The following is a 287,189-nucleotide window of genomic DNA, read 5'->3' on the forward strand; positions in this document are numbered from 1 at the left end:
CCTAAGACCATCGGAAAACACATATGTAATTACATATTATTTTTGTGATTAATCACGATGCTTTAATTATGTTCAATTTTTAACAATGAAATTGGGGGTCACCACAACATGAGGAACTGTATTAAAGGGTCGAGGCATTAGGAAGGTTGAGAACCACTGTTCTAGATGTTTGGGGGTTATATATTTTATTTCTCAATAGCTATCTTCTAGAAACATAATCATTGACATTGCTGGGCTGTGAATCACGGACCCACTACACACTCAATAAATGACCACCCCGAATGCTCCATCTGCTAATTTCTAAAACCTCCTAATCAGTGCCTCACATGCTCAACAATGCTGACCCCAGAATCTGGTGCTTATTAACAAATATTGATCCAGAATTGCTTCTATCTTTGTCCCCAGGAAACCCACTTGCTTGATCCCCAAAGCCCTTAATTACTGACCCTTAACCACTAAGAGGCATATATTTCATAAGACTAAGACCCCACATAGACCACGCAAAACATAAACCAACCTGAAATCACTAGTCATAGAGCCCCTAACCATTGAGCCCCAGAGCATCTACATCCCAGACTCCCTTTAATCACTATCTTGCAGACAACCATAATCATTGACTTCCATAGGCCTCTCAATCATTCACCTACTCGTATACCCCAATCAACAACTCTCACAGGCCCTCAGTTGCTTTAAGCAACAAATCTCCATTTTCCTGACTCTCACAGACCTCTAACCCTTAATCAATAGATCTCAAATCATTGACCCAATAGACACTTAAAACCTGATATCCAGTATCTCCTATTTCTAACCCAATAGACAGCAAATCGCTGCATAAACCTTGCACAATGAACTGTGAAGTCTACGAATAACTGACCCCACAGATTCCCATCACTCATCGCCCACAGAATATTAATCACCACAGAATATATACAGGTGGTAAATAAGCATATGAAAACATGCTCAACATCATGTCACTAAGGAATTACAAATTAAGATGACAGTGGGATACCATTACACACCTATTAGAATGGCTTAAATACAAAATACTGACACTACTAAATATTGACGAAGGTATGGAGCAACAGGAATGATCTATCAAGCCACAAAAAGACATGGAGGAAACTTAAATGCATATTGCTTAGTGAGTGAAGCCAATATGTAAAGACTACATACTCTATAATTCCAACTATACGACATTCTGGAAAAAGCGAAATAATAGAGACATGTACAAACATGTTCATAGAAGCACTGTTCACAATAGCCAAGAGGTGGGAGCAGCCCAAGTGTCCATCAATGGGTGAATAGATAAACAAAATGTATATACATACAATGGAATATTATTCAGCCTTAAAAAAGGAAATCCTGTCACATGCTACAACATGGATGAACCTTGAGAACATTATGTTAATGAAATAATCCAGTCACAAAAAGACAAATGCTGTATGATGCCATTTTTATGAGGTACCTAGAGTAGTCAAATTCATAGAAACAAAAAGTAAAAGGGTGGTCAGCAGAGGCTGGGAGAAAGGAAAATGAGGAGTTGTTGTTTAATAAATGGGGCTTCAAAAATAATAATAAGTAAATAGGGCTTCAATTTGCAAGATGAAAAAGTTCTTGAGATCTGTTATGCAACAATGTGAATATACTTAACACTACTGTATTGTACACTTAAAAATGATTAAGATAGTAAATTTTATATTATGTGTTTATCACAGTAAAAAAACATTAAAATATTATAGAAACAGTAAAACGATCAGTGGTTGCCAGAGTTTTATGAGGAGACTGAAAGATAAATAGGTAGAGCACAGAGGATTTTTGGGGCCATGATACTGTAATTCTGGATACATGTCATTATACACCTGTATAATGTATACATTATACATAACAAAAAGTGAACCCCAGTGTAAACTATGGGCTTGTACATTAAATAATGCAATAGAAAATGTAGAACCTGAACAAAAAATAGCATCATGACAACACAATACACTAAAATAGGTATGTGGAAAGCATATGAGAAGGGAATGTGAATAATAAAAATACTTTTAGGGTATTTCTATCCTGCCAGCCAGGGTCCTGGCACAAAACATATTGGCATCCTCAAACTGGGTAGTTCAAGGGGACTAAGAAAATTGCAGAAGTGTGGGCAGGGTTAGGGAAGCCACAGAGAGTGGGTAGTACCCTGGGTCTAAAAACCAGAAACCCTTTAGGACCAGTCGATGGCTTTGTAGGAGGAAGTGGAGAGAGACAGATAGAGACAAAGGCTGCCTTCCAGGCACTGGGAATGTGAGCACATGAAGCATGGGTCACTCCACAGGGACGTGATGTTCCCATACAGCAAAGTACACATGGCGATCTCAGGCACCACTTGTTCCCTAGCCAGACCCAAACTAGCCCGGCCCCTCCCAATGATCTCACACCTCCTTCCCAGTTGACTGCTCACCCCAGGTTAATCCCCTAACTCTGAGCATCCCCTGCTGCTTAATATAACTCCAAACCTGGTCACATCAATGAGAAGTCAACCATGATGTGCAGGGAGGTAGTTTGCAGATTTCTCTGGTCCTGATATTATAAATAGCTATATACCCCCCCCACACACCTCCAGTTCCATCTCTATATGTACTCTCTTTGTTTATCTGTTTCTCTGTTGTCTGTCTACAAATATATAGAAAAAAATAAGCCTGGTGATTTTATTGGGACAATGGGAATATGGGTGCCTTTTAAAATGCCTTATGCTGTTCTGTTTACTCTGAATATTTATAATTAACAGGGATCAATTTATGAACAGAACAAGTTATACGGCTACTCACATTTTCTAAAAGTATCCAAAAGTCCTGCCAATAAAATTATTTATAATTGTTCTATTTACTTGCTGGAGTCATTTGCTACCCAAAGGCTCTGCAATGACTTATCTTCAGTTTTCATGTTAAAACCTTATAAGAAGACTCTGTTGCATGGATCCCAAATCATACATAACCAATTCCTCTGCTTGTGTAGCTCATGGCGAGAATTGAGACTGAGGGGTGATTATCATGGGATCTGGGTAACAGATTTAAAAGCCAGTTTCATTTTCTAACAGCTCCTGTAACCTTGGAAACGCTACTTAATCCCAGTTTCCTCACCTCTCACATAGACGTAATAATGCCTACCTGACATGATTGTCATAAGGATTAAGTAACAGATAAACTTTTATTAAGGGGCTCACATGAGCTGGTAAATTGGGATAAGGTCTTAATAAGAATAACCTCATTGAATCTTCACAACAACCATATGGTAGGCATTATTATCTTCCCCATATTATGAGAAAACAGGATTAAAGCAGTCAATTCCCTTATTCAAAGTTACACAGCTAATAAATGATTGAATGAAGATTAATCCACAGCCTGTTTCCAGAGTCCCATGTTCTTAATAATATGCTTCCAGAAGGTCCATAAAACATAAGTTGGCAAGAAGTAAGTACTTAATAAATGGTCATCATTATTAAGATGAGTAATAAAACAAATATAGTCAACATTGTTCAGAAATATCTGCTACTTTTTGTTTCAACACATTGTATTTATGAAATAAGGAAGAATTGCAACTATGACAGTGACTAAAAGTATTTATTCTCTAATATGACATAATCCTATATAATAAAAAGCTAATATGCAAATTAACCAAATGGAGGAATGACTGGTTACTATGATGCACACTGACCACCAGGATGCAGACACTCAATGCAGGAGCTGCCCCCTGGTGGTCAGTGCGCTCCGACAGAGAGAGCACCGCTTGGCCAGAAGCCAGGCTCACAGCTGGCGAGTGCAGCGACAGTGGCAGGAGCCTCTCCCGCCTCTGCAGCAGCACTAAGGATGTCTGACTGCTGGCTTAGGCCTGCTCTTCCTAAGGGAGGGCCCAGAACAGGCTGAGAGACCCCCCCCTGAGTGTACGAATTTTGTGCACCGGGCCTCTAGTTGAAAATAATGTGCCAGTGTTTCATCTTCAAATTAAGTTAATGCAAGATTCCTCATCTGGCCTATAAAAGAATGGAGAGTTCATAAACTTGCACTTTCCAATTCAGTAGACACTAGGCATAGGCATTGAGACATGTAAACTACATGTGGGATTTCAATGATCTAGTAAGAAAAAAGAACATACAACATCTCATTACAGTCATGTGCTGCATAATGGCATTTAAGTCAATGATGCCCAAGTTTGTACTACTTGCCACACAACAAGTAATGAGTGGAGTGACAAGTTGGAGCAATAAAAGTGACTTTATTCAGAAAGCGAGCAAGCCAAGAAAATGACAGACTAGGTCCTAAAGAACCATATTAAGAAAATACAGAATTCAGGCTTCTTTTATGTCACGGGAAGGAGGAAATAGAAGGGACAAGAGGTAATTGATGACCACAGACATCTGGGTACCAGCAGGTGTCTGAGGAAGATTGTGAAACTTCTTTGTTCTTAGTCTGTTCACTATAGTTGATGTGAGTCTCGTCATAAGGTTCCTGCAAATCTTTGATAAATAATCATTATTTTTGTACGTACTTCTGGAGGCACTTTCTGGTAAAAGACTGTTTTTGTATAACTTAAGCTGCAATCAGAATTCTCATGATTAGCATGTTTACATGTAAGACTAAGCAGAAGCTATTAACCCAAAGACCATGGGAACAAAGCAGACTTGAACAAGATAGAGTCAGAGAGGCCAAGCATTTCACTCTGTTACAATTGGACAATGGTCTCATAAGTTTATAATGGAGATGTAAAATTCCTATTATCTAGTGATGCCATAGCCATCTTAATGTCTGAGTGCAATGCATTACACAAATACCATGTGTTGCAATTGTTGATAGTATTCAGTACAGCAGCATGCTGTGCAAGTTTGTAGTATAGGAGCGATAGACTTTGTTACCCTAAAATATGCCTATTTGCCATAATGATTATTTTAGGTTGATTAATTTTAAGAAACAGCAGACATGGGAGAAGCTCTGAAAACCAAGTAGAAGTTACCCATTTATAAGGGAAATCTTCATTTGTAAGTCTGTTGCCCTTGCTGTACCAGGAAGAGGGGAGGACCTTATCTCTAGAGACTCATCAATGCAGAAGACAGGAACTTATATCTGCATAACAACCTTACCTTTGTTTATTGTGCTTTACTTGGTAATCCTATGTAATAAAAGCCTAATATGCAAATTGTCCCCTCCACTGGGAGTTTGATCAGGGGGCGGGGCCAGTTGGCCAACTGCCCAAGGCCCCTCCCCCCAGCTGGCCCCACCCCAGCCGGCAGCAGCAGGCAGCCAAGGGAAGGGAGGCTCTAGCCAGCAGCCGGCAGCCACTAAGAACCCTACCCACGCACCAATTTTGTGCACTGGGCCTCTAGTCTCCTATAACTGGTCTCCCCCGCTGCCAACATCTTTGTCTTCAGCTGAAGGTGGTATTTAAGGTTGTGACTTCAGCCCTTTTGGCAAGTTACTCAGTTTTCCTGGGTCTGTCTCATGTATATAGGAGGTAAACATGTTAACTTTTTGTTTGTTTTTCCCCTGTTAATCTGTCTTTTATTACAGGGATATCTCAGCCAAGAATCTAGAAAGGTAGAGGAAAAATCATTTTTTCTCCCCCTACATAGTAATATAACCTGTGTGTGTATTAGGCTATACCATTTAGGATGTGTAAATGCACTTTCTGATGCTCGCATGACAACAAAATCCTCTAATGATGTATTTCTTTCATGTCCTTTTAGTTAAGTGGTGCATGACTAGTATTTTCAGATTGATTACATGCTGAAATAATATAATTAAGGGTATATTTGGTATTAACCTAAAAATAAAAGACCAAAGAAAGAGGCATCAAGTGTTATTTGAGATCCAAAAGAACAGCTATTCCAGAATCATGGATTCAAGTAGAAACCCAAATAGTGTTTCAATTAGAAGGCAAAGGCAAGGAGTACTTATGAGAAAAGGAAGGGGAACAATTACATTAGTAGATGGAAGTCATTTTTATGTGTGTGTGGACAAAAAAGGGCCACAGGCTAGCCTGACTAACTTAGGGAAGGCGTAAAGTAACCACAAAAGATAGTCTGAAATTAAAACTTTTTAAATTAAAAGAAGTCTGTGATGGGTGGTCATGTCCTAGACTGGTATCTTTCCTGACAAAGATCAACTTTGATCTTAACTGAGTCTATTGTGGTTTTTTGAATCTATGATAACATACCTTTGGAATGTCAAGGTAACTTGTAACTTCCCTTTTCCAGACCCCTCAGGACACAACCAATGCATCAGGGCACCAGGGCAGAGACCACAAATTCCCTCATTCTTATTGTTATCTTGTTAATTGTTGACTGTAACTATCCTATGTCTATCATTTTACTTTTTACCCAATCCCAGAGGTTTTCCCGCTTTGTTTTCTCCCACCTCTCTAATCTATCACCAATGGATTTCATGTAACCCACTTACATCACCTCCTTTGATTGTGATGTATAAAACAAGGTGAAAAACTGCCATTCCCCAGAGCATTAGCTCAATATTTTCAGATCCTGCTTCATGCCAATTGCTGACAGTTTGGCTCAAATAAACTCACAAAAATTCTTTACAGGTTTGAATGTCTCTTATGTTAACACTAGAGGCCTGGTGCACAAATTCGTACATGGGTGGGGTCCAGCTGGCCTGCCCTGATGGGAGCCCAGCCCATTGGGAGGAGGGGACGTAGGAGGTTGGCTGGCCAGCCCTGCCCCCAATCTGGCTGGGGCCGCACCCCGCCCCCCCCCCCCAGTCTGGCCACAGTGCACGTCATAGCAACCGGTTGTTCTGGTCATTCTGGTGTTCTGGTCGCTTGGCTTTTATATATATAGATATGCTTTATGAAGAAAGAAATTTCTACAGATCCAAACAAGTTAACACAGTAATGCTAATTCTAAAGAACGTCTTTTAATTTTCAGTCCAGTAGTCATAACAAACAGTTGTTTGGAATATAATGCTGCTTTTGGTACAATCCAAGGCAGTTCTGGGATGGCAATTCTGACTCCATTTTAAAGTGTCTCCATTCATACTCTTTTTCACATTGATTAAATGAAATATGGATTTTAAAAAGGGGTTGGATAGAAAGCAACCTGACAGGGTGATCTGATCATAGGTTTCTAACTGGGCAGGTCATAATGGGTAGTCACAGCCCAGGCCTACAATTCATTTAGTGAAAGGTTTTAAGCCAGCACTGTCCATTGTCCTTGTGCATCTAGGTTAACACACCTTTGAAATGCCAGAATATTCCTGGAAGGGGGCATTAACCCTCAAGAGAAGACATAATCTTAACTATCCTATAATCCAATCCCTGCCTTGCTGTCTCCAATCTTCCATGTACATTTCCTCCTTAATTGCAAATGCATAAAAGAAGCTGCAAAACTATTATTCTCTCTCACTTCCTTGGCACTGCCTACAGAGATGGCAGCCATCTCCTACTCAGCACCATGGCTGCCCCCAGACCCCTCATGAAACCCAAGGTTGTAAAAAAGAGGACCAAAAAGTTCATCCAGCACAGTCAGACTGATATGCTATGTAAACATTAAGTGCAGAAACCCAGAGACATTGACAATAGAGTGCACAAAAGATTCAAGGGCCAGATCTTGATGCCCAGCATTGATTATGGGAGCAACAAGAAACAAAGCACATGCAGCCCAGTGGCTTTTATTTTTATTTTTTTGCCCAGTGGCTTTTGAAGCTCCTGGTACACAACATCAAGGAGCTTAAAGTGCTGCTGATGTGCAACAAATCTCACTGTGCTGAGATTGCTCCCAACGTCTCCTCAAAGAGCTGCAAAGCCCCTGTGGAAAGAGCAGCCCAGCTGGCCATTAGGGTCACCAACCCCAATGCCAGACTGCACAGCAAAGAAAAAATAGACAGATTGTGTCTACATTGTATTTGCCTATACAACTCTGCAAAAAAAAAAAAAAAAGACTTATTTTCGAACATTTGAGATTTTGCTTCCTGGCATATGTTTCTTATGTTAACAGATATATATATATATATATATATATATATATATATATATATATATATATATATATATATATATATATATATATATTTGCACTAATTTGGCATCTCCCCCCCAGCTTCTGGCCCTCACCATTCTACTTCCCGTTTTTATCAAACGAAATATACTCTTAAAAATAATTTCACCATTTGATCAGTGATCCCACTTCTGGGAATATATCCTAAAAGCCCCAAAACACCAATCAGAAAGAATATATGCACCCCTATGTTCATAGCAGAACAATTCACCAAGCGAAGATCTGGAAACAGCCCAAGTGCCCATCAGCAGATGAGTGGATAAAAAAGCTGTGGTACATCTACACAATGGAATACTACGCAGCAGTAAAAGAGAGGGATCTCTTGCCCTTTGGGACAGTATGGATGGACCTGGAAAATATTATGCGAAGTGAAATAAACCAATCTGAGAAAGACAAAGATCACATGATCTCACTGATTTGTAGAATCTAATGAACAAAACGAACTGACCAACAAAATAAGACCAGAAGCATGGAAGTATGGAACAGACTGACTTACCTCAATGTGGGGCTGGGAGGATGAGAAGAGATAAACCAAAGAATGTATATACGTATATGCATAGCCCATGGACACAGGCAGTGGTTCTCAACTTTCCTCATGCCATGACCCTTTAATACAGTTCCTCATGTTGTGGTTGCTACTTCGTAACTATAATTTTGCTACTGTTATGAATTGTAATGTAAATATCTGATATGCAGGATGTATTTTCATTGTTACAAATTGAACATAATTAAAGCATCGTGATGAATCACAAAAACAATATGTAATTATATAGGTGTTTTCCGATGGTCTTAGGTGACCCCTGTAAAAGGGTCGTTCGACCCCTAAAGGGGTCATGACCCACAGGTTGAGAACCGCTGGACACAGGCAATAGGGTAGTGAAGACCTGGGGTGGGTGGGTAGGGGCCGGGAAGAGGGGGGTAAAAGGGGAAAGGAATGGGAGATATCTGTAATACTATCAACAATAAAAATATATTTTAAAAGAAAAAAATAGCCCTGGACAGTTTGGCTCAGTGGATAGAGCGTCGGCCAATGGACTGAAAGGTCCCGGGGTTCAATTCCAGTCAAGGGTACATGCCTGGGTTGTGGGCTCGATCCCCAGTAGGGGATGTGAAGGAGGCAGATGATCGATGATTCACTCTCATCATTGATGTTTCTATCTCTTTCTCCCTCTCCCTTCCTCTCTGAAATTAATAAAACTATATTTTTTAAAAAAGAAAAAATAATTTAACTTGTTTCTTTTTTACTTTTTATAAAGCAGCTACAAGAAAATCATGTATGTGGCTTGCATTGTATTTCTTTTAAAAAATATTTTATTGGATCATACTTGGTTTTTTATTTCTTCAAAAGGAGTTTTAAATTCTGTATAAATTTTTTAAATGATGAAAACATATTTGTTGCAGACAGACAGCCATATAGTGATTACCAGAGGGAAAGGGGGTGGGGGAAGTAGGAGAGGGTAAAGGGCGGATAAATGGTGACAGAAAGAAACTTGACTTGGGATGGTGAACATACAATACAATATACAGATGATGAAATATGGAATACATCTGAAACCTATATAATTTTATTAACCATTGTCACCCCAATAAATTCAATTTAAAAATATTTTATTGGTTTTTCAAGAGAGAGTGTAAAGGAGAGGGAGAGAGAGAAATATTGACGAGAGAGCAAAGTATCAATAGGCTACCTCCTGCATGCCCCTCAACAAGGATCAAGCCTGCAACCAAGCATGTGCCCTGACTGGGAATTGAACAGGCAACCTTTAGGTGCCCAAGATGATGCCCAACTAACGGAGTCGCACCAACGAGGGAGGCTTGCATTATATTTCTATTGGATGGTGCTGGTCCTGGCAGGGCCTGACAGAGGCCTGAATTAGGTTAGACATAAACATGGTTTGTAAAATTCTAAAGCCAGTTATAAAACCAAATGTCAAACTCTTATCAAAATATTATTGTATAAAATAGTATATTGATAACTATATGAACCATAAACCCTCAGTTATATTAAAATGACAAGAAACAGAGATGGGGAAGGGCATAACATTGATGAGATGTATGTTAAATTCCTTTTAACAGATGAGACTCAAAAATGCCATTTTGATCTTTGACATTTAGAAAAGTACCATGTAGTCTTGATTTCAAGATACATATGTTTTACATCCTAATAACATTTGGGATCAGAATTTGATGTCCAATGGATGGGGTAGGGACAGAGGTCCTGGCAGGGTCTGAACAGTGGGGCTAAGTGTCAGGGTGGCCTGAGATATGGGGCAGAAATATCAGCAAAAGAGAGTTGGGGGGAGGAGGAAAGATGACCGTTGACTCTTGGTCACTAAGTCCCCTTCTCCCAGCTACCTGTCCAGCAGCTGAAGGCAGGGATTGAATTTGTAACAGGAAGTGTTAGAGCCAGAGGTCCACCCCTCCCTTCCAGCTCCTCCATCATTGCCAAGTCCTGACTCATCCCTCCATTTATTCCAGTCACAGTGACAAATTGGAAGAGATGGGACATGTCGAGTGCAGGAACACAGGAGGAGAGGATCTGGGAGTGAACACAGGAGGGAGTGAGGGGAATGGAATAGGAGTGGCTTCTGCTTCTCACCTCCACTCCCCCAGTTTATATTGCAGCTGCTTCCGCTTCATCCCCCAAGGAGCACAGGCTACGCCATTGGGTTGGAAGGATGAAGATAGCATGCCCCTTCCTCCTTTGACAGAGATGCCAAGTTTGTCCTCCCACACCCATCTGGAGAGCATTGGGTCATCTGCCAGCCTGGGCCCAATATATTCAAGTAGAATTTACTTTAAAGGACCATTGCCTGGGTAGTGCCTGACGATAACTATAAAATATAGTTTACACTTTGAAATTTTAAAATGTGTCTTTTATTTAATTTTTATTATTTTAAAAAAATATATTTTATTGATTTTTTACAGAGAGGAAGGGAGAGGGATAGAGAGTTAGAAACATCGATGAGAGAGAAACACTGATCAGTTGCCTCCTGCACACCCCCCACTGGAGATGTGCCTGCAACCAAGCTACATGCCCTTGACCGGAATCGAATCTGGGACCCTTGAGTCTGCAGGCCGATGCTGTATCCACTGAGCCAAACCGGTTAGGGCTAATTTTTATTTTTTTAAATATATTTTTATTGATCTCAGAGAGGAAGGGAGAGAGAGATAGAAACATCAATGATGAGAGAGACTCATTGATTGGCTGCCTCCTGCACGCCCCACACTCGGGGATGGAGCCCACAACGTGGGCATGTGCCCTTGACCGGAATCAAACCGGGGTGCTTCAGTCCGCAGGCTGACACTCTATCCACCAAGCCAAGCCAAGTAGAGCTAAAATGTGTCCTTTAAAATCTTGCTTATAAAAAGAAATCTTGCTTGTCGGTTTGCCAATATTTTAACTTATATTGGTGACCGTTTAATGTATGCTGTATTCCACAAAGATATATTGAGCACCAGATGTGTACCCAGCACATGTTACCTCTGTCTTTTTACTTCCATCTCATCTATTACACCAAAGCCTCTGGGCCCACAGGGACACACCAGGTGCTCTGCACTCGCCATTAGGGCTCAGGGCCCAAGGCTCAGGGCCATGAACACCATCAGCAACGTGAGGAGGATTTGGGAATGGAAAGCTGCCTTCTTTGATACATAAACCTATGAGGAAAAATGCAGTTACCAGAAAACTGTAGGTATTTTTTTTATAAAAAGAAAGGGACTGGGGAGGGTGAGAGAGGGAAAAGCAGTGAAGAAAAGTGGAGCATGTGTATGCTCCTAAAGCCAGTCGTGGATAGATTCTTCAATTCATTTGATCAGTTGAGAGATGGTTAACTATTTTGAGCAGAGAAATATTAAGAGATGATTTCAAGAAGCCTATGGAGTAAGATTTGAGGTTTGGTGTATGTGTGTGTGGGGGAGGGGGTCTTAAGGATAAGGGATACTTGAGCACAGGGGGAGGGGAGCAGAGCACTTTGGGATGCAGAGATGTGTAGGGTCTACATCCAAGAGCTTGGGGACAGCTGACATGACATCACTGAGGAGCGCTCCTGTATGCGCCCTGCCCAGGCTCCCCCTCCTGCCAGCCACAGCCCCTGACGCAGCTTGCTTCTTTGATTTGTAGAAAGGAAAGGCTGCGTTTTATTTTAGCGCGAATTTACATACTCTATGAACGTTAAAGGTATGGAAAAGCATCGCCACGCCTGTGGAAAGCCACTGTTCGTATTTAAGGGGAGTCTTTGTTGTCATTCCTTCTCTGTGTGTCATTGACGTTTTTACATAGAGACCCAGGTGCAGCTTGCATTTATCACTTCAGTATAATATGAACATAATTTTTCACGATGCTACATAGTCTTGATAAATAACATTTTAAATGGTTTCATATTTTTAGAGAGAACATCTGCTCTGGTTTCCTTAATTTATTATTCCCTAACTGATATTTCCAATGCTTCCTTTCTCACAAATAAAGCTTGGATAAAGATCTTTACAACACACACACTCTCTGTCTACTGATCTGTCACCTAGCAAAAGATGAATATGGACGAGAAGATGGAGAAATGGGCGAGAAGATGGAGGATGCTGGGGAGGAGCGGGGTGAAGGGCCCAGGTCCGGAGGGGCGGGGCGGAAACTGGCGTGAGCAGGGCTGTCAGCACTGCAGTGGTTGCTGGATGAGGCGGGGCAGCCCTGAGTCAGAAGGCGGAGGCCAGCCCTGCGTACTGCGGGAGAAGTGGCGGGCGCTTTGCCGCATTGCACTTGGCCTTGGCCTCAGGCGGTCTCTGGCGCCCCCTGCCGTTCACGCTATAAACCTGCAAGGGGCGGCTGCTCTTAGTTCTCTTTCCCTTCACTGTGGCTTCCTCCATTTTGCAGCTTCACTGCTTTTCCCTCTCCCTCGCTCCCCAGTCCCTTTCTTTCTTTTTTTAAATAGAGAGAGAGAGAGAGAGAGAGAGAGAGAGAGAGAGAGAGAGAGAAACATCCACGAGACAAATCATCCATCGGCTGCCTCCTGCATCCCCCTAATGGGGATCGAGCCAGTATCCTCTTGGTTCATGGGTTCATGCTCAACCATTAAGCCACACCGGCTGGACCCAGTCTCTTTCTAGTTGTCCGCTTGTCAATTTAGGGGTCTGGACTGGAGTAGCCCCTTACGGAACTAATTGCTGTCATTAGACCCAGGGGAATGAGCAGGTCCAAAGGGGAGGGGGGGCGGGACAGCTAGCCACTTGGGACGGGAGAGGGGCTAATCTTGAGCTGGGACCGCTTGCCTCCTGCTCCCCGAACCCCTTCTTGCAGTTCCTGGTCTCTCGCTTTCTGTGGTCCTGGGAGGAGATGCCAGAAAAGAATGAATGAACCTGGGCTGCGATGGGGACTTCCAAGTCTTGGCCCCTTGTAGCCCCCTCCTGTGGGCAGAGGGTAGAGGAAGTGAGAGGAGATGGCCCAGGCCTGGGGTCTTTGGGGCTGGGATCTGCCATTGTCAAAGAAAACCCAGAGCTTGGCAGTAGGTAAAGTGGTAAAAACAGATTTTATTCAGGACTATTGCAATAGAACCATGGTCACTTCTGAATACAGCATGAGCATGTAGAAATTTATAGGGGGTGTGTCGGTGGATGGAAAATTACTAAGAGGAAACATCAGGGGTAAATTGACCTAAAAAGATTCTTGCTGAAGGCAAGCCAGGGCAATCAGATCACCTGGGGGATGTGGAAGAGGAGGAATCCAATCAAATATGGGGGGTAGGGGTTCTAGCTAAACTGACTTGGCAGGACTCTTGCTACTAGAAAAATTGGGCAATGCAGACAAGAACACAGAAATTCAAAAGTCAAGGGCTAGCTGAGTTCAGGGGAGCCAGAGTAGAGTTTGATCAAGGAGAGAATCTTTGACACTCCTCCCTGGCCAAGGACTCCAGAAATACTTAATAGTGACACTTCCAGACAACAGGACAATTGTTCAGGAGCAGTGGGAGGGGCTTATAGGAGACAGAAGGCAGCCACCTCTCTGTGCTGTTTGCAGGTGTCTAGAATTCAGGCTGCCTGGGTTCAATACTCCCCTCCCCAGTTCAGAATTACCTCAAATATGAACCTGGCTCCTGGCCTGAGGGCCTTCTCTTGGTTCAGTTCCCAGGCTGAGTCATTCCATGGGGCCAGGAAGGACCTCGGTGACACTCCACAAGCACAGAGTCAAGTCACCCCAGGTGAGGGGTGTACCTTTTGTGCTTGGATCAAGCTATCCCTCCTCCTGTCCCAGATTAGGGACCAGATAGCCTGGCCCAAGACACCTAGGAATGGTTTCCAGGCAAGGCATGACTCCCAGCAGCCAAACATGAAAGTTGATTCCAGAATCCAGCCAGCTGATGCCCCGGGAACTCTACAGACCTTCCAAGCACAGCCAGTTCACCAGGAGGGCTGCCTGGAGGAGGAGGAAGGGTACAAACACTAGAGCCCAGTGATCCTAGCCTGGACACTGATTCAAGCACACAACATAGATCTTAGAGACTAGGTATGTGACTGAACCTCACAAAGCCTGAGGATCTATACACATTTGTCCATTTATTCTCCTATCCACACATTCAGCAAGTATGTGTAGAGCTCTCAAGCTGTTGGAATAAGAAGGAGCTCAAAGGAGGAAGGAAGGAAGAAAGATGGCATTATGGCCAAGTGGAGCCAGCAAGCATGTGGAGGGGAAGCTGGGAAGAATTGGTCAGGAGGGGGCCAGAAAATGCTGCTCCCATGAAATTACCTTAGAACGAAGCTGTGGGAGGTGAGGAAGAATTTACCAAGTTAACAAAGGTCTGGGCTCCCTTGGCAAAGAAAAAGGTGCTCAGTGGCCCAGCCCCAAGTTCTAGCTCTCAGAGCCCAAGGCCGTCCCAGAGCAGGGAGACGGGTTAGGTGGGCAGTAGCCAGAGCATGGAGGACAAATGTGAGGAGAGGAATTTTGTCAGACTAGTGTTGGGCAGGTTGACCACTGGCAGTGTGGAGGGGCATCTGCGGGGAGCAAAAATGGAAGCGGGGAGTTAGGACTGGTGTTGGCGCCTGAACTCAGTACCCTGAGAAACAGAGATCTTTTTGCCTTTAGAAGACTGGGTTTTGCCAAGATTCCCTCCTCACTACAATCAATGACAATTTTTAAATATGCCAATCCTCCTGGAATCTGAGGATGAGCCATTTGTAGGATTTCTGCAAAAGTATTTGACCCAAACCATGTGTGAATAAAGTTGGTGTTCTTTAAAGAAGTCTTCCCTTAGAACAGGCTGGTAACTCCTCAGAGTTCTGCCTGTTAGTTTGGGGGTCTCATCTGGTCAGTGATCCACAATCTCTCCAGCTTCCAAATACTGCCAAGTGGAGAGTATCTTCCTCACTTTTTCTCTTTCCCAAGTCCCAGCCAGGTCCGGGGTAACTGGGGACTGTGGATGGGGTAGGCCAAGTATAGGGAGCAGGGTGGCATCTCAGTCTCTGCTTTTCCTCAGAACTGGAGGTACTTCTTGGTAATGAGGTAGAGCCCAATCTCCTTGAAAGTGACTTTCTTTCCTGCATGTGTTTAACTGATGTCAAAGGTGACAGCAAAGTGTAGGGGAGGAAGGAATAGTAATACTGAAAGGGCAAGGGCTGACAGGCACTCAAGAGCTCCCTCATTGCCTTTGATCCAGACATTGGTACCATGCCTGTCATTTGTCGATGCTCTTTGCTACCATTGCTGGGTTTGAATAAAGTTGGAAATGTTTTGACTTTGTCTATAAAGGCAAATAGACAAAATGAAAGAAAAGTCTGGAAGCAAAGAGAATAATTTAGGAAATGAAAATCATAATCCAAGTGAGAGGGGATGAAGACTTGAATTAAGGCAGGAAGTGTGGGGGAAGGAAAACACAAATACTCCTTTTGCAAGATTCTTGTGAACTTGAAAGTAGATTGCCTAGAGGAAAACAGCCACCATGGAACCTGGCATACAATAGGTGTCAAATAAATGCTAGGTTTCTACCCTTCCCCTCTCTGGGGCAAATTTTGTCAGAAAGCAGGTCTGTGAGTGCTCTTGTGGGCACAGGCCAGGAGGTAAGATTTGTCCTGGTTCCTGATCCTTTAGCAAGGTTCCAGAGAGATGCCAATGCTCTTGTCAGCTCTGGGGAAGTCTTCTGGGAGAGAGGGAGAACAGGAGGTGACCTAGTTAGCCAGGCTGGCACACCCTTCCCAAGCAGCCTTCCTTTCATGTTAGTCATATCATTTTCCTTCTGCAATTCAAAGGCTTCTTCTGAGGGTGAGGGTTGCTGTGGGAGCTCTGCCTGCTCTTTGAGAGCTTTTTAGACTCCCACCACCGTGTGCCCATGGCCGCTCGCCCTACGTTGGCAGCTTCCCAACCACTTGTCCATCTTGAATTCAGCCAACCAACCACCTACTCTTCCCCCCAAAAAGCCTCACTCTGCTCTAAAGTTTTACAACACAGGGAGTGAAGTGGATGTGAGAAAGGAGGCAGAGACTGTAATATCCCACAACTCAAGCATTGTCCTCCTGACCTCACCATGGTCTTTCAAAAGCAACCCAACCTTCAGCTATCAGACAAGAACTGGAAATGATCCAAATGTCCATCAATGGGTAAAGGAATAAACAAACTGTGGATAGCCATACAATGGAAGATTGCTCAGCAATACAAAGGAATGAATATTGATAAACACAATGATATCAATGAATTTCAAAATAATACTGCTGCAGGAAAGAAGGTACACAAAAAGAGTACATATTGTATGATTTCATTTATATAAAACTAGAGGCTCAGTGCATGGATTTGTGCACCGGTGGGGTCCTTGGCCTGGCCTGCACCCTCTTGTAATCTGGGACCCCTTGGAGTATGTCAGAGAGGCAGTTTCGGCCCGATCCCCGAAGGCCAGGCCAATGGACCCCAAAAGTGCACGATTCCATACACTGGGCCTCTAGTATGCATATAAGATCTTTCTTTAATCTCTTCCTGCCCTCCCCCCTCCCCACTTCCCTCTGAGATTCATCAGTCTGTTCCATGTTTCCGTGCCCGTGGTTTCTGCTCCTGCATTGAGCGTCTGCCCGTTGGTGGTCAGTGTGCGTCATATCTACTGGATGGTCAGCCAGTCGCCTGGTCAGCCAGGCAGCTGTTCACTTAGGCTTATATAGAGAGAGAGATTCTAGAAAATGCAAGCTAATCTATGGGGACAAAAAGCAGATCAGTGGTTGCCTGGGGTGTTGTAGGGACAGGGAGGACGAGAAGGGAGGGATTACAAAGAGAATGTGGTGCTGGTTTCACTGATGTATACATTAAATTTATCAAATCATACACTTTAAATATGTGCAGCCCTAGCTGGTTTGGCTCAGTGGATAGAGCGTCGGTCTGGGGACCAAGGGGTACTGGGTTCGATTCCAATCAAGGGCACATACCTTGATTGCAGGCTCCTCCCCAGCCTGGGCCCTGGTCAGGCTCATGAAAGAGGCAACCAATTGATGTGTTTCCCTCACATCAATGTTTCTCTCTGTCTTTCCCTTTCTCTTCCACTCTCCCTAAAATAAAATAAAATAAAATAAAATAAATAAAATAAAATAAAATAAAATAAAATAAATATGTGCAATTTATTGTATGTCAAATATATCTCAATAAATATTATTTCTTAAAAGATGTGTTTACCCAACTAAAAATGCAGGCAAAATAAGAACATTTTAGAAAATAAAGTCAAAGCAAGTTTATTACCAATAGACTATCACTAAACTACCTTCTAAATGGTGAGGAAGGGTGATACCACAAGAAAGGTTGGAGGTGAATGGAAAAAAATGAAAACAAGAAATTGACAGATTTGTGATTAACCATTATCATCTGCTTTTATCCAGTATTCTACTAGAAGTCTTAACTAGGGAAGGAAGAAAAAAGGGGTATATAATACCAGTAGGTGTAAGGATAGAAAAATTACTGTTATATATAAGAACATATAATTCTCTATACAGAAAACCCAAGACTCTACAAAGAAAGAATTAGAAATAATAAGAGATTCCATCAAAGTTGCTGTACCATAGGCTAGATACACCCAAATCCATTGCATTTCTATACACTAGCAATAAACATTTAGACAACATAATTAAAAAATAGCATCTCAAGCTTTCCCTTTGCCTCGTTGCTACAGAAAGAGCAAGGTGGGTCACCAGCAGCTCTACTGGAGCCATCCGAGAAAATTTGGCCAGGGTTCTCGCTCTGGCCGCATCTGCTCACACCTCCACGGTCTGATCGGGAAGTACGGCCTCAACATGTGCCGCCAGTGTTTCCGTCAGTACTCGAGGACATGGGCTTCACTAAGTTGGACTAAGTGAACTTCCACAAATGGGTCGTTCAAGACAGCCACCTTATGACAGAATGCTATCTCTTTGTACATAAAATAATAATTAAAAAACCCCTTCAAATATATATTTAAAAAATAGCATCTCAAGAGAATGAGAAGACAGCCACAAACTGGGATAAAGTATTTGCAAAATAACATTGATGTTTCTCTCTCATCAGTGTTTCTCCCTCTCCCTTCCTATCACTAAAAACAAAAACATGCCGAAACCGGTTTGGCTCAGTGGATAGAGCGTCGGCCTGCGGACTGAAAGGTCCCAGGTTCGATTCCGGTCGAGGGCATGTACCTGGGTTGCAGGCACATCCCCAGTAGGAGGTGTGCAGGAAGCAGCTGATCGATGTTTCTCTCTCATCGATGTTTCTAACTCTCTATCTCTCTCCCTTCCTCTCTGTAAAAAATCAATAAAATATATTTTTAAAAAAACCCATATTTTTTAAAATACCTTTTTTTTTAAAGAATATATCTCAGCCCTAGCTGGGTTGGCTCAGTGGATAGAGCATCAGGCTGCAGACTGAAGGGTCCCAGGTTCAATTCCGGCCAAGGGCACATGCCTGGGTTGTGGGTTTGATCCCCAGTAGGGGGCGTGCAGGAGACAGCCAACCCATGATTCTCTCTCATCATTGATGTTTCTATGTCTTTCCCTCTCCCTTCCTCTCTGACATCAATAAAGAACTATATTTTAAAAAAGAAGAATAAGAAGAATAGATCTCATGTCAAGTGTTCTTATCACCAAAAGAAACACACACACACACAAGAACACCAGGAAAGTTTTAGAGGTGATAGGTATGTTTAGTATCTTGCTTGTGATGATGGTATCACTGGGATATGTATATGTCCAAACTCATCCAGGTGTATTCATGAAATAAGTGCATGTTTTATTACATCAGTTATACTAGTACTTCAATAAAGCTTAAAAAAGAAAACCCTGATAATTTTATGAGACCTCATGAGGTCTTAGACAGGACATGCTGCCTACACGGTGACTGGCACTTATAAACAAACCCTCCATACTCTCCAGTTTGTAAACTAGGGAATAAGGACTAATTCACTATTCAGCAGAGCCGCCACCCCACCCCACCCCACCCACACCCCCCGCCCCCCACAAGCCCCGCCTTTGTTGCTAACGCAGAAGCCCAACGGCTTTCTCCGAAGCGCAGGTGGCACCAATGACAGGCGCCCACAGACTTGAAAGGGCGGGGAACCTGGGAGGTCTGGGGAGATCTGGAAAGGAGGGAGGGAGGGAGGACGTAAACAGCCTGGGTAGAAGCTGAAGAGGACCGGAAAGGCTGGAGAGAAGGATGGCAGAGGAGCGGAGAGAGGGGGAGATGCTGGAGGGGGCGACAAGGTGCTCACGGTGGGAATAGTTTCCGGGGAATGTTCTCGGCTGTTCCTAATCAGACCGCTCAGGCCCAACACTGGCAGTGACTTGGCAAAACAGGAAGGCACCAATCATGCGAACAGGTTCCTTGCTCATCAAGTAACCTATCCCCGCCCCCGAGTAAGCGAAGGCATTCATTGGTTCAGCTCTTGGAGCTTCCTCAAACCCTCCAGCTAAGACTGCATTTGGCAAAGTGCAAACTCACCCCCAAAGCCAAGTCCTTACCCCCATAGCAACCAATGTCAGGGTTATTAGAGAGCCTGGTGGGAGGACCTCAGGTGTTTTTACCTGATCAGAGGCACGTCTGACCTTGTCCTTCACACAGCTTCCATCGGGGAAAGCTGAGTGTTGGAGCCCCTGACAGACGAGGAAAGTGTCTTCTAGCCCCCACCCCCAAGTCATGTTTTTTGAAATGTCACTCTCGTGTACAGGATACAGGGCTCTTTGGGGAAATGGCTTATTGGAACATCTTGTAACAGAAAACAAGGGAGAGTTCAGAAAATGTGGGGACTGATCAGTACAGCAGGAAGATTGAAGGGGCTCTCACTGTGCCAAATCTGGATAGTTTGAGGACTCCCAATTCCAGGGCAGATGGAGTCCCCCGCATTCCTCCCAAGCCCTCCCTCTTACAATCAACGATCCCTGTACCTAACACAACAAACAGGTATAGGAAGACACTGAGCAGTAGGAAGAAGCCCAATGGCCTAGGAACCTCAGGACTTGAGGAACAGCAGTGAATTTTCAGAGCCTCCAATCCAGAACTTCCAATAAGCACAGAAGAGAAGAGAAGAGAAGAGAAGAGAAGAGAAGAGAAGAGAAGAGAAGAGAAGAGGAGAGGAGGGGAGGGGAGGGGAGGGGAGGGGAGGGGAGGGGAGGGGAGGGGAGGGGAGGGGAGGGGAGGGGAGGGGAGGGGAGGGGAGGGGAGGGGAGGGGAGGGGAGGGGAGGGGAGGGGAGGGGAGGGGAGGGGAGGGGAGGGGAGGGGGAGGGGAGGGGAAGCGGGAGGGGAGTAAATAGAGAAGACAGAACTTTTTAAAAAGAGCTAGGAAGAAAACCTGTTCCCCTTTGCTAAAGGTCTAGGCCAGTGATGGCGAACCTTTTGAGCTCGGCGTGTCAGCATTTTGAAAAACCCTAACTTAACTCTGGTGCCGTGTCACATATAGAAATTTTTTGATCTTTGCCACCATAGGAAAAGAAAGACTTATATTTTTGATATTTATTTTATATATTTAAATGCCATTTAACAAAGAAAAATCAACCAAAAAAAATGAGTTCACGTATCACCTCTGACACACGTGTCATAGGTTCTCCATCACTGGTCTAGGCAAAGGTTAGCCTAACAACAGAAAACCTTTTAGCCAATACCAGCAACACATCAATGAACCCCCCTCCCAATCCCACAGTTCATCAGAGGCACAGGGAGCTGATATTCCACCCCAACCCTCAGAAGGAAGGGAACTGAGCCTCCACCCTCCCTGGCATCACAGACTAAACAAGGCAGTGCCTTTGGGTCCAATCAGAATTCCACATTCCCCTCCCTCCCCTCTGGTGTCAGCAGGGCCCAGCAGGCCGGTGGGCTGACCCCGCCCCCACTCCCCCACACATAGATAAATAGAGGGCGCCAGTCTGGGAAGGTGGGAGCAGACCACCCACCTACATCACATGGGTGGGAAGTGTTCCACTTTGGCCAGATGGACAAGGGAAGAATCCAAGCAGAAGTTGAATATACACACCCGTCCCACGCTCCTCTTGCCACACCTCAACATGGAGACGACGGGCTATAAAATGAAAAAGGTTAAACTTCACACTGTAATATCTCCCCCAAAGGAAGCTTGAATAGTATAATATGATATCCAAAATGCTCTGGATACAATTAAAAAAATCACTTGTCATACCAAGAACTGGGAAAATCCACAACTTTAATGAGAAAAGACAATCAGAACTGAGATAAAACATATGTTGGAATTATCTTTCAAGACTTTTAAAGTAGCGACATCTCACTGAACAGTGTATACAATGGCAAATAAGCACGTGAGAGGTTCGCCATCATTAACCATTAGGAAAATAGAAATTGAAACCACAATGAGCTATCACCACACACCTGTCAGAGAGGCTAAAATTAAAAATAGTAATTCCAATGCTAGCGACTATGCTGAGAAAGTGGGAATGTAAAATGGTACAAGCACTCTGAAAAACAGTTTGGCAGTTTCTTGTCAACTAAGCATATAATAACCATATGAGCTTTCTAATTTCATGATCTAAATATTGTATATTCCTCCCTGGCTGGTGTGGCTGCAATGGTTGGAGTGACCTTCTTACACCAAAAGGTGGCAGATTTGATTCCCAGTCAGGGCCCATACCCAGGTTTTGGGTTTGGTCACCAATCTCTCTCTCTCTCTCTCTCTCTCTCTCTCTCTCTCTCTCTCTCTCTCTCTCATCCTCTCTCTAAAGAAAATAATAAAAATATATTCTGGGGTGAGGATTAAAAAAGAAAATAAATATTGTGTCTTCCAAGCAGTTTCCAAATTATATATAAAATAAAATGAATACTTGTTTTCTTTGATTTCCCTTCCAGAAAATTCCCTGGGTGGAATTTTGTACATCGCCCAGCAGAGGGCCCTGTGTTCTGAGCCACAATCAGGCACTGCAGACACCAGTTAGGAAATCAGGAACTAGGGCTCCTAACCTCCCACACTCCACCCACAGGGCTATCAGGTTCCAGTTACAGCTGTTCAACTAACAGATGGCGTCTGCACTTCCTTCTAATCAAGGAGGCAGAATAAATGGTTTCTAAGAATAACTAGCATCTTGGAAAAATATCCCCATTGTGTAATTGCCACGCAAGTATTTTATATTGCAGCTTTTATCTCCCTAAGATTCCCATTCTCATTTAAAAAATGTATTTGAAAGATATAGCGACATATAACATAAATGCTCAGGAAAATACATCATTGAAAATAAATACATCACAATAATAAACAATGGCTATTACTGAAGAGATTATGGCTGATTTGTTACATTCTTTTATTTCTCAGATCTTACAATTAGGGCAGTCCTTTTGTTTTGAATATCCCTTTTTTTATTTCTTGAATATTCCATTTTCAAAAACAGAAACCATAAAAGAATGAAAAGGCAAGAGACAAGAAAGTAAATACATGCTTATTAAAAAGATTCAGCCGAAACCGGTTTGGCTCAGTGGATGGAGCGTCGGCCTGTGGACTGAAGGGTCCCAGATTCGATTCCGGTCAGGGGCATGTGCCTGGGTTGCGGGCACATCCCCAGTGGGAGATGTGCAGGAGGCAGCTGATCGATGTTTCTCTCTCGTCGATGTTTCTAACTCTCTATCTCTCTCCCTTCCTCTCTGTAAAAAATCAATAAAATATATTAAAAAAAAAGATTCAAAACATTTGGGTCAATTTTTTAAAATCTTTATTAAAAGAAATTTTAGCCCTGACCGGTTTGGCTCAGTGGAATACACCGTTGGCCTGCGGACTGAACGGTCCCAGGTTCGATTCCGGTCAAGGGCATGTACCTTGGTTGCGGGCACATCCCCAGTAGGGAGTGTGCAGGAGGCAGCTGATCAATGTTTCTAACTCTCTATCCTTCTCCCTTCCTTTCTGTAAAAAAATCAATAAAGTATATTTTTAAAAAAAGAAATTTTAGAACAGCATAAAATAACACACATGAAAATGACTCATTTAGCCCTCATCTAATTGGTCATTTTTATCGTTTCAGCAAAAAAGTGGAAGAATCCACTCTTGTGGAAGACATGGATCTCTTTCCTTCCAAAAAAAAAATTTAAGAACTGCACCATGAAGTGCTGTTGTTTTTATCTTGATTTCAAGTAGAGAGAAAAAACTCTTCTCTGATGACTTTCAGTCATTAAAGTATATTTTGAATTAAAGGATTATTCACTCATTTATTCCAGAAATATTTAGATGCCTTTTATGTGCCAGGCACTTTTCACACCATGAACTCTCCTCCCTAGCCGCGCCCCCCCCCCCCCAAAAAAAAAAGGTTTGCCTGGCTAATCAGATCACAAAAGGCTTTCTTATCAGGAACTAGCACTGTCACTAGCTTCATCCCCTCTAGGCAGATCCTCTATCTCCCAGCCCCAGCTGGCACTTGGCCAAACCCTCCCTCAGTCTTTAGTTCTCCAACTGTTCTTCAGGGACACCTTTTTATCTCCTTTACTGCAACTGGCTTCTACTCTCTGGGCATTTGGTTCCTCAGTACCCTTGGATGGGCACCCTTGTAACCAGAACCTAAGTTCAGCTGCCTGCCACCACAAAAGCCAAACTCGTGAGACAGATGCTGGTGAAAGAGGAAAGAGGTTTATTCAAGTACTGGTCATCTGAAAAGATGAGGGATTCTTGTTAAAAAGCCCCTTTTCACATATCGGTGCAAGCAGAGATTTTTATAAGCAGGGAGAGGGAAAGCAGAACAAAGAGGTCAAAGGGAAAGAACTTAAAAGTTCTCGATTGGAGGCCAGCACAGTCCATTCCGATAAGCACCTTGAAACTGGTCAAGTAATGGTCTGGTTGCATCATCCTGGTCTTCGACATCCTGGTTCTGTGGTTGAAGGTCAGCAAATCTCCCGGAGCTGAGATAACTGAAGGTCAGAGTCTGTATCTTCAGAAGTTAGTTCCTAGGATTCTTTAAAATATATATATATTTAAAAAAAATAAATAAAATAAAATATATATATATATTTTTTTCATTGATTTCAGAGAGGAAGGGAGAGGGAGAGAGAAAAATCAATGATGAGAGAGAATCATTGCTCAGCTGCCTCCTGCACACCCCACACTGAGGATCGAGCCTACACATAATTCTGTTAATTATCCTGCAATCCAATCCCCACCTTGCTTTCTTCCACCCTCATGTAATCTTCCTTATACTCTTTTTTTTAAATATATTTTATTGATTTTTTACAGAGAGGAAGGGAGAGAGATAGAGAGTCAGAAACATCGATGAGAGAGAAACATCGATCAGCTGCCTCCTGCACATCTCCTACTGGGGATGTGCTCCCAACCCAGGTACATGCCCTTGACTGGAATCGAACCTGGGACCTTTCAGTCCGCAGGCCGACGCTCTATCCACTGAGCCAAACCAGTTTTGGCTTCCTTATACTCTTGTCTTAATTTCAAATGCATACAAGAAACTGCAAAACTGTTATTCTCTGAAGCACTTGAGATCTTGCTTCCAGGCAATTTTTATCAGTTTGGCTCAAATAAAATCCTGTAAAGATTCTTTACAGATTTGGACATTTGAAAGGGTGATTAGATAATAGGAGGTCATAGGGAGATAGTTAGCATTCCAAATGTGTGTGTTCACATTTCAAAGTGAAATGAAACCCAGAGCCAGTTATTTACATTCCAGAGGACTTTGAAGGAGGATCACATACAATGGGTTCTCTCTCTGTGTCTCTCAGAAGGGAAGAGGGTGAGCAGCTGTCTGATTCCAATATAAACTACCAGAATCCTAATTTTGGCACTCCTCTCCTATAGTCCAATCCCTGTACATGCAGGCCTGTCCATCTGGCTCTTACAGCATTGCCCCAGAAGGGGGAAGGATTGGGGTAAAGGAAAACTGAGGTAGTTATTCCTGTAAGTAATAACTTTTCTTGTTGGGGGCCAGCCCCGGCAGGTCCAGGGGTTCCCAAAGGTGTGGACAGAGTCGGCGAAGAAGGAATGACATGGAGGCAGCAGCGTTCAGTTGATCATCATAGCTAGGTTCTCTCTTTATTGTCCTGTTACATCTATATTTATACCATTTGATCCTATAAGCATGCCTCTATAATCACATCATGGTATGTTTTGGGTAACATTCTACAGTTCCTTGTTTCTTATCTGACCTTTGCCAAAAATCCTGTCTCTATCTAGTTCTGTTGATTTTAATCTTGTCTAGGTTAATCTCTGTGTTCCATTACAAGGGCTATTCCAAGGTCACTGCTCTACTGATAGGCTACAAGGAAGTGACTGAAGGAGTTTATCCTACCCAGTAAAGGTTATGTCCTCCCAGCCTCGCTGCTTGCCTTCCCTGTGTAGGTAGGTCTCCAGGGGTATAGGCTTTGGTGCTTTCCCTGGTGGGCAGACCCCTGGGGATGTGGGCCCAACAAGTCCCAAATTTATTGCCAACAGTCTTAGTCCAAGTTCTTCATAAGTAGTACATGGTATTTCTGTAACACCAGGGGGTTTCACTGATTTATTCTCTTCCTTAGTCCTGTTAACTCCAGGGAAAAATCCTCACCTGGGGAAACAACCTTTCTCGGGGAGGTGGTCCTGGTTAAAACACATAGCGCTAAGAGGGGGAGCAAACATATGTCATATACGCCAGGTCCCTTGAAACATAAGCTGTGCAGATGTTTCTTCCCTGCAGTGACTGTGTCAAGCAGCAAGGGTGGACTGGCTTCCGGCATTTTCTTGAAATCTTATATGTACTTTTAGTATAATATGAATAAATACATATATTGAAAGTTTATTAACTACATTAGAGTGTATCTCCTACTAACAAGGAAATCTCTCACTAAGTCACAATTTAGTTATCAAATTCAAAAAATTTAACATTGATACAAATATTTAATCTATAGTCTTTTTTCAAATTGTGCCAGTTTTCCTAATGATACCCTTTAAAGTATTTTCCCCCATTCAGGATACAATCTAGCATTTTTTTAAGAGAGAGAGAAATATCGATCTGCCACCTCCCACACAGGCCCTGATCAGGGATTGAACCTGCAACCTGGGTATGTGCCCTGACTAGGAATCCAACTCACAACCTTTTAGTGTATGGGACGCTCTAACCAACCGAGCCACAATGTCCAGGGCATCCCATATTTCATTTAATCATTACATTCTTTTTAGGCGCTTTTAATCTGGAACAGTAGATTTGTTCCAACATTAGCTTTGATCACGTGGTTAAGGTGACAACTGCCAGGTGATTACTCTTGCCTAAATCAAAAATGGTTGAAAGTCCTGGCTGGACAGCTCAATGAGTTAGGCAGCGGTCGGCAAACTGCGGCTCGGCAAGCCATGGCTCGTGAGCCACATGCGGCTCTCTGGCCCCTTGAGTGTGGCTCTTCCACAAAATACTGGCTCTTCCACAAAAATGCCGACTTCTGCGAATGGGCCACGAAGTTTCAATGGCACTGTACGTACGTGCCTGCACATGGTATTTTGTGGAAGAGCCACACACAAGAGGCCAAAGAGCCTCATGTGGCTTGCGAACCGTGGTTTGCCAACCACGGAGTTAGAGTATTGTTTGGATATGCTAAGGTTGTGGGTTCGATTCCTGGTCAGGGCACATATAAGATTCAACCAATGAGCTTTGGCTGGTGTGGCCCAGTGGTTGGACATTGACCCAAGAACCAGGAGGTGATGGTTCAATTCCTGTCAGGACACATACTCAGGTTGGGGGCTCCATTCCCAGTAGGGGCCATGCAGGAGGCAGCTGATCAATGATTCACCCTCATCATTGATGTCTCTATCTCTCCCTCTCCCCTCCTCTCTCTGAAATCAAGAAAAACATATTTTAAAAAAGAATCAACCAATGAATGCATAAATAAGTGGAACAACAAATTGATGTCTCTCTCTCTCTAAAATCAATAATAATAAAAATTGAATGGTTGAAAAATGGTGATTTTTAACTCTATTATTTTTTCCACATTTAATAATTGTATTTTATTGTAAGGCACTGGTATAGACTGAATGTTTTCATTGACCCCCAAATTCATACGTTGAAAACCTAATGCTGTCCCTGGCAAGTTTGACCTCCTCATCCTTGGGACCAAGGAAGGAAGAACGGAGGTCTGATTCTCCTCTCTTGCTCTAACCTCAACTATGTCAGCCTCTATGTGGATTGATCCCAATTTTAGACACCTCACTCTACATTAATGCTATAAGACATCTCTTTTTCCTTCTGTGTTAGAAAAGGGTTTCCATGAGATAGAATGCTATTTAGACTGGATTTTTTTTAGACTGGAAATTTTATCTATGTATATAAAACCCTAATATGCAAATAGACCGAACAGTGGAACAACTGAACAACCAAACAACTGGTCGCTATGAAGTGCACTAACCACCAGGGGGCACATGCGGAACATGGCGGGTGTCAGCCACGGCGGTATGGTGGAGCAGGTGAGGGGGGGGGCACCAGACCAAGGTGGGGCACTGGTCGCTGTCATCAGGATGAGCCTCTGGTGGTTACTGAAAATTCTTTGCTCCCATGCTGCTTGCCCCCACTGCCGGCACCCGACGCTGGCCCCAATGGCTCGGCACCTTCAGCGGGTGTGAGCAGCTGCCAGCCCTGATTGCCCCTGAGGGCTTCTCTACCTCCCCCTGCTTCTGAGGGGCCATGATTGGGGCAGCAGCTGCCGCTCACACTCGCTGCTGGCGCCGGCCCCAATCACTCCGTGCCATCAGTGGGTACAAGTGGATCTGTGCAGTCAGCACTTGGGAGCAGCAACAGCTGGAGCAGGGCTGCTCCAGGGGCTGCAGCGGGAGGGGCCTGGTGGGGGTGGGGAGGATGGGCCAAAATCCACCCTTATGCCCATTGCAGCCTCTTGGCCCACAGTTCCTTTCAAGGTGCATGAATTTGTGCGCTGGGCCCCTAGTCTAATCTATAAAATTGTCCCCAGCTTTATTGAGAAATAACTGAGAATTAGTTTTTCTATTATTCTGATCATTGGGCTTGAAAATTGAAAATGTTGCCGAAACCGGTTTGGCTCAGTGGATAGAGCGTTGGCCTGTGGACTGAAGGGTCCCAGGTTCGATTCCGGTCAAGGGCATGTACCTGGGTTGCGGGCACATCCCCAGTGGGAGATGTGCAGGAGGCAGCTGATCGATGTTTCTAACTCTCTATCTCTCTCCCTTCCTCTCTGTAAAAAATCAATAAAATATATTTAAAAAAAAAAAAGAAAGAAAATGTACAAACCTACACATTTGCTTACTTTCACAAAAACATGGAAATACTATAGGTAGCATATAATGAACTTTAAAAAAAATAATTGAAAAAAAAAGAACCTTATCTGTTGGTTTAATGGTGTGTTTTTCACCAATTTGGATTACAGGAATAACAAATTCAAATTATGTTCAATACATTTTATTAGGAAAGACTTCTTACTTTGAGAGTACGTTATTAAAGCTGGGGACGGTGAAACAAAGGCGGGCTCAGGACAGCAGAAGCAACTGGGGGGAGACGAGGGAGGCTGCTTTGGATCTCTACAAATGTTACAGGAAAGTGAGGCCAGGCGGGGCTGCTGTCAGCTCACTGGAAAGTCAGAGAAAAGGAGGCCTTGGAGACAGGTGTAGGGGGTTAGCCCCTGACAGCTGCTATTCCCCATTGCTCCCCGGCTTGCAAGTCTCAAGGGGTCACTCAGAGTTTAAGAGATGCATACCTATGGAGGAAGAAGAGGGGGGAGGGAGAGGCGGGGGTGTACTTCCCGGTGGAAGAGTGCGCAGGACTTTTCCTAAAATAATGTTTATTTTAGGTTTACTTGTAAATGTCCCACACTCCGACCCCAGGGTTGTATATGAAAAATGTCTTCAATAAATATTCAGAAGTTGAAACTTCCATACTCTGCTGTAGACGGAAAACTTAGAGTTGCATTTCCACTCGTTTAAAAGTACCTTTATTTTTTTTCCAATTACAGTTTAATTATTATTTTGTTGACTTTCAGTTGCTGGTTTGTAGCAAGGCTCAGACCTGCACCCCCTCCCATTGGCTGGGGCAGCCCAAAGCCCACCTCCTATGCGTAGCTATTGGTTTGCTAGTGGCTCCTCTGAATTTGAAGTCCGTTCTCACATTACATGCGGAGGTGAAGGAGAATCTATCAATGCCCGTGGCATCCCAAAGCCAGCCTTCCACTGCATTGCCATTAGCTGATCTCGCTGCCTGTCGGGGGGCCTGGAGCGCAGAATGGCTCCCTGCAGACTGCAGCCTAGCGGAGCCAGTAGTTGAGACCGATGAGTCAGGCCACTGGGGACTGCAGCTTTATCTGGGGGGGTGCACGGTCATGTCTCCCAAAATGGGTAGCTGAGAGAAAGGCTGCCCCATGGGTTCCCGGAGGTGGCGTTCCGTTCATGGGAGTGGCTCAGGCACGCAGGACTGCTGGCTGGGTCCAAGATTCCTTAAGGAGGTGCCCCTGGCCTGCACCCTGTTCAAACAACTTTTTTAAAATATATTTTTTTATTGATTTCGGAGAGGAAGGGAGAAATAGAAACATCAATGAGAATCATTGACTGGCTGCCTCTGCACACCCCTATTGGGGATCGAATCCATAACCCAGGCATGTGCCTTTGACTGGAATTGAACCCAGAAACCTTCAGTCTGCAGGCGGACGCTCTATTCAGTGAGCAAACCAGCCAGGGCTGTCTGAATACTTTTTTGCCAACTTGAAGTACTGGAGCTCTCTCTCCTCTGTCCCTCCAGTTAGGGCAACCTGAACCTCAATTTGCTCAGCTGTAAAATGGGTAGGATTACAACTGCTGTCAGTGAACACTTCAGATTTTGTATGTTTTCCAGACATGTTTCTAAGAATTTAAAATCAACAATAATAAAAGCCAACAGCCACTTTAAAATCTTTACAATTTCCAGATGGATATTTTCTAGGTGGATGTCAGAAAACCATAATCTGCTAGTTCAGGTTTTAATTTTTGTTTTAATACGTGGTGCACCTGATGGTTTTAATGTGATGACGGTGATGATAAAAGTTCAAATTCATTTAAGACCTTCATGACTTGTCAAGTACCTGTGAAGAAGTACCGGGCTGAAGTTGTGCCAGTTGGGATGGGTTTGGAGTGAGTCCTTGAGAAAGAAAGCATTGCCCTTGAGTGATCCATGACACGATACCCCCCCCCCCATCCATCCCTCCTCTCCGCACAGCCTGCGGCATTTTGCTCATCTTTTTGTAACAGAGCCAGAAATATGTCTTCAAACACTGTCTAGAAATTAAAGTTTTAAAACTAAAAAATACTGCCCAGCTGGCGTGGCTCAGTGTTTGAACATTGACCCATGAACCAGGAGGTCACGGTTCAATTCCCAGGTTGTGGGCTTGATCCCTTGTGTGGAAAGTGCAGGAGGCAGCGGATCCATGATTCTCTCTCATCACTGATGTTTCTCTCTCTCCCTCTCCCTTCCTCTCTGAAATTAATCTATACTAATAAAAGGGTAATACGCTAATTAGACCAGACATCTTCTGGACATCCTTCCAGGCGTTCTTCTGGACATCCTTCCAGGCGTCCTTCTGGACAAAGCCACGATGGTGGGGGCTGAGGCAGAGGCAGTTAGGGGTGATCAGGCTGGCAGGGGAGAGCAGTTGGGGCAATCAGGCTGGCAGGGGAGAGCAGTTAGGGGCGATCAGGCAGGCAGGCAGGTGAGTGGTTAGGAGCCTGCAGTCCCGGATTGCAATAGGGATGTCCCAGATTGGAGAGGGTTCAGGCCAGGCTGAGGGACCCCCCCCCCATGCACAAATTTCATGCATCGGGCCTCTAGTAAAAATATATTAAAAAATAAAATACACTGCACTGGCCCCCAAATTCTTCTTCCTTTTGGTGAGCATTTTGGAGCCCCTCACTGAGTTCCCACTGCAGTTTTTCCTGACCATATGTAGTGGTATGGCTCCTGCACTGGGAGATGGGGTGGGGTCCAGGGATTCAATTTCAGAAAAGAGAATTTTTCAAAAACATTTCTCTAATCAATAATTTGTAAGAAGTCTAAATATTTAGAATTATGTTTAAAACCATTTTTTTTGCCATGCACTTTTAACATAAGGTATATTTTACATTCAATAAGATGTGCCCATTTTCACTATAGAGTCTGATGAATTTTGAACTGTCCAATCACCTCTGAAAATTCCTTCATGCCCTTCTCAGTCATTCTCTCACAAGACAATCAGTCTGATTTCCTTCACTACAGATTAGTTTTGCCTGGTTTGGAGTTTCATACAAATGGAACAATACAGTATTTCTTTTTTGTGTCTGGCTCCTTGCACTTCACCTTATATCAATAAGATTCATAGACACATGAAGCAGTTTGTTCCCTTTTGTTGCTCCGTAGTGAAAAACATGATGTAAATGGAGCCACTTTATTTTTTATTTTTATTTTTATTTTTTTAATATATTTTATTGATTTTTTACAGAGAGGAAGGGAGAGAGATAGAGAGCTAGAAACATCGATGAGAGAGAAACATCGATCAGCTGCCTCCTGCACATCTCCTACTGGTGATATGCCCGCAACCCAGGTACATGCCCTTGACCGGAATCGAACCTGGGACCTTTCAGTCCGCAGGCCGACGCTCTATCCACTGAGCCAAACCGGTTTTGGCTGGAGCCACTTTAAAAGGGAGGTCAGAGCTGCCATCCTGGAGGAACTGCCCTCCATGTCTTATTCCTCAAACCTTTGGAATGTGTAAAGTGGGCAAAATAACCTTCGGACTAGACCTAAAGCAGCATTGTATCTCAAACAACTGTTTGCAAAGATAACAAGAAAGAAGATATTAAGACTAATGGACTGAAAATTAACAACATTCTTTACCCTAGCTGGTTTGGCTTGGTGGATAGAGCATTGACCTGTGGTCTGAAGGGTCCTGGGTTTGATTCCGGTCAAGGTTACTTACCTCAGTTGGGTGGTGAGGATTAAAAAATAATAGTAAAGAAATCCTTCCCTACTCTTATCCTATATAATAAAGAGGTAATATGCAAATTGACCCTCACACCCTCGCATCACCAGATGGTCACCCTATGTCATCACAAGATGGCCGCTCCTATGTTGTCACAAGATGGGGGTGACCAGGCCTGCAAGGGAGGGCAGTTGGGGGGGACCAGGCCTGCAGGGGAGGGCAGTTGGGGGTGATCGGGCCAGCAGGGGAGCAGTTAGGTGTCAATCAGGCTGGCAGGGGAGTAGTTAGGGGGCTATCAGGCTGGCAGGTAGGCAAGTTGTTAGGAACCAGCAGTCTCAGATTGTGAGAGGGATGTCTGACTGTGGGTATAGGCCCGATCCCACAGGGGTCCCAGATTGGAGAGGGTGCAGGCTGGGCTGAGGGACATGCCCCCCCCCCCAGTGCACAAATTTCGTGCAGCAGGCCTCTACTGTCAATATATTACCTTATTTTAAAAAATTCTTTAGAATTAGCATCATACTGTTAGCTTATTTGCACTTATAAAAATGCCTTCTTTCTATTGGGGTACTTATCCCTCTTCCCTTTCTCATAAATACGCCTTGCCTTACCTCCTAATCTGAACATTATTTTTGTTTCTGCTTGAATCACTACTTTCTAAATAGCTATTCTTTGAATCTCAAAAAACGCTTGTTGTCTCTCATTTTGACCTTTTAATTTTAGGTTAACAGTAGTATTCCATGATCCCATTGTTGTACCATTTGACACTCACAGTAGCAATCCATGTAAGCTCCAGTTGCTTCGCATTCTCATCATTATGTGCTATTTATTGTCATCTTTTTAATTTTAGCCGTTGAGTGGTGGAGACAGAATAGAAAAGGGGCCATGGGAAATGGAGGTTGTATGACAGGCCAGTAAGTAGAACTTTTGTCTCTCTCTCCTTACAGGTAGAGAAAGCACTTTACAAATACAAGTTGAAGCATGTTGAGGCCCCCTCACCTAGTAACTTTTCTCTGATCCTTCCCACTTCAAAGAGGGATGCTGTGGCTCCAAAGATGAGATTGTAGTCACTTCAATTACAAAAGGCTGTTGATGCTGCTGGGGAAAGAATTAAAATCTTGTGCCAACCCGGGGAATCCTCTCCACAAGGGGTGGAAAGGAAAAATAGTTTTATTTATTGTAAATGTTAAACCAGACTGAAATGGACATCCCAAGCAATTTGCTAAAGAGTTTGCAGAAGACAAAAAACAAACAAACAAACAAGAAAAAAACAACCCTCACCTTTTATACAGTCAGGGAGATACAACCCATTACATGTGTATGTATGTTCTCAAGAAAGACAATAACTTGTCCTCAAGTAAGAGAATTTTACAGCACCATTTGCTACACCTAGTTCGCCTCAAATTCACCTGGCAATTGGCATAGCCATCTGCCTTTATCCAAAGGAAAAATAAAACCCCAATCTTTGACAAGCAGCTAACCATCTGGAGCTAGCTGCCTAGATCTCATTCCTGAGACTGAGATAGGGACGCTATCTTCCCTGATGTTTACATTTCAAAGAGATGACTCCAAGGCCCTTACTAGTAAGAACAACATTCTTGGGTCATAAAACTGTCAGGAGGCCTATTTATCTTTTAAAGAGATTTACATACATCTCAAAGGGACAGAACAAATTTTACAAATTTCTGGTGTGTGTGTGTGTGTGTGTGTGTGTGTGTGTGTGTGTGTGTGTGTGTTTGCGTGCGCGCCGTGTTTTAAGGAAGTGCTCTAAGAAAAGGGAGGGTGGAAAGTCTCTTTCACTTTTGACACCAGGTAAAAGTCATTTTTAAAGAAATTGTATTTACCCTTCGATTCCTCCACACATTTCGCTGCGCCTGTGCCCCATTCTATGCCCACACTCCCCCCACCCCTGCCCCCTTCTTCACCTGGCCAACTATGACCAGACTTTCAAATCCCTTATCAACTCCATTCCTAACGGAAGCTTGTCAGAACAGCAGGCTGCTCCTCCTAGGGCCAGACCCCCAGCCCGACAACACTAGCGAACGGCTCTGATCAAAGGCCATTACTCTCAGAATTGGAAAAGGTCGCAGATATTTGGTGTGTTTCCGACCCGTTTCAAAGACGGTAAAACTGAGACCCAGGAAAATCCCAACTGGCTACTTAGGGTTCCAGGTCACTGGAGCAAAAAGGGCACTTAAAAATTCAGGAAACTTTAAGTCATCTCCAAGAGACCGAAAACTTAGCCTGCTTTACTCTGCCTTGGCACATTTGGAGTTAAAGCCCGCGGCACACAGGTTTCCTCCTGATTGCGCCTGCGCAAATCAGGCCTTGCGAATTTGCCCCCGACCCTGACGTTTCAAGCGGCCCCTCCCAATCCGGAACACGATCCACATTCCGCCGGTCCTGCCTTGACAGACGTGACGCTTATCCAATAAGAATAGAGGACTGAGTCCTGCGGCGCCAATGGCGACAGCCCGAGGGGCGGTGGAGGCGGACTTTACGAGGAAACAAGAAGACAGGCTCAAGATGGAGGCGGCGGCGGCCGCTGCGGCCTGACAGGTGAGGGCGGGCCCGGCAGGGTTAGGTTTCTGGAGCGATCGTCGGGCTTGGACAGACAGCCGGGACCGAAAGCTTAGCTCCAGGGTGACTGCGCCTGGGCCCCGGCACCCCCCACCCGGAACCGGAGGAGTGGTTTGACCCGGGGCGAGACCATCGTCGATAGCCGGGGGTAGTGGTGGGTGGACAGGAGTCCGTCCGGGGGGCCAGGCTGCGGGGGGTGGTTTCGCCCGCTGAGAGTGGTAGCACGCCTGCGCAGAGTGGAAGGCCCTCGGTGGGCGGGGCCGTGCGAATGGGTCTTGGGCTGTGGTGTGCTGTACCGGGATCCCCGCTAAACCTCCTTAAGGTATCTGATGACCCTTCCTTACCAACAACGGACAGTGAGTGGAGACGGGCTCACTACTCGCTTTATTATTCTGGATCAGTGTCTCACCCACCAGGAGAATGTTTGAGGATTCTCCCTTTACGCCTCCTTAACCCACCCTAACTTCTTCCATTGTCACCAGAAATACTAGTATGTCTGTGACCCGTTCATTCGTTGACAGGGATCCTTTGGTTTTTGTTTGTTTGTTTTATATTTTGATTGATTTTTAGAGAGGGAGAGAGACATTGAAACATCAATGATGAGAGAATCATGGATCAGCTGCCTCCTGCACGCCCCCTACTGGGGATCGAGCCCGCAACCAGGGCATGTGCCCTTGACTGGAATGGAACCCGGGACCCTACAGTCCAGACTGATGCTCTATCCACTGAGCCAAACCAGCCAGGGCTGACAGGGATCCTTTTGGAGCCTCCCTGCTTGACTCCCATTCACCTGACCTCAGCAATGACTGGTAATGCACCATTACCCACCTGACAATGTCTGCTGATGACCACTGTCCACTCTTCTGCCCATTAGAGTCTCTAGTGACCTTTGCTAACATCTCCTTCAGCATAGTGTCTGCTGATCCTCTGTGAACTTCCTGTCACAGTCTGGTGACTCTCTTTAGCCACCTAACAGTGCCTGGGAGCCTACCATCATTACTGCCCAGGGCTTAGGGATGGCCGCAGGACCCTTAAGAACATTCTGGTGCAATTCCCATTTTTCCCCAAAGGGCGACATCTGATGATCTCCCATTTGTTCCCCTTCACCCTGTGTGTGACTTTTCCTTCAGCACAGGATTTGGTAACCCCCTTCTCCATTAAAAAGGCAGGACAGCCCAGCTGGTGTGGCTCAGTGATTGAACTTTGACCTATGAACCAGGAGGTCACGATTCAATTCCCATCAGGGCACATGCCCAGGTTGTGAGCTTGATCTGCAGTAGGGGGCGTGTAGGAGGCAGCTGATCATGATTCTCTCTCATTATTGATGTGTCTATCCCACTCTCCCTCTCCCCTCCTCTCTGAAGTTAATAAAAAAAATATTTTTATAAAAGGCAGGATAGCCTGTTCATGCCCATTATGTATCTGGCATACCCCAGTGCAGTGCGTGCTGACTTCTCCATTAGTCCCCAGCAGACTTTGTACTCCTGTGCCCTCCAGGACAGTGTGTGCTGTCTCTCATTGTGTTATCACACCCCCACCTGGCCCCATGCAGGGACCTTGGCAGAGCTGAACAGAGGAGGAACTGGACCGACTTCAAGGTGTTACTAGGTTCCCTTGGACAGCTTTGTGGAAATGAGGCTGCTGGGGTTGATGTGGAGCCTGCAGATTGACATTTTTTGTCTCCTGCCGCTGTGATTCCAGACTATCATTATTGGACTACTGACTTCCCTCTCTGTCTTCTAGGAGCCCCATGGCACCTGCCCAGCCCCACCTTAGCCCATCTTGACAAAGTCCTAGGCTCCATGGAGCCACCACGGGGCCCCCCTGCCAACGGGGCCGAGCCGTCCCGGGCAGTGGGCACCGTCAAAGTGTACCTGCCCAACAAGCAACGCACAGTGGTGAGTCTGATGGGAGCACAACTGGCAGGGGTGCAGATGGACCCAGTTGTAAATCTTGGATCAGAAGGGTAGCTAGGGATGGTTGGAAGATTTCGCCAAGGGATAGGAGAGTTGGCTGGGATCCCAGTAGGGCTTTAACACCCCCCCCCACCCCCCATCTACACAGGTGACTGTCCGGGATGGCATGAGTGTCTACGACTCTCTAGACAAGGCTCTCAAGGTGCGGGGTCTCAATCAGGATTGTTGCGTGGTCTACCGACTCATCGAAGGGTAAGTGTGGCAAACACACACATTGCCCTCTGGCTGCCCAGTCTCCTATCCCCTCCTTAGAGTCATGTGACTCCTTCTTCACGCTGTTCTAGAGTCTCCATTAGTCTTCCCTTAGTTCAGTGAATCCGTGAGTCCAACCAGCTTGTGTTTCATTACTTCATTAGTTCATTGGCCTGTAAGGTCAGCAACACACTCTCTGCTTGGTCCCCAACAAGTCTTCACCTGCTCCATCTATTTTGTTCATTTATTTTGTTCTTTTGCTATTTCATTGATTTGTCAGCTCTCTCCTACCTCTGCTTTCCCATATTCTGTCTGCTGAGTCGTTTATTCTGGGGTTCCTTAAATTTTTACTCAATTCACACATTGCTTTTTATTTGTTGTTTTGATGCCTCATCAGCCGTTTTTTTCAGAGGCTTGCTTAGCACTTCTGAGACTTAGTTGTTAATTCAGCATCTCATTTGCTCATCACCTTGTGGGTGAGAGCATGGACTTGTCACACTGCCCTGCCACTCACAATCTCTGAGGCATTAGGCAAGTAAGCCACTTTATCCCTCTGAGCCTCAGCTTCCCCATCTGTGAAGTGGGGCAATGATAGTAACTAGTCCCTAGGGTTGCTGTGATAAGAATGGAACATGCCAGGTATTACTCCACAGATCCGACTTGGGGGACTTTCAGGGATTCCTTGCCTTCCCAGAGCCCCTGTCCACCCTCCTACTCACTCCCTTCCTTGCCTCCTGCAGGCGAAAGACAGTCACTGCCTGGGACACAGCCATTGCCCCCCTGGATGGCGAGGAGCTCATTGTTGAGGTCCTTGAAGATGTCCCACTGACTATGCACAATTTTGTGAGTGCAGGGTGGATAGTGGGGGCAGACCCTGGGTGTGTGTGTAGGGGGGTCCTTGACCAGGCCTCAACCTTCCCTGCTCTGTGACAACAGGTACGGAAAACGTTCTTCAGCCTGGCGTTCTGTGACTTCTGCCTTAAGTTTCTGTTCCATGGCTTCCGCTGCCAAACCTGTGGCTACAAGTTCCACCAGCATTGTTCCTCTAAGGTCCCCACAGTCTGTGTTGACATGAGTACCAACTGCCGACAGTGAGCCTGGCCTGGGGTGGGTTGGTGGGGGTGTGTGGGGAGGACACATGCCCAGACACTAGCGTCTTATACATGGCTGACCCTTATCCCCTTGCTCTATACCCTAATGCCCTCAAGGTACTACCACAGTATCCAGGATTTGTCTGGAGGCTACAGACAGCATGAGGCTCCCTCCAACCGTCCTCTGAATGAGCCACTAACCCCTCAGGGTTCCAGGTAGGGATGCCTAAGCTGAAGGGCTGCTGTCTAAACAAAAAGATCTGGAGACCATAAGCCATTTGTTTTCCAACTACAAGTGAAAGTTTATTTGGGAAGTCACAGAGCCTGCCTGGGTAGCTCAGCTGGTTGGAGCATCATCCCGTGCACCAAAAGGTTGCCAGTTCAATTCCTGGTCAGGGCACATAGCTGGGTTTCAGGTTCGATCCTTGGTCAGGGCATGTATGGAAGGCAACTGATGGCTGTTTCTCACATCAATGTCCTCTCTCTTTCCCCCTGCCTCTTGGATGAGGATTTTAAAAAAAAAGATAAATAAAGTAAAAGAAAGTCACAGAGGTAGAAAAAGTGAGCCATCTGGGCTGTGGGGGCTCAGGACACAAATTATAGAGGCAAAAGAAGGGCTCTTGGAGCTTAGGAGAGAGAGAGAGCACCCTGAGGGAAGAAGAGGGGGAAAATGCCAGGTGTGCTCCAGAGAGACAGAGAGAGAGAATGCCAACCACAAGCATTCTTCATTTACTTGACAAACATTTGCTGAGCACCTACAAGTGTAGGTAAGGGCATCAAGCTTTGGGACCTGAAGTAAATCACCCAATGTTTCTAGGCCTCAGATTTCTCATCTGTAAAGAGGGGATAATGATACTTTTTACCACATATCGTTCTGGTGAGAGTTAAGTGAATTAAGATGTGTCCAGTGCTTGGAAGAAGGGTATAAGTTCTTATTCATTATAAACATGTATATGTTTATGCTCAAGCCTTTCCAGTTTGAAATACATGTTATTTTATTATAAGTTCCCTTTTATTTCTCCTTTATGTTAAGTATTTCTATATAAAAATACATTATTGCTCTAATATATCAAAAGTTTATAACATGTGCATTTTATATGTCTATTATATATCTTATAACATCTATATTTATATGGTATATGTTAATGTATCATGTGTTAGATTTATATTTTTTATATAATGTAGAACAGATGTTTTTATGTAATATATAAAATAATAAAGTTAGGGCATTATGTTATTTTTAATTATGGGATGAATTATGTATGAATTTCATTTTAGGATAGTGGGGGGGAACATTAAGAAATACTTTTGTGGCACTAGCTGGATTGGTTCAGTGGATAGAGTGTTGGCCTGCAGACTAAAGGGTCCCAGGTTCGATTCCAGTCAAGGGCACATGCCCGGGTTGTGGGCTCCATCCCCAGTGTGGGGTGTGCAGGAGGCAGCTGATCAATGATTCTCTTATCATTGATGTTTCTATCTCTCCCTCCCCCTTCCTCTCTGAAATCAATAAAAATACATATATATTTTAAAAAGAAATACTTTTGTGCCCTAGCTGATTTGACTCAGTGGATAGAGCATCGGACCATGGACTAGAGGGTCCTGGGTTTGATTCTGGTCAAGGGCATATACCTTTGTTGCAGGCTCCATCATGCAGGAGGCAACCAATATATATGTCTTTCTTACATTGATGTTTCTCTCTGTCTCTCCCTCTCCCACTCTCTCTAAAAATCCATGGAAAAGTATCCTTGGCTTAAGATTAACAACAAAAAAAGAATTTTTGTAATGTCATATATATACATATACATATACGTATAACATGTACATATAGCATATCCTATATAATAAAGGTTTAATATGCAAATCAACTGAATGGCGGAATAACCAGTCACTATGATGTGCACTGACCACCACGGGGCAGACGCTCGATACAGGAGCTGCTCCTGGTGGTCAGTGCGCTCCCACAGGAGGAGTGCCGCTCAGCTAGTGGCTGGCAAGTGCAGTGGTGGTGGGAGCCTCTCCTGCCTCTGCTGTAGGCGGGCAGTAAGGAGCGAGGGGTCCCAGACTGGGAGAGCCCTGGATTGCAAGAGGGATGTTTGACTGCTGGCTTAGGCCCAATCCTCAGGGGGGGATCGGGACTAAGCCAGCAGGCAGACATCCCCCGAGGGGGCGCAGGCCGGGCTGAGGGACACCCCTCCAGTGCACAAATCTTGTGCACCAGGCCTCTAGTATAACATAATATGTATAGTTTGAAACATTATAATTTTAATATAAATCATATATATCATATAACACATGATATATTTGAATAGTACATATAGTTATAAAGTATTATATATTACTCTTTCCTCCACTGTCAGTGTGGCTCATTGTCCCTCCTTTAGGTCTTTCCTCAGATGTCACCTCCTTAGAGAAGCCCTTCCTGACATCACCAGTGACACTTTCTGTCTCCTTATTTTGCTTTATTTTTTCCTTTATTGCACCTATCACCATCAGACACATTAAGTATTCTTTTTTTTCTTTTCTTTTCTCTTTCCCTACTGGAACATTAGCCCCATGAGGGTAAAAACTTTTGTTTTGCCCACAGTTTTTCTCAATACGTAGCATGGTATCTGGCATACAGCAGGTGCTCAATAAGTGTTTCTTGAACAAATGAATGATAGTACTAACAGTGAATGTTTGCTCTGTGTGAGCTAATCACATGTTTATGATGGGGCAGGAGTGGGGGGCGGCTTGACTGGTCCTCCCATTCATTAGACAGTGATTTCAAGTCTCTCCCCTGGCAGCTCCAGCTCCCAGCACCGAGACCCTGAACACTTCCCCTTTCCTGCCACGGCCAACGCCCCCCTGCAGCGCATCCGCTCCACGTCTACTCCCAACGTCCATATGGTCAGCACCACAACCCCCCTGGACTCCAGTCTCATCCAGGTTGGTGTCGAGGGGGCAGTCACGGGGAACCACAAGGCAGAGGGGGAGCCATTCCTGTTGGCCTCCACTTCTCTCTGACTGCTCTCCCTCTTCTTCCAGCTCGCTGCCCAGAGTTTCAACGCTGAAGGTGAGCCCCCCGCTACCTGTGCCTTGAGCCCCCCTGCATCCTACTTGCCTCCACTCACATCCTCTTCAAAACCACAGCTGCTGGTAGTAGAGGTGGCAGTGATGGAGTGCCCCGGGGGAGCCCCAGCCCGGCTAGTGTGTCCTCAGGGAGGAAGTCCCCACATTCCAAGTCCCCCTCAGAACAGCGGGAGAGGAAGTCCTTGGCTGATGACAAGAAGAAAGTGGTAAGCTCCAGGGGGAACCTGTGGGGGGCACCACAGGCTGAGCGATAAGGGATGTGGGCAGGCCCCTGAGATGCCGCCCATGTGGCCCACAGAAGAATCTGGGGTACCGGGACTCGGGCTATTACTGGGAGGTGCCACCCAGTGAGGTGCAGCTGCTGAAGAGGATCGGGACGGGCTCGTTTGGCACCGTGTTTCGCGGGCGGTGGCATGGCGATGTGGCTGTGAAGGTGCTCAAGGTGGCCCAACCCACAGCTGAGCAGGCCCAGGCCTTCAAGAACGAGATGCAGGTGCTCAGGTGAGATTGCACGTGTGTGTGGAAGCGGGGAGAGGGCAGTGGGCATGGCCTTGGCACCTCCAGGGAAAGGCCATGCCCGGGCGCTTCTGCACATCACCTGTGTTTGTGTCGTTGCAACCATAAACATTAAGTTGTATCAAGAGTGTCCCTCTCCCCTCTGGGAAACAGGTATGTCTAGAGGACCTCTGATGATGTGATTGTTTGTGTTTGGGTTAATACTGACATTAATTAACAGCTCTGGCTCTAAAACGTGGGTCTTGTTTGCCTGCTGTGAAATGGGCAGGGGTGGGGAACCTTTTTTCTGCCAAGGGCCATTTGGATATTGATAACATCATTTGAAAACCATACAAAATTATCAACTTGAAAATTAGGTCAGACATATAATTAACTCACCCCTAATGCCTTGGCAGGGCCAGACCAAATGATTTCTCGGGCCATCTATGGCCCAAGGGCCTGGCATTCCCAACCCCTGCCATAGGACATTAACACCATAGAGTGCGCTTACATGAATAGCATAATGCTAGTTAACTGCATTGCCAGGAAGGCTTGCATCCTTTCTCCTCTGCTTGTACTGTGTCATTAGTATTATGCTTATTGTCTTGCATTCTTGTCATTAATATATTATGATAATGCCATTATTTAAAGAATAGTATTACAGTTGACCCTTGAACAACACGGATCCACTTATACGTGGGCCTTTTTTCAACCATACTGTAAATGTATTTTCTCTTCCTCATATTTTCTTAACAGTTTCTTTCCTCTAGCTTATATTATTGTAAGAATATAGTATATATAGTATATAATATACAAAATATTTGTCAATCAACTATGTTATCAGTAAGACTTCTGGTCAACAGTAGGCTACTAGTAGTTAAGTTTTAGGGAGTTGAAAACTATATGTGGATTTTTAACTGCATGGGGGATCAGTGCTCCTAACCCATGTGTTGCTCAAGGGTCAACAGTATTAACTATAATCATAACCATAATTTAATTATTGTTTAATTAATGATTGTAGTTGCTCTACTTAACATGTCATTAATACTATATTAGCTCATTTGTGCTGAGTGTTCCCTTTTTGCCGCTCTAGTTACTCGCACTGCAAGGCTTGCTGGCATGGGCTTTCCTCTCTGACAGATGAGCACAGTTGTGTTAGAGTTGATGTTCTAACGTCTTGTGCTATTTTAATATTTATCCTCATAATGGATGCCATAGTAAGAAAACTTTTTTCCTCTGTGAAATAGCAATGATTTGAGCATGCTGTTAATTTGCATTACATTAATGTTTTAACTGCCATGAAGAATGCTTATGTGCTGTTATCGGCTCTGACATGGCAAAATCGCAGAGCATCACTGATGTTACAGTTGACCCTTGAACAGTGTGGGGGTAAGGGGTGCCGACCTCCCTGCACAGTCAACAACAGATACAAAAATCTTCAGATGTTCAAATTCCTTATATAAAATGGTGTAGATCAGTGCATACAGTCAGATTTCGGAATCCGTGGACTCCCAACCTCAGATCGAAAACTGTACAGGTAATTTATGGAAAATATCCATGTATAAGGGGATCTGTGCAGTTCAAGCCTATGCTGTTCAAGGGTCAACTGTATTTACACTTGTGCTACCATCACTGCAGTTAATCCTTCTATAAGGAATGAAGGTTTTCTTCTAAATTAGGGTTGATCTATTCATATGTGACAGAGTTCCCGTGAGGTAGAGCCAGGTGCCTAGGAGCAATAACAAGGACAGTGACCTTTACAGAGGGCTTACTTGTGTTCGGTGCTGTTGTATGTGCCTTACAGATTATTTACTCACTCCTCCCAACATCTGCAAAAGATAGCTAATATAATTATCACATTTGAGGAAAATGAGACACAGATTACTAGTAAGTGTCCTCCTGAGGTTGCACAGTGAGTACCTGGGGAAGCCTGGATTGGAACATAGGATCTCACTTGAGTCCAAAGCCCAACTTCCTTACTGCTAAGTCTCTTGTGGTGATCAATCCGATATAATCACATCACTGATATTTTTACCTGGCATTTATCAGTATTACACGGCTATAGCATAATATTGATAAGTTGGCATTCCACTTTCTTGTTTGTAGAATGGTCACAGGCCCAGATAATGGTCAGGGTCAGAGGTATGGCAGGTGTTGGTGATTAAGACCCTACTGGGTGGCAGAGGGTTGAGGGTAGTCATCCATCCCTCCTGCTTTTGTTGGGAGACTCAGATGAAGAAGCTCAGAACGTAAGCCCCAGCTCCGAATCAGCCCAGCAAAGATATCTCACATAGTCATTGAATCTGACTAGGTCTGGCCCTGAGCTTCCTAAAAGGCAGGGTGGAAATGATGACAGGAGAGGGCAGTGAACAGCATATTCGTAATGCTCAGAAAGTGAATGACAGTTCCTCTTTTCCCTCCCTGCCTGCAGGAAGACACGTCATGTCAACATCTTGCTGTTCATGGGCTTCATGACCCGGCCAGGGTTCGCCATCATCACACAGTGGTGCGAGGGCTCCAGCCTCTACCACCACCTGCATGTGGCCGACACACGCTTCGACATGGTCCAGCTCATTGATGTGGCCCGGCAGACTGCCCAGGGCATGGAGTGAGCCTCCTGGCCTAGGGACTAGGAAGGGGGCTGGGGAACCTGGGGGAGGGAGATGAGGTAGCCCCCAGCCAATTTGCCACCCACTTCCACCCCCACAGCTACCTCCATGCCAAGAACATCATCCACCGGGATCTCAAGTCTAACAGTATCTATCTGTCCCTGTCTCAGAGCTGGGGTTGGGTGAGGACTTAGAGAGATGTGTCTTGTGCTGGGGGTGGGGGTGGCGGTGGCGGTGGCGGAGGATGAATAGGGAGGGGCATGTGTCACATGGCCCTTGCCAGGTGGCAGAGCTGTGGCTGGTGAGGAGCCTTTAGTAGGGTCTCCTGGTCAGGAGTTGGAGTTGTGGCTTGTTCGGGTGCTGTTCTTGGCACTCTGGTCAGAGTTTGTGTGGCAGTTGTGGAAGGCATTATAGCGAGTTCCTGATCAGGGTCACAGGTATGGTGGGTATGGGTGCCCTTAGAGGGGCTTCCTATTCAGAAGTCAAGGGGCCAAGTGTAGGGGGCACTAATTGGAGCTCCCACTCAAGTCAGGTTGTGGTGGGTTTGTGTGGCATTGTGGGACTTCTGGTCAGGGTTAGAGGCATGACTGGTTTGGAGGTGTTAATGAGAGCCTCCTAGTCAGGGTGAGAGGTGTGGCTATTGGGAGTCTTGTAGTGACCCTTGACCACGGTGGACATCTTCCTACATGAGGGGCTCACAGTGAAGATCGGCGACTTCGGCCTGGCCACGGTGAAGACAAGATGGAGCGGGGCTCAGCCCTTGGAGCAGCCCTCAGGCTCTGTGCTGTGGATGGTGAGTTGGGCCAGGGGCATGTAGGGCCATGGGCTGCAGGGCTGGGCCATGGGGTGCTGAGTGGGGATAGGGATGCCTGTTTGGACTGCTCACGTTTCCCCTCATGTGGGTGACTCTGAGTTGTACCCAGTGTGGCTAGCGGGACCTGGGACTATGGGCCAGCCATTGGCTGACCTTCATGGTTCTCCTGCCTGGTCTGGCCTATCGAAGGCGGCTGAGGTGATCCGTATGCAGGACCCGAACCCCTACAGTTTCCAGTCGGATGTCTACGCCTATGGGGTTGTGCTCTACGAGCTCATGACCGGCTCCTTGCCTTATAGCCACATTGGCAGCCGTGACCAGGTGAGCCCCACGCCTTACCTGTAATTTCCCAGGCTAAGGTACCCCCTCAGCCCCTAAACCCCAGATTTTCTCCTTTGCACAGACCAAGAATGCCACATTTCCTCCAGAAACCCCAAATTTTCTGCGCTTAAAACTCCCACAATCCTCTGGATCTCCTGTACCCAGAATCCCCTTCCCCCACAGCCACAATCTTCTGGGTCCTCAAAGTTCAGAAACTCCTGAATCTCCTATGCTCAGAAACCCCTTCAGCCCCCCAACACCCAGAAGTCCTCTGGACCCCTCGACAACTACCAGTTCTTTGGCTCGTAGTCCTTGTACTCAAAATCCTGCAAGTCCCCAAAGCCCAGAATCTCACTTCTCCCAGAAACAGAATTCCTCTGTGCTTCTGTAGTACAGAAACCCACAGTTTTTCAGGCCTTGGGTATTTGGCAGGTTTTGGGGCCCTGGCATCCACAGTACTCTAGGCCCCAGACTTTCACAGTTGTCCAGATCCAAGGCAGGCCTTCAGAAACCGAGGATCCTCTAGACTCCAGACACCAATAGTCCTGCAGGCCACATGGACCCATAGTCCTCAGGCCCCAGACCCCCACAGAAATACAAGCTTCTGAGGGCTAGAATACTTTAGCCCCCTCCAGACCCAGAAGTTCACATTTCTCCCAGACTCAATACTTTCCAGGTCCCTAGGCCCCCTAGAAACCTATGGACCCATAATCCTCTCGGCCCTAGACACCTGAAATCCTTGACTTTCCTCAAGCTTAAATCCCTGTGTTCTGCTAGCAGAGATTCCTTGCAAGGCCTCAGAGACCCAGAATCTGTGGATTCACAAGATACCACAATCCTCAGAGCCCCAATACCCAGAATCCCCAGTTCCCCCAAAGGAGCCTTCTAAGTTTCTTGAGAACTGAAATTCTCCAAGCCTTCCAGCCAAGATCCCTAGATCAGCCATTTCTCTCCCCCTCCCCCTCAGATTATCTTTATGGTGGGCCGTGGCTATCTGTCCCCGGACCTCAGCAAAATCTCCAGCAACTGCCCCAAGGCCATGCGGCGCCTGCTGTCTGATTGCCTCAAGTTTCAGCGAGAGGAGCGGCCCCTCTTCCCCCAGGTGGGCCGGGTAGGAGGGCTGGATACCCTGGGGAGGGGACTCTGAGAAGGAGGAATGAGATGTGAATGTGAACCATGTGTGTTTAGTGCTCAGAGGAATACAATGTGTGTGCATATACTTCCCTGTAAGGTTGGGGTCAGGTGGTATTGGGGTGCCTGTGTGACTGGATTCCCCTCCTCATGCTACCCTGCCCCTAGATCCTGGCCACCATTGAGCTGCTGCAGCGGTCACTCCCCAAGATTGAACGGAGTGCCTCCGAACCCTCCTTGCATCGCACCCAGGCTGATGAGTTGCCCGCCTGCCTACTCAGCGCAGCCCGCCTTGTGCCTTAGGCCCCGCCCCCAGCCACCAGGGAACCAATCTCAGCCTTCTACACCAAGGAGCCTTGCTCACCAACCAATCAATGTTCCATCTTTGCCCTGATACTGCCTCAGGATTCCCCATTTCTGCCCTGGGAGATGAGGGGGTCCCCATGTGTTTTCCAATTTCTCTGGAACTGGGGGGACCCCAAAAGATTGAGACCACAGCCTCATCCATAGTTCAGTTTTCTCTTGACTTTGGGGATACTTCTAAATTTGGGAGCTCTTCCATCTACAATGGCTGGGATTTGTAGCAGGGATTCCACTCAGAAACCTCTCTGGAATTTGTGCCCGATGTGCCTTCCACTGGATTTTGGGGTCTCCAGCACCCCATGTGGATTTGGGGGGTCCCTTCTGTGTCTCCCCTGTCATTCAAGGACTCCCCCCTTTCTTCACCAAGAAGCACAGAATTCTGCTGGGCCTTTGCTTGTTTATTTTGCTTCCCGACTCTTCTCGTGGGGTTCAGAGCCGCTGAGGGATGGGGGTGAGTCCAGGCAAGGAGTGGAGGTTGGGGGAAGGTGCAGACCACACAAACAGCGCCACTGCACGCATCACCACAGGCGGCACGATGAACGAGGACCACATATGCCAAGCACGCCACGAGAGGAGGCCACGTCAGTCACAGACACAGACATCACAGCAAAGGTGGGGAAGTGGGGGACCACTGGCCTTTCATGTGCAAAGGATTCTGGGAGGATGGGTGGTGTTTGCATATTTAAAGAGAGCTGTCAGAGGCAGGAAAGTGGGGCAGGGGTCCCTGGGGAACTGAGGGGTCCTACCAGTGGGAGGAGCTCCCAATGTATTGAATAGAGTTGGGAGAGGAGGTGAAGGGAAATCCTTATGGGACTGGGTGGTGGCATTGGAAGAGGTGGGTCTCCAGAAATGGGAGATCCATGAAAGAGAGCTGAAAGGTAGGGGTTTCTTAAGGATTTGGGAAATTTTGGTGGGGAACTAAGTGTGCTTGAGCAATCTCAGACCAGGAGTATGGTTTTCAAGGAATTTCAGGACCCCAGGAGGGGACTCTGTGGTGTAGGGCCAGAATGGGTTGCCTGGTGTTCGGGAACTTCTGGAAAGGAAACCATACTTTGGGAGTGGAGGTCCTCAGGAATTTGGAGGTGACCAGGAATGGGCTTCCCAAGAATTTGGGAATTCCAAACATGACAAATAGGTTTAGGACCAGAAGTGAGGTTTCCCTAGGGACGTGGGCATTCTAAGGAATGAGAAGAAGGATCTTGGTGAACCAGGAGAGGGCTTCTCAAGGGAGTTGGAGATTCCAAAAGTGAGAAGTGGATTCAGGGCCCAGAGAGGGGTTACCCAGGGATATTGGGGGTTCTCAGGGTGGGGTGTCAGTCGGAGAAGAGGCTGGCGAAAGACTTCCTCAGGCTGCGGATGGTCTCAGCTTTCACCTCGTCCTGGCTAAGGCTGGGCCTGGGCGGGGCTGGCTCTGGAAGGTTGAAGGCATTGGTCAGAGACTGGGATTTGCTAGAGAGAGACAAGGTGGAGGAGGTGTGGGAGGAAGGGGAGAAGAGGAAGGGAGGAGGGGGAGAGAAACACAATGTTACCCCAGGCCCAGCCCCAGCCCCAGCCCTGTCCCTCTGGTCCTGGGGCGGTGCCTGTGACCCTCCCCCCCCATCAGCATGGTCCTGGTCCCTTATGGGTTATCAGGTGGGAGTTGGGGAGCCCTGGTCCAGGCCAGGAGCACTGGGATCTAAGGTAAAGAAGTCTGGGATTAATGGGAAGAGTCTTGGACTGAATCTTCTCTTCAAATCTGGGATAGACTGGGAGGAATTTGATAGAAAGATGAAGATGGACAGGGAGGTATCCAGTCTAAGGGTAAGGAGTCCAGGAGGGAGGGGGCTTATACCAAGGACAGGCTGGGAGGGACAAATCTAAGGGGGAGCAGTTGGGTAGGGCAGTGAGGACTTTTGAGCTAAGGTGGGAGCAGGTCTGGAACGGACAGGAAGAGGCAGAGGATGGTGTGATGACTTGGGAGGAGACTGAGATAGACTTAGGAGGATTTGGGGATAGACCAGAAAGGAGCCTGACCAGCGATTTTCAACTGGTGTGCTACAAGAATTTTAAAATATGCAATACGTGACTATGTAGTTAGGGGACCAACCTCTTTTTCCTTAGATTGTCAGTTTTTTTTTAAATGACAACAGAGGCAACACAATAGCTGTCTGGTGTGAATGAAAGTTATACCTATTTTTTTTTTTTTTTTGGTCACATTGGCAAAAATATTTTTTGGTATGCCGCAGAATTTTAGTGATTAGTTTATGCCATGAGATGAAAAGTGTGTTGAAAATCGCTGGCCTACACTGTAGGAAAACTATGGGGCTGACTGGAAAGAGTGTGATGTGACATAGGAGGACTGAACTGGGTGGTAGGGGTGGGTGGGGGCATTGGCTGGGAGGAGTCAGGTTGGGCTTGGAGGAGTCAAGGAGGATTCGTTTGGCCAGGAAGGCTCTGAGATGGGAGGAGGATTTGGGAGGAGGACTTGGTGGGCAGGGAGATACTGAAGGAGGCTCAGCTAGGTGCCTGGGCTGGAGGAGGGGACTGGGAAGACTCTGAACTGAAAGTGGGGTTTCTCTGGGATTCTGGCACCAAATCTCTTGGATGGAGGGAAAAGAACCTGGGATGGAAGGCAAGAGCCTCTGTGGACTGAAAGAGGTGATAGTTTGGGGGAGGGGTCTGGCACAGCCTGGAGAGAGAGCTCTCAGGACCCCTGGATGGGATCTGGGTCTGAGGAGCTGGGGAGCTGGGGCTGCTCTCCTGGTGCAGGGGCAGGTTTTGTGAGCAGCAAGGCAAGGGCTGCTGAGGGGTCCCCTTACTTGAGCTGGGGGTGCGGGGGTCCCCCGGCAGCAGCCGTGGCAGGTGGCGGCACATCCTGGCTAGGTTTCTGGGCCAGCTGTGGCTTGGTGGGACGCCCAGGCCCCGCTGGACCGCTGGGCCGAGGCTGCTGCGTGGTGGGTGGCCCAGTGCGGGGCATGGGACCCGCCTGGCTGGCCTGGCGGGTGGGGCCAGTAGGGCCTGGCGGCTTCTGGGGTGGGCCCTGGCGCTGCTGCTGACCACCCGGTGGAGCCCCTGAGGGCTTTGGTGGAGCCTGACCAGAGACGGATGTCTGACGGGTAGCCTGTGGGGGGCCTGCCTGGCGCTGGGGAGATGGGGAGGCAGGTGGGCGGGCTACTGGAGGGGCCCCAGGTCCTCCTGCCACTGGCCGGGATTGGCGGCCTTGACCCTGGGTCAGTGGTGGAGCTTGGGACATAGGCTGCTGCGACGCTGATGTGGGACTTGGTAGGCGTTGGGGCAGGGGGCTGCCAGCTGGGGGTCCAAGGCCTGAAAGGTGCTGCTGGCCCTGTGGGGGCGGGCGCTGCTGCAACGGAGGTCCCTGGCGTTGGGGGCCTGGGCCCGGCTGTGGAGGGCCACCTGAGCGACAGAGAAAAAGAGTTCACATGTGAGAGCCAGCAAGTGAGAGGTAGGGGGCTGCTGGAGGGTAGGCACCGGTAATTCGGCCCCTCACTTACCCTGTGGTGGGGGTCGTTGCTGAGCCGGGGGACCCGAGGGCTGCTGGGAGGTCTGGCGGCCCAAGGGTAGGGCCCCTGGGGACAGAGTCTGCGGTAGAGGAGTGGAACAGGAGAGGTTAAAAATAGCTACCAGCCAGTGAAGCATCAGCCAATCAGAATAACAGGGGATCCCTGTGTGCTGGGTGTTGCCCTGTTTGTGGCTGAGCTGAGGGGGACATCAGGTTATTGGGGGGGGTCCCCCAGGGGAGGGGTTCGGGAAGCACTCAGGGAAGTCAGGTTAGCAGCTATTTGTCCATTTTGAACACAACTGGTCATTGTGATCACATGCGTCATGGTGATGCCCTTAGCCTGCTGCTGTTTAGCTCTGGAGCTAGGGCTGGCCTGCCCACCAGTAGCTGACCTGGCTGTGGGAACCCCTGCCAGGGGAGACATCCCGCTGCCGGGGCAGGGCCTGGGCCATCTTATTGACCACGAGCTCTACGATGAGCTGCTTGTCTTCATCCTGGTGGTCACCAATGAGCGGCATGGAGGAGCCCACCACCTGGGAGAGAAAACACCCAGTGAGGAAAGAGGAGGAAGTGCATGTGAGGGTTACAGTGACTAAGTGCTTTAAGTTGGCAGAGGGCACAGTGGCTGCCAAGGAAACGAGCTTCAGTCTGAGAGACACCGATTGAGAGTGTGAGGAAGGCTTGTCTCCTACTAGGGAGGTACTGACAGCTGATGAGGTGCTGTCCTAGCAAATTAGGACCTCCAGGCTACACCTGGTTTTTGTAGGGTAGGGGCCCTGAACTAAGGATGGGTTTTACATTTTTCAATGGTTGAAAAAAAAGCAAAAGAAGATTTCATGTTGTGAAAATTATGCCAAAAAAAGTTTTAGTGGAACACAGCTACAGATTTTTTAAAAAAATCATCACCCAAGCATATTTTTTCCATTGATTTAGAGTGGAAGAGAGAGGAAAAGACAGAGAGAGATATCAATGTGAGAGCAACACATCAATTGGTTGCCTCCTGCCCGGGCTGGGGAGGAGCCTGCAACTGAGGTACGTGCCCTTGGGAATTGAACCTGGGACCCTTGGGTCTGTAAGCTGACACTCTATCCACTGAGCCAAACTGACTAGGGCCACACATTTTTTTTAAAAAATGTTGTCTAGCCCTGACCAGTTTTGCTCAGTGGATAGGGCATCAGCTTGAGGACTGAAGGGTCCCAGGTTCAATTCTGGTCAAGGGCATGTACCTTGGTTGTGGGCACATCCCCAGTGGCGGGGGTGTAGGCGGCAGCTGATCGATGTTTCTCTCTCATCGATGTTTCTGGCTCTCTGTCCCTCTCCCTTCCTCTCTGTAAAAAATCATTTTAAAAAAGTGAAAAAAAATATGTTGTCTATGGCTGCTTTTGCAGTTGAGTAGCTTCAACCTACTCAACTGTAACTCATAGTTCCTATATGGCCCACAAAGCCTGACATGTGCACCGCCTGGCCCTTTCCAGAAAACACTTGCCCATCCCTGCTCTGTCCTTTACAAGGAACTTTGTGGTTTACAAAGCTCCTTGCCCTTGACACATACGGGAGATATAATGTGTTTAGAGTTCAGGAAGTGCTTTGCAAATGGCACCAATGTTTACAAACTGCATTATCATGCATGAAGTGCTGCTGTTTACCAAGCACTTCAACTCTTCAAGGCATTTTACAGTTTACAAATTTTTTCACTGTTTACCAGGGGCACCACTGTTTACAAAGAACTTTAGAATTTTGAGAGTCCTTTGTTTCAATAACGAGAACTTCCCAGTTTACAGAGCTCCTTTTTGATAGTTTTATAAAGCACTTTGCTGTTCACCAAGCATGTCCTCATTTATAAGGTACTTGACAGACAGTTTACAGAATGATTTTGTATCAACCAGTACTCTTTGCAAAGTTCCTTTTAGTTTACAATAGCGCTTTGCCATTTGCCAAGGACCTGTCAGTTCACAGAACACGTTAAAGATCATTAAGTGCGTTGCCATTCACCAACGGGGCTCAATTCACAGAGCAGTTTATAGTTTAACAAGTGTTTTCCTATTTACTAAGGATGTCCAGGTTTACAAAGCAGTTGACAATTCACTATGTATTTTGCCATTTGCCAGGGTATCCCAGTTCAAAAGGCACTTTACAGTTTACTAAACATTTTGCCATTCACTGAGGACTTTCTGGGCCATGGAGTGCTTCACAGTTTATGGACTGGTGCTCCCCTGTGCCTGCGCCTCCCTCTGTGCCCCCACCAATCCCTGGGTTCTCCCACCTCAATGATGTGATCCCTTCCGTCCTTGCCATGCAGCGCTTCCACTGCGCAGATGTCCAGTCCCCCAAAAATCTCTGAGCATGTATCCACCCACAGCTTGTACCTGGCAACACGTGGGGTGAGAGAGCCTGTCAGTGCCTTGCTGGAGCAGCCACAGTCCCACCCTCACTCCCCCTCCCCACGGAGTTCTGGCCACCCACCTGTCAGACATGGCGATCTGCTCGAGCATGGCAGAGCCAGTGTTGGTCTTCCAGTTTCCTGACACTGATGTCCTCCTGGGAGACAGGAGAGAGGAGAGAGACTCAGGGGCACCTGAACTGCACAGGGCAGAGCAGGGGACCTAGGCCTCGATTTCTCCACTCACATGTAGGCCTTGTAGTTCTGCCCAATCTTCTGGACGCGCACATCATATTTGGCGTCAATGAAGGGCTCAGCAGTGGCGTACGTCTTGGTCAGGGCCACGACACTTGCGATGTCCTGGAAGTCATGCTGGTTTTCCACCTTGACCTGTGGGTGGGCTGGGGATCAGGGCCTTGGCAGGATGGGGCAGCAGTGGGGGTGCCTCAGGGCGGGTGTGTGCACACAAGTGACATAGGTGAGCTGAGTACACAAAAATTCAGTGGACATAGCGAGGCACTGATGCATGCATAATTCTGGGCCTCCTGGCTTTTACATGTATGCACAGACAGGAAGTTGGGTGTATATCACTCTCTAAACATACTGAAAATGATTGAATTGTCCACTTTATATGGGTACATTGTATGGTATGTGAATTCTATCTCATTAAAGCTGTAGCAAAACTGTGTATATATACAGTATATCTATACAGACACAAAATCAGTGGCACATACAATAAATGAACAGAAGCAAGGACATACTCCAACATAAAAATTACAAGTCTGCTTTCTACATACACAGAGACAAAATCAAAGGGATCAGAGGGATGGAAAGCATACAGGACCCCAAGACCCTTGAACATAAAAGGTTATATAGTGTGTGTTTCACACAGAGGCATGCATATACACAAAAGAACAGGACACACAAACTGGCTGAGTGCGTGATGGAAAACTGGGCCAACAAATTCTACAAATGTGAGGGGAAAGATACAAATAGATAAACACCCCAGGGCACACAATTATACAAAATTAGCGGTGTGCATTGAATACACAATATACATCTACATACATTTAGGAACACACAAGGACACACCCAACTCGGGGACTCACCTTGCCCATCCCGGAGTGTGCATGCCCCATCTTCACAACCACAGGGTATGTTGTGCTGCTGAGCTGGTAGGGTGGAAAGGCAGAGCATGGTCAGGGCAGGAGGGCTGATTGCCAGGGGTGGGGGTGATGTTGAGGGGAGCCCATCCGGCAGGAGCCACATGTTAGGAGCCATTTCCCAGAAGAGGCAGGTCAGAGATAAGCAGACAGCAGCTGGGGATCACACAGCACCTCTGAGCTCAGAATCAAACCCGGAGCCCTTTCTGCCTGTCCCTCCCTCCACCCACCCAGACTTCCCGCCTCTGCTTTCCCAGGCAGACACATGGGAAAGGGGGGGCACTTTTCCGGAAAAGGGAAAGTTTATTTATACAGTAACTGGATGATAGAGAAGTGAGTGTGTGCATGGGGGTGTGGTGGTGAGCATGTAACAACTGGACCCCTCAGCCAGGCCTTGTATGTAAGCCTTGTCCACACACATACACAACCTAGAGATGCACACCAACCCTCCAAGCTCTGATCTACACAACCAAACCCAGAGATGCCCATGCATATTGAGACCCACAACATGGAGAGACTTGCAACCAACACAAGCTCTGGAGCACCTCGCCCTCCAACTGCATAGATGCCCACAGTCATTCAGCCAGCCTCATGCTCACGTGTGGGGCAGGGACCAGAGCTTCTGTCAGCCTTCTGGCCTGGCAGCACACAACACTTTCAGGCTCAGGCACATACACAGCCCCCTCCCATCACCCAAATCCACACAATATAGAGGGACACACACATCGGGAAAGATTACCCATGTAATACAAAGACAACCCTCAGGGCACAACCATAGCACCCAGAGGTATACACAGCTCTGAGAGGCACACACAACAGAACTGGGCATGTAGTCAACACTCACAGACACACATACAACACTCCTAGGCATACTCCCAACAAACAGAAGGACCCACACCACATACAAAGAAAGGTACCCAGACTTAGGTATTCACAGAACCACTGAAACCCATGCCCCACTCCTGGGCACACAAAAAGTATATGTAGGGACACAACATACCTTGTCATATGTAAAAACAGAGAGGCATATGTGCAACCAGAGACACCACAACCCTCCTAAGCATACAGACCACACTCCTGGGCATGTGTACGCACACACACTCTCACATGCTCACACATTCAGGTGCCAGCATACATCAAATCTCCCAGATCCTGGGCAGGATCCAGGGGACCAGGTTGGACGACCCCAGCCCCATCATAGCAGGATGCACGCAGTGCCACGCCCTCCATCTGCCATGCAGACAGCTGCCCCACGGGGTAGAGAGATGGCATTCCGGGAGGGGTGGCTGGGGCGGCAGTGGTTCCCAGTTCCCGACAGGCACAGGAAGCCCGCAAGCTCTGGGTGACCGATTGACCTTCAGGCGTGGCCCCCCCTCCCCCCTGCACTCCCACCTTCCTCATTTCCCAAATGCTTGGCGTCATTATGGGGCTCGGAGAGGCAACGTGTTGGGATGGGCTTGCGGGATCCTCTAGGTAGTGTTGCAGGGAAACACTGCAGAGGCGGTTGGTGACATAACAACACGCACACTCACAGCTCACAGAGGGGAGGAGAGATGTTCACAATTACATGTGCAACCCAGACCCGCCTTACAGAGGCAGACACACAACTCCCAGAAGCAACACAAAACACACAGGGCAACACAAAACCCTCAGGTCCATACATACACCACATACATGCCACCTAAAGGCTCACGGGCAACTCTCCTGGGCAGAGACACAGTAGAGAGCTGTGCACAAGCGTGCGCACACACACACCCCAGATTTTCTAGGCTCCTCTTTTTATAAACCCTCCTATTTCCTCTGGGCCTGGGCCTGAACACAACACTGTGGACACGTGTGTGCCCATGAGAGGAGTGTTGCACTCTGGGGTCCTCTGGAGAGACCTAGCTTTGAATCTTAGTGTTTTCTTTTTTAAAAAAAATATATTTTTATTGATTTCAGAGAGGAACAGAGAGGGAGAGAAAGATAGAAACATCAATGATGAGAGAGAATCATTGATTGGCCACCTCCTGCACGCCCCACACTGGGGATCAAGCCCGCAACCCAGGCATGTGCCTTGACTGGAATCGAACCTGCGACCCTGTAGTCCACAGGCCAACACTCTAACCATTGAGCCAAACCAGCTAGGGCATGTTTCCTCTTCCTAAAACCATGTGGGACCCCTGGCAGGTCACTTAACTCTCTTTGGGCCTCAGTTTCCTGATCTGTAAAAAGGGCACAGTCAGGCCCAAGCACTTGGTATGCTTGGAGATTGCCAGGTGTCCGTTCTGCACCCCCAGTTGGGCACCACAGCCCCCACCCCTCATCCAGCCCCTCAGATGGTCACACACCCGGACACCCCTTCATGAAACCCTACCAGTTTCAAAACCTGCACAATAACCTGGTTCCACACGACCCCTCGCATGTAGACAGTCGACACAACTCTGTGCTGACGCAGTTTTCAGAGTCACAGAGCTGGCGTCAGAGCCAGATTCAGCAAGGGGCTGCAGCAACACTTCCCCTGCCCTCACTTCTCCTTTTGGCTCCACCGCTGGCTTACTCAGTGCCCTGTCTCATTCACTCTCACTCCCCTACTTTCACAATCAGCTTCTCTAAATTCCTGGTTTACGTCCTTCCCTCCCTCTCTTTCTTGTTATCCCAACAGTCATTTCTTCACTCTCATTCCTGGGCAGCTCACTCAATCCTTTGTGTGTCTCAGTTTCCTCATCTGCATAATGAGAATATGAACAGTCTCTAACTCACCGGGATATTGTGTTATGTCGGGAAAAATGCTTAGCACAATATCTGGCACACAGGAAGTCTGCATCCTCCAATAGTGTTGGGTACTATTATTATTATTGGCTTATCATCTCTTCCTTAGCCAACATTAACAAGGAAGCAATCTGGATTGAAGTATTTACACAAAGATTTTAGAACAGTGCTTGCTACCTATTAAGCACTCCATAAGTGTTGGTGGTAGCTTTTGTTGTTCTGATGGTGTTGCTATTGATTGGGATAATCTCCCTAAATTAATCCAGCTTCATTAGCAAGAGGGTAATGGAGACTGAATAAAAGAATTTCCGCAAAGACTCCGGGGCACGGTATACAGTAAATGCTCAATAAGTGACTGCTATCATGACTACCATCATTATTACTGGTCCGTCCTTCCTGAACAACAAAGGCTGTTAATCAGCCCGGAAGCCCTTTCCCAGGACCCTAGGAAGATTGAGATAACATCTGGAATCTGGCAGGCAGGGGTTGTCTCACCCCACCCCCTACCAGAGGCATGGTCAGGGAGGGGATGATGGGGAAGGGGCAGGGCAGGATGGAAGAGTATCAGTTTTCTCCTGACTCACTCACTGGTCTCTTTCACCACCATTCAACTCCCCCCACGCTAGGGCTCATTCGTTAACCATCACCTTCCCGCCTGCTAAGCCTGGCTTGAGATCCTGGGGTCAGTTGGCCTAAATCCAATCCCAGCCATACCCTGTGATCCATGAAAGTTCTTCAGTTCCTCTATTCCTCAGTTTTCCTCATCTGTAAAATGGGAATAATACTGGTACCCATCTCAGAGGCTTATCATGAGCTTTTAAAAGTTGAATTATAGTTGACATACAATATTATATTAGTTTTAGAGGTACACTATGTTGGCTCGAAAATTTTATACATTATGGAATAATCGCCATGATAATTCTAGTTAGCATCTGTCACCATACAAAGTTATTACAATACTGTTGAGTATATTCCCCTGTGCTGTACATTGCATTCCCATGACTTACTTATTTTATAACTGGAAGTCTGTACTTCTTAATCCTCTTTTTTTTTTTTAAATATATTTTATTGATTTTTTACAGAGAGGAAGGGAGAGAGATAGAGAGTCAGAAACATCGATGAGAGAGAAACATCCATCAGCCGCCTCCTGCACATCCCCCACTGGGGATGTGCCCGCAACCCAGGTACATGCCCTCGACCGGAATCGAACCTGGGACCCTTCAGTCCGCAGGCCAACGCTCTATCCACTGAGCCAAACCGGTTTTGGCTACTTCTTAATCCTCTTAATCTATTTCACCCACCCCATGCCCCCTCTGGCAACCACCAGATTATTCTCTGTATCTATGAGTATATTTCTTTCTTTTTTAAAAAAATATATTTTATTGATTTTTTGGAGAGAGATAGAGAGTTAGAAACATCGATGAGAGAGAAACATCGATCAGCTGCCTCCTGCACATCTCCCACTGGGGATGTGCCCGCAACCCAGGTACATGCCCCTAACTGGAATCGAACCCGGGACCCTTCAGTCTGCAGGCCAGCGCTCTATCCACTGAGCCAAACTGGTTTCAGCTATGAGTATATTTCTATTTTATTTTGTGGTTTTTTTTTTTTGGTTGGTGTTTTAGATTCCACATATAAATGAAATCATAAGGTATTTCTCTTTCTCAGGCTTATTTCACTTAGCATCATATCCTCTAGGTCCACCCATGCTATGGCAAAAATTGTGAGCTTTAAGTGAGATAAATTATGCTGAGTGCCTGGTACACAGTTGGTGCTATATAAATGCTATTTGCCTGTGTTTTTTTGAGCAGGGTTGAGATCCAGGCTCTGGCTCCAGGCCACCTGAGTTCAAATGCCAGTTCTGCCACTTATTAATTGTGGTCTTGAATAAGTTACTTAATCTCTCTGTGCCTCAGTTACTCCACACTGTATTCCTCCTCCACTTACCTGCCTCATCTCCTTCCACTGCTTCTACTTGTCTCCTCTCAGCCTCCTCCACTCCTCAACAGTTTGTGGGATCTACCAGAGACGAATTTTTGTGTGTGCTTGGTATGCAGTATCTACACAAGACATGTTTGTTGACGAAAATGAACTACTTCGGGCTTCAGCCATGGGGAGTTTGCGACCCGTGGGTGACTGGGTAGACTGTGGAGAGTTTGGAGTCTACAGGAAATTGCCTTGGGGGAATCCTGACTCTAAGCACTCCGTAGAGGCCTCCGGTTAGGACTGGGACGGGACTTGGAGATGGGGGAGGGGGATGACCAGGGCGAGGCCTAGGGAGAGGGAGGGGAGGAGGGTGAAGCGCCTTTTCGGCAGCCCTCGGCCCGCCCCTTGGCCACCACTGAAGGTGGGCGGATGAGTAATGCATCCAGGAAGCTTGGAGGCCTGTGGTTTCCGCACGGCTGCCACTGCCACCCCCGCCCCCGCCCCTTGCGTGGACATTTATCCTCCGCTGCTCAGGCCCTGCCGCCATCGCCGCAGACCCAGCGTCCAGAGAAGCTCCATCAGAGGTAGGTAGGGGGCTGGGCGGCCGCAAGGCCTGGGCCTGGGCAGAGCTTTCCTGCCGCTGCACACCTCGCTGCTCAGCCCGAGAGGCAGGCAGAAAGGCAGGCACCGGGACCCTGGACTGGTCAAGGGGGAGAGGGCGGGTGTGGGGGGCTGGAACTGCTGCAAACTCCCGATACCCATCCTAAATCCGCCAAGCTCATGAGCCCCTTATATCACAGCAAGCGGCCATTTCCCCTAAATTCCCTCATTGTCCCCCAAGTCTCCCACCCCCAAACTTCTGAACCTCCCCAAACTCCCCCAATACCCCAGACTCCTAAATCCTCAACTCCCTAAACCTCAAAACTTCCTCTGCTCCCAAATCCCCTGGCACTTCCACCCTCTTAAGGCCCCCAGAACTGCCCCAAATCCTTAAACCCCCAACCTCCTCCAAATTCTTCAGCTTCCCTCAACTCCCAGGCCTCCTGGGCCTCCTCTATCTCCCAATATGCACAACCCCAAACTCCCAAATTCCTATAGTTCCCCAAACTGCAAATTCCTCACCCCCAACTCCTCCACTTTCCGACTTCCCTAACCCCCCAGGTCTTCAAACTCCACCACCACAACCCCATAATCTCTGCCACTTATTCTGTCCGCTAAATCGCTCAAACTCCACAACTCTGAAACTCTCCCAATTCCCCTAAAATCCTCTGGGCTCTCATATACCCATCTCCTTAAAATGCCCAAACTCCCAACCCGTCTAGCCCAAGTGTGGCAGACTAAGGCCTGTCCATGCTGCTGGGGGGAGGGTAGAATGGGGTGAGAGGCCTGCCCAGGTCCCCGGATTGGCTGGGCTGGAGGCCCCCTGACCTCTCCTCTCCACCCTTCCAGAACCCATCATGGCCACCTTCGAATCCCTGGCCTCCGGCATCCTGTTGTTGCTGTGTCTGACAGCCCCTAGCAGGGCCTGTACCTGTGTCCCATCCCACCCACAGACGGCCTTCTGCAACTCTGACCTCGGTGAGTATACCCTACTCTGCTCACATACTGTGTTTTGGTTTCCCTCTCAGTCTAGTGGGGTTCAGGATGGTGCTCACCTCTAGAACAATTCCACTCAGCCCTGCCCTGACTCTCCTTTTGACACATGGCATCCTCACTCAATTCCTTGATTACTCCAGGCCTACCTAGTCCCTCCTCAGGGTCTTTGCACTGGCTGTTCCCTCTGCCTGGTACACCTTTCCCTCCGGGTATCCATGTGGGTGACTGCCTCAAACATTACTTTCCCCAAATTTTAACCCCTGTCCTCTAGTACTCCTGATTCCCCTTACCCAGTTCTGAAGTTCCCCATCATACATAATACCTCTAACACTCCACAAACCTATCTATTTTGCTTGTGTTTAGTCTGTCTTTTCCTGGCTAGCATGTGAGCTCCACAAGGGGAGGGATTTCTATGTTTTGTTCACTGTTGTGTCCCTAACACCCAGAACAGTGCCTGGCACACAGTAGGTGCTCCAAAATGTTCATTGAGTGAATGAGCACATGGTGAATATATGAAAAAGGCTTAAAGCAGAGCCTTGCAAAAAGTAGGCATTCACTATATGGGCGAATCTGTTAACAAATGTGTACATTTTTTAGTGGGTTGTCCGGCATCCAGCAACCCCTATTTACGTATGTGCTTTGCTAGTATGACTATTGTAATTGTTTTATTTTTATTAGCTCACGCAGTCCATTTGACTTGTTTTCCCCCCTCCTCTCCCTGCAGTCATCAAGGCCAAGTTCATAGGGACAGCAGAAGTCAACCAGACAACCTTATATCAGCGTTATGAGATTAAGATGACCAAGGTATTCTTCCTGCCCCTTCCTCAGGAGTTCCTAACATTTTCCTCCCTGTAAAGATAAAAAGGCCTCTGGCCATGGTTGGCGAGGAAGTTAGCTGTGATCTCGGGATGCTATGTGAAGAATGTGGAGTGGGAGGATCATGTCAGTAAAAAGAGTCTTCTCATCCATCCACAGATGTTGAAAGGGTTCAACGCCTTGGGGGATGTTCCTGACATCCAGTTCGTCCACACCCCAGCCATGGAGAGCGTCTGCGGATACTTCCACCAATCTCAGAACCGCAGCCTGGAGTTTCTCATCGCTGGTGAGGCTCTGCCCCCTCGTCGTGGGCCTGAAGGGGTGGGGCTCTGAAGGAAGGGTCCCAGTTGAAATAAGGACTGCCCCAATTTCGGCCTATCAGAAGGCCCCCAGCCGGGTCTGTGCTCCAGGGACGCCAATCAGGCGTCACCTGCCCCAGCCCAGCCAATCAGAAGCTGCCTGTTGTTCACCCCTCCCCCAGGACAACTGAGGAACGGGCAACTGCACATCACCACCTGCAGTTTCGTGGTCCCCTGGAACAGTCTGAGCTCCACTCAGCGACGGGGCTTCACCAAGCTTTACAGTGCTGGTTGTGAGGAATGCACAGTAAGTGTTTGGGCCCTGCCTGCCACCTGGAGAGGTCTTCTTGAGCTCTTCCCTAAACTCATGGCTTGTTTCTTGCTCCATCAGGCTATTACTTTTCCCTATGGCTGCTCCCCAAACCCCCTTGTGCTGTCTCTGATCTTTACTGCTCTTCCCCCAAACCTGAGACTGTCCTTCTGGACATTCTGGTGATTCTTTTGTCCCGTGTGCCTCATACCTGGGGTTTCACTGTTGTGGCTGCTTCCTGTTCCTCCAACGTTCCCTTGTGACTATTATGTAGTCCTGATTTTTGTTCCTGACCTCCCCCCACCCCAGGGATTGTTTCTTGGTTTCCTAGAATGTTCTCCAAGAACCCAAAGTGCTGTTCCCCAACCCACCGACTCTTCCCCAGCACATATGATTGTTGCTTTCCAGCTGTGACAGTTACACACACGAGGGCAAGTTACATTGCCCATTTGACTATTCCAGGACTGTTCCCTGATGTCTCTGAATGTCCTCTGATTCAGGGACTGTATCTGAGAGTCCCACAGCTCCTTCCTGTGCTTAAGTTCTCCACTTGCCAGCTGTTCCCTGGTACTGCCAATTGTTGCCTAGCCTATGGAACAGTTCTCAGGAGACCCATCTGACTGATCCCTGCAACTGTCCCCAGCCACCAAGAAACTGATCCTTTCTCTTGATTACTGTCACCTCTACGAGTCCAATGACTGTTCCCCCAATGGGAGGAGCTGTTCTTGAGTCTGTATCCAGGTGGAGTGACATGACATCTCTCAGCAGCTCAATGTTGAATGCTGAGGAGAAGGAAGTTCTGCTCTGTAGGGGAGGAGAAGTCCTCAGAGATGTGCCTCCCTCCCCCTCTTCCAGGTGTTTCCCTGCTCATCCATTCCCTGCAAACTGCAGAGTAATAATCAGTGTTTGTGGACGGACCAGCTGCTTACAGGCTCTGACAAGGGCTTCCAGAGCCGCCACCTTGCCTGCCTGCCACAGAAGTCAGGGATGTGCAACTGGCAGTCCCTGCGGCCCCGGATGGCCTGAATCCTGCCCCCAGAAGAAGCTGAAACCTGCACAGTATTCACCCCCTTTCCCACTTCTGTCTTTCTCTCTTCAAGACAATGAAATAAAATCCTACCACTCAGCAGGCAGTGTCTCTGTGTAGTGTCTGGGAACAAACCCATGTCACTGATGACCTGGTGGGAGCACCCTGGGACCAATGCTGAGGGGATGAGGGCTGCAAAATGTTGGCTTTTAAACACGCAAAGGGAAACCAAACTATAAATGTTGGCTTTTAAAATTTTACATAAAATTTGAGGTATTGGTAATAATTCTCTACATTGGCATTAGCATTGGTGATCTGCAGTGTCAGTAATTTAAGCCGCATCATCAACCACAGCTTACTGGATAATCTCTTTAGTCAATACTTTAGAGCATTTTACTAGACCAATTTATAAATCCTATTTGCATAGGGCTCTCTAGTTCATAAATTACCCACTGCTGACAAATCACTACCTCATTGGCAAATTCCCCTATTCACAAATCCCTCCAGTCAACAACCTAATTGACAAATGCCCTATCAATTGCCTAACAGCTCTCCTCCTCACCTCAGGCATTGTCCTGATGTCACCCAGTGAGTCCTGCCCCATACAAACCTGTCGGTGTTACTGTCCTGACCATTAGGTTTTGTACTGTGAGTCTGGCTGAAGCAAAAGGGGGAAAGCCCCAGGGGTCTTAGACTCCTACCCCCCACATAACCCAGCCAGGGACTCTGGAAGAAGGGGTAGCCTTCCTCCCCGGCCCCTCATGGCCCATGGGAGATTCCTTGGAAAGTGGTTGTTTGGGGAATAGGAAAGATGGACAGAATGTATGATCTGGAAATCCCCTTCTCCTACCTCTCCTCCCCTCACTTCTCTGACCAACTTTGACAAGAGTGAAGTACAGGTAAGGGTTCAAAATCAGAACCAACCAAGTACTTCAGCCCACACCTTCACAAACTGCTCCTGCCAGTAAGAACCCAGGTCTCCTCCAGGGTATTCTGGATCTCCAAGCATGGCCCCTGGATCTTCTGTGGCCCTGTCCTTTTGCATTCCTGGAGGTTCCCCCAGGGCCCAAGGTATGTCCCAGATCGGGATTGTTGGATTTGGAGAACCCAGTGGTTATCTCCTTGCACAGGGGACACCCTTGCAGTAACAATTTCTGTGTCAATGTGTAGACTTTGGTTATGCCCTGGGGGGGGATCTGAACCCTGGCTACCAAAAGGGGTGAATGGCAGCCTTCACTGATGGGTACAACTGTAAGGGAAGAGCCTAGGTCCTGGTTTGGACTTGTGACTGTGACACTATTGTCTCAGCTGCTTGCAAGAGTTTGTCAGCTCCCGCTCTGGCCGGTGTGGCTCAGTTGGTGGGGCATTGTCCATGCACTAAAGGGTTGCCAGTTCAATTCCTGATTCTTGTTTGATTCCATTCATAAAGCCCACCCATCCATATAGCCCCTATTGATTGACACATTCTTGCTGGAACAGCTCCCGGTATATTCCCCCTTATGTTGAAACATCTCTCCTCCACCCCAAGTTTCTATAAGAACAGCCCTTTCATTTTATGAATAATGACTGACACCTGCGTCTCACTAACCGGACCTGGACTCCTCCTATGCCAAACCCAATTACACTGTAGAGCCCCCACTAAATCTACATATGCAAATTGATCTATATCTGGACTTCTAATTTTTCCTTCTTTAGTCTCTCAGCCTGTCTAGTCATGTGTCCACATTACACTGTTTAAATTAGAAAAACTTCATACAATACATATTTTCTGGCAGAAGCATTCGACTTTTTGTAGGCTGGTACAACTAATCCCCTGCCCCCAGCTTCAGAGTTTTCCTGGCTTTTATTGTATGTTTGTATTTCCATCTGAACTTTACTATCATTTTCCTGGTTCTGTACAATGAGGGAACCTAGGTGCAAGGACATCCAGTAACAATGAGTACACCTAGCTGCCTTATCTTGGCTTTGAAATACTGTTATCCTAGGGCTGAGTCTGGGAAAGATCAAGATATGCCTGGAGGTGATGTCAGTGGAAAGGTGAGAGTAGGGGCCTATAAAAATCCTCTCCTCCACAAAGCAATGAGAATACTGGCAAAAATTATCAAAATTTAATTTTTCCAGAACTTTTAAAACTGCCCAAAGTGTATAACAATTAAAAGGATGTCTGAATCTCATTAAGAACAGTAAGTTTTGTCCATCTGAACTTTCCCTGTTTCCATCTCCCCACTTCCACAACAGCCTTGAAAAGCAAGAGCCTTGCAATCCTGATGTAAACCAGCAGTCTAGAAACCACAGCAGGAGGCAGAACAGGGTTGGGGTCCCTTCAAAGTTCCATTCTCAGACAACTATATTTGAACTTTCATTTTCCTAGAAAACGCCACTCACAGGACTTGTCTATCTGATCTGACTCAGAGTTTACCTGGTGTGAACAGCTTTGCCTGAGGCTGCTTTTTAGAAACAATCAGCAGCAACTGTTTAATATAGCAGGTGCTTGAAGCAGTGATTACAGTTATAACAAACAACAAGCTGACCAAAATACCCAACAGAAAAGATGGGTAATGAGAGCTCCATAGGAGGCTTTGAAAGGCTCTGACATGTTCCTGGAAATCTAGAAAGGCACAAATATGCATGCCCGGGATCTCTGGCTGACCTCAAGGCTCTGCACAAGTAGTATGTAAACTTGGGGTGGAGAACCTTTTTTTCTGCCAAGAGCCATTTGGATACTTATAACACCACTAGGGGCCCGGTGCACGAAATTCGTGCACTGGGTGTGTGTGTGGGGGGGGAGTGTCCCTCAGCCCAGCCTGCCCCCTCTCACATACTGGGAGCCCTCAAGCGTTGACCCCCATCACCCTCCAATCGCAGGATCGGCCCCTTGCCCAGGCCTGACGCCTCTGGCTGAGGCGTCTGGCCCGGGCAGCGGGGACCCGCAGCTGCAGCGGCCCCGCAATCGTGGGCTCCGCTTTAGGCCCAGGCAAGGGACCCCTAGTTCCTAGGACTGCCAGCTTCGACCGTGCCCAGCTCCCATCGCTGGCTCCACCCCTACTTCCTGCTATCACTGGCCAGGGCGTAAAAGGCACCTGATTCTCCTATCATGGCTGGGGGGGCAGGGCAAAGGCGGCCCCAGGGCCGCCTTTGCCCTGCCCCCCCAGCTCTTAGCTCCCCCCTGGGTTTCCGATCACTGTCAGTGGCAGGGGGCTTCTTCCTGCTTTCCCTTTCGCCTCCCTGCATTGTGCCTACATATGCAAATTAACCGCCATCTTGTTGGCAGTTAACTGCCAATCTTAGTTGGCAGTTAATTTGCATATAGCCCTGATTAGCCAATGAAAAGGGTAGCTCGTATGCCAATTACCATTTTTCTCTTTTATTAGTGTTGATTAGCAGGCCATGCAAAATTATCAACTTAAAAATTAGCTTGCAATATTTGGTCAAACATTTAACTAACTCACCCATAATGCTTTGGCAGGGCCAGACCAAATGATTTCACGGCCCGTGGGCCAGACATTCCCCACTCCTGATGTAAAGGCTAAGGCAAGGTTGTAAATAGCCTGCCTGAACACTGAAGGCATGCACCAACATGCACACAGAGCCTATTAACAAAAGCTTGCAGACTTACTGGTTCTAGGTTTTTAAAGAAATACCTCTTCAATCATTAGCTGGCCACTAAATTAATGAAGCAGATACTTCAGTGGCTATACATGGCAAAGAATACACAATTTGCAGAATTAGTTCAGAAACATCACTAAAAAAACAAAGAACAACAAAAACAAACCCTGGGGATGGAGAAGAATCTGATTTCCAGAGTTGTCACATTATGTTATTTCAAATGTTGTTTTTAACAAAAATTTATGAGACATGCAAAGAAGCAATAAAATATGCCCCAAATACAGAAAAATAAAGAAGTCAGTAGACAATGTCCCTGAGGAAGCCCAGATGTTGGAATTAATTCACAGACTATAAATCAGCTATTTAGAATATTTTTAAAGAGCTAAAGAAAACCATGTCTAAAGAACTAAACAAAATTATAAGAATGGTGTTTTAATAAATAGAGACTATCAATAAAGAGATAGAAATGATAAATAATAGAATTCTGGAATTGAAAAATATAATAATGTAAATGAAAATAGGGAGCTCAACAATAGATTTGAGCTGGCAGAGGAAAGAATTAGTGAATTTAAAATAGGGCAACTGAGCCCTAGCCAGTTTGGCTCAGTGGATAGAGCGTTGGCCTGCGGACTGAAGGTCCCAGGTTCAATTCTGGTCAAGGGCACATGCCCAGGTTATAGGCTCGATCCCCAGTGTAGGGCATGCAGGAGACAGCCAGCCAATGATTTTCTCTCATCATTGATGTTTCTCTCTCTCCTTCTCCCTTCCTCTCTGAAATCAATAAAAATATTTTAAAAATTGAACAAAATGAACAGGGCCTCAGAGGCCTGTGGAACACCATAAAACAAATCAATACACACATAATGATAGGAGAGAGAAAGGTGTAATAAAGAATCTTGGAAGGAATAAGGCTGAAAACCTCCCAAATTTTATAAAAAAATAATCTATAAATTCAAGAAATGCACTAAACTTCAAGTAGGATAAACTCATAGAGATCTACCTCTAAATGCATCATAAACAAACTTATGATTATTGATACCATAATTCTCAAAAAATACTAACAAACTGAATCCTACAACATGTAAAAAGATTGTATATCAGATCAGGTGGGATTTGGCCCAGGAATGCAAGTGTGGCTCAACTTATATGAAAATCAATTAATGCAAACATCATAGTCATAGAATAAAGGCTAGAATCTACATGATCATATCAATAAACACAGAAAAAGCATTTAACAAAGTCCAACATATTTTCATGATTAAAAAACACTCAGCAAACTAGGAATAAAAGGGAACTTTGTCAACACTTGGGTAGCAGTTAATATATGACACATTCACTATTCTAATTGCTTTCACTCATTGAATAATTAATTATCATACTAACCATGATTCATAAACTATTATTACCCACATTTTGCATATGGGTAAACTGAGGCACAAAGCATTTAAATGATGTTTCCTATGTTAGGAAGCTAATTAGTTGTGTAGCTAGGTTTCCAATACAGAAATTCTGGCTACAGAGTCCACACTCTTGGTCACAGTCAGCCATACTATCTCTCAAAGAATGTGAAATTATAATAATGATAAATTGGGTTTGCTTAGAACTAATGATTTGATCTTCATCTGTAAGTAAATTTAATGTACAACACTGTGAATTTATATCAGTGATCATAATTTGTAATACTGGTAAGAATGTTTAATAGTACCTTGGGATTGCACTGTCAAATAAATAAAATTAGCTTCTACCAAAAAAAAATGTTTAATAGTAGTACCAGTGTTACTTAACCAAGTTGGCAATGTTGGGTCAATATTGATATTTAATTGTAATTTAATTCAGAAAACTAGTAATGATTATTTACATAAGTAAAAATAATTTGTAACATTTTTAAGTTTTAAAAAATATATTTTTATTAATTTCAGAGAGGAAGGGAGAGGGAGAGAGAGATATAAACATCAATGATGAAATCATTGATTGGCTGCCTCCTGCACACCCCCTACTGGGGATTGGGCCTGCAACCCAGGCATATGCCCTGACTGGGAATCGAACTGTGACCTCCTGGTTCATAGGTCGACATTCTATCATTGAGACACACCAGCCAGGCAACATTAAATTTTTAAAAATTAGTTTTAAAGTTTGACAGCATTCGTAATGGTGATTCAATTTCTATTTGTAACTAAAATTTGATTCATAATTGTGGTACTCATAATTTATATTAGTAATCATAACTTTAATATTAGTAATTATTTATAATAACAGTTGGAATTTAACCATATTAATAGTTATTTCTATTAGTAACTATACTATAATTCAAAACATAGTTACTCATAATTTATATTAGTAATCTTAATTTGTAACATTGCCAATAATTTGTAATAATATTTTACAATGTTTTACTAATAGTTTAATATATTTTAGTAATTATAATTTATTTCACAACATAGGTACTAATCACTTGTATTGATAATCCCAATTTGTAACATTGGTAATAAATTGTAATGCTAGTTATAATATTTGATGTATTAGTAATGATAATATAATTTCTACCAGTAAGTATAATGTAATTCAAAACAGAAACTTATAATTAATATTAGAGCATAATTTGCAATATTGATAATTGTAATAATAGTTATAATCTTTGATGATACTAGTTATAATTATTCCATTTCTATTAGGAACTATAATTTAATTCATAACCTTGGTATTAATGATTTACATCGGTAACAATAATTTGCAGTATTGGTGATTATTTGTAATAGTAATGATTAGATTTTATGATAATAGCAAAAACAATTCAATTGCTATTTGTAAACAATCTAATGTATAACATTGCTACTGATAATTTTTTTAAAAATATATTTTATTGATTTTTTACAGAGAGGAAGGGAGAGGGATAGAGGGTTAGAAACATTGATGAGAGAGAAACATCGATCAGCTGCCTCCTGCACATCTCCTACTGGGGATGTGCCCGCAACCCAGGTACATGCCCTTGACCGGAATCGAACCTGGGACCCTTCAGTCCACAGGCTGATGCTCTATCCACTGAGCCAAACCGGTTAGGGCAACTACTGATAATTTTTATTGCCAATCCTAATTTGAAATATTGGTAACATTTATATCAAGAGGAATATTTGATAATGATAGAAACAATGACTTAATTTCTATATGTAATATAATCTGATTCATTATATTAGTTCTGTCAGTTTATATTAGAAATCTATTTTTATTTTTTTATATATTTTATTGGTTTTTTACAGAGAGGAAGGGAGAGGGATAGAGAATTAGACACATCGATGAGAGAGAAACATCGATCAGCTGCCTCCTGCACATCTCCCACTGGGGATCCCAGGTACATGCCCCTGACCGGAATCGAACCCGGGACCCTTCAGTCCGCAGGCCGACGCTCTATCCACTGAGCCAAACCGGTTCGGCTAGAAATCTATTTTTAGTACTGGTGAGAATAGATACAATAGTTACAGGATCAATGATACCAATCACACTTGTAACCACATAAGTAAATTCACTGTATTAATAAACCTTTCCCAAAGCAATTTCACTCTCCACAGCACATGCCACTCTCTGATAGTGTACCATTGGTACACATCCATTGGCAACTATTGTAGTAGGCATGATGCTTTCCCCTCTTGCCCACTCTACTTCCCCCAGACTCACCATCTCTTTGTGATTGGGGTAGAAGGTCTGATCGATTAGAGGGAATTCCTCTGTCCCCAGTTTCTTGTGCAGTCGAACCATCTGGGCAAACTATGAGAGTCAAGAAAGACAAGTCAAGCAAGTCCTTCGCCTGGAGGGAGTCTCCAAGCTGGAGGTTCCAAACTTCTAAACTCCCTCAGTTCCCCCCAAATCACAGTGATTTTGAGCTCCCGAATGCATTCATGAGATAGTCCCTCTGCCAATAACACCCTTCTTGTCACTTACCACCCAGGGCTTGTCACAGAAGTTGTAGACAGAATGCAAAGAGTTAACACTGGGGATTCCAGCATACTGCAGCCCAATGACCAAACTGCGGTGGTCTCCATTCCTTGCCATGCTGAAGGCATGCTGACGAATCAGCACAAAGTCCGGCTTCAGAGACCTGGGGTGCAGGGGTAGGAGTGTTGAGGATTACCCCCAGACGCTTCCCGCCACCCTTACAACAAAGAGCAAGTTTCCATATGTCCACAGCTCCTAACAATTGTGAAGTGGCTTCTCACCTCAGCACACATGAGCAAGCTGTTCTCCCCCACAAGCACCCTTTCCTCATCTGGTGACCCCTTGAAGCCTTCCCTACTGGCTCCTCTCCTCACCAGGTCAGCTTCCAGCTTACCTACTCAGCTCTGACAGCCCCCTGGGTCACAATGTCCCCGACTACTAGCTGTGATTGCTGTTGGTGTCACTGGGAGCTGAGTAGGTATAGTTCTCCATGAGCCATTTACTTGTTCTATCCTAAACTTATTTTTGATAAATAGTAAAGATCTAGAATTTATTGTCTTAAACTATGGAACAGAGAAAAAACTAGTTTAATAATCAAATTTTTATTGTTTTTATAATCAAACCTTTAGTGTGGTCTTCTTTCACACAGTTCCTGTAATGCTTGGGAATATATCTTCTTTAGGGAAGACTTCTATGAACTCACTCTAACCACTTATTCTTCAACAGGATAACTTCACCCATCATAATTCTTCTTCTTAGCAATTAACTCCAGTATAATTGTATAATTAAAGTATTTAATATTTGTAGGTTTTCAACTGGTCTTTAAACTGTGGGGCTTTACACAGGTGTTCACTCTGTCTGAAACATTTTCTCCCTAGATAAAGGAGGTCCCGAAATTCACGCAAGAAGTAATTTTGATAGAAAACACAGGTTTATGATTAAAAATTGTAAATTTTTTATTGATTCACAAAGTATACGGTATAGGGTTATGTATGGAATAGCATATCGGGCAAATGGCCTCCACAGCTTTGCTGGCACATATGCACTCTTTTGTTGAAATTTTCCATGACCGTTTTGCATAAATGTGGCTGAATTTCAATGAGGCTCATTTTCATCTTGATGGCTTGGTTAATAGACAAAATTGTCGCATTTGGGGTTCAGAAAATCCACGAGTGATTGTTGGGAAACAAATGCATCCACAACGTGTCACTGTTCGGTGCGGATTTTGGGCCGGAGGCACCATCGGATCATTCTTCTTAAAAAATACGGCTGCTCAAGCAATAACAAAAGAGTGCGTATGTGCCAGCAAAGCCATGGAGGCCATTTACCCGAAATGCTATTCCATACATAACCCTGTACTGTATATTTTATGAATCAATAAAAAATTTACAATTTTTAATTATAAACCTGTGTTTTCTATTAAAATTACTTCTTGCGTGAATTTTGGGACACCCTTTACCTGCATGTAGCTCTCCTTCACCTCCTTTAGGTTTTCCTCAAATGTCTCTTAAACTAGTGGTCCACCTTATCCAAATTTCAGACTCCTCCACTGCTGGAAGCAAATTCCAGCAGGTTATAATTATGCAAGAAGTTCACCAGAAGGCTGATGGACACCTTCAGCAGGGCTGAAGATCTGCATGTTACTGCCTGCTGACAGACAGCTGAGGACAGTTCCCCAACCTGATAATACTTTATTGTTTACCAAATCTTACCTTTGACATGTGTATCTGCTTTGCTATAGGGCAAAATGTGAGAATAAAAAGCCCTGGGTCCGGAGATTCAGAGAGTTTAGTCACTAGAACTAAGTTTCTGTTCTGGCACCCCGAAATGCCTTCCAAATTCATATTTCTTCTCTAGTCTTATTTTATGCACAACACTTCTCCAGATTCCTTGAGCCCTTGCAGATGCGGAAAAGACCTCGTCACTCCACTAGCCAACAATCCCTTTGCTGCTATATATTTTTCTTAGCACTTTTATATTTTTAAAGTTATCTGTTTATTGTGTGTATCTCTCAGTAGAATGTAAGCTTCATGAGGGCAGAGAGGTTTTGTGGGGTTTTTGGTCTTTGGGGAGTCTGTTTTGTTCACTGCCAAGTGCTCAGCATGTAGAACAGTGCTTGGGCACAAAGGGTGCTCAATAAATGTCTGTTGAATGTAAAATGCTGAGAGCAGCACCTGGTATACAGTGGATACTCAAGAAATAATTTTTGAATCAATAATTGAAAAGTTGCTTTGTGGTCTGCTGGGATCCTTGACTCTTCTTCAGAAGAGAAGCTATCTCCCACATTCTGTGCTTAAGTTTTTTTTTTTAATGGAAATATATTTGACAGATAGCATTGTGTAAATTTAAGGTGTACAACTGATGTGTTAATTTGATACATTTATATATTGTAATGTGATTGTCATTGCAGTGATAGTTAGCACATCTATTGTGTCACATAATTATCCTTTCATTTTTGTGGTGGAATAATTGAGATCTAGTTTCTTAGAATGTTTGATGATTATGATACAATATTGTTGCCTATAATCACTTTACTGTACATTAGATCTCCAGATTTATCTACCAGTTGCAAGTTCGTACCATTAACCAACATCTCTCTTATTCTCCCAGTCCCCAGCCACTAGTAATCATCATTTTACTTTCTATTTTTATGAGTTTGGCTCTTTTAGATTTCACATGTAAGTGATATCATATGGTACTTGTCTTTCTCTCTCTGATTTATTTCACTTAATATAATGTCCTCAAGGTCCATATATGTGGTCACAAATGGCAGGATTTTCTTCTCTCTCATGGCTGAATAATATTCCTGTGCGTGTGTGGTGTGTGGTGTGTGGTGTGGTGTGTGTGTGTGTGTGTGTGTGTGTGTGTGTGTGTATCTCACATCTTCTTTATCCATTTGTCCATCGATGGATACCTAAGTTGTTTCCATAGCTTGTCTATTGTAATGTGCCTAAGTTCTTGCTCACAGAAGGAATCGGTGCAGAGGTGAAGATTCTCCCTCAGATCTAAGGGAGTCCTTATACCTCTCCCATAACACCAAGGTACACTTCTTGTACTCACCTCATAACCTTCACCCCATTCCGAAGAACTTCCATGTCCACAGAGAACCCACCATTGGCGTGAGCCACGAGATTGAGGTCAGAGAATTCAGCCTGGAAAGGAAAAAAAATCAGTGATTCATTCACATCACACAAAAATGACCACTCAGTTTGCAATCCGGACAGTTGATCCCCAGGTCCACCTGTCGCAACTAACCTGTTCTACTTTAATGTCAATTTCTCCATGGAGCTTTTTCCCTTTGAAGTATTTCGCCCTGTAGAGGAAAAGCAGAACACGTCCATCAATGCTCAAATCTCAGGAAGACAAAACCCAGGCCAGTCCTTTGACCCCTTTGCCCCTGCAGCGTCTCTAGAGAAACCATACAGTGATTGTTATGATGGTTGAAATACTTTGAAAACTCAAACAGTGATTTGTGAACAATAAAGTATTCCTCATGGAGGTGTGTAAATGTCAAAGAACACTGCAAATTTTTTAAAAAGTCCTTAAACCCCAGAGAGCAGATATTTCTTAAAATATGGTCTGCTTGCAACACTGCTATCATAAATGTTTTTGGAAAGCTCCGGAAAATGAGGAGTGCTTTGTAAACTGTAACATACTTGGAATTGCATGGAGTTTACAATGGCAGAGAACCTTAGAGAGTCCACATCTATGAGGTGTGCCTGGGTATGGCTCAGTGCCTGCATCTGCTTGTACAGCCTGAAGCATCTCTCTGTTCTCTGGCCCTTTCCCAAGGAGGAGTGCATTCACCACGTGTGGCCGCGGGCCATGAAGGACAGAACAGCCATGGGTGGGGGCACAGGTATCAGAAAAGGAGGATCAGATTGAGGGGTGCATGCTGGTGGTGGTTCCACAGAAGCTGGAGACTGCAACAGTGGGGGTGGGGGAGAATCAACTGAGGATGAGTGGAAACCATAGGAGGGAAGAGGGGTAGAGCAGCAGTAGGCACATCATGAACTGCTATGTCACTGTCCCTATGCCCATCCCCAGCAGGGCTAGGTTTCCAGTGGCCTCTTCCCCCAGGCCCAGGATTTGCTACCTGATAAGCTTCTCCACAGACAGAAGCTTATCCCCAATTTTTTACAGACATGAGACAAGGGGAGAAGTCACCCCTTGTCATCGACATGCACACAATCAGGGTCTCTGACACACACACAGTGCAACAGGCCCTTGTGCCTTGAATGACATGCCCAAAGACCTCAAATACAGTTATTTCCTCTCTCTCTCTCTCTCTCTCTCTCTCTCTCTCTCTCTCTCTCTCTCTCACACACACACACACACACACCCTCCATTACTGACAATGACCCCTCACAAGTGCTGGAAGAGAATCTTTTTTTAGATATGTGCATTTTTAAAAATAAAATGATGACAAGTGCAAACTAGATCACTATTTTTAAACTTTTCCCCCCATAAGTATAGTGGGTACTCTGTTCAGATCTTCTCTTCAGGGCCAATGCCCCCTGAATATCAGTTGTGGACAGTTTATGGCTGTGTCCAACTGGGAACTGTCTTTGTTACAGGGAACTGCCTTAGCCAAGATTATACGTACTTTGGGCAGCGCGTGGCTTATATCTGGTCTCAGTGAGGACAAAGGCCGCCTGTTTGCCTCAATATAGGCTGACTCCGAAGGACTATTCCCAGCCCGAGAGCTCCCCCTAGGACCAGCTTAGGCCTCCGATACAACCACATTGTGGACCAACTTCTCTGTCTGCCCAACCCTGTCCTCCTTACAGGTAGGTGTTGATCCCAAAGGCACTCTGCAATGAGCTTCCCACATGCAAAATTCTGCTTCCAAACCGGTTTCCAGAGAACCCAACCTAAAACAGTGGGCCAGAGACGTCAAATGACAAAGACTCTAATGCTATTCTGGAGCTGAGTCACCCAGCAGCTAGCAGGCAACGTGAAACCATCATTTGTCAGGGGTGGAGCACAGATAGCCCCGACAGGCTGTGTTGACTCCAAGTGCTCGGCAGCAGCTCCGGGCTGTGATGCAAGCAGTCCTGCCACTCAGGCCATTCGATCCATCAGATCCTATGACACCGGAGGTGTCAACAGTGGAAAAAGATACAATGTGAAGCTTAAGAGAAGCTCGAGTGGGAGGCCCCTGGGGCTCTGGAGCAAGGCCATGCCATCTGCAGCATAGAATTACACGCCTCTTGAGAAACAAATCTTGGTGTAATATTGGGCCCTGATACACAGTTACTTGACCAGGGGGTACCAAGTAACTGTGTACCCAGAAGTGTCCATTATAAGCTAGATCCTGCCAGGCCTGCCAAGTAATACAGTCAGATGGGTCCAGCAGCCAGGATACCAGGCAAGCTGCCTGAGCAGGTAACCCAGATGCCCATGTCATCCACCTTATTGCTACTGCCTCTCTCAGCTCACTAAGGGGACTCCTTTATCCAACCAGTAGATAAAGGAAGAAAAAGTCTGAGCTTGCTTCACAAATAGATTGCCTTGGTATGTGGGTGGAAGACAAAAATGGACAGTGGCTGCACCATAGTCCCATTCAGAGCGGTCTTGAAAACAGTGACAGAGCTCCCAATGGGCAAAGCTGTGAGCTGTACTCTTGGCCATCTACTTTTTGGGGAAAAAGAAGTGGCCAAAGATTAGAATATATATTTATTCACTGGTGGTGAATGGCTTGGCTGATTTGTCAGAGGCTTTGAAAGAAATATATTGAAAGATTAGAACAAGGAGGTCTGGGACACAAAAATGTGGGTGGACATATGGGAGTGGAGATGAAGTGGAAAGAGGAGAAAAGATCTCTGTATTGTATGTTAACACCCACCAGACAGCATCCGCCACAGAAGTGGCACTAAGCAATCAGGTAGACAGAATGAGTCAGCCAGATGATGTCAGCCAGCCTCTGAATCAGTCGCCCCAGTGCTGAGCACATGTACGAAGTGGCAAGAAGAACAGAGATAGAAGCTATATGTGAGGGCCTACAGAATTATTGCAGAATATTCAACCTGCCAGCAACAGAGACCAATATTGAATCCCTGACATGGCAGCATCACTCAAGAAGACCAACCAGCTACTTTGTGGTCTCTTCCACCTTGGAAAGAGTAATGATTAATTTTGACTGGAATATTCTATGTATGGGTTTGCCTTTCCTGACTGCAGGACCTGAGACAGCATCACTGTTCAAGGGCTTACACAGTATGGGATCCCACAAAACATTACATCAATCATGAAAGGAGGTGCAAAAGTGGGCCCATGACCATGGATTCAACAGATGACCTATATACCACAGCACCCAGAAGTTGCTGGCCTCGTTGTTATGGAACAACTTCTTGCAGCCACAGCTAAGACCCCAGCTTGGAGGTGATACCGTGCACAAATGGGGCACCATCCTTCAAAACCCAGTGTACACCCTAAATCAATGACCATTGTTTGTGCTGTGTTTCTAATAGGTAAAATACATGGGTCTGGGAACCCAGAGGTGAAAGTAGAGTGGCCCAGCTTACCATCAATCTCAGTGATCCACTTTTGGAATGTGTGTCTCCTGTTTCCTCAGAGCTCTGCAAGGTTAGAGGTCCTGGTTCTCCAGGGGGGACAGTACTACCAGGAGACACAGCAAGAATCCCATTACATTCTAAGTTTTGAGTTCTACCTGGACACTCCAGGTTTTGCATGCCAATGGACATGAAGAGCAGTCACTATCTGGGCAGGGGTACATGACCCTGATCATCAGAAGGGGCAGGGCTGGTGCTACAGTGGGGGCACGGAGGAACCTAGGTGATCTGCTTGGGTATCTGTTGGTATTCTTTGCTTAACTTTGATGATAAAGGGACAAAAATAGCAGCCACAGCCTGAAGAGAGCATGGGGACCAAGGGTTGAGAGATCTCTCAAGGATGAGGGAATGGATCATGCACCAGGTAAGCCACCAAGACCAAGAGAGGTTCCATCTGAGGGTGAGGGAAATTTAGAATGTATAGAAGAAGACAATGCATATCATTTATTTATGCTGCATTTATCAACTGTGGAAGTGGAGGCTGTATTTCATCCCACCAACCATGCTCTTTCAGGTTTCTCCCAGAAAACAAGGTCAATTACAATCCTGGAAACGCTGTTCTCAGATGGGGTGAACTTACTCTAAGAAGCAAGTGAATCTGAGTAGTACAAAGGGTAGACTGTGTGCTCCATCCAGATCCTCACCCCCCTCTCCTCAGGCCTTCCCATCTATCCCCCAGCTTCCTGGAACAGCTGTTGTTGAAGCCTCACAGTGCTGTCCCGCCCTGGGAATTGCCCTCTGCAGCACGAATTTGCCTTCCCCAAGATTGTTCCTCCTCCCAGGGGACAGCCTGTGGTCAATGATGGGCTGATGCAGGAATTCAGAAGCATGGCTACCTCAACTCCATTGGGGGTAACTCTAGAGTGTCCTCTCAGCTCCAGAGCTCCCCAGAGGATCGTTTGAGGCCTCTGTCATGGCTGCATCATAGCTCAACCTTTCCCTCTGCCAACTCTTGCTTCCCCTACACCTCCCCCGCAACAGGTGTTGTTCCTCAGAGCTCTCCCCAAGAAATCTGCACGCAAATCTCAGCCTCAAGATCTACTTCTAGGGAAGTCACATAAAAGAAGCCATGATAATAAATATAGTTTATATAACCCATTATATAAATATTTACATAATAACCCACCCTATATATCTAATACATATTATATAAGACACATATAATATGTTATACAGCAAACATAAAATAGGATGTCTTATATAATATATAACACAATATATGGCATTTTACATATTATGTGTAGATGGATCCAGAATGTACAGTAGAATGTGTTTAAATATACATATACTAGAGGCCCAGTGCATGAAATTCATGCATGGGCAGGGTCCCTAGGCCTGGCTGGCAATCAGGGCTGATCTGTGGGGTGACCAGAGAGGCGATGGTGGGGGGACCATGGCACCCACCTTGGCTGGCCTGGGGCCTGCGGGCTGGGGCAGCTCCTGCGTTGAGCGTCTGTCCTCTGGTGGTCAGTACGCATCATAGTGACCAGTCATTCCAAAGTTCAGTCGATTTGCATATTAGACTTTTATTATATAGGGTAATTAGAATGAAAGTTTCAGTAAATAATTATCTTTACTATGTGCAATGGAGTCTGAAATTTCCTGTTCTATTTTATTTCATTTCATGAAGGAAAGCACACACATATATGCATTATATACTATAAACCCATTATATAATGTATGTATTATATAGTATATGTCATATACAATATATGGCATATATTATTGATTATATTTCTTATTGGAGTAACAGTTTTACTAAATAATAGTGCAATATACTCTTTTATTTTCTATTTTCATTTTTCCTACTTCATGAAGCAAATGAAATGCTGGTCACAAGCCAATAAATAGGTGACCCACAGTTTGGAAAACATTGGACTAAATTATCTCTAAAAAGGGTAGATGAGTCTCAACTTTAAATCACGGAGAACTCAAGACCCAAAAAGGAATGAGAGTGGTGAAGTTTGGCAGGAAAGGTGTCAGACTGTACTTAGGTGTATAATCCCATAGAGTTTGCACAATTCCTCCTTTATTCGAAGCTGAGATCCCTAAAACTTGCATGAATGTCTGCAAGTTGGTGATACAGAGGTATTTGTTCCTCACACTGAGCCTGGTGTACACAGGGTCTCTCTTTTTATTCATTCTGCTCCACCTATGGTAGATACCAAATAAATATTTGCTAGATTGACTGGAAGAAAAGACTAGAGCAGCTGCTGGGATAAAGGGGAGGTGGTTTTGGGATGCAGAAGGGGAAGAAAAGAATATTTCACTGAATTCAGCAGGTTCTCAATAAATGTTTGCTGGAAAAATTAGAAGAAAAAAAGAGAAACACTAGAGTTGTGATTATGGACAGGGGAAAGGTCTTGTCAATATTCAATAGGTAATTAATAAATGCTTGCTGGGATGAAGAAAAAAGCAGCAAAGCACCTGCCTGGAGGGTCAGAGTGAAGAAGGGAAGTCTGAAGGAGGGTGGTTAGCAATATTCAGAAGGGGCCTCATGAAGGTTTGTTGACGTCAATGGAGCAAATTTAGCCAGAAAGATGGCATCTGTGTGAGTGGGTGTTGGTGAAGGAATTACACCATGTGTTCAACAAATGCTTTATGGATTGTTGGAGAAAAGACTGGGAGGCCCTGCTGCAGGGATGGGAATGTGGCTGTTTGAACAGAATACAGTAAGAGATTAATAAATGACTTTTGGATTAATTGGGGAAAGGGGCAGTTGAGAATATGGTTACTAAGTGGGGGAGGGGACCTGGCCAGAATATAATAGGTGCACATTAAGAGCTTTCAGGATTGTGTAGTGTGGAAGGCAGGGTGAAGATTATTGAAAGGGGAATTAGGGCTACAAGAGGGGTAGGAGAAGGGGCATTGAATAAGGGGTTCTTAGAAGTATACAATAAGTGCTCATTAAAGAACTGTGGCGTTAGAGGAAAAGAGAGAATCCAGTTTATGTTTAGGATTAGAGGGAAGAAGTGAAGGAGGGGTTGTCCTAGTATATAGTAGTGCTTAATAAATGCCTCCCACACTCTGACACATGAAAAGTATGCATTTAATATCTGTAGAATGAATAAATGGCTCTAAATAGAAAGGCTTCTGGGTAAGGGTTCCTGGGGGTGTGGTTATCTAACTAGTAAAGAACTGCTAATCAATATATTTAGACTGAAGTAGACCCTTTGTGTGTGTGTGTGTGTGGGGGGGTAGCACTTGAGACAGGGGCAGAACTTCCAGATTTGGAATGACCTTTATATAGTAGGCTCTCAATAAACATTTAGTGGCTTAAATAGAAAGAAGATCCTTTGGGGTATCGACTTAAGAGCGAGAGAGGGAATCTCAAGGACATTGAAGGGAGTGGAAAGGGGGTAACCCTTAAAAATTGGGCTCTAGACTTATCAAATGAAGGACCCTGGAGAGAGGCTTTATGATCGGTGCAGGTTCTCCTACGAGTAATGAAGGGGAATGTACTCCCTACACACAACAGGCACATCCTCCCTACACACATACATGCTCACTGGATCCACTGGAAGAAAAGGACTTTGGGGAGGAGGTGTGAACATAGAGTACACAGAAGTGACTCCATACATGCTCTCTTTGGAGGAAAAGGCCTTTGGGGGAAGGTGATTAGAATTGAGCACCTGGCAGACAGGGAATAAATGCACACTGAATCCATTCAGGGAAAAGGTATTTGGGGAGGAAGGGCTAGGGATGGGCATATAATCACTGGATCATTGGAGAAAAATCTTTTGGGGAAGGGGAGTGGGGATCCTCCATCCATGGGGAGGAAAGACTTTTGTGGAGAAGGCACAGAATCAGGTGCACAGCAGGTGCTCCACAAATGCTTCAAGGAGTGACTAAAAAGATAAGGGCTCTGGAAAGAGGGATTGAAATGGTGCACACAGTGCCAGATATCTGATTACTGTATTAATTGGAGGCAAAGGCCTTTGGGGAGAGGGTCTAAGTTTGGATCATGCAGAAGGTGCTCAATACATGCAGATTGAAGCCACTAGAAGAAAGGCATTGGGGAAAGGGTTTGGGGTAAACAGCAGGCACTCAATAAATGCTTGTTGAATACACTGGAAGAAAGAGTCTTTAGAGAAGCCCCACACAGTAGGCAGTTGATAAGTGCTAGATGGGTCTACGAAAGGAAAGGTCTTTGAAGGAGTAGCTGGAGGATGGGGGATAAAAGAGGCACTCAATAAATGCCTTCTAGATTCATTGTAGGAAAAGGATTTGGCGGAGAGTCTGAAGATATATCACACTCAGAAGGCTCAAAAATGGTCATGGAACTCATTTGAAGAAAATGATACTTTTGAGAAAGGGGCTTGGGGATGGGGCATACATCAAGCACTTAATTAATGGTTTCTAGATTCTTTGGAGAAATAGGCCCTTGGAGAGGCGGCCTGAGGTTGGGGGCACACAGAGGGCATTCAATAAAGGCTTACAAGATCCATTAAAGGCAACACCTTTGGTGAGAAACTGGGGTGGGATACACAGCAGGCACTCAATCAATGTTCACAGTTTAGGTGGTCTTCGAGGAGAGGGCTGGGGTGGGCACATAACTCACTCTGGATATATATACTCACAAGATCTATTAGAGAAAAGGCCTTAGGGCAAGGGTTGAGGCACAAGATACATGTCAAGCTCTCAATGAATGTTCACAAAATTCATGGAAGCCAAAGGTCTTGGGGAAGGGCTCCCGTTGAGGTACACTGCAGGTACTTGATAAATGCTCAGAAGATTCATTAGAGGACAAGGCCTTTGGCGAGAGGGTTGGGGGGGGGGGCAAAGGCACATTAGGTTCTCAAATGTGCACAGGATACATTGAAGCCAAGGCTTTTGGGAAGGAGGTACACAACAGGTGCCTGATAACTGCTCCCTGTATAGATCAAGGAGGCCTTGGTGGTAGTGGTTGGGCGGGGGTGGCGGGGGCTGGCGGGGAGTAAGGGCGGGGCACACAGGAAGCACCCAGCATAATAATTTAAGAAAAAGGGTTTGGGTGAGGGGGTCAAGTTCTGGGCACGCAAGTGGTGCTCAATAATTGCTCGTCATGGAACCACCTGGGACCCAGGCCCTCAGGGAGACATCCGCAGCAGTGGCTTACCAGTCGGTGTGGGGCTCGTCGATGACCAGCAGCACCCTGGCGGCGGCGCCCCCACGGCCTGCGCCCCCAGAGCCGCCGCCCACCTGCTCGCTGAAGGTGGCGGCCGCGGCCGCAGTCGTCTGCTTGACTGCGTTGGACAGCGACGAGAAGAAGCCACCGCCTCCCGAGGATCCAGGGCTAGGGGCGGCGGGAGAGGCCACGGGGGCGGCCGAGGAGGCCCTCTCGGTAGTGGCAGTCGCGGGGCCGGGCGTGGCTGCAGGGCTGGGGGCAGCAGGTGGCGGTGGGGGCGGCTGCGGGCGCTGCAGGTCTGTCATGTACCCATTTGGCAGATTGGCCATGAAGTTGCTGTCGGACAGCCGGCGCCGCAGGTAGTTCATGGCTGCGGCGCAGGGCAGGGGGTCCTAGCAGCAGTCTGGTCAGGAGCCGCGGGGGTGGACCGCGCGGGGCCCAGGAGCACAGCTGCACTCTCACGCACGACGCGACTCTTCTGCTGCCTGCTGCAGACTGAGGCAGCGCTGAGTCGCCACCGCCGCAGCGCGGATGGTCGCGCCCGTGCCTCCCTATCTCGCGCCCTGCGTGGTGCAGTCCGGCTAGGCCGGCGGTAGCATGGACGCGACCAAGGCTACGGGGAAGGGGAGTTTGAGGAGGAATGACTAGTGACGTCAGCGCGCCTTCAGTGCTGGGGCGGCGGTGGCGCACGCCAGCAGGCGGGGGCGAAGGCGCTGTCCGCGGTGCTGAAGGGGGCAGTGCGCACGCGCCACGCCGCATCCTGTTCCCTTCCCCCCCATTCGATTGGGGATGCGCAATTTGGGAAGTGGGGGTGGGGTGGGTGCTTGTCGGGAGGATTGGAGTGGGTGGTCAGGCAAGCCCCCTACCCCACTTCATTCTGGTCTTCACACCCAGTCGCACGCACATGCAGGACCCTCCGCAGATACTCCGTTTCCAGTGTTGATAGTCACCACAGAAGGCATGTGGGGGTGGCAATGGAGGCACACCCTGAGACACAAACGTAGAGAAATAACTAACTCCCTTAGGGCGAGGGGTGGGGGTAGCTCGCGGGGAGATCAGTTTGCCAGGTACACACAGGCTCAGTTAGGCAGAGAGGTGTGGGGGAGGCCTAGACAACATTAGGTGGAGGTGGACACTTGGGTGGGGTACACACCTGAGGGGAGGCTGGAGGCACACAGGGAATGACACGCATGTGGAAATACATGTAGACACACACAAAAGTAAGGAAACACACAAAGGCATAGTGAGAGAGAACACACATCAATCTAGGTATCTATACACACACACACAAGCCCAGGATAACACATATGGATATACATGCACACGTATACACTTACACATGCACACAGGCACCCCACCAACACAAAGAGGATAAGGGAAACTCACACAAGTATGTATACCCAGAAAAAACACATACCCACAGACAATGATGGACAAACCTAGATCAGCCACACACACATCTCTCCCAAACTCTAGCCCTGATATGTGTCCATCTATCCCCATCTACACACACACTGGGTCCGTACACCCCCAATCATTTGCCATGGGCACAACCAAAACCCACAATACCCACCTGGCATAATTAGTGCCCTTTGCACCACAGAGGCAAACCCAAACTAGGGTAGGGACACAGTAGGTGCCAAATGTTTGCCACATGAGCAAATGACCTTTACTAGTATAGTCTGGACAGAGGTGGGTTGTGGAAGCCAGTCCGTCAGCTCCTATTAAGATCCTGATTACAATGAAAGTACAAATTCATTTTAAAAGAATAATTTGTTGATTGTACCCAATGCTTAACTGAGCTGTTTACATGTAGTCTTATCCAACCCTCACAACAATCCTATGGGGTGGTTATTATCATTTCCATTTTACACATGAAGGGACTCAATAATTCCAATTCATTCCTAAAGGGTCATGTGATCCATACATTTTTCTTTTTTTTAAGAATATGCCAGAAAGAGGTCCCAGTGTGGCTGCAACAAATTGATCAAGGGGGATTGTGGCAGAAAGTGGGGTTGGAGAGGTTAGCAGGGACTGGATGGGCCATAGTGAGTGATGATGGTGGACCAAGTGAGGTAGGTAGAAGATATGGCAAGAAACAGGCAGATGTGGAGTCTCCTCTGCCTGCAGGATTTTCAGGTGAATCATCTACTTATCCATGTGCCCATTCTTCATTCATTAATTCATTGGCTTGTTTAAACAACGTAGTAATGGTGTGGGGTCTGGAATCACAGTGCCTGCCTTCAAACTAAAAATGATCTTGACTCACCTCTAAGGGTGGGGTGGGGAAGAGACTACCTCCACTTTTGCATGTGCTATGACTTCTGCCAGGAATGTCACCTGCCCCTTCAAAGATCATCTTTGATCAAGGTCTTCAGGAAGTTCCCTCCCCCACGACTCAGATTCCATCTCCTCTTCCAATAGACTCCCACAGTGGTCAAGGCAAATATTTCCAAACAATCCTCTACTTCCTCCTCCATTCCAGCCAGCTTTGGTCTCACCTCCAGGCCTCTGCTTTGGCCATTCCTTGCCCCTCTCCCCTGGATGCCTTCTCTGCCATTTCAGATCCATTTTCTCCACTTTGGGGAGCTACCCAAGAATCAGGTATTTCCCAATATTTCGAAGTATGTGGTCCCGTTTTTTGCTCAGTAACTGGAGCAAGTTGTGCTGGACATATGGTGCCCTCTCTGGGGAAAAGGAGCAGCTGCAGGTCTACAGACCTTTCTGGCTCCTTGGGAATCTGCCACCAGATTGCCTCTTCCCAGGGGCCCCATTTCTAGGTTCTTAGTACTTGTAGACCCCAGCATCATTCCCTTTCTCCAGGTGGTTCAATTTCCAGAAATTAATTTTTTTATAGATTGTTTTACAGAAGAATGAAGATTCCCCCCAGGAGTATCTCAACTCCTTGAGACAGAGGTAAGGCTCTTCTGTACTGTCTCCATTTTCTCCAGCAGGAATTGAAAAGAAGTGGCTCCAAGAATGCTTTTTTTGTTGTTGTGTGTACCTCTGTTTATAACTCACACACACATATCCATGTTGCCCTCATGTGAATGCGTGCACATACACACCTCTATAACTTACATTGTTACAGTGCGCACACGGTTGTAACTTCACATTCACTGCACATCCACTCGACACATCCTTAATTTTTGCACAGACCCATAGGTCTGCATATCACACATACACAAAGATATGTGCCTCACACTACACACACACAAACTTACACTTTCTTGCAAACACAAACCTCTCTCACACTCTGTATTAGCAACCAGAACCCCTCATTTTGGCTTATTCCTCCCAAGATGATTATTTATCAACTTTGTCTTCATCCCAACCCATCAACCGGTCCATTTTACACAAGAGGAAATCAACCCAGAGAACTGAATATCCTGACATACTCTGGGTGTCACAAATCTTCCATCTGAACCCTCCCTCACAGAGGTGCCCCTCCACTCACAGCACTGAGTCCTAACCTCTGCCCCTGACATGGTGCTTCAGAAATGTTCAGCCCACTACCTTTCGTGTCTTTTTCCTCCTTGGTAAATGGGGATAATAATACTGACACTCACAATTTCATTGTAGATTAAGTGAATTCATGCTATGGGGGCTTAAAATACTACCAGGCATAGAGCAAGTGCTCTCTAAGTATTAGCTATTACCATAATTATGATGATTCTTATGCTTTGTCTCATTACAAGGGCCCCAGCATTCATAAGTGTTAAATCAATGAGCAAGTGCTAAGGGTACTAATGTCTGGGTTTGTTCCCTTCACTGTGGAGACAGGTACCACTCCAACTCCCCTGCTTTCCTATACCCAACGGTATCCAGGACTATTGTTAGTATACAGTAGGTGTTGAGAAGTGTTGAATAAATGTTCAGAGGAAAGGGTCACTTACTCTGAGTCTGTTCCCTTGTTCAGATGTCCTCTCCTTCTACCAGCCCTCCTCCACCCCAGATGCCTGGACTTAATTCTAGTATACAGTAGACACTAATAAGTGTTGAAGGAATGAACAAATGCTAACAGGAATATGTGTCTGCGTTTGGGCTCCTCTTGGCAGATGCTGACTCTAGCTTCTCTTTGCCCCCGCTCCAGCTTAGAGCACCTCATAGGCACTTCCTCCCCCTCCTCCAGAGCTATTTGTTGCCGCTAATTGCAGCCTTGGAGCTGGGCTGTTGGGAGTGGGTAGGTGCAGGTGCTGGTGCAGCGGGGCGCCACCCCAGCCCTGCCTCTGCTGTCTGCTGCTGTTTACCAGGGATTGATGTGGAATTTGCCATCCCAGAGGCTCTGGTGGGTGGGAACCTAGAGAGCTTTAGGAGGTGGGGAGATGGATAACAAGCACACCAGCCAATCAGAAAGTGCCTGGCAGGGTGAGCAGCCAAACAGGAAACCCATAACATGGAGCTCTGCAGAAGGACATGCTGGGTGACCCCAGGCACTGGGGGGCAGGTGTGGGGGGCAGACACTGGGGCTTCAGCAGCAGTGAATGGATGGATATTTGCATTCATTCCTGCCAAACTGGCCACAGTGGAAAATACAGTTTTCCACAACAGGTCACTATGACATGCTGTGCCCTAGAAGATGCTATTGCCCCATTCTTGAGGAAGAGGCTGGTTTATTGAGGTCTGGGAAGCCAGAGGGTCAGAATGGAAGAGAGGTGTTAGAGCTCCTTATCCTCAGGGTCTTCGCAGGCAGGCGCGTGTAGACATGGCCGCTTCTCCTCCACCACCAACCTCTGCCCCTGTAGCAACTCGCACTTTGCCAATGGTGTCCCCCAGAAGGTCACATTCTTCTCACCTTGACCTTCCACGATGCTAATAGTGGGCCTGAAGCATTAGGGAGGGAATGGAGGGGAGAAGCTCAGGGAAGGCAAGAATGCATTCAATAAACTCTTATTGAGTGCATACTATGTGCCCAACACTATTTTTAACTGTGAGATATTGGGCAATTTCTTTACCTTCCCTACACCTCACTTTCTCTCATCTGAACAATGGGAATAATGCAAACAACAACAACAATAATAACACCCACTTCACTGGGCTGAGGATAAATAAGTTACAGAGTGGTGTCTGGTACACAGTAAGTTCTTAATAAATGCCAATGATTGTTACTAGTTGACATTAGCTACCTTCTCTTACATCCAAAACCCTTTACATTTCTCTCCCCACTGCCCACTGGAAAAACAAAACAAAGGCTTTGCCCTAGCATTCAGGACCTTGTTGTTGTGCCCAAATCTCTGCTCCAAGGCAATGTCTGTCTCTTTTCCTCTTTATCCAGACTCAGTCTCATGTCCAGAATGGTCTTTGCTTGGATTATTTCTCCCACTAAGCAAGCCCTCCATTCACTCACATCCTGATTTTCTCAATCACCCCTTTCTCCATTCATTCCCTCACTCTGTCAAGTCCTTCATGCCTCCACTTAACACCCCTAATGCATCTTTAGGACTCACTCTAAACCCCATAGCTAGAGACCACTTTCCAGATTGTAGGCCTTCCATGAGATGGGAACAAGCCACTTAATCTAGTAGTTTGATGCACGCTATCCTATATAATAAAAGGTTAATATGCAAATCGGCTGACCACCAGGGGGCAGATGCTCAATACAGGAGCTGCCCCCTGGTGGTCAGTGTGCTCCCATAGGGAGAGTGCTGCTCAGCCAGAACCCAGGCTGATGGCTGGCAAGCACAGCGGCAGTGTTGGGAGCCTCTCCCACCTCCGTGGCAGTCGGACACCCCCCGCCTCCAGGGCTCCTGGACTGAGAAAAGGTGCAGGCCGGGCTGAGGGACGCCCCCACCCCCTGCCCAGTGCACAAATGTGCACCGGGCCTCTAGTGTGGAAATAAGAAGGGATGCGTGGGTATTTTAACCCTCTCCCACACCTGGGCTACCCTGGCCACCGGGAAATACTTTGAGTGACTGATCACCTGTGTCCAGGACTCTGTGTACACAGTCTTGATCCCTTTATGTCAGGGGAGGCCTGATCAGTTTCCTAGACCCAGGTTGAGGTGGCAGGCCCTTTCCCACATACCAAGCATTCCTCATATGCCTTCTATAGGGACCTGTCTACCTAAATCTCTTGGGAGATCCATGAGATCTGGGATGTGTGTATCTGCAACCGTTGCCAAAAAGGCCTTAAAGTATCTGGGGGCAGTGAGACATTGAGTGAGACACTGAGCCACCCATGGAGGCATGGGTGACTGAAGGAGTAAGTGAATGGAGGCATGAGTGACTGAACAAGCCCATCAAAGCATGCATGGGTAACAGAGAGCAGAGCAAATAGACACAGGGAAGACTAAGTGAATGGGGGAATGGCCGAGTGACTGAATGTGTGACTTACGGGCACAAAGGCTACTAACTCTCCCATCAATATCTTCTTTCTCAGCTTCTTCTTTAGTTTTCCCCACTTCCTGAAGCTGAGAAATGGCACTGGGCAAGGGAGGCACCTTAGGCTCAGTGGTAGAAGCCCTGGTTGGGGGTAGCTGACTCTCCTCCCCTGAATGCTGACATAGCGGTATCATTGCCCCTTCTTAGGCATACTCTGCCTCTTCACTCACGCGTAGTTGGGGAGATGGGCCTTGCAGAGGCGCTGGCGGGAGCGGGTGGGGCTGGGTCCACACGCAGGTGTGCACAACCCCCAGGTACTCCACTCTGACCATGAGCCGTCCACTGCAATGAGAAGAGGGAGTCAGAATTAGTGGTTTCAAGAGGTTAGTGAGAGAGAGGCTGCAGGGACACGGGGTCCATGGCAGAGAGTCAGAAATCCCCATCGCTTCATGGGCTGCCCACCCTCACAGCACAGTCTGGGGAGCACTCACACAAGCAGCGATGGATGTTGTAGCAGTACCGGATATCCTGTTGATCCCCAGCACAGCGAAGTCCAGTTAACTTGCGGCCAATGCAGTCCCTTACGCGTACCTGCTGGCCTTGGATCTCCTGACATCTGATTTGTGACATCTTCGGGCGGGTGCACGTCTCCCATTCCTGCCACGGCCCCCACTCTCCATTCACTGCAGAGACAGGGGTAGCAGGGGCTCGCACCAAAGAAGGGAGACAGCAAGGAAGTTGAAAGGAAGGGATGAGTGCTGGGGGGCAGAGTGGCGGTGATTAGTTCTGGGAATGGGTGATCGGAGGCGGAACTAAGGCATCAGGGCCAGGAGTGGAGGGATTTAAGGCAAGTCCAAGGCATTAGCAGCAGGAACAGGGCAGCAGGAAAGGGTGGGGGGCTTAGGCATGGAAATGGTGCATCTTGAGGTGCTGACCAGGGCAGCCCATGGCTGTGTTGCAGATGTGGGTCCGCGTGGCATCACCAGCACAGAAGGGGCCCCCGTGCTTGGGCGCAGGGTTATTACATGTCCGTCGTTCCAAGGTCTGACCCAGGCCACAGGTCACCGGGCAGGGACTCACTGGGCCCCATGGCCCCCAGCCTCCAGCCACTGTTGGGGGGGAGAATAGGAGTGAGGAAAGGCCACTTCAATCTCCCTGCTTCAGCTCTTAGAGCCTTGAGGCAGACCGTCCCCAAACAAAGAGGTACATGGTCACACAGTCTCAGATTTAGCCCATGAAATGGCAGAGCATCTGTGTCCGAATCAAGAGCAGAGTGTCAGAGGCCTTATCCCTATGTACCTGGGCAGGGTGGCAGGCCGCTGCAGCCCCGCTGCTCATACGCTAACCCTGAGCACGGCTTCCCAGGAGGCTTTGTAGAGGGTTCAGGCGCGGTACACGTGCGGCTCCGTCTTTCCATAGGTGCATTGGGGCCACCATGGCAGGTGCCTGAGCAGGGGCCCCAGGGGCCCCAAGCAGCCCAGCCTCCGTGTGCTGTGGGGAGGGGTAGAGAGCGGCCAAGTGAGGTCATGCATGCTGAAGTCCTCCTACACTGGCAGCTCCCTCCATAACCCTCAGAGCCACCCGGGGTGTCTGCACCCGTGCCCTGTGGTTGCCCTCACTCACTGGGGCAGACCTGCTTCGTGTCACAGGCCTCTGACTCCTGTGCCAATCCTGGGCAGGAGCCCCCACACTTGGGGGTGGGCTCATCACATTTTCGATGACGGGTTCGGGTCCCTTTGGAGCAGGTGACAGAGCAAGGTGTCCAGGGCCCCCACTTGGACCAGCCGCCCATCTCTGTGGGAGAGAAGAAAGGGGCACAGGATGGAGGTGGGGGTGTCATTCAGGGGTGCTCGCTTCCTCTTGTAGCCCACATCAGCTAATCCTGTCGCCACGTTCTCTGTCACACTTGGTCCACCATCATTGCTCATCTGGATTCTTTCAGTCACCTGCACATGGAACCCTCTGCTTCACCCCTCACCACAGTTTGTCTTCCTCCTGACAGCGAGGAGGTCACAACCCTAGTCAGATCACGTTTCTCTGCTGCCCATAACCCATATCAATCAAAATAAAAGCCAACATCCTCACCCTGGCCCACTAGGATCAGGCTCCCTCTGACCTCACCTCCTACCATGATCCTCCAGCCACACTCTGCCTCCTCCTTATAGCCTCACACACATCAGTCACGATTCCACCCTCTGTCCCGACTGTTCCCAGGGCTGGGGAACGGGCAGTGCGTGGCCGCCTTGCTGCTCCTCCTCACCAGGACAGCATTGCTGGTTCTCACAGGCCTGCAGCTGCCACTCCAGGGCCCCAGGCTGCTGCTTCTCTGGACACTGTCCACCCCAGCCTACACAGCGCCGGTGCCGTAGCTGGGAGCCCTCAGTGCAGGTCATTGAGCAGGGGGTCCAGCTGGACCACGGTGACCACTTTGGGGACCTGCAGAGAGAAGCACATATGCCCCATCCATGAGCTGGCAAGGACAGTGTACAGGACTGGTGAGTGTGGGCAGGCACAGGCAGGGGTGTGGGAGAAATATGTGTGAAACAATGAGAGTACCTACCTCTTAAGGATATTGGGGGACTAAATGGGAAGATATGAGCATACAGTAAGTATTTAATATATATCATTTACCTTCACGATTAGAGACCTGGAGCTACCCCTGGCAGCCCCCCAAGGATAGTGCCAGGCATGCAGTAAGCAAATATAAGGACGAGGGGCCCAGAACTGCTGTCAGAAACCCACTGGGCAACCACTGTGCAAACAGGAAGTGCTCAATGAATGTGAAGTTGTCATCATAATTATGCCCTGGAGCTGCCCTTAGAATTCTCCAAACTCTCCCACATCCATAACACATCTGTATACAGTAAGCACTCAATATAAGCTGTAGTCACAATTAGGGGACCTGAGCCACCTTCAGAAATACCTGGGCTGCACCCCACCCACCATGCTTCCAGTGTGCAGGAAATGCTCAATACACGCAGCCCAGGGGACATTTAGCAATGTCTGGAGACATTTTGGTTGTTGCAACCGCTGTGGGGAGTTGCTACTGGCACCTAATTAGAGGCCAGAGTTGCTACAAAACACCCTGCAATGCACAGGTCAGTCCTCCCCCCCACCCCGCCCCAACCAATAATAATTTTCTGGCCTCAAAAGTCCATAGAACCGAGGCTGAGAAACCCAGAGCTATGGTCACGATCAGGGCCTCAGAAACACCTTTGGGAACCCCAGAGAAGGAAAGAGTCCAGTTCTGGGTCACCCTGCACAGTCCTTCCTGCCCCCCCCTCCCCCAAGCCCAGGGTCCCCCTCACCTGCATGGCTGACAGAGCTTGCTGCCAGGCTCCTGGAAGGCATAGGCAGCGTTGAGACAGCAGTCTTGCACACGGACACCTCCGCCCAGGAGGCCCTTGCACTTGCCTGAGGACTCCTCATACTGGGTGAAGCAGAGGACGGGCTCTGAGCCTGAACCAGGGTGGGGGGAGGAGGGATGGTCAGGGGTGTTACTGGTGGGCCCGGGCACCCTGGGCCAGCTAGGCTCACCCACTCACCTGTGGCCGGCAGGGTGAGAAGCAGCAGCAGTGGCGGCAGCAGCAGCCAGGAGGTCTGCGCTGGGGTGGGCATGGTGCGCACTGAGCTCCTGTAGCCCCGCCTGGCTTTATGTGCCCTGGGAGCCAGTGGGAAAAGAGGAACCAGGGGCAGGGGAACTGGGAGGGCAAAGGGCAGCAGTGGGGGGGGGGGAGGGCGGGACTTTTCAGTTCCCACCTCTCCCTTGTCACCTCTGCCTCCGAGACACCTTCCTCCACTCACCTCTCCTTACTTCTGGACTCACTCTCAGTCCTCCTGTTTTGTTTGTCACTGTATTCCCACCCCATGCCCCACCTAGCAACCCTTCAGCACTCAATCAATGCTCTTTGAACAAATTCTAGTGAAGGGAAATGGAGCATTGGACTTTGGAGCAAGACCAACTTCCTAGTTGTGTAACCTTGGGCAAATCATTGGAACCTCTCCGAGTCCGTTTCTTTCTTTTTTAAAAAATATTTTTATTGATTTCAGAGAGGGAGAGGGAGAGAGAGAGAAACATCAATGATGAGAGAATCATTGATCAGCTGCCTCCTGCACACTCCCTATTGGGGATCGAGCCTGCAACCCGGGCATGTGCCCTTGACTGGAATCGAACTGTGACATTCTGGTTCGATGCTCAACCACTGAACCACTCAGGCCGGGCTGAGTCCTGTAAAATGAATACTTTCTACCATGATAAGATCAATCTCATGGCACCGGTGACCAAGGGTGAGGTGACTGCATGCTCAGGTTGTCCCACCTCATAGGGTGGAGTGGGCATTGAGATCATTGCTTCATTCTGCATCCTGACTTAACCCACCCTCCTCTTTCCTGAAAGAGAGGTCCCCTGTGGTCAGCATGGGGGAAGGGAGTTCAGCTTAAGGGAAGTGAGAGAGGGAAGTGACAAGAGTGTGGGGAGGATGCAGGAGTGAATTGGAGATACCCAGTCCCAGGGGTGCAGCTGGGGACACCTTCAGGGCCTGCGGAGGGGGTTGGGAGGGAACCAACCGGCCTGGTCATGTTCCAGCAGAGAAAGTTGGGTAGGTGACACCCCCGCTCCCTGAGCCTACATCATAGGGTTTATTGCAAAGATTGGGAGCTAAGGTTTTTTCAAGTCCTTAACACAGTGCCTGGCATATAGTAGATGATCTGTTTGTTAAATACATTTATCCAACATTTACTGTGCACCTATTGGGTATCAGATGCTGTTCTCGGCACTGGATGTAGCAAAGAATGACAGCCCCAAATCCTGGTCTTCAAGAGGCTTACACTCCAAAAGAAGACACAGATAATAAATGTCGCTTCCCTCACAGAGGCCTTCCCCAGGTACCCTTTTTATATGGCACCCCAGTCACTCTCTAACCCAGTGGCTCTCAAACCTTAGTGTGCATCAGAATCATCCAGAAGGTTGATGAAATCATAGATGGCTAGGCTGCACCCGTTTCTGTTTTTTTTTTTTTTTAATGTATTTTACTGATTTATTTTTTTATTTTTTATTTTTATTTATTTTTTTTTTTTTACAGAGAGGAAGGGAGAGGGATAGAGTTAGAAACATCGATGGGAGAGAAACATCGATCAGCTGCCTCTTGCACACCCCCCACTGGGGATGTGCCCGCAGCCAAGGTACATGCCCTTGACCGGAATCGAACCTGGGACCCTTCAGTCCACAGACAGACGCTCTATCCACTGTAGCTCTGGAGTCAAGAATGTGCATTAAAAAATTTTTTTAAAAAAATCCTCACCCAAGGCTATCTTTCCACTGATTTTTAGAGAGAGTGGAAGAGAGAGGGAAAGAGAAAAATATTGATGTGAGAGAAACACATCAATTGGCTGCCTCCTGCACGTGCCCTGACCAGGGCCCGGGCCAGGGAGAAGCCTGTAACTGAGGTACGTGCCTTGACCGGAATTGAACCCAGGACCCTTCAGTTCGCAGGCCGACATTCTATCCACTGAGCCAAACCAGTTAGGGCAAAACACAAGAAACTTTTAAAGTCACCATAAGGTGTCTAAGAAAGGTAGCAAGGCCACGTCCTCTGCATTCAGAGGGAGAAATGCCATCCCCCAACTTAAAACAAAGTAAAAGAAGTTGATTTGGTCAAGGTTAACGTTAAAACAGAACTTTCTCAAGAATATTAATCTTGTTTTATGGGCGATAAGGTGTGTTGACATTGAGATGTACTCTGTTCCTTGGAACAGAAGCCTGTCTCAGAGAGTGTGCTTTGAACAAAGAGGGCTTGTTAGCATTCCAAGACTTCAGACAGCAGTGCTGTGTTAGCCTGTGAAAACAAATTCAAGAAACCTGTACTTCTGCTTTATCTAAGCACCCGTTGCCTTGGTAATAATGCCCTGGTAATAACTGATATTCCCTTTGTTTCTAAGCTGTATAAACACTCATAAAATTCCCTGTGGAGGGGGATCATCGGCGCTTTCATCTCTTCTTGTATGTTTGGGCAATAAAGTGACTGCAGATTTCTTAAACAGAGAGAAAAAGTCTTGTCTCGGTAATTATTGCACTGCTACCTTGTATGATGTATGTATGTATCTGTTTTGTTTGTGGCCCTCACTCAAATACCAGCTCCACAAGGGGAGGGATTTTTATTATTTAATCTTCACCTGAGGATATTTTTCCATTGATTTTTAGAGAGAGTGGAAGAGAGAGGGAACGACAGAAATACTGACATGAGAGACACACATCGATTGGTTACCTCTTGTATGGTAGGAGGAGGCTGCAATTGAGGTATATGCCTTTGACCAGAATCGAACCCAGAACCCTTCAGTCTGCAAGCCAATTGCTCTATCTACTGAGCCAAATTGGCTAAGGCAGTGGTCGGCAAACTGCGGCTCACAAGCCACATGCGGCTCTTTGGATCCTTGAGTGTGGCTCTCCCACAAAATACCAACTTCTGCGCATGGGCCACGAAGTTTCAATTGCACTGTATGTGTGTGCCCGCATGTGGTATTTTGTGGAAGAGCCACACTCAAAGGGCCAAAGAGCCGCATGTGGCTCGAGAGCCGCAGTTTGCCGATCACTGGGCTAAGGCAAGGGTAGGGATTTTTTTCTCGCATGCTAACTGCTGTGTCTGCAGGGCTTAATAAACATTTTTTGCTGAATGCAGAAATAAATGAAATAAACAAAACTTTAGAGATTCTGTGAAGTGCTAAGAGGAAGAGTCTGGGTTAGAGAGAAAAATGTGTGCATTAAAGGGGGTTGGGGAATAAGCAGCGTCCCCAGGGCCCGGATTGGACCAGAGTTCCTGAGAAGAAGGAAGGGAACCCAGGTCAAGTCCCAGGGGGAAGTCCAGCATTTCAAGTTTGGGAGAACTGAGGGGAAATGGAGCATGGGGCTGAGGAGGTGGGGCCTTCGGAGAATGAGGACAAGCAAGAGAGGACTTTCCCATAGGCCTGGCTCGTTTGGTCTGTGTTCTCATGCGGTCGCATTCAGTCTGTCATTTTCCCTTACTATTTTTAGACATAGTCACACACGGTCCTGGATTTATGGCCTCTCCTGTAGTCTCTTGCAAACAGGCTCACATACATACTGGATCACGTGGCCTCTCAGACAGTCTCTCAGTCACTCACTCAAGGAGTAAGTTTCTGTCACCGATTCCCAGTTTTATGACTGTCTCCTACTAACAATTCATACACACGATCATGTCTTTTTGTTGCTGTTAATCCTCACCAGAGAATATATTTTCCATTGATGTTTTAAAATATATTTTTATTGATTTCAGAGAGGAAGGGAGAGGGAGAGAGAAATAGAAACATCAATGATGAGAGAGAATCATTGATCCACTGCCTCCTGCATGCCCCACACTGGGGATCGAGCTCGCAACTCAGGCATGTGCCCTGACCAGGAATTGAACCTGGGACCTTTCAGTGCATGGGCTGACGCTCTAACCACTGAGCAACCGGCCAGGGCCACGATCATGCCTTATAGCCTGTCTCATTCGGCCAATATGACCAATATTTACTCACACCAGTCAGTTTCCCACATGCAACAGAGTCAGACCTATTGATAAGATGTTTCAACCACACAGGCCGCCACTGGCTTCTCATGAAGTTTCTTCACACACACAAAACCACCGTCTCCTACCTCTTCACACTCACAGCCCCAGTCTCTGATTATAGCTCAGAGTCTCACACACATACATAATCACACAGTACCTCAGACATTATCTGCCGCCTTGTCTCACATTTCTTCTCAAGCAGCTTCCAACATACCAGTGTTTGATTAACAGCCTTTAAGAAAGTCTCTTGCAAAGTTTTACACATGCCCATGCAATCGGCTTCTCAGACACTGCCTCAGTCACTCATTCAGTGTTGGCATCACTTTCCCTCAGTCAGTTTCTGACATCTGTGGTCACTAATTCACAATTGGTACTAGGCTCTCAATAAGCCTTAGACACACAGTCTCTCATGGCCTGTCTCAGCCATTTACACCATCATTTTCATCAGTCAGCTTATCATATACATTCACATATAATTATAGCTTTGCTGGTTTCTTTTTAAAAATCTTTGTTTTAAATCCTCACCTGAAGATATTTTTCCCCCATTGATTTTCTAGAGAGTGGAAGAGGGGAAGAAGCGGGGAGAGAGAGAAACACTGATGTGAGAGGTGCATTGATTGGTGCCTCCTGCACACACACCTGCCAGGGCTGGGGAACCTGCAACTGAGGTGTGTGCCCTTGACTGGGAATGAACCCATGACCCTTTGGCTGTGGGCCAACACTCTAACCACTGAGAAAACTGGCCAGGGCTTTGCTGGTTTCTTGTACATACCAATCACATGGTCTCTCAGTGTCCCATATTCTCAGTTTTTCACAAAAATATAGCCTGTGACTTACACTCTTCTATGAAATGTGTTTCACAGACCCACATACTCTCACATGACTGCTCACTCAATTTTCTTTCTGACTTGTTACTTATCATCTCTTACAGTTATGTGGCCTCTTATACCATTTCAGACACACTTAGTCTCATCATTTTCTCTCAGTCCCTGAACCTGTGGGCTAGACTGGAGTAGTTAACTGTCAATTAATTTTCAACTAGTTTTATGTTCGTGTGCATGCACACATGCACACACGCACACACACACACACACACACACACACGATCCCAGCCTCTCATACTCTCCCAGTCACAGATTTTCTTTCAGTTCTTCAGTCTTTGCTAGTCTCACATGAACAGGATTCTCGTATTCACGCATTCTCGTATTTTGTCTCAGACATACACTTAGGCTCACAGCCATTTTCTCATACAATCAACTTCTCACACATACGCTCCCATGATTTTAGGTGATATGACAGACTTGCATGAACAGCTTCACACACAATCCATCTTCCGACACTGAGCCACCTGCTGACATACAATGAAAGTTTTTCACCTGCACACAGTCCCTGGCAAGCTCTACCACACTTTTATACCCACAGGCTCTCACTTTGTTTTTTTTAATTTTGTATATATTTTTATTAATTTCAGAGAGGAAGGGAGAGGAAGAGAAAGAGAGAATCATCAAGGATGAGAATCATTGATCGGCTGCCTCCTGCACGCCCCCTACTGGGGATCAAGCCTGCAACCGGGCATGTGCTCTTGACAGGAATCAAACCTGGGACCCTTCAGTCTGCAGGATGACGCTTTATCCACTGAGCCAAACCAGCTAGGGCACTCACACCTTGTTTTGATCACTCAATTTGTCTTGCTCACCATCGTCTTGTCATACAGTGACTGGTCTGGTCTGCAGTCCTCACTACCTTCTCATAAACAATACTTCACACACACCACCAGTGTCTTATACAGTACCTTAATCACTCACTCATTTTTATGGTGACTTCCTGACACAAAGACACAATTCTCACACAGACACAATGTCAAGTTTGTGGTTATAACTTCCACTCTCTCTCACACACATATACAATCGCAGCTTTCTAGTTTTTGTTTTTGTTTTTTCACACCTGGTTACCGATCTGCAGTCTCTACTGCTGTTTGTGACACACAGTATCATACTTTCTCTCTCACAATCAATCTCACACCATCACTGCCTTTTATACATATAATGCTTGTCTCACTCAGTCCCCAGAGGGGAAAAAAGCAAGCAGCCTCCAGCATCACCTTTAAAAATATATATTTACAGGAACAATTCCCCATTCTCTGGTACTCTTAGAAAAAAAAGCCATTTGGGGGGAAGTAAAACAAACAGTGGAGACAGGTGTAGCACCGTCCCCCAAATCACCACCCCCCAGGGCCCCAGGCCTGGGCTGGGCCGGTGCTGACAGGCGGTGAGCGCAGGAGTCCTCTGAACCCGCCCTCTCCAGCCTGAAATTCAGACAGGACAGGCTTTATGCCCTCCTATTCCTCCCTCCCAACTCCAGGGACACTTAAAGGGTCCTTTGTACCCGCCCGCAGGAAATTGGGGGGCTGGGAGGGAGGGAGCTGAAAATACACATGTGGTATCAAAAATAAACACTTGGGGGCGGCAGGAAGATTCCCCCCCAAAATCCCTTCCTTCCCACCCACCCCATCTCAGATATAGGAAGAGATGTCCCCTCTCCCCGTCTAAAAGCCCAGTTTAAAAATAGATTATACTATCAAAATGGCAGAGGGTGGGGGACAGGAAGACCTGGAGTACTGGCTGGAGGGGTCCCCCAGACGGGGACCACTCCCACAAAAAAACCCTCCATTGGGAGGTAAGAGGCAGGACCCCAGGAATTTGGCAGACACAGGAATGGCTTCTCAGGGACAGAAGAAAAGGGGCATTTGCCCCCAGCCAAAAAGGTGGCCGACAAAGGACAGGCTGTCTGAGAAAAAGGCTGGGGGTGGGGGTGGGAATCCCTCTCCCAAGGGTGTGAGTCTGACTTGGTCAAGACTCCCAAACCATTTAATGGCACAAATTCTTCCTAGACCCTTGGGGATAGCTAGAAATAAGAAACCGCAACAAGCTAGCTCTTCTACCCACACCCCAAAATGGAGACAGGGCTCCCTCAGCTTCCCAAGGGCAGGCTGAGAAATAAATAAAGAAAGGTCCTTCTCAAGCCAGACCCTGATTGTCTCATCTTGGGAGGAAAATGTGGAGCTGGGGGAGATGTCCTCACCACTCCCCCCCAAAAAGTTGGGCCAGGCTCCTCCCAGTGGCCTTCAAAAAATAAATAAATAAACCGCCCCCCCGACCACTGCGGTAGGAGACGTGTAAGGGCGGCCACTGGGGGACTGACCAAGAAGAGAGAAAACTACGTTTTCTGTGGAAGAATCATTGAGACATCCTTCTTCCTAAGAATCCCCACCCCACCCTGACCTCAGCACAAGTCTGTCAGCTGAGCTATGTTTCTCCTTGAGACGGCTGGCTGGAGAGAAGTTCAGGGCATAAGTCACCCCAGCAAGGGGTGGTGGCGGTGGTGGCGGTGGTAGTCATGGCTTCTGGGGCCCTGGGGAGAGCACCACGGGGGTTGAGAGGCCATCCACGCTGATGGAGGGGATGTGCACCTGGGCGCTGCCACTGGATGGAAACTGGGAACAGAAATAGGGAGAGGTCATGGGTGGGGGCTGTGCTAGGTTCTCTCACCCACTCTGAGATGGAGGGAAGAGCCTACCTGGAAGGAGAGCTTGGCCGGGCTACGGGGTACAATGGGACTCAGGGTGCTCCAGAAGTGAATGCTGGGGGGCAGCGAGCTGGGCGTCAGCAGCACCGGGGTCTGTGGGGAAGGGGTGGTTGGAGCTCAAGTGAGCAGAGAGGGCAAGTGGGACAACGGAAGTAACTTGGTTCCAGTCCCACCAGAAATCCTACTCAGACTTCCGAGATCACGCACGGAAAGTGCACAGGCCTAGACCATAACTACTAAGGTCATGCCTGTGACATCTCTTCAACTTCACATGGGCGACCCTTTCAAACCTCACAAGTCATCATCCCAATAGCTCAGGTTCAACCTCCAATTCCTCTGTCCCACCCTTACACCTCACAGGAAGCCCGCTAAGCAAATCCCAGACCAAAAAGCCCCACTCAGGTTCCTCATGCCTCTTAGAAACAGTTGCTACCCAAGGCCTCGATCCTTTGATCCGCCCACAAAACTCCCCACACTTGCCCTTCATTCTGACCAAGATCCCTCAGCCTTGGAGTCTCACTCTTGCCCTTCTTTAATCAAGCCCTGTCCCTGCAACCAGTTGCCCTCGAAGGCTGCACCCTCCCAGCTCACTCCAATAGATAACCCCCAGGGCCCTTGGGGTCTACTGCCTCTCCACCAATCGCATCGGTCCCGGGGAGCCAGCCCCTGCCCCTGCGCAGGCATTAACCAATGTGTGCGTCCCCAGAGCCAGACCCACCCCTGCGCAGGCACTCACCAATGTGTGCGTAGGCAGCAGGGATGGCGTCAGCGCTGGCCCGGGTGCCTGCAGACCGGAGCCAGTGGCCGATCCTGGAGTCCGTTCGGGCCCTGGCCCACCTAGCAGGCTAGGGCTGAGTGGGAGCTCCAGGTCCCGGGGCTTGCGGCCCTTCTGAGGCTGGGCGATCTCCGTGCAGGAAGCTGTAGACGCCCCGAGGCCGCCTACCGGCCCTGCAGTCTCCATAACAACCGCAGGATGCCGGGCAGATGCGCCCTCTGCAGGAGGGACTTCCCGCCCGGCCCTCGGGGCTTCCGGTGCATACCCCGCCGCCTCCCCACTGGCTGCGGTGTGGGGCTCTTCCTCGGGCTCTTCCACTTTCACTTCTGGGGGCTGTGGCCGACCCAAGCAGGGCTCCACATTCGCTTCTTCTGATTTAAGGTTCAGGGCCTCAGGCGGGGTCAGAATGACCTGGGAGAGGAGGGAGCATGTATGGATTGCTGGGGTAGCGAAGCAATGACTCTCCTTCGAGAGTGGGACTTGGTACTGGGGGCATAACTGCACAAGGGGTAGCTCCTCCAACAGGGCTAGACTTCGCCAAGGAAGCAGGGCTTCTGGGGCAGCTTCTCCTATCTGGGGACAGGGCTGGACTCCCAGGGATACTGCCCTAAGGCATGAAAGCAGTTCTCAAAAATTTTTCTTTAGCCCTAACCGGTTTGGCTCAGTGGATAGAGCATCCGCCTGCGGACTGAAAGGTCCCAGGTTCGATTCTGGCCAAGGGCATGTACCTTGGTTGCGGGCACATTCCCAGTAGAGGGTGTGCAGGAGGCAGCTGATCGATGTTTCTCTCTCATGGATGTCTCTAACTTTCTATCCCTCTCCCTTCCTCTTTGTAAAAAAAATCAATAAAATATATTAAACAATTTTTTTTCTTTAAGGACCAGTGGCATCTGGAAGCTAGTTAAAAATGCAAATTCTAGCCCAGCCAGCATGGCTCAGTGGTTGAGCCTCGACCTAAGAACCACCTAAGAACCAGAATGTTATGGTTTGATTCCTAGTCAAGGGCACATGCTGACTTGCAGCGATCCCCAGTGGGGGGCGTGCAGGAGGCAGCCAATCAATGATTCTCTCTCATCATTGTTATTTCTATTTCTTCCTTCCTCTCTGAAATCAATAAAAGTAAATAAAAATGCAAAATCTTGGGCCCATCCCCAGACCCATATAATCAGAAACACTGGGGGTGCACCCCAGCAACCTGTGGGTTAAAAAGCCCTTCAGTTGATTGTGGGAGTGCTGAAGTGAAAGAACCAGTGCATTAAGCAAATATGAAAGTTCTGCACACCTAATACAAGTTGGTGTACTACTAACTCTAGCACACTTAATCTCCTTCAGTACTAGCTTAGCGCACCTCCCCGTTCTCCAAGGGGACTTCTGCGTCCCTCCTCCAACCATAGCTCCTTTTATAGAACGTTTATGTCCCTTCTCTTACCCCTCCTCATCAGGAAATTGCACATCCCTCCTACTGAATTTCCATATTCCAGCCCTTACCTGCAGAGGTAGGCCAGCTTCCTCAGCCTCTAGGCAGGCCTCCAATGGGCTTGGACTGGTGCTCCTGCTCCCCGAGGGGGGCGCTGCGGCTCCTGCTGGGGCGGTGTTGGAAAGCACTGAGATGGACCTCGGATGCAGGGGCAGCGGTAGCTGTGGCTGCAGGGACTGGATGGTGAAGGTGGAATAGAGGCCTGAGCGCATGTACTCATTCCGGCTGCTTCGAGCCAAGGCACCTGGGCCTGCCATTCCTGCACCCTTGGGTGTGCCTGGCTTCCCAGAGGCAGTGTCCCCGGGGACAGCATGTGCAGCAGCGGGGGCCACATTTGCCACAGTGGAGGTGACAGACACCTCAGGCTGGGGCGAACAGTCCTCAGTGGAGCACCCTGCGACCTCGGGATAGGACACAAACTTGTAGACGAACTTCTGGCCACTCACTTTGCGGATGATGTTCTGGGAAGGGAGGAGACAGGATAGGGGGCCTTAGAAGGGCGGGCCAGGGTGGAAGGAGAGTGTGGATTGGGGTGGGTGGGTGAAGGGGGTGTGTCTCCTAGTGCCTTTTCCCCCTGTTGTCCGTCTCCTGTCTTTTCACATATACACCATGCCGCCTCCGTGTCTGTCTCTCCATATGGTCCCCCTCCCAGCCTATTTCACATCTCACCCCCCCCCTCAATTTGGGGGCTCTTCCCCTCTCCTCCAGTTTTTTCCCCCTCCTTCTTCCCCATCCCGATTCCCCTTTCTGTACTTTCCCCCGTTTCTCCCCCTTCTCTATTCTCCCCTCCACAATTCTTCCTTTAGTCTACTGCCCTTCTCCCCTTTCCCTGTCTCCTCTCTGTATCTCCCCGTTCCAACCCCCTCCAGGTCTCCTCTGTCACTCTTCATCTCCATCAGTCTGATTCCCCTACCCGCATCTCAGACACCCCCCCACACCTAGTGGCTCCTTTCCATGATGGGCCCACATAGGGGAGCAGGTGCAGAAGCAGACTTTCCTCCTGGCTCTAGGAACCAGGGGTATCTTGGGTTAACAGGGTCACACCTTGGGGGTGGCTGCCAGGACACAGTTTTGGCGTCTAGCTAATGCAGTAAGACAGGAAAATGAAGTAACTGATATAAATGTTGGAAGAGACTACATTAATGTAGAAGAATGTGGTGATGAATTACTAATATAGAGGATTATTTAAAGCTACTGACACAGAAGTGGAACAGGACAAGATCAGTAGGGAAGACAGGGTGAGGAGCCACATTCTTAATACTTTTGTGGAGGTTTAAGCTAAGGCAATTCGAAAATGAACTGATAGCAACTAGACAAGAACAGTTAAATGTCGACATAAATTTGGGGAGAATCTCAAGGCTGGCTTAGGTGGGTCCCAGAGCATGTTTGGGATATTTCAGGACAGATCTAGAGGATCTCAGAGCACAGTGAGGTGGCCTCATTATTCATATTGTTTTGGAGGTTTGAGCTGAAGAAATAAAATATGAAAATGGAATAAATGATGAACTGTGTGAGGCATAGGTCCAGGGCTGTTCTGGGGGATAAGAGACACGGTGGCACTGCAGTACCCTGGGGACATCTTAATGCTGGTCAGGGTGGCTTTGTGTTTCTCATTAATATTGTTTTAGAAGTTTCAGGTAAAGAAAGAAAATTAAATAACCGGTATAAATATTGGGGGAAAGGGCAAATCCAGTGCTGGTGTGAGAGGATGAGGAAAATTTCGCTACAGGAATAAGATGATAAAATAAAATAAGTTATATAGACACTGGGGTAGACCAGTGTTGCTCTGAAAACACAAGAGGATGGGGTGTGGGGCTGGCATTATATATGTTGTTTGGGAGGTTTTAGCTAAAGGAATAACAGAAGAAAAGGAGATAATTGATGAAAATGTTAAGGGTCTCAGAGGATGAGATGGGGCAAGCTTAGTATGATACTGTCATGGGGGTTTTGATTCTAGGAAGAATAATCTTTTGCAATTCTTATTCTGGAACAACAGCAGGTTATGAAATAACTGGAGGAATCTAGGACTTGTTCAGGGGTTCCAAAGCACAGGAGAAAAAGTTATTAATACTATTTGCAAAAGTTCTGCTATAGGAATAAGGTAAGAAAATGAAACGTTATGTGGGGTGTAGTGGGACAGCATTACTTTGAAGGTTTTAGCCAAGGCAGTAAGACAAGAAAATAACTGAGATAAAATGTTTGGGGGAGCCCCCAACATTGGTCTGAGAGTACCAGAGGATAAGGTAAGAAATGATAAAGTTTAATGTTGGTTTCAAAGTTATAGCTATAGCAGTTAAGAAAATGAAATCACTGATATAAATATGGCGGTTCCCTGCCCTAACCTGTGTGGCCTTACCTTATCATAGTAGTACCGCAAAGCCCGGCTGAGCTTGTCATAATTCATGTTGGTCTTGTTCTTGCGCAGTCCCCACAGCCGGGCCACCTCCTCGGCATCCACCAGCTTGAACTCACCACCATCCCGTGAGGTCCAGGAGATAATGTGGCCGTTGCCTTGTTCTCTCAACAGCTGCAGCAGAAACTGCCACAGCGTCACAGAGGGGTCCATCACGGGGGGAGTGCTCACGCCATCCCAAGGGTACCTGGAGGGCAGATGGTTCAGAGCTGAGAGGCTGTGGACACAGGGCGGGGCAGAGATCAGCAGGAGGAGGATTCTTTTCTTGCAATCTTGCTTCCACCTCTGTCCCCAAAGCCCACCATCAATCCCTAAATACCCTCAAACTCAATTCTAAGCTCCTCAGCCAGGCTTTGGATGACCCCTGTAATGGGATGAGACTTTGGGAGGCACTAGGAGAGCATGAATGAATTTTGCATGTGGGATAAATGTGAATCTTTGGGGGCCAGAGCGCAGGCTGTGGTAGAGAGAGTAATGCCCCCCCCCCCCAAGATGTCCATATCCTAAACTCTAGAGCTTGTGAGTATATTATATTACATGTCAACAGGAACTCTGCAGATGAATTTAAGGTCACAGACTTTAAAATGGGGAGATTATTCTGGATTATTTGGGCAAGCTCAATCTAATCACATGAAAGCTTTCTTTTTAAAAAATATATTTTATTGATTTTTTACAGAGAGGAAGGGAGAGGGATAGAGAGTTAGAAACATCGATGAGAGAGAAACATCGATCAGCTGCCTCCTGCACACTACCTACTGGGGATGTGCCCGCAACCCAGGTACATGCCCTTGACCAGAATCGAACCTGGGACCCTTGAGTCTGCAGGCTGACGCTCTATCCACTGAGCCAAAACGGTTAGGGCTCACATGAACTCTTAATAAAAGTAGAAGAAAGCAGGAGAAAGGCAGCTCAGAGAGAGACAATGACAGAAGAGGCAGGAGTGATTCAAAGCATGAGAGGACTCAACCTGCCACTGCTAGTTGAAGATGGAATGTGGTGGCCTCTTAAAAGCTGGGAATGGCCCTTGGCTGACAGCCAGTGAGGAAACAGGGACCTCAATCCTACCACCTCAGGGAACTGAATTCTGCCAACAACCTGAGCGAGCAGGAAACGCACTCTCCCCTGGAGCCTCCAGAAAGGAATGCAGCGCTGCTGACACCTGGCTTTCGTCTGGTGAGACCTGTGCTGGGCTTCTGATTGACAGAACTGTGATTTATTAAATTTGTGTTGTTTTAAGCAGCTAAATTTATTTGTTACAGCAGGAAATACAAAGCTAGTCTAACATTCCTAGCCTGGACATTTTCATTTTCATTTTCTACCACATCAAACATCAAAGTTTTCCAGGAGGTTCCTTCTGCCAGCTCCTCTCAAAGGCTGTTCACTCCATGTGGGGCTCCGTTCCTCTGCCTAGAAGTCTTCCTCATCGTTCAAGTCCTGGCACCAGGGGCCTTGCCTTTATGAAGCCTTTCTGGAACCAAATGCCTGCTTTCCTCTGTCCTTCTACCCACACTCCTCAGACCTGCTACTGTCCCTGTATGTTCTCCTTCGTGGTAACAGCTACACTACCATTTATTGAGTGCCTAATACATGCCAGGCATTGTTCCAATCAGGCAACATGGCTTACTGGACAATCACCCAGGCTCTACAACCAGGCTGCCAGGGCTGGAACCCTGCCTGCTTCTGCAACTTGTTAGCAGTGCGATCCCTGGGCATGTTCTTTAACTCTGTGCCTCACTTTCCCCACCTGCAAATAGGGATAATAATAATACCACCTAGTTCACAGGGTTATTTACAGAATAAATATAATATGCCAGGCATATGATAAGCTCTAAACGAATATTCATTTCTAACTTGTCCATAATCTATTATTCGCTATTCCAAAAAGCTCTAAGAACAGAAGGCTTCTTTTGTAACCATTTTGGCAGCAAAACCTGATCTGACACAAAACAAGGCCCTTTGCGGTCTTTATTGATCCCTACCTAGTGTGACTGTTCGTACGTTTTGCTGCAGAAATCTGAATGCGGCTGATTACCGAGCTCACTAAGGGTGTTATGTAACTTCTTGGATGTGCACCTTGTCACCCTTTTCAAATCTGAAACATTCGCAATTCTGAAAACATCTGGCCCCAAGGGTTTCAGATAAGGGCACAGAGACCTGTACTGTTATTTTTCTAAGGACTGACTCATTTCTCCCTCGTCACAACTCTGGGATGTAGGTACTCTGATGATTGCTAATTTATAGAGCAGGAAGCCGAGGCACAAAATGTCTAAATGACTTCTACAGGCCACACAGCTCTAGGTGGCAGAGCCAGGATTTGGATCCAGGCAGTCAGGTTCTAGTGGTCTAAGCTCTCAAACCAATAGGCTAAATCGCCCTTCACACTGACTGCTCCTTCGGTGTGTCCTGCAGAGAACAGGACCGTCCCTGTATCCCCATAACTGCTCTCTTTGCTGAGCATGAATTGGAAATAAACATGAGCTTCCCATTCCTTACAGAGTGAGCTTTCGTCAATCAACTGTTCACTGGCTGGGATTGTTGGGTTAAGAATAAGACCTTCCAAATCAGGTCATTTATAGCTTAATTCTTTAATCTGTATAATTAAATATACAGTATGATCCTCTTTTTTATTTTTATTGATTTCAGAAAGGAAAAGGAGAAGGACAGACAGAAACATCAATGATGAGAGGGAATCACTGATTGGCTGCCTCCTGCACGCCCCCTACTGGGGATTGAGCCTGAAACCAGGGCATGTGCCCCTGACTGGGAATCAAACCTGGGACCCTTCAGTCTGCAGGTCGATGCTCTAGCCACTGAGCCAAACCGGCCAGGGCTGATCCTCTTTTTAAAAACTGTTTTTATTGATTTTTTTTAAGGGCGAGGGATAGAGAGATAGAAACATTTATGAAAGAGAAACATCAATCAGCTGCCTCCTGCACTCCCCCTACTGGGCATCAGGCCTGCAACCTGGGCATGTGCCCTCACCGGAAAAATGATCTTGGTTCACTCACTGGTTGACGCTTAACCACTGAGCAACACCATCAGGGCGAGTATGATCCTCTTATGTCTGAGCTGTTTCAAAGTTCATTCAGCAGACACAATTTTAGGCAATTATACAAGCCACAACGCCATGGAGTGTCCAGAGTAGAGAGTCCTGGCATCGGAGCTCTCACTGAGTTTATTTGAAGGCCTGCTTGTTTCAGAGGCACTAAGAGTTCAGTGTGACTCCTGGTGACAAAGACAGGCAATTTTAGCAGTTTCTCTTTCAGGGGCAACAGAACCTACCAATGTAGGTGCAATCTGACAGTTAGCTTTAAGCCTCAATAGCACACAGGGTTTTATATTTTGTTTATTATTACATTTCCCACTTGACCCCTAATAAGAGCTCCAGTAACCTGTCTTCTTCGAATGTGTTTACCTTTCTCCATCTCATTTATTCAGCAATCATTTATTGAGTGCCTATTGTAGGCCAGGGGTGCTAGTGAAAGTGACATTTCCGTGGGGGAAGGCAGACAAGAAACAAGATAAACAAGTAAAGAATGTCAGATGATGATAGAGCCATGGGGAAAAAATGAAACAGGGAAGGAGTTCTTTATTAAAGACTAGTCAGGGAGCCGAAACCAGTTTGGCTCAGTGGATAGAGCGTCGGCCTGCGGACTGAAAGGTCCCAGGTTCGATTCTGGTCAAGGGCATGTACCTTGGTTGCGAGCACATCCAGTAGGAGATGTGCAGGAGGCAGCTGATCGATGTTTCTCTCTCATCGATGTTTCAACTCTCTATCTCTCTCCCTTCCTCTCTGTAAAAAAAAAAAAAAAAAAAAAGACTAGTCAGGGAAAGGTCATCACTGAGGAGGTGACATTTGAGCAAAGACCTAAAAGAGGTCAAGGAGTCAGGTCTGATGACCTGGGGAGCAGTTTCGTAGGTAGAGGAAACAGCCTGAGGCTGGACGAAGAGAAGAGTCTGGCATGGCTGGACAGGAGGGCGTTAGGGGCCAGTAGGAGATGAGAACCGAGGGGCAACAGGGGCCAGACTGAGGGAGCCTTTCTCAGGCCTGTAAGGACTTTGACACTGTGTGAGACAAGAGACATGAGAGGGCTGTGACATGGATGTTGTTAATAGGATCACTCTGGCTCTTGTGAGAACTGACTAATGGCTGAAGAGACTACTGCAATAGTCTAAGTGAGAGATGGTGGTGGCAGCAGCGGGATTTGCTGACATGCAAGATAGGGATGAGATGGGAACCAAGGATGATTCTAAGTTTGTGGCCTGATCACCTGGAAGGATAGGCAGCGAGAACAGCATGTACAAAAGCTCGGAGGTGGGCACACGCTTGGCATACTACATCAAGGACACCCCCTGTGAGTTCACCCAGTTCCCATTTCTGAGGATATTTACGTACCTTTCTCCCTGCCCTACGATGAACCCTTTATCACACAATCATGAAGTTCCATTATCTTTCAGGCAGAATTAATTCTTCCTCTTGTGATCCAATGCACTGAATAACCTGTCTGTCCTTGCAAAGCTGTTCTTCTCTCTGGGTCTTCAGCCTCATACTCCTCGGCCCTGCTCTAGCTGTGTGACTTTGAGTAAGTTACTCAACCTCTCTGAGTCTGTTTCTGCATCTGTAAAATGGGGATATTTCATTCTCAGAGTACATTATCCTCAAAATACACCTACTCTCAAAGGCGTTTGTGAGGATTAAAGGTCAATATATGTAAAGGGCGTAGAAAAGTATCTCTGGCACATAGGAGACACTCAAGAGGTGTTAGCTATTTGCTAGTCTGTCATCCTCCCTCCCCAAACCCCTCCACCCCAACCTTATGTATCACTGTGACCTATTTACCACCTGGTTCCCCTTATATCTCAGATCTCGCCTCCAATCCCTCTCTCCACTCTGCTCCAGCTACACTGGCCTCCTCTGTGTGCCTTGAACATGCCAGGCGCAATCCCAGCTCAGGGCCTTTGCATCAGCTGTGCCTTCTGTCCAGTGTACTCTTCCACTAGACATATGGCTCCCTCCCTCTCTGACCTCCTTCAGGCCTTAATTCAAGAGCCACCTTCTAAATGAGGCCTGCCCTATGCCTAAGATTTTAACCACCCTACTACTCTATTCCTACCTTCCCTACTTCATTTTTCTTCCTTAGCACTTGTCTAAAATACTATCTTTTACTTGTTTTATTTATATAGTCTGTCTCCTCCACTTTTAACAAAGAGCAGGAATTTCTGCCTATTTTTTCCCTCCCACATCTCCAGCACCTAGAAGAGTGCCTGGTACTTACTAGGTGCTCAGTGAAGTGTTTGATGAATGAACAGTCCCATCTAACTAGTCTCTTAACTAGCTCTCAAATGCCCTCTTCATTCCCATCTGCTCCCCACCCTGACTTGTCTGAAGTTATATTTTTCCCATTCATTCGTGCAATAAATTTGTATTAAGCACCTGCTATATATATACTAGGGATATTTTTTAGGTGCTGGAGACCCAGCAGGACTAAGCAGACAAAAACTGTAAGCCTTCATGGGACTTCTAAAGGGGAGAGACAACACAATAAACTGGTCAACTATACAGTGTGCACCACAGTAATGAAGGGCAAAGGAAGAAATAAAGCAGAGAGGGGGCCTCAGCCCTGCTAGGTGTGTAGGTTGAGATGGTCAGGGATGAGGTGACATTTGAACAGAGTCCCAAAAGGAACCATGACCAGGGGACAAAGTGTTCTGGGCAGGAAAAATGGCCACTGTAAAGGCCCTGAGGCTGGACCACTGTGAGTTTGAGGACAAGTGAAGAGGTCAGTGTGGCTGGAATAGAATTGGGAGTGTAGGAGGTAAGGCCAGAGAAGTTACTTGCGTGTGTGTGTGTGTGTGTGTGTGTGTGTATTTTTTTTGAGAGAGAGAGAGAGGAAGGGAGAGGGAGAGAGAGGCAGAAACATCAATGATGAGAATCATTGATTGGTTGCCTACTATAGGACCCCCACTGGGGATCGAGCCCACAACCCGGACATGTGCCCATAATTGAAAGGAACCCGGAACCCTTCAGTCTGCAGGCTGACGCTCTATCCACGGAGCCAAACCAGCTAGGGCTATTTGCTTCATTATTAATTCACAGGTATTCTTTACTTACACTGGAGGGGATTCTAGTTCTGACCCCCTCCCCCATTTTACAAACGAGGAAACAGGTGCAGAGAGACAATAGTTAAATTACTAAGGTCACACAGCTTCTGGGATTGGGGATGGAAGGATGCTGAGATAAGTTAGGCAATGGAGCCTTCCTGGCGTGGCTCATTGGTTGAATACGGACCTATGAACCAGGAGGTCATGGTTCAATTCCTGGTCAGGGCACATGCCTGGATTGTGGGCTTGATCCCCAGTGTGGAGTGTGCAGGAGGCAGTTGATCAATTATTCTCTTTCATGATTGATATTTCTATCTCTCTCTCCCTCTCCCTTCCTCTCTGAAATCAATAAAAAATAATTTGGTTTTTAAGGAGTGGGGCCTCACATGGGATGGGATGAGCAGAAAGAGGAGCCTCAAAAATTATCCTGTGTCCCGAGGGGCACCCTAACTTGGTGCTTATTGGGTCACCTTTGAGTAAGGTATTTACTAGTAACCTCCCCTTGCCAAAGTTTCCTCAGCACCTACCTAGCAGGGTTATGGTGAGGATTAAATGAGCTCATTAAGATAAAACACTTTGCCTCGTACTCATAAATGTTAGTAGGTGCTCAGTGTTAGCTCCTGTTAGCAGTATCGCTACTATATTCATTTACTGTGAGGAAGAACATCTTAATGGTTAACACTGTGCATGAGGGGGGGTGTTCACGAGTAAAAAAGACTTGGGTTCAACAAGGAGATAAGCTGATCCACTATTAAGAAGGAGGGAGGGGTTCAGAGATGGCCACGACTGATGCACCACAAGGAAAGGCGAGGGAAAATAAAAGCACACAGGCTGACCCTCCTGCAGGAGGGATTGCAAAGCATTGGGCTGTGACTGCAAGCACATGGATAGCCGGAAGGCTCATGAACAGATCCACTGCAAAGGTGGGGTGGTGGCGGTGTAAAGGCTTATCTTATTTACTGGGCAAGGGGTGTAGAAAAACAGAACCACAGCTGCACAATAGTGGGGGGGGGGGGGAGTCATCTCACAGGGATTGATTAAAAGGAGAGGGACAAGGCCATGGACTGGGCTGCTGATTACGGGGAGATATGAAGCACTAAACTGACCCATTGTTAACAGGAAGGGAGAAGCCCAAGGACCCAAGACCCAAGGAGTGTCAGTCTACAGAAGAGGGAGGAGAGGGGAATAGGCTGATAAGTAGGGAGCTGTGAATACAAGCATTTAGACTGATCCACTGGAAAATGGTGTGTGCGCACGTGTGTGACAGAGCCATGGGACAGATGTACTGGAGGACTGGAGGAGGCAGGAATACAAATTCACAGATTTAATGTTAAAGAGGAGTGGAGGGGGTACAACGCCACGGATTGATTCACTACAGGGAACCGGAGGGATGGAGCAAACAGGGTCACAGACGGGGCCCCTGAAAGTTGAGGAAAGGAGAAATCCACTCAGAAGGACCGACTGTCCCAGTTGGACAATGCCAAAGACTGGTCCCCTATGAGTGTGGATGGGGGGTGGGGGTGGGCGCAAGACCATGGACGAATCCACTGGAAAGTGAGGTGGGGAGAATGTAAGCACGCAGACCGATCCACTACTAAACAGGAAGGGGGGGTAGGCCACGGTCAGCTACATTACAAGGGGCGAAAGAAGGGGGCAATGCCACAGGCAGGTCCACCAGCCGTGGTGGTGGCGGTGGGGAGTCAACACCAGCAGGCCACGGGCCAAGCCACATCCCTCGCGCGGGGGCGGGAAGGAGACGTGCGGTCACGGACCTAGCCCTCCACCCTCCAGGCCCCGGCTCACCTGTGCGGAGGGCAGCGGCGGTGTTGGCAGCTCCGGGGGGCGGGGGCTCCATGCGCGGCCCCACCGCCCCCCAGGCCCGGGTTACGAGGCGGCGGTGACGGCGGTGACAGCGGCGGCGGTGGCGGCGGCGGCGGCGGCGGCAGTGGCTGTGGTGGTGGTGGCAGCGGCGCCAACGGCAACACCTAGAGGCCGCCCCTGCGCTTCCCTACCGCTCACGTGGGCCTGTGGAGGCGGAGCCAAGCGTTTCGCGGCTCGCTGATTGGCTACGCGCCATAGTTGACCGCAGCGTCCAGGGTCGGGGAGGCGGGCTCTGCTCCACAGGGCGATGACGTGATTGGCCCAAGGGGAACTGATGGAACGCAGATGGCGGGGTTCAAGGGGGCGTGCTCAGCCCCCTTGGCGCTACACGTTGATTGGCTCAAGAAAGACTGATCAGTGGGTAACTGACAAGGCTCTAGGGGCGCCTGCCTCGCACAGATTGGCCCAAACGGGGTTGATGGAAGACTTCTGAGGATTGGGGTGCGTGGGCTCTGCTTGCTGCTGATTGGAGGATGAGGGGCTCCTAGACAGCTGCCAAAACACGACAGGGCGGTGCTGCCCTCCTTGCCGCTCAGCGGAAGCAGGACTTATATGGAAGTGGGCGTAGCAGCCGGCAGTAAAGGGGTCGGGCTAGAGTTCTGCCTAGGCGGGCAGGGTAACTCTATAGTGATTGGCTACAAAAGACAAATTTAGACTGAAGCTGAGGCAGAAGGGCAGGACAGCTGCCAGACAAGTGAAGGAGCAGAGTGGTGGAAACTAAATGCCGAGGAGGGCAGGGTCGAGCCGCAGCCAGAGTTATAAAGGGGTTGAACTTGGCTCCGTATTTCTTAGAAGCTGGACAAAACATAGACTAAGGGCAGGAGCAGGGAGGGCAGGATCTGGCTCTGTGCCCACTGGTGGAAACTGAACTATTTAGAAGCAGTAGTGAGGCCAATTTAGGCGGAGCGGGGCATGGTTGTAATTTAAGGTTCCTGAGGAATGATTAGGATGTGGGAGAGGGGTAAACCTTAGGGCCAATTGCCCTGGGGACAAACCTCCACCCTGAATTGGCCCATTCGCTATCGTAATTAAAAGAGTAGTGCCCAAGATTAAAAAGAAAAATAAAAGGGTCAGGTGGGGGCCCAGGTTGCCAAGACAACGGAAGAGGGGACAGAGCAGTAAGTCTAGTAGCAAATGCTGCCAGGTAACAGGCTGCAGGCGGACTTCAGGGGTGCTTTAAAGATGACACACAGACTGGATCTCTGGGCCTCCTAGTAACTTTGTGCTTTAGACACAGGGCACCTTAGCAAACAGTAGGGGTTAGGGGGAAAATGAAGGACCGTGTGACTCAAAAAGGCATTCAGGCTCTTTAATGTCTGGAGAGGGGGGAAGTCAATGATGAGTCTCCTCCGGGATATTCTGCAGGCCTTGCAGTTCTCTAAGCCCCTGAAAAAGAGCACAGAAGAGATTGAACAGAGGCCCCACCCCAGGCTTGCTCTGACCTCCCCTCCCTCAGAGCCACCCTGGCTCCAGCTTGGCTCCGTTTAGAGGGAGACAGATGGGCCTTCCAGTCCCTGGCTCTCTCCCTTCTTCAGGTCACCACCCTAAATGCATTTGGAGACAGAGTCTGGGAGTGGGGTGAGCTGCTCTCACCTCTAGCAACATGTGGATATGGGCTTTGATATTCATTGAGTCCTTGGTGAGGCTGTCGCTGAGCCTGGAGAAAAGAAACAAGAAAGGGCGAAGTGGGCCCCATGATCAGAAGATGAGGCTTCCTCCTCATTCCAAGAGCTACCTATGTCCTGGATGACTTCCACACAGCAGGTGGTAGGACACCCACTATCTGACCTGCTCCTATGCAGAGATGCCTGGCCATCATCTGAGCTGCACTAACTCAAAGAATTAGTGAATTACTGAATCCCTACTCAACGCCAGGTGTATTAGGTACTGGGGAGACAGCAGAAAGCACAACAAACAAAAACTTCGGCCTCATGAAGCTCAAATTCTCATTGAGAGGGACAAATCATGGAGTAAAATACGAAGTATGTCAGATGGTTCTACGTATGATGAAAAAATTAGACAATAAGAGAAGAAGGAGTATAGGAGTGGGGGCTGCAATTCTAATCACAGTGCTCAGGGATGGTCTCACTGAGAAGCATTTGAGTACAGACTTCAAATGAAGAAGTGAATCATCTGGATAGATGGAGGATGGATGTTATAGACACAAGGGGCAGCAAATGCAAAGGCACCAAGGTGGGGGTGTACCTGGCATATCTGAGGTACAACAGAGACAGTGTGACTGGAGAATAAGTGAAGGCGGATTGCAGGCGGTGAGGTCAGAGAGCAGGAGGCAGATATGTAAAACCTACAAGGTCATGGTTAAGGACTCCGGCCTTTATTTTAAGTGGGATGTGATCTCAGCAGGGATGTGAACTGACTAGGATTTTAGAGGGTCCATCTGGCTGCTCTATGGGGAATCGACTGGGGATAAGCAGAGCTGGTATGGAAGCAGGAAGCCCAGTGAGGAAGCTACTGCAATAGTCCATGTGAGACATGGACTCAGGCCACAGTAGTAGCAGTTGAGGTGATGAGAAATAATTGGATTTGGGATATACTAGTATTTTGAAGGTAGAGTCAACAGGATTTACCAAAGGGTTAGATGTTGGGTGTCACAGAGAGTACTCAAGAAAGGCCTAAGCAACTGGGAAACTAGAGTTGCCTGAAACCACTTTGGCCCTGTAATGTTCCGAGTTACACAAACCAGTGCATTCCTTCGATAAGCCAACTGGGATCACTTTCACTCCAAAGAATCCTCAATGACAAAGGGTCATGGGAGGCCTTTCTGAAGAATGCAGAATGAGTAAGAGTTAAACAGTACGAAGGTCTTTTCCACAAAGAAGACCAGACGGTAGGAAAGAGCTTTTTGAGGAGCAGTCAGGTGAGAGTATTAGAAAATTAAGTGAATGATGGAAGAAAATTGGATCAAAGAAGTAAGGGGCTAGATCATGCCGGATCTTGATGTCATGATAAGGAATTTGGACTTCATTGTGCTGAGCTATCTGTAAATGCAGGAGTCAGTTTTAGGGAAATGAAATACTGTAAGAAAGTAGAAGGCAACAACACAGGATGATAAATTAGAAAAAAATAGTATAAACCTGCTTACATATCAATGTCTCCCAAATGTATATATTCAGTCCAGACCTCTCTCCCGAACTCCAGCCTTGGGAGTTTTAACTATATCTTAAAAATTCAACCTTAATGTTTAACAAACAGCTCACACTTAACAGATCCTAGATTGAACTCCTGATCTTCTCTAATTCTACTCCTCGCCCCTGTCTTCTCCATCTCAGATAATGGCAACTCCATCCTTCCAGTTTTTCTTTTTTTTTTTTTATCCTTCCAATTTTTCAGCCCCAAACCTGAACTGCTCTTTCACTCACACACCACATCCAATCCAGCATTCTATTTAAAATTGTAACTACAATTTTTCTTATCTGCATTCCATGCTGTTCTCTGAAGAATGGTTTGTGACACACTATATCATATACATGTTTTCTCTGTCTCCCCTGACTAGAATGTAAACTGTGTAAGATTTGGCAGAGATTTGGTCTGCTTTGTTCCCTGCGGTATTTCCAGGAGCCAAAATAGTGTGTAGCACATAGTAAGCACCCAATGTATATTGAAGGAATAAGTGAATGACTACTCTACTCAAAGGAACGTGGAATCCTCAAATGATGGTTGAGTCCATGCTTATGGACAAGAAATAAATAGAGGGTGTTGTTGCCAGAAAGCAAGAATGCTTTCAAGAAAATCTAGGGTAGTGATCAAAGAATAGAGGAATGAAATTGATCAGCTTGATCCCTTGATCAGGTACAATTTGAACATCAAAGAAAAGAATTACTTAATGGCATAAGCTTAATCTATGAAAGGCTATGAGTTCAACACTTAGAAAAAAATAAAAGTTGTCAAATGCTAGTTGTAACACAAAAGGGATATGTTGAATTTATTGCTACTGATTTAACATGTAAGGCAGTGTTACTAGTCATATGGTTATTCTGCTCCTTCTGTAATGACATGTCTGTTTATGGGTGTGAATGTGTACTCTTGTGTGTAATCAGGAAAGAATACACAAAGAGACCTGATCCTCCCACTCCCCAAACAAAAAAATATACTAAGAACAGGAGGGACTGATAGGACATTTTTACTACATAAAATAACCTGAAAGAAAGTTGAAAGTTTACCATAAGAAACCACGCATTTTAAAGAGAGCAAGCTACACAGACTCAAATCTTCATCTTCTAGAAAGAATAAACTTCTAGGGGTTCCCCTAATTATAATTAATAGAGATTCAACTAGATTTCTCATCACAATAATAGATCACACCAATATATCAAAAAGACCAGACAAGGGGGCAGGCACTGACAACTTAAAGACATCAAGTCTCATAAAATTAAAATCTATTTGAAAGGCTCATAAATCCTGTGACATAACAAGGAGAGCTTTGTTATAAAAAATGGTCTTGGTCTAAATGACCACCAGTTCAGAATTGTGTTGGCCTGTGAGAGCAGGCCCCTCAAGTAAACTGTTCACCAACTGGCCTGATCACGAAGATTTAGAAATCTCAGCAGGTCTGAGGCTCTATTTGGTCTAACACTGAGACCCTGGAAAGGTTTGAAAAGAGATGTACTGAAACCCTAAGGGAGGCAACTCTGGAAGAAATGAATGTAGGAATAAAGATAAATATAACCCAGAAGGCATTTTAGATGAGCGATATTCACTTTAGTGGGGTGTTAATCTAAGTATATTCCTCAGGGTCCCCTCACTCACTCCACCTGAGCCATGCTCACCTCTCCTGGCAATTCCTCTAACACAGTAGGCACACTGGTCCCCTTGCCAGGAATGCTCTTCCCTGGACAGCCCCCTACCTTGTTCAATCAACCAAGTGACTCAAATGTCACTTCCTCTGGGAGGCCTTCCTTAGCTACATTTCAAACCTCTCATCCACATTCCCAATTCCCCTTCCCTGCACAAAACCTTAAAAGAAACCGGAGCCCATACTTTCTTCCCACATTACCTCCCCATCACCACCAACAGAGACCTGCTTCAATCCCCACTTTAACCTGTTACCAGCATTCACTTTTAGATTCATTCAACAAACACAGATTGCCTACTATATGCTATGTACTATTCTAGTTCACTTAGGGCATAGACAAAATATGTACCTTTATCGTATAAACCTTATATCCCAATGGGAGGAGGCAATGAACATTATAAAGAAGTAAATTTCACAGTAAACATTAGGGGGTCATAAGTATCAGGGAGAAAGAGAAAGTAGAGCGAGGGAAGGGAATCAGGAGTGCCAGGGGCTGCAATTTTAAAGTCAGGTTACAGAAGACCTCTTTGAGGAAGTGACATTTAAGCAAGACTCACACTGAGTAAGGAGGAAGGAGCCAGTCCTTCCTCCCTTCCCCAAATTGCAGGCACCTGGGAAGCAGTACTGCAGGCAGCGAGAACAGCCACTGCCATCACCCTGAGGTGGGATCATTGTGGGGTTTTTTTATATATTTTATTGTTTGTTTTTTTACAGAGAGGAAGGGAGAGGGATGGAGAGTTAGAAACATCGATGAGAGAGAAACATCAATCAGCTGCCTCCTGCACACCCCCTACTGGGGATGTACCGGCAACCAAGGTACATGCCCTTGACCGGAATTGAACCCGGGACCCTTTGGTCCGCAGGCCAACGCTCTATCCACTGAACCAAACCGGTTAGGGCTATTCTGAGGTTTTTAAAGAAGCCTGGGAAGGTCAGTGTGGTGAGAGCACTGAACGAGCAAAAAAAAAAAAAAAAAAAAAAAAAAAAAAATTAGCAAGTCTGGCTTGTGTGGCGTTGACCTATGAACCAGGAGGTCATGGTTCAATTCTAGGTCAGGGCACTTGCCAGGGTTGCGGCTGGATCCCCAGTAGGGAGCGTGCAGGAGGCAGCCGATCAATGCTTCTCTCTCATCATTGATGTTTCTATCTCTCTCCCTTCCTCTCTGAAATCAATATAAAATATAAATAAATCAATAATCTTTTTAAAAAATATATTTTATTGATTTTTTACAGAGAGGAAGGGAGAGAGATAGAGAGTTAGAAACATCAATGAGAGAGAAACATCGATCAGCCGCCTCCTGCACATCTCCCACTGGGGATGTTCCCGCAACTCAGGTACATGTCCCCGACTGGAATCGAACCCGGGACCCCTCAGTCTGCAGGCCGACGCTCTACCCACTGAGCCAAACCGATTTCGGCAATAAATAAATAATCTTAAAAATATTATCAGGAGGTGAAGTCAGAGGTAACTTGTTTTATTGTTAGGCTGACTCCACGGATCTGGTCAGAATTGTGCTTATGTGTAACAGTATAGGTCTTCTAGAATGTAAGCCTTCAAGAAGCCCTCTGTCTTGTTCACTGCTGCCTCCCCATCATCAAGCACAGACTCTGCCATACAGCAGATGCCCAATACATGTTTGTGTGAATGAAAAATACATTATTGAGTGCTTAACATGTGCTACATCTGGGGCTGAGCTTTGCATCCCCCCTTTCTTCAGCCTTACCCCTGAGGAGGAGGGGAGATGGGTCCCTGAGTGTCCCAGGAAGCCATGGGGAAAAGGAGAGGTGTTGCAAATGGTGGTGTTCTTAGACACTATCCTCCTGGAATAGACTTACTCTGTGAGGAGATTGCTCTTACGATCAATAAACTTGAGAGCTTCTGCCAGTGTCAACTCCAGGAAAAAACCATATCCAAGGGCCACATAGATCCGTGAGGTGTCTGAGCTAAGGAAACAGTAGTTAGAGGAAGTGGGGCAAATTCTTACCCCTGTTTAGCATACCATACGGTTTATTTAAGTCTTTTTTATTCCCCTCCCCTCCTTCCCTTCCCCAAATTGCAGCTCTGGGAGAGCAGGAATGTTGTCCTATTTTATTCACTGCCACATCTCCAGCACCTAGCACAGTGTCTGGTACACAGCAAATACTCAAAAAAATATTTATTGAACGAAGGAAGGGGAAAGATGAACCCTGTGGGCTTAAAGGGGCAGGAAGACACTCACACAACTGTGTCAACGAAGAAATTACAACCCAAATCCACCTGCATATATAACTCTGAGTGTTTCGCTTCCTGTGGGGCCAGAGAAAAGAGGTAGGGGTTAGTGGTCAACTTTTAGGCCACGTGACAGGTTTTGGTCTGGGTTATCTCCTCCCATGACCCTCCCTTGCCCACAAAAGAAGGTACCCAACCTTGACATCTTTACCTGGAGACGCTCAATGACATTTCTCAGTTGAAGGTATTTGGACAGCTGCTCATATACCTTGTCACGATGATCCAGTACCTTTCTGATAGGACATGATGGGACAAGAGTAAAATGGTGACCAACAGGAAGCCCTGTCCTTGGAATACCTCATATCATGACCCTCTGAGACCCTCAAGTCACCGTGCCCTAAAGAGGGGCTTTAGTGCAGAAGTTAAGATTTGGACTCTGGGTCAGATTGCTTGGATTTGAATCCAGGCTCTCATTTTACTAGCTGTTTGACCTTGGTAAGTAAATAACCTCTTTGAGATTCAATTTCCCCATCTATAAAACAGGGATGGCAAGTATTACCCCATAGAGTCATTAGATGGATTAAATGAGTGTTTACTATAAAGTACTTAGAATAGTGCCTGTCAGATAGTAAGCTCCATATATGTGTTAGCTATTATTTATTAGTATTATTATATTACTCTCAATGCCTCCCTCCAATCAGAATGTCTTATTCTCACCCTAGAAAAATCCTCCATCCCTTTTAGGATGCTCTTTAAAAAAAAACCTGTTCATTGATTTCAGGGAGGGCAGGCGAGGGAGAGAGAGATAGAAACGTCAATGATGAGAGACATTGATTGGCTGCCTTCCGCATGCCCCCTAGTGGGGATTGAGCCCGCATCCCGGGCATGTGCCCTGAGGGGGAATTGAAAATTGTTACCTCCAGTTCATAGGTCCACACTCAACCACTGAACCACACCGGTGGGGCTAGGATGTTCTTAATACTAGTTCTGAACACTCTATTTCCTGCTCAGATCGATGATAGTAATAATAATTTTTCATACTCATTGAACCTCTAGTATCCACATTAAATCCTCTACCAGGACTGCTCAAAACCATTGATGGAACATGATGGGACAAGAGTAAAATGGAAGGATCCATCGACTTCCCCATTTCACAGATGAGAAAACTGAGGACCATAAAGGCCAGGAGAGGCACGTGTTCGCACTGATGGCTAAATGGGCCAAACTGGTTTCAAACCTGAGAACTCTGGCCTAGGAAATCCAGCCCTTAACTGTTCAGTAACATCGATGGCCGCGTGCGCGCGGACACATCCTCTATTAAGGCGCCAAGTCCCAGTCAAGTAGCACCCCAACCGTCGCCCCTCCTCCCCTCTTGAATGGCGCGGAGGGCCGGGCTCCAAAAACCTTGCCCACCAATCAGAAGGCTAGACCCTGACTCCTACCGCCCTGCTCACCACGTGGCAAGTTCCCTACGCCCCACCCCCCACTGTCACTCACTGCAGGTCCCGCTGCAGCACATCGGAGATGAAGGCTTCATAGCGCAGCACTTTCTCCCCCGTGGCGTCCAGGGCCCGCCGCTTAGGGGGCGTCGCCATGATGGGCTCCTGAGGAACGGGGAGGGGGAAGACCACGTTGAACACTCAATGTGTCCTCAGGCACCGTCCATCTGCACCTTCTCAACGTCGGGAGTGAGTACGTCCAGCTTAACGCTGGGCGCGGGGGGGCGGGAAGGCGTCCGCCTTCTTCCCCTTCCAACTCTGGGGCCCGCCACCCAGGGATACCCAAACGCAGCCCTCACCTTAGAGCCGCCGGCAATAAGAGAGGTTGGTAAGAACCATGGCTTCCGGGTGGCGCGGTTGAATGACGTATGAAGAGGGCGCGGGCCAACCGAATAGCCAGGTGAGGAGGGGCAGTCCGAAACGGAAGAAAAAGGAGCGGCGGAGAAGGGAAGGGCGGTGCTAGCGGCGTCCCAGGAGATTGCGGAAGTGGCCGAGCGTGGGAACCCGGACTGCGCGCGCGCGCGGAGCCTCTGGGGACCATTGCGTTGCTGGGGGCGGGCCTTAGTGGGATTTGGCGGGTTCTGGAGCCGCCGGGACGCACAGTAGACATAGAGAGTAAAAAGCATTTTGTGTCTAAAAGCCAGAGCCTTGCAACTCTGCTGGGTGGTTAACCACAGTGGTAGAATGTGTCATTTTTCTGTTGTCTGTACTGACGGCCTTTTTTATTTACGTGGATAATTGAAAATTGACTAATTATGAAATCTGACAACCTCAGAACAAACTTGTTGAGCATCACTTTTTAGAAACAATGTGAATTGAAATATTCCATCCACTAGCCAACCCAAGTAATGTCTGCTCTTGGTTAAAGAATGTAATATCAATCACAATATCCCCCATCCCCATTCCCCCAAAACACACACACACACACAAAAAAAAAAAAAAAAAAAAAAAAAAAGAAGGAAAGAAAGAAAAAGAAAAGCCAGAGCCTTGGAAGCAGGAGTGCAAGAATGGATTATGGTTCTGATCTGTAAAAGGGGAGTACAACCCTGTGATATCTCCCTGGATTTTTCTTTTTTTACACGGAGAGTTTGGCTTTGACTCTCAGTAATGGGAATGAATGTGAGCATTTAAAAAGTTTAAAACGGAGACAGTTTTTCAAAAATTCACCCTTGATAACTCCAGCCTGTGGCTCCCAGTGCATAACTGGGGTTCAAGCAGAAATTGATAACACACTGTTTAATCACCTCATTTAATAGAAGCATCAAATAGAGGGTTGCAGAAGTCCTCGGTCCAAGATTGGCTATCTTATATTTAGAAATAGTTTCTGTATATTTTTATATATGTAAGCTTTTCATTAATTTTTTTTTGCATTCAAGTTACTGAATGAATTTATTTCCCAAGTTCGATTTTTAAATAATAGCATCTAACCCAGCAAGTCCAGGCCTGAGCCTGGAGGAGAATCCAGAGGCAGGGATTCCCTACATGCTATTCCTGCCTGTAGGGCCTAGAGCAAGTCAAGATTTTCTTTGCCCTTAGAACAAAATGATTGTAAAGAAACATTGAGATTTAAACATTTTAGGGGTATATCTTTTCATGCCACATATAATTTAAATTATATTTAGAGTGATTGAAACAGATATTATAGGTTTGAAATGTAAAAATAAAGTTGGAAACATGGTCTTAAAAAGTAAAATTTGTTGCCCTGGCCAGTGTGCTCAGTGGTTAGAGCGTTGGCCTGTGCACTGAAGGGTGGTGGGTTTGATTCCCGGTCAAGGGCATGTACCTGGGTTACAGATTCAATCCTGGGCCCCTAGTCAAGGCTTGTGCGGGAGGCAGCCAACCCATGTGTCTCTCTCATGTAGATGTTTCTCTCTCCCTCCCTCCCTTCCTTCCTGCCTTCTTGCCTTCTACTCTCTGTAAAAAGCAATGGAAAAAATATCCTTGGGTGAGGATTTAAAGAGAATAAAGAATTTTTTTAAGTAAAAATTGTTTTTGTGAAATGCAAGTTAATAGACTTAGACCCTTCTCCAGCTCACCAGAACTCTGTTCTCCCTGTTACATAAAAATAATAAATGTTAATACCCTTTTTCACAGGAACAATTTTTACATTTCAAACCTACAGAAAAATTGGCAGTGAACACCCATACAACCTTCATTTAGACTGGTTGTTAATATTTGACCACATTTACTTTCTTTCAAGACCACAGGATAATTGTTGACATATCATGTTGACATTATGACATATAATGACAATAGCATTCCAGCTTTTGGATGGCCTGTGTATATGTTTTTTTAAATTTAATTTATTGAGGTGAGATTGGTTCACAAAATCATACAGGTTTCAAGTGTACAACTCAATAAAACATATTAGCACCATTATGTGTCAAAGTATTACCAGAACATGCATGGCAGCATTTTGTATAACAGCAAAACATTAGAAATAACTGAAATATCTATTAATAATGGATGGCTCTAATTAATAAAGGTATGTCATTACAACAGAACATGAACAGTGCATCAGAAACTTATGATCCAGGACCTGTATGTACCTAACAACACGGCCTGAAAAGAATAAAGTCTTAAAAATAAAATTCTAAAAAAAAAACAACCCAAAACAAAAATAAAATTCTAAAATTCTAAAACTTTTTAATATTTTTTGTAAACCAGGTTACCCAGCAAAAAATTCTGTCTCTGGTTCTCTAGGAATGTATTTTGCCTTCATTAAATTTTAATAAAATGTTATTAGACCTGAAAAATATTATGCTAAGTGAAATAAACCAAACTGAGGAAGACAAAGATCACATGATCTCACTTATTTGTGGAATCTAATGAACAAAATGAATGGACCAACAAAATAAGACCTGAACCAGGGAGGCATTGAACAGACTGACATGCCTCAATGTGGGAGTGGGGGGGCGAGAAGAAATAAACCAAAGAACTTATATGCATAGTTGGGGGGCAGGGGGGAGGGTAAGGGTTGGGAGAGGGGGCAAAGGGGGGTTGGGAGATATCTGTAATACTATCAATAATCTCTCTATATAAAACCCTAATATGCAAATAGATTGAATGGAACAACCAAACAAGCGGTCGCTCTGATGTTCACTGAGCACCAGGGGACGCACGCAGAGCATGGTGGGTGTCAGCAGCAGGCGGCAGAGCATGGAACATGGTGGGCATTGGCTGTGGCGGGATGGTGGATCAGGTGAGCAGAGGTACCAGACCAAGGTGGGACGCCCTTTGCTGTCATTGTGGCGAGCCTCTGATGGTTACTGAAAATTCTATGCTCCTGTGTGCCACAGCCCGCCAGGCACTCACACCAGCGCTGGCCCCAATCGCTCAGCGCTGTTAGCAGGTGCGAGTGGTGGCTGCCATCCCCGATTGCCGATTGCCCCTCAGGGCTTCTCCACCTCCCCCTGCTCCTGAGGGGCGTGATCGGGCCGGCAGCTGCCTCTCGTACCCGCTGCCAGTGATGGCCCTGCTTGCACCTGCTGCCAGTACTGGAGTCACAGTTTGCACCCATTTCTGGGGGCGGCGCTGCTCGCACCTGCAGTTGGCACCAGAGTCACCACTCACACCTGCTGCCAGTGCCCAGCGCTGGCCCCGATCACTTGGCACCGTCTTTTCCACCTCCCCCTGCTCCTGAGGGATAATCAGGGCAGCAGGCACCACTTGCACCTGCTGCTGGTGTCAGCCTGGACCTGCTGCTGGAGAAGTGCATCAATGAGAGCCTGAGGCAGCTCAAGGGGCTCATCCTGCCGATGCTGGACAGGGAGAGCCCCAGGTACTAGAAGCTAGAAGGCGGACATCCTGGAAGTGACCGTGCACTTCCTACAGGAGCAACCTGTGTTCTGCCTGGTGGCAGCACTTGACGCACATACTGCCCACCCACCATGCCCTGGAGCCCACCCTGAGCTCTCGCCAGTTGGAGCACCTGTGGCGGGTGCACTGCGGGACTCCCGGCAGCCCACCTTTGCCCTCCCCGCCATCCACCTCCCCCTCTGCCCCCAGCTCCCCCTACCCTCGATGTCTGTGCCTCTGATGGCCCTGGGAGGCCCCTGGCTGGTCCATGGGCCCTGTTGACTGCCCCTGGGGACTGAGGAAGCTTTGGTGGCAACTGCTGTTCCTACCACAGCAAATCCTCATGAAATGGTGGGAACATGACCAACAGTGGGGCTCCCGCCTTGTCTTGGGCACCCAGCTCAGAACCCACAGCCAGGGAGTAGCCCGGATGTTTGTGATCTGTGTGGCTGACTGAAGGCCAGGGGAGCTCAGCTTGAGGAAATAAGGGAAGAAGCCCTGTCTCACCCCCAACTTGAGGGTGTCTGTGATGGAGGAGAAGGGGTGGGTGACTACAGAGGAGAGTGAAGTCCCCCACCCCCACTGGTGGAAGTAGCTCTAGGCATGGGACAGCCCCAGAGGCCCAGGCAGCCAACACACCTGTCTCAGCATTGAGAGTTCACCTGAGCCAGGTGCAGTCATCTGCTCTGACTGGTCACTGCCTTCCCAGCCCTCCTTGGCCTGTCTCCTTGCCAGCTCTGCCTGGGAACCTCTGGGCAGAGAGAAGCAATGACCTGAGGGCTCTGCAGGCCAGGGAGCCATCGCCTCCACTCCTGGGCTCTACTCTCCAAAGCCTCCACTTATAAGGACTGGATGCAGCTAGAGCTCCGTGCTGTTAGGGATGGGCGCTTCACTAGGTGGGCTTGGGGAAGATTTATTTCCCCGAGCATTAATCGAATCTGGTTTATGTGCCAGGTGTGAGGAAGGGGTGGGGCAAGAATGAGGGTGCCCAGTGGCCTCGAGGAGGCCCAACGCAGAGACAGTGCCAATGGGAGGTGAGCACGGCCCATGTCACAGCAGCAGAAAAATCAAGGCATGACAGCAGATTAAGGACCAGGAAACACCTTTCCTCATTTCTCTTGAAAACTGCTTCTTGTTGCTCTTCAGGTTTGGTTACTGAAAGCAACTTGTTCTTAAGATTTTTTTTCTTCCCCATGAAAGTAGGAAGAGCCTGCAAAGATTCAGGGAGGAGTCCACGGATCCCAGGAGTGGGTGCCCAAGACAGGGCGAGAGCCCCACTGTCATTCATGTTCCCACCATTTCATGAGGATTTGCTGAGCATCCTCTCCAAGGTGGGAGTCCTCCCCCCAGTGCCTAGTCCAGTGATGGCGAACCTATGACACGTGTGTCAGAGGTGACACTCGAACTCATTTTTTTGGTTGATTTTTCTTTGTTAAATGGCATTTAAATATATAAAATAAATATCAAAAATATAAATCTTTGTTTTACTATGGTTGCACATATCAAAAAATTTCTATGTGACACGGCACCAGAGTTAAATTAGGGTTTTTCAAAATGCTGACACGCCGAGCTCAAAAGGTTCGCCATCACTGGTAGTCTAAGAGCCTGTGCGAGGGACCAGGGTGCTAGGGGCAAGAAGACAGAGCTGATGGAGGGAGAGGGTGTCACTAAACCCATGATGACCTGGGCACTTATTTGGGTGGCACCACGTGAGAAGCTGTGGGTGTTACTAAAGAAGTCACTGTTAAGACAACAGGGTGAGGCCCCAGCAAGGTGTCCTGTCCTATGTGCCTCCCTGGGCCCAGCTGGCTGGACTGTAAGCTCCCAGTGGGCAAGGCCAGGGCTGAGTACACCTCTGTGTTCCCAAGGTACAGAGCACAGTGGGTGCTCAATAAAAATGGTGGGCTAACAACAACAAAAAAGTATTTCCCTTCTTGCAAGTAGATTTTTGATTGCATTATTTAAAAATGTTGCCCTAACTGGTTTGGCTCAGTGGATAGAGCGTCGGCCTGCGGACTGAAAGGTCCAGGGTTTGATTCCGGTCAAGGGCATGTACCTGGGTTGCGGGCACATCTCCAGTGGAAGGTGTGCAGGAGGCAGCTGATCGATGTTTCTCTCTCATCGATGTTTCTAACTCTCTATCCTTCTCCCTTCCTCTCTGTAAAAACCAATAAAATACATTAAAAAAAATAAAAATGTTAGTATGCTTAATGAAAATTTATGCCAGTATAAACAGTTTAAATATGAATGACTTATATATGCTGTTACCCTGCCTCTTGTTTTGTTCCAAAAATAAAGTCACCATGCAGTGTCTGTATTTTATATATATTCATATATACTGTATATGTGATGATTGTGATGCATAAGAATTAAGTGATATTGCATTATTCCAAACAATGGAAGATAATAGTTTAAAGCTTTAATAAATGAGTATATTATTACTCTCTCTTATTAATGGTGCCTTTATTTAAGGGACTAGTTTCTTTGTTGTTGGTTTTTTTCATATGTTACTTCTGTTTAACATTCTTTTCTCACTTCTAGGGAAAAAAAATCCTTTTTTTCCTTTAATATTCCTCATAGCAGATGAAATATTGCCTCCTTTCCATGGGCATCTGTGATTAATGCATTGACATAATCAGATGTTTGCTCAAATAGTAGATCCCTGTGATGTTTAGTTTCTTTTTAAAAAAAAACAAAACATATTTTTTATTGATTTCAGAGAGGAAGGAAGAGAGAGAGGGAGAAACATCAATGATGAGAGAGAATCATTGATTGGCTGCCTCCTGCATATCCCCTATTGGGGATCGAGCTCACAACCTGGGCATATGCCCTGACTGGGAATCAAACCGTGACCTCCTAATTCATAGGTCAACACTCAACCACTGAGTCACACCAGCTGGGCATCAAACAAATTCTTATATAGGGCCCTAACCGGTTTGGCTCAGTGGATAGAGCATCGGCCTGCAGACTGAAGGGTCCCAGGTTCAATTCTGGTCAAGGACATGTACCTTGGTTGTGGGCATATCCCCAGTAGGGAGTGTGCAGGAGGCTGCTGATCAATGTTTCTAACTCTATCCCTCTACCCTCCTCTCTGTAAAAAATCAATAAAAAATATATTTTTTTTAAAAAGAAAGGAATATGTGATGAATAATGAACGTCTTTATATAATTGTTTTTAAAAAATTCTTATATAGGGTTAGTGGATGGGAAAAAATCCAAAGTTAGTGAGTTCCCAAGGTCTGCCTTCTTTCATTGCCCTTGCAAAAATTAGCCCTGGAATGCTTCAAAGATTAGCCCTGAACGCTCTATCCCTTCAGATAGGTTCTGTCCTTGATCTGGGCTCAAGGCTGCCTTATCTTCAGGGCCTGCTCTCCTTCTTGTAACAAGTCCTTCAGTTTCCCAGGGTCTGTATGAAAATCTCTCTGTGATGTCAGACAGCTTAATGTCTTCCAAACGGCTTAATCCATTCCTGGAAGAGAATCATCAGCATTTACAGAAACAATGTTTATGTGAATAAATGGTGGGGTGGGTTATAATTCTCACGGTTATAGTGTCTTAGTCAAAATGAAGAAACCAACAGTAATATATTGTTATTAACTAAAATTCCAAACTTTATTTTAATTTCACCAGGTTTTTTTTTTCCCCATTAATGCTATTTTTCGGGTCTAGAATCCAATGTAGGTATCACATTGCATTTAGGTGTCATGCCTCATTTAGTTACCAGTCTCCTATTGTCTGCAACAATTTCTCCCTCCCTCCTTGTTTTTAATGATCTTGACAGTCTTTTTTTTTTTTTTTTTAATTTATTTTTTTTTAAATATATTTTATTGATTTTTTACAGAGAGGAAGGGAGAGAGAGAGTTAGAAACATCGATGAGAGAGAAACATCAATCAGCTGCCTTCTGCACATCTCCTACTGGGGATGTGCCTGCAACCCAAGTACATGCCCTTGACCGGAATCGAACCTGGGACCTTTCAGTCCACAGGCCGATGCTCTATCCACTGAGCCAAACCGGTTTTGGCATCTTGACAGTCTTAAGGAGTATTAGCCAGGCAACCTATAGAATGTCCCCCAATCTGGGTTTTTTTTTTCTGATAGTTTTTCTGATTAGACTGGAGTACAGGTAGGGGCGGGTGACAGTATAAAGTATTTTTGTTATGGGGGCTCTTTAGATACTCATTGTCCTACCTCTCTCCATCTTGGGAGGAGACCCAACTCCTGCCCTCTGCAGGTGGAGAGGGCCAAGAACTATTTGACTTCCAGCACCTCCTAGTTAGGGTAAGTTGAAGTAAATCAATATCAGCAATATTTCCTGAGATTTTGCAAAGCCAGGACATTCTAATTCTTTCTAATGCTTTGGGATTTCAATAACAATTTTTTGAGCAAGCAAGGTTTCAATTGATAATGCTCTGTAAAATGGTTATTTATCTTTCTTCTCAGAAAGATAATTATTTATTTCTCCTATCTGACTCAGAATCAGTCTTGCCTCTCAATACAAATACTCTTGGATGTGTGCATGTCTTTGTCACCTCATACTTTCTCAGCCTGCTTTGTTTTTCCAATACAACTTAACACCACCTGGTATATAACTGATTATTAGTTCAATTTCTGACTTCCACCAGTAGAATGTAAGTTCTCCATATGTGCTATATTGTGACTCCTCACTGATGAAGCCTTAGTACCTTTATGTAGCAAGTTCTGTATACTAGTAGATAGCTGGATGGATTTAATAAATAGAAGTAATGGCCTGAATACAGACATTTGAGGCTTGAAACATGGGTGTTTGGCCAGCAGGAGGAGCTACAGGAAATCTGAATGGACAGGAACAATTCATTTGCTAGGTGGAGTTCCCCCCTAGTGCTTGTGCAAGTTAACCATGTACCTGAAATTCCTGAGGATCTTGTTTAGGATAATGCTCATTTTTATCCAGGAGGTCTGGGTTATGGCTCAAGATTCTTCATTTTTAAAGAAAGGTTTATTAGAAAATTCTCACCTTGAACTGTGTAGCATGTGATGCAATATTGCCTGCCACTCATTAAAACCAACAGGAGGAAATACGCCTGTTTCCAAAGTGGTCCTGGTAAAAAATGCATAAAAAGCAGTTTCTGCTGTGGCTTGTGCTGTATACCTCTGCCCCTTGACATTCCAAAGAATCCCACCAATGGCCATGGGTACCCATTTTACAGATGGGAAACTGAGGCACCAGGAAGCTGTTGTACCAGTGGTTAACACAGTGGTTGTTAGGAGTTGCCCTTTTCTGCCCAGGCCAGGTGGAAGGTGATGAAAGAGAGAGACTGAGGGGTCTGTTTGGTGTTTTCCCCAGGCCCTGAAGGAGGGAAGGTTCTCAGGGCAGATCCACCTGGTAAGTGGGAAACCTCTTGGGAACTGTTGAAATTCTGGAAGGGAAAACATCTTTGGGGAAAGCAAAGACTGTGCTGCCAGGTTAGGAGGTAGGTAGAAGTTTGGACCCTTTGACACCCATGATGACTTTATTCTGGCATTTCTTCCTCCACATAAAATTGTTTTTTAAATCCTCATTGGAGAACATGGAGAGAGAGAGAGAGAGAGAGAGAGAGAGAGAGAGAGAGAGAGAGAGAGAAACATAGATGTGAGGAAGAAACATTGATTGGTTTCCAGTACCCTCCCTGACTAGGGATCAAGCCTGCAATCCAGGTATGTACCCTGACCCGGAATTGGGAATTGAACCAGCAACTTTTTGGTGCATGGGACAACACTCAACCAACTGAGTCACTCTGGCCAGGCGTTCTCCACATTAAAATATATATAATTGATTTCAGAGAGGAAGGGAGAGGTAGAGAGCTAGAAACATCAATGATGAGAGAGAATCATTGATCAGCTGCCTCCTGCATGCCCCACACTGGGGATCGAGCCCACAACCCAGACATGTGCTCTGATTGGGAATGGAACCACAATCTCCTGGTTCATAGGTTGATACTTAACCACTGAACATGCCAGCCGGGCTCCACATTTTTAATATTTATCATATTTCTTCCAGGTGGGGAGTTTACTGAAACACCCATGGTCAACTTCTCAGCAGGACATATTTAGGGAGCAGCTATGCAGTTATCTGGACATGGTAAAAGTCACAAGGGATGATACTGTGGCCTCAATATTGGAAAGGCCCTGAATTAGAAAAGCTATGTGTGACAGGCTGAGTAGTGGTCCCTAATGATGTCCAGGTTGTAATCTCTGGGGAAAACGTCTTTGGGAAAGAAAGGCTGTGCTGCCGGGTTGGGAGATGGGGAGAAGTTACATTACATTCTCTGTAATGTTCACTTATATGGCAAAAAGGGATTGTGCAGATGTGGTTAAGTTCAGGATCTTGAGATGGGGAGGTTATGCTGGATTCTCCAGGTGTAATCACTAGTGTCCTTCTAAGTGGAGAAGCTGAGGGAGATTTGATCACAGAAGTGGAGACAGTGATGTGATGACAAAAGCCACTTTGAAGATGGAGAAAGGGCCCTCAGCCAAGGAATACAGGCATCTATGACAAGTTGGAAAAGGCAAAAAACAAACAAACAGATTCTTCCCCTCAGAGCCTCCAGAAAGAACTAGCCCTGCCAACACCTTGATTTTAGCCAGTGAAACTTATTTCAGACTTATGACCTCCAGATCTATAAGATTTAAAAAATGTATTGTTTTAAGGCACCAAGTTTATGGTAACTTGTTAAAGAGGCAACAGGAAACGAACGCACTATCTAAGAACTAGAAAAGCCATTAGGTAACTGGAATTCACTTGGGAGAAAGCAGTGTCTTAGGAAAGATACTATGAATATCATAATAGCTCAAAACATGATGTTGTTCGCTAGAAATTTATTTATAAATATTTTCATTAACTTGAATCTGATATTAAGCCTTTATAAAATAATTCAGCTTTAAAAATTACCAAAAAATCTCTGCATGATAGAGCCTTATTGCAGAAGAGTTACCATTTCAACTTGAAAAAAAAATCTTTTTTTTTTAATTAAATCTTTATTGTTCAGATTATTACATTTGTTCCTCTTTTTTTTTCCCCCCATAACTCCCCTCCTCCCAGTTCCCGCCCCACCCTCCACCCTCACTCCCCACCCACTGTCCTCATCCATAGGTGCACGATTTTTGTCCAGTCTCTTCCCACATCTCCCACACCCCTTTCCCCCCCAAGAATAGTCAGTCCATTCCCTTTCTATGTCCCTGATTCTATTATAATCAACAGTTCATTCTGTTCATCAGATTATTAATTCACTTGATTCTTAGATTCACTTGTTGATAGATGCATATTTGTTGTTCATAATGTGTATCTTTACCTTTTTCTTCCTCTTCCTCTTCTTAAAGGATATCTTTCAGCATTTCATATAATCCTGGTTTGGTGGTGATGAACTCCTTTAGCTTTATCTTATCTGTGAAGCTCTTTATCTGACCTTCAATTCTGAATGATAGCTTTGCTGGATAAAGTAATCTTGGTTATAGGTTTTTGGTATTCATCACTTTGAATATTTCTTGCCACTCCCTTCTGGCCTGCAAAGTTTCTGTTGAGAAATCAGCTGACAGTCGTATGGGTATTCCCTTGTAGGTAACTGAGTTTCTTTCTCTTGCTGTTTTTAAGATTCTTTCTTTATCTTTTGCTCTTGGCATTTTAATTATGATGTGTCTTGGTGTGGTCCTTTTTGGATTCCTTTTGTTTGGGGTTCTCCGCGCTTCTTGGACCTGTAAGTCCATTTCTTTCACCAGGTGGGGGAAGTTTTCTGTCATTATTTCTTCAAATAGGTTTTCAATATCTTGCTCTCTCTCATCTTCTGGCACCCCTATAATTCTGATGTTGGTACGCTTGAAGCTGTCCCAGAGGCTCCTTACACTATCCTCGCATTTTTGGATTCTTTTTTCATTTTGCTTTTCCCGTTGGATGTTTTTTGCTTCCTCGCATTTAAATCATTGACTTGATTCTTGCGCTCCTCTGGTCTGCTGTCGGGCGTCTGTATAATATTCGTTATTTCAGTCCGTGTATGCTTAATTTCTCGTTGGTTCCCCAATATAAGATCGAGGGTCTTATTAGTTTTCGTGTAGATCTCATTAAGTTTATCGACAGCTTCTAAACAGTTCTTGAGAGACCTTAAAAGTGTGGTTCTGAACTCTATATCTTCCATTGACAATTTTGTCCTGTTTCTTTGTCTCCGCATTTTGTTATGCTTCCTTGGTGTACCCCCTAGTGGTCTTTGTTCGAAGTCTTATAGTTAAATCTTGATTGTTGTAGCTAATTCCAGGGAGGGTTTGACCTCCAGGCCAAGTGGCTATGAGAATCAGCTGTGTCAGCAGTGAGAGAACTTCTGTCCTCTAGGGAGGTGCTAATCTAGCCTTTGCCTGAGGCTATCCGGCAAATGCCTCTGTGCAGGGCTTGGGCGGGGCGGGTCGCACAGGATCAACAGGGTGGGCCGGAGAGAGCAGTTATGGCGGCTCTCAGTCCTGTCCCCAGGGGCTCTGCCTCTCTGAGTCCCAGCACCCGCTGCAAAGCTCGGAGAGAAAGCTGCACTCGCTCTGACCGAAGCCAGACAGTCCCGCTTCTCCCGTTTGAGTCTGGGTCCCTAAAGACTCGCCCGGATCTGGTGCTCAGAGTCTGCGACTCCCTCCCGATTGAAAACAACAACCGCGCCCTCCGCCGCCAGCCCGCTCTGTGCACTCCGCACCTCAGAATTTGACTTCACCACTGCGCCTCCTCTGAGTGTCCGTGTGCGTTTCTCTTTCCTCCTAGTTGTAGGACTTCCACTCAGCCAGCGTTCCTGTGGTTCTGGGTGATGTCCGTTCCATGTTTTAGTTTCACTTTTGAAGTAGTTGTTCAAAGCAGCAAACTCCGGCGTTAACCTATGCCGCCATCTTGGTTCTCCCTCCTTCCTTTTTTCCTGAAAAAAAAATCTTAAGGCAGGAACCATATGCATACACAATAAATTATTAAAGACTAGAGGCCCAATGCACAAAATTCGTGCATGGGTAGGGTCCCTACTCCTGGTGGGGAATCAGGGTCGATCGAGGGAGGCCTTCCAGCTGCCGGCCTGGGCCTTTCTTTGTTCCACACCACCCCCTGGTGGTCAGTACATGTCATAGTGAGTGATCAAACTCCCTGTCTCCCAGTTGAACTCCTGAGGGGGCACTTTGCATATTAGCCTTATATACCATATATATAGATTATAATGTCTATCAGATATATAACCGAAGGAGATAATTTCTATGATGGTAATGAATAGAAAACTTTGTCCAGTCATCACTCATCTCTTCATCAACAGGGGAGACTATTCTGGAGAGAAACCCAATGAATACAATATTCTGAAATTTTTAACATGAGGGCTAACCTTAACATAGGCGAATACACATCAGAGTGAAGGCCTCTGAATGTAATAACTTTGGGAAAGGCTTCAGGGATATCCCCTCTCTTAAGAATTATGTGAAAACTCACATTGGGGAGGAATCATTTGGGTGTATTCAATGTAGAAAGACCTTTAGCGTGAGCATATCCATAAGGCATACATGAGAATTCACAGTAGAGCAAAATCTTATGAATTAAATTAATGTGGAAAAGCCTCCAGCAAAAACTCTTACCTTAAAAAGCAGAAGAGAACTTGTAATGGAGAGAAACTCTATGAATTTTGGGCTGAAAATGCCTCTAGTTTTCCTACATCCCTTAGGAGTCACATGAAGATTTACACTGGAGGAAAACCTTGTGAGTATAATCAATTGGAAAAAGACTCCAGTCTGAGGGCTCAGGATAATACATACTGGGGAGAAACCCTAGGAATGTAAGATTTATGGGAAAGTCTTTGATGATTCCTTTTCCCTTAGGAAACATGGGAGAACTCGTGCCGGAGAGAAGCTATAGATGCTTTCGCTTACTGTACACAAGGTTAAAATAGGAGTGAGACCTTGTAAGTCTTATAAATATAGAATTGCTTTTGTTAGTGTCTCATCTTCAAAGTAGACCCCCGACAGTATTTTCTGATGGGTTGGATATAGCATGTCAGAGAAAAAAAGCAGTCAAGAATGGCACAAAAGAAGGGGCCAAGTGTTTCTGACATGAGCAAATCAGAATATCCTTTTCCATTTTTATTGTGGTTAAATATAAATATAAAACATAACATTTACCATTTTCACCATATTTAATTTTTCCATTCTTTTATTTTCAATATTTCTGGGAACTTAGATTTTTGTTGTACCTTTTGTGAACAGGTGGATATTTATTTTATTCTATGAATTATAATCCAATACTATAATTGTTTATTTCATTGTCCAAATTTCCAGGAGGCGCTCCTCCAGGTTGGCTTTTGTAATCCCTTCTATCTCCCCTGCCTCTTATGTGGGCAACCAGTCACTTGCTTTCTGTCCTATGGATTAGTTTGCAATTTCTAGAAACGTATATAAATGAAATCATACATCATGCAGTCCTTTAAGTCTGACTTCTTTCACTTAGCATATTTTAAGGTTCATTAATGTTGTTGTGTATATTAATAATCCATTACTTTTTATTGCTGAGTAGTATTTGATTGTATAGATATACTACAGCTTATTCATCTGTTCACCTGGTATTTGAGTTATTTCCAGTTTTTGGCTATTCCAAATAAAGCTGCTCTGAACATATGTGTACATTTATTTGTGTGGCTATATTTCCTTTCATATTGAGTAATTACCTAGGAGTAGAATGGCTAGATAATATGGTAGGTATTTGTTAAACATTTTAAGAAATTGCTGCCCTAGCCGGTTTTGCTCAGTGGACAGAGTATTGGCCTGTGGACTGAAGGGTCCCGCGTGCAATTTCAGTCAAGGGCACATACCTCGGTTGCAGCCTCCAGGCCCTGGTTGGGAGCATGTGGGAGGCAACCAATTGATGTGTCTCTCTCGCATCGATGTTTCTCTCTGTCTCTCCCTCTCCCACTTTCTGTAACAGTCAATGGAAAAAATATCCTTGGGTGAGGATTAACAAAAGGGAAAAAAAAAAGGAAAAAAAGAAATTGTCAAACTGTTTTCCAAAGTAGTTATACCATTTCACATTCCCATTAGCAATTCTAGATCTTCTACATTCTTGTCAACACTTGGTATATAGCTGGTCTTTTTAATTGTGGACACTTGAATAGGTGAATCGTGTTATCTCATCATGGTTTTAAATTGTATTTTCCTAATGACTAATGATGTTGACCATCTTTTCATGCGTTATTTACCATCTGTATATTTTCTTTGGTGAAATATGTATTCAAATCTTTCCACCATGTTTTAAATTGGCCTCACTTCCTGTGAATTGCTGCTTCTATTCCCAGTTCATATCACCATACATAAGCATCACACCTCTCAATCTAGCTATCTTACTCCCTCTAGCAGAGGAGGGAGAAGATCATGATCATTTAACTTTAACCGAAGAATTTTCTATGCTTCACTCTGATCTCCTTGAAACCACTCTATAAGACCCAGACATAGAATTTTTTTGTAGATGGGTCATATCTAAGACTGAACAAGAATATTTTCAGCCCTACCCAGTTTGGCTCAGTGGATAGAGCATTGGCCTGCGGACTCAAGGGTCCCAGGCTCGATTCCGGTCAAGGGCATGTACCTTGGTTGTGGGCACATCCCCAGTGGGGAGTGTGCAGGAGGCAGCTGATCGATGTTTTTCCCTCATCAATGTTTCTAACTCTCTATCCCTCTCCCTTCCTCTCTGTAAAAAATCAATAAAATATATTTTTTTAAAAAGAATATTTTCAAGCTGACTATGCTGTCACTACTTCCTAAGATATTATAACATCCAATCCCTTTCCTAAAGTCAGGTCAGCAAAACTTATAAGCATGGCTTAAGCCTGGCAGCTAGCAAGGGATAAAAGAGTTAACATACACACAAACTACAGCTCTTGCTTTGGTGTGTTCATGATTTCCACATGGTATCTGTCAAAACAACAGAATTTCTTAACGGCTACTGGTACATTAAGTACAGTGAGCAAATTTGAGCTTTACTATGTGTCTTGCTCTTTTCCATGGAATGGCTTTCACCTAAATACAGTTAGTTCAACAAAGTAATGATATCTGATCACTCCAGATCACTTCTATGAAATCTTGTGCAATCTGATGTTACAAGCACAAGATTCTGAACATATTGGGAGAAAGCTAGATATGCTCTCCAGTCAGATGGGTTATGAAGACACCTAGATAATTGCTTGATTTCCCCAGACTACCTGAAATGAAATTTGGTGAAAAAATTTTCATACTATGACTCATCACAGCAAAGAAAACTTTATTCTGAGATAACATTGGTGAACAATTTTAATCATGTGGTAGAGCAAGTTTCTAGCAAACGTTCACCTGTTAGACTCAGTCCTGGAAAACTATAAAGATGGGACATGGCCAGGACCTGTAGTCTCAGGGATCTTCAGAATATTTACAAATGGACTTCAAATAACATTATAGGGATTTGAATATATAATTATTGTTTTCTGCCTTTTCTTTGAATGGTCAAAAGCTTCCCCTTATTAAAAAGCAAAGGCTTGCCCTAGCCAGTTTGGCTCGGTGGATAGAGTATCGGCCTGCGTACTCAAGGGTCCCAAGTTCGATTCCGGTCAAGGGCAAGTACCTTGGTTGCGGACACGTCCCCAGTGGGGAGTGTGCAGGGGGCAGCTGATTGATGTTTCTCTCTCATCGATGTTTCTAACTCTCTATCCCTCTCCCTTCCTCTCTGTAAAGAAATCAATAAAAAATATATTTAAAAAAAAGCAAAGGCTCTTAACTGTGGCTAAAACCAGTAGATTTTATCTTTGTCATTTGGGAATTCCATACTTATTTCTCTACTGACAGAGATATTCAATTTACTGGGACCATAATTAAGGAACTTTTTGAGGTATTGCCTGTCAGACAAAAATGACACTGTCTTCATGATTCTTAATCCTCAGAGAAAACAGAAAGAAGTACTTTATTTTTTAAAATTTATTTTTATTTTTATTTTTTTATTGCTTAAAGTATTACAAAGGGTATTACATATGTGTCCTTTTTATTCCCCCGCCCTTGACAATCCCCTGGCCTCCCCTACCCCCCAGTGTCTTATGTCCATTGGTTATGCTTATATGCATGCATACAAGTCCTTTGGTTGATCTCTCTCTTTTTTTAAAAATATATTTTATTGATTTTTTACAGAGAGGAAGGGAGAGAGATAGAGAGTTAGAAACATCGATGAGAGAGAAACATCCATCAGCTGCCTCCTGCACATCTCCTACTGGGGATATGCCCGAAACCCAGGTACATGCCCCCGACCGGAATCGAACCCTGGACCTTTCAGTCCGCAGGCCGACGCTCTATCCACTGAGCTGATCTCTTTTTTTAATATTTAAAATTATTTATTTTATAATTATGCACAATGAAGAACATTATAGACGACAGAGTTCTTTCCACCACAAAATTATTTACACCCATTTATTCAGCTAGAAACACCAGCTTGAAGAGGAACTGGTATATTCCATTTGTAATAATTTGCTTACAGCAAACAACTGTCTTATAATGGAACATGTTGAAGAAAATATTGTCTCATAAGTCTTTTTTGTTCTTTTGAGTCTCAATCACTACAAGTTCAAGGAACTTTGACAGAATCCTAGTGTCCTGAATGGCCTGATGAATGCATTAAATCAAACAGTGTGTTTGTATTCGGGAAATACTCTTTGATCCATACAAATGTTGCTTGGGTTGTGGATTTCATATTTCTCCCACTGGCACTATGACATTTGAAGAACATTTGTTATGAAAGTTTCACACCAATTTTGTTTTGCTCCTTTTTCATTAGCCGCTGTGTCTCCTTTTCCATTTTCTTTCTTTGCTGTTCCGCTGCTCTCTTTTCTCTGTCTGCCATCTTCTGCTGCCTCAGAACTTCTGCTTGCCAGGCTGCATCTTCCTCTTCCCATGCATTGGTATTTTCCTGCCAGGTATCCAAGTCACCTAATTCAGGTGATTGATGAATAAATGGCATATCTTGTGTAGCTGCTAATCTACTAGAGAAACCTGTGCTACCATCTGGGACGCCAAAATTTAATGGTTCTCTCTTCTTAATAATGCTTTTCTGAGTTTTCCTTATAGTTGGTGTCATGGCCTTAAAATAGTCAGGTTCCAGTTGTTCCAAAGCATTTTGTTGTGTTGCCACATTCCCATTCCCTCCTTCAATCTTTATACTTGTGGGAGCATCTTCATCCCAGGAAGTCCACTCTTCAATATCTCTCTGTTTTGGAACTGATGAATAATCAACTGTAGTTGGCAAAGTTATTTGGTCTCCACTTAATTTCCGTCCTCTGCCAGATCTGCATATTAATCTCTTTAGGAAGGAGAATAATGTCGCTAAGCAGGTACAAACTTTAAATAACCGAAACTGTGTGATAGCCATGATGGGAACCAAAACCTGCCCCTCCCCCTCCCGCCCGCCCGGCGGAGGCTCCGAGCTGCCGCGGGCCCCGCGCGCTGCCGGTCGCCTCTTCGAGCTCGCGCTCGGCCGGTTCAGTCCCAGCCCCGCTCATTCAAAGCCGGGCGCGCGCTCCTTCTCAGGCGCCTTTGCCGCCGCACAGCTGCCATGGCCGTCGCCTCCTCGGGGAAAATCCTTTGGTTGATCTCTTACCCCCCTCTCTCCTGCCCCCCAACCCTCCCCGGCCTTCCCGCTTCAGTTTGGCAATCTGTTTGAGGCAGCTCTGCCTCTGTATCTATTATTGTTCAAAAGTTAATAATGGTCTCTATTATCCAGAAATGAGTGAGATCATGTGGTATTTTTCCTTCATTGACTGGCTTATTTCACTTAGCATAATGCTCTCCAGTTCCATCCATGCTGTTGCAAATGGTAAGAGTTCCTTCCTTTTTAGAGCAGCATAGTATTCCATCGTGTAAATGGACCACAGTTTTCTAATCCACTCATCTACTGATGGGCACTTAGCCTGTTTCCAGATCTTAGCTGTGGTGAATTGTGCTGCTATGAACATAGGGATGCATATATCCTCTCTGATTGGTATTTCTGGTTTCTTGGGATATATTCCTAGAAGTGGGATCACAGGGTCAAATGGGAGTTTCATTTTTAGTTTTTTGAGGAAACTCCATACTGTCTTCCATAGTGGCTGCACCAGTCTGCATTCCCATCAGCAGTGCACAAGTGTTCCTTTTTCTCCACATCCTCTCCAGCACTTGTCGTTTGTTGATTTGTTGATGATTGCCAGTCTGACAGGTGTGAGATGGTACCTCATTGTTGTTTTTATTTTTTAAAAATATATTTTATTGATTTTTTACAGAGAGGAAGGGAGATAGAGAGTTAGAAACATCGATGAGAGAGAAACATCGATCAGCTGCCTCCTGTACATCTCCCACTGGGGATGTGCCCGCAACCCAGGTACATGCCCTTAACCGGAATTTATCCTGGGACCTTTCAGTCCGCAGGCTGACGCTCTATCCACTGAGCTAAACCGGTTTCGGCATTGTTGTTTTGATTTGCATCTCTCGGATGATTAGTGAGTTTGAGCATGTTTTCCTATGTCTCTTGGCTTTCTGAATGTCCTTCAGAAAGAGGTACTTTAAAATTAATTAAAACTTGCTAATCTCTCTGAAGACTTACAGTTACCTTGGCCTAAGGTTCCCCAGTTGGCCCTAATGGACATCTGGTCTTCTCCTCTGGCAAACATGGATTTACATCTAGTGAACTTGTTATAGCCAGGTCAATGAAATTGGACATTGCATCTCTTATTTTAGATTCCACTTTGTTGCAAGCAGAGGTGGCTCAATACTGTAAAGCAGCGATTTTCAACCTTTATCATCTCATGGCACACAAAGTAATTACTAAAATTCTGCAGCACACCAAAAATATTATAATTTTTGCCAATGTAATGGAAAAAATAGGTATAATTTTGATTCATTAACACCAGATGATTATTTTTGTGTTGGCTGTTGTGATTTTTTTTTTATTTGACGATCTAAGGGAAAAGAGGTCAGTGCCCCTGACTGAATAGTCAGGTATTACATGTTTTAAAAATTCTCATGGCATACCAGTGAAAAATTGCTGCTGTAAAGGACCAAAGTCATATACAGGACTCATTACCAACAGATTCAAGCTTCCTTTTCAAAGGAATCATCTTCTGAGCTCCTGCATGACTTACAAACAAAAGGCTTAGTCTACTGGAAGAGACACCAATGAAAAACCACCCTGGAGTCCTACTTGTAGTGCCTTTATCAGGTCTTCCTTTATCTCCTGATAGAAGTATCACTAATCACATTCATTCTGTCATGTCTAATTAAGACCGGCAGTACTGTCCTGTCCAAACAGATGATGTAAGCATGGTTAAGGAACAACATGTCAAACAACATACTGCCCCTCCAACTCATTATGGGGCCTTCCTAACTTGATTCTTGAAACTTATTCATCCTGTGCTTTTGTTTTTTCTCCCAACAGATTTGGCCAGTGAAGAAAGGATCCCATCTTGGCCAAGAAGAAGGGCTCTAAAAGAATTAAAACAGACTCCAGTTTTTCTTGTTTCAATTTCTGCATTCTTTCCTTTTTTATCTTCTTCCTACACAATCTCCTCCTTTCCAAAACATTGAGAAACCGTAAGGATTACAAAAATATCTCTCAAAGAACTGTTCTGAAAGCTGTAGGCATGAGTTTGCAGCAATGATTCTTAGAAAAAGGCATGAAAAACTGAAACAGTCTCTTAACAGTTCCAGCCACAAATTTTTAGCAATTACAGATAAGTAAAATTGCAACCTGTGACTGACCACAGTTACCCCTTTTCTGGCCCTGTATAAACTAATCCTGCTTCAGTTTAGGGAGTTTATTGTTCTTAAATTTCTAACTGATGCACAACAGTTGAATAAAATATTTAAACAGTATTTGTGTCACATTTTTTTCTTTTGACAAGTCATCTATATATATAAAGAGCCAGGGGCCATCACATCCAAAACAACTGAATGGAGAACCAAACAGGCTGAGTGGGGTGACAAGGCTGTTAGGGGGGTTAGTGAGGGACGACCAAATGACTGAACAAGCAGGCTGCGTGGGGCAACCAGGCTGGAGGAGGGGCCATGAGGGGAGACCAGGCCAGTGGGGGAGGGCAGTTGGGGGAGACCAGACAGGCAGAGGGGGGCAGTTGGGGGCGACCAGGCTGGTGGGGGGCAGTTAGGAGTGACCAGGCTGGCAGGGAGGGGGCAGTTGGGGGCAACCTGGCTGGCAGCAGGGGGCAGTTAGGGGCAACCAGGCAGGCAGACAGGTGAGTGACTAGGAGCCAGAGGTCCGGGATTGTGAGAGGGATGTCTGATTGCCGGCAGTTGGACATCCCCTGAGGGGTCCCAGATTGAAGAGGGTGCAGGCTAGGCTGGGGGGACCCCCACCCCATGTACAAATTTTGTGCACCAGGCCTCTAGTTCTAGTATAAATTACAGTATATATTTGCCTTTATATTCAAGGAATAATATGGATCCAGATAGATTACTGTAAAATTTATCATTTTGCAGCAACACCATAAGGGGAGGATCCCTGATGAATTCCTTTGATCATCAGTGGCTACTGGACACCCCTGTGGGTTGGGAGGTAAACTGAGCACTGGAAACCAGCATTGACCAAGACCAACATTGTCATTGCCCCTGCCCTTATTTCTAGTAAGACAGACACAAAACAAGTGTGACTGATTCAGGCAATATCCCCATTTCCTCCCTAATTTCAAGATTAAAATAAAAGGAACTTCCTTGCTATTATAATTATGCCATTCAGAAGAGATGCCAACCATCCAGATAGAAAGTAAGCAGAGAGCTTCCCAGATGATTACAAAGCTGAGTCTTGAAGGGTGAATGGGAATTAAGAGCAGTGTGATTGTAATCTATAAAGAGAATATTTTTTTCCACTCTAGGTTTTGTTACAATATATTTTTCTTTATATTTATTTTACACCATTTAACTGTGTGAAAGATTGAAATTTTTACACATTCATGGTGAATCAAATAACTATGGAATGGCCATTTCAATCTCAATTAATATTTTTTGTCATAGTGTTTTTAGTCTGATATTAATGTAACTGATCTTGCTTATTTTGATTACCATTTGCCTAGCAAACTTTCTTCCATTCCTTTAAGTATTTCTGTAGTTTTATGATTTTTTAGGTTTATATAAACAGCATATGGTTAGATTTGTTCATTTGCATCTGAAATGACCATATTTGACTTAACGGCAGAGTTTATTCCATTAATGAACTTCAATATGAACTTATTCATACCTTCTTACATTTTGCTTTCTATTTCTGCTCTTTCTATAATTTTTCTACTTTCTTGATTTTTAACAATGGATTAATGTGGGGGTTTTGCTTGTTTATCTCATTGTCTACTTCATGGTTAAAATAATAGCAGATAATAAAATAGTGATAATATAAAATGATTCAAAATAATTGGAAATGATAAGGAGATCAATATTCCTGCCATATAAAATAATGCAATGATTGGTCACTCCAACTGTAAAACAATGAGGTACTGGCATCAAAATAGACAATGTATCTATGTAGGCCTGTGGCGCGGTGTTTTGAAGAATGGTGCACCTTTGACCTCTCTTGTTTCTATGCAACCCGCTATTTGAACTTTGGACCACATCTCAACTCTTCGGAGGGTCTCGAGCATGCGCACACCCAACACATTCAAGAAGGGGCGGGGCAAAGGTCAATTCCGAAAAGCGGGAAGCTCGAAGCTCTCGACAGTTCCGCGCTGGCTGAGGTAATTTTTAAGTGCTTTGATTCGGGTGTTGGGGTTTTGTGATTGGAAGGGTGGGTGAGGGGATTTTGGTGTTGATAACGGGGGTCTTTGGAGTTAAGATGAGGACTTGTTTTAATCTGAGTTGAATGCTCAGATTAGTAATTTACGTCGTTCTTCTTTCCTCAGATTCTCATCTTAAAGTTCCATCTAAGACCGCAGTCAGGTATACATTATTTTTCCTTCTTGTTATATTCTAAGTGTTTTTTAATTTGTGTACTTTTCTGTTTATCAAAAGTTATTTAGAAGTGCTGTTGCAATTTTCAAAAGTTAAGCCTTTCATTAATTTCTAATGTAATTTATCTGTGCCCCTTATTGATTGGAATATATTTAGAGATCCTTCATGGCCACCGGAGTCAGTTTTTATGAATATTGTATCACTAGCTTGAAAATAGTATGAATTCGCCAATTGATAATTGTCTTATTGAAAATGTGTATATTCTTTCAGTGTGTGCGCTTGCTCTATTAATCACTGAGAGTACGGATTCATTTGCCTGTGTGCATATATACACACGAACATTTTTTATATATTTTACTTGGTGTTACTGGGTACAGGTAGGAGTACATTTCAGAATAAAGACTGTAGAATTATTCTAGGTATGTCAGTCAGGGCAGACACAGCACAGCCTGGCACATGCAGGTGGGGCGGGGCGGAGGGGGGGAACAAGGTCTGCCATGGCTCAATACGCGGAAGGTAAGGCAGAATTCGGTATGTGCAGGAATGGGGGAGGGACATATGGGGCTGAGATTATCTGGGAAGGGGCCGGGCTTGGTATGCCTCGTTGCCGTTTATGGGTCCCACAGGGCTGGTAGCATAAGGCAAGACAGCGTGTGTCCAAGAGGATAGGGCTAGGGAGGGCCTGTCGTCCGCTAGGGGGACTAAGCGGAAAACGTGAGTGGGTGGAGCATTCTGAGGGGGCGGGGCCATGTGTGTTTCGGTGGGCTGGGCAGCGGTGGCTTGTCTGGGACTAGGGTGCTCATGAAGCAGGATAGCAGGTGTGTTCTGGAGGGTGGGGCAGGGCAGGCTGAGCTAAGCAAGTGTAAGGCAGTGGAGTCTAGCTTTTCTGAGCAGGTAGGCAGGGCCTTATGCTTTCAGGTGGGCAAGTTAGAGCCAGATATACCAGCCAGGTGTGTCTGGATAAGGTGGGCCACCCAGGCCAGGTAGTGCCAGTCATTCCCAGGCAGGCAAGACCAGTGTATCCAGTCAGAACCAGTGGTCCCTTCCCCAGAAGGTGAGGCCAGGAGTGTTAGGGCAGGATGACCCTGTTCCCCTCCACTTAATGCTGATCCAGAGCCTTTGTCCCACAAACACAGAAACCCTACTTTAATCCTTGCTCTCTGGTGAGTCCAGGACACAGTGTGGATGGAGGAGTAGAGCTAGTGTGAGGGTCTTCCCCACAGCTCTTGCCCATAATACACTCAGAGACCTTGCCAGTCCCACTGGCAACTGCCCACTCAACCATAGCTGCTCAACTGCATAAGTCCCAGCTATCCCAGAAGTACCAGGCAGTGGCATTGGCAGTAAAGGAGGCACCTCAGATAACAGCCACACTCCAGCTGTTAACTGAAAAGGATATGCTTCAGGACTGAAAACTATACCAGGACTTTTTCATAAGGGACTTAAAAATTTTTTTTTATCTTATTGTTTAAAGTATTACAAAGAGCAGTACATATGTCTCCTTTTTCCCCCCATTGACCTGCCCCTGGCCTCCCCTAGCCCCCCCGGCACATGCCCTCCCCAGTGTCTTGCATACATTGGTTATGCTTATATATATGCATATAAGGCCTTTGGTTGATCTCTTACCTTCCTCTCCCAAACCCTCCCAGCGTTCCCGCTGTAGTTAGGCAGTCTGTTTATAAGGGACTTTTGACAATCAACATCTGATGAGTATTGGCAGAGCCTTGGGTAGAAGGATGTGAACAATGAAAGCAGAGCGGGTCAGCAATGGGGAGAGAGGAGGCAGGGAATATCCAAAAATCAATTAAGAAACAAGTTGGGGAGATCTGCCAGCATTTTCCTGCCTATAGCTCTGGATGAGTGACATGTCCTTTGGGGTGCTAGCAAACATGATGCATGCAGAGGGTTAAAATACAGTAAAACCCCAATATAATGGACTAATCTGGAAGAGGGGGATGTCTGTTAAAGTAGAAAGTTTGTATATAATAAAGTAGGTTTTCCAAATGGACAAATTAGCTTACCTGTTTTTACTTATGTAAACACATTTGTATGTTGAACATCAACCTCTGAACCAAGCAGTCAGTTGGATTCCCAGTCAGGGCACAGGGGGTGTGCAGGAGGTAGCTGATCAATGATTCTCTCTCGTCATTGATGTTTCTATCTCCCTCTCCCTCTCCCTCTCCTTTCCAATCTAAAATCAATAAAAATAAATTTTTAAAAAATAACAGTGAATTGCCCTAGCTGATTTTTCTCAGTGGTTAGAGCATCACCCATGGACTAAAGGGTTACAGGTTCAATTCCAGTAAACGGCACATACCTCGGTAGCAGGCTCCATCCCAGGCCCCGGTTGGGGTGCATGTGGGAGACAACCAATGGATGTGTTCCTCTCACATCGATGTTTCTCTCTCTTTGTCTCTCCCCCTCTCTTCCACTGTCTCTAAAAATCAGTGGAAAAAAAGTCCTCAGGTGAGTGAATTAATAACAAAAACCCCCTGCTACTTTAATTATAAGAAAATCTTGCTTTAAAGCATTTTAAAATTAACAAAATGTTAATTTTCACATATGACATACAGACCAGAAATCGTGTCTTTTAAATCAGAAGTCCGTTAAGTTGAAGTCTGCAAAATCAAGGGTTTACTGTACATTTAAACACCAGGACTTCTGCTTTTTTGGTGCTTTTGGAATCCAGTCACCAGGTGAAAAAACACAGGCTACCCTGCCAGTTGATAGAAACTCATGGCTCCATTACTTCCATTGACCTGTCAACCTCCAAACATTGGAATGAGGCTATCTAGGAGCAAACAGCCACTAGCTGACTACAACCATATGGAGAAACCCAGGCAAAACCAGCAAAACTGTCCAGCTGAGCCTATCCCAATTGTCAACCTATGGAATCTTGAATTAATAAATGACCAGTGTTTTATAAATTGATTTGAAGGGTGGCTTGTTACACAGCAAAGTAGATTTTTTTTTTTTTAGGAGTTCCTGCTCCTGGATCCTGCATTGCCAAAGCAGGCAGTGAATATGAAGAAAATGGAGAACCTGAAGAGAAAGGTGGATTGGAAGGTGACAGAAATGGTGGAGGGGGGGCATGGAGGCAGAGGTTGGAAGCAGAATGGAGGGCAGGGGTACAGGGTTAGGGAACCCTCCTACCCCTGCCCTGACCATGGTTGTCCCACAGAAGGAGAAGAAGCAGAAGCTCGTGAAAAAGCGGAAACATGCAGAGCCGATGGATGTCCAGTACCCAGCCGTGCTGCGGCAGTGCCTGGGACCTCGCTGTGTGAATCCCAACCGGCCAGGCTCCAAGTACTGCTCAGATGACTGTGGCATGAATCTGGCAGCTGAGTGAGTGCACCTGGAGGTTAAGCAACCTGGGGTAGGGCATGATCTATAGCAGTGGTGCCAAACCTATGACACGCGTGTCAGAGGTGACACACGAACTCATTTTTTTGGTTGATTTTTCTTTGTTAAATGGCATTTAAATATATAAAATAAATGTCAAAAATATGTCTTTGTTTTACTATGGTTGCAAAGATCAAAAAATTTCTATATGTGACACGGCACCAGAGTTAAGTTAGGGTTTTTCAAAATGCTGGCACGCCGAGCTCAAAAGGTTCGCCATCACTGATCTATGGCATCTTTAAGTCCATCTACTCTCTACCCATGTATCCACCATTCATCCACCCTTACAGCCACACAACCAGTGAACCATCCATCCGAATTTCATCCACCAACCCACTCATCCACCCTTATCATCATTTACCCAACCAGCCATGTACTATCCACCCTTCCATCCACCATTTAACCACTTATTCATCAGCATTCACTCATCTACCATTTATCATCCTATGTAGTCACCATTTGGTCACTCATCCATTTCTTCTTTTTAAAATTTTATTTTATGTTAATTATTTTAAAAAATCTTTATTGTTGAGAGTATTTCAGTGTCCCCCTTCACATCCCCCTTTGCCCCCTCCACCAAGTTCCCACCCTGCCTCAGGCCTTCACCACCCTATTGTCTGTGTCCATAGGTAATGCATATATGGTTAATCTCTTCCTGTTCCCCTTCCCTCTCAGATTCATCAATCTGTTCCATGTTTCCATACCTCTGGTTCTATTTTATTCATCAGTTTATTGTTTTCTTTAGATTCCTTGTTCCTTTATTTTGATTTTTAGATTCATTATTGATAGATATGTATTTATTGCCATTTTATTATTCATATTTCTTCTTCTTCTTCTTCTTCTTCTTCTTCTTCTTCTTCTTCTTCTTCTTCTTCCTCCTCCTCCTCCTCCTCCTCCTCCTCCTCCTCCTCCTCTTCCTCTTCCTCTTCTAGAATGCCCTTTATCATTTCATGTAATACTGGTTTGGTGGTATTGAACTCCTTTAGCTTTTTCTTGTCTGTGAAGCTCTCTATCTGACTTTCAATTCTAAATGGTAGCTTTGCTGGATAGGGTAATCTTGGTTGTAGTTCCTTGCTATTCATCACTTAGAATATTTTTTGCCACTCCCTTCTGGCCTGCAAAGTTTCTGTTGAGAAATCAGCTGACAGTTGTATGGGTGCTCCCTTGTAGGTAACTAACTGCTTTTCTCTTGCTGCTTTTAAGATTCTTTCTTCATCTTTAGCCCTTGGCATTTTAATTATGATATGTCTTGGTGTGTGCCTTTTTGGGTTCCTCTTTTTTGGGATTCTCTGTGTTTTCTGAACTTGTAAGTCTATTTCTTTCACCAGGTAGGGGAAATTTTCTGTCATTATTTCTTCAAATAGATTTTCAATATTTTGCACTCTCTCTTCTCCTCCTGGCACCCCCATAATGCAAATGGTGGTACATTTGAAGATGCCCCAGAGGCTCCATACACTATCTTCATATTTTTGGATTCTTTTTTCTTTTTGCTCTTCTAATTGGGTGTTTTTGCTTCCTCATATTCCAAATTGCTGATTTAATTCTTGGCTTCCTCTACTCTATGTTGATTCCCTGTAAATTATTCTTTGTTTCAGTTAGTGTATCCTTCATTTCTGACTGGTCCTTTTTCATGTCTTTGATAGTTTCACTAATTTCCTTGAAATTGTCATTAAGTCCCTTGAGCATCCTTATTACCATTGTTTTGAACTCTGTATCTAGTAGTTTGCTTGCTTCCAATTCATTTAGTTCTTTTTCTGGAGATTTCTTCTGTTCTTTCATTTGTGGCATGTTGCTTTGTCTCCGCACTTGGCTGCTTCCCTGTGTTTGTTTCTATGTATTAGGTAGAGCTGCTATATCTCCTGTACTTGGTAGAGTGGCCTCATGTAGTAGGTGTCCTGTGGGGCCCAGTGACTCAGCCTCTCCTGTCACCTGAGTTGGGTACTCTAGGTGCACCTCTGTGTGGACAGTGTGCACAGTCTTGTTGTAGTTGAGGCTTGATTGCTATTAGTGTCACTGGGAGGATTAGGCCCTCAGGCCAATTGGCTGTGAGTACCAGCTGGGACTACAGTGGAAGAGCTGCTGTGCAAGAGATACCTCTGTGGAGCAGGATTTGCTTCAGTGGTGCTTTGGTGTTCACTGAGTCTGCCCCTTACGTGTGTTGCTCGTAAATAAGTAGAGTTGTAATCTGGTGTGGTCTGAAGCTGTCCACTTGGTGCACTGGCTTTGGGGCCTTCTGAGAGGAGCAAAGTCAGCCACTGCCTGTGCCCTGCCTGGGGCCACCTGGCAAAAGCTTGAGAGTGATTTGCAGATGGCTGCTACTTGTGTTGGGCTTGGAGGTGCCCAGGAGAGGCCAAAGGCAGGCTGTGAACCAAGCCAGGCTGCTGTTAGTGCCAGGCCTGGGGCCACTTTTTGAGCAATATGGGGCACACTGAGTCTAGCTGCTACTTGTTTGAGAGATTTTAGGAAAGTCTGAAGCCTGAGCCAGGACAGGCCATTCATATGGAAAAGCTGCTGCAAACAGTTTGGGTGGGCCTGCAAATTGGGTAGGGCTGGGTCTCAGGGAATCACTACGGTGGGTCAAACAGTATGAGCCATGTTGATGGAGACTCCGATATGGCACCTGCCAGTCAGCTCAGTGGCAGTGGAGGTTTCAGTATAAGAACAATGACTTCTGAGAGCACTTTTGTCTGGGAGAAAGCTGCCCCCATGTTCTTGCCCTGATGCCAGACAATTTAGTTCCTCCCTGTATGTTCCTGGATCCTTTCAAGCTGCTGCCCCAGTGCTGGAGCTCAGAGGGAGTGAGTCCAAGTAAGTCCGTGCACCGGCCCTTTAAGAGGGACTGTCTGAATCTCCTGCAGCCTGTGGCACTCAGCCACCATCCCTGCTGGGTTTTATAACCCAAAGTTATGGGGACTTATCTTCACAGCACTGGAATCCTGGGCCGGGGAGCCTGGGGTGGGATAGGGGACCCTTGCTCCTCACCAGTGGCATCTAAAGCCAAGATATCCCTCCCAATTTAAAAAACACCACACATGGGTGTCGGACCAGCCCATTTCACGCCTCTGCCCCTCCTACCTGTCTCAATGTGCTTTCTTCTTTAATTCTCCAGTTGTAGGACTTACATTCAGCCACATTTAAGGTGGTTCTGAATGATGGTTGCTCTGTATTTTAGTTGTAATTTTGAGGTGGTTGTGGATAAGAGTACCGTGTTTACCTACGTAGCCATTTCTTCCCATTTTTTCTTCCTTTATTGCCCCTACCTACTCATTCCATTTCTTGCTGTTACCCCTTCCAGACGCATCTATGAGATCCTGCCCCAGCGTATCCAGCAGTGGCAAAACAACCCCTCCGTTGCTGAGGAGCATAGCAAGAAAATGCTCGAGAACATCATCCGTGAGCAGGAGGATGTCCACACCCACCTGAAGTACCTGGAGCGTCAGTACCATGAACTTGAGGCCATCATTCTGCGTGGCAAGCAGCAGGCTATATGCAAGGATGAGGAGGTGAGTGGAAATAGGTAGGGTGTAGTGGAAAGGTACCTGACATCTTTCCCTGCCCATCCCCACTCTGCACTGCTTCACTGGCTCCTCCACTCTTCTGTGCAGAGCACAAAAGTTATCACAGACAACGTTCAGCAGATCTTCTGTGTCTCCTGTGGGAAATCCATCACTATGCGTGTCGCTCTCCGCCACATGGAGCACTGCTTTGCCAAGGTTGGGGCATTGGCTGGGGGCTGAGGGGGCAAGGGTGTTTTGGGCTTGGTGGTGTTCATGGGGGGGGCAGGTTTGGTGCCTGGGTGTTTGTAGAAGGGACTACAACATACATCCATGGTTCTACTCATTTGTGCTTTTCTTCCATCCCCAGTATGAGGACGGAGATTGAGTATCAGCCAGTGAAGAGGGGGGCCACTGGCTGGGCAGACAGTAGCATAGGGTCCACAGGGGACAAATGTACTGTTTGGGGCTTTGTCATGGGTGGGCATGCAATGTACACTTACAGTTCTTCCCATTTGTAATCTTTCTTCTCAGTATGAATGCAAAGCGTCCTTCGGGTCCTTGTACCCCACTTGCATTGAGGGGTGAGTATGGGTGCTGGTCAGGGTCAAAGACATGGTATGGATGGGGTCAGGAACAGGGTGGGCAAGATCATGGGCAGGATGTGGGTGGGCTCAGAGGCAGAGGCGGGTGAGTTCGGATCAGGGTATGGGCGAAGTTGGGGATAAAGTGTGGACAGGGTTCATGATAGGACCTCCTTCCTCCTCATCTTTAGCACCTCACTTTTAACCTCCCCCAGGTCCACAAGGCTCTTCTGTGATGTTTATGACCCAATGAGTAAGAGGTACTGTAAACGGCTCCAGGTGCTATGCCCTGAGCACTCAAAGGATCCCAAGGTGAGGCTCTTTCGTCCTCACCCTCCATTCCTCCTTCCTCCCTGCCTGACCACCCTATTCCTCTCTTCCTCCCTGCATGACCTATTTCCTTCTTCATTCTGCTTTACTGCTTTCAAACATCCTGGCCAGCCATTATATACCCTCTTCCCTTCCAGACTACCCCACTTTCCCTCCTCCTCACTGCCCAAACACCTTCTGTTCTTACTTTTCTCTCTGTCTGACTGCTGTTTATTCATACCATCATTGCCTGACCCCACCAACTCTCTCTCTCTCTCTCTCTCTCTCTCTCTCTCTCTCTCTCTCTCTCTCTGTCTTACCACCCTCTATTCCTCTGCTCCACACTGCATGGCCATTCCCCATTCTCTTTTCCTTGCTTGACCATCTTCCATTCCTTTCCCACCCCTTGCCCAACCACCCCCATTCCTCCTTTCCTCTTTGCATGGATGCCCTAAATTCCTCTCTCCCTCACTTTCTGACTTCTCCCTCATTCTTTATTTTCCATCCTTATCTGCCCCCAATCATCTTTTCCCTGCTTGTCATCTCCTAAAGCCTTTCCTCCCTGTATAACCAGCCTCCATTCTTCCATTTGTCCCACCTTCCCTGCCTCATTACTCACCTCCTCCATGCCTTGCCAACACTCATTCATCTACTTCTCCTTGTCAGATCTTCCCTCCACCCTCCTCTCCTTCCTGTTTGATCTCTTTGTTCTTCTATCCTTCCTGTCTGATCACCTCCATTCCTCCATCCCTGCTTGTTAACTTCTTCCATCCTCCATGCTTGATCATCCCCTTTTGCTTCCTCTTTTCTAACTAATCACTGAATTCCTTTCTCCTCCCCTTCTGGCTCACTCCTCATTTCTCTCCGTCTTGCCCAACTGCCCTCCATTCCCCTATTCCTTTCATCACAACTGCCTGATCATCCTCCATTACTATCCTCCTTCATACTTCATCATTCTTCATTCTTCCCCACAGGTATCCAATGATGAGGTGTGTGGTTGCCCTCTAGTGCACAATGTCTTTGAACCCACTGGTAATTTCTGCTGCCTCCCCAAATGCCTGTGCATCCACCACTATTGCTGGGAAAAGCTGAGGCGTGCCGAAGTGGACCTAGAGCGTGTGCGAGCGGTAAGCAACAATGCTGAGTGGGGCTGAGGGACGGGATAGAATCCTGGAATGCCCTTCTCATGCTGATCCCCCACAGTTGTACAAGCTTGAATTGCTGAGTGAGCAAGAGCACAAGGTGCGCACATCTATGAGGAACCGGACAGGTCTGCTGGGCCTGATGCTTCACCAGACAATCCAGCATGATCCGCTCACCAATGACCTGCGCTCCAGACAGGACAACTGAGCCCTGTTCAACTGAGATCCTGTACCCAGAATCCTGTACAAGGGAGATTCATAAATTCCTCACACGCCTATTTCTTTCATCACTTCTTTCTCAGGGCATCTCAGAGTCTCTGTGTTTCTCTGTTCATCATTTGGTCTCCTGTTTCTGTCTATCCCCTTTTGGGAGGGAGTCATCAAAATTCTCTCCTGTTTCCGTTCATTCTTCTATCCCAGAACCTGGGATGGGTCAGGGGAATCTCATTTCCCACTGCCCAGAATTTTGTTAATAAACTTTGGAAGAACAAGGGCTTTTAATAGCCCTTGATGGCCCATCTGTCTGGCCACAAACCCAATTCTGAAATTCTGATGGTAGTGGGTAACAGTGCATCTGTACTAGTATTTAGGAGCAGGCTTTGCTGTCCATGCAGAGGTAGCTATGAAGTGATGCCCATTCAGTGTTCAGTGGGTCCTCTTTTGTCAGGGGAGCTGGGACTTTACGAAGGGGATCTGGCAGTCTTGACCCTTATTCCCTGCAGTTCCCATGCCAGGCCATCACATATATAGTTGGTGCCTGATTAGTGCACAGCCAATTCACCAGCTTCTGTGTAACTGTTAATATTCCTTAGGCTAGAGGTGTTGGGAAAACATTGAGATGTGAGATAGATTACTGTGGGATGGTACTCCCTGATGCTTCCACTTTAGAACACTGAGGAGAATTCAAGGTGTCATGGCAATCATGCCCTGCCCCTGCCGACCTGTTCTATCCCTGACCATCCCACGAGGTCCTAGCCCTTTCTGTCAGCTTTGGCACCTGCCAAGCCAGTTCTGGTCTGTCTGTCTCCCCCGAGCCCTGCTAATCACATCCTGTTCTTCCCTCAACACCCTGTTTTGACTCTGCCCTTTGCAGTTTGCCCTATCCACTGAGTCCCCATCCAGCCATGCCTATTTCAAGCCTATAGCGTTGTCATAAGGGTACTGAGACCTCTGCCACGTCTCCCTTTGCCAGCCCCAGCCAGTCCTATGACAATGGAGGTGTGTCTGTAACACAGCCTGTGGGTACTAATTCCTTATTAATTTTTACAATTACATTTTCTCCAGGGACTCACATGTTTCATCTAAATATGCTGCTTTAGACTTATACCTCACATTCTACTATAACTAGTTTGTATTTATTACTATTTGGTGCAATAAGTAATTTCTTTTTTACTATAAATATTATATTTTTCTTTCTTTTCAAGTTGACCAGATTTGTTAGGAGCGGATCCATATAATTAATTATTTGAAAGGACCAGATTTTGTTTTATTGATATAAGCTTAAATTTTTATGAATTGCCACTTCTTGAGTTTTTGTTTTGTGTTTCATTTTCATGTGTTTGATTAAGTTTGTTGTTCTTTTTCTAATTTCTTTTTTATTTTTAGTATCTTTATTGTGGAGCATGATAGAGGACTTCATTTATTTGTATCTTCTTCAGTTTCTTTCTTTAGTGTCTTATAATTTCCCAAGTACAAGTCTTTTACCTCCTTTGTTAAATTTATTCCTAGGTATTTTATTTTATATTTTGATGCAATTGTAATATAAAATATAACATAAATTGGATTGCTTTCTTAATTTTCCTTTCTGATGGTTCATTATTGGTGTATAAAACTGCAACCAGCCCAGCCAGCATGGGTCAGTGGTTGAGCATTGATCTGTGGACCAGGAATTCATGGTTTGATTCCCAGTCAGAGCACATCCCTTGGTTACAGCTCGATCCCCAGGAAGGGGTGTGCAGGAGGCAACAGATCAATGATTCTTTCTCATCATTGATGTTTCTCTATGAAATCAATAAAAATATATTTAAAAAATAAAACTGCAACCAATTTTTGGATTTTTGTGTCCTGCTACATTACTGAATTTATTTATCAATTCTAGTATTTTTGGTGGAATTTTAGGGGTCTCTATATAAAGTATGTGGTCTACAAATAATGACGGTTTTTACTTCTTCCTTTCCAATTTGGATGCCTTTTATTTCTTCTTCTTGTCTGATTGCTTTGGCTAGGACTTCCAATACGATGTTGAATATGAGTGGGGAAAGTGGACATACCTGTCTTGTTCCTGCTCTAAAGGGAAATGCTGACCTAAAGTGGAGAGACAACACTGAATATAGTGATGTTGGTGTGCCTCTCATTTTACAAATTCTTATTAGTCTTTGTAAATAGTGTATCCTCTTGTGCTTCTCATGGAGCATAATTATTTTGTGGGTTTTGTGGCTGTACATAGTATATTCACTCCAGCATGCCCACTTCTCTGAGACTCTTAATCCCTTCTTCCTATTGACATAGCAATTCTGGCATTTCAACATCACTTGGGGTGGATTGCCTTTCTCAGGTTTCTAGGAAACATTCTAGTAGTGAATTTGCATCACATCCTGAAGTCCTTGCCAGGATGTTAATCCTGCATCTCTGTTATATCTATCTACCCCTATGTTCTTCCCACCCATCATTCTTTAATAACTGCCCTCAGAATCCCTCTTGATCAAACACCCTCAAAACCCAGTCCCACACATGCTCCCCCAGTTCCTGTTGGTACATGCAGGACAGTACTTGAATCTCCTTGGCAGTATTGTCCCTTTCCTCCCTTATCGTGCCCAGCATATATCCGCTGAGCTATGCTGTGACTTAATCCTATTTATAGTTGGCAAAGATAAGAAATAGGGGTCAATCCATGTGGGGGTACATGTCTTCTTGTACAACAGAAGCATCTGCACTGTATTTCAGCATTGGAGTGTGCTAGTGTTTAAGAGAGAGGGATGGGCCACTTCTGCGGGCTTACAGGACCCAGAGATATGGTAATGAGCCTCCAAGATGGCTCCTAGAAACCTTGCCTTCTGGTATTCATGTCCTTGTATAGTCCCCTCCACACTGAATAAGGATTTGGCCCTGTATGACCAATACAATACACTGGGAGTGATGATGTGTGACTTCTGGGACTACATCATAAAAACATTTCAGCTTCTCCCTTAATCACTTGGATCATCTGAGGGAAGCCAGTTGCCTTTCTGTGAGAAGAGTTCTGCAGAAAGAACCCTGTGGGGAAAAAACTGAGGTCCCTGGCCAACAGCCAGTACCAAGTTGCTGGCCACGTGAGTTCTCCCTGAATTTCTGACCCAGATTGGTTGTTTCACATAATTATTTTTAGTAGTTTTTAAAAAATACATTTTTATTGATTTCAGAGAGGAAGTAAGAGGGAGAGATAAATAGAAATATCAATGATCAGAGAGAATCATTGATTGGTTGCCTCCTGCACGCCCCCTTCTGGGATCAAGCCCGAAACCCAGGCAGGTGCCTTTGACCGGAATTGAACCCGGGACCCTCTTTTTTTTTTCTTTTTTTTTAAAATTATTCTCACCCGAGGATATTTTTCCATGGATTTTTAGAGAGAGTGGAAAAGAGAGCAAAAGACAAAGAGAAATATCGATGTGAGAGAAACACATCGACTGGTTGCCTTCTGCACGTGCCTGACCAGGGCCTGGGCTGGGGAGGAGCCTGCAACAGAGGTACATGTCCTTGAACAGAATCAAACCCAGGATCCTTCAGTCCGCAGGCCAACACTCTATCCTCTGCGCCAAACAGGCTAGGGCTTCACATAATTCTTTGAGAAATTTGCAACACAGCCATAGTAACTGGAATAAGAAGAATCTGGAGACTGAACATTCTGTAGGTAATCAAACAAGAGGTCTCCAAAACATGTGTCAAGGTTGTATTCTTTCCCAATCAGGGCCCTGACCTTGGCATAGCAGATTGGCATTGGTTAGGAGTTTAGCCTTTGTGTTTGTCAACCACTCTGACCAAGTCGTGAGCCTTGTCCTTAGTGTTCTTTGCCCTCTCTCTGCTGGAGATGACAGCTTCTTCATATGCTGCTGCCAAGGTCGTCCCTTAGCTTTTACACTTGGGGTTCAAATGCCTGTTAATCACTCTGCCTTTTAGAATCTTTTTCTAGATTGTCAATTGAATTTAGTGATATCCACCCAATACTTTTTGCATTACTATTATTTCCCCCATGTCTCTAAAATATCTGATATATTGCGCCTTCTAGAGCAGTGGTTCTCAACCTTCTGGCCCTTTAAATACAGTTCCTCATGTTGTGACCCCAATCATAAAATTATTTTACAGCTACTTCATAACTGTAATTTTGAATCGTAATGTAAATATCTGATATGCAGGATGATCTTAGTCGACCCCTGTAAAAGGGTCGTTCGACAGCCAAAGGGGTCGCGACCCACAGGTTGAGAACCTCTGGTCTAGAACATTCCCTTTTACCAGTAGTCATCCCAGTTCACCACCTGTGAGTTTTAACAATTGATTTGATTTTTTATTCCAGGAGCTATTTTTCAGATGAGTAGTGAGCAACCAAGTTTCAAAACACCATCTCATCCACAGCTTGCCTTCTCAGACCATTTCTGGTACCAATTGTTACATGTTAAGTTTGTTGGAATGAGGGGATAGAAGGGGAGAAGTTGAGCTGTGTTGCAGATCAAATGACAGCCTTGGCCAACCACACAAAGAGCTCTGGAGCTAGAATGTTCTTTCCTGTGTTGGGCCTTTATTCTCTGGACTTGATCAGATATCGAATGTGGGCTGCCCCAGAAAAGGGCACGACCTTGGGCAAGGTGGCTGTCTGCAACAGAGGCAATTCCTGGAGCAATTGATAGTCCTGAATACTGTCAGTTGACAGCTGGGGAATGGAAAAATTCTACAACTTGGAATTTTTTTCACTATTGAGTGAAAAAAACCAAGATGCAGAGAATTTTGTATAATATGATTTCATCTCACTTTTGTAAAACAAAAAAAAAGAATGTATTTGTGCAATAAAATTTACACACAGACATGGAATTAAGAGTGAAATCGTTCCTACCTGATGTTAGCACTGGTTATTTGTGGGGAGGATTGCAGATGTAGGTATAAGTAGAATGCAAGGAAGAAGAGGAAATTAAAGCAACTGAAATAGTAATAGGTATCAATAAAAGTGTTTGTTTTTTTTAATCCTCACCCAAGAATATTTTCCACTGATTTTTAGAAAGAGTGGAAGAGAGAGGGAAAGACAGAGAGAAATATTGATGTGAGAGAAACACATCGATTAGTTGCCTCCTGCACGAGGCCCAACCAGGGCCAAGACTGGGGAGGGGCCTGCAACTGAGGTACGTGCCCTTGACTGGAATTGAACCCTGGACCCATCAGTCCGCAGGCCGACGCTCTATCCATTGAGCCAAACCGACTAGAGCTAAAAGTAAGTTTTAAATTGGTATGACCAATGGTTGCTTTCTGTTTCATGTATGTGTCAATAAAAGCATCCTTTAGGACACTTTATTATTCACAGTTCCTTGTAAAAGAAAATCTAAGTAATAATTATGCAAGTGCAGCATTAGGACAAATTTCCAACCCTGCCCACAACGAGTTTGCTGCCACTTAGCACCTCAAATATGAAAATTACAGAGATGCCACTGCCCCTCTGGGAGATGTCATGAGGCAGAGGTGAGAAAAATCCATCATATCCTTTCAATGGATGAACTGCTACACATTCTACGAAATCCAGCCCACACACCTCCTATGGGAAGCTCTCCCTGAGTGATAGGAGGATTCATGCCAGCTGAAGGCCCCTTTGACCCAGCAGGTGGGAAAGGCTTTTTGAAAGGAGCTGGCCCTGAGCTCTGTTGTCCTCTATCTTTGCGCCCTTAGACCAGTCACATGCTTTTTAGGCCCCAGTTCAACATTCTGGACAGTAGAGGGCTGGACTCTGATTACTAAATAGTCCTCTGGCTCTCCCACAGTCCTGGATTGGATAATTGTTTGTTGACTGAACAAGTAAAAGAACAAATTAAATCTGTGGAAGCTGGTTAGTACATATACATATCTAAAATTGTTCCCAGCATTATCATTAATTTTGTTGGGTGTGTTGATGGTACTGTAGTTATGTTAAAAGAAGAAGGAGAAGAAAACAAAGAAAAAGCAAAGGGAAGAAAAGCATCCTCATATATTAAAGATTTATATTGATGTATATGGGTGAAATGAAGTCTGGCTTTAAAATATTCAAACAAAGGGGATTGTGAGTGAGGTGTGGAGAAATGACAAAACAAGAAAGACCGAATATTGATAACTATTGAAGCTGAGTACTTAAAGATTCCGTATACTATTGTTCTACTTTAGTATATATGTAAAAAGTTCATGGTGAAGTTTTTTAACAAAGACAAGAAATGGAAATATTTACAAGTAACAATATATATATATATATATATATATATATATATATATATATATATTTAAATATATGTTTTTATTGATTTCAGAGAGGAAGGGAGAGGGAGAGAGAGAGAGAGATAGAAACATCAATGATGAGAGAGAACCACAGATCGGCTGCCTCATGCATGCCCCTTACTGGGGCTTGAGCCCACAACCCGGGCATGTGCCCTTGACTGGAATTGAACCTGGGACCCTTCAGTCCACAGGTAGACACTCTATTCACTGGGCCAAACCAGCTAGGGCACAAGTAACAATATTAATATTAGACAAAATATATTTCAAAGAGAAGAATTTTAAGAGCTAAACAAATTCTTAATTTAAAAGCATGTAGCCACCAAAAAGATGCACCAATCATGAGCATATGTATATGTGTATGCTTTATATATATATAAAATAAATACTGATATGATAGGGAACATTTTTCAAATATTCATTTACAGTGGAAGAATAATATATGTCACAGAAATGGACAGATCAAGTAGATGACATGCGTAAGTAAGTTACAAAGATTGGAATACTACAACTAACATAGTTGATATTTTATAGATCTACATTTGATCTGTATTTTGTACTCAACAGAGAAGGCATATGTTTTATACATAAATGAAACATCCTGAAAAATTCTCCTTGCAATAGGCCACAAAGGAAATAATAAATATTTCAAAATCCTATCACACAGACCACAATGCAATAAAATGGAGGTAAAAACAAAAAGACATAGTGAAATAAGTCAGTCAGAGAAAGACAAATGCCATGGAATCTAATGTACAAAATAAGCTGATGAACAAAAGAGAACCAGAGGCATGGATATAGGGAACAGAGTGACAGATGTCAGAGGGGAGGAAGATGGGGCGGGCTTGATGAAAGAAGGTGAAGACATAAACCAATGAACATTTATGCATAGCCCATGGACACACACAACAATGTGGTGATGGCCAGAGGGGAGGGGGGATGAGGGCTGGGTGGAGGTGGGCAAAGTGGGGTAAAATGGGGATGTCTGTAAAGTGTCAACAATAAAAATATTAAAAAAGAGAGATATAAAAACAAAAAATTCAAGTGCCTGGACATGGGTGATTTCTTTTTTAAAAAAAAATATATTTTATTGATTTTTTACAGAGAGGAAGGGAGAGGGATAGAGAGTTAGAAACATCGATGAGAGAGAAACATGGATCAGCTGCCTCCTGCACACTCCCTACTGGGGATATGCCCGCAACCAATGTACATGCCCTTGGCCGGAATCTAACCTGGGACCATTCAGTCCGCAGGCTGACGCTCTATCCACTGAGCCAAACCAGTTAGGGCGGGTGATTTCAAAATAATTATACTGGATGAAAGAAGCCAGACATAAAACAGAAAATACTGCATGATTCCATTTCTATAATCTCTTAAAAAATGCATATGTGATTCTATAGTGACAGAAAATATGTCAGTGGTTACTTAGAAGTGAGAATGAAGGAAGTGATTGATTACAAATAGAGATGAAGAAAGTTTGAGAGGGGCAGTGATAGAAATATTAATTATCTTAATTGTGGTGATGTTTACATGGGTGAATACTGACCTAAGAAATTTTGCTTAAAAATGAAAAGTTTAGAGCACTATAATTTAAGCTCATTAAAAAATCATAAATAAAACATTAGCAAACAGAACCCAACAGTATATTGAAAGACTAACACATTAGGAATCTAATAAACAAAATAAACTGATGAATAAAATAGGTCCAGAGGCATGGACACATGTAACAGAATAACAGATCTTAGCAGGTGGGGTGGGAGGGGGGGCGGGAATGGGAAGAGATTAACCAAAGAATTTATATGAATATATGCAAGATGATCTGTTAAATTACAGATTGTTACCCCTCCTCAAAGGAAAAGAAAGCAAGCAAGAAAGACCAACACATCATAACCAAATAGGGCTCTAGTAGGATTCCAAGGGAAGTTTTAAATTTTTGAAGTACATCATCATATTAGTTGAACTGAACACAGGAAAAAAATCATTGAGAGAAAACTATGATTTTATTTTGTTAATTTTAAAATTGAATTTAGCCCAGTTGGTATAGCTCAGCAGTTGAGCATCGACCTAGGAACTAAGAGTTGCTGGTTCGATTCCTGGTAAGGGCACATGCCTAGGTTGTGGGCTCAATCCCCAGTGGGGGGAATGCAGGAGTCAGCCTGATCGATGTTTCTATCTCTCTATCCCTCTCCCTTCCTCTCTCTGTAAAAATCAATGAAAACATATTTTAAAAAATTAAATAAATTGAATTTATTAGGGTGACATTGGTTCATAAAACCATACAGGTTTCAAGTCAAATAAAACATCATCTGCACATTGCATCATGCGCCCATCTCCCCAAGCAAAGTCTCTTTCCATCCCCATGTTTCCCCCTTTGCCCACCTCCACTCACCCTATGTGAAAAGATGCCCAACCATCCTCATATTAAGAGAAATGAAAATTAAAACCTGAGGGGAGAGGCGGCGGGATCGAGGCGGGCTTCGGCCGGTCAGGTTACCGTTACCGTCAGGGCCGAGTCCCTCGCGCCTGAGTTGAGGGGGCTCGGGCGTCGCCAGGGATTGGGATTACGGGGAAGGGAACGGGCTGGAGGAGCAGGTCGGGAACAACCTAGGTAGAAGCGGGGACGGGTGGGACGCGAGCTGCGTCCGCAAGCAGAACGGCCGGGGCCCGGAGAGAGCGGGCGGCGTGGGGGTGGGGGTCGCGCGCTGGGGGTGCAGCCCGAGCTGGAAATGCCGGAAAGAGCCGAAACTCTCCCGGAGGCGGCCGAAGGCGGGCCCCTCGAGGGGCACCGCGCGAGGGTTTTCCTCTCTAGGTCCTGGCCCGCACTTGATCTCTCAGGCCGCCCTCCCTTTCGCCTCTCACGTCTCCGCCCCGAGAATTTTCACCACTTTCCCCTTCGCCTTCTTCCAGACACAAATTTTTACAACAAAAGGCCATTTAAGAGCCACCAGCGGCGGGAAACCGGGAGGTCCGGACTTGGCGGCCGCTCAGCCTCCTGGGAGGCCGGTGGGGGTGGGACGGGGTGGAGGCGCTGGCCGGGCCTGGAGCGCGGAGACGTCCCCAACGAGCCGGAGATTCTCTGCCCGGGCCACATGCCCTCCACGCGCTGCCCAGTACATTGCCGAGTCGGCTTTCCGACCCCAGCTGTCCATCCCTCTCGGCGGCTGCGGTCAGTCTCACCGCCCGTCGAATCTCTGTTAAATAGTCCTCTGTCTTCGTGGTCAGATTCCCAGCCTCCCCAAGGCCAGAAGTACCTTTAATATCTGTGCACCTCCCTAGCCAATGTCCTGCGTGGGTGAGCGCTCACCCCACCGGTCAGACGCCATTTAGGAGCGGCTATAGGCTGGGAATCTAGATAATCGGCATTTAAAAAAATTACTCAGGCCCTCGCGGGGTAGCTCAGTTGGTTAGAAAGTTGTCCCGACACACCAAGGTTGTGGGTTCGACCCCCAGTCAGGGCACATACAAGAAGCAACCAATGAATGCATAAATAAATAAGTAGAACAACAAATTGATATTTCTCTCTGTCATCTCTCTCCCTCTATAAAATCAATGCATTTTTAAAAAAAATTTAAGAAAAAAGAAAATTAAAACCACACTTGGCATACCATTTCTCACCTATGCGATTAGCAAAAATCTAAAAGTTGAACAATCCACTCTGCTGGTGAATTTGTGGGAAAACTGCTGGGGGTAGTCAAAGTGATACAATCATACAGAGGTGTGGATGGAAATGTTTACCAAATTAAAATGCACTTAATTATGACTCAGAAACTACACTTCCGGGACTCTATTCTATGAATATATCCACACACATTTGGAAAACATATTACAAGGTGGCTCACTGTGGCATGGTTTGAAATAGAAAAGTATAGGGAAAAAAATCTGTGTTCATCAGTTGGGCTCAAAGAAATCAATAAAATCAAGTAATCAACATGATTCCAGCCAGTAGACTCAAGCATCAAGATGTAACATTAGAAGAAAATAATGGTTTCAAAGCCAAGACAAAGTAAGAGCTGGAAACCAGTATATCTGACAAATTGCAATTCGGGGTAGGGGGGAAAATTGGAATCAATGAGTCCAGATTGTATCCAGGTGTTCTAGAAGAATATTATAGTAGTACTTACTATTCCTTAATTGCACTGCTATTTCTTAAAAACTAATTGTGTATTACATAATGTATCTGCAATCAGAAAAGCAATAAATCTGATTGTAGATGCATTAATATAAATTCTAAATAAAACATTAGTAAACAGAACCCAACAGTACACTGAAAAACTAACACATCAGAAATCTAATGAACAAAATAAACTGAGGAGCAAAATAGGTCCAGAGACAATGATACATGGCACAAAATAACAGATCTGGCAGGGGGAGGAGGGTGCAGGAAGAGGTTAATCAAAGAACTGGCACATTAATATAATCATCTTTAAACAAACATGCAAGGGGAAAGAAAACTCTTTATCAAAGAAAGTTAGCTAATAAATATAGAAAGATGATAGAATTAGAAAATCACCATTTTGCAACCCCTAAGTTAACCATTGTGAAGATCATCAATGGATGCTAAAACCATCTTGTGAAAGCATACTTGAATGTTATGGGCTGAAATGTGTTCCCCCAAAATTCATATGTTGAAGCCCTAATCCCCAGTATTGCAGAATAAAAAATGTGACATATTTGGAGATAGGGCTGTTAAAGAGGGGATTAAGTTAAAATGAGGCCTTTAGGATGATTCCTGATCCAATCTGACTAGTGTTCCTATAAGAAGAGGAGATTAGGACATATAAAGAGACACCAGGTGTGTATAGGACAATATTCTGTCCTTAGCTGCAGATATTAAAATATTCTGACCTGCACTCTTCCCCCTTTTTAACTAAATACACACATAAATGTGAAGATTTGCAACTGGCCTGCCCCAGGATGCAGAAAATCAGTGCCAGAGTTTAAAGGAGACTCTGATCCTCCTATTTAAAGTGGCAGTCCCCCAAAATTTCCAACTCATATCACTCAGTTCTATCCACCCTCCTTTAGCAATTATCACCTCCTAATAATTTATTATTATCTCTCTTCCCCTCTAGGATGCCAGGTTCATGAAGCTAGGGATTTAGGGGCTCTTCTGTTTTACCAAACATCAGATACTAAGGGCAGTGACTGGTGATCAATAAATATTTGATGAATGAACAAATAGTCTCATATACTTGTAAGTTCTCCCTCTCTTTAGTATTTCCTGCATTACTCATATCAAGTCAATTTTATAATTAGTCATATCACCCAGAGATGCCTGCAGAGTCTTTTGGAGGGAATAATTAATCTTTTAAGAAAATGAGTACAGTGTGTGTGTTTTGCCGCTCTCTACATGTGTGGTAAAGATACCAAAAATAAGCAGTTGATTATTCCACATATGTGAGAAGCAGAAGTCATTGCAGTATCAGCATGAACAAGTCAATGAGCAAACAGTAAATCAATAAGATAATTTCTGATAAAAAGGAAGGCTATGAAGAAAACTAAAGCATGGCAAGGAGCTTAAGTAGTGGGGTAGGTCAGGGAAGAAAGAGGCCTGAAGAAAAGACATTTGAGGAAACATGAGTGGCATGATGGGGTGAGCCATGGAGCCAGGGCATGCATATATATATATAGCAGGAGCCTCAGTAAGTGTCAAAGCTGTGGAGATCCTGCCTCCTTGCTATCCTACCATCTCCAGTCTTGCTCCATTCAAGGAAGGGGCAGCACTTTTCTCCATGCAAACTTTCTCTTTTTACATATAAAATCGACCTAACAAATTTTCCCAATTAATTAAAATACTTAGTTTTAATAATACAACTAATATTTATGCATCTGCCATCTACTAGTAAAAGGTAGGGCCTTGACAATAACCTGCATGTATTTATATGTTACCTCAATTCATTGCCTTGCCTCCCCTCAACTTAGGTAAACATCCTGAATCCCAAGTTCATCAATTTTTTTTATTTCCTTTTTATTTTTTTAAATGGATTATTATTATTGATTTCAGAGAGGGAGAGGGAGAGAGAGAGAGAACCATCAATGATGAAAGAGACATCATTGATTGACTGCCTCCTGCATGCCACCCCCTACTGGGGATCGACCCTGCAACCCAGACATGTGCCCCAGACTGGAATTGAACCTGGGACCCCTCAGTCTGCAGACCAATGCTCTAGCCACTGAGCAAAACCAGCTAGGGCATTATTTCCTTTTTATATTATTTTATTACAACTATACAAAATCCTAAATAGTTCATGTTCTCTATATTAGTAGCTTTTAGTTTTATAAAAGTATATTTTACACAATCTTTTGGGAATTATAGGCTTTTTCCCCTTAATATTTATCCATGTTGTTGGATATTATTCTAGTTGATTCATTTTGACTTCTGTTGACGAATATCCATTTTTGCTTCCAGTTTTTGCTGGAAACAGGATGCCATGCATAGCCTAGGTTTCATGTGCAAGCGTTTCTTTTGGATATATCCTAAGAGTGGACTGGCTGGCTTGTGAGGCATATCAATATTCACTGTAGGAGGGAATGCTAACTATTTTCTAAAGTGGTTTCACTTATTTACATTCTCCAATACTTGGCATTATCACTTAAAAGTTTTGCAAATTGAATGGGTGTAAAATGTCATCTCAACATGTCTTGATTTGTATTCCCCTGATCATTAAAGAATGTTTATTGGCTCTATCTTTCTTCTCTGGAATGGTCTAACAGATAAACATATTTTTTAACATAACCTAGTACTGTTGTGACACTCAACAACATTAACAATGATTCCTGGCACTCTATTAGAAGTGAATGCATACCAAATGTGTTTCCACTGATTCCATTTCTTTTTTCATTTATTTATTCAACAAACACCTATACCAGGACTACAGGGGTCCCCTCAGAATATCTTCCTCGCCTGAGGATTTGGAAAGGCCTACCTCTTTTTGGAGGATTCACTGGAGGAGGAGATATTTGAACTTGGTTTTGAAGTGTAAGCAGGCATTCCCAGGTGAAGGGCAGCACGACTTCTTCCCCATTTACCCCAGTGACATCTCCCAGAAGGGCAGGGCATCTGCAGAATTTCCATGTTGGAGATGATAAGGGGCAGCAAACTGGTGGAAGGGCAGAATCCGTGTTGCCTTAAAGCTACATTTGCAAACTAAGAGGGTATCACTATATAGGTTTTATTTTATGAGGAAATAGAAACAATAGTTTCTTAAAGATGTTTTTATTGGCATATTGCATTAGGTTAAGAAAAAATAAAAAGGCTAAGGGGGGAAGTTGGGGGACATCTGCAATACTGTCAACAATAAAAAGTGCAGTTCAAAAATTTTATTATTCATACATATATTTATTTTATTTTGGGTAGGTGGAGTGGAAGATAATGTAGATTATGAGAACATTCAACCCCTACAGCCAACCTCCACAAGCACAGTAGAGGAAAAGCTAACACTGACTTCTCCCCTTTTTCCTCCAGTGCTATATCCTCGGCGAGGGGGTGGGGGTGCGGGGAGGGGGAGAATGCCTGTACATCCCTGATTTTTCCCTTCTCCCCTCAGGGTACGCCTGTAACCAGTCTGACTTCTCCCCCCCCCCCCGCCCCCATCCTGTGTTATCTGTCAGGAGATGATAGCATGGCACCTCTGCGTCTTTCCAGAGGCTCCTCGGTTTCTCTGAACATTATTACACAAATCTATAGACCAAAGACCCCCTCCTTCGGAAAGCGTGCTTCCCGCCACCTGTGAGACAGCTCCATCGCTGGGTTCTGTGACTTAGAGGCTTCCTCATCCTCCGGAGGGAATGGACACTCCTTCAACATGGTGTATCCCACGACGAGGAAGCGCTACCTGGGCGTGGCCATATTCCCCAGTGCTACCAAGGGGTGCCAACTGCATACCATCTCCTCAACTCTTGGCTGCCGGCGGCTTCAAATGTGTTTCTGCGCATGTGCAGAAACACGCCCCCTTCCTGAGACGCCCCGAATCCCGAGAAGGGGCGATGCTAGGGGTGGTGACCGGAAGCGGCTGTGGTTCTCAGCCACGGTTGAACAGTTGTTGTCAGGAGGATCTCAGTGCTCTGTGCCGGAGGCGTTTCGCAGGGATGCGGCCCTGGGGAGGGTGAGGGGGTGAGTGCTGGGGAATTTTGTGTGATCAGTGATGCACTCGGTTGTCTAACTGTAGTTGGATAATTCGCTCATTATTTTGCAGGATTTGCTTTTCTCGTGTCAATGTTAAGGTCTTAAAGTTCACTAAAACCCACAAGGTTTGGTGCATTGTGTGCTAAGTGTTTTCTAAGAGTGGAAAATTTTTTCTTCTGCCCATGAGTTATTTAGAAATGCGTTTTCAGTTTCTAAAAGTTTATTTAATAGGTTTCTAGCCTGAGAAAAATGTGGTCCGAAAAATGTCTATGTGAAGCTCATTCCTTGAAATATGAGGGGATGCATGGCCTAGTACGTGGTGAATGTTTATACATGTTCCATATATAAATTGATAATAATATTTAATTATTTAGTTGTCAGTTGCATTGTACAATATTTGTACACTTTTTTTGTCTGCTTCTTGTACTTCTGGGAGAGGAGAGATAAATTTTCTACTGTGATGCTGATTTGTCCATTTTTCCTCCCTACTGTCCATGATCCATTTGAGTTAAAGTTTCATATGAAGTTAGAGGCTTAGATTGAGGTTCTTTTGTTTGAATGTCCAATTACTCAAGCACCATTTATTGAAAACACCATTCTTCCTCTGTTGATATGTTTTGCATCTTTATCAAAAATAAATTGGCTGTAGTTGTGTGGGGCTATTTTTAGGTTCTCTATTTTGTTCCATTGATCTATGTCTCTGTCTACTTTTATCATGAATAAGTGTTGAATTTTGTCATTCTGTGTATGAATTTATATGATCTTGTGATTTTTTTTTTATCTTTAGCCTGTTAATATGAGGGAATACACTGGTGATTTTTGAATATTGAACCAGCCTTACATTCCTGGAATAAAGCTTACGTAATTGTAGTGGTATAATTCCTTTTATGTATTGCAGGAATTGACTGGCTAATGCTTTTTTCCCCCCAGGATTTTTGCATCAAGTTCATGAGAAATACTGATCTACAGTTTTCTTTTTTTTGTATTATCTTTGTCTGTTTTAATATTAGGGTAATACTGGCATCATAGAATGACTTGAAAAATGTCCACTTCTATTTTCTGGAAGAGATTGTGTAGAATTATGCTAATTTTTCTTTAAATGTTTGGTGGAATTCTCCAGTGAAATCATCTGGGTCTGGAAATTTCCTTTTGGAAGCTTTTTTATTATGTCTTTAGTTTCTGTAGTAGTTATATGACTATTCAGATGATCTAGTTAATATCTTTTCAGAGTAACTATTTAATAGTGGGTGAGTTGTAGGAGTTTGTGTTTTGTGAGGAATTGGATTATTTCATCCTAGTTGTTGAACTAATGTGCATAAAGCTGTGTGTGGTATTCCCTTTCCTTTTAATAGCTGCAGGATCTGTAGTTATATCTCCTGTTTCATTTCTGCTGTTGGTAATTTGTGTCTTCTTTTTACCTTTGTCAATTTTTCTAGAGGAGTACCAATTTTATCATTTTCTAAGAACCAGCTTTTGCCCTAGCCGGTTTGGCTCAGTGGATAGAGCGTCGGCCTGCAGACTGAAAGGTCCCGGGTTGGCTCTGGTCAAGGGCATGTACTTTGGTTGCGGGCACATCCCCAGGGGGTGTGCAGGAGGCAACTGATCCGATGTTTCTCTCTCATGGATGTTTCTGACTCTCTATCCCTCTCCTTTCCTCTCTGTAAAAAATCAATAAAATATATATATATTTTTAAAAAAAGAACCAGCTTTTGTTTTCATTGATATTCTCTATTGTTTTACTGTTTTCAGTTTCATTGATTTCTGCTCTTATATTTATTACTTCCTCCCTTCTCTTGTTTTGGGTTTACTTTGCTTTTTTTCTAATTTTTGAGGTGGGAGCTTAAATTATTGGTTTAAGACCTTAATTCTGAAAATATAAACATTTAAATTTATAAATTTCCCTTTCAACACTGCTTTATCTCCATTCCACAAATTTTCAACAGGTTGTATTTATATTGTTACTTTTTAATTTCCTTTGAGACTTCCTCTGTGATCCATGATTATATAGAAATGGATTATTAATTCCCAAGTATTTGGTGACTTTCGTTTTATTTTTTTGTTATTGATTCAGCACTATTATAATCAAAGAACTTATGCTTTATGATTTCAATTTGTTGAGATTTGTTTTATGACTCTGGATGTGGTATGTCTTAGAGAATGTGGCATGGGTACTTGAAGAGAATGTGTATTCTATTAGTGTTTGGCTGGAGTAGGGTGGGTATGTTCAGTTAGGCCACACTTTTCTTGATACTTCGACTAAGGGGAGTAGACTTTTCTTAGAGCTTTTTAGTCTGTGCCTGTTGACAGTTTTTAGTTATAGGCTTCTACAATGCTTTGAGGTCTGTGGGCTGGCCCCCTTTCCTTTCTACTTTTCAGTCTTTGTATTTGTTGTGCTATGTCATTTTTGCTCTGGTCTCTTCTACATTCACTGTTCTCTTTTGTGTTTCTTCGTCTATTAACTTTGTTAATTTACATTTTGCTAGGAAAGCCCTTATTTCACATCAATATTAAAGTATGTTGCCTGGCTAGCATGGCTCAACCATTGAGGAACCAGGAGGGTCATGGTCTGATACCCAGTCAGGGCACATGCCCAGGTTGTGGACTCAATCCTCAATTGGGGCTGTAAAGGAGGCAGCCAAAAAAGGATTCTCTCTCATCATTGATGTTTCTGTCTCTGTCTCCCTCTCCTTTCCTCTCTGAAATCAATAAAATATATTTAAAAAATAATAATAAAAATTAAAAAATAAAGTATGTTGCTGTACAGTTATACATAATATCTCACAATAACTACTTTGAACCATTACCCCATCTGGGAAAGATTTTTCCTCTGTATGTGTGTGTGTGTGTGTGTGTGTGTGTGTGTGTGTATATTTATATATTTGTATGTATATATATATAAAATGTTTAAGCTATTCTCCTTTATCTGGTTTGCTAGGGGGTTATCAATGACATTGGTCAGCTCAAAGATCCAATTCTTTGTTTCTTTGAAACTCCCTATTGTTTTATTTATTTGATTTAAAATTTCATTTTTATTGAGTACTACTTTTTTGGGTGGTTTGCTTAATTTTGTTTTTTCTACTTCTAATATTTTAGGTTGAACAAATAGCTCTTTTTGTTATATTTATTTTTAATTAAAAATAAAGCCATTTAAAGCTATAAATTTCACTTTATATATAACTTTGGTGTGTTACATGACAACTGGTAAAAGTTGTATAGCTTCTGTATTGATTTTCTACTGTGGTCCTGGATTGTATTGCTTTTCTTTTAAAAACAGACTTATTTAGATCTACAAAACAGATTTATTTAGATACATTCCAATACCATAAAAATTCACCCATTAAAGTATATGATTCAATGGTATTAAGTACATTCACAGAGTTGTCCAGTCATCAATCACCACAATCTAATTTTAGAACATTTTCAACTTTGTGCACAATAGCAGACATTCATCACTTATGACACCCCACACTCCCACCCTAGGAAACCTCCAATCAATTTCTGTCTCTATGTATTTGCCCATTTTAGACATTTCACATAAATGAAATCATGCAATATGTGGTCTTCTGTGACTGGCATCTTTCATGTAGGATAATGATTTCAAGGTTTTTTCATGTTATAGCATATATCAGTACTTTTTATTGGCAAATACTATTTTATTATATAGATCTACCACATTTGTTAATCCATTCATCAGTTGATGGACATTTAGGTGGGTTCTATTTTTTCATATATATATATTTGTTATGCAAATGAGGTTGGGACTCCATAACAGTCACAACCAGCTCAGGAGGAGGGGCTGGGCACAGCCTTGAGCCTGAGAGATCTACACAGAGGGGCACCTGCTACAAGCCTCTGCAGCATGGCTGGGGGCAGGCCCCCAGCAGACACACACACAAATACACACACACACGGGGCGCCTACTCTGAGCATCCAACGCAGTTGGGGGCAGACCTCCAGCAGACACACACACACACACACACACACACACACACACACACTCACAGGGCGCCTGCTCTGAGCCTCTGACGCAGTTGGGGGCAGGCGCCCAGCGGATACACACACACAGACACACGTGAGCGCGCAGCGCTTGATCTGAGCCTCTGTGGCCAGACTGTGGAGCAGGCCTAAGCCATCAGTAGGATATCCCCTGAGGGCTCCTGAACTGTGAGAGGGGGCAGGCTGGGCTGAGGGATTCCCAAACCCCAGTGCATGAATTTCGTGCACCGGGTCTCTAGTCCTATATAATAAAAGGCCAATGTGCAAATTGACCCAACCGCAGAATGACTGGTCACTATGACATGCACTGATGCAGGAGCTGCCCCCTGGTGGTCAGTTGGCTCCCACGGGGGAGCACTGCTCAGCCAGAAACCCTGCGGCAGTGCTAAGGATGTCCAACTGCCGGCTTAGGCCCGCTCCTCAGACTCTGAGAGGGTGCAGGCAGGGCTGAGGGACCACCCGGAGTGTACGAATTTTGTGCACTGGGCCTCTAGTTATGAATAATACTGCTGTGGATATTTGTGTACAAGTTTTGGAGTATACATGTGTTTTCATATGTCTTGGGTAGATACCTAGTAGTGGAACTGCTGGATCATATGGTGGCTCTGTGGGTAACATTTTGCCAAACTGTTTTTCAGAATGCCTGAATTATTTTACAATTCTTCCAGCAATGTATGAGCACTCCAGTGTATTCACACCTTACCAACACTTGTTATTGTTTCTTGTTGTTGTTGTTATTTTTGCTATCCTAATGGATATGAAATGGTCTCCAAATGAATTAAAAATTTTGGTTTTGATTTACATTTCCTAATGACTAATGGCATTGAACACCTTATTCTATGAACAAAGAATGTAGCCTGTCAATTCTCAGCATTAAAACATCTACCAGATTTTCTTTGTAGATAAGTTATTGGATGGAATTTTATGAGTACCATGGGCATAAGAAAAGAAAGCATATTTTCTCTTTCTTTAGTGCATCATCATCTTTATGTGTTTAAAATTTAACTTGTTAATGCCTTTTATTTTATTTACTTCTTATTTAACTTTCTTGTTTTCTCTTCATCTCATCTCTTACTTTTGTTGTCTTAATTTCTCTTCATTTTATGTGGATATCGCCCCTTCTCTTTCCTAAAAATAATGACTAAATCTGTAGTGCCTCTATTGGTTGACCAGCATAAAATTATACCTCAACTTGGATATGGAGACACCCTCTCTTCCCCCAACAGGAGAAACAGTTTTACCTTTGGATATTTTTGAGGCAATTAAACAACTTTAGTCTCAGCCTATTAGTATTTTCCTTCTGATCTGTCTCTTCTATTTTAATAAACTTTACTTAACATTTTTATTCCAAATCAAAGTCATGTTTTCAACATCTAGTAAACAGAAGCACATTTATTTTGAGCCTACCATATAACAGGTACCCTATGGTATAGTATTGAGAATGTGAACTTTGAAACCACGTAGACTGGGTTTTACTTAACATCTGTAAACTTCTGTTTCTTTATGTATAAAATGAAATAATAATTGCAGCAACACATTGATGATAGGATTGTTGTGCAAATTGAATGAGGTATCTGCTTCTGCACATTAGATGATTCCTTGTAATAACAATGCTTGCTAATATGAATTAAAAGTTTACTTGGGCTCGTCTGGTCTGGTCTGGTGCTAAGTGCCTTACAAACATCATCTTATTTAACTCTCACAACCCCTTGAGATAAATAGTTTTGACTCATTTTGAAAAAAAACCCTAAAGAAACATTTTCATATTCTCATAGCTAAAAGTTGGCTGAGCTAGAATTTAAGCCTTCATTAATTTTAGTCTAAATCTGTGGTCTCACTCATATTCCATTTTTGTGAATAACTAGAATAGGTGTTGACTGGACATTTTCTACTCCCACAGCATCCAGTGCCGTACTCTGGTGCCCCCAAGTAACATTTGTGGCATGGATGCTGGTTTGACTAACCATGTGGACACTGTCTTTCCAGGTTTCTTGGAGTCTCTGTGGAGCTCCTGGACCAGACCCCACAGTGAAGGCTACAAGATCTTCCTTCTGGTCCCAGAAACTCTGGTTGAGTCCACAGACCCTGCCTGTCCCTAGGCTACTGGGAAGAGCGGAGTTGTCAGCAAAAGAGCCTGAGGCCTGAGGCCCTAGTAAACATGCCAGCCAACCAGAGCTCTCCCCAGTGGTCCCTGGCCCTGACTGCAGGAGGAAGAGACAGCTCCTGTGAGGTAAGGAAGACAAAGAGGTGCCTATTTCTATACTACTTTTTCTTTTTCTTGGAATTAACAGTTTTCTGGTTTAGTCATTACTTTGCTTTACTATATACAGATCAATAATTCAACTTCAAATTCTTTCTAATTGTTTAAATCTCCTCTCTGTATATTCAAACATATAGGTAATAATCATAGTGACAATAATTGTAAACACTCATATAATGTTTACTATGTGCCCAGCACTGTTATACACATGCTACATATACTAACTCATCTTCATAACAAATTCAAGAAGTGTGTGTCATTGTTACTCCCATTTTATAGAGGGAAACATGGGCATAGAGAAAAACTATCTGGCTCAATTTTACACAGCTACTGGTAGGTGGAAATGGTCTCAACTCAGGGCAGCAATGTCTTCTCTGTGATAAATTCTTTCCTGGAACTTGTTGACCAGGCTGCTGGTCTGGTTTCTCCCTCAACTTCACACACAGCTATTATCTTGGTGTCTTCCCTGTGTTATCCCCCAGGAAATCCTTTTCACCTCTGTCTTATTGCACATCCCCTTTCCTGGGGATCCTATGTCTTCTTTCTTGTTTATTGGATCCTCTGCCTTCCTCTTTCTTGGTCTACACCCTCATTTTGTGGGAGCACATCCTCCAGTCTATCCTTGAAAATGGATACATGACAGGTGGATTTTATGAAACGTTGTATGCCTGAAAATGTCATGCAAAATTATATTTATTTAATATATATATAATTGTAGAAATACATTTATAGAAATAAAAAAGTAATAAGTGCCTTGGAAATGTATTAGAAGGAGAGAAAGGGAGAGAGAGAGAAAAAAACACATTGATCAGCTGCCTCCTACATGCACCCAACTGAGGACTGAACCTGCAAACTGGTTATGTGCCTTGACAGAGAATTGAACCAGCAACCTTTTGGTTCCTGGGACAACACTCAACTAACTGATCCATGCCAGCCAGGGTGGAAATATATTTATTTGACTCTGATACTAAATTTATCTTTTCAGCTAGATATAGAATTCTCGGTTGGAAATCATTTTTGTGCAGAATTTTAAAAGCCTATTTCCAGTCTAGTCATTTTCTCTACTTTTCAAAAAACTCTTCTTATTCAGCTGCTGACCCTCCTACTTTTTTTAGTCTTTGTTCTGCTTTCCATTTCTTTCTCTTTTGTTTTCCTTTCTAAGAGTTTTTTGGAACACTTTATCTTATAAATCTTCTTTTGTGTCTCTCATTAATATGTAATGCTGTTACATATTTTTTATTTTAAATAGCTCTTTATTTTCAGAATATTCTCTTTTAATAGCATGCTATTTTTGTTTCATGGATGCAGCATCTTATCACTCTAAAAATATTAGTAATAGTTTTTAATTTAATTTTGGTTGACAATATGGACACATAGCTCAAAAATGAAAATATATAAAATTCAAAACTATAAAAATCTACATAGTCTAAACTTAGCCAGGTGGCTCAGTTAGTTGGAGCATTGTCATGTACACTCAAAGGTTGTGAGTTCATTTCCCAGTCAAGGCACGTACCCAAGTTGTGGGTTGGATCTAGGTCGGGGTGAGTTTGGGAGGCAACAAATTGATTATTCTCTCTCACATTGATGTTTCTATCTATCTATCTATCTATCTATCTATCTATCTATATATCTCTCTATCTCTCTATCTCTCTATCTCTCTATCTCTCTTATCAATAAAAACATCCTTGGGTGAGGATATAAAAAAATCTACTAGTCTAAATTCTCATTCATCTTTCTCTTATCTGCTCACCTGTGTCTAATACACATAATCAGGTTAGTTTACTGCATGGTTAGGGTTCCTTTATGCAAATAAAAGCAGCTGAGAACACATTCTTACTTTCTCCTTTTTATTTCACAAAAGGTGGCCTACTAAACAAATTTTTTATCAGCTTTTGTTATTGTTAAGTATTTTGGTGAAATGTAATATGAATTACAAACAATGCTACCATGAACAAAAAATTTTGTTTGTTTCTTTTCATGTATATGTGTATACCCCTCTCTTAACTGTATACATAGGGGTGGAGTTTATGGGTTATAGATTAAGCCTATATATATTTTAATGCTTTCTTGGCATTTTATTTTATTAATATATTTTATTAATTTTTTTACAGAGAGGAAGGGAGAGGGATAGAGAGAAACATCGATGAGAGAGAAACATCGATCAGCTGCCTCCTACAAAGCCCCTACTGGGGATGTGCCCACAGCCAAGGTACATACCTTTGACCAGAATCAACCCTTCAGTCCGTAGGCCGATGCTCTATCCACTGAGCCAAACCAGTTAGGGCAAGCCTATATTTTTAAAACTATTTTTATTGTGAAATATAACATACATACAGAAAAGCATACAAAAAATGTACAGCTCACTGATTTTTCATTTTGTCAGTCTAGAAAGTGGCCATATAATTTCAGAGTCCCTCTACTCCCAAAGATAGTTACTATCTTGATTTTTATAATAATCACTTTCATTAAGAAGAAAATTACAAGCCACAGAGTAGAAGAGATAGACAATGGAGGACTTCTAGCCAGAATATATCAAGAACAACAAAACAGTAAGAAAAAGCAGACTACACAGTAGTCACATGCCTTATTTGAATAGACATGTAACAAAAAAGATATCCAAATGGCTAACAAACACCTGAGAGGGTGCCCAGTCTCATTAGTCATCAGGGAAGTGCAAAATTTAAGCCACAATGCAATACTACTACACTCTCACCAGAATGGCTAAAATTAAGAAGACTGATGATTACATCTACACAATGGAATACTATGCTGCGGTAAAAAAGAAGGAACTCTTGCCTTTTGTAACAGCATGGATGGAACTGGAGAGCATTATGCTAAGTGAAATAAGCCAGTCAGAGAAAGATAAATACCACATGATCTCACTCATTTGTTGAATATAGGGAACATAAACTGATGAACAGGGACAGATCCAAAGACAGAGAAACAGCGATCAGATTATTAATCCCCAGAGGGAAAGTAGGGGAGGATGGGGGTAAGGGGAAGAGATCAACCAAAGGACTTGTATGCATGTATATAAGCCAAACCAATGGACACGGACAACAGGGGGATGAGAGCATGAGTGGGGGATGGGGGGGAATGAGGACACATTTGTAATACCTTAACTAATAAAGAATTTAAAGATTAAAAAAAGAAGACTGATGATGACAAGTGGTAGCAAGGATGAGGAGCCATATCAGCAGCTTATAAGCCATGTCAGCACATACCAGCAGCTCATTTGCTGCTGGTGGGAGTGTAAACTGGCATAATCTCTTTGGAAAACACCTTAGCCTTCTTCCTCAGAGCATATGTAGATCATAAGAGGAAACAATTCTCTCAGGGAAATATGAGCAGAAATCCTTGGCTGATGTACCAGGACATGTAGAAATGCTCTCTGTAACACAAGAGATCTGTTGAGAATTGTCTCCCAATAATATCCACCCTTCATTTCTGCACTGTCTTGCCTTCTGCAAAATTTCCCATGCGTATACTACTCTGTCAGCTACTCTGATTAATCTGACTGGCAGAGATGAGAGCCCAGGCTGTTCAATTTATCTTATGCAACACTTAATCAACAGGACTCCAAGTGGCAGAATGAGGCCAGTCTGCAGTATTTTGCTCATCTGTGCCATCCGGGGTTCCAGACTCAATGAGCTGAACAGATCCTTTTAAGCCATCAATGTTTACCTTACAAAGCCAGGTGCCTTTCGGCCTAAGTTTCTATATTGACCTTTGTCCGTGGTGTGGGACATGAATCCAGGTACAGCAGGATGCAGTAGCGATTGCACAGATTCTGTCTTGGCCCAAGGCGGCATTTTCATCCTCTGTTTGGACAGTAAGCTGAGCCTGGCCCCAGAATACTTTCCAGAGCCAAGATATTATGTTGATCACCTCAGATACAATCAGGGACAAATGTCCTACCACCTTTTCTAATTGGATGATTCCTATTATAGGAATAACTGCCCTCAGGGTTCACATGAATAGCAAGCCATTTACTCTTCTAGGAAGCTCCTACTAGCAACCAACTAGGTTGCCTCCTTTTAGAGAGACCCCCAGAGTCATTTCTGGGTTACCTGAACCACCAATCACCACCTCACATACTTTCAGTTCACTTATGACCACCCTTCAGGTGAAAATCACCATGTTTTGGGGAGGAAGGCAAGTTAATGCCTGGCTTCTGCATAAGAAGTACAATCCCAGGACGCCCCCCAAAAGAAAGTGCTCTTTACAATTGGTGGGACCTCCAGCAGTCAGGAGACATAGCTTGAGAGTGCCTCCAATGTGGCCCCTCATCCAGCTGATAGTCTCTAACTATTAAAGACAAAACTGAACAAAAAAGGAAATTGATTTTATTCAGGCAATAGGGAGAGCACCCCAGATGTGAAAGTCGGAGTGTCTCGGCAAGGTGGTTTTGCCTTTTATTTTCATACTGAGGATTAGACAAGTTATTGTGGGGAGATTTATAGGTAGGATTGTTTCTGCATTCAGGAGAAGTCTCCATCAGCTGGAAAAGAAATGCTTATCTCTGTGTCTAGCTAGCTAGTTTAACTTCTAATCTCAGTTAATCATTCATGAGAAAGTGGGGAGTTGGAGGGTCTGTGTCTAGCCTTTCAGCAAGTTCAATAAAAGGAGAAAGGTCTCCGTTTGGCCTTGTCATACGTAAGCCCCAGGAGTCTTATGGGGGTTATGAGAAAGAGTGGACAGCAAATGTTATCTGAGCCATAAGGGGAAAGGTGATATTTGTGGTAAGTAGGTTCTAAGAGCATAAAAGAGTGGGGGGATTTCTTAACTGGGCTCAGGTTATGTTCAACATTAAGGGTCCTCAGTTCTGTTTGAAAATTTGAGTCTAGTTCTTGTTATTGGAGAGACTGCCTGAAGGCCTTCATTCCAACCTGTCCTATATGTCCAAGTCACTAGCTGCATGATATTCTTCTGCCCCACATAATGACTGAGCAGCTGCTAGGGCAAGTGGCTCAAGGAGAGCAGACATTTGAAGGTGTTGACGGGTGTTTTGTGTGTGGTGCAGGAGCTGGGGCCCTCCCAGCTGTTTCTGATAGACTTCTCAGCAAGCTTAAGGGGAATGGTGATAACCTTGTGGATGCAGGTATTGGCAGACCTGACAGGTAAATTTTACACCCTTGCGGCAGTTTGGGGAAGATGTACTAAGGCATTTTCCTTTGTGATGAAGGCTCCACAAGTAGTTCAGAAAGACAGCTTATTAATGCCCCTCCCTTTCCTGTACCTCCTGGGGTTTAGGGTGTTTCTTCTTCAATTTCGGTGTTGTTGCTCACCCTCTGCTGACACAAAATCATTAGGGTTCATTCTAGTAAGTATTAAATTCACCCCCACCCCAATCATCTCCTACTAGTTTCCAGACCTTTCTTTTTTTTTTTTAATTAAATCTTTATTGTTCAGATTATTACATTTGTTCCTCTTTTTTCCCCCCATAACTCCCCTCCTCCCAGTTCCCGCCCCACCCTCCGCCCTCACTCCCCACCCACTGTCCTCTTCCATAGGTGCACGATTTTTGTCCAGTCTCTTTCCGCATCTCCCACACCCCTTTCCCCCCCAAGAATAGTCAGTCCATTCCCTTTCTATGTCCCTGATTCTATTATGATCACCAGATTATTTATTCACTTGATTCTTAGATTCACTTGTTGGTAGATGCATATTTGTTGTTCATAATTTGTATCTTTACCTTTTTCTTCTTCTTCCTCTTCTTAAAGGATACCTTTCAGCATTTCATATAATACTGGTTTGGTGGTGATGAACTCCTTTAGCTTTTCCTTATCTGTGAAGCTCTTTATCTGACCTTCCGTTCTGAATGATAGCTTTGCTGGATAAAGTAATCTTGGTTGTAGTTTCTTGGTATTCATCACTTTGAATATTTCTTGCCATTCCCTTCTGGCCTGCAAAGTTTCTGTTGAGAAATCAGCAGACAGTCGTATGGGTATTCCCTTGTAGGTAACTAGGTTTCTTTCTCTTGCTGCTTTTAAGATTCTCTCTTTGTCTTTTGCTCTTGGCATTTTAATTATGATGTGTCTTGGTGTGGTCCTCTTTGGATTCCTTTTGTTTGGGGTTCTCTGCGCTTCCTGGACCTGTAAGTCTATTCCTTTCAGCAGGTGGGGGAAGTTTTCTGTCATTATTTCTTCAAATAGGTTTTCAATATCTTGCTCTCTCTCATCTTCTGGCACCCCTATAATTCTGATGTTGGTATGCTTGAAGCTGTCCCAGAGGCTCCTTACACTATCTTCGTATTTTCGGATTCTTTTTTCATTTTGCTTTTCCAGTTGGGTGTTTTTTGCTTCTTCGCGTTTTGAATCTTTGACTTGATTCTTGCGCTCCTCTGGTCTGCTGTTGGGTGTCTGTATAATATTCTTTATTTCAGTCAGTGTATGCTTAATTTCTAGTTGGTTCTTTATCACAACATCGAGGGTCTCATTAGATTTCTTGAGGATCTCACTACATTTATCGGTGGTCTCACCAGTCTTTTCAAGGGCCTTACTAAGTTTATAGGCAGCTTCTAGACAGTTCTTGAGAGACCTTAAACGTGTGGTTTTGAGCTCTATATCTTCCATTTCTGACATTTGCGTCCTGTTTCTTTGTCTCCGCATTTTTTATCCTTTCTTGGTGCACCCCCTAGTGGTCTTTGTGTGCAGTCTTGTAGTTAAGCCTTGATTGTTGTCGGTAATACCAGGGGTGATTTGACCTCCAGGCTAACTGGCTATGAGAGTCAGCTGTGTCTGCAGTGGGAGAGCTTCTGTGCTGGATCTCTAGGGCGGTGCTAATCTAGCCTTTGCCTGAGGCTATTGGCAAATGGCTCTGTGCAGGGCTTGGGCAGGGCGGGTCTCCGGTCCCCGGGGATCTACAGGTCGGGCGAAGCAAGCAGTTATAGCTGCTCTCAGTTCCGTCCCTAGGGACTCTGCCTCTCAGAGTCCCAGCAACCGCTGCAAATCTCGGAGAGAAAGCTGCCTTCGAGTTCCGACCAAAGCCAGACAGTCCTGCTTCTCCCGTTTGAGTCTGGGTCCCCAGAGACTCGCCCGGATCTGGAGCTCAGAGTCTGAAACTCCCTCCCGATTGAAAACAACAACCGCGCCCTCCACCGCCAACCCGCTCTGTGGGCGCACTCCGCACCTGAGTATTTCACTTCAGCACTGCGCCTCCTCTGAGTCTGGGTATGATATTCTCTTTCCTCCTAGTTGTAGAATTTCCACTCAGCCAGCTTTCCTGTGGTTCTGGATGATGTCTGTTCTGTCCTTTAGTTATATCTCTGAAGTGGTTGTTCGAGGCAGCAATCTCCGGTGTTAACCTATGCCGCCATCTTGGTTTTCCTCCAGACCTTTCATTTCTTTTCTTTTTTTAAAAAAATATATTTTATTGATGTTTTACAGAGAGGAAGGGAGAGAGATAGAGAGTTAGAAACATCGATGAGAGAGAAACATCGATCAGCTGCCTCTTGCACATCTCCTACTGGGGATATGCCCGCAACCCAGGTACATGCCCTTGACCGGAATCGAACCTGGGACCTTTCAGTCCGCAGGCCGACGCTCTATCCACTGAGCCAAACCGGTTTCGGCCAGACCTTTCATTTCAATGAGTCAGATGAAAGAGGAACAAGGCCATTTTAATAAGCTTACAGAGATCTGTTATGTTCTACCCTTTGGCCCATGTGGGTCATTAAAGGGGAACACAGTAAGCAAGTGCACTGAACCAAGAAGCAATTATCTTTATGATCTAGGACCGTGGTCGGCAAACTGTGGCTCGAGAGCCACATGCGGCTCTTTGGCCCCTTGAGTGTGGCTCTTCCTAAGCCTTAGGAGTACCCTAATTAAGTTAATAACAGTGTACCTACCTATATAGCTTAAGTTTAAAAAATTTGGCTCTCAAAAGAAATTTCAATCGTTGTACTGTTGATATTTGGCTCTGTTGACTAATGAGTTTGCCGACCACATTATTCTAGGACAATGTTAATCCAACCAGAGAATCCAGGTGACAACCAGAATTAAACTGAAATCTCTTAGGCACCCTTCTCTCTGGATGCTTTGCCTCCCAGAGGGTTAGCAATGAGACAGGATCCCAAGTTATTAAAATATGTCCATATAACTCCTAACACCTTTTGTTCTGATCATTACCCAGGGAGCAGCTGAAACGAGATGATTCCTTTCTGGGGACAACCATATTCATGAATTAAACTGCATGTATGGAGTAGGAGAGGGTGAGAGAGGCAGAGTCTGAAATCCTTTTGAGTTCCTTTTAGAGGAGGCCATTCCAATGCTCAACAATACCACATGCCAGTGGATGGGAGAGAGTGTGGCAGTCCATCAAATACCTTAACTATCAGCCCATTGTTACATGGCTTGTGCAATGAAAGGTGTTCCATTTTTAGGCTACAAATAGTCCAGAAAGCTGAAAACTTGATACAGGTTAGTTCCAAGATCCACAATTGTGTGGCTGGAGTGGGCTGAGCAGACTGAAACAGCAATATTTTAACCTGAAAACATATAAACTATGATGCAAATCAGAGAGGGGCTTGAAGTGTGGTGTAGTCAGTTGGCCAGGAGCAGGTGGGCCACACTTCATGCTGTGTGCACTTTCTCATCACAACGGGTCATCTTGTGGAAGGAGTCACAGATTTGGTGTATCATGGTAGCTTCTGCATCAGAAAAGCAGTGTTTTCATTTGTGCCCAGTCTGTGAGGATACATGTGTTGCCATGTCCAATGTGATGATGGATCCAGAAAGCAATGGCAATAATCTGAGCAGTGAGGGCTCAGAGCATTCAGCCATCAAAACTCTGCACAGGTGAAGGGGGTAACTTACAGATCTTCTCAATCATACAAGAGGGCTTCTTGAAAGCTTGAGTGTTGTCCGTCATTCCTTTCAGCAGGAGTCCAAGGTAGAGAATGGCTCATCTCAAAGAGATTTATGGCTGAAGCTTTTGTCTAATGGAGTAAACCCAATGAGATTCATAGACAAACCATAAAATATTAGAGCAAACTGTATCAGCAGAAACACTCACCTTAGATTGAAAGAGATAGAGACTACACAAAATGAAAGGAAGACGTTAGATTCCCAAAATTCTACTGGCAGGAAGCAGGCTGAGAAAACTCTTCATGTAAAAGGAAGTATGACTTAGAAAGTGGGAACAAGAACCAAGAGAGCAGAACCAAAAGCCATGAAGAGTTATTTTTAGGCCTTGAGACCTAATTATGGAACTGCTAACTTTGCCCAGCCAGATAACACTTATTTTCTTTAGCATTTAAAAAGTATCATTTAAATCACTGTTTCCATGTATATAATATGTCATTTTGTTTTGTTTTCTGGCTGCTTTCAAAATCTTTTATTCTTTGGTTTTTAAAAGTTTGACTACAATGTGCCTAGGCATGGTTTTCTGTGGATTTAGTCTGCTTGGGGTTTGCCAGATTTCTTGAATCTGTAAATGCATGTCTTTTGCCAAATTTGGGAAGTTTCTGCCCATTTTATTTATTTATTTATTTATTTATTTATTTATTTATTTTTATTGTCTAAAGTTTTACATATGTCTCCTTTCCTCCCAATTGACCCCCCACCCCCCCAGCCATTCCCACCCCGGGCAAGCCCCAACTGCCCCAGTGTCTGTGTCCATTGGTTATGCTAATATGCATGCATACAAGTCCTTTGGTTGCTCTCTAACCCTTCTTCCCCTACCATTTATCTCTAGATCGATCTATTCTTGTTCATCAAATTATGTTGATCATTATATCCCACATATGAGTGAGATAATGTGATATTTATCTTTCTCCGACTGGCTTATTTCGCTTAGCACAATGCTCTCCAGTTCCATCCATATTGTTGCAAGTGGTAAAAGTTCCTTCTTTTTTATAGCGGCATAGTATTCCATTGTGTAGCTGTACCACAGTTTTTTAATCCACTCATCTGCTGATGCTGCTCATTATTTTTAAAAACATCTTTTCTGCCCCCTTTCTTCTGGACCTCAAATTACATGTATATTAGATCTTTTGATTTTGTATTACCCATCCCTAAGACTCTATTATTTTGTTTACTTTTTCCAAGAATTTTCTCTCTACTTTCCAGATTGGTTAACTTCTATTGGTCTGTCTTACATTCATTAACTCTTTCTTTTGTTATGTTATCTACATTCTGTTGGTAAGTCCATCCAGGGAATTTTTTAAGTTTCGGATTGCATTTTTCAGTTCTAGACTTTTCAGTTAGTTACTTTTTTATAGTTCCCATTCCTCAGTTGAACTATCCCATTATTTATTATGAACATAGTTGTCCTTATGTTCTTGAGCATATTTATACACAACTAGTTTAAAGTCTAATTCTGGCATTTGGATAATCTCAGGGTCAGTCTCTGCTTTTACTCTTGAATCTCTTCTCTTTCTCTTGATACCTTTCTCTCTCTATGTTATTTTGGATTGTATTTTGGTTGTTGTAAATCATGTATTGTAGACATTTTTTATTCTACTTAGTTCCCTTAAAGATTGCTGCTTTTTTGTTTTGTTTTGTTTTGTTTAGTAAGCATTTGACTTGTGGCTGGACTCAAAGTGGAAACTATCTTCTCTGTAGTGTGTGATAGCTCAGATTTTAGTTCATTTAAGTGGTTAAGCAGATATTTGGGCAGAGTTCTTATACAGAATTTAGGCACTCCTCTCCGTCTGGATTCCCCCCTGACTTTTCAGTGGTTGTTATGATTGCAAAACACTCCTTTGATTTTTTAAGTCAGTAAGAGTGAAGGTTTTAAAAATTGGAATTTTAGTTGCCTTGCATGACTGACTGGGCCTATTTACAAACTAAAAGCTGTAAAAATAGTAAACACATCCCGTGTCATCCCTTCTTGCATTAACTCTCTTCCAGTAGATGCATAACTTAGGTTGCTCTTCAGTATCTTCAGATCATGGTTTTTTATATTTTGTTCAGAGCTTATAGTTGTTATCTGTATGACTTTTGGCCTAATAAAAGCAATTTATTCATACAGGAATTTAATTTCCTTTAATTTGGGAGTTAATTTTATATGTGGTGTGAAGTATGGGTCAATGTTTTTTTCTTCAATACTGATAACCATTTATTCCAGCACATTTTTAAAAAAGACTCTCCTTTTCTCCATTAAATCACATTGGCATCTTTGTAAAAAAGCAATCATCAATATATGTGCAGACCCGTTTTTGGACTCTCTATTACATTCCATTGATTTATCTAACTGTATTTACATCAGTACCACCTTGTCTGAATTATTGTAGCTTTATAGGAAATCTTAACATTACACAGTATAAATACTCCATACTACTTCTTGCTTTGGCTATTCTATGTCCTTTGCATAATCATATTAACTTTAACATCTCCTTGTCAGTTTTTACCCACTAACAGATAAATATGCATTCTTTTCCAGGGGCATGTAACACATTCTCCTAGATAGACCATGTGTTGAAATCATACAGAATATATTTCCTGACCACTATGAATTTAAATTAGAAATGAGCAATAAAAAGGCATCAGAAGAAAATGGCCATATTTCTTAAAGTAAATGAAAGCAACAGTAGAGGGAACTATGTAAAGTTTTTTAAAAGTATATACATGCTTCTTTCTAAAAGTTATAAAATTTCCTATTAAAATGAGCAACAAAATAGGATCAAGGTCAAATTTTGTACAAAAGTAATCTTTTTATTGTACACAATGAATAGCAGAAATTTAGGATTTGATGTTTGTAGTTTACATAACATTCTATATAACTAGGTATTTAATAGGCATTGAAACTTATTTTCTATCTTTTCCCTATCCCCCAGTGCTGACCTTGTCACCTTGAACAAACTTGTGTTGTTACAGGTCTCAGTGTCACTTGAGGATGTGACTGTGGACTTCAGCAGGGAGGAGTGGCAGCAATTGAACTCTACTCAGAGACGCCTGTACCAGGAGGTGATGCTGGAGAACTACAGCCACCTGCTCTCAGTGGGTAAGCACTGATACCCCATGAAACCAGTGAGGAGACAATTGTGGGTAAAATTATATCCCCCAAATAAAATACGTTGAAGTCCTAACCCTCAGTACCTCAGAATGTAACCTTATTTGGAAAGAGGGTCTTTTTAAAAAATATATATTTTATTGATTTTTGAAAGGAAAGGAGACGGGGAGAGAGAAACATCAATGATGAGAGAGAATCACTGATTGGCTGCCTCCTGCACGCCCCCCACTGGGGATCAAGCCCGCAACCCAGGCATGTGCCCTTGGCTGGAATCGAACCCGGGACCCCTCAGTCCGCAGGCTGACGCTCTATCCATTGAGCCAAACCAGCTAGGGCAGAAAGGGGGTCTTTACCGAAGTAATCAAGCTAAAATGAGTTTATTAGGGTGGGTCCTAATCCACTGTGACTGGTGTCTTTATAAAAAAGGGAAATTTAAACACAGAGGCAGACACACACACACAGAGAAGACAATGTGAAGATACACAAGGAAAAGATGGCCATGTGACTGGAGTAATGCATCTATAAGCCGAGAAATGCCGAGACCACCAGAAACCAGGAGAGAGGCATGAGACAGCTCCTTCCCTAACACCTTCAAAAGGAGCATAGATAGCCCTGTTGACACTTGGATTTTGGACTCATAGTCAAGTGTCACCCATAACTGATTTGGGTGATTTAGATGATGATATCTGAGACTCTGAGTTTATGATTTTAGACTTAAGAGTTGATGCTAGAATGATTAAGACTTTAGGGGACATTGGGATGGAATTAGTGTATTTTCAACATGGGAAGAATATTAATTTGGGGGGTTCAGAGGGCAAGCTCTGATGGGTTGAATTGTGTCCCCCCACAAAAAAGACATGTGGAAGTCTTAATCCCTAATACCTCAGAATATGACCGTATTTGGGAATAGGGTCTTTATAGAGGTAATCAGGTTAAAATGAGGTCATGAGGGTGGGCCCTAATCTAATATAGGTGGCATCCTTATAAAAAAAAAGAGCCCAGAAATCGATACTCATAGAGGGAAGATGATGAGAAAACACAATAGAGTGATGCATTTATAACCTAAGGAATGCCAAAGATTGTCAGCAAACACCAGAAACTAGAAGATGCAAGGAAGGATTCTCCCTCCTATCATCCAGAGAGAACATGACCCTGCTAACACCTTGATTTCAGAATTCTAGCCTAAAGAAGTAGGAGACAGTAAATTTCTGTGGTTTTAAGTCAGCCAGTTATTGGTACTTTGTTAAAGCAGCCCAAGGAAACTAAGACAAAACCATTTCCATTCCCAGCTGCTGAGTGCTCTGGGATATCTTAAGTGCATGCTGATATAATCCCTGATTGGTCTGAGATTCTTCAGTCCTTTTCACCTCTGTGATTATTAGTGTTTCCCCAGTCAAATATGTTTTCTTTTCTAATGAACAAATGGAAAACAATTAGCTGGACCCAGTTCTCTATTATGTCCTATTAACAGGGTATGAAGTTCCCAAACCAGAGGTCATCTTCAAGTTGGAGCAAGGAGAGGAGCCATGGATATTGGAGGGAGAAACCCCACATCAGAGTTGTTCAGGTCAGTGAGTGTGATCCAGGCAGAAAGGAGACATGGAAATACCTTTTTCCCCCCCAGAGAGGTTGGTGTCTTTGCTGCCTTCTTGAAGGTTTAAATTTTAGAAACTGCTTGAAAATAAATAACATAGGCCTCTCAGGTAACCAGATTGCTCTGTCTTTATTTTCTGTATTGTCGTCAGCTGTTTTCTTTGGGGTTTCCTCCAGGAGAATTGCTGCAATTCCCATACTTTAGATCATATGCCAGCCTTCTTCACTATGGATGTTGCTTTCTTGGATATTCTTTTCTTCCATCACATTTTATGCTTCATTATTTAACCCCAACCCCAGGGTCTTAGAATCTTATCATATACATTCAGGTTTTAATGGATTTAGTTGGTTGCCTCACTCCTATTTTTCCCCGTACCCTTTTATTTCCTTCTTCTTTCACTTTTGTCTTCTCATTCTAAGATACCAATACTGTCACCTGCAACCAGCCTCACCTCCTCTCTTTGTATTTATCACCTGCAGATTCCTCACTCATCTCCACCTCACCTACTCCATGCCTCTCTTCCATATTCTGACTGTGGTTAGTCACATATCATTTTTTTCTTTTAAAATCTACTTTTTTTTCTTTTCATTGAATTTATTGGGGTGACACTGGTTAACAAAATTATACAGATTTCAGGTGCACAATTCCACAACACATCATCTGTATACTACGTTGTTTGTTCACCACCCCAAGTCAGGTCTCCTTCCATCACCATTTATCCCCTCTATACGCTCTTCTACCTCTCTCCTACCCCACCCCCAGCAGTAACCACACTGTTGTCCATATCCATGAGCTTTATCTCTCTTTTTTATTTTTGCTCAATTCCTCCATCCCCAACCCTCCCCCCAACAACTATCAGCCTGCTCTTTATCTATGAATGTGTCTCTATTTTACTTGTTAGTTCATTTTGTTCATTAGAGTCCACTTATTAAAGTATAATTTACATACACTAAAGTGTATCCATTTTAAGTATATAGCTTGATGAGTTTTGACAAGGTACACACTAGTATAACCACTACCCCTATCATAATATATAACATTCCATCACACAGAAATGCTCCTTCATGTCCCTTGTAGTCAATGCTTTTATTGATTTCTGAGAGAAAGGGAGAGGGAGAGAGAGGGAGAGGGAGAGAGAGAGAGAGAGAGAGAGAGAGAGAGAGAGATCAATGATGAGAGAATCATTGGTTGGCTACCTCCCACACGCCCCGTTACTGGGGATCGAGCCCGCAACCCAGGCATGTGTCCCCCGACCAGAACCGAACCCAGGACCCCTCAGTCTCCAGGCCGACGCTCTATCCACTGAGCCAAACCATCCGGGACCCCAGGCAACTATTGACGTGCATTTTGTCACTATAGAATATATTTGTCTTTATTGTTTATATCAACGGGAATTATACTGTCTGCTCTTTGCATTCAGCATAATGATTTTGTGTTTTACCCATGTTATTGAGTATATCACTAGTTTGTTCTTTTAAGATGCTGACTACTACTCCATGGTATAAATATATGGTAATTTGTTTATATCCCTGTTGATGACAGGGAGTTATTATTTGGTTATTATGAGCTGTAGTGATCATTTTAGTGTATCTTTGTGTGAACATATGTTTCTATTTCTCTTGGTTAAATACCTAGGAATGGAGTTGCCAGGTTATAAAATAGGTATATGCTTATCTTTATAAGAAATTGCTAAACTGTCTTGCAAAGTGGCTGTGCCTTTTTACATTTCCAACAACAATACCTGAGAATTCTTCTTGCCCCACATCCTCGCCAACACTTGCTGTCATCAGTCTCTTTAATTTTTACTATTGTAGTAGATATGTAATGGTAACTCATTATGATTTTAAGTTGCATTCCTCTGGTGAACAATAATGTTAAATATCTTTTCATGTGCTATTGACCATTTGTACATTTTTGTGTGAAGTGTCTATTTACACATCTTCCTCATTTTATTGGGTTGTTTGTCTTCTAGGTTCCTTGTAAGTAAATACTCATCACGTTAGGGACAGTATTACTTCTTTCTGTCCAATCTTTTTATCTGTTTTCCTTTCCTTATTTCACTGTCTAAGACCTTCAGTTTGATGTTGAATAGAAGTGTGAGTGTGGGCATGCTTGCCTTGTTCCTGATATTAGGAGCAAAAAAATCATATCATTAAGTATGATGTTAGCTGTAGTTTTTTTAAAACTACAGGTTACATAAGTTCCTTTCTAATCCTAGCTGGTTAAAGAGGTTTTTAACAAAAATCATAGTTAAGTGTTGAATTTTGTCAAATGCTTTAGTGATCAAATGAGTTATTGTTTTTATTTTGTTAATATGGTAAATTTATTGATTGATTTCAAATGTTAAATTAACCTTGTATTTCTAGGACAAATACTGGTGATTATTATATACATTACCCTTATTATATATTGTTGGATTCTATTTTTATATTTTGTTTAAAAATATTTGCATGAGTGATACTGGTTTGTAGTTTTCTTTCTTTCTTTCTTTTTGCAATATCTTTGTCGGGTTTTGATATTAGGGTTACACTTGGCTGCATAATATGAGTTGTGAATGAGTTCTCTATTTTCTGAAATAGTTTGTGTAAGATTGTTATTTCTTTTTATGCTGTTTCACAGAATTCACCAGCAAGACTTTCTGGGCCTGGAGTTTGCCAGATGGGAAAGTTTTAATAACTAGTTCAATTTCTTTAATATACATAAGGTTCTTTCAATTTTCTGTTTCATCTTTTGTCATACATAATAAGTTGTGGTTTTTTTCAAGGAATTTGTTTTCTTTATTTTGTCTAATTTCATTCTGTTGTATTCTGAGAATACATTCTGTATGATTTCAGCAAATGGTCTATCTTTGGGAATGTTCCATGTGTCTCTGAAAAGAGTGTATATCCGGCTCTTGATGAGAGTTGTGTTTAATAGAAAACAATTACACGTGATGGAGAGTTGGAGTATAGACATCCATTTATTGTTTGTATAGGTCAAGATGGCTATCACCGCAATAATTTTCCTAGAGGCATAATGACTTGACTTACATACATTGTGAAATGATTACCACAATAAATTTAGTTAACACCTATATCATATAGATATCAAAAATAAAAAATGTTCTTGTCCTTGTGATGAGAACTTATAGGATATACTCCCTCAGCAAGTGAAATTGGGTTTTTTTGATCTCATGAATTTGGTATTGTTGCTAATAGCAAGAAGCAATAAGATCAGTGAGGATTTAGAATCTAAAGCTAATGAGGACTTAGACTCTGAGTCACCCTCTCCCAGCCTAGGCTCTCCATCAATATTTTTCCTGAAAATCCTTGTCTTTTTAATCTTCAGTCCACCCTACTTGATATTCAAGCCTCCTACCCAAATTGAGCTATAACCATGTTTTACAACAAATTATATGTATAAAACCATTCTGAGCTTTACTTTCCTTATCTACAATAGATAAATAATAATAGAATATAGGACTTTGGAAAGGATTAAATGAGTTCATGTTTATATCTTAACAATGCCTGGAACATCATAAGTGTCGTGCAAGAGCTTGACACACAATAAGTGCTATATATGTATTTCCTGTAATTATTTTCATTGTCATCATTGGATTCACTGGTTTCCCTGTGTTCAATTTGGATTAGCTTATATGTATCTTTTAATCTTCTGCTATCTATTCGTGTTGATTTTACTTTTTTCTCTCTTTTTAGATGGGAAGTTTGGGATTAAGATCTCACAAAAAAGAATTTCTGGGAAAGCTTCATTTCATAGTGAAATGGAGGGTGAAGATATAAGAGATGATTCATTGTATTCCATTTTAGAACTGTGGCAAGATGCTGAAAAGATGAAAAGATGTCAGGAAAAACACAGCAAACCTGTGAGTCATGCTACATTTGTAAATAAGAAAATATTGAATACGGAGTGGCATTATGAATATAAAGGCAGCAGAAAATTTGTTTATCCAAGCCCAAATCATATTATTGCCTCACAGAAAAGACCCCATAAATGTGACTCATTTGAAAAGGGTTTTAAGCATGATTTAGATTTACATATTCATTCTAAAAACAAAGCAACAAAGAACTTTGATAAAATTAATAGACACAGTCAAAATTTCACCCAGAGTTCTTTTACTAACCATGAAAGTATGCATACAGGAGTGAAATTTTGTGAATGTAATCAGTGTGGAAAAGTCCTCAACCTCAAACAAGCACTCAGTCACAATCTGAAGTTTCCTGTTGGGGAAAAAGGAAATATGTGTACTGAATTTAGGAAGATATTCACCCAGAAGTCACACCTCTTTGCATCTCAGAGAATCCATACTATGGAAAAACCTCATGAACTTAGCAAATGTGCAAATGTTTTTACACAAAAGCCACTACTCAGCATATATTTGAGAGTTCATAGAGATGAAAAACTGTATGTATGTACTGAATGTGGGAAGGCTTTCATCCAGAATTCAGAATTAATTATGCATGAGAAAACTCATACTAGAGAAAAACCCTACACATGCAGTGAATGTGGAAAATCATTTTTCCAGGTGTCATCTCTACTTAGGCATCAGACAACCCATACTGGAGAGAAACTCTATGAATGCAGTGAATGTGGGAAAGGCTTCTCCCTGAACTCAGCTCTCAGTGTACATCAGAAAATTCATACTGGAGAGAGACACCACAAATGCAGTGAGTGTGGGAAAGCCTTTACCCAAAAATCAACACTCAGGATGCATCAGAGAATTCATACAGGAGAGAGATCCTATATTTGTACTGCATGTGGGCAGGCCTTCATCCAGAAGGCACACTTGATTGCACATCAAAGAATTCATACTGGAGAGAAGCCTTATGAATGCAGTGACTGTGAGAAATCTTTCCCTTCTAAGTCACAACTCCAGATGCATACACGAATTCATACAGGAGAGAAACCCTATATATGCACTGAGTGTGGGAAGGCCTTTACCAACAGGTCAAATCTCAATACTCACCAGAAATCTCATACTGGAGAGAAGTCTTATATATGTGCTGAATGTGGTAAAGCCTTCACAGACAGGTCAAATTTCAATAAGCACCAGACAATTCATACTGGAGAAAAACCCTATGTTTGTGCTCATTGTGGGAGGGCTTTTTTCCAGAAGTCCGAATTAATTACACATCAGAGAATTCATACTACAGAGAAGCCTTATAAATGTCCTGACTGTGAGAAATCCTTCTCCAAGAAACCACATCTCAAAGTACATCAACGAATTCACACAGGAGAAAAACCATATATATGTGCAGAATGTGGGAAAGCCTTCACTGACAGGTCAAATTTCAATAAACACCAGACAATTCATACTGGAGAAAAGCCCTATAAATGCAGTGACTGTGGAAAGGGCTTTACTCAGAAATCAGTTCTGAGTATGCATCGTAATATTCATACATGAAAGTAACCCTGTCTCTTAAAAATGAGAAAGCCTTATCACAGAAGTCAGGTAGAAGGGTATATTATAAAATTCATCCAAGACAGACCCTATATGAATATATGGCATAGTAAAAAGTATTCGTCAGGCTCTCTCACTTGAGGTAAAAAAATTATTTAGACGATATCCTCTTAGAATGCATTGAATGAAGGGGAATTTTCATATTTGCCCAACCTCACAAAATACAGGGTGTCCCCAAAATGTATACACACTTTGAGATATAATCAGTGTTTATTAACATACAGTTCATCTCCAAAATTTAAATGAATCTATAGAAATGAGTGTGTATACATTTTGGGGACACCCTGTATAATAGAATTCATACTAGGAAAAATGATGTCAGTTTAATACATTAGGAGGAAAGCCTTCGTATTGTAAAGAAAGTATTATAAGGCAAATTGTTACCAAATTCTTTACAGATGAAGTGTGTAAAATTATGTAAATGTTAGTCATGTTTACTGTTATATTAAACAATTTAAAGTGACAACAAAATGAAAAGTAGGACAACAAAATAACATATTTGATGTGTAGACCTACTCTCAGTTCTGTAGGTTGTTTGTGGCAGAACACAATGCACAGCAGGAGGAATCATTGAAGTTCATTTTTTAAATATAATATAATTGCATCTATTAAATATGTCTTCTATTGAATTTTTCTCTCACATGAATTCACAGTTTTATGGTCATTGTGATTTTATATATACACACATCTGAAGATATAATTTTACATGAACACACAAATGTGATCCTATCATTCATACTGGTTCCCATGACATTGTGTTTTTATCCTTTTTAATTGTGGAACAATGCAAAAATGCCAAAGGTCTCTCCTGTCATTTTTTGCCTGCTCCTTTGCAATGTTACTCTGTTTTTTCTCTTATTAAGTAGAGCTCCCTCTCTACTCCTTGACTCTTAACTTGGCCATGTGATTTGTTTTGGCCACTGTACATTAGCGAAGAGATTCAAGAAATGGCTGAAGAAGTGTGAAAAAAGCTTACCTTGAGGCTTACTCTCTTGCTTCTCTTTGGAATTCTAAGCCCTTCATATGAAGAAGCTCAGATTACTCTACTGGGGGATGAGAAACCAGATGGAGCAAAGATGAGCCAGCCTAGCTGAGGCCCTTCAGGTCAACTACCAGACATGGGAGTGTGGCCTTCCTTGGTCTCCAACCCCAACCAATCCAGCCCATATAAGAAGAGCCATACCAGTTATCCCAGCGAACATAGAGAACTGTGAGATAAATAAAATAATTATTGTCTTAAACTGCTAAGTTTTAGGGTACTTTGTTGCACAGCAAATGCTAATAATACTTAAAAGTGTATGATCGCCGGGGGGGAGGGGGTATTGTACCAAAACATAAGACATGTGGCATTGACTTTGGACCTGGAAGAAAACTGTTAAGAAAGCCTGGAAAAGATGGCGTCCTGTGTTATTTAGTAAAGAAAAAGCAAAACAGTCACCATGCTCTGTGGGAAAATAGAGAATGTATCAAATGAACTTGTGGATCTAGCTAAATAGATTTCCAACAGAATGCTGGAAGTTCGTTTATTTCTATGAGCTCATATAATAAGGTAAAAAAGGAGATATGAACTAAGAGAATGACTATTCCATTTACAAGCAGAATTCAGAAGGAAAAAAAAACCCCTCTATTTGCTGGGTTAGAAAATAACTTTCACATCTCCATTCTCCAAAATACTTTCAAAGTGAAAATGGCCTCAGGGTAGAGATCAAATCATGAGTGCAGATGTAAGACCCATTGTAAAAATGCATGAAACATTTAAGTTGATATTTGGGAGACCCTCTAGGCTAAGCTAAATGGCTTCTGTAGACTTCATGACATCGTCCCCAGTAGCCTGACACATTGCTCAAAGTAGAGAAATACAAACCAGATTCATAGGAAACATTTAAAGTTTTTAATAGAGTTTTACTAGTGAAACTGCCTCCAAGCTGGACTTAAAGGGACTGAAACAATCCAGAATGAAAAGTGGTGCCTGAACTCTCCTCTCTAGCTTCTATGAATAGAAATGAAGCTGAGAAAGTTACTCGGCTGCAAACATGGGCCATTTCTAATGGGAAAAGAAGGAGGTCTCAGAGAGAAGACCCAAGAACAATATACTAAAATGGACTGGGGAGCCATTCCCGGATGAACTGTGACCTAATAAAAAAAATCTACCCCTGAAGCAGGAAGACTTGAAACATTCTTTCTGTGGGATTTCAAGAATTGTTATGGAACAGTGACAGATATGTGCCTCTTCTTTCTCCCCTTTTTGAATTGGAGTGTGTATTGCAGTTAATTCTGTTCCTATGTCACCATTATAGTGTGTGTGTGTGTGTGTGTGTGTGTGTGTGTGTGTGTGTGTGTGTTGGGGGGGGTCATTCATATAACTTGTTATTTAGCTCACAGGTCTCTAGATTAAGAAGCTGCACTCAGAGAGCCTCAGCCACCTCTGAACCTGATACAGAAGACTTGAGGTCCTGGATTTGAACATGGTGCCACAATTTGGGATGAGACATTTGGAGGTCTTGGAATGGGGTGAACATATTGTTGCATGGTATGGAATGTAAATAAAATTATTTTTGACCAGAAAATAGACTATGTTAGCTTGAAAAACACTACAAATTTCTTGCACCCCTACATCTATGCCCCCTTGTAATCTTTATTTCTCTTTGTGTTTTAGTTGGGATAATTTCTATTAACCTATCATCAAGTTCACTGATTCTAACCCCTGTCCTGGCTCTGTTAAGTCTACTGGGTGAGCTCATTGAAGGCATTCTTCATCTCAGTTATGTTATCTGCTGAAATTTCCCATCTGTTCATATGTTGTTCACATTTTCCACTATTTTCTTTAACATATTAAATCATCATTATTTTAAATTTCCTGTTTGATAATTCCAACAACTGTGTCACGTGAGTCTGACTCTGTTGATTGCTTTGTCTCTTGACAGAGTACCACAAACTAGGTGGCTTAAAAAAAACAGAAATTTATTGTCTCACAGTTTGGGAGGCCAGAAGTCTGAAATCAAGGTGTCAGGAACTGTTAGCTGCATCTCTTCCAAGTTTTCAGTAGCCTCAGGCATTTCTTGGCTTGTAGATGCATTACTTCCGTCACATGGTCATTTTCTCCCTATGTGTCTTCACATCGTGTTCCCTCTCTGTGTCTGTCTGTGTTCGACTTCCCCCTTTTTATAAGGATACCAGTCACATTAGATTAGGCCCACCCTAATGGCGATATTTTAATTTGATTACTCTGCAAAGATTTTCTTTCCTAATAAGGTCATATTCTGATGTACTGGGGGTTAGGATTTTGACATATCTTTTGTGGGGGTACATAATTCAACCTATATAATAAATTAATACATTTATCTGTATAAAGTACTTAGGACTATGTATGGAAAGAAGTTCTTGATGAATATTAGATACATCCCACTTCCTGAGGCTGCCTAGGTCCCACTACAACTCTCTGTACTTGGGCAGGATTTGAGACCTTTGTTTGTGGTATCTTAACCTCATCCAACTACCTAAAGACAATGTTTGGAATAACAGGAAAAGCAGGCCTAGTACCAAGACTTGTGCTACTAACATTTGAGAAGAATTTATTTATAGAAGACAGTGGGAAGGAGCAGCCAGAGGTTCATTTATATGAGGATGGAAAACTGGTTCTTGGATTTTGTGACAAGGAGATCAGTGTTGACTTCGGTGAACATTATTTAAGTGAACTTAAGAAAACAACAGCAAAGTTGAAGGGATTTCTGAGCTCAGGTAGTTACTTCACCATCAAAATTTTCTGATAGAAAAAATATTAGGTATTGCTCTATTGAAAATGTGTTTTCAAGAATCCTGTTGGACTCCAGGCTAGAGTTGTCCAAAAGTAGAAATTGCAAGAAATTTAAGAGGTCACAGTGAAGGAGCAAACATCATTACTCTAAAAGTTTAAGATTAGATTCAGGGCTACAGATACGGGGTACCTAGAAGGTTTTAATTCTTCCTCACTCTCTTCCACTCTACTCAGCCCTTCTTTGCATCTCCCAGTCTGCTGACCAACAGTGGCCCAGGCCTACCACCAGATCCTTGGCTAAAGACCCACAAAGGCAAAGGCGTTTCTTAGACTTCTCCATTAGCTCCCCATTAATAATCTCACATCAGCAGCTGGATGTGCCTGGCTTCTAAGAGTTTCCTGCAAACTCTGACTTATCTATTCATGCCAGTGTTTCTCCCAACTCCCCCTTCCATACCTTAACTTCCTCAGCTACTCCCACATTTGTGTATGGCTTGATTCATGTAAAAATTCCTTATTCCATAATACTCATAGTGAATCCACTTAATTGAACCCTGATTGTTAATGTTATACTTTCTTTTCCTGAGAACTTGGTAAATGTTTCTCTTCTAAAATTTAGTGATGCTACTGATAATTCTTAGACTAAACTGCTCTTTTTTTCCTTGTATCTTTCTGCCACATTCTTTCTTTATGCTTGAAGTTAGGGATCTTTAAAAACATATGCTTTGGTCTTTATTTTTGTTAATTTGATTTTACCTTGGTTACAGTAAACTGTACCAATCATGATTGAAGCCTTTTATTTCAGGGAAGTTTTATTTTGCTGAACTTTTTTTCTGATCTATTTTCCTCTTCAGGACATCAATTATGTATATGTAATATGTCTTTGTCACCTTCTATATCCATTTAATACTACTCAATATTTGTTTCATATCATTATTTTTAAAAAAATATATTTCTATTGATTTCAGAGATGAAGGGAGAGAGAGAGAGAGAGAAATAGAAACATCAATGATGAGATAGAAGAACTGATTGGCTGCCTCTTGCACGTCCACAACTGGAGATCAAGACCACAGCCCAGGCATGTGCCCTGACCTGGAATTGAACCATGACCTCCAGGTTCATAGTTCGATGCTCAACCACTAATCCATGAGGGCTGGGTAGTTTTTACATTTTTAAATGGCTGATAAATGAAGAGTAATATTTCATGACATGTAAAAAATTATATGAAATTCAAATTTCAGTACAATAAAGTTTTATTGGAACAGAGCCATAGATAGAAAGCAGGCTGACAGCTGTCAGGGTGGGGTAGGTGGAGGGATTGAGAAAATAAGAAAAAAGAAAAAAACCCATGGACCAGGACAACAGTGTGGTGATTTCCCTGAGGGTGGGGGAGAGTTGGGCAGAAATCATATCTCATTATACATCAAATAGGGCAGGGAGGTGGAGGAGGGTATAGGGAGGATAAATAGTGATGGACTTGATTTGGGGTGGTGAACACAATAAGTGTACAGATGATGTATTGTAGAATTGTACCCTTGAAACCTATAAAACTTTTGTTAACCAGTGTTATCCCATTAAATTCAATAAAAGGGGAAAAACACTACATCAAAAATAATGAACATTTAAAAAAATGTATCCATAGGAAAAAAATTAAAATGTAAAGAAATGAGCTATCACCCCCCCCATAAGTTTCCTTATGCCCCTTTGTCATCCAACCTCCCTCCCCACACCCTTCCCCCATCCATAGGCAACCACTGATCTGTTTTGTGTTGTTATGGATTAGTTTGCATTTTCTGCAATTTTATATAAATGGAATTATACCATAGGCATTCTTGGTGGGTATTTTTTTCCTTCTTTTATTCAGCATAATTATTTTGTGATTCATTTGTGATGTTACATGTACCTGTATTCCTTTTTATTGATAGGTGGTATTTCATTGCATAGATATACCAGATTTGTTTATCCATTAATGTGTTGATAAAAATCTATATTGTTCCTAGTTTTTGGATGTTACAAATAAAACTGATATGAACATTTATATACAAGTCTTTGTGTGGACGTAGTTTCATTTCTCCTGTGTAATACCTAGGAATGGTTTGATCATATGGTGAGTATATATTTAAATATGTAAGAAACTACCAAACTGTTTTTCCAAAGTGGTGTGCCCTTTTACATTCCCACCAGCAGTATGTACGTGTCCATTCGCTTCATTTCTTTGCCCTTGTAATTTTAGCCATTTCAGTAAGAGTGAAGTGGTATCCCACTGTGGTTTCAATTTATACTTTCCTAAGAACTAATGCTGTTGAGTATCTTGTGCTTATTTGCCATCTGTATATCATCTTGATCGATGTATCTTTTAAAATATTTTGCCCGTTTTTAAACTGGGCTGTTTGTCTTATCTGTGTCCCAGGAAGCAGGAGTCCAAGATTAACCTTAAATGGCAAGATCTGACTTGCCCCACCCCACTTCAGAATGACCTTTGATGGCCCTGAAACCCCAGGAATATTCTTTATCAGCAGGAAAATGAAATGTTTCATTTCTAGTGTCCTTAGGCATTCTCTCAGCAGACTGCACAAGGAGCAAGGAAGTTAACCCCACATTTCCCCCCAAACTTTCTTCTCCATGGAAAGGCACTAAATAATGGGCAAAAGTAGGTTTACAGTTGTGAGTACACAACTTTATTCTTGTATTATTAATTATTGTATTTTCCATACAAACTGTAAACCTACTTTTGCCTCACCCTATATGACATGTCTGACTTAACATCGCTCATAAAAAAGTGAACTCACAGCTTATTTTCTTACAGAAATACTGACCAGGCCCAGGTTTTAGATAGCTTGGGTTGCCCAATTCCACCTCAGAAGCATCAGGGCCACAAAGACTGTCATGCACAAAGTGGGACTTCTTATTCTGGAGCAGATGTGCTATTACACAGTCTTTGGCCATGCCCATTCAGACCACAGCTCTCAATCTGTCCCTTACCTTGGAAAATGCAGCCACTAGCAGTAGTGTGACCTGAGGGGTAAGCACTCAACTTCTCTGTAGATTTATGTTTTATATCTCTTGTTAAAAGCGTGTGTGTGTGTGTGTGTGTGTGTGTGTGTGTGTGTGTGTACGTGTGCGCGCACGCACACACACACACACACAAAGTAATTCAATGTTAAGATGTGGAAAGCCATTGACAGGCTTTAGTACAGGATACTTTCACAGATGTCACTACATACACTAAATAAGAAATGTGTACCAGTCTCAATTATTTTAGGTTTACAGAATGTGGTCCCAGCTGATCTGAGAATCACATTATTTGCACCCCCAAGTGGACATCTATGGTTCTGATTATTCAATTTTTTCACTCTAGAAAACTAAAACTCCACAATGAGCATATCTCTATTAAATGTTATGAAATCTTGTATCTAGGATCTGACTTCATTATAATAGTAATAGAACAAACCATGCTTTTTAAAAGTTTTATTTATTGAGTGAAAAGGTAGTGCTTCCACACAGTACAATTTTCAAAAGTTATGAAAGGATATACTGTTGTCTCCCTAACAATTCCATCCCCCCAGCTACCCACTCCCCTTCTCTTTCCCAGAGGTAATCATGGTTACCAGCTTCTTGTGTTATCTTTCCAGAGACAGTTTATCCATACACACTAAATACTTAGCATATGTTCTCCTTTTTATATATAAATGGTAGCACATTATACTCACTATTCTGCACCTTGGTTTTTCCACCTAATAATGTATGTTGGAGAGCATCCCACATCATTGCTTAGATGGCGTCTTCAAAAGTTCTCTTTATATATTTTATTAATTTTTTCTACCTAGGAGTTGGCTGAGTCAACATACCAGGATTTCAGGAACCAGGCCCATGGTGTTGTCATATCTACAGCTTCCAACCTTTTGTTTTCACAACAGTGCAGCAGTGAATTCCTCTGTGCGTTCATCATTTTGTATATGCAGGAGTATATACATTCCTAGACGTGGAATTGCTGGAAAAGCCATGCACATTTGTGGTTTTGGTTACTTTGGAATCATTCCTCTTTAAATAAGAGTTTTTCCTGGACATGGTGTTTGCTGGAGGTTCATGTGGGAAAAGAAACCATGGCCACATTTAAGGCAGATCAGAGGTTCTCTTGCAACTGGGATTTTTTCCATTTGGTAGTTCTTTCAGACTTGGATTCTCTGAGTCAGTAAATAGGGGAAGCTATAGGGTTTGTCACAAGAAACACTGCCTTCTCTTGCCCCAACCCCCACCAATTGCTCATCCGATTAGTACAGACTAGTTTCTACTAAATATGATTAGTCTGAGCAATTCCTTGTCAAGGCCCCTGCCTATCTCTCCTTAGATGCCAAATGGATCTAGGAAACATCCTACCTCCCACCTACCCATGCTCTGGGTTACTGCTGTTGTGTTTGTATATGAACCTCTACTAAGCGTCCTTACCTGTGCTGTCTCACATCTGCAGCCTTGAGCATTCTCTGTCCTTGGAGATCTCCCACATCTGCCTGTGGCAACCCTCTCATCAGGGTTGCAGCTATCTCCTAATTTTGTCAGGTACAGAGATTACACTTCTGTTTCTTTGCTTCCCTGTAGTTTTTGGGTAAAGGTTGAGATGGGAAAAAAAGGCTGACTTTATCCCTATATTTAAACCATAAGTCAGAACATACTTAAAAAACATAGCTAACAAAATGAGATGTTCCTTCAGGGAACATAACAGACACTACTGATTTATTTTCTAATGTATAATGAGCTTTGACTTCTGGGTGTGGCCTTTCCCGTGGACTTTCTTTCCTGTATGTGTTCTCTGATGTACAATAAGGTTTGATTTTTGGGTAAAGGCTTTCCCACATTCTGTACACTTATAGGGTTTCTCTCCAGTATGAGTTCTTTGGTGTACAGTGAATGTTGATTTTTCTCTAAAGGCTTTGCCACACTCAGTGCATGCATAGGGTTTCTCTCCTGTGTGTGTTCGCTGATGTATTATGAGCTGTGATTTCTGGCTAAAAGCTTTCCAACATACAGGACATTCATAGGGTTTCTCTCCTGTGTGAATTCTCTGATGTATAATAAGCTTTGATTTTTCTCTGAAGGCTTTGCCACATTCATTACACTTATAGGGTTTTTCTTCTGTATGAGTTCTTTGATGTATAATGAGATATGATTTCTGGGAAAATGCTTTTTCACATTCATTACATTCATAGGGCTTCTCTCCTGTATGACCTCTCTGGTGTAGCATGAGATAGGATTTCTGGGAGAATGCTTTCTCACATTCATTACATTCAAAGGGTTTCTCTCCAGAATGAGTTCTCTGATGTACGCCAAGGTTTGACTTCTGGGTGAAGGTTTTCCCACACACATCACATTCATAAGGTTTCTCTCCTGTATGAGTTCTCTGATGCACAATGAGAGTTGACTTCTCATTAAAAGACTTCCCACATTCAGTACATTTATGAGGTTTCTCTCCCGTATGAGTTCTTTGATGTATAATAAGAGTTGACTTATCACTGAAAGTTTTCTTACATTCATTACATTCATGGGGTTTCTTTCCTGTATGAGTACTATGGTGTATAATTAGGTCAAGCTTCTGTATGAAAGATTCCCCACATTTGGTGCATTCATAAGTTTTCTCTCCTGTGTGGGTTTTCTGGTGGACAATGAGATTTGACTTTTGAGTGAAGGCTTTTCCACATTCATTACATTCATAGGGTTTCTCTCCTGTATGAGTCCTATAATGTATGATGACAGTTGACTTTTCTCTGAAGGCTTTTCCACATTCTGGACACTCAAAGGGTCTCTCTCCTGTATGAGTTCGTAGGTGTATAATGAGCTGAGATTTTTGACTAAAGGCTTTTCCACATTCAGTACATCCAAAGGGTTTCTCTCCCGTATGAGTTCTCCAATGTACAATGAGGTGTGACTTCTTGCTGAAGGTTTTCCTACATGCAGTACACTCAAAGGGTTTCTCTCCATTTTTAATTCTCTGATGTAGACTAAGACCTTTCTTTCTCCTGAGGGTCTTCCCACAGTCTTTATATCCATAAGTTTTCACTCCAGGAGTTGTTTTCTCATATTCAGTATGAAATAATAATTTTGCACTTCCATTATCATATCTCTTTCCTACAGAGCTTCTACTAAATAAGTCTAAATTATCTAACATATTATTTCCAAATGACTCATGTTTATGGGGTCTTTGTATTGAAGCAACAAGGTTTGTACTCATATAAAGTGTGTTTCCAAATTCATTATAGTCACGGTCACTCTTGGTGGTAATTGTTTTCTTGTCAGGGAATCCAACTTGCATCAGAAAGCATTTATCTTCATCATCCTGGTTCTGCCTCTCAATCTGTTCATCAACTTGGCAGGTTTCTTCTAGAAAGAAATAGAATAAACCATTTTTATACTCTGATATTATAGAATGGACCTTCTTTATAAATGCCCTGCCATATGAAAGCTGATGCTGTTAGCACATTTTATTAGAGTTCCTGTAGAGAGAAACTTGACCATCAAATCCTGTTCTTTTACTAAAATCCCACCTACTAGCTTTTTTGTTACTGAGAACAATCTTGCCTTGATACCTAAGTCTTTATTGCTACATTTACATCGTCTCTTATTTCCATCTACTTTGTTGACCTTATCACCCTTTATCATCATTTACCATATGAACTTTTTAAAAAGATATATATTTTTTATTGATTTTTTACAGAGAGGAAGGGAGAGGGATAGAGAGTTAGAAACATCGATGAGAGAGAAACATCGATCAGCTGCCTCCTGCACACCCCCCACTGGAGATATGTCCGCAACCAAGGTACATGCCCTTGACCAGAATCGAACCCGGGACCCTTCAGTCCGCAGGCTGACACTATCCACTGAGCCAAACCGGTCAGGGCTACCATATGAACTCTTAACTCTACCTGACTTACACTATTTATAAAAATCCTAAATTCATTATCAGAAAATTAAAGATTTAGAATAATTAGCCTTATAAAAACAAAGAAAAACCTGAAAATCTTTGCCCAATCTGGATTCACCTTTGTATCTATCTAAGCTTGCATTCACAGTTCTTCAACATCACTGTCTACTCCTATCTATACTCTTTCTACTAAAAGCTATGCCTATTATTAACTCCAAACCCTTTTTCATGTTCCATTACCCACAGAGCCTAGTCCTCCATATTCTTCTATAGTCAAAATGTGGATAACTTTTAAGAAGTTCAGTCTTTTCAAAACTTACCTCTATAACTAATTTTTATTAACTTCTAAAGTAGTTGCTCATCTGTATGTACCACTCAGTTAAAATTGCAAAGCCTTGTCTTTAATATACCATATTTCATCAGTCACAAGATGAATATCATTCCACATTTTAACATTTCTGAATCCAGAATCACCTTACAATCAATGACATGTCAAAAATTAATTGGTGGAAATTTTTCTTTCGTAGTGATATGTCTAAAAACCCAATGGTATCTTGAAGTCAATAAAATATGGTAAATACATTTTATACATCTACTTAATTTTTTGTCATTTTTGAAGTTCACTTTTGAAGTTTTCCTAAAACTTTATATGAAAAATTTCATACAGAGAAGATGAAAGAAGAGTATCAATAACTAAAATACTCATATAACCACTTAAATTTAATAAGGGTAACATTTATAATAATAATACTGAATTTTAAAATGGATCATGCAGCAGTGGTTTCCCTTCTATGACATCCTTTCTTTGGATTGCAAAGTACTAGTTCTTATCTAGGAGTGAACATTAGAATCACAGAAAAAGCATTTACAAAATACATCTGATGGGACCCAAGTTCCACCAAGTATCTACTGAATAGGACCTTCTTATGTGGTAAGAAGCATAGTACATGTGGCTAGGGAAGTGGTCAGCAAACTGCGGCTTGTGAGCCACATGCGGCTCTTTGGCCCTTGAGTGTGGCTCTTCCACAAAATACCACGTGCGGGCGCGCATGTACAGTGCAATTGAAACTTCGTGGCTCATGCACAGAAGTCGGTATTTTGTGGAAGAGCCACACTCAAGAGGCCAAAGAGTCGCATGTGGCTTGTGAGCCACAGTTTTCCAACCACTGGGCTAGGGTCATGGGTTCTCTAGCCCAGGATCAAAGCCTGCCTTGGCCTTTCACTTGTTCTGTGAACTTAGGCAAGTTATCTATTTGTGTCTTACTTTCCCACCTAGAAAACAGGAATTATAACAGTGCCCACCCAAATGTTTAGTGATATAATTAAATTACTTAGTATATATGGCACATAAGAAATGTTTTCAATTTAAAAAAAGTGTTTTCAAATGTTTACTAGAACAATTAATATACTACTACTACTATTACTACTACTACAACTACTACTAATATTATGATTAAGAGCCAATATATTACTATTGAAAATAAGGAATATCTCAATGTAATTCACATGTTCTTGAATAGCAAGTGAAAACACAGTTAATAAAACTGTGCAGAGTAGGCTAACATTTTTCTGAAGAAGGGAAAATATATAAATACATATTTATATAGGGTCCTGTGAAAAACAATGGAAAGATACACTTTCAAATTTTAATAAATGGTTACATCTGATGCTAGTGTTAACCTATAGGGAGAAGGAAAGAAGAGAGTGGGAGGGAGAAGGGAAAGAAGCTGGACTTCTTGGAAAATACCTGTTCTCTAGATTTGACTTTGAAACCAAACAAATACTTGTGTTAAAAAGAAACAACAGATCCAAATTGGAGTCACTTGTAGTAAGCCCCACCAAGGGTTAATAATTGCAGTCTTAGTCTCTCCCAAGAGTAGAATTTTAAAACCACTCTAGAATTTCCTAATCAACACTAATGAGGTAATCTGCCTAGTAAGATCCCCTCGCTTCCCCTAAGGGAAAGTGACCTGACCATACCTGAAATAATACTCTTTTAAACCTCCTTGTCCCACTCTCCTTCTACCTATAAAAACCTACCATGTTGTACAACTCCTTGAAGCTCCCTTCTATTTGCTAGATGGAATGCTCTCTGATTCATAACTTGTTTACTACTGTCAATTACATCTTCAAAGTTACTCGCTTGAATTTTTGTTCCTTAACATTTGCAAATTTTATATAATCAGACATCAAAATTCAATAGAAAAGGATTCCCTAATATCCTCTCATCTATATTTCCTAACAACCATGCTGAAAAGTCTTGATTCTCAATGGCACCAACATGATTACTTCAACTGATTCAACCCTCTATATTCAGCAGTCTCGGAATAACACTAACATTACTACTATAAAAAATAATATAAGTACAATCAACAATAAAAAAAAATAAAAAAAAAATAAAAAAATAAAATAATAATATAAGTGGAGCCACTTTAAAATGGAGTTAGAGCTGCTATCCTAGAGGAACTGCCTTGCCCATGTTACTCCTCAAACCTTTGAATGTTAAAAACAGGACAAAAAAACCCCAAACCTTTGGATTGGGCCTAAGGCAACACTGTATTTCAAACAACTGCTTGGAAAGATAATAAAAAAGCAGATATGCCTGACTGGTTTGGCTCAGTGGATAGAGCATCGGCCTGCGGACTGAAGGGTCCCAGGTTCGATTCCGGTCTAGGGCATGTACCTTGGTTGTGGCCACATCCCCAGTGGGAGGTGTGCAGGAGGCAGCTGATAGATGTTTCTCTCTCATTGATGTTTCTGGCTCTCTATCTCTCTCCCTTCCTCTCTGTAAAAAAATCAATAAAATATATTTTTTAAAAAAGCAGATATTATAACTAGAGAACTGATTACTACCAAACTACTGGACTGAAAATTAAAAACATTGTTTAAAATTAGCATCACTATGATAGCTTATCTACATCTATAGAAATTACTTCTTTCTACTGATATGATTGTTTCCCTTCCCTTTGTCATTAATACCCCTTACCTTTGTCTCCTAATCAGAACACTATTTGGGTTTCTGCGTGAATCATTGCTTCCCGAATAAGTATTCTTCTTTTTAAGAACTTTAAAATTTATTTTTCAATTACAGTTTATATTCAATATTATTTTCTATTAGTTTCAGATGTAGAGGATAATGGTTAGACAATCATATACTTTACAAAGTGTTCCCTTCCATATGTCCAGTACCCAACTGGCACCAATCATAGTTACTCCAATATTACTGATTATATTCCCTATACTGTACTTTACATCCCCATGACTATTTTGTAACTACCAATTTATACTGAATACCTATTCTTTTTTACCTCAAATAAATGCTGTTGCCTCTCACTTTGGCCTTTTATTTTTAGATTAACAATATCACTAGGTGTGATATTAATTAAAAATGTTTAACTCCAGAATTTGATTTGGAAATACCAACTTGAATATATGATGTATTTTCTCTTAAAAATATCTTTTTTACATAGTTCCTAAAGGCTTAGAAACCATTCCTTAACATCTAAATTGTGGTCTCACAACATTTACCATGAAAAAGAAATTGGGGCTTCATAGAAGAAGTGTCTGATTTCAGGGCAGAGGAAGGAAATATGTGAAATGATCCTTGAACATCTTGTAACAGAAAGCAAGGAATCTACCAAAGACTCAGAAGCCAATTTGAAGGAGTTTCCTTTGGCCAGTTAATTAGTGGAGATGGGGTAAGGGAAAGTTCTTTACAGAAGACTACAAACATACAAATGTAGAAGGAATGATAGAAAATTCATCATTTTTCAACCATATAAGTAATAACTGATTTAGGCAAGAATCATCATGGAATGCTAAAACCACTGAATAAAAAATTTTTGAGGAACAGGATATTTACACAGTTTGGCAGTTCCACAAAATGTTAAACACACAGTTATCACACTGTTCAACAATTCCACTCCTATGTATGTACTCTAAAGAAATGAAAACATACATCACCACCAAAACTTCTACATTAATGTTCATAGAACCATCAAAGTGTAAACAACCTAAATGTCCCAAAAAATGAAAATCAAAATGTGGTATCCTATATAATAAAGAGCTAATATGCAAATGGTCATCACACCCTCATGCTCTCATGCCATCATGCCATAACAGCTCAGACACTCAACACTGGGGAGAGAGGAATGGGGACCATCCAGGCACAAATGAGTTCATGAGAGAGCAATGGGGACCAGCCAGGCTGTGGCCCGGGAGAGGGACAAGCTTTCCACCCTGCGGTCCTGGATGCCAGGGACTGCACCTGCACCTGCAGCCTGGAAGAGGGACAATCCACATGCCCATGGTCCCCACGGTTCCAGGCACCAGCGGCTGTGCCTACGGCCTGGGAGAGGGACAAGCCTCCCACCCTGTGGTCCTGGGAGCCAGCACCTGCGGCTGTGGCCCAGGTGAAGCAACCCGTCCACAGTCCCCTGGGGCTATGGTTGGCCCGGGTGAGGCTGGCCCGAGTCCTGGGTGCTTGTGGCCGGCCAGAGGGAGGGAATCCCGGGTCTGGTGCCTGTGACCGGCCAGAGGAGGGAATCCTGGGTCCCAGGTGATGGGCGAGGCAGAGGCAGTTGGGGCGATCAGGTCAGCAGGGGAGCAATTAGGGATTATCAGGCAGGCAGGCAGAGATGTTAGGGGGGATCAGGCAGGCAGAGGTGGTTAGGGGCAATCAGGCAGCCAGACAGGCGAGAAGTTAGGAGCCAGCAGTCCTGGATTGCAAGAGGCAGTCAGACATTCCCCAAGGGGTCCCAGATTGGAGATGGTGCAGGCTGGGCTGAAGGAGCCCCCTCCCATGCACGAATTTCGTGCACTGGGCCTCTAGTATCCATATAATGGAATATTATTCTGCCATAAATGAAGTACAGACACATGCTACAATATGGATGGACAATCCCTGAAAACATGCCAAGAAGTAAAAGAAACCAGGCATTAAAGGCCATATTTTTATATGGTTCCATTTATATGAAATGTCCAGAAAAGGCAAAACCATAGACAGAAAGTAGATTAGTAGTTGCCAGAGGATGGGCAGGGAATGGAGAGTGACTAATAAGAGATAGGGGTTTCACCCTAGCTGGTTTTGCTCAGTGGGTAGAGCATCAGCCTATGGACTGAAAGGTCCTGGGTTCGATTCCGGTCAAGGGCACATGCCTGGGTTGTGGGCTCAATCCCCAGTAGGGGGTGTGCAGGAGGCAGCCAGCCGATCAATGATACTCTCTGATCATTGATGTTTCTATCTCTCTCTCCCTCTCCCTTCCTCTCTGAAATCAATAAAAATATATTAAAAAAAATTTTTTTTAAAAGAGATAGGGTTTTCTTTTTGGAGTGATTATAGTGCTCTAAAAGTGATGGTTGCAGCCCTGGCCCATGTGGCTCAATTGATTGGGTGTTGTCCCCTACACCAAACGGTTGCTAGTTTGATTTCAGGTCAAGGTATGTTCCAGGGTTTCCAGTGGGGACGTGCAAGAGGCAGCCTCTCTCTCTCTCTCTCTCCCTTTCTCTCTCTCTCTCTCTCTCTCTCTCTCTCTCTCTCTCTCTCTCTCTCCCTTCCTCTCTCTCTAAAAAAAAGTCAATAAAATAAATAAAAATAAAAGTGATGGTTGCAGAACTCTATGAATGTACTAAAAAGTTACTGAATTTGTGTACCTCAGAGTGAATTTTATGGTATGTGAATTTTATCTCAATAAAGTTCTTTTTAAAAAGAGATCAACAAGCCTTAGCTGGTTTGGCTCAGTGGATAGAGCGCCGGCCTGAGGACTGAAGGGTCTTGGGTTCAATTCTGGTCAAGGGCACATGCCCAGGCTGCAGGCTCAATCCCTAGTGGAGGGTATACAGGAGGCAGCCGATCCATGATTCTTTCTCATCATGGATGCTTCTATCTCTCTCTCTCTCCCTCTCCCTTGTCTCTGAAATCAATAAAAATATCGTTTAAAAGAGATAATCTAGATGTTTTAGGAGAATAAATCTGATAGGAATATCTAAGCTTAATGGAATCAGATAATTCAATCTGAAATTGCAGCACTAGCCTAGGCCTGTGACTAATGTGGGCCTGTCTTTAGATACAATAGTGAGAAATGAGAATGGTAGAAGTGCAGGGCAGGAGATTGGCATATACAGGACACGTATATATGGGGAAAGGAGCTGTACAGAAACTTGTGGGTGAGCACCAACTTAAGAAGAGTGGTCTGGTGGGTGTGGGACAGAAGAGTGGTATCAGTCTTATGTCTGTGGAGTTCATGTCCCTGTCCTCAAACAACAATAAAGGCCACAACATTTCCCAGCTATCTCTGAAAGCCCTTTCAGAGGTCCTCAGCCCTGACTGACAAGCTGGGACCTCCTGTCCTCATAGCCTGGGTCAATCCCACTTACCTGGAAAGCTCCAAAGTGGGATTTTTCCTTCTGCCAGGCATGGCTCTTCTACCTCCAAATTGAGGATGAGATCTGGTTTAGTAGCTTGCTCCCCTGCTAATGAGAAAAGACAACAACACCTCCTTAGTCTTCAGAGCCTCTGAGAAAGAGGAAGGTGAAGTTTGGGGCAGCACAAGGGACCTACCACTTGACACAATGGTTAAGCCAAATCATTTCGCCTGGGTTTTGAGTTCACAAATACCTTGTCAGGAGAGCAGAGAGAGGAAAAGGTACTCTGATCCCTGGGATTCAGTGTCAAACTCTTCAAACAGTTCAGAGACTTTGAAAGTTCCCAAAATTGAGAAAATAAATACCCTTTATTGGACACAATAATCATAAACAGCAAAATTACCCAAGGAAGTCATTCTTACCCACAGAGACCAGGTTGCTGTAGGTCTCCAGCATCACGTCCCTGTACAGGATCCTCTGTGGAGAATTCAGATACTGCCACTCCTCCTGAGTGAAATCCACAGCCACATCCTCAAATGTCACGAGTCCCTGTAATTGCACATTCATTTTATACTAAAATGCTGATCATTGGGTGATGAGGATGGAATTTAAGGAAACTTCTGTTTGGGTTCCCAGTTCATGATGATGACTTAATATAGGATGCCTACTTCATATCAAGTTAGTGACCTACTTTGTGGGAAACTCACAAATCAGTAGAAAAAAACTATTCCGTTAAATAATAGAACACGTATGACAATGTGGTATTAGCACAAGGCTAGACAAATAGTCCAGTAGAACTAAAAAGATAATCCAAATATGTATGGACACCTGAGTTATGACAGAGTTGGCCTACAAAACAGTGGGAAGAGAGGATGATCTTTTCAAATAAATGTGGATGGGTTACTGGATATCTATATGAGGGGAAATGACATTTAACCCTTAATAGTCACCATACACAAAAATCAATTACAGGTAAATTGTAAATGTAATGTGAAAGATAACACAATAACGTGTCTAGAAAATAATATAGGAAAATGTTTTCATAGTCTTTGGATATGGAAATAATTCTAAAATATTCTTAAAGGAAAACAGTTATAAACGTTATAAGATTGAAAGTACAACAGTAAAAAAAAGGAAGCTATAGATGGGGAAATTATCTGCAATATTCACAAGTGATAAAGGGATCTTTTCTGGAACATAACCTCTACAAATCAGTAAGGATCATACAAACAACACAAAAATAGACAAGAGATGTGAATAGGCACTTCACTAAAAAGAAAAACCAAATGACCTATGAACATGAGAAAATGTACTTGACCTCATTAGCACTCAGATAACCAATGAAATGTACTCAATCCCATGAGCTCTCAGGTAAATGAAAATTTAGGCCACAATGAGACACCACTATGCACCCTCCAGAGAGGTTACAATTAAGTAGGCTAAAATACAATAATATTGTTTTGATATAGGAACTTTCACACACTGTTAGTAGGAATGTAAACTGGTATAACTGCTTGGGGCAACAGTTAGCCATTATTTACTCAAGATAATGATTTGCATACACTATGATCCAGTGATTCTACCCAAAGGTAAACACCTTAGAGAAAATCATGCACATATGCTCCAGAAAACAAGTACAGAGATGTTCACTGCAGCACTATTTCTAATACTTAATTGAGGAGAAAATAAAAACGTCTCTCAACAATACAATAGGTAAATTGTGGCCCAGTCATTCAGTGAAATACTGTATGGTAATGAAAATAATGAATTACAACTGTATATCCAACATAGATAAATCTCACAGATATACTGCTGAGTAAAAGAATTCAGACACAAAATAGTATATACTGCATGATTCTATCCTATATAATAAAAGCATAATATGCTAAGTGTCCAACTGTTCAACCAGTCACTATGACACACACTGACCACCAGGGGGCAGACGTTCCAACCGGTAGGTTAGCTTGCTGCTGGGGTCCAGCCAATCAGGATTGGGCGAGACGGGCTGGACACACCCTGGAGCCCTCCCATGGTCCCTCCCTGGCTGGCCAACCTCCTGTGGTCCCTCTCCAGCCAGCCAGCCCTGATTGACCTCAATGGGGACTGGGCAAGACAGGCCGGACACTCACTGGAGCCCTCCTGCGGTCCCTCCCCAGCCCCAATCATGCACCAATGGGGTCCCTTGGCCTGGCCTGCACCCTCTCGCAATCTGCAGGCCAGGTTGAGGGACCCCACGCACTGGGCCTCTAGTTTATGTGTAGTAAGAGAACAGGTAAGGCCAATCCATGATGTAGAACTCAGGAGAGTGATCAACTTTGGGAGTGGTATTGATTGGGAGAGGGCATAAGTGGGGATTCAGAAGTCTTAATTATGTCTTAATCTTGACCAATGGGGTGGTTACACAGTGTGTTCACTTTGCGATAATCCATCAAGCTGGAGACTTATAAACTATACTTCATGTATGTTATAATTAAACTAGAGGCCTGATGCATGAAATTCATGCTAGGTGGCTTGCCTCGGCCCTCGCAGCCCCGGCTTTGTCCAGAAGGTCGTCTGGAAGGTTGTTTGGCTGTCTGGTCTAATTAGCATATCATACTTTTATTATTATAGATGTATTTTATATCTTCATACTTAAAAAATATTTCCAACAAAATTTCAAAGGCAATTGAATGCAAAATGGGAGTTCCCACTTCAACAAGTGGTATTGGAACAATTGGATATTCATATGCAAAAAAATATTATTCACCATTTAAGTAGACCTAAGGAGAAAATCCATATGATTAAAAGAATTAACATAAGAAATGCTGATCCAAAAATATTAAAACAGAATTCAATACCCAATCCTGATTTAAGATTACAATTGATGGTAATTTCCTTAAAATAACCAAAGATAAACAGACAGACAGACAGCTAGATAAATGAGGGAGGGAGGGAGGGAGAGAGGGAGGGAGGGAGGGGGGGAGGAAGGGAAAGAAGGAGGGAGGGGGAGGGGGAGGAAAGAAGGACAGACTGGAATGGAAGGAAGAAAGAATAGAAGGATGTTTTGCATGGGAGTCTTGGGTCACCATGGATAGTATAATAATGTGATTTTTTGGGGGAGGGGCTTTGGGTCACTCCCTGAGGGGCTGGAGATGGCGAGTAGCCACGTGGAAAATCATATCTATAAAATGAAACCTAACAAAATCTCTGGACACCAAGGCTCATGTGAGTATCCTTGGTTGGCAGAACTCCATGGGTACTATCACACATCCCAACTTCATGGGGAGAGAAAAATGGAAGCCCCAAATTTAGTCATTTCTTGAACCCTGCCCTATGCACTTTTTCCCTTGGTGGATTCTAATCTGTGTCCTCTCCCTGTAAAAAGCCATAACCATGAGTATAACAGCTTTCAGTGAGTTCTATGAGCCCTTTCAGTGAATTATCAAACCTAAGGGTGCTGTTGGGACCCCAAGATTGTAGGTAGTGTCAGAAGTGAGAGTGGTCTCTTATGGGGACTGTTTCCTCCAACTTCAGATTTGTCAAACTCTTCAAAGACAGAATGACACAAAGATGTAATTATCCCTAAATTAATATATAAATTTAATGTGACCCAAATTTAATAAAACAAGCTCTTTAACGGTACTAACAAGATAATACTAAAAGTCATATAAAAAATACATGTGCAAGAGTAGCTAGAAAAACAGTGGAAATAAAAACTGTAATAGCCCACCCTCACAAAGTAACTAGAGGATACCTTGATGTATGCATTCTCTCAAAGACAGGATAACAGATCCACATTGTAATAAATGGTAACAGGACAACTGGACAGCCAGTTGGAAAGGATAAATTGGATCCATACCTCATACCATACACAAGAATAAACACCAAATGGATCAGGGGGCTAAATGTAAAATATTTAAACCCTACAAAGTATTATAAGAAAGCCTGGTTGAATGCCTGGGTAACCTGAATAAAGGGAAAGACTTGCTAACTGTAAGTAAAGGTACAGATGCAATAAAAGATTTATAAATAAAACCATGAAAATATAAAAACACTTTTGCAAGTCTAAACACATAAATCCAAAGACAAATGACAAACTAGGGGGGAAATTGTTGCAACATGTATCACAGATTAATATCCTTAATATATAAAGTACTCTTAAAAACCAAAGGGAGGGGAACAAATACCTGATAGAAAATTATAAAGAAGGGACAATTGACAAAAAAAGATCTAAAAATGGCTCTTAAATATATGAAATTATTTTCAACTCACTCATAGTAAGAATAATACCAATTCTAACTATAGAGAGATATCATTTCTTACCTAGCAGATTGAAAAAAAAAATAAAAGTTTTAAAAGCCTGACAACATACTCTATTAGTGCAACCATGTAGAAACAGACTCTATCATACAATGCTAGTGGGAGTGGAAACAGTACAACCTCTACAGGAGGGAATTTGGCAATATCTAACAAAACTACCATTTGATCCAGCAATGTCACTTGTAGGAATTTAAATAGGAGATATATTTAAACAATAAGTAAACAACATATGCACAACATATTTTGTTGCAGCATTATTCTTAATTGCAAAATACTGGAAACAATCAAAATTCTCATGTACACGGGAGAATGGTTAAACAAACTGATATATCCACTAACACAGGGATAGGGAATGTCGAGCCCACGGGCCGCATAAGGCCTGGGAAATCATTTGATCTGGTCCTGCCAAGGCATTAGGGGTGAGTTAATTAAATGTTTGACCAAATATAGCAGGCTAATTTTTAAGTTGATAATTTTATATGGCCCTTGAATGATGTTATAATTATCTAAATGGCCCTTGGCAGAAAAAAAGCTTCCCCACCCCTGATCTAAATAAATAGAGAGACATGCCGTGTTCATGGATTGGAAGCCACAATTGATAATAAAGATATCAATTCTCTCCAAACTGATCTACAAGTTTAAATCAATTCCTGTAAAAACCTTAGCAAGATAATTTTTAGATATGTAACAAGATTATTCTAAAGTTTTTATAGAAAGACAAAGGCAAAGGAACAAGAATAGCTGAACAATTCTGAAAAAAACTGGATCAAATTAGAGAAATCATACTGCTTGATTTTAAGACTGTGGTACTATACAGATATATAGATAGATATAACATAATATAGTCCAGAAATAGACCCCATAAATATGGCCAATTGATATTTCACAAACTGTAAAAGCAATTCAATGGACAAAAATGGTCTTTTCAACAATCAGGGTTAGAACAAATGGGAATTCATATCCAAAATAATGAACCTTGACCTAGTCCTCACACCTTATATAACAATTAATGCAAAATGGATCACAGGTCTAAATGTAAAACGTAAAACTATAGAACTTATAGAATATGAAAAATCTTCATGACCTAGGTTTCAGCAAACAGTTCTTAGACATGATACCAAAAGCACAGCCATAAAGGAAATAATTTATAAATTGGACGTTTTCAAAATTAAAAATTCTTGCTCTGTGAACAACACTGTTAACAGAATGAAAAGACAAGCCACACACTTGAAGAAAATATTTACAAATCATGTATCTAACAAAGCACTTGTACACAGAATATATAAACTTTCAAAACTGAAAACGGTGAAGAGATTTGTAACTACAGATTGGTAGTTACAAAATAGTTATAGGGATGCAAAGTACAGCATAGGAAATATAGTCAATAATACTGTAGTAACTATTTATGGTGCCAGTTTGGTACTGGAAATATCAGGGGGAACAGTCTGTAAAGTATCTGATAGTCTAACCCAGTGATGGCGAACCTATGACACATGTGTCAGAGGTGACACGCGAACTCATTTTTTTGGTTGATTTTTCTTTGTTAAATGGCATTTAAATATATAAAATAAATATCAAAATTATAAGTCTTTGTTTTACTATGGTTGCAAAGATCAAAAAATTTCTATATGTGACATGGCACCAGAGTTAAGTTAGGGTTTTTCAAAACGCTGACACGCCAAGCTCAAAAGGTTCGCCATCACTGGTCTAACCACTATGTTGTATATCTGAAACTAATATAAAATATTGACTGTAAACTATAATAGAAAATTTTTAAAAATTAAAAAAACTGAATAGTGAGAAAACAATCAAATTTAAAAATAGGCAAAGAACTTGACTGAGCAGACACTTCACCAAAGAGAATATGCAAAAAGTAAATAAGCATATGTAAAAAGATATTCAACATCAGCCATTGGGGAAATGCAAATTAAAACAATGATAAGATACCATTATACAACTAGAATGAATAAAATTAAAAGTACTGACAATACCAAGGGCTGGCAAAAATGTGAAGCAATTAGAATTCTTACTAGTACACAATGCTGGTGAAAATAAAAAGTGATTCAACCACTCTGGAAAACAATTTGGCAGATTCTTAAAAAGTTAAACAGCCCTGGCTGGTTTGGCTCAGTGGATAGAGCATTGGCCTGCAGACTGAAGGGTCCCAGGCTTGATTCCAGTAAAGAGCACATGCTCGGGTTGGGGGCTCGATCCCCAGTAGGGGGCATGCAGGAGGCAGCCAATCAATGATTCTCTCTCAGCATTGATTTTTCTACCTCTCTCTCCCTTTCCCTTCCTCTGAAATCAATTTTTTAAAAAAGTTAAACATACCTTTACCATATGACCCAGCAATCCGATATTTACTGTAGAGAAATGAAAACAGGTGTTCACACAAAAACTTGTTATGAATGTTTAAAGTAGCTCTCCTGATAATTGCCAAAACTGGGAATAATTCAAATGTCTTTCAACAGGAGAATGGATCAACAAGCTGTGGTACATCTATAGTGTAGAATACCACTCAGCAATAAAAAGGAAAGAACTACTGACACACTCACAACTTGGCTGAATCTCCAGGGAATTATACTAAGTGGGGAAAAAATGCAATTTCAAAAGGTCACATACCATATGATTCAACTTATATCATTTCTTGAAATGACAAAATTCTACAAATGGAGATCAGTAATTGCTAGTTTAGGAATGGTATAAAGGGGTGGATGTGACTATAAAAGGGCAACATAAGGGATCCTTGCATTGATGGAACTGTGTCCTGACCATATCAGTATCAATCTCCTGGTTGTGACATTGTATTATAGTTTTGCGAGATGTTAACATTGGGAGAAACTGGGTAAAGGACACAAAGGATTTCTCTGTATTATTTTTACATTGCATGTCAATCATTTATCTCAAAATACAGTTTAAGTTTTTTATAAGTTTATATACCATATGATTCCATTTATATGACATTCTTAAAAATATAAAACTGATACAGAACAGATCTGTGCTTGCCTGAGGTTACAGGTGGGGTAGCATGAGACAGTTTTGGCATGATGAAACTATTCTATACCCTACAGATTAGTTACACCAATTTATAAATGTGTTAAGATTTATTGGACTGGACAACAACAAAATCAATTTTAATGTACACTAAATTAAAAAATAGACATTTTTATTGAATTTACTGGGGTGACATTGGTTAATAAAATTATATGTTTCCCCTAAAGATTCCATCAAAAAATTATTAGATTTAATAAATGAATTCGGCAATGTAGCAGGATACAAAATTAATGCCAAGAAATCTATGGCATTTCTATACACCAATAGTGAACTTAGAGAAAGAGAGACTAAAAAAACAATCCCATTTACCATCGCACCAAAAAAATTAAGATACCTAGGAATAAACTTAACAAAGGAGGTAAAAGACCTGTACTCGGAATACTACAGGACGCTGAAAAAGGAGATAGAGGAAGACATAAACAGATGGAAGAACATCCCACGTTCATGGATTGGTAGAATCAACATCATCAAAATGTTCATACTACTGAAAGCAATCTATAGATTAAATGCACTCCCCGTTAAAATACCAACGACATATTTCACAGACCTAGAATGAACTTTCCAAAAATTCATCTGGAAAAAAAAAAGACCCCGAATAGCTGCAGCAATCCTGAGAAAGAAGAAAGAAGAATAAAATAGTTGGGATCTCAATACCAGATATCAAGCTGTATTACAAAGCCACTGTTCTCAAAACAGCCTGGTACTGGCACAAGAACAGACATATAGATCAATGGACTAGAATAGAGAACTCAGAAATTGACCCAAACCACTGTGCTCAATTAATATTTGACAAAGGAGGCAAGAGCATACAATGAAGTCAAGACAGTCTCTTTAATAAATGGTGTTGGGGAAACTGGACAGATACATGCAAAAAGATGAAATTAGACCACCAACTTACACCATACACAAAAATAAACTCAAAATGGATAAAGGACTTAAATGTAAGATGGGAAACCATAAAATACTAGAGGCATCCACAGGCAGCAGAATCTCAGACATATGTCGAAGCAATTTCTTCACCGATACAGACCTAGAGCAATGGAAACTAAAGAGAAAATAAACAAATGGCACTACATCAAAATAAGCTTTTGCACAGCAAAAGAAACCATCAACAAAACAAGAAGGCTCACTGCATGGGAGAACACATTTGACAATGTTATCACCGATAAGGGCTTAATTTCCAACATTTACAGGGAACTCATACAACTTAACAAAAGGAAGATAAACAACCCAATCAAAAAATGGGCAACGGACCTAAATAGATACTTTCAAAACAAGACATAAGGAAGGCCAAGAGACATATGAAAACATGCTCAAAGTCACTAATCATCTGAGAGATGCAAATCAAAACGACAGTGTGGTACCATCTCACACCTGTCAGAATGGCTATCATCAACAAATCAATAAGCGACAAGTGCTAGAGAGGATATGGAGAAAAAGGAACCGTCCTTCACTGCTGGTGGGAATGCAGATTGGTGCAACCACTGTGGAGAACAGTATGGAGTTTCCTCAAAAAATTAAAAATGGAACTCCCATTTGACCCAGTGATCCCACTTCTAGGAATATATCCCAAGAAACTAGAAACACCAATCAGAAAGGATATATACACCCCTATGTTCATAGCAGCACAATTCACCATAGCTAAGATCTGGAAACAGCCTAAGTGCCCATCAGCAGATGAGTGGATTAAAAAACTGTGGTTCATCTACATGATGGAATACTACGCTGCTGTAAAAAAGAAGGAATTCTTACCATTTGCAACAGTATGGAAGGACCTGGAGAGCATTATGCTAAGCGAAATAAGCCAATCAGAGAAAGATAAATATCACATGATCTCAGTCATTTCCTATCTAATAATAGACAAACATGGTAATTGACCATACCTTCACTATGCCTCCCATGGGCTAATCAGTGTGATATGCAAATTAGCCGCCAACAAAGATGGTGGCTAATTTGCATACTGCAGGCAGGGCAGGCCAGCGCAGGCCTCCATCCCAGGCCTCAGGCTGGTCCCAGAAGCCCCAGAAGCCTCCCAGAAGCCGGTGATCAGGGGGAGATGGGGGTCCCCTGCCCAGGCCTGACACCTCTGGTGGAGGCATCAGGCCTGGGCAAGGGGCCGATCTGGCCATCGGAGGGTGATGGAGGTCAGGGCCTCTGGCTGAGGTGTCTGGCTGGAGTGGGGGGTGGAGCCGGCAATCAGAGGGGTCTGGGGGTCCCCTGCCCAGGTCTGATGCCTGGGCCAGAGGCATCAGGCCTGGGTGGGGGGTAGAGCCGGTGATCGGGGGGGTATGGGAGTCCCCTGCCCAGGCCTGAAGCCTGGTCCAGAGGCATCAGGCCTGGGCGGGGGGTGGAGCTGGAAATCAGAGGGGTCTGGGGGTCCCCTGCCCAGGCCTGATGCCTCTGGCTGAGGCGTCAGGCCTGGGCGAGGAGCTGATCCGGCGATTGGAGGGTGATGGGAATTGACGCCTCTGGCCAAGGTGTCAGGCCTGGGCAAGGGGCCGATCTGGCAATTGGAGGGAGATGGGGGTCACCTGCCCAGGCCTGACACCTGGGCCAGAGGCGTCAGGCCTTGGCGGGGGGCAGGGCTGGTGATGGGGGGGAGATGGGGGTCCCCCACCTAGGCCTGAAGGCTGGGCCAGAGGTGTCAGGCCTGGGTGGGGCTCGGAGCCAGCAATGGGAGGGGTCTGGGGCTCCCCTGCCCAGGCCTGACGCCTCTGGCAGAGGCGTCAGGCCTGGGTGAGGGGCCGGTCCAGTGATCGAAGGGTGATGGGGGTCGAAGCCTCTGGCTGAGGTGTCAGGCCTGGGCGAGGGAGGAGCCAGCAATGGGAGGGAGATGGGGGTCCCCTGCCCAGGCCTGACACCTCTGGCGGAGGCATCAGGGTTTTTCACCACACTCCTGGTGAAACAAACGAAGGTCCGCTGCTGGAGGGCTAAGAAATGTCATTCTGCCCTAGCCGGTTTGGCTCAGTGGATAATGCCTTGGCCTGCCGATGGCAGGGTCTGGGTTCAATTCTGACCAAGGGCATGTACCTAGGTTGCAGGCTCCTTCCTGGCCAGGGCCCAGGTCAGGGCTCATGCAGGAGGCAACCAATCAAAGTGTTCCTCTCACTTTGATGTTTCTCTCTGTCTTTCCCTTTCTCTTTCACATTCTCTAAAAATCAATGGAAACATATCCTCAGGTGAGGATAAAAAAATAACAAAGAAATTATTATTATATGAAAGACACATCTTGAAAATGCCTAAAGAAAGTTGTCATTTTTTCATGGTGAATGGACTGGAGTCCATGTTGATGAAAAAACCTTGCTGGCTGCGGTGTCTGGCAGTGGCTGCAGCAGTGGGGTGATGGGGCTGGTGCCTTCCCACGATCAGCCCGATCAACTCCCACACAGGGAGGCCAGACTGGGGCTTAGGCCCTATCCCCAAGGGGAGCTGGGAGCGGGCCTAAGCTGTCAATAGGACATCCCCTGAGGGCTCCCAGTATGTGAGAGGGAGCAGGCTGGGCTGAGGGACACCAACCCCACAGTGCATGAATTTCGTGCACCAGGCCCCTAGTATGGAATATAATGCACAACATAAACTGATGAACAAAAACAGAACCAGAGACAGAGAAGCATCAATCAGACCATCAAACCTCAGAGGGAAGGTAGGGGAGGGTGGGGGTAAGTGGGAGAGTTCAACCAAAGGACTTGTATGCATGCATATAAGCCTAACCAATGGACAAAAACAGGGGGGTGAGGGCATGAGTGTGGAGGGGGGAGCAATGGGGAGATAGGCCACATACATAATACCTTAATCCAGTGGTTCTCAACCTTCCTAATGCCGCGACCCTTTAATACAGTTCCTCACGCTGTGGTGACCCTCAACCATAAAAATATTTTCATTGCTACTTCATTAATGTAATTTTGCTACTGTTATAAATCGTAATGTAAATATCTGATATGCAGGATGTATTTTCATTGTTACAAGTTGAACATAATTAAAGCATAGTGATTAATCACAAAAACAATATGTAATTATATATGTGTTTTCTGATGGTCTTAGGCGACCCTGTGAAAGGGTCGTTTGACCCCCAAAGGGGTCGCGACCCACAGGTTGAGAACCACTGCCTTAATCAATATAAAAATAAAATGGTAAAAAAATAAATAAAATTATATTTTTCAAGTGTACATCTCTATATTACATCATCTGTATATTGTATTGTGTGTTCATCACCCAAAGTCAAGTCTCTTTCCATCACCATTTATCACATCTTTACACTCTTCTACCTCCCCCATTCCTCTTCACCTCTGGTAATCACCATACTATTGTCTGTGTGTATGAGTATTTGTTTTTTTGCGGGTTTTTTTTGCTTAATCCCTTCACCTTTTTCACCCATCCTCGAATCTCCCTCCCCCTCTGACAGCTGTCAGTCTGTTCACTATATCCATGAGTCTGTTCCTATTTTGTTTGTTTAAAAAATAAATTCAAGGGAAAGGGAAAAGTTGGTGGACTATAGGTGTCTATAGGACTTTGTCTCTTAGCCAAATGAGAATCAAAATTCCAACTGAGAAAATTACTTTAGGAAAAATTTGAAAGACAAGCAGTTCCCTAAGATATTTCATTTCCAAATTACATTTTGACATTAGGTCTCTACTCACTGAGGAATGGTATAAGAAATATCTGTAGGAACCAGGGATTGCGTTTTTCACCAGGCTATGGTAGAAGACAATTCCACCTTCCACAGGAAGACCCAGCAAAGAAACATCTTGAAAGGCAATTGAAGAACCTTTTCTTTCCTGAGGACTTGGTGTGCTCTCCCTATTATAAGCAAGGTGAGCCAGGTTATTGGTTGTATTTCCTTCCCTCTGGCTGCCAGAGGCTCAAAGAGAAATTTGCAACTCAGCATTAGTATCTGTGACACCCTAAGTCATCCACATGCCTACATGGGCCTTGCTGCTGCTGCTCATTGTCCCTGATCCTAATGCTTACTTACAAATAATTTCCTACTTTATGTCAGAGATTCCTACATAGCTCATCATATCTATGGTAAAACAGAGGAAAGAACAGACAGGTCTTACCTGGGCTTCCGCCATTTCCTGCTCTTCTTGGGAAAAGGCAGATGCGTGAGCTGGAAGAGTGGAGAAGTGTAGAGCATATGAGAGACTATACCAGGCTTCCAGTGCCCAGAATTACCTGCCTAGAAGTCCCCTCACACCAGCCAGACATGAGACTGCTCTGTGGAAGTTTGGGCAACCATGTGGTTTTAACAACCACCTGTGTATTCTTGCCTCTTTTCCTTATATTAATATTTAACACAAAAGGTTTATTCTATGTATACTTATGCACTGACCCAGAAATTGTATTTCTAGGTATTTTCCTTAATGAAATAATATATCATAATTTCTCTGTAAGTACCTACATCTCAGCATTGACTTTAACAATGCCAAATTTAAACGATCCTATATGACCCATAATATGGAATTGATAAGGAAATACGAGATGAAATGCTATGTAGCTATTAAAAATAATGTTGTATGGAACTGTACATTTATTATCTGTGTACTTTTTATTGAGGTAACATTGGTTAATTACATTATACAAGTTTCAGGTGTGCAACATAATTTGACAACTGTATATAATACATAGCGTTCACACATCTGTGTACTTTTCTGTACATATATCTAAATTAAGTTTTTTAAATGTTATAGAATAAATATTTAAGCTGAATCACAGTAAACTTCTAAATAAGAAAAAAGTAGGTTATAAAACTGCAAGAACCCATTTTAAAACTGTACATTAAATGTTTTAAAATGCATATTCCTGCAGGGTTGGAGTGGCTCAGTGATTGAGCATCAATCTATGAACTAGGAGGTCATGGTTTGATTCCCAGTCAGGGCACATGCCCAGGTTGCCGGTTCAATCCCCAGTGGGGGGCGTGCAGGAGGCAGCTGATCAATGATTCTCTCATCATTGATGTTTCTGTCTCTGTCTCCCTCTCCCTTTCTCTCTGAAATCAATAAAAATATTTATTTTAAATGCATGCTCCTTATACACACTAAAAAATGCCTAAAAATGGGCATTTAAATGTAGGGGCATAAAATTAGTGCCTTTTGATTTTCTTTTCTATTTTCTAATTAATCTAGAAGTTAAATGTGTTACTTTAAAAAACACATTAAATAAATAAATATGTTACTTATCTGTTAACTGCCAACTTTTTAAAACATTACCCCATGGCATTAGCCCCATCCCCCCGCCCCCCCGCCCCCCCCGCCCCCCCCCACGCAGACCCTGCAGCCTCAGGCCTCGTCCCACCCACGCCAAGCCCCAGGCTCTGAGCGGACCCTTAGGCAGGTGAGTCCTCTCAGGTGCCTTCTTCCTTCTCCTCACCTCACTGGGGCCGTCTTGCCCAGGAGCCAGAAGGAAGCCTTCGGGTGCAGAGTCACTTCAGCTGGAACACTGGCACCAGGCCCCTACCTCGGGGCTTGGGCAAGGGGCCACGAACAGAGGGAGAGACTGAGCACGCCTAAGGAGGGGCCTGAGGGGTGCTATGAGCCCCTAGCGCAGGTCACTGTGCTGGAAAATGTGTAAAAGTCAACGTTTAATAAGCCCCATTCAACCCTGACTAGCCCCATAACCTTGCCCACTATTGAGCCCAAAGACCCTCATTCACTGACCTCTCGGTCCTCTATCATTCACCCCCACAACCCCCTACATCAAAGACCCCCACAAACACCCCTTTACTCGTCCTCCAGAACTCCCCATCACTCAGCCCATCACCCCTAAGCACTCGCCCCCTCAACCTCTGTCTTTCTCTCTCTCGACAACATTTCTCTGTTCGCTGCAGAGAACTAGACCAAGCAACTAGCCAAGCAACACTTCCGCTTCGGAACTAACTCGGGCTCCTCAGCCTACAGGGCTGCAGGGCTGTGTGTGTGTGTGTGTGTGTGTGTGTGTGTGTGTGTGTGCGCGCGCGCGCGCGCGCGCGCGCGCACGCTCAGTCTGAGCTGGAGCCTGAGTCCGCCAATAGTCAACAAGCGGCCCCTCCCGCCATCCGAAGCAAGCGCGACAAGACTTCAGCGCAGGCGCAGAGGGAAGATGGCCACGCTGTGACGTCACTCCCAGAATATGGCCACGCCCACCGCATCTGCACACCCGGAGGGTGGCCGCCTGGAGCAGGTGTTTACTTTGTTCTGCGGAGGCCGCCATTCCTAAAACTTCCAAGATCCATTTTCTTATGGCATAGAGAGGAAGTACCCAATTAACGAAAGCTCTAGCAGGCAGATTTTTGGTGTCTTGTACTTTGGAAGGCAGCATCAGGTTTGCGGGAGTCATAGAACAGTAAGACAGATGGGAAGCAGAATAGCATAGAGTGCGCAAAGTCTATGAGGTATGAAAATGCCGTTGGCTCCATCCAGTGGCTAGGGCTGGGAGTTGACAGTCAAGCGTTTAAAGGCAAACCAGAAACTGAAGAATAAATAAACGGAGACCTAGGAGACACACACACACACAGAAACACACACACACACACACACACACACACACACACACACACACACACGGAGAGGGAACTCTTTTAGGGTTGGTGGGGGTTGATGTGCAGTGATGGCCAGCTCCAGAAATGTTCCTAAGCCAGTGACACAGCCCCTCAGCAACTCTCCTAGGGCTCACAGTGCGCATCCACAAGCTATGTGAGGCCAACTTTTCTGCTGCAGACCTAAGATCCCGCCCCCCCCCCCATTCTCTGTCCTGGGCATCCTCTACCATCAATTCCTACAGGCGAGACTTCTTCATACAGTGGCCTAAACAGCAGGTAGCTAGGTGACGTGGTGTGGAAAGCTGACAGCTGGTCCCAGCATAGAGTCTGCACATGTGACGCTCCCACCCATTTTGGACCACGAGGTAGATGAATTTGGGGGGGAGGTAGGAGTGAATGGAGGCAATGTGGGGCATAGAGGGAATAATGTGGTGCACAAGGGGCAGAATAAGATGAATCCATGGTAGGATGTGAACACATGAACCAGGTTGATTTTGAGTGGGGAAGGAGAGTGACGAAAAATGAATGAGAGGCAGACTGGGATTAGATAGTGGCAATGCAGGGCAGTTTTCCAGGGATGTCCAGGGATCCCAGTGTGAATCAGCCCAGATGGATGAGAAGAAGTGTGTGCATAAATGGAGATAATGTTGAGCAGAGTGAGAGGGGATGTAAGTAAAGGTCAGAGGAAGGTGAGTAACTGGGTGTTGTGAGGCAAAGGAAGAGGGGATGAAGGTCATTCACATGGCCCAAAGTGAGTAAGGTGGGGAAAATTGGGCCCAACGTAAACAAAAAGTGATGAGTTCGAGGCAGAGTGTGACTGAATTGGGGGTACTGTAGGGCAGAGTAGGAGCAACTGCATTCAAATCAGGAGTAAATGGGAATAATGGGTGGAAATAGGGGTTACACTGGGAGTGAATTTGTATGAATGAGATAATGAAAGGCTGAGTGAGAGTAAATGGAGGCAATGAAGAGAAAATTCAGAAAGAATGGAGGTGATCAAGCATAGAGTAATTATACCTAGGGAACTTGAGCTAGTGTTTAGGAGTAATATGGGGCACAGGTCCACGAAATAGGTGTTACTAATATATGGGGATAGCATTAGAGAGAACAGAGGTGAAGATGGGGCAGAGAGAGAATAAGGGAGAAAATGAGGTCCAGAGTCAATGAACAAAATTGAAGGATGGGCCATGTGAGAGAGAATGGGAGTTGTTTGATACAGGGTCAGGAAGTGGAGGTAAAAGTAGGAAAGAGTGAATGGAGGTGAAGAAGGAATGTAATGTGAGAGAATTTGGTTAATGATAAGTAGAGGGTTAGGGAATTGCAGTAATATGAGGCCCAGTGTACCCTAGCTGGTTTTGCTCAGTGGATAGAGGGTCGGCTGGCAGACTGAAGGGTCCAGGGTTCAATTCTGGTCAAGGGCACATAACTCTGTTGCAAGCTAAATTCCTAGCCCTGGTCGGGGCGTGTGCAGGAGGCAACCAATCGGTGTGTCTCTCTCACATCAATGTTTCTCTCTATCTCTCCCTATCCCTTCCACTCTCTAAAAAATCAATGGAAAAATATCCTCAGGTGAGGATTAACCAAAAATAAAAATAAAAAATGAGGCCCAGTGTAAATGAATGAATGGATGAGAGGCAGTGTAAGTGAATGGGGAATAAAAGAATGAGAATGGAGGTGAAAAAGCAGTAGCGTGTATACATGTAATATGTAACATAAAATAAATATGTAACATGGGGCAGAGTGTGATCAAATGGGAGTAACATGGGGGCATATTCCAGTAAATTAGGGTGAAACAAGTGCTGAGAATGAGTAAATGGAAGTAATAGGGGGGCAGAGGGTGAGGGTGTAGTGGTCATATTTTGCAAACAATCATGAATTTGAGGTGGTAGTAGGCACAGTGAAGTTAATAGAGCTGACTACTTAGCAGAATTGGGGGAGGGATGGAGGTAATGAGGGGCAGAGTGAGTGGAAAAGGAGGTAAGCAAGTGCTAGAGAATGATTAACGGTAGGTTGGGACAGTGATAAGGAATGTAGGGAAATGTGGGCCCAATGTGATTCCTGTCTGTCGTTTGTGTGTCCCCGGCCCCCCTCTCTCTGTATCTCTTTCTGACATCTTAGTTTCTTCATTTTTGTCTCCTTCCATCTCTGTGTATACAACAGTATCTTTCTTCGTGTGTGTGTGTGTGTGTGTGTGTGTGTGTGTGTGTGTGAGAGAGAGAGAGAGAGAGAGAGAGAGAGAGAGAGAGAGAGTAACAGTTGTCAATGAGGAAAATGGTGAGGTGCCCAACCCTTTGGCTTCTGTGTTCCAGAATTTATCACTTAGGTCTTTGCTCACAGAGCCCAGAGTTCCAGAATGCCCGAGTTCTGAACACTGCATAGTGAGTCTGGAGCAAGGAGTCTGTTAGGAAGGCTCATAATGAAAGCCTGGGGCACTGTGGTGGTGACCCTGACTGTGCTGATTGTTGCCACTGTGGATGCCAAGATCTATGAACGATGCGACCTGGCAGTGAAGCTGGAGGAGGCAGGCCTCAATGGCTTCCAAGGCTACAGCATTGGAGACTGTGAGACCTCAGTTGCCCCATGCCCCACCCACACCCCAAGGCTCCCTCCACACTCAGATACAGGCCCTTCTTGTCATTTATCACCTCTACAGGCCAGCAGGTGATCCTCTTGGTCACCTCCTGACTGACTGTGATGAGTGGTTTAACTAATTCTTTTTAAAAATTTTTCCTTATTGATTGTTATCACATGTGTCCTTATCCCCACATTGCCCCCATCCCCCCACTCATGCCTTCACCCCCCTGTTGTCTGTGTCCATTGGTTAGGCCTATATGCTTGCATGTAAGTCCTTTGGTTGATCTCTCCCCCGTACCCCCAACCTCCCCTACCTTCCTTCTGAGGTTTGACAGTCTGATCGATGCTTTCTGTCTCTGGATCTGTTTTTGTTCATCAGTTTATGTTGTTCATTATATTCCACAAATGAGTGAGTTCATGGATACTTATCTGTCTCTTCCTGGCGTATTTCACTTAGCATAATGCTCTCTGGTTCCATATATGCTGTTGCAAATGGCAAGAACTCCTTCTTTTTTACCGCAGCATAGTACTCCATTGTGTAGATGTACCACAGTTTTTAATCCACTCATCTGCTGATGGGCACTTAGGCTGTTTCCAGATCTTAGCTATGGTGAATTGTGCTGCTATGAACATAGGGGTGCATATATCCTTTCTGATTGGTGTTTCCAGTTTCTTGGAATATATTCCTAGAAGTGGGATCACTGGGTCAAATGGCAGTTCCATTTTTAGTTTTTTGAGGAAACTCCATACTGTTCTCCACAGTGACTGCACCAGTCTGCATTCCCACCAGCAGTGCATGGGAGTTCCTTTTTCTCCATATCCTTGCCAGCACTTGTTATTTGTTGATTTGTTGATGATAGCCATTCTGACAGGTGTGAGAATGGTACCGCATTGTCGTTTTGATTTGCATCTCTCAGATGATTAGTGACTTTGAGCATGTTTTCATGTGTCTTTTGGCCTTTCTTCTGTCCTCATTCAAAAAGTATCTATTTAGGTCTGTTGCTCATTTTTTTTATTGGGTTGTTTATCTTCCTTTTGCTAAGCTGTATGAGTTCCCTGTAAATGTTGGAAATTAAGCCCTTATCGGTGATAACATTGTCAAATGTGTTCTCCCATGCAGTGAGCCTTCTTGTTTTGTTGATGGTTTATTTTGCTGTGCAAAAGCTTTTTATTTTGATGTAGTCCCATTTGCTTATTTTCTCTTTCATTTCCATTGCCCTAGGAGCAGTATCAGTGAAGAAATTGCTTCGACATATGTGAGATTTTGCTGCCTGTGGATGCCTCTAGTATTTTTATGGTTTGCCATCTTATGTTTAAGTCCTTTATCCATTTTGAGTTTATTTTTGTGTATAGTGTAAGTTGGTGGTCTAGTTTCATTTTTTGCATGTATCTGTCCAATTTTCCCAACACCATTTATTGAAGAGGCTGTCTTGACTCCATTGTATGTTCATGCCTCCTTTGTCGAATATTAATTGAGCGTATTGGTTTGGGTCGATTTCTGGGTTCTCTATTCTGTTCCATTGATCTATATGCCTGTTCTTGTGCCAGTACCACGCAGTTTTGAGAACAGTGGCTTTGTAATACAGCTTGTTATCTGGTATTGAGATCCCACCTACCTTGTTTTTCTTTCTCCAGATTGCTGCAGCTATTACGGGTCTTTTTTTTTTATTCCAAATGAATTTTTGGAAAGTTTGTTCTAGGTCTGTGAAATATACTGTTGGTATTTTAATGGGGAGTGCATTTAATGTATAGATTGCTTTTGGTAGTATGGACATCTTGATGATGTTGATTCTACCAATCCATGAACACGGTATGTTCTTCCATCTGTTTATGTCTTCCTCTATCTCCTTTTTCAGTGTCCTCTAGTTTTCTGTGTATAGGTCTTTTACCTCCTTAGTCAAGTTTATTCCTAGGTATCTTAATTTTTTTGGTGCAATAGTAAATGGGATTGCTCTTTTAGTCTCTCTTTCTGTAAGTTCACTATTGGTGTATAGAAATGCCATAGATTTCTTGGCATTAATTTTATATCCTGCTACATTGTCGAATTCATTTATTAAGTCTAATAATTTTTGGTGGCATGTTTAGGGTTTTCTATGTACAGTATCATGTCATCTGCGAATAAGGACAGTTTTACTTCTTTTCCAATTTGGATGCCTTTTATTTCTTCTTCTTGTCTGATCGCAATGGCTAGTACTTCCAATACTATGTCAAACAGGAGTGGTGAGAGTAGGCATCCCTGTCTTGTTTCTGTTGTTAAGGGAAATGGTTTTAGTTTTTGCCTATTGAGTATGATGTAGGGGTTTAACTAATTCTAATGTCATTTTCATCATTGCCTTCACAACCATCACTCTCATTTCTACCATCAACACCATCACTACCATCAATGTCATCGCTACTATTACCATCATGAATACCATAACCACTGCCATCACTGACATCTCCACAAAATCACCAACATCAACACCATCACCAAACCAAGATCATCACCCCCACAGCTGAGATGACAACCATACTTGTCCCCACCCCCCTCCTCCTAACCTCTTCTATTTCCAGAACCCATGCTTACCTGCTACCTTCCCTATCTTTGCCTCAGGGCTGTGCCTGGCACATTATGTGAGTGGCTTTGACACCTCTGTCGTGGACCACAATCTTGACGGCAGCAATCAATATGGCATTTTCCAGCTGAACTCCGCCTGGTGGTGTGACAATGGTGTTACACCCACCAAGAACCTCTGTTCCATGGACTGTCATGGTGAGGCAGCAATGGGGATACCCTGAAGCCCTGTATGGCCCAATAAACAGAGGGCAAGGTTATCTAAGCCATAATCTCAAGTAACAAGCAGAAAAACGAAAGGGAAAGAAACAGAGTTGCCTAGGCTGTTAGAGATACCACCCTGTATCCTTACCCATACTGCACTGAAATGAGGTTGAACAGGACTACCCAACATGGAGATTGAGGACAGGAGGACTCAGAGCTCCCAAACCTCACCCAGAATGGAAGCTTCAGTTTTCTGGGACTCAGAAAATGGGAAACTTAACGCCACATAGAATTGAGGCGATTGTCCTTATTTGGGGTTGAGATTGTTCAGCCCCTGAGGGAAGAAGCAGATATATGGTTGTAAGAACAGACACAATGTACTTCTGTGTAGAAAGGAGAGAACTTTCCAGACAAGATGTGGTGTTTTTGAGGACAAAATTGAATAACAGTAGAATTTGTTCCAGGTTGTCCAAAATGGTGCTTGAGGTTGTCCAAGATAGATCAAAATGGAGACTGGGGTTATTTGGGAGCAGTTTGAGGTTGTCCAAGTCCTAGCACAGTGACCAAAGAGGTCACTTAGGATTAACCAGCTCAGAGGTTGAAGTTGTCCAAGACTAGTCAAGATAGAGGTTGAGGTTGTTTAAGACAGGATAACATGAATATTAAGGCTTTTCAATACTAGGACCAGGCACCTTGGTGGTTGAGGTTGAACAAAACTACACAACATGGAGATTGAGGTCATTTATATAATAATCAGCCAAAATGTGACTTAAGGTTATCCAGTACCTGACAACATATTGTTTAAAGTCACCAGGACTGATCAACCTTTCAGCTGAGTAGATTTTCAATCAGCCAACATGGTGGTTGATGTGACGTCAGACCAGCTACCATTGCAGTTTAGATCATTCATAACCACATAAAATGACAGTTGAAAAAAAAATGACAGTTGAAGTCATCCATCACTGGCCAACATGGAGGTTAAGGTTGTCCAGAACCAACTGATATGGTGGTTGAGGTTATTCATAACCAGACAACATGGTAGTTGAGGTAACCATCTGACAAGTAAATCAAGGTTATCAGAATGAGCTAATGTTGGTGCTGATGTTATTCAGGCCTCAAGGAACCTAGAACCCCTGGGTCCTACATACACTGTCACTCTGTCCCCAATGCACCAGATCACTATGTCCTTCTATTTCCCCCAGACCTTCTCAACCGCCATATTCTGGATGACATCATGTGTGCCAAGAAGGTCGTGTCCTCACGGGACGGTATGAATGCCTGGTAAGTTTATGGGAATGACTTGGACCCTGGGCAGCCAAATGGCACTACCATGCCATCAGCCTGTCCACTTCATCTTTCCGCCCTCATTCCATTTCCCAGGGGTTCTTGGACCCAGCATTGTCAAGGCCGTGATTTATCTGAATGGCTCAAGGGGTGTAATATGCATGCAAAACCGAACACAAAGAGAATGACTTCATGATTCATTCCCAGAGACAGAGATTTTCTTTTGTTTGTGGATTTAATAAAGGATGGTGCTTGTAAACAATGCAAGAGACCTCTGATTCCTGACCCTCTTCATTTTTCCAATGCCTGGAGGTACTCCCATTCAATCACTTCCACATATTCAAAGGTCTAACCAGGAGACACCAGATCACTCAGGGTGGTAGGGGATGTGGAAGATAGTGTACTGATTAAGAGCATAGGTTCTCTTGGGTTGAAATACCATCTCTACCACTTGCTAGCTGTGTTGCCATCATTCATTCAACCAGCTAATGAAGATTTGAGGCAAAATAGAATAGAAATTAACAGCATAGATCTTGGACTATGTTCTAATTGGGGGTGAACTCCAGCTCTGCTGCCTGCTGATTCTGTGTCCTTCATCAGGTGGCTAAACTCTCTGAACCTCACTCTCCACATCTGCCCCATGGAGATGACATCACTAACTCCATGGTTCTCAACCTGTGTGTTGCGACCCCTTTGGGGGTCGAACGACCCTTTCACAGGGGTCGCCTAAGACCATCAGAAAACACATATATAATTACATATTGTTTTTGTGATTAATCACTATGCTTTAATTATGTTCAATTTGTAACAATGAAAATACATCCTGAATATCAGATATTTACATTACAATTCATAACAATAGCAAAATTACAGTTATGAAGTAGCAATGAGCCCTGACTGGTTTGGCTCATTGGATAGAGCATCAGCCTGTGGACTCAAAGGTCCCAGGTTTGATTCTGGTCAAGGGCATGTACCTTGGTTGCAGGCACATCCCCAGTAGGAGGTGTGCAGGAGGCAGCTGATCGATGTTTCTCTCTCATCGATGTTTCTAACTCTCTATCCCTCTCCCTTCCTCTCTGTAAAAAAAAAATCAATAAAATATATATGTTTTTTAAAAAGAAGTAGCAATGAAAATAATTTTATGGTTGGGGGTCACCACAACATGAGGAACTGTATTAAAGGGTCGCAGCATTAGGAAGGTTGAGAACCACTGATTTAATTCCATTGGTGGCTATGAAAATTAAATGGGGTGATGCATATAAAACGTTCTGTGCTGGCACAGGGGTCCTGACCCTGTCCCTGTCCCTGTCCTCAGAGAGCTCTCTGTCATTCTGCTATCGGCATTGTAGAGAAATCAGGGTTGTGCATGGATAAAGCCCAGGGGTAATGAGGAGCATTGGGGGCACTGCCAGTGGGGTAGGGGAGACGTCCCAGAAGAAGTGACTGTTGAGCCCACTAAGGAACACGCAAGCGCTAATCACATAAATACTCAAATTAATACCAGAATTATAAATATTAGTATGAAGAAATAAAAATGTTTCTGGTTATTGAGTCTTCTAGAAAGAAACATATAAAATGCTGATTTTAAAACACAGTTTAAATTTTTTCCTTCCTAGAGAGGTGCTAGGAATCCTAGGACAGACTCCCTATGTGAGGACGTTGGAGAATGATGACGTTACCCTACAGTCAGGGAGTGCCAAGGAGTCCCTCTCATTCGTCAAGGTGGGGCAAGAGGAGGTTCTTTCACTAAGCCCACCAAAAACCAGGGAGACGAATGGACAGGACATAAGGGCACACTAAACTATCAGGATAATTGTAGAAGCAAATAAAAGCTCCCCACTCCCTATCCCTATAAGAACCCTAGGGTTGAGCAGGAAGGGGTGGTGATCTATGACAGGTAAGTCCACCCTTCTCCCAGGTCACGCAGCATCTGAATCAAACCTTTCTTCGTGAATCAGAACCTGCCTCTCGACATTGGCTTCATTGCGGCAGGCACCCGACCACACTAGTTCCGAAGCAATGGGAAGGATTTGAGAAGATAGCCCACCTCCTACACTCCATTTATTAAAACAAAACAACAGCTCTAGCAACGTGACTCAGTTGCTTGGAGGGTGGTGCCAACACCCAAAATGGTAGGTGGTGCTATCTCTCAACAAAGCACACACAAGCAGACACATCTCGATGTTTCTCCACAAGCCCCATGTATATATTTATATATCCCAGCCAATCTCAGAAAAGTCAATGAGCATGCCCTCGGCGAGATATTAAAGAAATTCACTAAAAAACAGGTGTTTTTTTAAAAAAAATTCATTCTTAAAATTAAGGAAAAATACAACATGATCTCACTCATTCATGGATAATAGAGACCATTATAAACTTTTGAACAATAATAGATACAGAGGCAGAGCTGCCTCAAACAGATTGTCAAACTGCCGCAGGAAGGCCGGGGAGGGTTGGGGGGCAGGAGGGAGGAGGGTAAGAGATCAACCGAAGGACTTGTATGCATGCATATAAGCATAACCAATGGACATAAGACACTGGGGGATAGGGGAGGCTAGGGGACTGTCAAGGGTGGGGGGAAAAAAAGGACACATATGTAATACCCTTTGTAATACTTTAAACAATAAAAAAAAGTAAAAAAAAATTAAAAAATTCATTCTTAAAATTAAATACATCTCATTAAAAGCAAATCAGCTTACACATAGCGGAAAGTAGGACTCAGGGTCCACGCAAGGAAAAATCTGAGCATGCGCACTGACGGAACCCAGAGTGGCCAATTGCGGCTGCGCTGGGCCTGGGCAGACCACCCTCCAGGCGGGAAAGTCCTCGTCGTTGTCTCCAGCCACCTTGAAAGAGGCTCCCGGCTCCATCTCCCGGCCTGACTGACCTCTCCTCTCCGGCCCCAGCGACCACTGCCTCATCCTGACCCCAAGCGCCAGGTCAAGTTCCCGCACGGGTAAGGGTAGGCCAAGGTCCTCGGCCATTGAGCCGCCGTGTCCTCCTCAGGGCCCAAGCCGCACAACCGCGCCCTCGGAGCTGCCTTCTCCCTCAGGTTGGGCCCTGGACACATGAGGGGGAGGGGCCACGGAGAAACGCGGGGAGCCTCCGCCCCTGGCCCCAGCGGTCGGTCCCTGCTGCGCCCCCAATAACACCCACGGTCCTAGGCCTGAGGGGCACGTAAAGCCTTTCGGCAGATTCCTCCCGGCCGCGACGAAACCGAAACTGCCCTCGTCCGCGAGCCGCCAGGACTGCTCCCCTCGGGAGCCGGACCTCCGCAGCCTGAGAGACCGAGCCCCGTTAGACACACGCCGCCGGGCCCTCACCAGACACCGGGCCGCGCCACGAGGGCTCCTTTCTTGCCTCCTAGCGATAAGGCGACAGTTGTTTCCTGCCCTTCCTTTGTTCTAACCGTATCATGGTTTAAATTGCCATCACACGCAGTACTCTGTGCACTGGTGTCAGGTACACGGTGCAGGGGCCCATATTTCCAGCGCGCCCAGCCCCACACACAGCGTCCACCCATTATTCCCCGCGTTCCCTGTGCTGTGCTTCACATCCCCGTGGCGGCTTTGCAGCACCCGCCCGAGCGGCTCACTCCTTCACCGCCTCCTCCCCTCCCCGCCCCGGCCCTCCCCTGCCTTCCCTCTGAGGTTTGAGGGTCTGATCGAGGCTTCTATGACTCTGGGTCTGCTTTTGGTCATCGGTTTATGATGGCCTTCATATTCCACAGTGAGTGAGATCCTGTGATACTTATCTGTCTCTGCCTGGCTTACTTCACTTGGCATAATACTCTCCAGTTCCATCCATGCTGTTGCAAATTCCTTCTTTTTGACAGCAGCATAGTATTCCATCGTGTAGATCTACCACAGTTTTCTAATCCACTCATCTGCTGATGGGCACTTAGGCTGTTTCCAGATCTTTGCTGTGGTGAATTGAGCTGCTATGAACCTAGGGGTGCACATATCCTTTCTGATTGCTGTTTCTAGTTTCGTGGGACATATTCCCAGAAGTGGGATCACTGGGTCAAATTGGTGTTCCATTTTTAATTTTTTGAGGAAACTCCATACTGTTCTCCACAATGGCTGCACCAGTCTGCATTCCCACCAGCAGTGCACAAGGGTTCCCTTTTTCTCCGCATCCTCTCCAGCACTTGTCCTTTGTTGAATTGTTGATGATAGCCATTCTGACAGGTGTGAGATGGTACCTCACTGTCCTTTGGATTTGCATCTCTCAGATGATTAGTGACTTTGAGCATGTTTTCATATTTCTCTTGGCCTTTCTTCTGTCTTCTTTCAAAAAGTAACTATTTAGGTCTGTTGCCCATTTTTTGATGGTCGTGTTGTTCTACCTTTTGTTAACTTGCATGAGCTTCCTGTATATGTTGCAGATAACGCCATTATTGGTGATGACATTGGCAAATGGGTTCTCCCATGCATTGGGCTTTCTTGTTGTTTTGTTGATGGTTTCTTTTGCTGTGCAGAAGCTTTTTATTTTGATGTAGTCCCATTTGTTTATTTTCTCTTTAGTTTCCATTGCCCTAGGAGCTGTATTGGTGAAGGAATTGCTTCAACATATGTCTGAGATTTTGCTACCTGTGGATTCCACTAGTATTTTTATGGTTTCCCGTCTCACATTTAAGTCCTTTATCCATTTTGAGTTTATTCTTGTGTATGGTGTAAGTTGGTTGTCTGGTTTCATTTTCATGCATGTATCTACCCAGATTTCCCAACACCATTTATTGAAGACACTGTCTTGACTCCATGGTATGTTCTTGCCTCTTTTGCTGCATATTAATTGAGCATAGTGGTTTGGGTCAATTTCTGTGTTCCCTAATCTATTCCATTGGTTTATATGTCTGTTCTTGTGCCAGTACCAGGCAGTTTTGAGAACAGTGGCTTTGTAATATAGCTTGATATCTGGTATTGAGTTCCCTACCACTTTGTTCGTTTTTCTCAGGATTGCTGCAGCTATTCGGGGCAATTTGTGCTTTTCACACCTTCCCCTCTTTCTCCCGGTCCACACCCTCACCTCTGGCCACCACCAGACTGCTCCCTGTGCCCATGAGTCTGTGATAATTTTCTCTGTTCATTTATTTGTTCTTTGCATTTCACGTGTCCCTGAGAGCATATCTCACTTGTCTTTCTATGACTGGCAAATTTCACTCAGCATGACTCCCTCTTGTCTATCCTAACTGTCCCAAATGGTGAGATTTCCTTCTTTTTGTGGCTGAGTAATGTTCCGTGGCCTACAGGCCCTATGTTTATCCACGCATCTATTGGTGGGCACTTTGGTTAGAGCAGCCATCCTCTTGGCCTCAGAACCCCTCCTTGAGAGATGCCCAGTACCCTCACTTAGGGGAGCACGAGATCGCTATGTTGAACCCCTACCTTCTCGGCAGGGTGATGCCTGGTCCTGTTGTCTCAGAGATTCCAGCTCTCCTGACCCTAACAATTTCCAAATGACCTAGGACTGGCCTCCAGCTCCACTCCTAGTAGCAGTCTTCATTTATTTCCAGCAAGGAACCCCACATCCCTTTGCCTCAGTGTCCTAACCACATGATCCTGGGGCTCACCTCCCATGGCCTTTCGGATGCAAAACACATCCTCAGTAACACAGCACCCTCAGCTGCTGCCAACAGAGCAGGGGTCTCATATCTTCCTTCAGAAAGCACATTCCAGACAAAGGACCGGCACCAGTAACCAAGCCCCTCAAGGCGATGGGCTCCTGGGATCATACCCACAGGAAACCTGTCCTCCCCACCAGTTCCTCTCCCAGAGACCTCAGCCCCCTCCTCCACTTACCACCCCTGTCCTCCCTCAGGGACAAAGAACACAGGACGGAAAACAGAGAATATATTTTTATTGCTGACCCTGTTACTGATTTTCCATATCCTCCCCCCCCCCTCCACTATGCTCACCTCCACCCAGTCCCCACCTCTGCTGCCCTGGCCTTCACCACACTGATGCCTGTGACCATGTGCTATGCACATATGTTCCTTGGTTACTCTCTTCACCTTCTTTATCCAGTCCCAACCCACCCACCTCCCCTCTCGCTTTTGTCAGTCTTTTCCATCTATCCATGCCTCTGGTTCTATTTTGTTCATCAGTTTATTTTTTACAGTAGATTCCACATGTAAGTGAGCTCATGTGGAAATTGTCTTCTGAGTGGCTTATTTTGCTTACCATAATAATCCCCTGGTCCATCCATGCTGTTGCAAAGGGTAAGAGTTCCTTCTCTTTTTCAGACATGTGTTAATATACTACAGCTTTTTTATCCACGAATCTACTGATGGGAGCTTGGGGTGGTTCCAGATCTTCGCTATTGTAACTGACGCTGATATGAACCTAGAGTGCATGTATTCTTTCTGATTGGTGTTTCTGGATTCTTACAATATATTCATAGATGTAGGATGGTTAGGTCAACTGCCAGTTCTTTGTTTTCTTTCTTCCTTCCTTCCTTCCTTCCTTCCTTCCTTCCTTCCTTCCTTCCTTCCTTCCTTTCTTTCTTTCTTTCTTTCTTTCTTTCTTTCTTTTTCTAGGAAACTGCACTGTTTTCCACGGTGGCTGCACCAGTCGGCTTTCCCACCAGCTCTGCAATTGGGTTCTCTTTTCTCCGCATCCTTGCCAGCACTTGTTTGTTGTGTTACTGATTGTAGCCACTCTGGCAGGAATGTGGTGATAACTCATTGTAGCAAAAAAAAAAGAATCTTAATTCCTGGTGACACTGAGTTTGACCATGCCTCAGGGCTTTATCCTCATAGGCCCTTTGGCTGGGTGACCTCAGAGACTCACTTGTATCCCTTCAAGATCACTGCACTCCCAGACCCATGAACGGAGTCAGCTCCTTGGCTAACAACCCCATGGAGGGCTCCCAGGATTCAGAGGAGACATCTGAGGTGAGGAAACTGGGGGGTCTCAAGAAGTGACTGGGGCACAAGACAGGGTGACCACATGTCTGACTTCATGAGGTCAGAGGCAGTGAGGACAGGGAGCAGGGTGTCGGCCGGGGAAGATCCGAGTCTCAGGAGCTTCCCACCCTCACTCAGAACTTGCCGAGCATCCCTGAAGGAAACAGGGCCTGTGACCTTGGCTGCATAGGGTGACTCACGGTCCATTCTGGAAGGTGAGAGGACAGCCCACCAGCAGCATGAAGCACCTGCTGCAAGCAGGGGAGAGGCTGAGCCATGTTTCCCTTGTTCTGTCAGTTCACTGTGACATCAGCCAGGAGGAACTGTTAGCTCCAGTGTACAGGTCCAACACAGGTTCTGCAGCACAGGAAGAGGGCAGGCCAAAGGGCAAACATGTTTACCTGAGCGGCTGCAGGGATTCATTTATTTCTTCTTTTCCTAGATGTCCCAGGATGTTCCCAAATGCTTCTCTGAGGAAGAGTGGACGAAACTGGAAAATGCAGATAAATTAAGCTATGTGTACATGAAGAAAAGATACGAATTCATGGCTGCTCTAGGTAACAGGCTGACCTGGGAACACAAGACCATCCCTCTTTCCCTTTCTATATCGTGGCTTCTTCGGCTCAACTAAATTTACCCCATTTCGTTTGTGCGGGGAGAATTCCCTGAGCAGCTTCAGAACCTACTTTTCTATTGGATCCTGAACAGGGCTCAAGGTCAGGAGTGGCCACAGAGATGCTCAGATCTGGAACCTGCACTTTTCACTCCCACTGGCCCTTGTTCGCATCCCTCCACCTCCTGACCTTTCCTGTCCCTGCTGCCTCCCTGCATCCACCCTCCTCTCAGGTTGTCTCTTAAGCAACAACTCTTTTTTTGCTTCTCCTAGGTCTCATGCCCATCAGCCCAAATTTCATGCCTCTGAATAAACGAACCCCAAAATCTCTTGAGCAAGATTCAGATGAACCTCAGAATCCTGGGAGTCATGGTAAGTGACAGGAAAGTCCTGGAAATTATCCCTGATGCCCAGTTTATTCGGGGTTCAGCAGCTCAGAAAAGATTCTCAGGGCTTTCTTGCCTACACGGATCACTGGCTAGTAAAGAATGTTGGGTGCAGAAGGTTAAGTACAGTCAGTTCAGTGGCGATTCGTATAAAATCCTAAGACTTGTAAAAGAACTATATGTTTTTATAGATAATAGGTCAATGGTAAATGTATCAAAACCTGAATGTGAATGAAACCCATCAAATTCAGGAGTCAGGAAGTGCAGAAGTAGGCATGGCAGGGGTCGGTGAAGGCTGCAGGGATGCCGTCAGCTGTGCCGTGTTCCCAGTGTGTGTTGTGTTTTGAATAAAGGGTCTCAGAACCCTGTGAAGCGGATGTGCACTAGTGTTGGGATCTGACTAGACACAGTGGGAGGTGGGCACATGTTCTCACAGAGTCCTCTGTAGTTTTCTGGAGTTTGAAACATTTCTTTATTTCAAAGAGTTCATATTCTTGCCGAACACCCTCATGAGCCACAGGAAAATTAAGAAAACTTTGATTAAAGTCTAAAGCCTACAAAAACATTCCAAGTCAGTTTTAGAACAGCATTGGGATAGCTTAAGATAAACACCTTAAGAGATGAAAAATGATTAAGGTACTTTGTAATGACACTCACCTATTTTCCTGCGCTTTACCAAACAGGATGGTCTTCGCACTCCTAACTGAACCTGATTCTATATATTGATTTGGGAGAGTGTTCGAGATAGCAATGCCACACACACACTGAGGTTTCCTAGTGGTCAGTGGGCAGAGGTCACAGGGGGTGAAAGAAGCCACACACTCAAAAAAGCTCTGCCTATGTGAGCAGTGTGTACTCACTGTGAAGAGGGTGGATATGTTCACTTGCTCTCCTGCGCGAACAGCAGAGTTGCCAGAAGACGGGGTCAGAAGGCTCACACTGTTTCCATTAGACCTAGGACCCCCACCTCCACAGGCCCTATTCCACCAGCTCCCAAGATCAATGTGAGGGGGCTGAAAATCCAGTACACAGTTTTTGACATTAGAGGAGGCTTTTTATACTGGAAGCCTTGCAGAACCGCTGCGCTAAATCATACCTGGGTCATCACACAGTGAACGACTTCATTCAGGTATAATTGGCATACTATAAAATGCACCCGTTTTGAGTATACAGTGAATTCTGGTTGCCACACATCGTTAAGTGGAGACAGCTCAAGTTCCCAACAAATCAATTTAATTCTTTGGGGAAAAATGTAAGATGTGTGTCATGGAATAGGATGAGACAGTGGTGGAGTTTAGTTCAAGTTTTCTAAACCATCAGAGAGAATGCTATGAATTAATCCTATGCACAAATGTACAATCTATAGTAACGATCATCAGAAACCAGTCCCAAAATAACCCCTGATGGTGAGTGCATTGATGCCATCTGCTGCAGGTTTCCCTGATACTTCAGGAGTCTCCCAGGATGTGGGGAACGTTTACCAACAAAGACCATCTCTGCTTTATCACCTATTTACGAACGAAAGTCCTGCGAAGGCTTCCTACGTCCACCAGAGCAAATACCTCAAGGTATCTCCTGAATCTGAAGGTCCTTGCTCGCTACACGGCTGTAAATATGGTATGAGTAGAATAGTGTGACAGCCGATATATCTTTCATCTTCATAGTGATGCCAGATGTTATTTTAAGCACTTTAGATGGATTCAGTTACTTAAGTCGTAAGAAACCATTTATCACTAGTGTTACTACTATTATATACAAAATAATTGTGTGGATATTAATAACAATAATAGCACATAATAATGATAATAATGAAGAGGCTGGGTTGCAGAGATACTTCACAATTTCCCTGAGACCACAGAGTTGGTGACAGTAGTACAATCCAAAGCCCCAGCCCATTCCTAAACTCCTAAAGGTTTTCATATGTTTATGAACTTCGGATTGTCTTCATAGGGGTTTTTCGCCTGACCCCCCCTACCCCCACCCCCGAGCTGCTGATGCTTCCATTTACCCATTCACTCTCACAACAGGAAGTATCAGGCCCTCTTTGCTGTCACAGGGCCACTCTCCTTATCTGAGGAACCCCTTAGACTGTGAGTCCCTCACTACCATGAGCTCCTTCAGGCCTTATCTGGGCCTGAGGCAACTCTGAAGCCTCAATCCCAGCCCAGAGAGCCTCAGAGGTGCCTAAATTTGCATTGAATACTTGATTCCACAATTGCAGATGAAGCTATTTGAGATGGTAAATGTCATTATTATTGGGTTGCCAGTCTGGAGACAGTTGAGTAGGGAATTGAAAGATCACAAGAGAAAGTATTCATTTCCATTGATTCCACACAAACCACTTTCACTTCCCTTGTTTTACATTTCTTATTCACTCTTTCCTAAAGGAAGGAGTATGATGAAAAGTACATGAAAGCTGATGGTCATGACAACACCTGACAGCACCAGAGTTGATGTGGGAACCACCTCAATAATTCCACTATACCAGTAAATGATGGTGCCAGAGTAGGACAGTATGTCACATCTGGCACAGTGTTCTTGTCTGCATATCATCTTTTCTGTGTAGCATTCTTTAATTCCCCCCCCCATATTAACCTCCCCACACCATTTTCAAGCATTTTTTTGTCCCCTCCAAACACTTTGTAAATTTTTACCTTTATTGTAGAAACGATTACAGATGTCCCACCTTCAACACCCCCCCCCCGCCCCCGCCATGATCCCCTCCACCTTAATACCACCTTCCTCGGCCTTCACTGCACTATTTTCTATGTCCACAGGCTATACATATATGCGTATAATTTCTCCTTTAATCATGACTCACCCCCTTCCCGCTGGGATTCCTCAGTCTGTGCCATGCTTCCATGTCTCTGGATCTATTTTCTGAGTCAGTTTGTTATGTTCATTAGATTTCACATATCAGGGAGAGCATGTGATACTTGTCTTTCTCTGACTGATTTATTTCGCATAGCATATTACTCTTCAAGTTTCTCAATGCAGTCTCAATGGGTAAGAGATTCTTATTTTTTACAGAGGCATAATATTCCATTGTGTAAATGGGTCATAGCTCGACACTCAACCACTGAGCCACGCTGGCTGGGTTCATTTTTAAATTGTATTGCTCGTCTTCCATTGTTAACTTGTATGAGGTCTTTATATATTTTAGAAATTAAGCCCTTATCAGATATGCATATAGGCAAATATGTATATGTATATGTTGATGGTTTCCTTTTCTGTGAGAAAACTACATTTACTATCCCAGCAGCTGTCTACTCTTTTATATATGGTCACCTTTATTGGTTAGAAGCTCTTCATTGCTTTCATAGACCTCGTGGATATTTACAGTGCTGTTGTTCCGAAAATGTTCTTTATACCACACTCACACTTCTGTGGAGACTTCTGCTATTTGCCAGAACATGGGTCTGTAAATACCAGGAAGCCAAGTGTTCTAGTCCTCGGAACACCCTCATTCAGGCCGTTCCGTTTCCTTCTCACTGCCCAGGTTCCTCACCATGGAGGTACCGGTCATATACTACCCCAGACTTGTAGAGAATGTTCATTAAAATACTGCAGGTGAAGATATTTTACACATTTGACACACCAGAGAAATGCCTCTGATAGTGTTTGTGTGTGGCCTTCCCATGAGACAGATGGTGCCCGTGAAAGAAGCAAGGGAACAAAATAAACTGGAGCGACCACCAGTAGCGCCAGACTCAGAGCCAGCTCCAAAAAAGCTCTGCACCACAGGCAAATGGAAGGCCTCTCGTCAGCTGAGGAAGAAGAAGCCTGGTAAGGGGGGAGGGGCGGCGGACAACGGCTCTGGCCTCACTGGCAAGGGAGCTGCGTCCGGAACAGGCCTGGGTCCAGGTTGGACCTTGGAGCTTGTTCAGCTCCAGCTGAGTCCTGAGACCAGGACTTCCAAAGTCACAGGTTGACTTGTCAGCGGCATAAGATGTGTGTTGCTGTGGGTTGGTTGTCCAATTCTCTCAACTCCAGATTCTTACCTCATAAAATGCAAATGAAGAATCAAGTCTCATTAATTGTTTGGACACATTAAGTGAAATCTATGACTTACAACATGAAAGGCGCTCAGTTTAATTCTACCTCTGTAACCTGAGAACGTCTTACTCAAAGTGGCATCGACCACCCTCAGCTCAATGTCTGACATACAGTATGTCCTTAACAGTATATGCTGAAAGGTCTAAATGAGTGTTCTGATAAGTACAGAGGTTGGGAATCTAACCCATTGGAAGGCCCAGGAGCTAAAACTCAACCTGGCATTTGTTGTGTACCGGTTCAGTTCTACGATCTCAATATCTCTGAGCTAGAGGATGTGAACAACAGGCCAAGCAGAAGGCTCTTGGACCATTGGGACGGAGGAGAAACCTTATAGGACACAGTAAGGCCCACAATGCTTCGTCCACATTAACCAATGCCTCTGTATCACAGGATCCAGGAAAGGAAACACTGATGTCTGGGTCGGCAGGCTGAGGGAAAGAAAGACCTGTGTTAAGTACAAAGAGATCAGTGACTCCGAGGTAGATGACTGACTCCGTAAGTGGCCTTTCCTTCCAGCCCACACCACTGCAAAACACACTGTTCTCATAGTCGCACCTTGTCATTCCTTCCCTAAATCATTCCTTTGCCAAGACCCTTGGGATGCAGCACTGAGACTAAATGAGGAGGCTTCCCTCCCTCTTTCTACTCCCTGCTCTGTGTAGCCAGGAATCTCCCTACCCAGCATGCCCTGGGCTCCACCCCCTGGTCAGCTCCTGAACTACAGGCCCTGCTTCCTCTAGCCTAGGAACTCATTCAACAGGTGAGAGTCCCTGTGGCATGAGCAGATGATTCGCTTTGAGGAGCACTGGGCGGGTGCATGCACAGCATGAGGTGGGGAGGAATCTGAGTGCTCAGGGTCCTGCAGGTCAGGATGAGGGGTTAGGGATTAACGGATCAGGCAATGGGAGCTCACTGCCACTTATTTCCGTCCTCTCTCCTTGTCTCCACCTCAGGGATGTGACAAGTGCCCATGAAGAGAAGCAGAACCTGGTGGCACTTCCTGAACATGGGCACGACTGTGAAGTACAGGCCATCATGAGTACAGCAACTAAAAGAAAGAGCTTACAGTAGTGAAAAGCTCAGCACTGTTACTATGTTAATATGTTCTGTTAGATGTTAGTTTTATAGTGTACAGTAACACCTATTCCGAATGCACATTCCTGTCCGTGTATCCATGCACTTATTTTGGTAAACAAGCACTGTAAGGGACCCTCCTCTCCCCAGATGTGACTGGTAAGGCATTCCAGGGGTTGGGTTCCAGATGCTCTTCTCCGCATTTGTACATACGCCCAAACGCTTTGACTATGAGCATCTTCTAATTGCTCTTCTCTACCAAGTGTCCTGGGAAGGTTCTAGTAATGAAAACTCTATCAGATCTCTTACTCTTTTCCCTGTTGAGCAATTGCTCTGTGTTGCAAACCCCATTATTCATTTACCTTACATCAGTCACTGTCAGTTAATAAACAGAAGTTTTTTCACAGCTGGTTGCTCCTCTCCTTCTTATGCACAAACCCTGTGCATATGTGTGAGTGGTTCATTGAACAGAGACTTAGATGTGGAGTTACTGCACTAGCCAGTTCAGCTACGTGGATAGAGCATCAGGCTGCAGAACAAAGGTTCCTGGGTTTGATTCTGACAAGGGCATGTACCTCGGTTGCAGCTTTCTCCCTAGCCCTGACCCTGCTTGGGGCTTCTGCAGGAGGCCACCAATCGATGTGTTTCCCTAACATCGATATTTCTGTCTTTATCCTCTCTCTTCCACTTCTCTAAAAATCAATAGAAAAATATCCTCAGGTGGGGATTTTTTTAAAAAAGGATGAAGTGGAGTTGCTACTTCACAGGTTTCATTCATTCAACAAACAGGTACAGGCCCTTTACAGAGAACTGAATGCTGTCCCGGGTGCTGAGGAGACATCCAGGAATAAGAAAAAAATGTCGTCCACCTGAGCTTGACATTTTTCTGGGATATATTTCCAGATTTTACCTGTTGAAACCCTTACTTTTATTAACTCAGTCAGATCTCAGGCTCAGGGGCTGGGGGAGTCTATTGTGGAGAGTGTGGGATGAGACAGAGTTGCTCTGGACTCTTTCCCAGAACTCATGGGAGAAGATATGGAATCATTTTTCCAAGAATGGGAACCTCCAGAGCACAGCTTACAGAGAGGGAGAGGCAGTGTTCTGGTGATAGTGTGGGCAGGGGAGGACACAGATGCACAGGGTGTGTGGGAGAGGGCCTGGCATACAGGCAAGGGAGACCAAGGACCCAGTGAGTGCTGTCACAGCCATTGAAAGGACAGGATGTCAGGGAGGACGGTGTGAGGGGTCAGAATAACAAGGGCTGAGGTCCCCCAGAACTGGCTCAGCAGTGACAAAGGGGTCCTACCTGGGTCAGTGAGGATGCTGCTCCACCTCTGCCTCAGCAGAAACACATTCTCTCTTACCCTAATATAGCACTGCATTCCTCAAATCAATATTCTGCTAATGCAGTTTGAGTACATGATTGTCCATGGGAAAAGAGAAGAGAATCCCCAGAATAGATCCTGAAAGATTTCATTTTTCTTCCCCCTTGAAAGATGGTACACACCAACTGGGTGCCCAGCAGGAAGATGCGCAAGAAAAAACGACTTCAAGTCACTTTGCAGTCAGCAGCGTAAATGTTTTTCCTTAGGTTCTGGAGTAGATAGTGCTGTCCATGAGACAGACCCTGATTATGAGATGTCAGGAGACTATGGTTTTTCCCAAACCCAGAAATCAGCTGAAGGGACAGAACGGACCTGATAGCTATGTCTCTAACTCCTCTCCCAGGAAAGCCACAGAAAGTATCAGTTACTCAGCCTGCCCTTATCTCAGCCAATGGGAAAGCAGGGGAAACTAGCCCAAGGCCAAGAGTATGCTAGCCACCCCCCCTCTTTGTGTAACCAGACCCTATCTGCACCCTACCCTTGCGTCACTAGCCCCCCGCCCTCACTCAACCAACCAGAATCAGCCAAATCAGTGGTCACAGTGTGCACCCACCCCCGACCCCAAGCCCTATAAATTCTTTGTACCCTTGGGATTCGCGGTTCTCTCTCGCATCCAGTAATGGAGGCAGAGGGGGGCCAAGCCTGGGCTTGAATAAAAGGACCCTTTGCTTTTGAATCGGACTCGGCTCCCTGGTGGTCTGTCTTGGGGGATCTTGAAATCTGGGCATAACACAGCCTGGACATGGATCTGAGCCCAACCCAAATTATCCTTCTCCCCCACACATGCCCCATGTGGATGCATATGCTCTTTTGATGAGGTCCTAAATGACTGTTTATACCCTCCTGTCTGATTCGTTTCTGTTTCAATCGTTTTTAGACTGGGTCTATAGCTAATCCCCATTCCTAGCAGACATTTGGGAAGTGCAGAGATGTGTGAGAAAGAGCAGTGCATGCATCACAAGAGGAGCCTTCTGAGCTTTCTTCCCCAAGACCCACAATACACAACACAGTTTTTAGTGACTCTAAGCCAAGTGCTCCACAAAAACACACTGACCCTTTGCACATGCAACACAGCCTGGTATTTTCTATTCTGTTCTGCAATGCACTGTGCTATTTCATTGTAATTCATTAAAGACATGAAATTCTGCTCAAGTCACATACAACATTCTATTGGCCTGTTCATGAGTTACAACTTTCAGCTTGTAAAGGCCTTTTAGATGGTCCCTGTGTGTGTCTACCAGGTGACTCCCTGTTCTCATTCCTGTAGAGAAGGTGAAAGGAGGCCTCATGATCCTTTCTCAGGCCTGCGTCTCTTGATAGGTAAAGATTGTCTGTAGAATTGGTGGCCTTCAGGCTGGGTAGCACGATGTTCAGGCTTCAGAGAACCCTGTTGGTCCTGCTGTAGGGATCTCAGGTCTGGCTGCCCAGTGTGGGCACCCAGCGTGGCACCTTGTGGTTCCAGTTGTGTGTGTCTGAAGCAGGCTCTGGTGGTTACTTAGATCACATGATTGTATACTGACTTGGTCCCATGAGAATGATCTCCAGCAGGATGACCTGGAAGCAGTGCAGCAGCCTTACAGGTGACAGAGCTCCCTCTACCACAGTCCATAACCCATGGCCCTTGCAAGCCCCCTTGATCCCAGAGAGCTCTCCAGGTTTCACAGGCTTCTCTATGTGGTCTCTCACTTGTTTTACACAAGCTGTTCTAGTGCACAACATTACATTTCAGCTGTAATTGCTCTAAATGAAGGAATATATTCTATTTCCTTCTGAAAAGCAGCACGTTTAGCATCCTCCTACACCTCCTTGCTGGACCAAAAGCTACACAAGACAGTCTTTAGGAATGCTATATTGCCCTGACTGATTTGGCTCAGTGGATAGAGCTTTGGCTTGTGGACTGAAGGATCCCAGGTTAGGTTCTGGTCAAGGGCACATGCCCTGGTTGCAGACTCAATCCCCAATACGGGACGTGCAGGAGGAAGCCAATGAATGATTCTCTCTCATCATTGATCTTTCTCTCTCTCTGTCCCTCTCCTTTCCTCTCTGAAATCAATAAAATAAAATAAAAATAAAAACATGTCACAACTGAAAGAACAGAAGAAATCTTCAGAAAGAGAAATAAATGAAATGGAAGCAAGCAAACTACTAGATACAGAATTATATTGTTGATCAAGATTCTTAATGAGTGCTTCAATGGGCTCAAAGGGAGCTTCAAGGGACTTAGTAAGACTTTCAAGGATCTTAGTAAAAATTACAAAGACATAAAAAAGGACTAGTCAAATATTAACCATACACTAGCTGAAATGAAGAATGATTTACAGGGAATCAACTGTAAAGTACAGGATGCTGAGAATCAAATCAACAATTTGAAATATGAGGATGCAAAAAAATACCCAATCAGAAGAGCAAAAAGAAATAAGAATCCAAAATTATGAAGATAATGCAAGGAGCCTGTGGGACAACTTCACGCATACCAACATTCACATTATGTGGGTGCAAGCAAGAGAAGACAGAGAGCAAGATATTGAAAACCTATTTGAAGCAATAATGACAGAAAACTTCCCCTACTTGTTGAAAACATAGACCTACAAGTCCAGGATGTCCAGAGAGACACAAAGAAGAGGAATACAAAGAAGCTGACACCAAAATGCATCATAATTAAAATGCCAAGGTTTAAAGACAAAGAATATTAAAAGCAGCAAGAGAAAAGCAGTTAGTTAACTACAAGGAAGCACTCATACTACTGTCAGCTGATTTCTCAACAGAAACTTTGCAGGTCAGAAGGGAGTGGCAAGATATATTCAAAGTGGTGAAAAGCAAGGACGTACAACCAAGATTCCTCTACCCAGCAAAGAATTGAAGGTCAGATAAAGAGCTTCTCAGACAACAGAAAAACTAAAAAATTCATCACCACCGAAGCAGTATTACATGAAATGTTGAAGGGTTTTCTAGGAGAAGAAGCAATGAAGAAGGAGGAGGAGGAAGAGGAGGAGAAATATGAACAAATATGGCAATAAATACATATCTATCAACAATTGAATCTAAAAACCAAATTAAATAAAAAAGGAATCCAATGACCAAAATAAACTGATGAATCAAATAGAACCAGAGGCATGGAAACATGTAACAGACTGATGAATCTCAGAGGGAAAGGAGTGGTGGGGGGCGGGGAGAGATTAACCAAAGGTCTTATCTGCATGACCTATTGACACAGACAATAGGCAAGTTAAGGTCTAGAGTGAGGCGGGACCTGGGTGGAGGGGACAGTGGAAGAAAGGGGGGGAATATCTGTAATACTATTAACCATAAAGATTTTTTTAAAACCTAAACAACAGCACTAGCCCAATGGTTCAGTTGGTTGAAGGGTTGTTCTGTACATGCCTAACGGTTGCAGGACTGATCTCTCCAGCGGACACAGTCAGACACCGCTTGATGTTTCTCCCTCACATTGACGTTTCCCTCTCCCCCTCTCTCCTATTGCTCTATCTCCCATCCTGTTTCTATGAAAAATCAATCAATATATCTTCGGGTGAGGTATTTTAAAACAGCACATATTTTAAATTTTTTATTACAAAAGTAAAATTAAATACATCTCATTAAAACCGAATCAGCTTACACATAGCAGAGAGTAAGACTCAGGGTCCGCTCAAGGAAAAATCTGAGCATGCGCACTGAAGGGACCCCAGTGGCCAACTGCGGCTGCGCTGGGCTGGGCCACCCTCCAGGCGGGAAAGTCCTCCTCGTTGTCTCCAGCCACCTTGAAAGATGCTCCCGGCTCCATCTCCCGGCCTGACTGACCTCTCCTCTCCGGCCCCAGCGACCACTGCCTCATCCTGACCCCAAGCGCCAGGTCAAGTTCCCGCACGGGTAAGGGTAGGCCAAGGTCCTCGGCCATTGAGCCGCCGTGTCCTCCTCAGGGCCCAAGCCGCACAACCGCGCCCTCGGAGCTGCCTTCTCCCTCAGGGTGGGCCCTGGACACATGAGGGGGAGGGGCCACGGAGAAACGCGGGGAGCCTCCGCCCCTGGCCCCAGCGGTCGGTCCCTGCTGCGCCCCCAATAACACCCACGGTCCTAGGCCTGAGGGGCACGTAAAGCCTTTCGGCAGATTCCTCCCGGCCGCGACGAAACCGAAACTGCCCTCGTCCGCGAGCCGCCAGGACTGCTCCCCTCGGGAGCCGGACCTCCGCAGCCTGAGAGACCGAGCCCCGTTAGACACACGCCGCCGGGCCCTCACCAGACACCGGGCCGCGCCACGAGGGCTCCTTTCTTGCCTCCTAGCGATAAGGCGACAGTTGTTTCCTGCCCTTCCTTTGTTCTAACCGTATCATGGTTTAAATTGCCATCACACGCAGTACTCTGTGCACTGGTGTCAGGTACATGGTGCAGGGGCCCATATTTCCAGCGCGCCCAGCCCCACACACAGCGTCCACCCATTATTCCCCGCGTTCCCTGTGCTGTGCTTCACATCCCCGTGGCGGCTTTGCAGCACCCGCCCGAGCGGCTCACTCCTTCACCGCCTCCTCCCCTCCCCGCCCCGACCCTCCCCTGCCTTCCCTCTGAGGTTTGAGGGTCTGATCGGGGCTTCTATGACTCTGGGTCTGCTTTTGGTCATCGGTTTATGATGGTCTTCATATTCCGCAATGAGTGAGATCCTGTGATACTTATCTGTCTCTGCCTGGCTTACTTCACTTGGCATAATGCTCTCCAGTTCCATCCATGCTGTGGCAAACGGTAAGAGTTCCTTCTTTTTCACTGCAGCATAGTATTCCATTCTGCAGATCTACCACAGTTTTCTAATCCATTCATCTACTGATGGGCACTTAGGCTGTTTCCAGATCTTAGCTATGGTGAATTGTGCTGCTATGAACCTAGGGGTGCATATATCCTTTCTGATTGGTGTTTCTGGCTTCTTGGGACATATTCCCAGAAGTGGGCGCACTGGGTCAAATGGGAGTTCCATTTTTAGTTTTTTGAGGAATCTCTATACTGTTTTCCACAGTGGCTGCACCAGTCTGCATTCCCACCAGCAGTGCACAAGGGTTCCCCTTTTCTCCACATCCTCTCCAGCACTTGTCCTTTGTTGAATTGTTGATGATAGCCATTCTGACAGGTGTGAAATGGTACCGCATTGTCGTTTGGATTTACATCTCTCAGAATGATTACTGACATTGAGCATGTTTTCATATTTCTCTGGGCCTTCTTTCTGTCTTCTTTCAAAAAGTAACTATTTAGGTCTGTTGCCCATTTTTTGATGGTCGTGTTGTTCTACCTTTTGTTAACTTGCATGAGCTTCCTGTATATGTTGCTGATAAAGCCCTTATTGGTGCTGACATTGGGAAATATGTTCTCCCATACATTGGGCTTCTTGTTGTTTTGTTGATGGTTTCTTTTGCTGTGCAGAAGCTTTTTATTTTTTTTTTTTCTTTTTTTTTTTTTTCAGTTGTGTTTCTTTTTTTTTTTTTAATTAAATCTTTATTGTTCAGATTATTACATTTGTTCCTTTTTTTTCCCCCCCATAACTCCCCTCCTCCCAGTTCCCGCCCCACCCTCCGCCCTCACTCCCCACCCACTGTCCTCATCCATAGGTGCACGATTTTTGTCCAGTCTCTTCCCACATCTCCCACACCCCTTTCCCCCCCAAGAATAGTCAGTCCATTCCCTTTCTATGTCCCTGATTCTATTATAATCAACAGTTCATTCTGTTCATCAGATTATTTATTCACTTGATTCTTAGATTCACTTGTTGATAGATGCATATTTGTTGTTCATAATTTGTATCTTTACCTTTTTCTTCCTCTTCCTCTTCTTAAAGGATACCTTTCAGCATTTCATATAATCCTGGTTTGGTGGTGATGAACTCCTTTAGCTTTTCCTTATCTGTGAAGCTCTTTATCTGACCTTCAATTCTGAATGATAGCTTTGCTGGATAAAGTAATCTTGGTTGTAGGTTCTTGGTATTCATCACTTTGAATATTTCTTGCCACTCCCTTCTGGCCTGCAAAGTTTCTGTTGAGAAATCAGCTGACAGTCGTATGGGTATTCCCTTGTAGGTAACTGAGTTACTTTCTCTTGCTGTTTTTAAGATTCTCTCTTTATCTTTTGCTCTTGGCATTTTAATTATGATGTGTCTTGGTGTGGTCCTCTTTGGATTCCTTTTGTTTGGGGTTCTCCGCGCTTCTTGGACCTGTAAGTCCATTTCTTTCACCAGGTGGGGGAAGTTTTCTGTCATTATTTCTTCAAATAGGTTTTCAATACCTTGGTCTCTCTCATCTTCTGGCACCCCTATAATTCTGATGTTGGTACGCTTGAAGCTGTCCCAGAGGCTCCTTACACTATCCTCGCATTTTTGGATTCTTTTTTCATTTTGCTTTTCCCGTTGGATGTTTTTTGCTTCCTCGCAATTCAAATCATTGACTTGATTCTTGCGCTCCTCTGGTCTGCTGTCGGGCGTCTGTTTAATATTCGTTATTTCAGACCGTGTGTGCTTAATTTCTAGTTGGTTCCCCAATATAAGATCGAGGGTCTTATTAGTTTTCGTGTAGATCTCATTAAGTCTATCGGCAGCTTCTAAACAGTTCTTGAGAGACCTTAAAAGTGTGGTTCTGAACTCTATTTCTTCCATTGACAATTTTGTCCTGTTTCTTTGTCTCCGCATTTTGTTATGTTTCTTTGGTGCACCCCCTAGTGGTCTTTGTTCGCAGTCTTATAGATAAATCTTGATTGTTGTAGCTAATTCCAGGGAGGGTTTGACCTCCAGGCCAAGTGGCTATGAGAATCAGCTGTGTCAGCAGTGAGAGAACTTCTGTCCTCTAGGGAGGTGCTAATCTAGCCTTTGCCTGAGGCTATCCGGTAAATGCCTCTGTGCAGGGCTTGGGCGGGTCGGGTCGCACAGGATCAACAGGGTGGGCCGGAGAGAGCAGTTATGGCGGCTCTCAGTCCTGTCCCCAGGGGCTCTGCCTCTCTGAGTCCCAGCACCCGCTGGAAGGCTCGGAGAGAAAGCTGCACTCGCTCTGACCGAAGCCAGACAGTCCGCTTCTCCCGTTTGAGCCTGGGTCCCTAAAGACTCGCCTGTATCTGGAGCTCAGAGTCTGCGACTCCCTCCCGATTGAAAACAACAACCGCGCCCTCCGCCGCCAGCCCGCTCCGCGCACTCTGCACCTCAGAATTTGACTTCAGCACTGCGCCTCCTCTGAATGTCGGTATGCGTTTCTCTTTCCTCCTAGTTGTAGGACTTCCACTCAGCCAGCGTTCCTGTGGTTCTGGGTGATGTCCGTTCCGTGTTTTAGTTTCACTTTTGAAGTAGTTGTTCAAAGCAGCAAACTCCAGCGTTAACCTATGCCGCCATCTTGGTTCTCTCCCTCTGTCCAGTTGTGTTTCAATATATACTACATGCCCTTAGACACTGTACATCATCGACACATAATAGACATTTAACATATACTTATTAATGAATGTCAGGTAAAGCTGGGGAACTGGATATAGGGCTTAAAAAATGTCCTCTCACCCTAACCGGTTTGGCTCAGGGGATAGAGCGTCGGCCTGCGCACTGAAAGGTCCCAGGTCCGATTCCGGTCAAGGGCATGTACCTTGGTTGCAGGCACATCCCCAGTAGTAGGTGTGCAGGAGGCAGCTGATCAATGTTTCTCTCTCATTGATGTTTCTACCTCTCTGTCCCTCTCCCTTCCTCTCTGTAAAAAATCAATAAAATATATATATTTTAAAAAATGTCCTCTCACCCTGGCCGGGTGCTCAGAGGTTAGAGCGTTGGCCCTCAGACTGAAGAGTCATGGGTGCAATTCAATTCAGTCAAGGGCACGTACCTTGGTTGCAGGCTGGATCCCTGGCCCTGGTTGGGGCTCGTCGAAGCTTTTTATTTTGATGTAGTCCCATTTGTTTATTTTCTCTTTAGTTTCCATTGCCCTAGGAGCTGTATTGGTGAAGGAATTGCTTCAACATATGTCTGAGATTTTGCTGCCTGTGGATTCCGCTAGTATTTTTATGGTTTCCCGTCTCACATTTAAGTCCTTTATCCATTTTGAGTTTATTCTTGTGTATGGTGTAAGTGGGTGGTCTGGTTTCATTTTCTTGCATGTATCTACCCAGATTTCCCAACACCATTTATTGAAGAGACTGTCTTGACTCCATGGTATGTTCATGCCTCTTTTGCTGCATATTAATTGAGCATAGTGGTTTGGGTCAATTTCTGTGTTCCCTAATCTATTCCATTGGTTTATATGTCTGTTCTTGTGCCAGTACCAGGCAGTTTTGAGAACAGTGGCTTTGTAATATAGCTTGATATCTGGTATTGAGTTCCCTACCACTTTGTTCGTTTTTCTCAGGATTGCTGCAGCTATTCGGGGCAATTTGTGCTTTTCACTCCTTCCCCTCTTTCTCCGGGTCCACACCCTCACCTCTGGCTACGACCAGACTGTTCCCTGTGCCCATGAGTCTGTGATAATTTTCTCTGTTCATTTATTTGTTCTTTGCATTTCACGTGTCCCAGAGAGCATATCTCACTTGTCTTTCTATGACTGGCGAATTCCACTCAGCATGACTCCCTCTTGTCTATTCTAACTGTCCCAAATGGTCAGATTTCCTTCTTTTTGTGGCAGAGTAATGTTCCGTGGCCTACAGGCACTATGTTTATCCATGCATCTACTGGTGGGCACTTGGGTTAGAGCAGCCGTCCTCTTGGCCTCAGAAACCCTCCTTGAGAGATGCCCAGTGCAGTCACTTAGGGCAGCATGAGATCGCTATGTTGAACCCCTACCTTCTCGGCAGGGTGATGCCTGGTCCTGTTGTCTCAGAGATTCCAGCTCTCCTGACCCTAACAATTTCCAAATGACCTAGGACTGGCCTCCAGCTTCACTCCTAGTTGCAGTCTTCATTTATTTCCAGCAAGGAACCCCACATCCCTTTGCCTCAGTGTCCTAACCACATGATCCTGGGGCTCACCTCCCATGGCCTTTCAGATGCAAAACACATCCTCAGTAACACAGCACCCTCAGCTGCCGCCTACAGAGCAGGGGTCTCATATCTTCCTTCAGAAAGCACATTCCGGACAAAGGACCGGCACCAGTAACCAAGCCCCTCAAGGCGATGGGCTCCTGGGATCATGCCCACAGGAAACCTGTCCTCCCCACCAGTTCCTCTCCCAGAGACCTCAGCCCCCTCCTCCACTCACCACCCCTGTCCTCCCTCAGGGACAAAGAACACAGGACGGAAAACAGAGAATATATTTTTATTGCTGACCCTGTTACTGATTTTCCATATCCTCCCTCCCCCCTCCACTATGCTCACCTCCACCCAGTCCCCACCTCTGCTGCCCTGGCCTTCACCACACTGATGCCTGTGACCATGTGCTATGCACATATGTTCCTTGGTTACTCTCTTCACCTTCTTTATCCAGTCCCAACCCACCCACCTCCCCTCTGGCTTTTGTCAGTCTTTTCCATCTATCCATGCCTCTGGTTCTATTTTGTTCATCAGTTTATTTTTTACAGTAGATTCCACATGTAAGTGAGCTCATGTGGAAATTGTCTTCTGAGTGGCTTATTTTGCTTACCATAATAATCCCCTGGTCCATCCATGCTGTTGCAAAGGGTAGGAGTTCCTTCTCTTTTTCAGACATGTGTTAATATACTACAGCTTTTTTATCCACGAATCTACTGATGGGAGCTTGGGGTGGTTCCAGATCTTCGCTATTGTAACTGACGCTGATATGAACCTAGAGTGCATGTCTTCTTTCTGATTGGTGTTTCTGGATTCTTACAATATATTCATAGATGTAGGATGGTTAGGTCAACTGCCAGTTCTTTGTTTTCTTTCTTTCTTTCTTTCTTTCTTTCTTTCTTTCTTTCTTTCTTTCTTTCTTTCTTTCTTTCTTTCTTTCTTTCTTTTTCTAGGAAACTGCACTGTTTTCCACGGTGGCTGCACCAGTCGGCTTTCCCACCAGCTCTGCAGTATGGTTCTCTTTTCTCTGCATCCTTGCCAGCACTTGTTTGTTGTGTTACTGATTGTAGCCACTCTGGCAGGAATGTGGTGATAACTCATTGTAGCAAAAAAAAAAGAATCTTAATTCCTGGTGACACTGAGTTTGACCCTGCCTCAAGGCTTTATCCTCATAGGCCCTTTGGCTGGGTGACCTCAGAGACTCACTTGTATCCCTTCAAGATCACTGCACTCCCAGACCCATGAACGGAGTCAGCTCCTTGGCTAACAACCCCATGGAGGGCTCCCAGGATTCAGAGGAGACATCTGAGGTGAGGAAACTGGGGGGTCTCAAGAAGTGACTGGGGCACAAGACAGGGTGACCACATGTCTGACTTCATGAGGTCAGAGGCAGTGAGGACAGGGAGCAGGGTGTCGGCCGGGGAAGATCCGAGTCTCAGGAGCTTCCCACCCTCACTCAGAACTTGCCGAGCATCCCTGAAGGAAACAGGGCCTGTGACCTTGGCTGCATAGGGTGACTCACGGTCCATTCTGGAAGGTGAGAGGACAGCCCACCAGCAGCATGAAGCACCTGCTGCAAGCAGGGGAGAGGCTGAGCCATGTTTCCCTTGTTCTGTCAGTTCACTGTGACATCAGCCAGGAGGAACTGTTAGCTCCAGTGTACAGGTCCAACACAGGTTCTGCAGCACAGGAAGAGGGCAGGCCAAAGGGCAAACATGTTTACCTGAGCGGCTGCAGGGATTCATTTATTTCTTCTTTTCCTAGATGTCCCAGGATGTTCCCAAATGCTTCTCTGAGGAAGAGTGGACGAAACTGGAAAATGCAGATAAATTAAGCTATGTGTACATGAAGAAAAGATACGAATTCATGGCTGCTCTAGGTAACAGGCTGACCTGGGAACACAAGACCATCCCTCTTTCCCTTTCTATATCGTGGCTTCTTCGGCTCAACTAAATTTACCCCATTTCGTTTGTGCGGGGAGAATTCCCTGAGCAGCTTCAGAACCTACTTTTCTATTGGATCCTGAACAGGGCTCAAGGTCAGGAGTGGCCACAGAGATGCTCAGATCTGGAACCTGCACTTTTCACTCCCACTGGCCCTTGTTCGCATCCCTCCACCTCCTGACCTTTCCTGTCCCTGCTGCCTCCCTGCATCCACCCTCCTCTCAGGTTGTCTCTTAAGCAACAACTCTTTTTTTGCTTCTCCTAGGTCTCATGCCCATCAGCCCAAATTTCATGCCTCTGAATAAACGAACCCCAAAATCTCTTGAGCAAGATTCAGATGAACCTCAGAATCCTGGGAGTCATGGTAAGTGACAGGAAAGTCCTGGAAATTATCCCTGATGCCCAGTTTATTCGGGGTTCAGCAGCTCAGAAAAGATTCTCAGGGCTTTCTTGCCTACACGGATCACTGGCTAGTAAAGAATGTTGGGTGCAGAAGGTTAAGTACAGTCAGTTCAGTGGCGATTCGTATAAAATCCTAAGACTTGTAAAAGAACTATATGTTTTTATAGATAATAGGTCAATGGTAAATGTATCAAAACCTGAATGTGAATGAAACCCATCAAATTCAGGAGTCAGGAAGTGCAGAAGTAGGCATGGCAGGGGTCGGTGAAGGCTGCAGGGATGCCGTCAGCTGTGCCGTGTTCCCAGTGTGTGTTGTGTTTTGAATAAAGGGTCTCAGAACCCTGTGAAGCGGATGTGCACTAGTGTTGGGATCTGACTAGACACAGTGGGAGGTGGGCACATGTTCTCACAGAGTCCTCTGTAGTTTTCTGGAGTTTGAAACATTTCTTTATTTCAAAGAGTTCATATTCTTGCCGAACACCCTCATGAGCCACAGGAAAATTAAGAAAACTTTGATTAAAGTCTAAAGCCTACAAAAACATTCCAAGTCAGTTTTAGAACAGCATTGGGATAGCTTAAGATAAACACCTTAAGAGATGAAAAATGATTAAGGTACTTTGTAATGACACTCACCTATTTTCCTGCGCTTTACCAAACAGGATGGTCTTCGCACTCCTAACTGAACCTGATTCTATATATTGATTTGGGAGAGTGTTCGAGATAGCAATGCCACACACACACTGAGGTTTCCTAGTGGTCAGTGGGCAGAGGTCACAGGGGGTGAAAGAAGCCACACACTCAAAAAAGCTCTGCCTATGTGAGCAGTGTGTACTCACTGTGAAGAGGGTGGATATGTTCACTTGCTCTCCTGCGCGAACAGCAGAGTTGCCAGAAGACGGGGTCAGAAGGCTCACACTGTTTCCATTAGACCTAGGACCCCCACCTCCACAGGCCCTATTCCACCAGCTCCCAAGATCAATGTGAGGGGGCTGAAAATCCAGTACACAGTTTTTGACATTAGAGGAGGCTTTTTATACTGGAAGCCTTGCAGAACCGCTGCGCTAAATCATACCTGGGTCATCACACAGTGAACGACTTCATTCAGGTATAATTGGCATACTATAAAATGCACCCGTTTTGAGTATACAGTGAATTCTGGTTGCCACACATCGTTAAGTGGAGACAGCTCAAGTTCCCAACAAATCAATTTAATTCTTTGGGGAAAAATGTAAGATGTGTGTCATGGAATAGGATGAGACAGTGGTGGAGTTTAGTTCAAGTTTTCTAAACCATCAGAGAGAATGCTATGAATTAATCCTATGCACAAATGTACAATCTATAGTAACGATCATCAGAAACCAGTCCCAAAATAACCCCTGATGGTGAGTGCATTGATGCCATCTGCTGCAGGTTTCCCTGATACTTCAGGAGTCTCCCAGGATGTGGGGAACGTTTACCAACAAAGACCATCTCTGCTTTATCACCTATTTACGAACGAAAGTCCTGCGAAGGCTTCCTACGTCCACCAGAGCAAATACCTCAAGGTATCTCCTGAATCTGAAGGTCCTTGCTCGCTACACGGCTGTAAATATGGTATGAGTAGAATAGTGTGACAGCCGATATATCTTTCATCTTCATAGTGATGCCAGATGTTATTTTAAGCACTTTAGATGGATTCAGTTACTTAAGTCGTAAGAAACCATTTATCACTAGTGTTACTACTATTATATACAAAATAATTGTGTGGATATTAATAACAATAATAGCACATAATAATGATAATAATGAAGAGGCTGGGTTGCAGAGATACTTCACAATTTCCCTGAGACCACAGAGTTGGTGACAGTAGTACAATCCAAAGCCCCAGCCCATTCCTAAACTCCTAAAGGTTTTCATATGTTTATGAACTTCGGATTGTCTTCATAGGGGTTTTTCGCCTGACCCCCCCTACCCCCACCCCCGAGCTGCTGATGCTTCCATTTACCCATTCACTCTCACAACAGGAAGTATCAGGCCCTCTTTGCTGTCACAGGGCCACTCTCCTTATCTGAGGAACCCCTTAGACTGTGAGTCCCTCACTACCATGAGCTCCTTCAGGCCTTATCTGGGCCTGAGGCAACTCTGAAGCCTCAATCCCAGCCCAGAGAGCCTCAGAGGTGCCTAAATTTGCATTGAATACTTGATTCCACAATTGCAGATGAAGCTATTTGAGATGGTAAATGTCATTATTATTGGGTTGCCAGTCTGGAGACAGTTGAGTAGGGAATTGAAAGATCACAAGAGAAAGTATTCATTTCCATTGATTCCACACAAACCACTTTCACTTCCCTTGTTTTACATTTCTTATTCACTCTTTCCTAAAGGAAGGAGTATGATGAAAAGTACATGAAAGCTGATGGTCATGACAACACCTGACAGCACCAGAGTTGATGTGGGAACCACCTCAATAATTCCACTATACCAGTAAATGATGGTGCCAGAGTAGGACAGTATGTCACATCTGGCACAGTGTTCTTGTCTGCATATCATCTTTTCTGTGTAGCATTCTTTAATTCCCCCCCCCATATTAACCTCCCCACACCATTTTCAAGCATTTTTTTGTCCCCTCCAAACACTTTGTAAATTTTTACCTTTATTGTAGAAACGATTACAGATGTCCCACCTTCAACACCCCCCCCCCCCCGCCCCCGCCATGATCCCCTCCACCTTAATACCACCTTCCTCGGCCTTCACTGCACTATTTTCTATGTCCACAGGCTATACATATATGCGTATAATTTCTCCTTTAATCATGACTCACCCCCTTCCCGCTGGGATTCCTCAGTCTGTGCCATGCTTCCATGTCTCTGGATCTATTTTCTGAGTCAGTTTGTTATGTTCATTAGATTTCACATATCAGGGAGAGCATGTGATACTTGTCTTTCTCTGACTGATTTATTTCGCATAGCATATTACTCTTCAAGTTTCTCAATGCAGTCTCAATGGGTAAGAGATTCTTATTTTTTACAGAGGCATAATATTCCATTGTGTAAATGGGTCATAGCTCGACACTCAACCACTGAGCCACGCTGGCTGGGTTCATTTTTAAATTGTATTGCTCGTCTTCCATTGTTAACTTGTATGAGGTCTTTATATATTTTAGAAATTAAGCCCTTATCAGATATGCATATAGGCAAATATGTATATGTATATGTTGATGGTTTCCTTTTCTGTGAGAAAACTACATTTACTATCCCAGCAGCTGCCTACTCTTTTATATATGGTCACCTTTATTGGTTAGAAGCTCTTCATTGCTTTCATAGACCTCGTGGATATTTACAGTGCTGTTGTTCCGAAAATGTTCTTTATACCACACTCACACTTCTGTGGAGACTTCTGCTATTTGCCAGAACATGGGTCTGTAAATACCAGGAAGCCAAGTGTTCTAGTCCTCGGAACACCCTCATTCAGGCCGTTCCGTTTCCTTCTCACTGCCCAGGTTCCTCACCATGGAGGTACCGGTCATATACTACCCCAGACTTGTAGAGAATGTTCATTAAAATACTGCAGGTGAAGATATTTTACACATTTGACACACCAGAGAAATGCCTCTGATAGTGTTTGTGTGTGGCCTTCCCATGAGACAGATGGTGCCCGTGAAAGAAGCAAGGGAACAAAATAAACTGGAGCGACCACCAGTAGCGCCAGACTCAGAGCCAGCTCCAAAAAAGCTCTGCACCACAGGCAAATGGAAGGCCTCTCGTCAGCTGAGGAAGAAGAAGCCTGGTAAGGGGGGAGGGGCGGCGGACAACGGCTCTGGCCTCACTGGCAAGGGAGCTGCGTCCGGAACAGGCCTGGGTCCAGGTTGGACCTTGGAGCTTGTTCAGCTCCAGCTGAGTCCTGAGACCAGGACTTCCAAAGTCACAGGTTGACTTGTCAGCGGCATAAGATGTGTGTTGCTGTGGGTTGGTTGTCCAATTCTCTCAACTCCAGATTCTTACCTCATAAAATGCAAATGAAGAATCAAGTCTCATTAATTGTTTGGACACATTAAGTGAAATCTATGACTTACAACATGAAAGGCGCTCAGTTTAATTCTACCTCTGTAACCTGAGAACGTCTTACTCAAAGTGGCATCGACCACCCTCAGCTCAATGTCTGACATACAGTATGTCCTTAACAGTATATGCTGAAAGGTCTAAATGAGTGTTCTGATAAGTACAGAGGTTGGGAATCTAACCCATTGGAAGGCCCAGGAGCTAAAACTCAACCTGGCATTTGTTGTGTACCGGTTCAGTTCTACGATCTCAATATCTCTGAGCTAGAGGATGTGAACAACAGGCCAAGCAGAAGGCTCTTGGACCATTGGGACGGAGGAGAAACCTTATAGGACACAGTAAGGCCCACAATGCTTCGTCCACATTAACCAATGCCTCTGTATCACAGGATCCAGGAAAGGAAACACTGATGTCTGGGTCGGCAGGCTGAGGGAAAGAAAGACCTGTGTTAAGTACAAAGAGATCAGTGACTCCGAGGTAGATGACTGACTCCGTAAGTGGCCTTTCCTTCCAGCCCACACCACTGCAAAACACACTGTTCTCATAGTCGCACCTTGTCATTCCTTCCCTAAATCATTCCTTTGCCAAGACCCTTGGGATGCAGCACTGAGACTAAATGAGGAGGCTTCCCTCCCTCTTTCTACTCCCTGCTCTGTGTAGCCAGGAATCTCCCTACCCAGCATGCCCTGGGCTCCACCCCCTGGTCAGCTCCTGAACTACAGGCCCTGCTTCCTCTAGCCTAGGAACTCATTCAACAGGTGAGAGTCCCTGTGGCATGAGCAGATGATTCGCTTTGAGGAGCACTGGGCGGGTGCATGCACAGCATGAGGTGGGGAGGAATCTGAGTGCTCAGGGTCCTGCAGGTCAGGATGAGGGGTTAGGGATTAACGGATCAGGCAATGGGAGCTCACTGCCACTTATTTCCGTCCTCTCTCCTTGTCTCCACCTCAGGGATGTGACAAGTGCCCATGAAGAGAAGCAGAACCTGGTGGCACTTCCTGAACATGGGCACGACTGTGAAGTACAGGCCATCATGAGTACAGCAACTAAAAGAAAGAGCTTACAGTAGTGAAAAGCTCAGCACTGTTACTATGTTAATATGTTCTGTTAGATGTTAGTTTTATAGTGTACAGTAACACCTATTCCGAATGCACATTCCTGTCCGTGTATCCATGCACTTATTTTGGTAAACAAGCACTGTAAGGGACCCTCCTCTCCCCAGATGTGACTGGTAAGGCATTCCAGGGGTTGGGTTCCAGATGCTCTTCTCCGCATTTGTACATACGCCCAAACGCTTTGACTATGAGCATCTTCTAATTGCTCTTCTCTACCAAGTGTCCTGGGAAGGTTCTAGTAATGAAAACTCTATCAGATCTCTTACTCTTTTCCCTGTTGAGCAATTGCTCTGTGTTGCAAACCCCATTATTCATTTACCTTACATCAGTCACTGTCAGTTAATAAACAGAAGTTTTTTCACAGCTGGTTGCTCCTCTCCTTCTTATGCACAAACCCTGTGCATATGTGTGAGTGGTTCATTGAACAGAGACTTAGATGTGGAGTTACTGCACTAGCCAGTTCAGCTACGTGGATAGAGCATCAGGCTGCAGAACAAAGGTTCCTGGGTTTGATTCTGACAAGGGCATGTACCTCGGTTGCAGCTTTCTCCCTAGCCCTGACCCTGCTTGGGGCTTCTGCAGGAGGCCACCAATCGATGTGTTTCCCTAACATCGATATTTCTGTCTTTATCCTCTCTCTTCCACTTCTCTAAAAATCAATAGAAAAATATCCTCAGGTGGGGATTTTTTTAAAAAAGGATGAAGTGGAGTTGCTACTTCACAGGTTTCATTCATTCAACAAACAGGTACAGGCCCTTTACAGAGAACTGAATGCTGTCCCGGGTGCTGAGGAGACATCCAGGAATAAGAAAAAAATGTCGTCCACCTGAGCTTGACATTTTTCTGGGATATATTTCCAGATTTTACCTGTTGAAACCCTTACTTTTATTAACTCAGTCAGATCTCAGGCTCAGGGGCTGGGGGAGTCTATTGTGGAGAGTGTGGGATGAGACAGAGTTGCTCTGGACTCTTTCCCAGAACTCATGGGAGAAGATATGGAATCATTTTTCCAAGAATGGGAACCTCCAGAGCACAGCTTACAGAGAGGGAGAGGCAGTGTTCTGGTGATAGTGTGGGCAGGGGAGGACACAGATGCACAGGGTGTGTGGGAGAGGGCCTGGCATACAGGCAAGGGAGACCAAGGACCCAGTGAGTGCTGTCACAGCCATTGAAAGGACAGGATGTCAGGGAGGACGGTGTGAGGGGTCAGAATAACAAGGGCTGAGGTCCCCCAGAACTGGCTCAGCAGTGACAAAGGGGTCCTACCTGGGTCAGTGAGGATGCTGCTCCACCTCTGCCTCAGCAGAAACACATTCTCTCTTACCCTAATATAGCACTGCATTCCTCAAATCAATATTCTGCTAATGCAGTTTGAGTACATGATTGTCCATGGGAAAAGAGAAGAGAATCCCCAGAATAGATCCTGAAAGATTTCATTTTTCTTCCCCCTTGAAAGATGGTACACACCAACTGGGTGCCCAGCAGGAAGATGCGCAAGAAAAAACGACTTCAAGTCACTTTGCAGTCAGCAGCGTAAATGTTTTTCCTTAGGTTCTGGAGTAGATAGTGCTGTCCATGAGACAGACCCTGATTATGAGATGTCAGGAGACTATGGTTTTTCCCAAACCCAGAAATCAGCTGAAGGGACAGAACGGACCTGATAGCTATGTCTCTAACTCCTCTCCCAGGAAAGCCACAGAAAGTATCAGTTACTCAGCCTGCCCTTATCTCAGCCAATGGGAAAGCAGGGGAAACTAGCCCAAGGCCAAGAGTATGCTAGCCACCCCCCCTCTTTGTGTAACCAGACCCTATCTGCACCCTACCCTTGCGTCACTAGCCCCCCGCCCTCACTCAACCAACCAGAATCAGCCAAATCAGTGGTCACAGTGTGCACCCACCCCCGACCCCAAGCCCTATAAATTCTTTGTACCCTTGGGATTCGCGGTTCTCTCTCGCATCCAGTAATGGAGGCAGAGGGGGGCCAAGCCTGGGCTTGAATAAAAGGACCCTTTGCTTTTGAATCGGACTCGGCTCCCTGGTGGTCTGTCTTGGGGGATCTTGAAATCTGGGCATAACACAGCCTGGACATGGATCTGAGCCCAACCCAAATTATCCTTCTCCCCCACACATGCCCCATGTGGATGCATATGCTCTTTTGATGAGGTCCTAAATGACTGTTTATACCCTCCTGTCTGATTCGTTTCTGTTTCAATCGTTTTTAGACTGGGTCTATAGCTAATCCCCATTCCTAGCAGACATTTGGGAAGTGCAGAGATGTGTGAGAAAGAGCAGTGCATGCATCACAAGAGGAGCCTTCTGAGCTTTCTTCCCCAAGACCCACAATACACAACACAGTTTTTAGTGACTCTAAGCCAAGTGCTCCACAAAAACACACTGACCCTTTGCACATGCAACACAGCCTGGTATTTTCTATTCTGTTCTGCAATGCACTGTGCTATTTCATTGTAATTCATTAAAGACATGAAATTCTGCTCAAGTCACATACAACATTCTATTGGCCTGTTCATGAGTTACAACTTTCAGCTTGTAAAGGCCTTTTAGATGGTCCCTGTGTGTGTCTACCAGGTGACTCCCTGTTCTCATTCCTGTAGAGAAGGTGAAAGGAGGCCTCATGATCCTTTCTCAGGCCTGCGTCTCTTGATAGGTAAAGATTGTCTGTAGAATTGGTGGCCTTCAGGCTGGGTAGCACGATGTTCAGGCTTCAGAGAACCCTGTTGGTCCTGCTGTAGGGATCTCAGGTCTGGCTGCCCAGTGTGGGCACCCAGCGTGGCACCTTGTGGTTCCAGTTGTGTGTGTCTGAAGCAGGCTCTGGTGGTTACTTAGATCACATGATTGTATACTGACTTGGTCCCATGAGAATGATCTCCAGCAGGATGACCTGGAAGCAGTGCAGCAGCCTTACAGGTGACAGAGCTCCCTCTACCACAGTCCATAACCCATGGCCCTTGCAAGCCCCCTTGATCCCAGAGAGCTCTCCAGGTTTCACAGGCTTCTCTATGTGGTCTCTCACTTGTTTTACACAAGCTGTTCTAGTGCACAACATTACATTTCAGCTGTAATTGCTCTAAATGAAGGAATATATTCTATTTCCTTCTGAAAAGCAGCACGTTTAGCATCCTCCTACACCTCCTTGCTGGACCAAAAGCTACACAAGACAGTCTTTAGGAATGCTATATTGCCCTGACTAATTTGGCTCAGTGGATAGATTATTGGCTTGTGGACTGAAGGATCCCAGGTTAGGTTCTGGTCAAGGGCACATGCCCTGGTTGTAGACTCAATCCCCAATACGGGACGTGCAGGAGGCAGCCAATGAATGATTCTCTCTCATCATTGATCTTTCTCTCTCTCTGTCCCTCTCCCTTCCTCTCTGAAATCAATAAAATAAAATAAAAATAAAAACATGTCACAACTGAAAGAACAGAAGAAATCTTCAGAAAGAGAAATAAATGAAATGGAAGCAAGCAAACTACTAGATACAGAATTATATTGTTGATCAAGATTCTTAATGAGTGCTTCAATGGGCACAAAAGGAGCTTCAAGGGACTCAGTAAGACTTTCAAGGATCTTAGTAAAAATTACAAAGACATAAAAAAGGACTAGTCAAATATTAACCATACACTAGCTGAAATGAAGAATGATTTACAAGGAATCAACTGTAAAGTACAGGATGCTGAGAATCAAATCAACAATTTGAAATATGAGGATGCAAAAAAATACCCAATCAGAAGAGCAAAAAGAAATAAGAATCCAAAATTATGAAGATAATGCAAGGAGCCTGTGGGACAACTTCACGCATACCAACATTCACATTATGGGGGTGCCAGCAGGAGAAGACAGAGAGCAAGATATTGAAAACCTATTTGAAGCAATAATGACGGAAAACTTCCCCTACTTGTTGAAAAAAATAGACCTACAAGTCCAGGAAGTCCAGAGAGTCACAAACAAGACGAATACAAAGAAGTTCACACCAAAATGCATCATAATTAAAATGCCAAGGATCAAAGACAAAGAATATTAAAAGCAGCAAGAGAAAAGCAGTTAGTTAACTACAAGGAAGCACTCATACTACTGTCAGCTGATTTCTCAACAGAAACTTTGCAGGTCAGAAGGGAGTGGCAAGATATATTCAAAGTGGTGAAAAGCAAGGACCTACAACCAAGATTCCTCTACCCAGCAAAGAATTGAAGGTCAGATAAAGAGCTTCTCAGACAACAGAAAAACTAAAAAATTCATCACCACCGAAGCAGTATTACATGAAATGTTGAAGGGTTTTCTAGGAGAAGAAGCAATGAAGAAGGAGGAGGAGGAGGAGGAGGAGGAGGAGGAGGAGGAGGAGGAGGAGGAGAAATATGAACAAATATGGCAATAAATACATATCTATCAACAATTGAATCTAAAAACCAAATTAAATAAAAAAGGAATCCAATGACCAAAACAAACTGATGAATCAAATAGAACCAGAGGCATGGAAACATGTAACAGACTGATGAATCTCAGAGGGAAAGGGGTGGTGGGGGGCGGGGAGAGATTAACCAAAGGTCTTATCTGCATGACCTATTGACACAGACAATAGGAAAGTGAAGGTCTGGAGTGAAGCGGGAATTGGGTGGAGGGGACAGTGGAAGAAAGGGGGGGAATATCTGTAATACTATTAACCATAAAGATTTTTTTAAAACCTAAACAACAGCACTAGCCCAATGGTTCAGTTGGTTGAAGGGTTGTTCTGTACATGCCTAACGGTTGCAGGACTGATCTCTCCAGCGGACACAGTCAGACACCGCTTGATGTTTCTCCCTCACATTGACGTTTCCCTCTCCCCCTCTCTCCTATTGCTCTATCTCCCATCCTGTTTCTATGAAAAATCAATCAATATATCTTCGGGTGAGGTATTTTAAAACAGCACGTAAAGAGGAACCAAGATGGCGGCATAGGTTAATGCCGGAGTTTGCTGCTTTGAACAACTACTTCAAAAGTGAAACCAAAAAACGGAAGGGACATCACCCAGAACCACAGGAACGCTGGCTGAGTGGAAGTCCTACAACTAGGAGGAAAGAGAAACGCACACGGACACTCAGAGGAGGTGCAGTGCTGAAGTCAAATTCTGAGGTGCGGAGTGCACGGAACGGGCTGGCGGCGGAGGGCGCGGTTGTTGTTTTCAATCAGGAGGGAGTCGCAGACTCTGAGCACCAGATCCGGGCGAGTCTTTAGGGACCCAGACTCAAACGGGAGAAGCGGGACTGTCTGGCTTCGGTCAGAGCGAGTGCAGCTTTCTCTCCCAGCTTTGCAGCGGGTGCTGGGACTCAGAGAGGCAGAGCCCCTTGGGACAGGACTGAGAGCCGCCATAACTGCTCTCTCCGGCCCACCCTGTTGATCCTGTGCGACCCGACCCGCCCAAGCCCTGCACAGAGGCATTTGCCGGATAGCCTCAGGCAAAGGCTAGATTAGCACCTCCCTAGAGGACAGAAGTTCTCTCACTGCTGACACAGCTGATTCTCATAGCCACTTGGCCTGGAGGTCAAACCCTCCCTGGAATTAGCTACAACAATCAAGATTTATCTATAAGACTGGGAACAAAGACCACTAGGGGGTGCACCAAGGAAGCATAACAAAATGCGGAGACAAAGAAACAGGACAAAATTGTCAATGGAAGAAATAGAGTTCAGAACCACACTTTTAAGGTCTCTCAAGAACTGTTTAGAAGCTGCCGATAAACTTAATGAGATCTACACGAAAACTAATAAGACCCTCGATCTTATATTGGGGAACCAACTAGAAATTAAGCACACACAGACTGAAATAACGAATATTATACAGACGCCTGACAGCAGACCAGAGGAGCGCAAGAATCAAGTCAATGATTTGAAATGCGAGGAAGCAAAAAACATCCAACCGGAAAAGCAAAATGAAAAAAGAATCCAAAAATGCGAGGATAGTGTAAGGAGCCTCTGGGACAGCTTCAAGCATACCAACATCAGAATTATAGGGGTGCCAGAAGATGAGAGAGAGCAAGATATTGAAAACCTATTTGAAGAAATAATGACAGAAAACTTCCCCCACCTGGTGAAAGAAATGGACTTACAGGTCCAAGAAGCGCGGAGAACCCCAAACAAAAGGAATCCAAAGAGGACCACACCAAGACACATCATCATTAAAATGCCAAGAGCAAAAGATAAAGAGAGAATCTTAAAAACAGCAAGAGAAAGAAACTCAGTTACCTACAAGGGAATACCCATACGACTGTCAGCTGATTTCTCAACAGAAACTTTGCAGGCCAGAAGGGAGTGGCAAGAAATATTCAAAGTGATGAATACCAAGAACCTACAACCAAGATTACTTTATCCAGCAAAGCTATCATTCAGAATTGAAGGTCAGATAAAGAGCTTCACAAATAAGGAAAAGCTAAAGGAGTTCATCACCACCAAACCAGGATTATATGAAATGCTGAAAGGTATCCTTTAAGAAGAGGAAGAGGAAGAAAAAGGTAAAGATACAAATTATGAACAACAAATATGCATCTATCAACAAGTGAATCTAAGAATCAAGTGAATAAATAATCTGATGAACAGAATAAACTGTTGATTATAATAGAATCAGGGACATAGAAAGGGAATGGACTGACTATTCTTGGGGGGGAAAGGGGTGTGGGAGATGTGGGAAGAGACTGGACAAAAATCGTGCACCTATGGATGAGGACAGTGGGTGGGGAGTGAGGGCGGAGGGTGGGGCGGGAACTGGGAGGAGGGGAGTTATGGGGGGGAAAAAAAAGGAACAAATGTAATAATCTGAACAATAAAGATTTAATTTAAAAAAAGAAAAGAAAAAAAAAAATAAAAAAAATAAAACAGCACGTATTTTAAATTTTTTATTACAAAAGTAAAATTAAATACATCTCATTAAAACCGAATCAGCTTACACATAGTAGAGAGTAGGACTCAGGGTCCGCTCAAGGAAAAATCTGAGCATGCGCACTGACGGAACCCAGAGTGGCCAACTGCGGCTGCGCTGGGCAGACCACCCTCCAGGCGGGAAAGTCCTCGTCGTTGTCTCCAGCCACCTTGAAAGAGGCTCCCGGCTCCATCTCCCGGCCTGACTGACCTCTCCTCTCCGGCCCCAGCGACCACTGCCTCATCCTGACCCCAAGCGCCAGGTCAAGTTCCCGCACGGGTAAGGGTAGGCCAAGGTCCTCGGCCATTGAGCCGCCGTGTCCTCCTCAGGGCCCAAGCCGCACAACCGCGCCCTCGGAGCTGCCTTCTCCCTCAGGGTGGGCCCTGGACACATGAGGGGGAGGGGCCACGGAGAAACGCGGGGAGCCTCCGCCCCTGGCCCCAGCGGTCGGTCCCTGCTGCGCCCCCAATAACACCCACGGTCCTAGGCCTGAGGGGCACGTAAAGCCTTTCGGCAGATTCCTCCCGGCCGCGACGAAACCGAAACTGCCCTCGTCCGCGAGCCGCCAGGACTGCTCCCCTCGGGAGCCGGACCTCCGCAGCCTGAGAGACCGAGCCCCGTTAGACACACGCCGCCGGGCCCTCACCAGACACCGGGCCGCGCCACGAGGGCTCCTTTCTTGCCTCCTAGCGATAAGGCGACAGTTGTTTCCTGCCCTTCCTTTGTTCTAACCGTATCATGGTTTAAATTGCCATCACACGCAGTACTCTGTGCACTGGTGTCAGGTACACGGTGCAGGGGCCCATATTTCCAGCGCCCAGCCCCACACACAGCGTCCACCCATTATTCCCCGCGTTCCCTGTGCTGTGCTTCACATCCCCGTGGCGGCTTTGCAGCACCCGCCCGAGCGGCTCACTCCTTCACCGCCTCCTCCCCTCCCCGCCCCGGCCCTCCCCTGCCTTCCCTCTGAGGTTTGAGGGTCTGATCGAGGCTTCTATGACTCTGGGTCTGCTTTTGGTCATCGGTTTATGATGGCCTTCATATTCCACAGTGAGTGAGATCCTGTGATACTTATCTGTCTCTGCCTGGCTTACTTCACTTGGCATAATACTCTCCAGTTCCATCCATGCTGTTGCAAATTCCTTCTTTTTGACAGCAGCATAGTATTCCATCGTGTAGATCTACCACAGTTTTCTAATCCACTCATCTGCTGATGGGCACTTAGGCTGTTTCCAGATCTTAGCTATGGTGAATTGAGCTGCTATGAACCTAGGGGTGCACATATCCTTTCTGATTGGTGTTTCTAGTTTCTTGGGACATATTCCCAGAAGTGGGATCACAGGGTCAAATGGGAGCTCCATTTTTAATTTTTTGAGGAAACTCCATACTGTTGTCCACAGTGGCTGCACCAGTCTGCATTCCCACCAGCAGTGCACAAGGGTTCCCTTTTTCTCCGCATCCTCTCCAGCACTTGTCCTTTGTTGAATTGTTGATGATAGCCATTCTGACAGGTGTGAGATGGTACCTCACTGTCCTTTGGATTTGTATCTCTCAGATGATTAGTGACTTTGAGCATGTTTTCATATTTCTCTTGGCCTTTCTTCTGTCTTCTTTCAAAAAGTAACTATTTAGGTCTGTTGCCCATTTTTTGATGGTCGTGTTGTTCTACCTTTTGTTAACTTGCATGAGCTTCCTGTATATGTTGCAGATAACGCCATTATTGGTAATGACATTGGCAAATATGTTCTCCCATGCACTGGGCTTTCTTGCTGTTTTGTTGATGGTTTCTTTTGCTGTGCAGAAGCTTTTTATTTTGATGTAGTCCCATTTGTTTATTTTCTCTTTAGTTTCCATTGCCCTAGGAGCTGTATTGGTGAAGGAATTGCTTCAACATATGTCTGAGATTTTGCTGCCTGTGGATTCCGCTAGTATTTTTATGGTTTCCCGTCTCACATTTAAGTCCTTTATCCATTTTGAGTTTATTCTTGTGTATGGTGTAAGTTGGTGGTCTGGTTTCATTTTCTTGCATGTATCTACCCAGTTTTCCCAACACCATTTATTGAAGAGACTGTCTTGACTCCATGGTATGTTCATGCCTGTTTTGCTGAATATTAATAGAGCATATTGGCTTGGGTCGATTTCTAGGTTCCCTATTCTATTCCATTGATCTACATGGCTGTTCTTGTGCCAGTACCAGGCAGTTTTGAGAACAGTGGCTTTGTAATACAGCTTGATATCTGATATTGAGATCCCTCCCACTTGGTTCTTCTTTCTCAGGATCGCTGCAGCTATTCGGGGCAATTTGTGCTTTTCACTCCATCACCTCTTTCTCCCTGTCCCCCACCCTGCCCTCTGACAACCACCAGTCTGCTCTCTGTGCCCATGAGTCTGTGTTAATGTTCTCTCTTCATTTATTTGTTCTTTGCATTTCAGTGTCCATGAGAGCATATGACACTTGTCTTTCTATAACTGGCGAATTCCACTCAGCATGACTCCCTCTTGTCTATTCTTACTGTCCCAAATGGTCAGATTTCCTTCTTTTTGTGGCTGAGTAATGTTCCGTGGCCTACAGGCACTATGTTTATCCATGTGTCTACTGGTGGGCACTTGGGTTAGAGCAGCCGTCCTCTTGGCCTCAGAAACCCTCCTTGAGAGACGCCCAGTGCAGTCACTTAGGGCAGCATGAGATCGCTATGTTGAACCCCTACCTTCTCGGCAGGGTGATACCTGGTTCTGTCGTCTCAGAGATTCCAGCTCTTCTGACCCTAACAATTTCCAAATGACCTAGGACTGGCCTCCAGCTTCACTCCTAGTAGCAGTCTTCATTTATTTCCAGCAAGGAACCCCGCATCCCTTTGCCTTGGTGTCCAAACCACATGATCCTGGGGCTTACCTCCCATGGCCTTTTGGATAAAACGAAACCCTCTGTAACACTGCACCCTCAGCTGCTACTTACACAGTAGGGGCCTCATATCTTCCTTCAGGAAGCACATTCCAGACAAAGGACAGGCACCAGTAACCAAGCCCCTCACGGTGTTCGGCTCCTGGGATCATGCCCACAGGAAACCTGTCCTCCCCACCAGTTCCTCTCCCAGAGACCTCAGCTCCCTCCTCCACTGACAACCCCTGTCCTCCCTCAGGGACAAAGAACACAGGATGGAGAAGAGAGAATATATTTTTATTGCTGACCCTGTTACTGATTTTCCACATCCTCCCTCCCCCCTCCACTATGCCCACCTCCACACAGTCCCCACCTCTCTGCTGCCCTGGCCTTCACCACACTGATGCCTGTGACCATGTGCTATGCACATATTTTCCTTGGTTACTCTCTTCACCTTCTTTATTCAGTCCCCACCCACCCACCTCCCCTCTGGCTTTTGTCAGTCTTTTCCATCTATCCATGCCTCTGTTTCTATTTTGTTCATCAGTTTATTTTTTTAATATATGTATTTTATTGATTTTTTACAGAGAGGAAGGGAGAGGTATAGAGAGTTAGAAACATAGATGAGAGAGAAACATCAATCAGCTGACTCCTGCACACCTCCTACTGGGGATGTGCCCACAACCAAGGTACATTTCCTTGACTGAAATCAAGCCTGGGACCTCTCAGTCTGCAGGCTGACGCCCTATCCACTGAGCCAAACCAGTCAGGGCATCAGTTTATTTTTTACAGTAGATTCCACATGTAAGTGAGATCATATGGTATTTGTCATTCTCTGACTGGCTTATTTTGCTTACCATAACAATCACCAGGTCGATCCATGCTGTTGCAAAGGGTAAATGCTCCTTCTTTTTGACAGACATGAAGTATTCTAGTGTGTAAATGTGCCACAGATTTTTAAAATCAGCATTTATTATTAAAAGTATTACAGATATGCCCCTCCGCCCCCCTCCCCCCATTGACTCCCTCTAACCTGCTCCCCTCTCCCCCAGGCCTTCACCATGTTATATTGTCAGTGTCCATGAGTAGCACATTTTTTTATCCCATCATCTATGATGGGCACTTGGGCTATTTCCAGATCTTCTCTATTGTAACTGACGCTGATATGAACTTAGGGGTGCATATATTTTTTCTGATTGGTGTTTCTGGATTCTTACAATATATTCATACAGTAGGATGGCTGGGTCAACTGGCAGGTTTGTGTGTTTTTTTCAAACTCCACACTGTTTTCCACGGTGGCTGCACCAGTCTGCATTCCCACCAGCTATGCAGTAGGGTTCCCTTTTCTCCTCATCCTCACCAGCACTTATTTGTTGTGTTACTAATAGTAGCCATTCTGGCAGGAGTGATGTGGTAGCTCATTGTAGCAAAAGCTGAATCTTAATTCCTGGTGACACTGAGTTTGACCCTGCCTCAGGGCTTTATCCCCACAGGCTCTTTGGCTGGGTGACCTCAGAGACTCACTTGTATCCCTTCAACATCACTGCACTCCCAGAGGCATGAACAGAGACAGCTCCTTGGATAAAAGCCTTATGGAGGGCTCCCAGGATTCAGAAGAGAAATGCAAGGTGAGGAGATTGGAGAGTATCAAGAAGTGACTGGGGCACAGGACATGGTGACCACATGTCTGAGGTCATGACGTCAGAGGCGGTGAGGACAGGGAGCAGGGTGTCGGTCGGGGGAGATCCGAGTCTCAGAAGCTTCCCACCCTCACTCAGAACTTGCCTAGCATCCCTGAAGGAAACAGGGCCTGTGACCTTGGCTGCACTTGGTGACTCGGGGTCCATTCTGGAAGGTGAGAGGAGAGCCCATCACTAGTATAAAGCACCTGATGCATGACAGGGTAGAGGCTGAGCCTTGTTACCTTTGTTCTCTCAGTTCATGGTAACATCAACGAGGAGGAACTGTTAGCTCCAGTGTTCAGGTCCAACACAGAGGTTCTGCAGCACAGGAAGAGCGCAGTCTAAAGGGCAAACATGTTTACCTGAGTGGCTGCAGGGACTCATTATTTTTTCTTTTCCTAGGCATTCAAGGATATTCGCAAATACTTCACTGAGGAAGAGTGGGCAAAGCTGGGAAACTCAGAGAAAAGAACCTGTGTGTGCATGAAGAGAAACTATGAAATCATGACTGGTCTAGGTAACAGGAAATTCTGTGTTCAGAACAAGGCTCAGGGCCAGATGTGGTCAATGAGATACTCAGACCTGGACCCTGCATGGTTAACTTCCAATGGCCTTTGTTCCATCCCCCCTCCTGATGACCTTTACTGTCCCTACTGCCTCCCAGCATCCACCCTCCTCTTAGGTTAAGCATCAAATATTTTTCTTCTCCTAGGTTTAATGACCAACTGCCCAGATTTCATGCGTCCTAAGAATTGGACCACAAAGTCTGGGCATGATTCTGATGAAGATTGGGACCCTGGGAATGAGGGTGAGTGATAAAAAAACAGCCTGGAAATTGTCTGTGAAGCCCAAATTCTTTGGAGTCCAGTTGCTCAGAAAAAATTCTCATGAGTATCCTTTTTTGCCACTTGTAAACCATTTTATTTTTTTTAATTTCTTTTATTGTTGGGAGTATTACAAATTTCCCCCCACTTTACCCCCTTTGCCCCCCTCCATCCATCTCCCACCCCATCCCAGGCCTTCACCTATCTATTGTCTATGTCCATGGGCTATAACTAATATGTACTTCTAAATCAACTTCATCATTTTCACCATTCTTCCAAACTCCCCTCCCATCTGGTAACTGTCAAAATGTTCTCTGTACATGGGAGTGTATTTCTGTTCTGCTTGTTCATTTATTTTTATTTTTAGATTTAATCGTTGATAGATGTGTATTTATTGCCATTTCATTGTCCTATTCTTGATCTTTTATTTTCTTCTTCGTAAAGAATACCCTTCAAAATTTCATATAATATGGTTTAGTGGTGATGAACTCCTTTAGCTTGACCTTGTCTGAGAAGCTCTTTAACATTCAGTTCTAAATAACTGTGCTGGGTTGTGTAATCTTGGTTGTAGCTCCTTGCTTTTCATCACTTTGAATATTTCTTTCCACTCCTTCTAGCCTGAAAAGTTTCTGTTGAGAAATCAGCTGAGAGTCGTATGTAGTCAAAGTCAGTTCCTTGAGCATCGTTAAAATTGTTGTTTTGAATTCTGAGTCTGGTAGTTAGCTTGCTTCCATTTCATTTAGTCCTTTTTTCTGGAGATTTCTCCTGTTATTTCATTAGTAACCTGGTTCTTTATCTCCGAATTTAGGCTATTTCCCTGTGTTTGTGTCTAAGTATTAGGTAGAGCTGCTATGTCTCCTGGACTTGGTAGAGTGGCCTTGTGTAGTAGATGTCCTGTAGGGCCCAATGGTTCAGCCTCCCAGTCACCTGAGCTAGGCACTCCAGGCATGCCGCTGTGTACACTGTCCTGTTATAATTGAACCATGATTAATGATGGCATTACTGGGAGGGATTGACCCTCAGGCCAATAGCTTTCGAGGATCAGCCTCCACAGCATCATAAGAGCTGCTGGACAGGAGCCCATCCTATGGAGCAGGACTTGCTTCAATGAGGCCTTGATGCTCACTGAGCCTGCCCTTTGAGTGTCACTCTTGGAGGTGATAGGGTTGTAATCAGGCATGGTCAAAGCTGACCACTGGATGCACTGGCTCTGGAGCCACCTGTGGAGTGCAAAGTCGACCACTGCCTGTGCCCTGCCTGGGGCCACTCAGCATGAGTGACAAAGCGATCTACAGATGGCTGCTACTAGTTTTGGGTATGGAGGTGCCCAGGAGAGGCCAAAATCTGAACCAAGATGGGCTGCTGCTACAGCCTGGCTTGGAGCTACTTATTTAGAGGTTCAGGGCACACTGAAGCCATCTGCTGCTTGTTTGAGATATTTTAGTAAAGTCCAAAACTTGAGGCAAGAGAGGCCATTTGTATGGAAAAGCCACTGGAAATGGCTTGGATGAGCCTGCAAGTAGGGATGGGCAGAGTCTCAGGGGATCACCAGGGTGGGTCAAAAAGTGTGAGCCAGGTGATAGACATTCAGATATGGTTCCCTGCCTGCTAGCTCTGTGGCTGGAGGGATCAAAAGAGGAACAATGTCCTCTGCTAGGATTTCTGTCTGGGAGGAAGCTGTTCCTCCAGCTCTCGTCCTGATTCCAGGTAAGTTACTTTCACCCCAAATGTCCCAGGTTCCTTTCAAGTTGCTGCCCCAGTGCTGGAGCTCACAGAATCCAAGAAAGAAGAGACTCATGTCTGGGTCAGCAGGCTGAGGGAAAGAAAGGACCCTGTTGTGTATCAAGAGATCAGTGACCCAGAGGATGATGACTAACTTTGTAAGTGGCCTTTCCTTCCAGCCCACACCACTGCAAAACACACTGTTCTCATAGTCGCACCTTGTCACTCCTTCCCTAAATCGTTCCTTTGCCGAGATCCTTGGAGTGCAGCATTGAGACTAAATGACGAGGCTTCCCTCCTTTCTACTCCCTGCTCTGTGTAGCCAGGGATCTCCCTACCCAGCATGCCCTGGGCTCCACCCCCTGTTCAGCTCCTGAACTATAGGCCTCAGCTTCCTCTAGCCTAGGAACTCATACAACAGATGAGAGTCCCTGTGGCATGAGCAGAAGATTCGCTTTGAGGAGCAGTGGGGGGGGGGGTGCATGCACAGCATGAGGTGGGGAGGAATCTGAGTGCTCAGGGTCCTGCAGGTCAGGATGAAGGGTTAGCTATTAATGGATCAGGCAATGGGAGCTCACTGCCACTTATTTTCGTTCTCTCTCCTTGTCTCCACCTCAGGGATGTGACAAGTGCCCATGAAAAGAAGCAGAACCTGGTGGCCCTTCATGAACATGGGCACGTATGTGAACTACTGGCCATCATGGGCATAACTGTGAACTACTGGCCATCATGGGTACAGTGAAAAGTTCAGCACTATCTTAATATGTTAATATGTTACAAGTGTTCTGTTAGATGTTAGTTTTATAAAGTACTAGAGACCTGGTGCATGAAATTTGTGCATGGGGGCAGGGGTGTCCCGCAGACTGGCCTGCTCTTCCCTAAGGGCATCTTGTGTCAGCCATCTTGTGGTGGCCACCTTGTGACAACATCACGCGAGGGTGTGACGCCACCTGGGCTTTTATTATATAGGATAGTGATACCTATACCTAATGCATGTTTCTGTTGGTGTATCCATGCACTTATCCCGGGAAACAGCACTGTCAGGTGTCTGTGCACAGAAGAGCACTTCCCTCTTCCTTCCCAGATGTGAATGCTGAGGGCAGTTCTGGGGGTTCATTACACACCTATTTCTCTGCATTTAGAAACACATGAGGTGACACTAAGAGCATCTTCCACCTGCTCTTCTCCACTAACATGTTCCTTTTATTCTGTTCCCTGTTCAGCAGTTGCTCCATGTTGCAACCCCCGATTTTTCATTTACCCTGCATCACTCACTGTCAATTAATAAACAGAAGTTTTTTCTCAGTTGGTTGCTCCTCTCCTTCTTGTGCACAAACCCTGTGCACATGTGTGAGTGATTCATTTGTACACATAAATAGAAGTGGAATTGCTGCATCAAAGGTTTCATTCATTCAACACTCAGGGCCCTGTACTGGGTACTGAACACTGTCCCTGGTGCTGAGCAGACATAGGGAACAAGACAGAAATGCCCTTGCCCACGTGAGCTTGACATTCTGTTGAGGGATATTTCCAGGTTTTATGTGATGGACTCTGTAAACACAATCAAGAGTCAGGCTTCTGCAGGTGGTTAGATGCCTTGCCTTTACTCTCTCTAAGATCTCAGGCTCAGGGGCTGGGAAAGGCTATTGTGGAAAGTGTGGGATGAGACAGAGTTGCTCTGGACTCTGTCCCAGAACTCAGGGGAGAAGATATGGAATAATTTTTCCAAGAATGGGAACCTCCAGAGCACAGCTTACAGAGAGGGAGAGGCAGTGTTCTGGTGATAGTGTGGGCAGGGGAGGACACAGATGCACAGGGTGCATGGGAGAGCGCCTGGCATACAGGCAAGGGAGACCCAGGACCCAGTGAGTGCTGTCACAGCCATCGAAAGGAGAGGGTGTCAGGGAGGATGGTGTGCGGGGTCAGTATATCCAGGGCTGAGGTCCCCCAGAACTGGCTCAGCAGTGAGAGGGGAGTCCTGCCTGGGTCAGTGAGGATGCTGCTCCACCTCTGCCTCAGCAGAAACAAATTCTCTCTTACCCTAATATAGCGCTGCATTCCTTAAATTCAATATTCTGCTAATGCAGTTTGAGTACATGATTGTCCATATGAAAAGAGAAGAGAATGTCCAAAGTAGATCCTGAAAGATTTCCTTTTTCTTCCTCTCTGGGAAGATGGTACACACCAACTGGGTGCCCAGCAAGGGAGACAAGTGCAGGAAAGGACGACTTGAAAACACTTTGCAGTCATAAGAGGGAATAATTTGCCTTTGGTTCCAAGGTAGATAATGCTTTCCTCCTCCCCCTGCTCCATGAGACAGGTCCAGATTTGAGATGCCAAGAGACTACGGTTTTTCCCAAACTCAGAAATCAGCCTGGACATGGATCTGAGCCCACCTTCAATTAGCCCTCTCCCCCACAAACTGATGCCCCATGTGGATGCATATGCTCTTTTGATGAGGTCCTAAATGACTGTTTATACCCTCCTGTCTGATTCGTTTCTGTTTCAATCGTTTTTAGACTGGGTCTATAGCTAACCCCCATTCCTAGCAGACATTTGGAAAATGCAGAGATGTGTGAGAAAGAGCAGTGCATGCATCACAAGAGGAGCCTTCTGAGCTTTCTTCCCCAAGACCCACAATACACAACACAGTTTTTAGTGACTCTAAGCCAAGTGCTCCACAAAAACATACCCTTGGCACATGCAACACAGCCTGGTATTTTCTATTCTGTTCTGTGATGTGCTGTGTTATTCCATTGTAATTTATTAAAGACATGAAGTTCTGCTCAGATGATGTACAACATTCTATTGGCCTGTTTATGAGTCACAACCTGCAACCGGGAAAGCCCTTCTACATGGTCCCTGTGTGTGCTACCAGGTGACTCCCTGCTCTGAGTCCTGTAGAGAAGATGAAAGGAGGCCTCATGATGCTTTCTCAGGCCTGGGTCTCCTGGCAGGTAATGATTATCTGTGGACCTAGGACAGACCTAGAACAGATAATTGTCCCAGACTGGACAGAGCGATGTTCAGGTTTCTCAGAAACCTGTTGGTCTTGCTGGAGGGAGCTCCAGGTCTGGCTGCCCAGTGTGGGAGCCCAATGTGGCACCTTGTGGTTCCAGTTGTCTGTGTCTGGAGCAGGCTCTGGGTGGTTATTCGGTTCACATGAGTGTATATCAACTTATTGGTCCCACCAGAATGACCTCCAGCAGGATGATCTGGAAGCAGTGCAGCAGCCTTACAGGTGAATCAGAGCACATGCCTAAATCTCCCTCCACCACTGTTGACTTGAAGAGGACATAACCAATGGTCCTTGCAAGCGCCCTTGATCACCGAGAGTTCCCTCAAATCCCAGAGAGCTCTCCAGGTTTCACAGACTTCTCTATATGGTCTCTCACTTGCTTGTTTTATAGAGGCTGCTCTAGTGCACAAAGTTATCGTGCAGGAGGAAATGCTCTAAATGGAGGGATATATTTGGTTTCCTTGTGAGAGGCAGCAAGGTCGGCATCTTCCTAAGCCACCTTGCTGGAACACCAGTTGTACAAGACAGTTTTTAAGAATACTATATCATCAGAAAGATTACAAGGTTAATCTGAAAGTAATAGACCAGGGACACAATGCAGAAATGCTACCAGATTCCAAATTGTCCCAGGCATGCAATGGACTTAGAAAACTAAAGTGCAAACATGTGACACCCTTCAAAAGAAAGGAAGAATGACTGTGAGGGCTGAACTGTAAACGCACAGGGCAGAGCCTCAAGTTCCAGAACTTTATTCCCAGGCCTTGAAACCTAATAAAACCTGCCCCGCTATATTTTTTAAAATATATTTTTATTTACTCCAGAGGGGAAGGGAGAGAGAGAGGGAGATAGAAACATCAATGATGAGAGAGAATCATTGGTAGACCGCCTCCTGCACACCCCACACTGGAGACTGAGCCCACAGCCTATGTATGTGCCCTGACCAGGAATCAAACCATTACCTCCTTTTTCATAGATTGATGCTCAACCACTGAGCCACACCAGGTAGGCTTTTCTTTTTATTTCATTCTCACCGAAGGATGTGTTTTTATTGATTTTATTGATTTTTTTTTAGAGAGAGGGAGAGAGAAGCATTGATCGGTTGCCTCCCATATACTCCCTGACCATGGATACAACCCGAATCCTAGATATGTGCCCGACTGCAAATTGGACCCACAAGCTTTTGGTGTATGGGATGATGCTCCAACCAATGGAGCTACCAGAATGGTACACAGACACCCTCCCAGGACCAAACTGGAATTACAACACAAAAACAAAAAACCCACCCTGAATAATCAACTGAAGACTAGCTGGAGAGAACCCCATATAACCAAGGACAGAAACTGGAGACTGCATAGAAACTGGAAGAAACAGTGGAGACTGGAAAGGGCTGGCTGATCTCCCACAGATAGCAGCTGAAGGTCTGGAGAGATATCTCAGCTGTGGGAGTTACCACTGAGACCTCTGGAGTCTAAACTCCAAGCTGGGCCCCCAACGGGGAGCACCAGAACTGAGAAAGGTACCCATATAACATCTGGCTGTGAAAAACAGCAGGGTTGCTGTCTGCCAGGACTCTGGGATTAGAGCTCGGTAGGCAGACACCCTGGTTTCCTGTGCTGAGTCATTCCCTCAAGGTTCAGAGGACATATTTGTCAGGCAGACCTTTGCTATCCAGGCGGTTTTTGCCTGTGGAAAGACAGTTACCCCACCCTATTGGGAAACCCCTTGCCCCACCTGTGGCATTTCTGAGGCCCATCAAGAGACTGAGAATAACAATTAGCCTCCAGACAGAAGCAATTTCCCCACGCTGGTGGAAAACCTCTCGCCCCACCTGTGGATGATTGCCTTAGGCTACTCAAGAGTGAATCCAGAAAGAAGGATCGGAGAAACCAAGATGGCGGCATAGGTTAACGCCGGAGATTGCTGCCTCGAACAACCACTTCAGAAAAACAACTAAAGACGGAACAGACGTCATCCAGAACCACAGGAAGGCTGGCTGAGTGGAAATTCTACAACTAGGAGGAAAGAGAATATCATACCCAGACTCAGAGGAGGCGCAGTGCTGAAGTGAAATACTCAGGTGCGGAGTGCGCCCACGGAGCGGGCTGGCGGTGGAGGGCGCGGTTGTTGTTTTCAATCGGGAGGGAGTTTCAGTCTCTGAGCTCCAGATCCCGGCGAGTCTCTAGGGACCCAGACTCAAAGGGGAGAAGCGGGACTGTCTGGCTTCAGTCGGAACTCGAAGGCAGCTTTCTCTCTGAGGTTTGCAGCGATAGCTGGGACTCTGTGAGGCAGAGCCCCTAGGGACGGAACTGAGAGCAGCCATAACTGCTCGCTCCTGCCCGCCCTGTAGATCCCCCAGGGACCCATCCAGCCCAAGCCCTGCACAGAACCATTTGCCAGATAGCCTCAGGCAAAGGCTAGATTAGCACCGCCCTAGAGATCCAGCACAGAAGCTCTCCCACTGCAGATACAGAGGACTCTCATAGCCAGTTAGCCTGGAGGTCAAATCACCCCTGGTATTGCCGACATCAATCAAGGCTTAACTACAACAAGACTGCGCACAAAGACCACTAGGGTGTGTACCAAGAAAGCATAAAAAATGCGGAGACAAAAAAACAGGACAAAACTGTCAATGGAGGATATTGAGTTCAGAACCACACTTTTAAGGTCTCTTAAGAACTGTCTAGAAGCCGCCGATAAATGTAGTGAGATCCTCAAGAAAACTAATGAGACCCTCGATGTTATGATAAAAAACCAACTAGAAATTAAGCATACACGGACTGAAATAACGAATACTATACAGACTCCCAACAGCAGACCAGAGGAGCGCAAGAATCAAGGCAAAGATTTGAAATGCGAAGAACAAAAAACACCCAACAAGAAAACCAAAATGAAAAAAGAATCCAAAAATACGAAGATAGTGTAAGGAGCCTCTGGGACAGCTTCAAGCGTACCAACATCAGAATTATAGGGGTGCCAGAAGATGAGAGAGAGCAAGATATTGAAAACCTATTTGAAGAAATAATGACAGAAAACTTCCCCCACCTGGTGAAAGAAATAGACTTACAGGTCCAGGAAGCGCAGAGAACCCCAAACAAAAGGAATCCAAAGAGGACCACACCAAGACACATCATAATTAAAATGCCAAGAGCAAAAGACAAAGAGAGAATCTTAAAAGCAGCAAGAGAAAGAAACTCAGTTACCTACAAGGGAATACCCATACGACTGTCAGCTGATTTCTCAACAGAAACTTTGCAGGCCAGAAGGGAATGGCAAGAAATATTCAAAGTGATGAATACCAAGAACCTACAACCAAGATTACTTTATCCAGCAAAGCTATCATTCAGAACTGAAAGTCAGATAAAGAGCTTCACAGATAAGGAAAAGCTAAAGGAGTTCATCACCACCAAACCAGTATTCTATGAAATGCTGAAAGGTATCCTTTAAGAAGAGGAAGAAGAAGAAAAAGGTAAAGATACAAATTACGAAAACAAACATGCATCTATCAACAAGTGAATCTAAGAATCAAGTGAATAATCTGGTGATCATAATAGAATCAGGGACATAGAAAGGGAATGGACTGACTATTCTTGGGGAGGAAAGGGGTGTGGGAGATGCGGGAAGAGACTGGACAAAAATCGTGCACCTATGGATGAGGACAGTGGGTGGGGAATGAGGGCGGAGGGTGGGGCGGGAACTGGGAGGAGGGGAGTTACGGGGGGGGAAAGAGGAACAAATGTAATAATCTGAACAATAAAGATTTAATTTTAAAAAAAAAAGAGTGAATCCAATCAGTCTGCAGGCAAAGGTGGGTCTCTTGAGGCACTGAGTCTTTGCCTCAAGGTTAGTCAGAAACAGGGTTTGACACTGTCCTGCACTAGAGATTGGGAGGCATAGCAGTTCCACCTAATACATATTCACAAACCCAAACAGGCAGCCAAAATGGGAAGACAAAAATAACAAACAAAAACAAACAAAAGGACAAGAGGATTCTCCAGAGGAGCTAAATGAAATGGAGATAAGAAATTTTTTATCAGACATAGAGTTCATAATAATGATGGCAAAGATGATCAACTCCATGAGAAAAGATACAACTATGAAGAATGAAATAGCACTAATAAAAAGAAAAAAGAAATAGCACTAATAAAGAACACAATGGAGAACCAAGATGGCGGCGATATAGGCAGATGTGTCCCAGGTCATGTCCCGGAGCAAATGGAACGAGCAGCTGAAGCTAGTAACACTCACACCGAATTGGCGAAATTGCTCAGCTGGTGAGAGGGTTTACAGCCGGGAAGAGCAGAACTCCCCTGGTAAGGTAAAAAAAAACCAGGGATTTGGGCAGGAAAGTTTGCCAGACCTCTGAGCCCAGAGAGTCGGAGGGAGACCGCGTGGCAGACAGCCGCGTCCCTTGGGACAGGCACAGCCCCTGACGGGGGAAAGGAGAACCGCGGGATTCCTGGTGCTGCCAGGGAAATTGAGAGCTGGGTTCTGTGATCACGGAGGACTGAGCCTAAAGGGGGCAGCCTGAAGAGCTGACCTGACCATGCAGTCCCTGTAAGAGAAGAAGCTTACAGAAACCAGCCTTCCCCGTTTCCGCGGCCGGCATTTGTTTGTTTGTTTTCACTGAATCCTGTTCATGGGACATTTCGCATACAGACACTCACCTGTGCTGAAGAGAGGGAGAGTGTGCTGGGGAGTGGAATCTGGGGAGAGACTGGGGAAAGAGGGGGAGCCGGGAGAGGTGGTAGTGAATTGAGTGCTGAGACACCCCAGAGCCCAGGACTGGGGCAGCCACCCGCTCCTGAGAGGGAGTCTCCTCCCCCCAGCCCCCAGGCAAGGAGCACAGCCACACCCAGATTCCACCCTCTACGAGATCAAGGATTAAGATAACCTGATCAGTCCCTGGGAGTTAACAGGGTCTGGCCTATAGGGGGATTTTCAATCCCAGCAACAACATAGCGCCGGTAACTAACTACTACGCAGTCAGCTCTGGGCAGTGAACTTCCACTGGACAGAGAGGCCCTATAGCCTCAGAGGCCAACCCCAGAACACTGCCACCCAGAGGCTGACCCACAAACTGACTCTTTGCTAAACACAAAATAAGGCAGTCTGGGAAATAAATGCGGCATGCTTTAAAATAAGGACTGTGGTTTACAACACAGAGGAACAGTATATCGCAGGGAAACTCAACACTCTCCTGAATACCTGGAAGGTCTAAGGCAAGCCACACTGAAGAATAGAAGAAACGAAGGACCTTCACTACTGCAATTTTTTTTCTTTTTTCACTTTTTAACTAAGAAACCAATTTTTTTTTCATTCTTTTTTTTTCTGTTCTTTTTTTTTTCTTTCTTTTCTTCTTTTTCCATCACCTGATTTTACCCTTTTAATTACTCCCTTCTTATTTTTAACCAGTATTATTACTGCTACCATTTTACCATTTTTTAAAGTGCCATTTTATTTTTTCTTTATTTTATTTTGGGATTAGTGTTCACCATTCTATTTTCATCGTTATATTATTGGTTGTTTCTAGTTTGCATTCATATCCAGGGAGCTGTTGCTGGAATTTGTTGGGATTAATGGCTGTTCTATAGGAGTATTCTCCTCATATAAAAAGTCTCTTCCCTCTTCCACTTCATTCTCTCTTTTCGCTCTTTTTTTTTTTCTTCTTTTCTTTTCTCGCTTTTATTTTCCCCCTTCCTTTTTCGCAATTTCATTTTTGCACTCCCTTTTTTTTGGTCCCTACTTTTCTTTTCCTTTTTCTCTTTTATCTTTTTCTCTTCCTTCTTCCTTATCCCCTAATTCTCTTAATTCAGGTGGTCACCTTTAATTGGGGTTATTAATATCGTGAATATATTTGTGTATAGTGCCTGGTAGGTGGTGCCTTGTTGTGTTGTATTTTGTGCCTTTAAATCAACGCAGCAGATCCAAGCAACAGCAACCTCCTGAGCACCTCATCCTCTGCTGAGGAACAGCAGCTGTACGTGAAACCTCGCCCCACCAGCCGGAAGAGCCACCACAGCTGTGAACAGCACCCACCAGAGGAGCTGCTGCCAACTGAAGAGCAGCTGCTACCACAACTGCCCGAAGAGCAACCACAGACCAAGGAGTCACTGCCACCAAGGGAGCAACCACTGAACAACTCAACGTCTAGATATGTCAGTGAGATCAAACATGGGTAGACAAAGAAACCCCCAAAGGAAAGAGAAGGAGGACTCTCCAGAAAAGCAGCTAAGTAATACAGAGGCATGCAACATGACAGATAAAGAATTCAGAATAAGGATCCTAGAGTGCATAAATCGGATGGAGGAAAAAATCGACAACCTCTGCAAGAAGCAAGAAGAAACAGATGAAAAAATCGATAACATATGGAAGAAGCTAGAAGAAACAGATGAAAAAATCAACAACCTAAGTAAGACCCAAGAAGAAATGAAGAGTGATATAGCTGCAATGAAAAACTCCATTGAAAGTATCAACAGTAGACTAGGAGAAGCGGAGGACCGAATAAGTGAATTAGAAGACAAGGAAGCAAAACACACCCAAAATGTACTGCAATTGGAGAAAAAAATTAAAAGACAGGAGGAGAGCCTAAGGGAGCTTTGGGACAACATGAAACGAAACAACATACGAATAATAGGAGTACCAGAACAACAGAAAGATGAACAAGGATTAGAAAACCTACTCGAAGAAATAATATCGGAAAACTTTCCTGAGGTGGGGAAGAAAAAAGTCACACAAGCCCAGAGAGTCCCAAACAAGGTGAACCCGAAAAGACCCACACCAAGACACATCATAATCACCATGGCAAATGTTCAGGACAAAGAGAGAATCTTACAGGCTGCAAGAGAGAGACGGAAAGTTACATACAAGGGATCTCCCATTAGATTGTCAAATGACTTCTCAACAGAAACACATCAGGCCAGAAAAGAATGGACTGAAATTTACAAAGTGATGCAAAGCAAAGGACTGAATCCAAGAATACTCTATCCAGCAAGGCTATCATTCAAACTTGAAGGGGAAATAAGAAGCTTCACAGACAAAAAAAGACTAAGGGAGTTTGTCACCACCAAGCCAGCAATGCAAGGAATGCTAAAGGGACTGGTATAAAAAGAAGAAATAAAAAGCTCAGAAAGAAAACAGCCACACACACACACAAAAAGAAATGGCTACAAACAAGTACCTTTCAATAATAACTTTAAACGTAAACGGACTAAATGCTCCAACCAAAAGACATCGAGTGGCTGAATGGATAAAAAAACATGACCCATACATCTGCTGTCTACAAGAAACCCACCTCATTAGAAGGGACTCACACAGACTGAAAGTGAAAGGATGGAAAAATATCTTTCAGGCAAATGGAAAGGAAAAGAAAGCTGGGGTAGCAATACTTATATCGGACAAAATAGACCTCAAAGTGAAGGCCTTAACAAGAGATAAGGAAGGCCACTTCATAATACTAAAGGGATCAATACAACAAGAAGATATAACCCTGGTAAACATATATGCACCCAATGTAGGAGCACCCAAATTCATAAAAAAACTCCTGGAAAATATCAAAGGAGAGATCGACAAAAATACAATCATAGTAGGGGACTTTAATACACCATTGACAGCACTGGATAAGTCCTACAGACAAACAATCAGCAAAGATACAGCAATCCTAAATGACTCACTAGATCAGATGGACTTAATAGACATCTTCAGAACACTTCACCCCAAAGCCAGAGAATATACGTTCTTCTCAGGTGCTCATGGGACATATTCAAAAATAGACCACATATTGGGTCACAAGCAAAGTATCCCCAAATTCAAGAAGATTGAAATCATAAAAAGCATCTTCGCAGACCACGACGGCATAATATTAGAAATAAACTACAATAAAAACAACCCAAAATACTCAAACACCTGGAAGCTGAATAGCATGCTATTAAATATTGATTGGGTTACCAATGAGATCAAAGAAGAAATTAAAAACATCCTGGAAACTAATGACAATGAAAACACAACAATCCAAAACCTATGGGACACATTGAAAGCAGTCCTGAGAGGGAAGTTTATAGCTCTACAGGCCTATCTCAAAAAACAAGAAAAAATGGTAGTAAATCATCTAACTCTACAACTCAAAGAATTAGAAAGAGAGCAACAAGAAAACCCCAGAGTGAGCAGAAGGAAGGAGATAATAAAGATTAGAGCAGAAATAAATGACATAGAGACCAAAAAAACAATACAGAAAATCAATGAAACCAAGAGCTGGTTCTTTGAAAGGATAAACAAGATTGATAAACCTCTAGCCAGACTCACCAAGAAGCAGAGAGAGAGGACCCAAATAAATAAAATCAGAAACGATAGAGGCGAAATAACAACAGACCCCACAGAAATACAAATGATTGTTAAAAAATACTATGGACAGCTTTACTCCAACAAACTAGACAACCTGGAGGAAATGGACAAATTCCTAGAAAAATACAGCATTCCAAAACTCAATCAGGAAGAATCTAAAAATCTCAACAGGCCAATAACTATGGAAGAAATTGAAGCAGTCATCAAAAAGCTTCCATCAAACAAAAGCCCAGGACCAGACGGCTTCACAGGGGAGTTTTACCAAACATTCAAGGAAGAACTAAAACCTATCCTCC

General features: G+C 44.5%; 11 protein-coding genes and 1 pseudogene across 20 annotated transcripts; 6 read left to right on the forward strand and 6 right to left on the reverse strand.

The window, feature by feature from the left end:
• Positions 1–14,938: 14,938 nt before the first annotated feature.
• On the forward strand, positions 14,939–18,339 carry LOC132224723 (small ribosomal subunit protein uS14-like; annotated as a pseudogene).
• Positions 18,340–34,780: 16,441 nt separating this feature from the next.
• Positions 34,781–47,383, forward strand: ARAF (A-Raf proto-oncogene, serine/threonine kinase). 2 transcript variants are annotated; one of them, XM_059679769.1, is made up of 16 exons: positions 34,781–34,914; positions 36,679–36,833; positions 37,000–37,103; positions 37,844–37,946; positions 38,040–38,194; positions 38,312–38,410; positions 40,963–41,119; positions 41,219–41,246; positions 41,324–41,469; positions 41,562–41,764; positions 44,190–44,366; positions 44,468–44,514; positions 45,042–45,160; positions 45,371–45,502; positions 46,470–46,604; positions 46,802–47,383. In XM_059679769.1, exons 2-16 carry the CDS (start codon positions 36,738–36,740, stop codon positions 46,934–46,936), a joined length of 1,836 nt encoding a protein of 611 aa, XP_059535752.1. In that variant the 5' UTR covers positions 34,781–34,914; positions 36,679–36,737; the 3' UTR covers positions 46,937–47,383. The 2 variants fall into 2 exon arrangements, with proteins under 2 accessions (XP_059535752.1, XP_059535753.1); XM_059679770.1 differs by having other exon boundaries at positions 40,978–41,119.
• On the reverse strand, positions 47,374–82,535 carry SYN1 (synapsin I). Of its 2 annotated transcripts, none has more exons than XM_059679768.1 (13): positions 81,970–82,535; positions 73,552–73,609; positions 73,357–73,448; positions 70,303–70,459; positions 70,039–70,128; positions 53,985–54,047; positions 53,123–53,265; positions 52,959–53,033; positions 52,759–52,861; positions 50,888–51,028; positions 50,488–50,575; positions 49,795–50,389; positions 47,374–48,407 (listed from the first exon to the last, which is right to left on the reverse strand). In XM_059679768.1, the coding sequence occupies exons 1-13, from the start codon at positions 82,344–82,346 to the stop codon at positions 48,380–48,382; spliced, it is 2,010 nt and encodes a 669-aa protein (XP_059535751.1). In that variant the 5' UTR covers positions 82,347–82,535; the 3' UTR covers positions 47,374–48,379. The 2 variants fall into 2 exon arrangements, with proteins under 2 accessions (XP_059535751.1, XP_059535750.1); XM_059679767.1 differs by having other exon boundaries at positions 47,374–48,445.
• Positions 59,142–62,862, forward strand: TIMP1 (TIMP metallopeptidase inhibitor 1). Its single transcript, XM_059678802.1, has 6 exons — positions 59,142–59,299; positions 60,165–60,293; positions 61,036–61,115; positions 61,287–61,413; positions 61,609–61,733; positions 62,592–62,862. The coding sequence occupies exons 1-6, from the start codon at positions 59,152–59,154 to the stop codon at positions 62,760–62,762; spliced, it is 780 nt and encodes a 259-aa protein (XP_059534785.1). The 5' UTR covers positions 59,142–59,151; the 3' UTR covers positions 62,763–62,862.
• Positions 82,536–86,571: 4,036 nt separating the features above from the next.
• Positions 86,572–92,027, reverse strand: CFP (complement factor properdin). Its single transcript, XM_059678449.1, has 9 exons — positions 91,844–92,027; positions 91,607–91,757; positions 90,559–90,734; positions 89,922–90,092; positions 89,598–89,789; positions 89,234–89,407; positions 88,790–88,981; positions 88,529–88,640; positions 86,572–86,802 (listed from the first exon to the last, which is right to left on the reverse strand). Exons 1-9 carry the CDS (start codon positions 91,914–91,916, stop codon positions 86,637–86,639), a joined length of 1,407 nt encoding a protein of 468 aa, XP_059534432.1. The 5' UTR covers positions 91,917–92,027; the 3' UTR covers positions 86,572–86,636.
• Positions 92,028–97,960: 5,933 nt separating this feature from the next.
• On the reverse strand, positions 97,961–112,238 carry ELK1 (ETS transcription factor ELK1). Of its 4 annotated transcripts, XM_059679743.1 has the most exons (7): positions 112,019–112,238; positions 108,510–108,732; positions 104,057–104,300; positions 101,712–102,161; positions 100,185–100,634; positions 99,440–99,541; positions 97,961–99,356 (listed from the first exon to the last, which is right to left on the reverse strand). In XM_059679743.1, the coding sequence occupies exons 3-7, from the start codon at positions 104,264–104,266 to the stop codon at positions 99,258–99,260; spliced, it is 1,311 nt and encodes a 436-aa protein (XP_059535726.1). In that variant the 5' UTR covers positions 104,267–104,300; positions 108,510–108,732; positions 112,019–112,238; the 3' UTR covers positions 97,961–99,257. The 4 variants fall into 4 exon arrangements, with proteins under 4 accessions (XP_059535726.1, XP_059535727.1, XP_059535725.1 ...); XM_059679744.1 differs by lacking the exon at positions 108,510–108,732 and having other exon boundaries at positions 104,057–104,330; XM_059679742.1 differs by lacking the exon at positions 108,510–108,732 and having other exon boundaries at positions 112,019–112,237.
• Positions 112,239–113,292: 1,054 nt separating this feature from the next.
• On the reverse strand, positions 113,293–121,042 carry UXT (ubiquitously expressed prefoldin like chaperone). Of its 2 annotated transcripts, XM_059679747.1 has the most exons (7): positions 120,916–121,042; positions 120,615–120,721; positions 119,329–119,410; positions 119,128–119,195; positions 118,745–118,852; positions 113,690–113,753; positions 113,392–113,482 (listed from the first exon to the last, which is right to left on the reverse strand). In XM_059679747.1, exons 2-7 carry the CDS (start codon positions 120,710–120,712, stop codon positions 113,429–113,431), a joined length of 474 nt encoding a protein of 157 aa, XP_059535730.1. In that variant the 5' UTR covers positions 120,713–120,721; positions 120,916–121,042; the 3' UTR covers positions 113,392–113,428. The 2 variants fall into 2 exon arrangements, with proteins under 2 accessions (XP_059535729.1, XP_059535730.1); XM_059679746.1 differs by lacking the exon at positions 113,690–113,753 and having other exon boundaries at positions 113,293–113,482.
• Positions 121,043–137,741: 16,699 nt separating this feature from the next.
• On the reverse strand, positions 137,742–138,853 carry LOC132223929 (receptor-binding cancer antigen expressed on SiSo cells-like). Its single transcript, XM_059678946.1, has one exon. It carries the CDS (start codon positions 138,792–138,794, stop codon positions 138,159–138,161), a length of 636 nt encoding a protein of 211 aa, XP_059534929.1. The 5' UTR covers positions 138,795–138,853; the 3' UTR covers positions 137,742–138,158.
• A 4,988-nt stretch (positions 138,854–143,841) lies between these two features.
• LOC132224725 (CXXC-type zinc finger protein 1-like) lies at positions 143,842–152,483 on the forward strand. Its single transcript, XM_059679829.1, has 10 exons — positions 143,842–143,860; positions 143,971–143,975; positions 146,324–146,410; positions 146,526–146,689; positions 150,042–150,249; positions 150,352–150,459; positions 150,775–150,824; positions 151,040–151,136; positions 152,108–152,260; positions 152,337–152,483. The coding sequence occupies exons 1-10, from the start codon at positions 143,842–143,844 to the stop codon at positions 152,481–152,483; spliced, it is 1,038 nt and encodes a 345-aa protein (XP_059535812.1).
• Positions 152,484–166,729: 14,246 nt separating this feature from the next.
• ZNF81 (zinc finger protein 81) lies at positions 166,730–198,074 on the forward strand. Of its 2 annotated transcripts, XM_059680489.1 has the most exons (6): positions 166,730–166,854; positions 172,857–173,100; positions 184,950–185,076; positions 186,557–186,652; positions 190,375–190,541; positions 194,513–198,074. In XM_059680489.1, exons 2-6 carry the CDS (start codon positions 173,029–173,031, stop codon positions 194,525–194,527), a joined length of 477 nt encoding a protein of 158 aa, XP_059536472.1. In that variant the 5' UTR covers positions 166,730–166,854; positions 172,857–173,028; the 3' UTR covers positions 194,528–198,074. The 2 variants fall into 2 exon arrangements, with proteins under 2 accessions (XP_059536472.1, XP_059536471.1); XM_059680488.1 differs by having other exon boundaries at positions 190,375–198,073.
• Positions 198,075–199,344: 1,270 nt separating this feature from the next.
• Positions 199,345–223,444, reverse strand: LOC132225279 (zinc finger protein 182). 3 transcript variants are annotated; one of them, XM_059680583.1, is made up of 6 exons: positions 222,887–223,444; positions 221,578–221,627; positions 215,798–215,829; positions 209,590–209,716; positions 209,180–209,275; positions 199,345–202,263 (listed from the first exon to the last, which is right to left on the reverse strand). In XM_059680583.1, exons 3-6 carry the CDS (start codon positions 215,804–215,806, stop codon positions 200,630–200,632), a joined length of 1,866 nt encoding a protein of 621 aa, XP_059536566.1. In that variant the 5' UTR covers positions 215,807–215,829; positions 221,578–221,627; positions 222,887–223,444; the 3' UTR covers positions 199,345–200,629. The 3 variants fall into 3 exon arrangements, with proteins under 3 accessions (XP_059536566.1, XP_059536564.1, XP_059536565.1); XM_059680581.1 differs by lacking the exon at positions 215,798–215,829 and having other exon boundaries at positions 222,887–223,072; positions 223,300–223,438; XM_059680582.1 differs by lacking the exon at positions 215,798–215,829 and having other exon boundaries at positions 209,180–209,272.
• Positions 223,445–226,414: 2,970 nt separating this feature from the next.
• Positions 226,415–230,845, forward strand: LOC132225249 (sperm acrosome-associated protein 5-like). The gene is made up of 4 exons (XM_059680553.1): positions 226,415–226,594; positions 229,201–229,359; positions 230,568–230,646; positions 230,746–230,845. Exons 1-4 carry the CDS (start codon positions 226,450–226,452, stop codon positions 230,843–230,845), a joined length of 483 nt encoding a protein of 160 aa, XP_059536536.1. The 5' UTR covers positions 226,415–226,449.
• Positions 230,846–287,189: the final 56,344 nt, after the last annotated feature.

The sequence above is a fragment of the Myotis daubentonii genome, chromosome X (genome assembly GCF_963259705.1).
Source record: "Myotis daubentonii chromosome X, mMyoDau2.1, whole genome shotgun sequence".
NCBI classification, from domain to species: domain Eukaryota; kingdom Metazoa; phylum Chordata; class Mammalia; order Chiroptera; family Vespertilionidae; genus Myotis; species Myotis daubentonii.

Bases quoted from the DNA above. Each gene is read 5' to 3' on its own strand.
- LOC132224725 (XM_059679829.1), top strand. The intron at 146,411-146,525 runs GTGACAGAAATG...GTTGTCCCACAG, and splicing joins AGAGAAAGGTGGATTGGAAG to AAGGAGAAGAAGCAGAAGCT. The intron at 152,261-152,336 runs GTAAGCAACAAT...GATCCCCCACAG, and splicing joins ACCTAGAGCGTGTGCGAGCG to TTGTACAAGCTTGAATTGCT.
- LOC132225249 (XM_059680553.1), top strand. From the start codon at position 226,450: ATGAAAGCCTGGGGCACTGTGGTGGTGACCCTGACTGTGCTGATTGTT. The intron at 226,595-229,200 runs GTGAGACCTCAG...TCTTTGCCTCAG, and splicing joins AGGCTACAGCATTGGAGACT to GGCTGTGCCTGGCACATTAT. The intron at 229,360-230,567 runs GTGAGGCAGCAA...TATTTCCCCCAG, and splicing joins CTGTTCCATGGACTGTCATG to ACCTTCTCAACCGCCATATT.
- LOC132225279 (XM_059680581.1), bottom strand. The intron at 209,276-209,589 runs GTAAGAATGACT...TTTTCTCATTAG, and splicing joins CAGCAACCTGGTCTCTGTGG to CAGGGGAGCAAGCTACTAAA. The intron at 202,264-209,179 runs GTAAGTGGGATT...ATTTCTTTCTAG, and splicing joins CCCACTTTGGAGCTTTCCAG to AAGAAACCTGCCAAGTTGAT.
- LOC132223929 (XM_059678946.1), bottom strand. From the start codon at position 138,794: ATGGCTATCACACAGTTTCGGTTATTTAAAGTTTGTACCTGCTTAGCG.
- ELK1 (XM_059679744.1), bottom strand. From the start codon at position 104,266: ATGGACCCCTCTGTGACGCTGTGGCAGTTTCTGCTGCAGCTGTTGAGA. The intron at 99,542-100,184 runs GTGAGTGCCTGC...CCTTCCCCACAG, and splicing joins TGCTGCCTACGCACACATTG to ACCCCGGTGCTGCTGACGCC. The intron at 99,357-99,439 runs GTAGGCTCTTCC...TTCTGTTCCCAG, and splicing joins CGGCCAAGCTCTCCTTCCAG to TTTCCATCCAGTGGCAGCGC.
- TIMP1 (XM_059678802.1), top strand. From the start codon at position 59,152: ATGCATCCAGGAAGCTTGGAGGCCTGTGGTTTCCGCACGGCTGCCACT. The intron at 59,300-60,164 runs GTAGGTAGGGGG...CCACCCTTCCAG, and splicing joins CCAGAGAAGCTCCATCAGAG to AACCCATCATGGCCACCTTC. The intron at 61,734-62,591 runs GTAAGTGTTTGG...CCCCTCTTCCAG, and splicing joins CTGGTTGTGAGGAATGCACA to GTGTTTCCCTGCTCATCCAT.
- ARAF (XM_059679769.1), top strand. From the start codon at position 36,738: ATGGAGCCACCACGGGGCCCCCCTGCCAACGGGGCCGAGCCGTCCCGG. The intron at 37,104-37,843 runs GTAAGTGTGGCA...TGCCTCCTGCAG, and splicing joins GTCTACCGACTCATCGAAGG to GCGAAAGACAGTCACTGCCT. The intron at 37,947-38,039 runs GTGAGTGCAGGG...CTGTGACAACAG, and splicing joins CACTGACTATGCACAATTTT to GTACGGAAAACGTTCTTCAG.
- UXT (XM_059679746.1), bottom strand. From the start codon at position 120,712: ATGGCGACGCCCCCTAAGCGGCGGGCCCTGGACGCCACGGGGGAGAAA. The intron at 118,853-119,127 runs GTGAGTGTCTTC...CTGTTTCCTTAG, and splicing joins TTCTTCGTTGACACAGTTGT to CTCAGACACCTCACGGATCT. The intron at 113,483-118,744 runs GTAAGTCTATTC...GCTCTTTTTCAG, and splicing joins AAGAGCAATCTCCTCACAGA to GGGCTTAGAGAACTGCAAGG.
- SYN1 (XM_059679767.1), bottom strand. From the start codon at position 82,346: ATGAACTACCTGCGGCGCCGGCTGTCCGACAGCAACTTCATGGCCAAT. The intron at 73,449-73,551 runs GTTAGTTGCGAC...TTTCCTTTCCAG, and splicing joins TTGACATTAAAGTAGAACAG to GCTGAATTCTCTGACCTCAA. The intron at 70,460-73,356 runs GTGAGTACAAGA...CCTGCACCCCAG, and splicing joins AATGGGGTGAAGGTTATGAG to GTCTCTGAAGCCGGACTTTG.
- CFP (XM_059678449.1), bottom strand. From the start codon at position 91,916: ATGCCCACCCCAGCGCAGACCTCCTGGCTGCTGCTGCCGCCACTGCTG. The intron at 91,758-91,843 runs GTGAGTGGGTGA...ACCCTGGTTCAG, and splicing joins TCTCACCCTGCCGGCCACAG to GCTCAGAGCCCGTCCTCTGC. The intron at 89,790-89,921 runs GTGAGTGAGGGC...CCCTCCCCACAG, and splicing joins CACGAAGCAGGTCTGCCCCA to CACACGGAGGCTGGGCTGCT.
- ZNF81 (XM_059680488.1), top strand. From the start codon at position 173,029: ATGCCAGCCAACCAGAGCTCTCCCCAGTGGTCCCTGGCCCTGACTGCA. The intron at 185,077-186,556 runs GTAAGCACTGAT...TCCTATTAACAG, and splicing joins CAGCCACCTGCTCTCAGTGG to GGTATGAAGTTCCCAAACCA. The intron at 186,653-190,374 runs GTCAGTGAGTGT...CTCTCTTTTTAG, and splicing joins CCCACATCAGAGTTGTTCAG to ATGGGAAGTTTGGGATTAAG.